The following is a 288,358-nucleotide window of genomic DNA, read 5'->3' as shown; positions in this document are numbered from 1 at the left end:
TCGCGAATGTGCACAGCTAGCTGTGAAGCTGCAAGGAGTCACAGTTAGCTGCCCACAGTTAAGATGCCCACGCCTGGACCCAAAGTCCAGCAAAGAGCCGGGTTGGGTGAGAACATCGCTAGATCCTGAGACAGCTAAGTGTGTGTTTTTTTAAAGTCAGCAGCTACAGTTTCATTTGTAACTTGTAGGCAGGTTTGCCTACTATGTTTAGTTAGCAACTTGGCTGCCCAGGTCAGGAAGAAGGTGTTAATATTTCTTGCCCCCTTCCCTGATCATATTTGTGGGCTTTTTGGGGTCCGGTCTCCCTTCCTGTGAGATATATAAGAGAAGAGGTCCGGGTCTTGGGAGCAGGAGCGACACGGGCAAGAGAACTGGAACTTTGCAGAAACTTGCTGGGACCTTTGGTCCTCCTTTGGAGCACCTACTCATCAGGATCCCCGTAACAATGGACTCCTCCGCTCGAGAGTCCCCAACTATGGACTACACCCAAAAGGACTTTACCTGCACAGGTATGCTGGGGCAGCCGCAACTAGAGATAGATAGGTAAAGGACGTTGAGTCCTGTTGCACAAGTTATACTAAATTTTCAGTTAAAGTTGTTCAACTGCTTTGAGCCTGGTCTGAAGTTATTCAAAAGGGTGCATGTTTGGTTCTGGCATATCCCTGGCGTATCCCAAAGAACCTGGGTCCCTAATAGCACTATGGGGTTTGTGTAAAAGGTTAACTCACAAAGCAAAGAAGAGAAGGTAGTTGCCATGGGTAATCGAAGGGAAGAACAGCTAAAGAAACCAGTCATTTGGCATAGTGCCTGGTTAGGTGACAGGTCCTCTGGTAGCGAGGAGGTCAGTGTGCTGGCTCAAACCCTAGCTGTCCATCTCCTCTGGTCACCGGGAGCAGACTAGTGTTACAGAGATATAAGGCTTGGTCACTAGGTATGGGAATAAATGAGCATGCAAGGGGCCTGCTATGTGCTCAGCGGGACTTTATTCTATTACTGGGAGTGAAGTAACAGAGGTACGCTGGACTGGTTTAGTGGGCGAAGACTCTGCCTGCCCCTATGAATGCTAAATATATGTAGCGCTACCCCCTCAGGAGCCACTAGTTAATAGGGATCCCCCACCCTGCACAGCCAGGCACACCGAATTTCCTTAGCACTCTTGAGTCATGAAACAGTCCAGCAGCTTATTTTTTTGTATTATTAGGGGTTAATAACTTGGATTGGGTTAGGGGTATTATGGGATTCCCACTTGACTTTATCAAACTCTTCAGGGACAACGTTCCTATGTACAGTCTGTGACTAAACCGTTCCCGACTCTGAGTGCTTCCGTCAGTATACTGCTTCCTCCAATCTGAACATAGATATCAGATATTATAGCCGCCTATTGCAACCAAGAACTAGGCAGGACTAGTTTGGCTGCAAAACTGGAACTGTTTATTTGAAAACTCACAGAGAATTTATACTACACAACCAGGTGAGGCTGATCACACTGTCGTATGCAAATGCAACTGTATACAGGATAATTAACACTATAAACATTAAGTTAATTAAACTAGCCACCTGGACATAGTTAATTAGCACAATTATTAATACAAACAGGGATTATTATTATAATACAGGATTTATATAGCGCCAACAGTTTGTGCAGTGCTATACAACATGAGGGCAGACAGTACAGTTACAATACAATTCAATACAGGAGGAATCAGAAGGCCCTGCTCATTAGAGCTTACAATCTAGAAGGGAGGGTCAAGTGAAACAAAAGGTAATAACTGTGGGGGATGAGCTGAAGGAGGTAATGAAAATACAGTTGTTAGATGTGGGCAGAATAGGCTTCTTTGAAGAGGAGGGTTTTCAGAGATCGTCTAAAAGCTAATAGAGTCAGAGATAAACGGACAGATTGGGGTAAGTTTTTCCATAGGATTGGAGAGGCTCTGGAAAAGTCCTGGAGACGAGCATGGGAGAAGGTGATCAGAGAGCTAGAGAGCAGGAGGTCTTGAGAGGAATGAAGACAACGATTAGGTTGGTATTTTAAGATTAGGTTAGTGATGTAGCTGGGGGCTAAGTTGTGGATGGCTTTGTAAGTAGTTGTTTAGAAGTAGTATTAGTAGTAGTATTTTGAATTGAATTCTTTGGGTGAGCGGAAGTCAGTGGAGGGATTGACAGAGAGGAGTATTGGTAGTATTGGAGCGACTGGTAAGGTGGATGATTCTGGCAGCAGCATTCATGATGGATTGAAGGGGGGATAGACTATGTAGAAGTAGGCTAATAAGAAGGGAGTTGCAGTAGTTGAGGCAAGAGATGACTACGGAGTGAGTTAACAAAAAAGTGGGTTTAAGGTTGAAACAGTGTAGTTGCCACATCCCTAGGATATAATTAAGAAAAAGAGAGATTCCCCTTCAATGGGACTTTTAAGGCAACATGCACTGATGTAATGAGAGAAATAGTTTATTATATATACATAAAAGTCTACGATCAAATAGAATGATCGATATTAAAAAACATCAAAGTTTGTACAAAATATACATACATATGAAAAAAACAACAAAAACACCTAAATGCACCTTTGTCAGGGGTATAGGATAGAGGTAGATATAATCATAATTCGTTTTACTCTAAAAAATAAAAGGACATATCAAAAAGTGGCATAGACAAGAATGGGGCATGCACAACAGCCATAGACGTCAGAAGAACAAACATGCCATTTCAAAGAGTACATACCATGCAAAATGATTCCATAAAGAAAATGGGTGAAGCAATTGTGCCAGTGGGGGAGCAGATGGACAACCAAGCAGTAGTAAGATCTTGGAACAAGAAGTTCCCAGTTTTTTGTTAGTCTGATGAACAGCAGCAAATGAATTCCAGCAATTTAGCTGAACTGCCGATAAAAGGACACAGCCCCAATCTTGTCTATGCCACTTTTTGATATGTCCTTTTATTGTTTAGAGTAAAAACAAATTATGATTATATCTACATAAAGTGTGTGTGGGTAGGGGCAGTTGGCGCTACCTGTATGGGTGCGTATCAGTTTGAGTGTTACCTATATGCTAAAAAGTTCCTTGTGTGCTCCCCTAATATTGATTTGTGAGTGTATCTGGGCAATCCGTCTACCAAAGTGTATCTGTGCCCGATGGGATAGATATCCCATACCAAAAAAGTGTAACCAAATTAAGCTGATTTAGCAACAGGGTGTACATACATATATACAGTATAATAAAAATAACACCAGTATTATTACCAATATTTAAAAAGTAGGTTTAACTGCACACAACTTCCTACTAGTTATATAGGGGGTGACCTTAATTATCCAATTCGTTCTTACACCTAATCCAGTGGCTAACAAGAAATCTCTTGTCCGTCCACTTCGGGTGCTGCCCACTGATTACCATTAAATCTCCATAGTGCACAATAGACTTGACAAAAAATGAACATGAAAATAAAAGTAAAATTAAATATAACCCACAAATGTGTACAGTGTGTATATAAAGTGATCAATTGTTTAGAAATGTACCGATTGTACCACAAACATAGTATCAAGCAAATTGTAAATGAAAACCAGTTTGTGAAAGTTCTATTCTTGAAAATATTGTGAAAGTTCTTAAAAATAATTCTTTCAGAAAGTTCCTGCGTGAAGTGACTTTAGTGATGACAGTTGAAATCCAGTGACTTAGGTGCTCCCCCTCAAGGGTCCCCACTCACCCGCTCCCTGCACCCCTGCAGGGGTAAACGGCATCTGTTATCCTCGATATTTGCTTAGAATCCCAAATGCAGTTGTCCAATAGGGTTTACACTCCAGATGTAGCTATCCTTCAGATGTAGGCTTTATCCTTGATGTCCGGACCCCCCAGCCGCTCTCCCCCCTCAGCACAACACAAGTTTCTCAGTCTGAAGAGCCAGGTCAGCTGACTTGTGGGCTCTTCAGACTGAGAAACTTGTGTTGTGCTGAGGGGGAAGAGCGGCTGGGGGGTCCGGACATCAAGGATAAAGCCTACATCTGAAGGATAGCTACATCTGGAGTGGAAACCCTATTGGACAACTGCATTTGGGATTCTAAGCAAATATCGAGGATAACAGATGCCGTTTACCCCTGCAGGGGTGCAGGGAGCGGGTGAGTGGGGACCCTTGAGGGGGAGCACCTAAGTCACTGGATTTCAACTGTCATCACTAAAGTCACTTCACGCAGGAACTTTCTGAAAGAATTATTTTTAAGAACTTTCACAATATTTTCAAGAATAGAACTTTCACAAACTGGTTTTCATTTACAATTTGCTTGATACTATGTTTGTGGTACAATCGGTACATTTCTAAACAATTGATCACTTTATATACACACTGTACACATTTGTGGGTTATATTTAATTTTACTTTTATTTTCATGTTTATTTTTTGTCAAGTCTATTGTGCACTATGGAGATTTAATGGTAATCAGTGGGCAGCACCCGAAGTGGACGGACAAGAGATTTCTTGTTAGCCACTGGATTAGGTGTAAGAACGAATTGGATAATTAAGGTCACCCCCTATATAATTAGTAGGAAGTTGTGTGCAGTTAAACCTACTTTTTAAATATTGGTAATAATACTGGTGTTATTTTTATTATACTGTATATAAGTATGTACACCCTGTTGCTAAATCAGCTTAATTTGGTTACACTTTTTTGGTATGGGATATCTATCCCATCGGGCACAGATACACTTTGGTAGACGGATTGCCCAGATACACTCACAAATCAATATTAGGGGAGCACACAAGGAACTTTTTAGCATATAGGTAACACTCAAACTGATACGCACCCATACAGGTAGCGCCAACTGCCCCTACCCACACACACTTTATCTATTATTTCATCCCTAAGGGGGTGAGTAAGGGGAGGCTGCAAGCCTTGGTCTGTGAGCGCGGAAATCCCAAACCTCTTTATATGATTATATCTACCTCTATCCTATACCCTGACGAAGGTGCATAACCAGAAACGCGTCGGGTACCGGGGATTACTATTAACCAGAGAGTATTATTATCGTTTTGTTATATTTTTCATGCAAATTGTGTTTTTGTTGTTTTTCATATGTATGTATATTTTGTATAAACGTTGATGTTTTTTAATATTGATCATTCTATTTGACCGTAGACTTTTATGTATATCTAATAAACTATTTCTTGCATTACATCAGTGCATGTTGCCTTAAAAGTCCCATTGAAGGTGGAGCTCTCTTTATCTTAGGGAGTGAGTTAGGAGCATTGTTGTGTCATTGGTTAGAAAGTGGCGTATTTTGGAGATGTTGCGGAGGTTGAGGCCGCAAGATTTGGCCAGTGATTGGACATGGGGCTTAAAGGAGACTTCAGAGTCCAGGACTACACCTAGGACCTTGGCATGTGGGGATGGGCTTAAAGTTGTGCCATCGATTTTGACAGAGAGATCAGGGGAAGGGGCATGCGGGGGAGGAGAAATTATAAGTTCGGTTTTGGATAGATTGAGTTTGAGGAAGTGGTGTGACATCCAGACTGATATATCAGTTAGTAAATTAGTGATACATGAGGAGATGGTGGGGGTGAGCTGAGGAGTAGAGAAGTAGATTTGGGTTTCGTCAGCGTAGGGATGGTATTGGAAGCCATGGGAAGCTATCAGCTGACCCAGAGAGGAGGTATAGATTGAAAATAGGAAAGGTCCAAGAACCTTGGGGAACCCCAACAGAGAAAGGAAAAGGAGAGTAGTAAGTAGAATTGTAAGTAACGCTAAAGGTGCGGTAGGATAAGGAGGAAGAGAACCAGCGAAGAGTACAGTCACGGAAACCAAAGGTGTGGAGTTTTTTGAGGAGGAGAGGGTGGTCAGCCATATCAAAGGCAGCAGAACGGTCCCTTGTAGCTCCCTCAAAATTCGTACGAAATTCGAATTTTAATCATTTTCGAATCGTTTTCGAATACTTTTCAAATTCGAATAGTTTTCCAATTTCCAAAGAGAATAAAATAGAAAATAAAGGAATAGAATATTAAAAAATAATAGACTAGAAAAGAATATAACAGAAAATAAAAGAATAGAATAGAATAAAACAGAACAAAATAGAATAAAAAATAAAAGAACAGAATAGACTAGAATATAATAGAAACAAATAGAATAGAATTACATAGAAAGAATATAACCATCTTCTGAAATTCGAATTTCAAATAGAATAGATTGAATACATAAGAAAAGAAAAGTATAGAATAGAAAAAAATAGAATAGAATAGACTATAATAGAATAGAATTAAAAAACAATAGAATAGAATAAAAGAATATAACCATTTCCCATAATTCAAATAGAATCAACTTGAATTTGCATACAATAGAAAAGAATAGATTTGAATAGTATAGAAAAAAACAACAGAATGGAATAGAAAGAATATAACCATCTTCCGAAATTCAAATTTCTAATAGAATAGACTTGAATTTGAATAGAAAATAATAGAATAGAATAGAAAAGAATAGAACAAATAAAAAAATAATATGATTAAAAAAACAATAGACTAGAATAGAATATATGAAAGGATTGAATTAGTTAAAAAACTCCATCAAAATATGGCGGACTTTATTGGCACAACATGAGGCAGCAAGTTAAAATACATATAACAAAAAAAACCACCCTATTAACAAAAAAAGTCAACAGCTTCCTCAGGACATTTTTGGGTAGGTGCTAATACATAATTAAAATAATACAAAAAAAGAAAAAAATTACATTAGTATACTGTGAATACTTATGTAATTTTTTCCTTTTCTCTATTATTTTAATTATGTATTAGGACCTACCCAAAAAATGTCCTGAGGAAGCAAATTTCTGCGAAACACGTTGACGCGAAGGAGTCTATGGATTCTACCAAGTGATATCCATACACAATCAGTGTTTATACAATATTTGATACAATTCAATCCTAAGCTCCATGTCCATTTGGGTATCTGTCGACCTTGTTTGTTAATAGGGTGTTTTTGATTGTTATATGTAATTTTAACTTTTTGTAGTAAAGATTCTATTTTGTTAAATTGCTGCTTCATGTTGTGCCGGTAAAGTCCGCCATATTGTGATGGAATTTTTTAACTCATTCAATCCTTTCATATAAATAATGGATGTTGGCATAGTGGGGGTCTTTCCTAACTATTTTCCAGAATAGAATAGAAAGAATATAACCATTTCCCAAAATTCAAATAGAATCAATTCGAATTTGAATTGAAAAGAATAGAGTAGAATAGGAAGATGGTTATATTCATTTTATTCTATTGTTTTTTACTATACTATTGTGTTATTTTCTATTCTATTCTACTCTATTCTATTTTCTATTCTATTCAAATTGATTCTATTTGAATTTTGTAAAATAGTTATATTATTTATATTCTATTCTATTGTTTTTTTAATCCTATTATTTTCTATTTTATTCGATTTGCAGAAGATGGTTATAATCTTTTTAATATATTCTATTCTTTTATTCTATTCCTTTCTATTCTAATCCATTCCATTCTATTTTGTTCTTTTATTTTCTATCCTATTTTGTTCTGTTTTACGCTATTATATTATATTATATTCTTTTATTTTCTGTTATATTCTTTTCTGTGCTATTCAATTTTTTTCTATTCTATTCCTTTATTTTCTATTCTATTTTATTCTCTTTGGAAATTGGAAAATGATTTGAATTCGAAAACAATTCGAATTCGAAAACGATTCGTATGCAAAAACCTTTTCGAATTTGAAAACTATTCAAATTTGATTCGAAAACTTTTCGAAACGATCTGAAAGTGAATAAACTAAACGAATTCTGAAAACGAATTAAACAAATGAAACTAATTTAACTAAACTAATTTATGTAAATAACGAATCGAAACGAAACAAAACTAATTTTTTCGCTCTGCACATGTCTATCTATCACACAGTCTATTCACACACTTCTCAGCTTCCTCCAGCACACCACTTGCTTGCAGAACAACTTCTCAGACCCAGCTGGCACACTGTAATGCCCCATACACACGGTCGGATTTTCTGACGGAAAATGTGTGATAGGACCTTGTTGTCGTAAATTCCGACCGTGTGTAGGCTCCATCACACATTTTCCATCGGATTTTCTGACACACAAAGTTTGAGAGCAGGATATAAAACTTTCCGACAACAAAATTCGTTGTCGGAAATTCCGATCGTGTGTACACAAATCCGACGCACAAAGTGCCACGCATGCTCAGAATAAATAAAGAGATGAAAGCTATTGGCCATTGCCCCGTTTATAGTCCCGACGTACGTGTTTTACGTCACCGCGTTTAGAACGATCGGATTTTCCGACAACTTTGTGTGACCGTGTGTATGCAAGACAAGTTTGAGCCAACATCCGTCGGAAAAAATCCTAGGATTTTGTTGTCGGAATGTCCGAACAAAGTCCGACCGTGTGTACGGGGCATTAGATGATCTGACAAAAAAAGGCATCATTCAGATAAAGCAAAGGCCCATTACAGGCAGGGACCGCAGGCCCCTTGGATGTATAGCAAAATCAGTGTCCAGCTTACAACCCTGTGGCTACTGATCCCAGCACCACCCCATTCAGGCACTGCCAGCCAACCTGGCTGCAGCTGCCCCTTTCCTAGCCCTCCTGGCTAGTCCTCCCACAGTCCTCCCAGACTGCACACTCACCAGCCTTCTTGGCTGACTTCTCCTGGAGAACTCCTGGCCGTGCTGACTCTCTCCGATGTCCTCACACCTGCTCCCATGCATCCAGGACAGGACTCCTCCATGTGTTGTAGAGGATACCAGAGACGTGTAGTCAGGGGAGGCATGAACAAAGAAAAAAAAAAAATCATCGAGCTTCGAGGGTTGTAGCTTTGCGACCTGGGGTCAGAAAGACCCCAAATTTGTGGGGTAGGCAGCCAAAGTCCTAACCCACCACTGTTCAATTTGGGGCTCCTAGCACCCATGGTTCCAAAGATACGGGGCTCCTTGCACAGCCTGTCAGAAGCTACATACAGCCAGTTAAAATACAAGCTGGCATGCTCTGTTTGCAGCAGACTGAGAGGATGAGCTCACAGTCCCTCTGACTTCTTATCAGAGGCACTGAGCTCAGTGGACAGCTTGGAGCCTTGGACCAATGGTAAAGCACTATTGGCCCACTGTCCAATAAAAATGCTGCAGTGGAGGCTCTCCTCTCACCGCAGTGTCATGGAAAGGGGCATGTGTCTAAAAGACACATGCTCCCTTTCAGCCCAGCCCTCTTAACTACAAGGAAAAACATGGGTTTATTTATGGCTATAAGGTTTACCCATAATCCCATGTTTTTTCTCACACAATTAAGAGAGAGAATCTGCTGCTGCTGAAAAGGTACCTTTTTAATCAAGCTAAATAATATATTATTATGCTATATGTTATAATATATATAATAATTATTTGTATATTACTTACTTATGGTAATTAACCACTTGCCACCCAGGCCAACTCTGACACCTCTCTCCTTCATGTAAAAATCATAATTTTTTTGCTAGAAAATTTCTCAAAACCCTGAAACATTATATATATTTTTTTAGCAGACACCTTAGGCAATACAATGGTGGTTGTTGCAACTTTTTATGTCACACGGTAGCAGCAAGCAGCAATTTTTCTAACTTGTTTCTTTGGAAAAAAAAACTGTTTCATGAATAAAGAAATAAAACACTAAAGTTAGCCCGATTTTTTTGTATAATGTGAAAGATGATGTTACGCCGAGTAAATAGATACCTAACATGTCATGCTTTAAAATTGTGGACACTTGTGGAACGGCGCCAGACTTAAGTACTTAAAAATCTCCATAGGCAACGTTTTCTATTTTTTTACAGGTTACATGTTTAGAGTTACAGAGGGGGTCTAGTGCTAGAATTATAATAATAATTATTATTATATTATATATATATTATAATTATTAGTTATTATAATAATTATTATTATATTAGAATTAAAATCAGAGAATGGTTCAGGTTCTATTCTTTTATTATATAAATTATATATGGCACTTTCATTTGTTCTCATAGTTTACCGATTTAACCAACATAAGGGCTTGTTTTAATAAAATCATGACTATTGGTAGCTAATGAGAATCAAATCCGTAACTTGTGAATATGTAACCTGTGTGTATCTGGCTCTAATACTAGCCAGTGCCTCACCAGCCACTGACCTCACCGCACGTCCCTGGAGGATACCCTCAAATGCCTCTGACAGCCTTCTCAGCACTCCATCTCCAGCTTTCACCCGAACTCCACTGCGCCTGCTGGTCTGACCCCGAGTATTTAAGAGGTCCCTCCCCTGCCAGCCCATTTGGTGGGGGATTGGTTGGGGCCCTCATCAATACTCTAGGCATCTCCGCCTAACCTCCCTCCCATTCTTCTGGAAGTTTCTCAAAAGTTTCTCAAAAGTTCCAACAAGTAGGGGGAGGTAACAGAGATGCTGCTTCATGAGTCATTCCAGCCTCCGTGAGTCACTCACCCTGACCCAGATTCAGCCCAGCCTGGCTCTCAGGCAGACTACTTTACCTACACTAACAAACTATATACACTGCCCTTTCTAGCACACTAGAGGGTGCTACATATACATCATTTACAAGTATATAATGTCATGGGAAGAAACATCTTATAGAGGAACTCTGTACATTACTGCTGCACACAAGTGGCTCATCTCTGAGTCGGGGACTGCCTTAACGTTTGATTCTTTACATGACCGCAGCCTCCGCCTGGTCCCATTGGTGAGCACGCCTTACAGCGAAGTATATCCCCATGTGCATGGGCGCAGTAGACCCCCCCCTTCGCAAGCAGCTGGCTTTTACATTTTTGTTTATAGGGTGAAGATCCACCTTGAGGTGCAGTTATAGAGCATTATCACTAAAACCAGTGGAGGTGGTAAACAAGCATCGATGCCTCATGAAAACAATATGCTGCTTAATTTTTAACATGTCACAATACAACACTGATGCTCCTGTGTGAACTACACTGAGTGGTGCCATTGTAATATTCACGGCAGTCATTGAAGGGAGGTTATGAAACTTGCTGCATAAAAAAATGCTGCATAAACACAGGGTAGTGGTGCACATGTGAAAGCCTAGCATTTTTTAGCTCATCACATTAGGCACAGTAAAATAAACATTTCCCAGTAAACTGTTTATACAATTCTTACTCAAGCGCTTGCAGTTTAAAACTTTCAATGCTCTGGCTCCTGCTCTCTCAGTGCAGCGTTCCTGAGCTTTCGGTCCTCACAGGAAAGAGTTAACAGTGGACAGTCTCTAAGCATTCTGTTAGCTGGAAGAAAGGAGTAGGAGGGAGGAGCAAAGAAGTGCCTTGGCATCCTAGGCTATGGGGCTGTGTGTTTCTGTTGATGCACACAGTTTAGGAAGATACAAATACAGGTGCAGCATGCAAGTGTGGCTCCATAGGATTCAGCAAGGGAAAGGTGCCACCCCTTAAACTGGCACAGTAGTCATGATAGCAGCTTAAACTGGAAAATAAGCAAGGGTTAAAATATAAAGAAGCTGCATGCTCAGTAGGTGATTACGTCAACTGCTTAAAGTGCTTGAAAAACTATGGGTTTAATATCACTATAAATTCAAAAATGAAAGCTGGTGGTATATGGTTCCAATACCTGAATAATAGGTAGGAACCCCAACACCCTTGGTCTTTGGCACTCCTGGGTAGGGTTGGAGCTTGCCCTTGCTTCCCACCCCCCACACACTCATAGGTCCATCACTCTAATGGTCTGCTTCCCTGGGCAATAGGAAGCTCTGAAACTAGGAAAGGGAATGCAAGCTTGAGCACCATCAGAAAGTGTCAAAGTTTTGCCTTTCATTCTGTTGTAAAAACAATATGGTAAAGGCTGTTGTGTGTATGCACTTTATACAGCACTTTATGACAAATTCTGTTTAAAAAAGGCCTGGACTGTGGACTGTCCCCCTTGTTTGGAGGAATCGTGCTGTTTTTTTTTTTTTTTTTTTTATGTGCAGCCCACTTGCTGAATTAAAAAAAAACCTAACAGTGTATGGGCACCTAAAGGCACTGCTGCTTGTGACTGCTTCTCCCAGGATATTTGTAGTAAAATTTGGTGATTCAACTACTGTGCTGCTCTCTGTTCTCCTTGCTGGAGAGAAAGCTATACCTGAGAACCTGCAATACAAGGTCCTAGGTCCTCTCTGCTTCTGCTTCATCTATTCTGTCGACCTGTGTTTTCTGCACCTCTCCTGCAGCTTCTTTTGATTATTTCACCATCCCTTATCACGTTACCAATCATCATGAAGCAGCTATGAATACCGGAAGCAAAAGCCCTGCTCCTATAGCAAGTTGGCTGCCTCCACACAGAGGCACAGACAGCATAAATCTACTCCCACCTCCATTATAAGCCTATTCTATCTACCCTGTAAGAGGAAAGATGCCTATACTTAGCTATTCTAAAATCACTCCCATCTGGTCACATGATCTATCCAGTGTGGGCTTCAGTGTAGAGGACAGATTGTCAAAAGCAGCAGCAGAGCCTGTGTGTGATGACGTCACCTATAGGCAGTGTTGCCAACCCCCTGAAGTGAAATTTACTGGCAGGATGACAAAATTTACGAACGGCACCACTTTTTTACTGGCAAAAATCATGAAAATTACTGGCAGATCCGCATTTTTTACTGGCGCTGCAAAAAAGTACCTAAAGTTACTATTTTCAGTGCTAAACAGTGCAAGGATACATAGTTGAACTATAAACATATAGTTAGTGCTATTAGCAATGTGTTTAAGCTAAACAAAAGTCAAAAAACATATTTCTCCATTGACATGAAGGTCAGGTTACTATAACCCAGCTAGCACTAGGTTCCCTCCTTACATCAGAGTCTGCAGGGATCCCCCTTACAGTGAAAGGGAACTCTTATGTAAAGGGGAAGGCTGCAGATCATGATCTAAGGGGGAACTCTGATGTAAGGGGAGGCTCTGGTGACCAGAGACCACCTTATATCAGAGTCCACTGTGTTCCCTTTACATCAGAGTTCCCAATTACATCAGGGTCTGCAGATTGAGTTCCCCTTTGCACTGTAAGGGGCAATCCTGCAGACTGATGTAAAGGGGAATGCCAGGAACTCTGATGTGGTGGGCACTCTGGTGACCAGAGACCACATTCCGCAGAGTGAATACACTAAGGTAAGGGGAGTTACTAATTTAGGGGGAAACCTTTATATCAGTGTCCCTTACGTTATTGTATTCACTCCCCCTTACATCAGCAACCCCCCTAGACTGACTTGCCGGTGCTGTCACTGACCTCCTCTCAGGTGCACCATGCAGGGCTCAGTCAGTTGGCTCCAGCTTGGTGGTTCTGGTTTTCCTATGGTCTCCTCTCCACAGTCCACACACGTCTGACTTCTCCCGTGACCCCATGATCCCGGCGGCGCTCCCACTCTTGACTCCTTTCCCGACTCCCCCTCAGAGACTGCAGACATGATGTAGGAATAGGTCAGAGGCTGCGGACAGGAGATGGTCAGAGGGTGTGGGCAGGAGATGGTCAGAGGCTGCGGGCAGGAGATGGTCAGAGGCTGCGGGCAGGAGATGGTCAGAGGCTGCGGGCAGGAGATGGTCAGAGGCTGCGAGCAGGAGATGGTCAGAGGCTGCGGGCAGGAGATGGTCAGAGGCTGCGGACAGGAGATGGTCAGAGGCTGCGGACAGGAGATGGTCAGAGGCTGTGGGCAGGAGATGGTCAGAGGTTGCGGGCAGGGGATGGTCAGAGGCTGTGGGCACTAGGCAGGAGATGGTCAGAGGCTGCGGACAGGAGATGGTCAGAGGCTGCAGGCACTGGGCAGGAGATGGTCAGAGGCTGTGGGCACAGTAGATGGTCAGAGGCTGTGGGCACAGGAGATGGTCAGAGGCTGTGGGCACAGGAGATGGTCAGAGGCTGCGGGCACAGGAGATGGTGAGAGGCTGCGGGCACAGGAGATGGTCAGAGCAGAGGCTGCGGGCACAGGAGATGGTCAGAGCAGAGGCTGCGGGCACAGGAGATGGTCAGAGGCTACGGGCACAGGAGATGGTCAGAGGCTGTGGGCACAGGAGATGGTCAGAGGCTGCAGACAGGAGATGGTCAGAGGCTGTGGGCACTGGGCAGGAGATGGTCAGAGGCTGCGGGCACAGGAGATGGTCAGAGGCTGTGGGCACAGGAGATGGTCAGAGGCTGCGGGCACAGGAGATGGTCAGAGCAGAGGCTGTGGGCACAGGAGATGGTCAGAGCAGAGGCTGTGGGCACAGGAGATGGTCAGAGCAGAGGCTGTGGGCACAGGAGATGGTCAGAGCAGAGGCTGTGGGCACAGGAGATGGTCAGAGCAGAGGCTGTGGGCACAGGAGATGGTCAGAGCAGAGGCTGTGGGCACAGGAGATGGTCAGAGCAGAGGCTGTGGGCACAGGAGATGGTCAGAGCAGAGGCTGCGGGCACAGGAGATGGTCAGAGCAGAGGCTGCGGGCACAGGAGATGGTCAGAGCAGAGGCTGCGGGCACAGGAGATGGTCAGAGCACAGGCTGCCGGCACAGGAGATGGTCAGAGCAGAGGCTGCGGGCACAGTAGATGGTCAGAGCAGAGGCTGCGCCGCTGCGGGCACAGGAGATGGTCAGAGCAGAGGCTGTGGGCACAGGAGATGGTCAGAGCAGAGGCTGCGGGCACAGGAGATGGTCAGAGCACAGGCTGCCGGCACAGGAGATGGTCAGAGCACAGGCTGCCGGCACAGGAGATGGTCAGAGCAGAGGCTGTGGGCACAGGCTCCTCCTGCTCCTGCTCCCCCCGCTGAACCGCCGAGAACTGAAGAACGAGCGGCGGCCGGCAGCTTCTGTTTAAAAATGGCGCCAGGCGGCGTCATTACATTACTGCGCATGCGCCGGCCTGCCGAGCTCGTACGATCTTTCCCGAGTCCTGCAGGCTTCGGAACGGCGCATGCGCAGTTGCATGGCCGGCCCGCAGCCATATTTTTTACGGGCACCGGCTGCCCATAACGGGCATTCACGGGCGCCCCGAAAAGGGGGTGATTTTTACGGGCTGCCCGTAAATTAACGGGCGGTTGGCAACACTGCCTATAGGCTTACTATGGGGCATCTGTTGAATGCTGTCCCTCCTCTACCAGGGGCTGGAAGCCGATCATGTGACCGCACCAGAGCAACTTCAGAATAGGTAAGTATAGGCATATTTCCTTTTACTGTGTAGCACCCTGGTTTTTAGGCAGGGTTGCTCCTAAATTTACCTGCCAGGAGTAGCTACCTTAGCTAATTGTAGAGGATCAATTGATTTCACTCTAATGCTCTGTACACATGGTCGGATTTTCCGACAGAAAAAGTGCGATCGGATTGTGTTGTCGGAAATTGCAATCATGTGTGGGCTCCATCGGACTTTTTCCATCGGAATTTCCGACACACAAAGTTTGAGATCAGGCTATAAAATTCCCTTTCAAAATCGTGTTTACACAAATCCGACGCACAAAGTGCCACGCATGCTCAGAATAAATTAAGAGATGAAAGCTATTGGCTTTCCCCGTTTATAGTCCCGACGTACGTGTTTTATGTCACCGCGTTCAGAACGATCAGATTTTTCGACAACTTTGTGCAACCGTGTGGCGTTGTACCTGGTGGCATTAGATAAGAGAAGGGAAATGCAAGATTAGATTATGAGTTTATGGGGTGTCCCAGCCAATGGGCAGGGTTTCTTAAATCCCTTGGCCTGCTGGGAGAACCTATATATTTGGGTGGAGTCAGGTGATCACTGTTCTGTGCCACCTGGATGGCTGTATGGGTGGACGTGTGTTGTATTGCCTGGGCTGCTAGGCTGAAGTTTGGGCCTATCCCAGGCACATCTGGCTGCTAGACTGTCTGAGGGCCTATCCAGAAGCAAGAGAGCAGTGCAGGGTTTGGATTGCGGCTTACAGTCCAACCAGAAGTGACGGTTCTTCCGGACGGGCAACCTGTCGTGGTTGGAGGTAGATGCGAGGGAAGCTGTCACCACTAAGGGACCAACCACCTTATTACCAGGGACCACAGTGAGTAGCTAAAGCAAGTACCGGAGCAGTATTCTCATCAACCGGGGACGTTGAAGAATCAGGAAACTTCAGCGGGTATCAAGCCAGGGACCAAGTCAGCGGAGCTGATGCTTGCAGAGCAGCCTTGTTTGTCAAGCCAGGAACCGAGCAGGCCAGTGGGGTGAAGATTGAGAAGTATCTTGAGTGTCAAGCTAGGGACCCAGCAGAGAAGTGGGGGTGACGCTTGAGGAAGATACTACTGTGAAGATTGGAGGAGCTCAAGGGATTCAGTGGCAGTGAATCATCTAGTCTAGTGAGAGACTGGGAGCTCAGTGGGCTGAAGAACTACAATAAGTGATTAATGGAAAAAATATAATACTGCACTAACAAACAAAAAATGTATAAGCAGCGACTATAGTGTTATACAGCACAATCAGATAAATAATAAAAAAAGTTGCGCTAATAATGTGATGAAGGCAACAAATGAATGCCTCAAGACCTCATAAAAAATTAAATATAAACAAGTGATGTTCAATATGCAAAAAATAGATTATAAACAAGTGATGTTCAATGTGCAAAAACCAATCTTGAAAGACGCAAATAACGTCCATATGATCTGTGCACAATATACAGTGAATAATTATATACGTAATAGTCCCAAAAAAAGAAGAAAGTCCATATATTAGAAAGGTATTACGCAAAAAAACAATATCCCCAAGTGACAGGTGAAAAAAAACTCTTGCTGAGGTGAATAGGGTGCGTAGATGAAACCTCCACCTTCAAAAATGCTGCCGCTTACCAGAGGATGTAGGTCCCTTAATTATAGGGGACCTCACTAGGCAGACGGCTGTAACCCCAGCCCGGGATCTCAGAGACAGGCACTGGATACCGTCATGTCCACAGGAACCCTCTCCACAGACCGCAACAGGATGGTGTGTCAGCGTGAAAAACATAAATTGCTCCACATAGCATAAAATCTTCACATTTATTGAGTAAAACAAAGCCAAATGTACACTTACAAACAGCAGATGTATATCAACAAAAGAAAAAAGCCGGCTGGCTCCAGAACAGCCCGTAACTTCCGGGAATCGAATGGCGGTGTCGTCAGGACGTAGCTCCTCCTCCCTACGTCGTTTCGTCGCTACAGGACGTGGTCACGGGATACGAGCAACGTCCTGACCCACCGCTTAGATACAGAGAAAACACCGCCTCATTGCGGCAGGAAAAATAGAGCGCCATCTCATTTAGGGGAAACACTCAGGGCAAATGCATATGGTTAATGTCCCTAATAGATATACCAAAACAAAGTAGCAATGTGTATTCAGCACAGCCAAAACTGAGACATAGACGTCAGAAAACCTACAAGCTAAGAAGGTGCTCTTACAAAATCCTTTTTAAAACCATATTAAAAAATAATCTAATAGAAATTATCATTAAAAATTATAATAAAACTTGAACAGCACCATTAGCACACAGTCTATAGGTGGTCACTGGGGGACATAACTCCAACGGCCCAGGTAATCTGACCCAAATGTCCTAGGCCGTATAGAGATATACATAGAATTCAACGCCACTGGCCAAAAGAAACAAACCAATTGTGGGTTGTAGCTCAGATGGCCTGGGTCAGTAAACTCAAGTAATTATTCTCATGTTTCATAACCCCCGAATGGCTGAAAGATAAATGTTAATAGCTATCAAGTATGGTCATTATAAATGCTCATGAGAGCAGAACCAAAATGGTGACGTCTCCCTGAAATGAGAAGGCACCCCAAACCAGGAAGGTGGTAAAAACAACAGATGTTAGATCTAAATATACCTTACACAATCAAAAATAAGTCAATAGAAGACACGGTGGGGTTCACATATATGTAAAAAATTGTATGATACTCCAAAATAGGTATATAAACATATCTTGTCATAAACATAAGTGACCCAAAATGTCTAGGAGTTGTCAATAAAGGAATTAACATCAACATCGATGTTAAGGCCAAAGGGGGTATAGGTCTTTAGCTTATAGACCCAGGCCATCTCTAATCTTGAGATGCTCCGGACAAGAACGCTGCCCCTCCAATGGGGCCTAAATTTATCGATTCCCAGGAAGATGGTGCCTGTGGGATCTCTGCCATGAGCAGTCAAATAATGTTTCGATACAGAGTGCTTAGTGAATCCTCTCCTGATATTATTAATATGCTCATTTAATCACACCTGCAGGGGTCTTTTAGTCCGGCCCACATACTGCAGGCCACAAGGGCACTGCAGCATGTAGACGACCCTCCTACCCCAAGACCTACCTTTTTTTCTGAACTGACCGGGTATTTTCAATGCAGGAGGTGTCAGGTTTACTCTCTGAATGGTTGCAGGAGTAGAAAGTCTGTGAATTTCACTTCCACCTGTACCCGAAAATCCTTTACCATCGAGCCCTTTATTACATGTTCCACCTCAGGGGTCGTCTACATGCTGAAGTGCCCCTGTGGCCTGCAGTATGTGGGCCGGACTAAAAGACCCCTGCAGGTGCGATTAAATGAGCATATTAATAATATCAGGAGAGGATTCACTAAGCACTCTGTATCAAAACATTATTTGACTGCTCATGGCAGAGATCCCACAGGCACTAACTTCCTGGGAATCAATAAATTTAGGCCCCATTGGAGGGGCAGCGTTCTTGTCCGGAGCATCTCAAGATTAGAGATGGCCTGGGTCTATAAGCTAAAGACCTATACCCCCTTTGGCCTTAACATTGATGTTGATGTTAATTCCTTTATTGACAACTCCTAGACATTTTGGGTCACTTATATTATGTTTATGACAAGATATGTTTATATACCTATTTTGGAGTATCATACAATTTTTTACATATATGTGAACCCCACCGTGTCTTCTATTGACTTATTTTTGATTGTGTAAGGTATATTTAGATCTAACATCTGTTGTTTTTACCACCTTCCTGGTTTGGGGTGCCTTCTCATTTCAGGGAGACGTCACCATTTTGGTTCTGCTCTCATGAGCATTTATAATGACCATACTTGATAGCTATTAACATTTATCTTTCAGCCATACAGGGGTTATGAAACATGAGAATAATTACTCGAGTTTACTGACCCAGGCCATCTGAGCTACGACCCACAATTGGTTTGTTTCTTTTGGCCAGTGGCGTTGAATTCTATGTATATCTCTATACGGCCTAGGACATTTGGGTCAGATTACCTGGGCCGTTGGAGTTATGTCCCCCAGTGACCACCTATAGACTGTGTGCTAATGGTGCTATTCAAGTTTTATTATAATTTTTAATGATAATTTCTATTAGATTATATTTTAATATGGTTTTAAAAAGGATTTTGTAAGAGCACCTTCTTAGCTTGTAGGTTTTCTGACGTCTCTGTCTCAGTTTTGGCTGTGCTGAATACACATTGCTACTTTGTTTTGGTATATCTATTAGGGACATTAACCATATGCATTTGCCCTGAGTATTTCCCTTAAATGAGATGGCGCTCTATTTTTCCTGCCGCGATGAGGCAGTGTTTTCTCTGTATTTAAGTGGTGGGTCAGGACGTTGCTCGTATCCCGTGACCACGTCCTGTAGTGATGAAACGACGTAGGGAGGAGGAGCTACATCCTGACGACACCGCCATTCGAGTCCCGGAAGTGAGTTGAGGCATTCATTTGTTGCCTTCATTACATTATTAGCGCAACTTTTTTTATTATTTACAATAAGTGATTGTAATGGAAGTGAAGGAACTGTTACACTTTGTGTTAGGAACTGTTTAAGACTGTTGCCATAGGAGACAGCATTCCTACACATGTAAATGTGGCATCTTGCTGGTGCCCTTCCCTGCATGACTGTCCTGTTGAAGTCTTGGAGTCTGCCAATTAATCTTGCAACTACCTAAGGTTGTCCTGGCCCTAATCATCTCTCCCAAAGTTCTGTTATGAGAAATAAAATCTCTTTTTGCATTCAAGAAGTGTCTGGCGCCCAATGATTCTAACTACTTTGCACCCACTATGCCTCACAACCCACCATATACAGAAGGATGTCAGAGATCTCTGGCCCTGGAAGTTCTCATTAGACTGAAGGAAGTCGGGGACCTTGCTACAACAGCATAAATAGATTAGGCGTAGGATGGGGTCGGAGTAGATTTAAGCTTAGTTAGGTTTTGACTGGACTTCCACTCGTTTCCTTGTTTCCTTTTGTAGTTCACAATTATATATTTACATGAGGGGAGACATTTTTACAAATTTATTATTCACGCTGTATTTCCTGTGTGCACAGTGACTGTGTTTTAAAAAAAGGCCTCCTATCAAAAAATATGTGCTGCGGCACTTCATCATACATGCATCTATACTTAGTTATCTCTTAATCCCCTTCAAAGTCCCACAAAAACCCATTGAAGCTGCCAGTGAGGACCACCTATTATAGCTTCCCGTGATGGGGTGGCAGCATCATTTCTAAATTGAGAGCAGAGTTGCTCAGGCCAAATTTAGCAGTGTCAACATGCATCAGTTAAATAGATAATAACTCTTTGACTAATCTGCACACCTTAATAATTACATATAATTTTAAAGGGCATATAAGGATTCCATTTGGTATGCTGTGTAAATGTATACTGTATACTAAAATGTACAAAAATATAAATACGAACATTTTTACATTTACTATTTTTGCATTCATTTATTTTGACTTTTATTATGTAACTGTATATGACAATTACACTATTAAACAGATGGCTCTAAAGATGAAAACTGCATCCTGAAGGTGGGGCTGTTTTATGTATGGGCTGAAGCCATTCAGTTTTATTTCAGTCTCCGGTCTGCATATAATCACTATGTCATATTTAACATAGTAATCACATGATCAGAAATCACTGTTATTGGTTCTTGATTGTCAGGGGAGAACCAAATTGTCAGTAACAGACAGATTTGTAAGTCAGCAGCGTCAAAGGGGAAGATGTTTATTTACATATCTCTGGACATACACATAAGGTACATTTGTCTTGCCTGCATAGCCTCCCTGACTTAAAGTACCTCACTAGCTTTAAGTACAAAGTTACCTGAATCACACAACCCAAGATATGTCCCACAGCCCATGCCAGCACAGTCAATCCTCATAGACTTGGGAGCTACTTCATGGGATGGTTCACTAAAAGTTTCTGGGGATCGACTGCAAAGGCACAGCAAGTGGCAAGAAAATTTCAGTTGTGGAATAACAGTGGGCGACTGCAACTGTGAGTTTTCAGAAACTGTGCATCTTGTGCAAATTGGTAATTTTAGTTACATGAAAGTGCTTTTTTTTTTGCAGTACAGTTCTATGGGTTAGCTCAGATTTGATGAATACAATCCACTCTTGATATGGCTTATTATAAAGGCTGTTCAGCAAAGATGCAGACTATACTTCCTGATCTGATCTATAGTTAGCCACTAGCGGGAGTACATAAAACAGGACTAGTTATAATAAAAATATGGCACAGCAAACATGTAAAAACATGAACGTCCTACCCAAAATTTCTTTCAGGTCAACATTTCCACAGCACATATAAGAATTCACAGAATATACAACAGTTTATTTTAAAAATTGCAAATACCTATGTCCAATCAGGTATCAGTATTCAGCAATTTAGCACAACCGTGCTAATGACAGCTGACTTCCCATTCGGCTTTGTGCACTGATCCTTCCAATGTGATTAAAAACAACTCTGAGACGGTAAGGTTTTATGAAGAATATAACAATCTGCTTACATAATTATGTTTTGTAAACCATCATTTTCTATTCCACAACATGGGAAATGACCATATGGTTGGTAAAGATTCTACTGCCTTCAGACTTTGATAAACTTATGCTGAACTGCTTCATTGCTTTATAGTTTGCCTCGGCCTGTGAAAAATGCATTATGCGTGTATAACCGAAACGGTGCATATGTCGAATTTAATTGTTAAAAAGCAGCTCCAGGCAGTGATAGTCAAATATATCACTTGATTTCTAAAGTTTTTCAGGGGACACTTCAATTGATCCAATGTCATGACATATAGATGTAGCACCCTGTTGTTTAGGCAGGGTTGCTCCTAAATTTACCTGCCAGGAATAGTTGCCTTGGCTAATTGCTAGGAATCAATTGATCTCACCCTAGGTCTGGGATTGCTGCACTTCTCTCTTCTGTCACTAGATGGCCGGGTATCTGGTGACATTAGATAAAGCAGGGGTTCACCCACACCGCCAAAAAAAAAAATATTAAAAGCCAGCAGCTACAAATACTGCAGCTGCTGACTTTTAATACATGGCCACTTACCTGTCCCATTGTCCAGCGATGTCGGCAGGGGACGCCGAGAACCCGCTCGGTTCTCGGCAGCTGCCGTCGCCATCCTAGGTGAGGGAATCAGGAAGTGAAGCGTTGCGGCTTCACTTCCCAGTTCCCTACTGTGCATGCGCAAGTCGCGCTGTGCGTCCCAAGTGGTCCCCGCTCTCTCCTGGGAGCTGTGTGCTCCCAGGAGACAGCACGGTGGGGAGTCTATGCCGGAAGTGGGTGCAAATACCTGTCTTAGACAGGTATCTGCACCCCCCTCCCCCCTGAAAGGTGCCAAATGTGACACCGGAGGGGGGGAGGGTTCCGAAAAGCGGAAGTTCCATTTTTGTGTGGAACTCCGCTATAAGAGAAGGGTATTGCGAGGACAGATTAGGAATAGATATTGTATCTCAGGCAATGGGCAGGGATTTTCTTGGGTCCCTTGGCCTGCTGGGAGAGCCTATTTATTTGGGTGAAGTCAGGTGATCGGTGTTCTGTGCCATCTGGACGGCTGTCTGGGTGGACGTGTGTTGTGCTGCCCGGGCTGCTAGGCCAGAGTTTGGGCCTATCCCAGGCACATCTGGCTGCTAGGCTGTCTGAGGGCCTATCCAGAAGCAAGAGAGCAGGATAGGGTTGGGATTGCAGCTTGCAGTCCAACCAGAAGTGACGGTTCTGCCGGCCGGAGAACCTGTCATGGTTGGAGGTAGAGGGTAAGCTGTCGCCACTAAGGGACCAACCACCTTGTTACCAGGGACCACAGTGAGTAGCTGAAGCAAGTACCGGAGCAGTATTATCACCAACCAAGGACGGTGACGAATCGGGAAACTTCAGCAGGTGTCAAATCAGGGACCCAGCCAGTTGGTTGACGCTTGAGGAGTATCTGGAGTGCCAAGCCAGGGACCGAGCAGGCCAGTGGGGTGACGCTTGAGGGAGATACTAAAGTAAGAAGCTCACGGGATTCAGTGGCAGTAAATTCACAAGTCTAGTGAGAGAGACTGGGAGCTCAGTGGGCTGAGAGTCCACAAGAAGTGACTGTATAAAAGTAAAGGAGTTCGATACAATCTGTGTTAGGACTAAGACTGTTGCCATAGCGGACAGCGCCGGATGCCTTTCCCTGCTTGGCTGTCTACCTGTAGAAGTCCCAGAGTCTGCTAATTGACATTGCAACTTTTTAAGGTTGTCCTGGCCCTAAACCCTCTCTCCCACTGTTCTGTTCAAGAGAAAATAAATCTCTTTGCATTCAAGAAGTGTCTGGTGCCCATGAATCTACCTTACATTACACCCACTATGCCTTGCAACCCACTCTATACAGAAGGATGTCAGCTGTCCTTGGCTCTGGAGGTTCTCATTAGACTAAAGGAGGCCTGGGATCTTGCAACATATATAATGTACCTTTGATGTGAGTTTTTCATGATCTGTTGTGGCTACATTTGGCAGGCTTTTGAATTGCTTCTGGTTGAAACTGCATCCTTTTGGAAATGATGACTCTAATAGGGCGTACACACGGTCGGACTTTGTTCGGACATTTCGACAACAAAATCCTAGGATTTTTTCCGACGGATGTTGGCTCAAACTTGTCTTGCATACACACGGTCACACAAAGTTGTCGGAAAATCCGATCGTTCTAATTGCGGTGACGTAAAACACGTACGTCGGGTCTATAAACGGGGCAGTGGCCAATAGCTTTCATCTCTTTATTTATTCTGAGCATGCGTGGCACTTTGTCCGTCGGATTTGTGTACACACGATCGGAATTTCCAACAAAGGATTTTGTTGTCTTAAAATTTTATCTCCTGCTCTCCAACTTTGTGTGTCGGAAAATCCGATGGAAAATGTCCGATGGAGCCCACACACGGTCGGAATTTCCGACAACACGCTCCGATCGGATATTTTCCATCGGAAAATCCGACCGTGTGTACGGGGCATAAGTGTCTAAACATTTCCCAGCAGGGACAAAAAGATCTATAAAAGCCTAACAGAGGTTCTATCCCTTTCCCAGTCTATAGAAAGCTAAAAGGAAAAAGGTTTTGCTGGACATCTACTTTAAAGCAGAGATTCCTACTTTTTCAGTGCATTACTGCATGCATGTTAGATGTATAATGCTAAAGGTTAACATACCTTACAGTAAGGCCGCCTTAATATTTTGAAAGGGTTGTCATTGCACCACAACAGCCTTTGGAACATATATGCACCATTTTTTCCCATGCACCGAAATTTACACGGTTCATATCTTTGTTTTTTGACGTGCCAAAATGCCGGCCTGTTATGGTCAACTGGAGATGGATTTCCAGCTGGAAATCAATATGGAGAAGGAGACATTGCCTTTTATTCTTCTCTCCCTTTATTGAAATACTGATGTAATGCTGCACCATTCTCCTCTGGCCAGCAGGGGAAGAGCTAAAGCCAAGCAAGCCCATATGCTTCTATGCAGAGAGCTGAGAATCCTGGGAGTTGTAGTTTGAAAAGGCAGCCATATAATGGGACAATTAAACTCCTTATGCAGCGTACACACGGGCGGACTTTCCGACTGGACTGGTCCGACGGACCGAATTCGGCGGACAATCCGACCGCGTGTGGGCTGCATCGGACTTCCGACGGACCGTTTCGGTCAGAAATCCGGCGGACTTTAGATTTGAAACCTGCTTCAAATCTTTACGTCGTAACTCCGCCGGACTCAGTTCCTAACGGAAAGCACGTTCGTCTGTATGCTGGTCCGACAGAGCAGATACGACGCAAGGGCAGGGTACTACATCTCGCGCTCACTGCAATAGGAAAAACAAATTTTCCTATTGCGGCGAGCGCGAGGCGACAATGTCCCTTGGGTCTGGTATGGATTTTAAGGGGAACCCCCTACGCCGAAAAAAAATGGCGTGGAGTCCCCCCAAAATCCATACCAGACCCCTATCCGGGCCCGCAGCCCGGCCGGTCAGGAAAGGGGGTGGGGACGAGCCAGGCCGCATGCCCTCAACATGGGGGGGTGGGTGTTTTTGGGGAGGGGGCTCCCTGCGGCCCCCCCACCCCAAAGCACCTTGTCCCCATGTTGATGAGGACAAGGGCCTCTTCCCAACAACCCTGGCCACTGGTTGTCGGGGTCTGCGGGCGGGGGGGCTAATCGGAATCTGGGAACCCCCTTCAATAAGGGGGCCCCCCACCCTATGTGAATGAGTATGGGGTACATCGTACCCCTACCCATTCACCTAGGGAAAAAGTGTCAATAAAAAAACACACTGTCACAGACCTAGCCAGAACAGAGGCTGTTGGAGAGGACTGTATGCAAGCCTGTTGCCTTTTGATTATGGGCCCTGGATTTTCAATGGATTCATTCTGTTGGGACACATCCTGTGAGGAGATGCTGTTGTCATCAACCTGTGTTTATGTTAATTGAATGAGCTAATGACATTGTCCTCTATACAATGTAGGAGACGGGACGACTGCTATTGTGTTGATATAAATGTGTGAAACTCGGTGCCCACAAGTATGGGCGAAAGGTCATGTCTCAGTCACCTAGGCTGTATAAAGGATTAGATAATTAGCTCATGTTAATTAGGTTACATTTGTATTGTTAGAGTAATCTTCTCCTGTGTATATAAGACTGTATTCTGGTTCTGAATAAAGTGAGTTCTTGGTAGCAACAAGCAAGTGTCGCCTTGTTTGTGCTCAGAGAGGTTGGGATATCTGTATACAGACTGGGAGGAAGTGGTATATGACGGAAGCACTCAAGCGGAGTGTGGGACGTTCCGTGACATTGGTGGCAAGCAGCGGGAAAGGTTCCTGCAGTCTGGGAAATTTAAACCTCCACCTGGATCCAAGATCAGGATAGCAGACTTCAGTCACCCCAGCGGAGATATGGACCTGGCATCAGAATTCCCGGGGCTGCTGCGCATCATCCTTTCAACGTACACTAGGACTGTGTCTGAGGATGAATACCTGGAGCTCAGGCAGCTGATTCGGGTGGAGCTCTGGATTGCAGCCCTCCGTCTCGCTGGTATAAAACAGGGCAAGTGCTTTCCAACCCAAGAGCAATGGGCCAGTGACCAACGGGCATTGCGGATGGCATTCCTGGGAGAGCAGCCCCAGGAGCAATGGGTGACTGAGTTGGACAGGTTGGTCCAGCAGGAGATAGAGCTGGACAACCATTATCGGGCTCTGCAATGGCACGCAGAGGAGGGATATTTAGGGGAGATGACAGAATGCTCTCCAGAGGGATATGACTTTGGTGGCCCTGGATTGCTGTGGGAGAACCTTACAGATCTTTTTATGTTTGGCGATGAAGGGGAACCTGACCTTTAGGACCTGAGAGAATATAGAGAGTCTATGCTCGGTCTTGCAGGGGTCTCAGAGCTCAAACCTGATCTGGACCATTTGCTAAGGAAGGAACAGCATCTGGAAAGGGCATACAGGAAACTGCTAGAACAAGTTCAGCAGCATGCCAGAGAATCGGCAGTGGAAAATCTGGAGATTGCCGTCCCCAAACCTGAAGTGCTGACAACAGGGCAGAGCTCTGCTAACCTCTGCCCAGAAATGATAGCATCTTCTGGGTTCCATGGACAGGAGATGGTGAACCTCTATCCCCAGACATCAGTTGCAGAGACATGGGATTTGATAGACTTTTCTGCTGAGGAAAAACAACCTGATGAGCCTCCAGCAGAAGAGCTGCTATCAGGGCCAAACTTCACTGTGTTCTGCCCAGCACCAACAGTGGCTTCGGCCTTCTTGAGAGAAGAGGTAGTCGGCCTTTCTCCCACAACACTGACAGGGACATGTGATTTTCTGCCAGCAGCATCTATGGAGTTAAAACAAACTTCTCCAGCTGAAGATCTGGTAACTGAACAGAGGGTCCAAGACCTCTGTCCCACACTTTTACCAATTCCAGAGACTGGGGATTTAATAGACGTTTCTGTAGAGGAGGAACCACCTGGCAAACCCCCAGCAGAAGTGCTGGCAACCGGACAGAGGGTCCAAGACCTCTGCCCCACACCTGCAGCAATTGTGGAGGCTCAGGCTGAGAAGATGGCAATCACTTCCCAGCAGCAGATACAGGGGGAGAAGGGAGAGGAGGTGTGTGTTGTCCCTCCCCAACAGTTGGCCAGGGTGGAGGAAGTGGGCTTTCCTCCCCAGCAAAGATCCGTGTACCTGGGAGACAGTACCATCGACATGTCATCCCAGCAGCCAGATGAGGGAATGGAAAAGGAAGCAGCTGGCTCACCTCCCCAATGGCAGCTACACAGTTTGGGAGTGGAGGAAGCGAGCCTCCTGCCCCAACAGTTAGCCGGAGCAGAGGATGCGGAGTCCCCAGCAGAAGTGCTGGCAACAGGGCAGAGTGCTACCAACCTCTGCCCAGCACCGGCAACAACTACAGAGTTCCAGGGAGGCGGGGCAGTCGGCCTCCCTCTCCAACAGTTAGCCGGAACAGATGGTGTGGGGTTTCCAGCAGAAGGGCTGACAACAGGACCGAGGACTGCTGGACTCTGCCCTCAACTAACAGAGGATGGATTTCCTGTGAAGGTGGATGGGACTTCAGTCTCCACCTGTATACCCCAGGGATGCTGGGCAGTGGGCCCCGATCCCCAACAGCATGACAGAGTGAGCCCAGACACCCTGTCTTCTCTCCAGCGGCAGAAAGGATTCCAGGGAGAAGAGCCAGTCCAGGCCTCTCCCCAGCGGCAGATATGTTCTCTGAGAGAGGCAGAGGTTGGCTGGGTGAGTAATACTCTGTTTGGAACAATTTGTTTGGGGTACTGTGTGGGTACAGGCAGTAGAGGACTGGAACTATGGACTAACTTCGGAGTCAACCCGTCTGGGGTCTCCTCCTGTGTTAGTCTCCTGCCGAAAGGGGAGAAATGTCACAGACCTAGCCAGAACAGAGGCTGTTGGAGAGGACGGTATGCAAGCCTGTTGCCTTTTGATTATGGGCCCTGGATTTTCAATGGATTCATTCTGTTGGGACACATCCTGTGAGGAGATGCTGGTGTCATCAACCAGTGTTTATGTTAATTGAATGAGCTAATGACATTGTCCTCTATACAATGTAGAAGACGGGATGACTGCTATTGTGTTGATATAACTGTGTGAAACTCGGTGCCCACAAGTCTGGGCGAAAGGTCATGTCTCAGTCACCTAGGCTGTATAAAGGATTAGATAATTAGCTCATGTTAATTAGGTTACATTTGTATTGTTAGAGTAATCTTCTCCTGTGTATATAAGACTGTATTCTGGTTCTGAATAAAGTGAGTTCTTGGTAGCAACAAGCAAGTGTCGCCTTGTTTGTGCTCAGAGAGGTTGGGATATCTGTATACAGACTGGGAGGAAGTGGTATATGACGGAAGCACTCAAGCGGAGTGTGGGACTGTCACGGAACGTCCCACACTCCGCTTGAGTGCTTCCGTCATATACCACTTCCTCCCAGTCTGTATACAGATATCCCAACCTCTCTGAGCACAAGCAAGGCGACACTTGCTTGTTGCTACCAAGAACTCACTTTATTCAGAACCAGAATACAGTCTTATATACACAGGAGAAGATTACTCTAACAATACAAATGTAACCTAATTAACATGAGCTAATTATCTAATCCTTTATACAGCCTAGGTGACTGAGACATGACCTTTCGCCCAGACTTGTGGGCACCGAGTTTCACACAGTTATATCAACACAATAGCTGTCGTCCCATCTCCTACATTGTATAGAGGACAATGTCATTAGCTCATTCAATTAACATAAACACAGGTTGATGACACCAGCATCTCCTCATAGGATGTGTCCCAACAGAATGAATCCATTGAAAATCCAGGGCCCATAATCAAAAGGCAACAGGCTTGCATACAGTCCTCTCCAACAGCCTCTGTCCCGGCTAGGTCTGTGACATTTCTCCCCTTTCGGCAGGAGACTAACACAGGAGGAGACCCCAGACGGGTTGACTCCGAAGTTAGTCCATAGTTCCAGTCCTCTACTGCCTGTACCCACACAGTACCCCAAACAAATTGTTCCAAACAGAGTATTACTCACCCAGCCAACCTCTGCCTCTCTCAGAGAACATATCTGCCGCTGGGGAGAGGCCTGGACTGGCTCTTCTCCCTGGAATCCTTTCTGCCGCTGGAGAGAAGACAGGGTGTCTGGGCTCACTCTGTCATGCTGTTGGGGATCGGGGCCCACTGCCCAGCATCCCTGGGGTATACAGGTGGAGACTGAAGTCCCATCCACCTTCACAGGAAATCCATCCTCTGTTAGTTGAGAGCAGAGTCCAGCAGTCCTCAGCCCTGTTGCCAGCCCTTCTGCTGGAAACCCCCATACCATCTGTTCCGGCTAACTGTTGGAGAGGGAGGCCGACTGCCCCGCCTCCCTGGAACTCTGTAGTTGTTGCCGGTACTGGGCAGAGGTTGGTAGCACTCTGCCCTGTTGCCAGCACTTCTGCTGGGGACTCCGCATCCTCTGCTCCGGCTAACTGTTGGGGCAGGAGGCTCGCTTCCTCCACTCCCAAACTGTGTAGCTGCCATTGGGGAGGTGAGCCGGCTGCTTCCTTTTCCATTCCCTCATCTGGCTGCTGGGACGACATGTCGATGGTACTGTCTCTCAGGTACACGGATCTTTGCTGGGGAGGAAAGCCCACTTCCTCCACCCTGGCCAACTGTTGGGGAGGGACAACACACACCTCCTCTTCCTTCTCCCCCTGTATCTGCTGCTGGGAAGTGATTGCCATCTTCTCAGCCTGAGCCTCCACAATTGCTGCAGGTGTGGGGCAGAGGTCTTGGACCCTCTGTCCGGTTGCCAGCACTTCTGCTGGGGGTTTGCCAGGTGGTTCCTCCTCTACAGAAACGTCTATTAAATCCCCAGTCTCTGGAATTGGTAAAAGTGTGGGACAGAGGTCTTGGACCCTCTGTTCAGTTACCAGATCTTCAGCTGGAGAAGTTTGTTTTAACTCCATAGATGCTGCTGGCAGAAAATCACATGTCCCTGTCAGTGTTGTGGGAGAAAGGCCGACTACCTCTTCTCTCAGGAAGGCTGAAGCCACTGTTGGTGCTGGGCAGAGCACAGTGAACTTTGGCCCTGATAGCAGCTCTTCTGCTGGAGGCTCATCAGGTTGTTTTTCCTCAGCAGAAAAGTCTATCAAATCCCATGTCTCTGCAACTGATGTCTGGGGATAGAAGTTCACCATCTCCTGTCCATGGAACCCAGAAGATGCTATCATTTCTGGGCAGAGGTTAGCAGAGCTCTGCCCTGTTGTCAGCACTTCAGGTTTGGGGACGGCAATCTCCGGATTTTCCACTGCCGATTCTCTGGCATGCTGCTGAACTTGTTCTAGCAGTTTCCTGTATGCCCTTTCCAGATGCTGTTCCTTCCTTAGCAAATGGTCCAGATCAGGTTTGAGCTCTGAGACCCCTGCAAGACCGAGCATAGACTCTCTATAGTCTCTCAGGTCCTCAAGGTCAGGTTCCCCTTCATCGCCAAACATAAAAAGATCTGTAAGGCTCTCCCACAGCAATCCAGGGCCGCCAAAGTCATATCCCTCCGGAGAACATTCTGTTGTCTCCCCTAAATATCCCTCCTCTGCGTGCCATTGCAGAGCCCGATAACGATTGTCCAGCTCTATCTCCTGCTGGACCAACCTGTCCAACTCAGTCACCCATTGCTCCTGGGGCTGCTCTCCCAGGAATGCCATCCGCAATGCCCGTTGGTCACTGGCCCGTTGCTCTTGGGTTGGAAAGCACTTGCCCTGTTTTATACCAGCGAGACGGAGGGCTGCAATCCAGAGCTCCACCCGAATTTGCTGCCTAAGCTCCAGGTATTCATCCTCAGACACAGTCCTGGTGTATGTTGAAAGGATGATCCGCAGCAGCCCCGGGAATTCTGATGCCAGGTCCATATCTCCGCTGGGGTGACTGAAGTCTGCTATGCTGATCTTGGATCCAGTTGGAGGTTTGGATGTCCCAGACTTCAGGAAGCTTTCCCGCTGCTTGCCACCAATGTCACGGAACGTCCCACACTCCGCTTGAGTGCTTCCGTCATATACCACTTCCTCCCAGTCTATATACAGATATCCCAACCTCTCTGAGCACAAACAAGGTGACACTTGCTTGTTGCTACCAAGAACTCACTTTATTCAGAACCAGAATACAGTCTTATATACACAGGAGAAGATTACTCTAACAATACAAATGTAACCTAATTAACATGAGCTAATTATCTAATCCTTTATACAGCCTAGGTGACTGAGACATGACCTTTCGCCCAGACTTGTGGGCACCGAGTTTCACACAGTTATATCAACACAATAGCTGTCGTCCCGTCTCCTACATTGTATAGAGGACAATGTCATTAGCTCATTCAATTAACATAAACACAGGTTGATGACACCAGCATCTCCTCACAGGATGTGTCCCAACAGAATGAATCCATTGAAAATCCAGGGCCCATAATCAAAAGGCAACAGGCTTGCATACAGTCCTCTCCAACAGCCTCTGTCCCGGCTAGGTCTGTGACAGGGACGTTCCGTGACACACACTACACAGGTTTTTAAAGTAATTTATTAGACAGCTACGGGGGTCTTCTTCCGACTTTGGGCGTCTTCTTCCGACTTCGGGGGTCTTCTTCCAACTTCGCCGCTCTCTTTGGCCTCTTCTCCCGGTGTTCGGTTCTTCTCCCACTCTCCGGCCTCTTCTCCCGGTGTTGGACCTCTTCTCCCGGTGTCCGGTTCTTCTGCCGGCTCCTCTGCCTGCTTCTGCCGCTCTTTTGCTAGTGGTGGCCCGGATTTCTGCGTCGTCTTCTTCCCTCTTCTCTTCTTCCGATGTTGACACAACGCTCTCTCCCGCTGTAATGCTGTGTGAGCGCTCCGCAATGACTTATATAGGCGGTGACCTCGCCCCCTTATGATGTCACAGTCCCGGGGCATGCTGGGACTGTGACGTCATAAGAGGGCGTGGTCACCAAGTTATGTTGACCACGCCTCCCTATTACGTCATAGTCCCAGCATGCCCCAGTACTGTAAGGGGGCAGGGTCATCGCCTATATAAGGGCGGGGTCACTGCCTGGGAGAAGAGGCCGGAGAGAGCAGCAAAGTCAGAAGAAGAAGACCCCCGAAGTCGGAAGAAGACCCGGAGCTGTCTAATAAATTACTATAAAAACCTGTGTAGTGTGTTTTTTTTATTGACACTTTTTCCTTAGGTGAATGGGTAGGGGTACAATGTACCGCATACTCATTCACATAGGGTGGGGGGGGGCCGGGATCTGGGGGCCCCCTTATTAAGCCCTCCGCCCGCAGACCCCGACAACCAACGGCCAGGGTTGGCCCTTGTCCTCATCAACATGGGGACAAGGTGCTTTGGGGTGGGGGGGCCGCAAGGTGCCCCCTCTCCAAAAGCACCCACCCCCCCATGTTGAGGGCATGCGGCCTGGTACGGTTCAGGAGGGGGGGCGCTAGCTCGTCCCCACCCTCTTTCCTGACTGGCCGGGCTGCGTGCTTGGATAAGGGTCTGGTATGGATTTTGGGGGGACCCCCATGCCGTTTTTTCGGCGTAGGGGGTTCCCCTTAAAATCCATACCAGACCTAAGGGCCTGGTATGCCCCGCGACGGGACACGCAAGGTGTCAATCTCACCGATAAAAGCGTCGAGATTGACTTCCTTTTCTAGTCCCGTCATACCTGAGTCACGTTCAAAATGAACTGACTTGTTCGTGTGTGGGCGAGTCCGTTCATTCGGAAAGTCCGTCGTAATTCCGTCGGGAAGACCGGCGGACATAGTCTGCCGGAAAGTCCGGTCGTGTGTAAGCAAGTCTGTCCGTAGTCCGGGCGTGTGTAGGCAAGTCCGTCCGTAGTCCGGTCGTGTGTAGGCAAGTCCGTTCGTACAAAAAAGTCCTTTGGAAGTCTGTCAAAAGTCCGTCGAAAAGTCCGTTGGACCAGTCCAGTCGGAAAGTCCGCCCGTGTGTACGCCCCATTACACTACAAATCCCAAAATGTACTAGCAGAAGGAGAAGTAGAGAGATGATTAAGTTAAAATGCCTGGGAAACTAACTTCCTCTTGGTACTGAGGGAGTGGGAAAGAGAGTACCTCTATCTGGATATTTGCCTGCCAGCAAAAGACCATACCAGCAGAGATCAGAGCCTGAGACTGGGAGTGAGGACACCAGGGGGCAGCGCAGCACTGGCCACATTACCTTACCTGCACCACTGTTACAGGGAGACTGGCGCATCCACTTACCCTCTGCTTCCCACTGCTAGTTACTGGAGGCTTTTAGGGAGAGAGCGAGGCGTCTTTCCCCTTCTACAGCAAGAGGTCACTGCAGCATCCGGGGACTAGTGACAGGGCTATTCACCCATTGCTGATACTGCTAGCAAGGACTGATCCACTGAGAGCAGGACACCAAGTATACCCAATCCATACTGCATACATACTGCACTCTATACACTTATTCCAAAATTATACTGCAATTATATATATGTAAGAAGGCCAGTATGATGGCCTGAATTTATGGGAGGAGCCTGGGGGGTATTTAATCAGTCCGTTCGCCTGTGCTCTTCATCAGTTTCCTGTGCGCGATACCACGTCACTAGGCCGACTCTTCGAAAACTCATTAGCGTCCGTGAGTTCCCGTGTTTGAAGTTTTTCGAGGCTCTCGTCTCCGTCCGCAGTTACGTACAACGCGTCTGGCTCAGCTGTAGGTAGGTAGGGTTTCGGTTGACTTTTTCATTTCACGCATTGTTATATATCTTGTCACTAAAACTTGATATCAACTTATGAATCATTCGTAAAAACCCTACACATAGCCGCAACGTCTGCCAATCACTCGCAACGTTATCATACCAAACATTTCTTAGTTTTCACGTACCTCACACCGACGCAAAGACACCGATTCGTTTAGGTGTGTCTCACTGTTTTATGCTCCACAGACAAATCGATGTCCTTTGCAAATTTTCTGTACAACGATCGGTGCCCTATCAAGGCTAAACCATTTCAAAACATTTCAATCATTTCACTCTCACGTACCGCACTCCGATTCAAATCCAGTTGCATCCACTATGCACCGATTCTTTCTGGTGGGCCCCAATTGTTTACGGCCTCATTTCAGTACATGCTCCACGTTAGTTGTCAGTCGCAGGTTGCGGCTCACCGATTCATGTCTCTGTCATGGCACATAATTTCACTGTCATGTATCACGTTCAGATACGAATCCAGTCGCATCCAAGATGCACCAATTCGTACCGGCGTGCCCCAGGTATTTTCTGCCTCATTTCAGTAGATGCTCCAGAGTCCGGTTCGTTGTCAGTTGCAGTCGCGGCACGACTGATTCGTGCCTCTGTCATGGCAAACATTTTTTACGCATTTCACTGTCACGTATCACATTCCGATATGAATCTGGTCGCATCCGAGATGCACCAATTCGTCCGGGGGGCCCCAGGTATTTTCCGCCTCATTTCATTACATGCTCCAGAGTCCGGTTCGTTGTCAGTCGCAACAGCGGCACGACCGATCGTGCCTCTGTCATGGCAATCAATTTTATTTCACTGCCACATACCGCCCTCCGATTTGAATCCAGTCGCATCCATGATGCACTGATTAGTTACGGTGCGCCCTAGTTGTTTTTGGCCTCATTTCAGTACATGCTCCAGAATGCGGTCGTTGTCAGTCGCAGTTGCGATGTGACCGATCCGTACTTCTGTCATGGCAAAAAAAAATAAAAAATTTCCTGCCTCTGTCAGGGCAAACATTTCATTCATTTCATTGTTACGTACTGAGCTCCAATCCAAATCCAGTCGCATCCGAGATGCACCGATTTTTTCCGGTGGGCATTAGTGTTTCTTCTTTTGCTTCATTTCAATGCATGCTGCAGAGTCCGGTTTGCTGTCAGTTGCAGCTGCGGCACGACCGATTTGTGCCTCTGTCATGGCCAGACATTTTTATTCATTTCACTCTAAGCAAACAGTTCATTCATTTCATTATCACATGCTGCGACACGATCGAATCCTAGGGGCATCAGACAGACATCGTTTCATCCCGGTAGGCCTCAGCTTACTTAGCTTCATTTCATACTGTGCCTCACAGTTCGATTCACAAGTTTGTCGCAGTCGCGACACATCAATTCGTGCTTCCATCAAGGCATAAACATTTCACTCATTTTATTTCAAATTCATGCACCGGTCACTTAAACACATTACAAATCAATTCTCCATGTTAGGTAGTCAAACCCTTCACCAGTTGGCTTGGTCTCATTTCATTCCATGCTCCACAGTTTGACTTGTAGCTTGTCCTCCGACTCATTTATCGCAGTCTGGCCATACCGATTAGTGCCTATATCACATTAAAACATTTTACTCATTTCATTTCACACATTTGTCGCTCGAGTCGAATCCACTCAACCGTCATTTCAGCTTTACAGGTGTCACGGAACGTCCCACACTCCGCTTGAGTGCGTATTGTTCGCATGTTGCCTGTCATTCCCCCCAAGTCCAGCAGTCACTTCTTATCCAATCCTTTGTGCATTTTCTATTTTCGTAAACACGAATCCATGGATGTTCGACCTCTGACGCCTCTACGACACAAAAAAAACCCCCACACCCTGTCTTCCTTCGAAGTTCAGTCAGGGTATCGATTCATTAGTTAAAAACCTTCGCCTCACTGCTACTTCCCCTTATAGTCACACAATCTGATTCATGTTGGTTTCATTTCATACACTATACAACTGATTCGTATCAGGATTCATTACATACAATTCATAAAAGATTCGTATCGGTTTCATTTCATACACGCTACAGCCCGATTCGAATCCGGTCGCGTCGGCAGCACAGTGATTCGTATACCGGCTATCGGATACATTTCATACTCTCCACAGTCCGATTTATATCGGATTAAATTCATACACTCTACAACCGGTTCGTATCAGATTCATTTCATACAACCGATTCGTATAGGATTCATTTCATACTTACAACTGATTCATACCAAATTAATTTCATACACATCCAAGCACAACTTCTTACAATCATTACAAACACGCATCCAATCACAACTTCTTGCAATCGTCGCAAACATGCATCCAAGCAAAACTCCCTGCATTCGTTGCAAGCACACATCCAAGCATAACTTCTTGCAAACATTGCAAGCACATACCCAAGCACAACTTCTTGCAATCATTGCAAGCACGCATCCAAGTATAACTTCTTGCAATCATTGCAAGCACGCATCCAAACATAAATTCTTACAATCATTGCAAGCACGCGTCCAAACATAAATTCTTGCAATCGTTGCAAGCACACATCCAAGCATAATTTCTTGCAATCGTTGCAAGCACAACTTCTTGCAATCACTGCAAGCACGCATCCAAGCACAACTTCTTGCAATCACCGCAAGCACGCATCCAAGCATAACTTCTTGCAATTGTTGCAATACGCATCCAATCACAACTTCCTGCAATCGTTGCAAGCACGCATTCAAGCATAACTCCTTGCAATCGTTGCAAACACACATTCAAGCACAACTCTTGCAGTCTTCGCAAGCACATGCAGTAATATGAACTTCTCACAGTCACTACAAACGCATCTCCGTGACATAAACTCCCTTGCAATCGTTGCAAGGCACGCAACTTAGCATAACTTCTTGCAATCGTTGCAAGCACAATCCCAGAGGCACACAAACAACCACACATCATTTTCAGTGGCACTTAATTGGCCACTTGTCCCAAGTGGCACTATCATTCGAGCCACTCACCGTTTCCTATCCGTCATTTCTCCCTTATCACCAGATCACATTTTATGACCAATTTGTGCAGAAATCCATATCATTACAAAAGGGTTCACATACTTTTTATTGCAACTGTATATATATATATATATATATATATATATATATATATAATATATATATATATATATATATATATATCTATACCTATATATATTACCGCATGTTAACCACATCTACTGTGCACCTGTGCCAAGGCTATACCATACTTATATTGTACCTTTACTGCAGGCAGGTTAACTGGGACTATCGGTAAGTGCACCGACTCTATTAAAGGGATAGTGAAAGTGATATTGTATGTTTGTACACTCAACCTAGTGTGTCAGAGGGACTGAGGTTCTTTAGAAGATTGAGGCAAACAACAGAGGACCCATCCTATTCAGTGGCTCCTATGGGGTAGCATCATGCCTTCAATCCAATAAGCAGTCTGAAAGAGTGATTCTGACTGAAGAAATTCCTTTCAGGAAGAAATGTGTAGGGATCTGCTACCCTCTACTGGCAGCCGCTAGTATCCCATTGTTATGTAAAATTATGTATATCACTTCCTGACTCGGGCGTGAAATGGCAGCCATATACTGGGACAAATTATATTTACGAGAAAAAAGGTCTCAGTCATATGTCCTGTTCATGCTACTAATACCAGATCAGAAGAGACAATTATGCATGTATTTCTATGTTCTAATAGTTTCACTGCAGATGCCCATTGCTTTTTGAGTGTATTGCTCAATCCTCATGTCAAACAGTGTATCTCTGTCCCGTTTACTATCTCACAGTGTGAGATAATTAGGACTGCATTCCAGACTGGTTGGGTAAGAGCTGGAGAGTCTTCTCATCGGATCTTGCTTTCAGGCCCCTGCAACTAGACATTACTGCAACATTCACCTGGAGGTATGCGGATATCACTGTAAATACCTATATATTCCCTTGAATATGTGCACAATTCCAGCAGGACTCCTATCGTCAGGGCCAATCCTATGCGGGTGCTCTGGGTGCAGTGCACCCAGGCGCCAGAGAGGTGGGGGTGCTGATGCACCAGAGTGCTCTCCTTCCCCTCTCCTCCTCCTCTTGTTTGTGTCCAGAGGCGGCTCTCTCCATCGGTCACCGCCAATGTGTTTCCTGCTCAAGCCCCTCCCTCCTCCTGTCAGAGAAGGAGAGCAGCCAGAGATGAGATCGAAGGCGGAGTGGCTGGTCTCTGTGTGGAGAGAGACCAGCCATGCAGGGACGTCGCTGGGAGGGGGGGTCCGTGCCTGACACGTTCTCCTCCTCCTCTCTGTGTCTCTCACTCCTGCCTGCTGTGAACTGTTCTCCACCCGGGTGGCGTGGCTGCACACTGTCCTCTTCTCTCCAGCCGCCCGGGTGTTTTTATGTACCCTAATGGAGGGGGGGTCTGTACTAATGGAGGGGGGTCTGTCCTAGGGGGTCTGTACTAATGGAGGGGGGTCTGTCCTGGGGGGTCTGTACTAATGGAGGGGGTCTGTACTAATGGAAGGGGGTCTGTACCATTGGAGGGGGGGTCTGTCCTGGGGGGGTCTGTACTAATGGAGGGGGGTCTGTCCTGGGGGGTCTGTACTAATGGAGGGGGGTCTGTACTAATGGAGGGGGGGTCTGTCCTGGGGGGTCTGTACTAATGGGGGGGTGTCAGGGCTGGCTCAGCCCTTCCTTTTTGAGCTGGCCGCTCAGCTGTCGGCTATTTGCCAGCTCCCATTTCTCTCTACAGTTATCCAGCTGTTCCTGATTCTGCTCGTCTGACATACTTAAAGCTGTCCAGATCACTTCATCTCTGCCTTCGCCTTGGTCACATCACAAGAAACCATCTCCTGCATTCCTGTTTTAAGACTGGCTTTGCTGACATCCTTTCTGGCTCCTTATCCTGCTTGCTGTTCCTCTACTTGGATCCCTGACTTCTGGCCTGGCTGATTACCCGATCTGGTTACTGAACTCTGGCTTGGCTGATTACCTGATCTGGTTACTGAACTCTGGCTTGGCTGATTACCCGATCTGGTTACTGAACTCTGGCTTGGCTGACTACCCAATCCGGTTACTGGACTCTGGCTATGCTTTGACTACGCTTACTCTATTTACCTTTTTTATTTTTATTAATAAACAAGTGTGATTTAACTGTACTTCTGTCTCGGTCTGGTTCATGGTTTCTGACAGTAGGCGAAGCCCATGAATTCAGAAGATACAGTCAATCCACTTGATGGTAATATTTTTTACAGATTAGATGAGCAAGATCACCGCATGGATCAGTTTGCCATGGCGTTACAAACGCTCCTGAGTCGCACGGCTCACCTGGAATCCCCCATTGTGGCTGCTCCGGTACAACCTGAGTAGCAGGCCGTCCCTGCTGCTGCGCCAGTCTCTGTGCAGGCACCCGCCTTGAGTATTACCTCTATAAAAGGTATGTCTGCCCTGCTTCCCCAGCAATTTGGGGGCGATCCAGTTCAATGCAGAAGGTTTCTCAACCAAGTTGCGATATACTTTAGATGCTGCCCCAGGCGTTTCCCACGGACAGAAGCAAAGTAGGGTTCGTGATATCTTTGCTTTCTGAGAGAGCCTTGGCCTGGGCTAACCCTCTATGGGAGACGCAAAAACCTGTTACCCTGAGTTTATGGCCTCCTTTAAAAGGGTTTTTGACGTTCCTGCATGCTCCACTTCTGCTGCCAAGTGCCTCACGTCCATCAAACAGAGTACGAGAACTGTTGCCGACTACGCCATTGAGTTCCGTACTCTGGCAGCAGAGGTTGCTTGGAACAATGAGGCCCTTGTGGCTGCTTTTTCTCATGTTCTCTCGGATTCCATCAAGGATGAGATAGCAGCCCGAGATATACCCACTGAGCTGGAGAGCTTGATCTCGTTTGCCATCTTCATTGACTCCAGACTCAGAGAAAGACTCTCTTTGAGAGATTGTGCCTCCTGGGAACACCCGAACCTTGGGGTCCTGTCATGGACAGACCTTAGGTGGCGTTGTGTCATCCCCAGTTATCCAGAAAGATAAGCCCCTGGTTTCGGTCACCCTTTCTTGGGCTAAGTCGTCTATCGTGATACAGGCTCTAATCGACTCTGGGGCTGCAGGCCTGTTCATTGATGCTGCCTTTGTATCAAAGCACTCGATTCCACTGCAGGTGCGTGACACTCCACTTGCCATTAAGGCTCTTGATGGGAGACCTCTACAGCCTGCCTATGTGACTCATGAGACGGTTCCGTTGTCCATGGCCATAGGGGCGCTTCATCATGAAATAATCCAATTCCAAGTTATTTCCTCACCTAAGATTCCGCTGGTTATTGGTTATCCTTGGTTACAGAGGCACAACCCCTCTTTTGATTCGCTCCGTGCTGAGGTTCTGTCCTGGTCACCACAATGCAGTGAAACATGCTTCTGGAAGGTAGCCAAGGTCCTGTGCACCTCCTCACTCTCCTCCCTGCCGGAGGAGTACCGCGATTTTAGCAATGTCTTTGACAAAGGTCAAGCCGGTAGTTTTCCTCCACACCGGCCATATAATTGCGCAATTGACCTTCAACCTGGTGCCATACCCCCTCGTGGCCGGGTTTACCCTTTGTCGGTCTTATGGAGGAGTATGTTGCAGACGCACTTTCTCAAGGTTTCGTCCGCAAATCCTCGTCTCCTGCTGGTGCAGATTTCTTCTTTGTAAAGAAGAAGAGCGGTGAAGTGAGACCTTGTATTGATTATAGGGGTCTTAATTGTTTCACGATTAAGAATGCCTACCCGATTCCATTGATTACTGAGTTATTTGACCGCCTCAAGGGAGCAGCGGTTTTCACAAAGCTTGATTTGAGAGGGGCTTACAATCTCCTGAGGATTAAGGAGGACGACGAGTGGAAAACTGCGTTTAATACCAGAACAGGCCATTATGAGTACCTTGTAATGCCTTTTGGCCTTTGTAACGCCCCAGCAGTTTTCCAGGAATTTATTAACGATGTCCTCCAAGATTTGTTGCAGTTATGTGTGGTGGTTTATCTCTATGATATCCTCATATTTTCCAAGTCCCTGAAAAGCCACCACACAGATGTCTGTCGTGTGCTTCAGAAACTAAGAGAGAACAATCTGTATTGTAAACTGGAGAAGTGAGAGTTCCATCGTGAACCGGTTAAATTCCTGTCATTTCCACTGCTGGTTTTTCGATGGACCCAGAGAAACTTTCGGCAGTCCTATAGTGACCTCGACCCGTGGGTTTACGTCCTCTGCAGCGTTTCCTGGGTTTCGCCAACTATTATCGAAAGTTTATTCGTAACTTCTCGTCTCTGGTCAAGCCCCTGACTGATCTGACCAGAAAGGACGGTAACCCACAGAGTTGGTCTCCGGAGTCCATTAAGGTCTTTGAGAGTCTCAAGGCTGCCTTTGTTTCTGCTCCTGTGTTGGCACATCCTGATCCTACGTTACCTTTTATCCTTGAGAGGCCCTGGACCCACCTGTCTATGGATTTCATTGTGGAGTTGCCCAACTCCCAAGGCAACACTGTTATCCTTATGGTGGTTGACTGGTTCTTAAAGATGTGTCATTGTATTCCACTTAAGAAGTTGCCTACTTCTAAGGAACTGGCTTCCATTTTTGCTCGGGAGATCTTTCGCTTACATGGGCTACCCAAGGTAATTGTCTCGGACAGGGGCAGTCAGTTTGTCTCCCGGTTCTGGCGAGCCTCTTGTGCACAGTTGGGAATTCAGCTTGCTTTCTCCTCTGTGTATCACCCGCAGTCCAATGGGGCCGCAGGGTGAGCCAATCAGTCCTTGGAGCAATTCCTATGTTGCTATATTTCTGACCATCATAACAACTGGTCAGACCTATTACCATGGGCAGAGTTTGCTCACAACAGTGCCTTGAATTCTGCCTCCTGATTTTCTCAGTTTATGGCGAATTATGGTTTCCAACCTTCCATGTTGCCTGACTCGTTTGTTCCGCAGAGTATTCCTGCGTTAGAGGAGCATCTCCGTGGTCTTCGTTCCACTTGGGCACAAGTTCAGGAGGCTTCAGGAGGCTTCAGGAGGCTAATGATAGGTACAGACTCCATGCTGACCACAGACGCCTGCCGGCGTCGTCCTACCAGGTTGGGGAACAGGGTCTGGCTGTCATCTCGCAACCTCCGACTTCGTGTTCCCTCATTGAAGTTCGGTTTATTGGGCATTTCCGTATCCTTCACAGGATTAACCCAGTGGCTTATGCGTTGGACCTTCCTCCTAGTATGTACATCTCAAATGTGTTTCATGTGTCCTTATTGAAACCGTTGGTCTGCAACCGATTTACCACCTTGGTGCCACGTCCTCACCCTATACAGGTTGAGAACCATGAGGTGTATGAGGTACAATCCATTGCTGACTCCCGTAGGTTCCGTGGGTGCATACAGTACCTGGTACATTGGAAGGGGTACGGTCCAGAGGAACGCTTCTCGGTCTCATCCTCGGACGTACATGCCCCTGCCTTCTTCTGGGATTTCCATAGACGTTTTCCCCTCAAGCCTGGTGGTCCTTCGAGGGGGAGGGGTCGTTGTGGAGGGGGTACTGTCAGGGCTGGCTCAGACCTTCCTTCTCTGAGCTGGCCGCACAGCTGTCGGCTAATTGCCAGCTCCCATCTCTCTCCACAATTACCCAGCTGTTCCTGATTCTGCTCGTCTGACCTGCCTACTTAAAGCTGTCCAGCTCACTTAATCTCTGCCTTCGCCTTGGTCACATCACAAGAAACCATCTCCTGCGTTCCTGTTTTAAGACTGGCTTTGCTGACATACTGTCTGGCTCCTTATGCTGCTTGCTGTTCCTCTACTTGGATCCCTGACTTCTGGCCTCACTGATTATCCGATCTGGTTACTGAACTCTGGCTTGGCTGATTACCCAATCTGGTTACAGAACTCTGGCTTGGCTGACTACCCGATCCGGTTACTGGACTCTGGCTATGCTTTGACTGCGCTTACTCTATTTACCTTTTTATTTTTATTAATAAACAAGTGTGATTTTACTGTGCTTCTGTCTCGGTCTGGTTCATGGTTTCTGACAGTAGGCGAAGGCCATGAATTCAGAAGATACAGTCAATCCACTTGTTGGTATTATTTTTTCCAGATTGGATGAGCAAGATCACCGCATGGATCAGTTTGGTTTCTGACAGGGGGTCTGTCTTGGGGGGATCTGTACTAATGGAGGGAGGGGCCTATCCTGGGGGTCTGTACTAATGGAGGGGGGTGGTCTGTCCTGGGGGGTCTGTACTAATGGAGGGGAGGGTCTGTCCTGGGGGGTCTGTACTAATGGAGGGGGGTCTGTCCTGGGGGTCTGTACTAATGGAGGGGGGGTCTGTCTTGGGGGGGTCTGTACTAATGGAGGGGGGGTCTGTACTAATGGAGGGGGGTCTGTCCTGGGGGATCTGAACTAATGGGGGGGTCTGTACTAATGGAGGGGGGTCTGTATTAATGGGGGGTCTGTACTAAAGGGGAACGGAAACTGCAGCCCACACAGCATGCTCAGCTGAATGGGAGAGAGAGAGAGAGAGACAGGAGCCTGGGAAAGCTTTCAGGGAAGTGCACCCAGGACTCCTGAGGGAGAGGACAGTGCTGAGAGAACACCATCAGAGAGAGAACCCCGCTGCCCTGCGCCACTAGAGGGAAAGCCACACAGCCTAGCGCCATCCCTGTCGGAGAAAGGAATGGAGTCATTGCAGGAATACAGATCTGGGTTCTACCCAGCGGAGTCACCACAGGCAATTCAGCGTGAGCTGACTCCTGATCAGAGGAACCATTGCTGTATCGCTGGGTCAGGTGAGAGGGCCGATTGGCCATTATCTACTAACGTCCATAAGAAATGCAGTCTCTGACCATCTCCTGTACTATGTCTGCCGTCTCTGACCATCTCCTGTACTATGTCTGCAGTCTCTGACCATCTCCTGTACTATGTCTGCAGTCAATGACCATCTCCTGTACTATGTCTGCAGTCTCTGATCATCTCCTGTACTATGTCTGCAGTCTCTGATCATCTCCTGTACTATGTCTGCAGTCTCTGACTGTCTCCTGTAGTATGTCTGCGGTCTCTGACTGTCTCCTGTAGTATGTCTGCAGTCTCTGACTATCTCCTGTAGTATGTCTGCAGTCTCTGACTGTCTCCTGTACCATGATTGCAGTCTCTGACCGTCTCTTGTATCATAACTACAGTCTCTGACCATCTCTTGTATCATGTCTACAGTCTCTGACCATCTCTTGTATCATGACTGCAGTCTCTGACCATCTCTTGTATTATGTCTGCAGTCTCTGACCATCTCCTGTATTATGTCTGCAGTCTCTGACCATCTCCTGTACTATGACTGCAGTCTCTGACCATCTCCTGTACTATGACTGCAGTCTCTGACCATCTCCTGTACCATCATGCAGTCTCTAACCGTCTCTTGTACCATGTCTGCAGTCTCTGACTGTCTCCTGTAGTATGTAAACCTTCGGCCCAGTCTGAGGTCCTGAGCACTCTGGAGAAGGTTTTCGTCCAGGATATCCCTGTACTTGGCTGCATTCATCTTTCATTCGATTGCAACCAGTTGCCCTGTCCCTGCAGCTGAAAAACACCCCCACAACATGATGTTGCCACCACCCTGCTTCACTGTTGGGACTGTATTGGACAGGTGATGAGCAGTGCCTGGTTTTCTCCACACATACCGCTTAGAATTAGGGCCAAAAAGCTCTATCTTGGTCTCATCAGACCAAAGAATCTTATTTCTCACCATCTTGGAGTCCTTCAGGTGTTTTTTTAACAAACTCCATGCAGGCTTTCATGTTTCTTGCACTGAGGAGAGGCTTCTGTCCGGCCACTCTGCCATAAAGCCCCGACTGGTGGAGGGCTGCAGTAATGGTGGACTTTCTACAACTTTCTCCCATCTCCCGACTGTATCTCTGGAGCTCAGCCACAGTGATCTTTGGGTTCTTCTTTACCTCTCTCACCAAGGCTCTAATCCCCCGATAGCTCAGTTTGGCCAGACGGCCAGCTCTAGGAAGGGTTCTGGTCATCCCAAACGTCTTCCATTTAAGGATTATGAAGGCCACTGTGCTATTAGGAACCTTAAGTGCAGCAGAAATTTGTTTGTAACCTTGGCCAGATCTGTGCCTTGCCACAATTCTGTCTCTGAGCTCTTCAGGCAGTTCCTTTGACCTAATGATTCTCATTTGCTCTGACATGCACTGTGAGGTCTTATATAGACAGGTGTGTGGCTTTCCTAAGCAAGTCCAATCAGTATAATCAAACACAGCTGGACTCAAATGAAGGTGTAGAACCATCTCAAGGATGATCAGAAGAAATGGACAGCACCGGAGTTAAATATATGAGTGTCACAGCAAATAGTCTGAATACTTAGGACCATGTGATATTTCAGTTTTTCTTTTTTAATAAATCTGCAAAAATGTCAACAATTCTGTGTTTTTCTGTCAGTATGGGGTGCTGTGTGTACATTAATGAGGAAAAAAAATGAACTTAAATTGTTTTAGCAAATGGCTGCAATATAACAAAGAGTGAAAATTTAAGGGGGTCTGAATACTTTCCGTCCCCACTGTATGCTTGCAGTCTCTGACCATCTCCTGTACTATGCTTGCAGTCTCTGACCATCTCCTAACCATCGCCTGTACTATGATTGCAGTCTCTGACCGTCTCTTGTATCATGTCTGCAGTCTCTGAACATCTCCTGTACTATGTCTAGGGGCTCTTTTTAACAGACTCTCTAACAGAAGCCCCCTCTGTGTGCATTAGAGAGACTCCCCTCCAGGTTTCATTAGTGTACGCTCTTCCTGTATTTTCTTTATTGTTAAAAGATCATGGGAGGAGCCCAGGGTAAAGAAGACGTCTTAGGGGAGCATCTCTGTGTTCATAGAAACATTTTTAAAGGGGAGGAGTTGGTAAGATGACCACGCCCATGTGGGGGCACCAGAAATATTTCTGCACCCAGGCGTCTGTGACCCTAGGATCGGCCCTGCCTATCGGGTACTTTGCTGTTAGTACACAGGTTGTATGTACAATTATTATTCTCTTCTTATTATATATAATGCTTGTGTTAATTCCATACTGATGTGCATCCATTTACTTATGGTTAATGTTATATGCTGGTTGCAGTAGTTCCTCTGCTCCCAAATACCTTGATTGGATCACTGGTTATTTTCCCAGGAAGGGAACCCCTCTTTTCACAGATCAATAACCCCACTCTTCCACTTCTGGTTCTCTTATTCACCTACAGGTTTAGCGCCATATCCTGTTTGGGGGGGGGGTCATTTTTTTTATAACACCCCCAAAAAAAGGCTACAAATGTAACAAACAGAACATGCAAAAGAAGAGGCTTTATACTGACCAATTGCCAAGTCCATTCCACTGCAAGTTCCCTCCAATCTTCACACTGTTAAAGAGCTATAGCAGCCAAAAGAATCAAACTCAACACTTCGAAGTTTGAATAGTTTACTATTTCTGCTTACCCTACCACGCATTTTGATGCTTTCTGCAGACCCCTACGTTATTGCCCTGTTCTGTAGTCAAGTAGGCACCAGGGGAAGTGATTACAGAGTACAGCTGAGACCAGACATTGCCCAAACTAAAGAGGCCATTGCTCTGCCAGAGAGCATAGATTGGAGCAATGGACATCAGGACAGGTGGGTATAAAGATTCTTTTTTGCCAGATACTGCTTTGTTACAACTTTTTAACCATGTTACAGAGTCACTTTAAAACTAAACTCCATAAATTATCTGGATTGCATACTTACATTGGTCCAACTTGGCACAATATAAGTATTCAACTAATACCTGATGGAACGTTGGGGAAGTTGGAAATCGCTGTAGAAAAGGATGTTACTACAGTAATAGCTGCGATTTCCTGGGATCTGCTTTGGTTCTTCCCCTCTGCACATTGACTACAAGGGGAGTGCTCACTCAGCACTGTTGTCATTCATAGAACACCTTGAGTATTTTCCTTTTTGGCCAGAGTTGCCTTTTTAGCCCGTTGCAGCTTAATATTTTGAAGAAGAAGCAATTTCAACCAATTTTTACAATGAATGTAATTAATAGCTCAAGCATCCCACTTGCATTACTTTCTTTTTAACTGTGGCATGTAAGTTCGCCGATCATCTTGACATTGTAATATTTTACAATGAAAAGCTCTGACAGCCTCACGTAATCCAGCTAGTAGGTGACAGATCAAGGAAATTAAGTATCTGTTTCACTCCACTAACTCCCGCTTTGACCCGGATATTAGGAATGTCAGTTTGCTTCTTATAAGTGTTATGAATTGTCAGACAAATGAAATTAAACCTTAGGATGGCAACATTAAAGGGAACATGTCACCGGGATATACGGAGGTTTTGTAATGAGCATTATACAGTATATTGTCTCTGTGTAGTGGGCAGTAAATTGGTAGCTAATATGAATGGAGGGCTGGTTGGATTTATGTTAGGTGAAGCTCAATTTGCAACCTCACTTTTGATCCAAAAATACTAGGCTCCCTCTCCTGAGCCAATTTAGATAATATGTCCGAGTCCTTACTTATCCGACATGCTACTGTTTGCCAGCGGCAGCTGCTGCTCAAAAATTGGGGGGGGGGGGGGGGGGGGGCGCAAACAAACTGAAAAATTAAACTGATAGTAATGTGGAACTGTAAATAGCCATTTATCAGGTGATTATGTATCAATACTACTCGATAAAACTGTGCCCATCAATTTCAGCCTCATTGTGCCCAACATATGCAGCCTCACTGTGCCCGTCACAGTAGGCCAATCACATCCACATTTCAAGTAAAAGAAAATAAAACCACTCAACTTAAGGTGTCCTCATCAGAGCCCCTTTTAGATCAGATGTCCCAATCAGAGCCCCCCTTAACATTACATGTCCCCAGCAGAGCTCCCCTTTACATTACATGTCACCATCAGAGCCCCCCTCTACATTACATGTCCCTATCAGAGCCCCCTTTACATTAGATGTCCCCATCAGAGCCCTCCTTTTCATTACATGTCACCATCAGAGCACCCTTTAATTTAGATGTCCCCATCAGAGCCCCCCTATACATTACACGTCTCCATCAGAGCCCCCCTTTACATTAGATGTCCCCATCAGAGTCCCCCTTTACATCAGATGTCCCCATCAGAGTCCTCCTTTACATTAGATGTCACCATCAGAGCCCCCTTTACATTAGATGTCACCATCAGAGTCTTCCTTTACATTAGATGTCCCCATCAGAGTCCCCCTTTACATCAGATGTCCCCATCAGAGTCTTCCTTTACATTAGATGTCCCCATCAGAGTCCCCCTTTACATTACATGTCCCCATCAGAGTCCCCCTTTACATTACATGTCCCCATCAGAGCCCCCCTTTGCATCAGATGTCCCCATCAGAGCCCCCTCTTTATATCAGATATCCCCATCAGAGCCCCCCATTACATGTCCCCATTAGAGTCCCCCTTTACATTAGATGTCCCCATCAGAGCCCCCCTTTACATCAGAGGTCCCCATCAAAGCCCCCCCTTTACATTACATGTCTCCATCAGAGTTCTCCTTTCCATTACATGTCCCCATCAGAGTCCTCCTTTACATTACATGTCCCCATCAGAGTCCTCCATTACATTACATGTCCCCATCAGAGCCCCCCTTTACGTTACATGTCCCCATCAGAGCCCCCCTTTTCATTACATGTCCCCATCAGAGTCCTCCTTTACATTACATGTCTCCATCAGAGCCCCCTTTACATTATATGTCCCCATTAGAGTCCCCCTTTACATTAGATGTCCCCATCAAAGTCCCCCTTTACATCAGAGGTCCCCATCAGAGTCCCCCTTTACATTACATGTCCCCATCAGAGTCCTCCTTTACATTACATGTCCCCATCAGAGTCCTCCTTTACATTACATGTCCCCATCAGAGTCCTCCTTTACATTACATGTCCCCATCAGAGCCCCCCTTTACATTACATGTCCCCATCAGAGTCCTCCTTTACATTACATGTCCCCATCAGAGTCCTCCTTTACATTACATGTCCCCATCAGAGTCCTCCTTTACATTACATGTCCCCATCAGAGTCCCCCTTTACATTACATGTCCCCATCAGAGTCCTCCTTTACATTACATGTCCCCATCAGAGTCCTCCTTTACATTACATGTCCCCATCAGAGTCCTCCTTTACATTACATGTCCCCATCAGAGCCCCCCTTTACACTACATGTCCCCCTTCACCCCCCCTCATACTCACAGCTCTCATACAAGTACTGTCTTCCACCTTCATATTGGCTTCCACCTTCATACTGGCAGAGACGAGTCAGAGAAACAGGAAGTGAAGGCACAGGACCCGCCAGTGTTCAGGGCTTGCCCCCCAAGGACTTTGTAAAGGAAGCCAATAGCGCTTCTTATTTGCAATTACGTGATTGCAAACACGTCATGCTTCCCATAGCAACTGTGTGTTCGCCTCCCTGCACACAATTAAAAGGCCATTAAAAAAAAAAAAATTTCAGTGATTGCAGCACATCATGCATCCCATACACCTGTGTGTCCGGCATCCCGCACACACTTAAAGTGACAGTATTTTTAAAAAATTTTTTTATGATGAATAGTTTCAGGGGGGTGGCGCCCCTGGGCCCCCTATGGGCGGGCCGCTACTGCTGTATGTGATAAAATAAACACAATCTTTTCACATCTTTCTTTAGAATGTACACTGAGTAGTGTACATTCTCAGCACACCTTGGTATAAATTAACTCCTGAGCACATGCACAGGTATTATGTCATGCCACGCCTTCCAATCATCACAGCCAAAGACCCCGCACCTGGAGAAAGCCAGGGAGAAGATGTCAGTATTTGTGGACTTTAGTTCCACTTTAATGCTCCAGTAAAGCTTAAGGGCTAAGTTTGCCTTTTTTCATTTTCTAAATTCCAGCTCCCCTATGCACCAATATAGCATTCATGTACTTTTCTTGCAAAAAAATCAAAGCTTTCCATAAAATCTGAAGACACGTACCTTACTGTCCTCCATCCATGATTCCAAACGTATCTATTGCTTCTGCCTTACGTCCTTACAGACTGTAGGTCATGACACAGGAAGGAGTTGACCAGCTGATCTCATTAGCACACACCCTGCATCATCCACCCTCCCATTCCCAGCTGCATGTTTTTTAAATGAAATGCAATCAGTCAGTGATCACCCTTCTCACTAAATACACAATCAAATTGCATAGTGTATGGCCATCTTTATTTTGTGGGTTGTGTGTTTTTTACTGTGCGTTTTGCAGCATTTGCCACTCGTTTTTTCACATGGCAACAGATGGCAACAGATTTGTGTGTGACTATCTCAGTTACTGGGGGAGCCACAGCCAGGTCCGAATAATGTGTCCGGGTTTCAGTCCGCCTGAAACCCGGAAACATGATTTAAAACCGTCCTTCCTAATAGGACGGGTTTGTCCGTGCTCCTGTGGCCAAGGAACCGGACTTTAGGCTATTCATTTCCGTACGTTTGTAAGTGTTCATTTATGTACTTTATTTTAAAATAAACCTTATAGTTTTACACTATGTGAGCTCCCCTTTTGTATTTATGGTACATCCCCGCTATGAGTTCTGCTGGTGTGGCTGGCGCTGTGACGACCTCTAGTGGATGTCGATAGGAGCTCCCATGGTCTGTTTAAAGTTTTTCTGCTAGCTGTGACCCTCTGTGGTGGGGGGTCATGGCCATTTGGTAAGCATTAACCCCTTCCATTTTTCGGTGGTGGATCCTCCTTTTTAGTCACGGAATAAGTACCAATTAGTATCTGGACTTTTTCTACACTATCTGTGGGTTATCTGGAGTCATTACCATTCACATTGAATTTTTATTTTTGGATGGGACATTTTGGTGGATCACATTCAATTGATATTTGTTTTCACCTGTGCCTGCACGTATTATTATATTCTGTTTATTTTTGGTTATATATTTATGATTACACATGCACTAGCGCAACTCCCTTTTTTTATATAAATTAAAACCCGGACTGTCCGGGTGAATCCGGACAGGTGGCAAACCTAGGCCATACACTATACAATCTGATTGTACAATCTCCTTTAGCTTTACCAAATTCATATAATAGGAGGAAACACCTTTGGTGCATACGTCCTTTTGAGTCCAAGCCCTTCCAGTAAGCCTATATGTTTGTCACAAAACCACTACCAAATCTTAGTTTATTCTGAGATAATTTATTAGCGCTGCACTTATATTTGTCTTTCCTGCGCTACTTTGGTCCGACTTGGGCGCGATTTCAGCCCATTGATTTGAATGGAAATCGCATTCAAGTCAGATCATCATCTTAACTGATCCAACTAGTGGAATGTGACTGGTGCTCTGAGATCAAGTGTAGCAATGTTAACAAGGTAAAATCGCCTAAAAAAACTGTGTGGCATCCCCCCCAAATCCATACTAGGGCCTTTAAGTCTGGTATGGATCTTGAGGGGGACCCATACGCCAAAAAACTATGTGCCCCCCCCAAAACCATACCAGACCCTTCGGTCTGCTATGGATTGTGAGGGTAAACCCCACATAAAAAAATAAAGAACGTGTGGGGTACCCCCAAAGTCCATACAAGACTCTTATCCGAGCATGCAGCCTGGCAGGTCAGAAAAGGGGGAGGACAAGTTAGCGCCCCCCGTCCTAAACTATACTCCCCCGCCCCAGAGCACCTTGTCTCCATGTTTATGGGGACAAGAGCTTTTTTCCGACAACCTTAGCTGGTGGTTTTGTGTGTCTGTGGGCAGAGGGCTTATCGGAATCTGGAAGCTCCCTTTAAGAAAGAGGGCCCCCAGGTTTCCCCCCACCATGTGAATGAGTATGGGGTACATTGTACCCCTACCCAGTCACCAAAAAAAAAGCAGTGTAGTGTTGCAAAAAACAAGAGACGGTTTTTGACAAGTCCTTTATTAAAAATGAAGAATGCCCCCTGTCGTAGCTCCAACGTCAATCATAATGTCTTTTTTCTCTGCTTCCTCCGACAATGTCTTCTTTCTCTGCTTCTTTTGCCGATGCCTTCTTTCTCCACTTTCTCCACCGATGTCTTCTTTCTCTGCTTCCTCCACCGGTGTCTTCTTCCTCCGCTTCCGCCGCTGACCCGCTAAAAATAAACAATAAACGCTTCTCCTCTGATGCTGGCTCCTGACGTTCTGTCAGCTCTGGTGTCTGACAGTTCTTATATAGCTATGGGGCATGGCCATGCGGTGATGTCACCCTGAGACCCGCCCGCTTGTGATGTCACGCACCTGGGCATGAGGAAGCGGCGGTAGAAGACTTCAGGGGGGGGAAGCGGAGAAAGAAGACATCACGGAGGAAGTGGAGAAAGAAGACAGCAGCGGAGGAAGCAGAGAAAGAAGACATCGGTGAAGATGTCATTTTTAATAAAGGACTTGTCAAAAACTGTCTCTTGTTTTTTGTGAATGGGTAGGGGTACAATGTACTCCATACTCATTCACATGGGGGCTTAAAGGGGGCTTCCAGATTCCTATAAGCGCCCTGCACCAAAGCACCCACCCCCCATATTGAGGGCATGTGGCCTGGTATGGTTCAGGAGGGGGGTGCTCGCTCACCCCCCCCTTCCTGACCTTCTGGGTTGCATGCTCAGATAAGGGTCTTGCATGGATTTTGGGGAGACCCCACGCCATTTTTTCTTTTTTTTTTTTTTTTCGGCGTGGGGTTTACCCTGAAAATCCTTACCAGACTGAAGGGTCTGGTATGGTCTTGGGGGGGGGGCATGTCGTTTTTTAATAAATTTGGCATGAGGTTTAATCCATACCAGAGCTAAAGGAATTTTTTGATTGGTCAAAGGACAAGTCCCAATCATCTCAAAGTCGGATCAAAATCGGATCCTGTTCATTGAAGGTGCATGAAAGTCGGACCTGAAGTAGCAGGGCAAAGTCGGATCGGAAGTCATGCGACTCCTGTGTTAAGACAGTGTGAACATATCTTACCAGTCACAAATGGGCATCTGTATTAATCTGAATATCAACTCTTGAGTTGCTATTACAGGTTGGCATGCAGGTCTGGATCTGATTGCACTATCATCCTGGCACAAATTTCTGAACATTATGCAGTTTAGGTTTATTGTAAAGTGGTTATAAGGAGTTTTTATTTTAAATAACAAAACTTTATATTTACCTGCTATTTGCAATGGTATTGCACAGAGCAACCCAAATTTCCTCTTCTAGAGTCCCCCACAGTCGCTCTTTTCTATGGGGGCAGACATGCGGGCTCACTCCCAAGTCGGGTTGTGTGCGTGGATTGACACACATGAAGCGGTTCGGCCCTGCCTCCTCTTTCTGCTCATAGAATTTGATTGACAGCAGCGGGAGCCAATGGCGTAATGCAAACATGCAGGTAAACTGGATTATACCATTTTACATACAGAACATTACAAGTTATAGTTACACTGGATCACCAATGGGTGTCAGCACAAATGTACATTACATGTATAAAATGACGGAAACATCATAAGTATTTCAGAACAGTCCCGTAGGTGGATTTACCTTCTGTATTGGTCCTATTTACCATTATCACCGAGAGTGAAAGTGAAAGAAAATCCCAAATTTTGGGTTGTCACCAGAACAGGAAAAGAGTTGAAGTATTGCAATTGGGACACTAGTTATGATGACCCTGGTGACAACCAGGGAATCCCTCACTTCCTGTTTTGCTACAGAACAGGAACTGAAGGGCAATCTCCCCAATGGGCAACATACAGTATCTTACAAAAGTGAGTACACCTCTCACATTTTTGTAATTATTTTATTATATCTTTTCATGTGACAACACTGAAGAAATGACACTTTGCTACCATGTAAAGTAGTGAGTGTACAGCTTGTATAACAGTGTAAATTTGCTGTCCCCTCAAAATAACTCAACACACAGCCATTAATGTCTAAACTGCTGGCAACAAAAGTGAGTACACCACTAAGTGAAAATGTCCTTATTGGGCCCAAAGTGTCAATATTTTTTGTGGCCACCATTATTTTTCAGCACTGTCTTAACCCTCTTGGGCATGGAGTTCACCAGAGCTTCACTGGTTGCCACTGGAGTTCTCTTCCACTCCTCCATGACGACATCGCAGAGCTGGTGGATGTTAGAGACCTTGCGCTCCTCCACCTTCCGTTTGAGGATGCTCCATAGATGCTCAATAGGGTTTAGGTCTGGAGACATGCTTGGCCAGTTCATCATCTTTACCCTCAGCTTCTTCAGCAAGGCAGCGGTCGTCTTGGAGGTGTGTTTGGGGTTGTTATCATGTTGGAATACTGCCCTGTGTCCCAGTCTCAGAAGGGAGGGGATAATGCTCTGCTTCAGTATGTAACAGTACATGTTGGCATTCATGGTTCCCATTCGTGTACTCCTCACCTGGTTGCCGCCACACACGCTTGACACCATCTAAGTCAAATAAGTTTATCTTGGTCTCATCAGACCACAGGATATGGTTCCAGTAATCCATGTCCTTAGTCTGCTTGTCTCCAGCAAACTGTTTGCGGGCTTTCTTGTGCATCATCTTTAGAAGAGACTTCCTTCTGGGATGACAGCCATGCAAACCAATTTGATGCAGTGTGCGGTGTATGGTCTGAGCACTGACAGGCTGACCCCCCACCCCTTCAACCTCTGCAGCAATGCTGGCAGCACTCTTATGTCTATTTCCCAAAGACAACCTCTGGATATGACGCGGAGCACGTGCACTCAACTGCTTTGGTTGACCATGACGAGGCCTGTTCTGAGTGGAACCTGTCCTGTTAAACCACTGTATGGTCTTGGCCATCATGCTGCAGCTCAGTTTCAGGGTCTTGGCCATCTTCTTATAGCCTAAGCCAGTGATGGCGAACCTTGGCACCCCAGATGTTTTGGAACTACATTTCCCATGATGCTCAATGACACTGCAGAGTGCATGAGCATCATGGGAAATGTAGTTCCATAACATCTGGGGTGCCAGGGTTCACCATCACTGGCCTAGGCCATCTTTATGTAGACCAACAATTATTTTTTTCAGATCTTCAGAGTGTTCTTTGCTATGAGGTGCCATGTTGAACTTCCAGTGACCAGTATGAGAGAGTGAGAGCGATAACACCAAATGTAACACACCTGCTCCCCATGCACACCTGAGACCTTGTAACATTAACGAGTCACATGACATCGGGGAGGGAAAATGGCTAATTGACCCCAATTTGGACATTTTCACTTAGGGGTGTACTCACTTTTGTTGCCAGTGGTTTAGACATTAATGGCTGTGTGTTGAGTTATTTTGAGGGGACAGCAAATTTACACTGTTATACAAGCTGTACACTCACTACTTTACATTGTAGCAAAGTGTCATTTCTTCATTGTTGTCACACGAAAAGATATAATAACATATTTATAAAAATGTGAGGGGTGTACTCACTTTTGTGAGGTACTGTATGTTAAAAAATAACTGACAGAAGTAATAACCCTCCTTTACCTTATTCAAAATGAAAAAAGTTTTGCTTTTGGTTTTACTTTAAAGTGGAACTTAATTGTAAAATAATAATAACTAATAGGGGATACAGCTTTTTGGTAGAAGAGACAATACTAGATTTTTTTTGAAGAAGAAGAAGAAAAAGAGAAATATGATATAAAATAACTTTACCATTAGCATTTTGTTTTTTTTTATTTCTGCATTAAAATTACCGTATACTATACGATCTGATTAGATTCTTTAAATCTGCCAAAGCTAATTAATGCAAGAACATGAGTGATTAAATACAAATTGAATAGATTGTTTAGGTTTGGCCTAATATTGTAGACTTTCTTTGGCCATTGGGGGATCCACAATGTTGTAAATCCCACGTATGCATGCTGGAATTACATTATCCTGGCAGCCACATTTTATGGAAGTGCTAAATGTGTATACTGCATTGTGTGCACCACAGACACTGTACAAAACAGAAAACAGAAAAAAAAGATTTGTGCAGAAGAGGCATATTTCCCTTTGTTGCAGCATTTTACTTTGGCCTAGGGTGCCTGGGGTGCGTGTGTAATACAGTGTGTGTTCTTGGTGCCAGGGCAATGTCATTTCAGCTTGCGTGTGTAGGAGTTACTCCATTAGTGGCTGCCCAATGGTCATACGAAGAAGATGCCATAAGTGCCAGAAAAATGGCATTGGTCGGTGTCAATGGAGCGGTGGCAGCGATCCTTGACCTGTCAGCTCTTAAAGAGGGCACTCTAGGTGGTAAACCTGCCATGATGTTCAAGTATGCTGTGCATCTTGCACATTATGGCAAGAGCCTCCTTGCCCATCCCCCAGCACAGTTCTGACCGCTTTTCAAGTTTTTCCAGCATGTACCTGTGTTATTACACAAATAAACCCTGTTCCATCCAAATCTAAGCTTTAATGCTTATATCTGTCACCAAGAACCTTCAACCCTGTGTTTTTTTTTTTCCTGCCTGTTGATTTCTCTTTCTTAGTCAATTTATCGATTAGGATAATTGGTAAGAATGAACTTGCATCAGGCACTGTGTGGCGTTCGAAGGCTGTGGTCACTGAAAAGTGTTTTGCTCTTTTAAGGCATTTGAAATTCCCATCAGGCTCATTAACTGCATCTGCAAAGAGACAGATCCGAGCGGTGTCAATACTTTCAGTAAACCTATGTAGAACAGAGTAGTGGAAAGGCACTTGCTAGCAACTCTCATATGATCATTATTCCCTTGTCTTTATCAAGTCTGCTCTGGGGCATAGAGCAGGCCTAGCTAATGGGAACACACTGAGGCTGCTCTATAAAAACTAGGCCAGGGAAAATGATAAGCCGCTGCCAAGATCAGCCAATCAGAATTCAGATTTTATCCTCTCTGCATAGCCTGGAAAACTGAAGCTGGCTGGTATTGATAAGCAAAGATAGAGGAAAATGCTGTGCTATCCCAAAACAAAATTAGACAAAAATGTGGCAAAAGCAGCTAGCACACAAACAAACCAAGTCAAAACGTAATGTAAATAAAAAAGTGCAGCGCTAACCTATAAACATAAGTAAATATTAATGTGAATACACTTGTGAATAAGTGAAATAAAATTACAAAACAAGTAAAACAAACAATGTGGTTGGTATAATGAACTATAGTGGAATATGGGACAGCAAAGGGCCACAGTCCATGAAATATGAGGTGAGTGGAGGTCTTCTCCAAGAGTGGGATACCATAAACCCCGGGGGGGGTTGGGTAGACACTCGAATGGTAAGGCGACCACAGGTGGTGAAGCACGTAAATCTTCAAATGGAAAGGCGTTAGATACCCTTACCAGATCCGTAGGACGCACCTGCCGTATAGCAGTATGTCAGTAGAGCATAGGGGATGATCTCCCGAGATAACCGAACGAATGTTGTCCTGTGGGTCACGGACATCAGCGAAGAGTAGCCGTCTTGGACAGGAGTTGAGGCACTGTCGCGCACACCCTTCAGCATCACAGCGGGATTGTCAAACAGGAACAATCCGGAGTAGTACCATGGAGGAAGAAAAAAAGGCACTCCACATGGTGTAGGTCAAAAATGGTTTTATTGGATAAAATCTAAATAGGCTAAAAGTGAACACAGGCAAATAAAAATGGCAATGTGGGAAGCTGGAGACGCCTACGCGTTTCGACTACACAGTCTTCAACAAGGGCATTAAGGCAGCCTCCCCACATTGCACTTACTTATAGCCTGTAAAAAACTAACAAATTAACCGGGACCACCCCCAACACGGTGGAACCAGAAGTAAAAAGTTAGTACCATCATTAACATTCATAAACAATGTGTATTCAGTATGGGATAACATGGCTATGGACCAGGAATGTGAGAGGGGATCAGAGCATATATGTTTAATAGTCATACAACACATAAAAACCCCAGATACTGTAGAATCCATCCAACCTGCGTTCCAGGCCTCACATCCACACTGCGGAGGGGGGGGAAGGCAGCCAGCAGCCAATCCGCTGCTGGTGTCTCATCCACCCGACCGCAATGAGCCTGCGCGCCAAGCCTCGCTTGTAATAGGGGAATCAGCCGGCCGACAAAGGCTGAGGTTAACCCTGCTACACGAAGGGTGCGCCAGAACCAATCGGCTGCTGGTGGCGGGGAGACTCCCACATAGGAAGCTTGTGCTCCACTCCGCACATGCGCAGAGGGAGCGGGCCCGCTGTGGAGACATCCTCGTTCCGCCCAGCTCCTAATGATTGGCCGTCGTTACCGACGCGGCCAAACCACGCCCCTGAAACAAGTCCCATCGTACTGCAAGGCAGCAATTGCCCAGAATATCTTAAGGTGTCAACCCAATGGTCCCTCTAACCCCAAAGTAAGTATAGTTCATACAGGTTGCCCGAAATAGATGGTTAGACAAACTGTGGGATGGAAGAAATAGTTAAGGCGGGGTGTCCATGTCTCTCATCTCATTTAGCCAAGGTAAAGTAATACGCGCTCAAGCCCCACGAGTGAGTGCAGAGCAACGCCACAGTGCCGGCCTAAAAGGGACCCAAAAATTATACAATGGGAATAAAAGTAAAATATCCCAGATATTAAGAAAGATTAAAAAAAGAACTGAATCGTAACCAAATGTAACCCCCAATAGAAAAAATATTTTCTATTTTTTAACATGTTAATGTATATTCAAAAGTCCTTCTCAATACTTTTAAATCTGCAGCTTTCATTAAATCAATACCTGGAGATGCTGCCATATAGGCCCTTGGGCAGGCACTTCCTGTTGTAGGGTAACAACACTCTCATAGTTACCAACATTCTCCAAAAAATTCTAGGGACACTTTTTATTATTATTTAGTATTACTTTATTTAGGGAGGGAGCATTCATTTGTAGGCATGGTCTAGTTGGAGTGGGAAAATGCGGCGCTCCTAGCACACCACATCGTGAAATGGGACCGCTTGCCGTCCGGCTCACACCAATATATGTCGGCAGAAGGGCACCTACATGCATATTAATGTACCTGTACGTTGCCCTTTAAGAAGCGGTTTTGCGGGCGCATGCGCCCGCCGCGAGCTCCGTGAGTGTAATCGCGGGTCCTGCGGACTCGATGTCTGCGGGGATATCTGCGATCGTCTCACGGAGAGGAAGAACAAGGAAATGCTGATGTAAACAAGCATTTCCCCATTCTGCCTAGTGACAGGACACTGATCACAGCTCCCTGTAATGGGGAATGGTGATCAGTGTCGTGTCACACATAGCCACACCCCCCCACAGTTAAAAATCACTCCCTAGGACACACTTAACCTCTTCACTGCCCCCTAGTGGTTAACCCCTTCACCGCCAGTCACATTTACACAGTAATCAATGCATTTTTAATCGCACTGATCGCTGTATAAATGTGAATGGTCCCAAAATAGTGCCAAAAGTTTCCAATCTGTCCGCCATAATGTCGCAGTCATGATAAAAATCGCTGATCGCCGCCATTACTAGTAAAAAAAAAAAAAATTAATAAAAATGCCATAAAACTATTCCCTATTTTGTAGACGCTATAACTTTTATGCAAACCGATCAATTAACGCTTTTTGCGATTTTTTTTAACCGTATCGGCCTAAACTGAGGAAAAAAATTTTTTTTTTATATATTTCTGGGGGATATTTATTATAGAAAAAAGTAAAAAATAATGCGTTTTTTTAAAATTGCCGCTATTTTTTTGTTTATAGCGCAAAAAATAAAAACCCCAGAGGTGATCAAATACCACCAAAAGAAAGCTCTATTTGTAGGGCAAAAAGGACATCAATTTTGTTTGGGAGCCACATCGCATGATCACGCAATTGTTAGTTAAAAAACGCAGTGCCGAATCGCAAAAAAGTGCTCTGGTCTTTTGCCAGCCAAATGGTCCGGGGCTTAAGTGGTTAAAGGGCGTGTGATTAAATAGAGTCTGAGAAGAAAAAGGGATGGAGGGAGAAGGAAGAGAGGGATGGAGGGAGAGAGAAGGAAAGTGAGAAAGAGGAAGAGAAAGAAAGAGAGAAAGAGGGAGCAAGAAAGAAAGAGAGAAAGAGGGATGGAGAAAGTAAGAAAGAAAAAGAGAGGGGGGGGAAGGAGAGAGAAGGAAAGAAATAAGGAAATAAAGAGGGAGGGAGGGAGAGAGAAGGAAGGAAAGAAAGAAGAAAAGAGAGAGTGATGGAGGGACAACAGGCCCAATCCTACACCACAATAGCAATATGGCAGAAAGTTTAACAATCAGCAGATAAAGATACTCCAAAAAATATCCCCCCCAGGCAGATCCCATCAAACAGATACAAGAAATGGTCAGAGACTACAGGCATGATACATAAGATGGTCAGAGACTGTGTGGACATGATAAAAGAGATGGTCAGAGAGTGTACAGACATGATACAGGAGATGGTCAGAGAGTGTGCAGACATGCTACAGGAGATGGTCAGAGATTAAGGACACAGCTGACAGCACAAGGAGATGAGGAGGATCTATGTACAGAGAAGATGGGGTGATAATCACCTTCAGTTCTGTCGTGTCCCCATTGGTCCCTGGACTCCTCCACTCACAGCCTCCATTCACCGGTGTCTCCGGAGGGGGGTGTGCCCCCTTTATTCAGGGTGGCATTGTGATGTCATTCTTCTTCCTGGAAGCAGGGGAGGCACCTCAGAACTAAAGCACAGGTGGTCACACCCACTGCTGCACTAACCACTCCCTGCCCCCCAGATCAAAACAAGCAGGCCTAGCCTGAAGCATAGACCTGCCCAAATTTACCTGCGCTGACAGTTTACCTTACAAAATCCTCACTCTAGCACCTACCTATGGTAGAGGGTGCTACATTCACCCCCCACCAATTTACAGCTGGTCCCCAGCTGTGGAAAAATAAAATTTACAAAAATTACCTCCTGGGCCCAGGGGTAAAGGCATCCCATATTAATTGATTGGATGGGGGAAGGGAAAAAACTTGGTCAGGGCTATGATACAAATAAGTTACGTACAAAAATATAGGTATTTACATTCTTGTAACATATTCACAATGTACATATTGACATACCATCCTAACTACAGGTCCCTGCAGCTAGGCACATACAGGTGAAGCCAGAGCATTGCTGCCTCAGGAAGAATACTCTGCCTGTCACAGATCTTCATCTCTTCCCGCGGTGGAGATGGACAGCCGTCACATCCCTGGCATTCCTAAAAGAAGACAGACAAACATACATCCTAACTATACACACTAACTGTACATATCACCTTACCACTGAGAGGGTGTTACAATCCTCTCTGCAGTGACAGAAGAAAATACATTTTTTTCTTCACAATTTACAAATGTGGCATGTTTTTCCCTGTCTGCTGTCACTTACCCAGGAAAGGTTTAAGGGAACCTCCTTGAGAGCACAGCCAGACATACATGCCGGTGGCAATGAAAACCTTTTCTTTTGCTCCTGGGTGGAGGGGCTCCTCCTGAAGGGTAGGTAGCAAAAAAGGTTTAACAGGGACAGTACACCCTAGTGTCCATGATACTCTCCATCAGGCACCCTGGGTGGCAGGCAATCACTGTCCTCTGCATAAGTTTTGTCTTTGGAGAAAATCACATAGGCCCTGCCCTGGTCTTGCATTCCTTGTGATCGCTTCTATGTGTGGGCTGCACAACACAGCAGTCCTCCTCACAAGTAGAAGCGTGGATCCAGCAACCTCCTCCGGCTATCCTCTACTTCTCTGGCGGAAACCGAATGGCTCCAGGTCTCGGTCTTTATAGATGGCACATGCCAATTTCCATTCTTGCTGAATGTCCTTAAACCGGGCCCAAGCACCACTCTCTGGCACCCTTAAAGGTTTTGGGACGTGCAGAAACTCCCAGATCAAGTCAACTTCCCACTCTCCCCGTGAGTTCTCCACGATGTCCATGATCTGAGAGGGGACATACGGGTAGTCAAGACCCCACTCGAAAGCAACCCTGCGTTGAATCTCCCTCTGGAAGCGAGAGAGTCTTGGCAGGTCCTTAGGCTTTCCTTTGCCGGGCAAAACACAGGAATCCTGGGCCTTTATTACCCACTGCCTGTAGGTGGGTGCTCTGGTCTGGGTAGTGGAAGGTCGACTTACAAAGAGTCTGCTGTTGAAAACTGGGGTCCACACTTCCCCTGCATAACACCATGCAGGCTATTTCTCCTCCTCTGCGTATCTCCTGCAGACTGTTGCTCCCAGGACTTCCACCCTCCTGCACAAACTTTCACTGTAGATCATTATTCTTCCTGTCACATCATCCTCTTTTGACAAAAGAGACCACTCTGAACAATCTCAGTTGCTGGCTAGAAATGGATGCACTTTTACTAGGCCAGAGGTCTGCAGTACCTCTCCCTGGCGGCCTAGTAATTTAGTAACATGTGCTGATTGGTGGACTACTGCTCCCAGCTAGTCCGGCCTGCAAATCCTGCGCCCTCAGGCCGCAGCGATTTGACACTCTCCCCACAGTCTCTCCTCTGGCCTCGCACCCAGTTCCCTGGGCATGCCTCATCCAGAACTCCACTGTGGTCCACTCACCGACCTTCTTCTGCCCCAAGTCCATGATGGAGAACTTTAACTGGACAAATGTTTCGGCAGCTTCTCCAGCCCCTCTGTTCCAGAACACTTCATCCATGAGCGTGTAAAGATGAAGCTCCCTCCCAGCTCTCCTGTGCTCCTCTGCTAGGCCTCGCACCCCCCCCCCCCAGATGGGGATGAGGCCCCTGCTGCTGCCTAGTGCTCCATTCTCCACGTCTCCCAGCTGACAACTCCTCCCAGTGGGCTGTTACCTCAGCTTATATGGGAGGCCTACCCCCTGCCAATTCCAGTTGGAGATTGGTCAGAGCTCCTCACATGAGCTGCCTGCCACTCCAGTCCTAGGCCCTGCCCCCCTTCCAGATCATTCTTCCTGGAAGCAGGGGAGGCGCCTCAGAACTAAAGCACAGGTGGTCACACCCAATGCTGCACTAACCACTCCCTGCCCCCCAGATCAAAACAAACAGGCCGAGCCTGAAGCATAGGCCTGCCTAAATTTACCTGCGCTGACAGTTTCCCTTGCAAAATCCTCACTCTAGCACCTACCTATGGTAGAGGGTGCTACACATGGATTCTGTGAGACTACCCTAGGATTTTAACAAAATCCAGACAACCCGCAGATCAGGTGACAACAGACCCAGCTACTGTATCCAAACTTGTGAAAGCTTATGTAGGTGTGTGATAGCTTAGTTTCATACCACCCAATTTTTAAGATGGGAACGAGGGTGTCTATTATCAATATTAAGTAGGCATAGGACACAGCCCTGCCACGCCCCCTTTAAGGAGACTTATACAAAAAAAAAAGATTAGTTGAAGGATTAATTCACCTTTGGGAACATGTTAGATTTTCCACATGTTTTTAGGTTTAGGAACATGTTCCCAATGCTGCAGCCACTGCCCTCTCTCCCTGTGGCAGCAGTACTAGCTGTCACTTTTTAAAATTAGCGCAGTTCATTGATTTGTTCCTGTCAGTGTATCTGTCTGCCTGTACTGGATGTACTGGTATACAGATATACTGACAGATCTGCAGGAGACCTGCATGGCACCAGCGATCTTCTGATTACTGGTACAATGCTTTACAGGCTCCAAAATAAAATAAAAAAAGGCATTTTTTTTTGCGTGCATTTATTATTTTCTTCTAAAAGGTGAACTTATCCTTTAAACCCACAAGTGCTTTGTTTAACCACCACTATTCTTTTATACTAGCATGTGAAATTTACAATTGCAGCAGTTTAGAAATTGGATGAAAGGTTTAGCACTGGGGACCATTTGAAAGATAAATAATGCACTTTATATTCAACTATATAGATCAGACCAAAATGAGGGACAAATGAGGAGGAAAGAGGGACAGAGGGACTTTGTTCCATATCATGGACAGTCCCTCGAAATCAGGGACAGTTGGGAGCTATGTAGTTTGGGGTGGTATGTTTGAGTGTGTCAGTTAGTACATACTGTATGTGCTTAGTGTATGTGTTTAGTGTCTGTTATGCCGTGTACAGACGATCGGACATTCCGACGACAAAATCCTGGATTTATTTCCTACGGATGTTGGCTCAAACTTGTCTTGCATACAAACGATTGCACAAATGTTGTTGGAAATTCCGTTCGCCAAGAATGCGGTGACGTACAACACGTATGACAAGCTGAGAAAAATGAAGTTCAATAGCCAGTGCGGCTCTTCTGCTTGTTTCCGAGCATGCGTGGAATTTTGTGCGTCGGAGTTGTGTACACACGATCAGAATTTACGGATTTTGTTGTCGGAAAATTTGAGATCCAGCTCTCAAATTTTTGTTGTCGGAAATTCCGACAACAAATGTCCAATGGAGCCTACACACGGTCGGAATTTCCGTCAACAAGCTCACATCAAACATTTGTTGTCGGAAATTCCGACCGTGTGTACGCGTGCATGTGTGTTAGTGTGTATATGTATTTAGTGTGTATTAATGCGTATGTGTTTCTGTTTGTGTGTTCAGTGTGTTATGGTGGCCATACAGCCTTTGATAAATGATCAATTTCTCTCCAGATCAATTTCTCCCAATAGAAATATTATATCTATAGTTGACAATCCATTCAATTGATGTGGGACATACAGGGAAGTGGATTTTAATCAATAATTTGAAGATATGTTTGTTGATTGCAACTCTGTTTTCACCATGCAATCTAATCATCTTATCAATCGAAATTTGATTAAATTCATGAAGAAAGCATGTAATGCTGCCAATCGATACAACAAAATCAATAGTTTCACATGCTAGTCAATCAAGTCAGTTGGATCGGAGCCAATCTAAACTGAGCCCAAAATTGATTGGAAGGGAAGTCTTGCCTATTCAATTGCTGATCCAGTCATTTTGATCAAATTGCATATAAATCGGATATCAATGTTGAAGCGTGTATTATCACCATTAGTGTTAGGACCATGCCACTCTGACACTGGGGATTCTGTTGATGACGAAAGCTCACCAGAGACAGGAGCAATATAGAGATCATGGTAAATACTTATATGGCTCACCTGACACTTCCTGCGGGTAGACGGATCGTTCTCCAGAGACTACTGACAGGCTAAGAGAAAGCGATGTGACACCTTCTCACCGCCTGTTTTAAGGCCATTTTTGCAGACAATTGTGCAACCTTGTGCCTTGCATGCAGTTGCAGGATGGTTTGCAGGGCATTTGTGGCACTTTCCCATTGACTTGATTGTGTATTGTTTACCGGGTATGCTGCCTGCCGATCGTGATTTGGGTCAAAGTTGACCTAATGTTGGGTCAACTTTGCCACGGGCGCAGTGCATCAAGGCTGCGCGATGTAAACAGCCTCGTCGGCTGTTGATTGTAGCTTAAAGGGGTTGTAAAGTTGTTTTTTTTTTTTTTTAAAATAACAAACATGTTATACTTACCTTCACTGTGCAGCTCGTTCTGCACAGAGTGGCCCCGAACCTGGTCTTCTGGGGTCCCTCGGCGGCTGTTTCAGCTCCTCCCCGCAAGCATTTACCACCTTCATGTGAGCTCCCTCGCACGGTGGTGAGTGCTTGCGGGCGCGCTCCCGTGATACAGCTGGCGGCTATAGCCGCTCGCTGTATCACTCGGCCCCGCCCCCCGGCGCGCCGCGTCATCGGATGTGATTGACAGCAGCGCGAGCCAATGGCTGCGCTGCTTTCAATCCATCCACTGCAGCCAATCAGCGACCAGGCTGAGCTGCAATGAAGCTGACGAGGACGAGGAGCGAAGATTCGAGGCGTCAGGTAAGTAAAACGGGGGGGCTGGGGGCGGCGGTACTGTCAAAAGTTTTTTCACCTTAATGCATAGAATGCATTAAGGTGAAAAAATTTTTACCTTTACAACCCCTTTAAGGACAGGTGGTAAAACTGCAGCCCCACTGCACATTTTTGCCCCATCCAACCGCAAATCTAAATGAGGCCTAACTGTCAAGATGAGCTGATGTGTCATCATACCTCCAACTGCAAATCTAAACAAGGCCTAACTGTCAAGATGAGCTGATGTGTCGCCATACCTCCCATTGATCCTGAATTCTGCAAGACTGTCCTGGGATCTAAACAAAATCCCATCTTCCCACTGATCTAGGCTGTGTCCTGCTGCCAGCTGGGTGTTGGAACATCTTCAGCTTCTTTGTTGCTTTGTCAGGCAGAGTGATCTCCTTCCTGACATAAGCACTATAGTTCTGGCAGAGGGAGACAGCGGTGATAGACAGTAAAGTAATGCACAAAACATCAAAGACCCCCAGTGGCACCAATGTCCCCCACCCTAACCTCACCAAGCACCAGTGACCACCTCTCCCTCAGCAGAACATCAATGCCCACCTCTCTCCACACAGTGTACTAGTGCCTCTCTTCTCTCCCACAAAGTACCTGGTCTCCCATTTATCCAACATTAAGTGCCCACTCTCCCTCCATTGAGCACCAATACCTTATTTTCCCACCTCTGAGCACCAATGTCCCCCCCCCCCCACTGGTTCATTTTTATTCCCGCTGACTTCCAATGCCGAGTATTTTCTTTTTCACACTTATCACCAGCTCCGGGCAATTTTTCTCCTATTAGCCACTTCAGCTATTTTTTTCCTCCCAAATATCCACTGATATTGACTTTTTTTAAATCCCACTAACTATTGAGGGTGGATATTTTTTCTCCTACTAACCACCAACAATGGCCATTGTTTTCCTCCTTCTGACCGCTGACATCAGACATTTTCCTTCCCTGAGTATTAATGCTGGGCATTTTTTTCTGCTGACCACCAAACTTGACATTTTTTATACCAATAACTTTCATTGGCTGAGTGTCATAGAAGAGAGAGTTCAGAAACAATCATAATCTGAAAATGTGTGAAATTCGGAAGCAGACATACTTATAAGTTGAGTCATAATTTTTTATTTATTTATTTATTTTATATCCACTGCTAGTCAAATACAGATTTTCATTATTTGGGGCTTTTACAAAACAATTCCTAGAATCCCTACTTAATCCTTCCACCAAACACACATACTTCACACAAGGACCCCTTTTATCCCTTGCTTTCCTCCCAGACTGTCATTACATTTGACAATATAGAGTTCTGACGATCAGAAGTACTCCGAGGACATTTTAATAGCTTGGGGAAGATTAATCAATGGCTGGTGAGGACATGGATCAATATTATCTAAGGAACAGCTGAATCCCTATTAGAAACTCTTAAAGCTGAGCCTTGAAGAGGTCGGGAGGGACAGCGCTGGAGGTTCATTGCTCAGGTAAGAATGGTATGTATGTTCAGCAGCAATTGATTAATTGTTCTCTAAGAATCTAGTGAGAAGACGTTTAGCTTTAAAGCGGAGTTCCGGCGAAAAAAAAAAATAATTTATTGATCCTAGCATTATTATTACGAATGAAATAAAAAGAGGAGTATACAATGATCATGATCGATTTAGGTAAAACATACATTTCTTACTGGAATATTCTCTGCCTCTGTTTGTGGCCATTGCCATCATGATTCTGGGCATGTGAAGCCCAATCAAGATCACTTTCTGGATTAGCTTTGGAGAGGTGCATGCAGGTTAACCTGCATGCACCTCTTGATCTCGCGCATGCTCGATTCACCGGCCGTAGCGCCAATTGTTTCTAAAGTTGCCATAACAACGGGCGGCAACGGAGGAAGGTCCGCCCCGTTGTTATAGCAACATCACAGTACTGCCCACAGACTCCTGGGAAATGATTTTCCAGGAGCACAGACAAGGGAGGACGTCACGAGGAGCTCCGCAGACCAGGAAATGGCAGATTACGAGGACTACATAGCAACAGGGCGTTTCTAGTAAGTATAAAAAAAAATTTCCTCCAAATGTTTGTTTATAGGTTACAAGGAGTCTTTTATTTTTTAGGGTGGAACTCTGCTTTAGGCTCCTATATTTAGGTATCTGACAGTTTAAACCCTTTATTACTAAAATCTATATATAAGAAATATTGCATTTGTTATAATGCATGTTTATAAGGCATCTTGGCCATTCATAATGGATTATGTTACATATTACTAAGGATAACTGTACTGTTATTATTTTCTGAATGTCCCTCACTTGGATCCTGAAGATACGTAGAACAATAGGATACTTCGTTGCAAGTCTGCGAGGGAGAGCACCCAAAATCTGCATGCATTCTAGGGTTTTGCCGCCTTTTTTTGGGTGTGTTCTGGGGGTGACAAAGCAAAGCTTTGCTTTGTCAGGGCTCAGTGTTTCCATTAGTTTGCTCACTGCTCTAAGTTCACTAATGCCTCATTTCCAGTGAGCGGATCGGTTCGGGTTGGTTCGGTACGGTACGCTATTTTGAGTGTTTCCATTATGAAAGCTGCCCATACAACCAAACCATACTGCACCATTCATGGTCCTGCTTCAGATGTGGGGCCATAGAAAATGGTATGGTACGGTTAGGGCGGAGCTACTGGCATCACACAATACATTCCACTGATTGGCGGACAGAAAAAAAACATGGATTGATTTTTGATTTCCAGACTGTGTCTGGATGCAAGCTGGAAATGTGTGTTGCCTGGCTGCGCAGGAAAAGGAGAAACCAGTAACCAGCGGCTCCTGCATGGGGCTACATTAACAATGAGTACCGCGCAACCTGTATCTGTTGTACAATATTGCATAAATACTGCAGAGTCAGGTTATGTCATATGAAGCCTAGGGTATGCAGTCCCCTTTAGGCTACTCTATTTGCAGTACCAATCCCCTGACAGTACACAAGTATGAAACTAACAAGGGAGGTCGAAGGTAGGTGAGTGTAGCAAAATTGCGTTAAGAGTGGGAGTGGCTTAAAACTTAGCTTATGTACAGAGTGCAGGAATCAGAAGTATGTAAAGTATAAAGTATAGGTGTCAGGTGTATGTAACGTACAGAGTGCAGGGCTCATGAGTGTGTAATGCACAGAGTGCAGGGATCAGGATTGAGTAACGCTTATGCCCCATACAAACGATCGGATTTTCCGACAACAAATGTTGGATGTGAGCTTGTTGGCTAAAAGTCCGACTGTGTGTATGCTCCATCGAATATTTGTTGTCGGACTTCTCAAATTTTCATCCAACAAAACTTTGTTTTTGGAATTTCCGATCATGTGTACACAAGTCTGAAGCACAAAAGTTCACGCATGCTCAGAATCACGCAGGAGTCATACTGGCTATTGAACTTCCTTTTTCTCGGCTCGTCGTATGTCTTGTACGTCGCCACGTTCCCACATTCGTAATTGTTGGCCAACATTTGTGTGACCATGTGTATGCAAGACAAGTTGGAGCCAACATCTTTCGAACAAAAATCCACGGTTTTGTTGTCGGAAAGTCCAATCGTGTGTACGGGACATTAGGGTTCAGAGGTCAGGAATATGTACAGTAATATATAGAGCGCAGGGTCCGGAGAGTACAAAGACTGCCTCCTGAACACCTGACAGCAGCCGCTTAGCAGCACTCTGAAAAGTTATCTACCACAGATCATTTTTCAGAGCTTTAGCTAGTGTGAACCCAGCCTAATAACAGACATTGTTATGCCACCCATATTCCATGATCACTGAAAGCTGGTACTTATGCTGTGCAAGTGTCAGGTTGCTGTCACCCTGTTAAAAAGGCACTTCTAACTTCTAACAGCTCCCTGTTTTTCTATCATTTCTACTGGGGAAAACCTCTTGCTCTCTTCTCCCTTGCCTCCATCATTGCAGGAGTTTCACTTGCAGATACTTGCCAACAGTTCAGGAGTTTGTGTGTAGTGTTCTCCCCTCATTAGAGCCACTGCACAGACCCACTCTATCCCGGACCTGCACTACAGGAAGCACTTTGGTTGGATTAATGGATTCATGTGTACCCATTGGCTAGGGAGGCAGCAAGAGGCAGGTCAGCCTTCAGCATACAGGCTGCCACGCCCCCTGCCACCTCAGCCAAAGGGAAGCTAACGCTCCCTCATAAGTCCCTCCCTTGTGATCTCCCGCTTCCCAACGGCTTAATAGTTGACAATGAAGCGTGGAGGTGACAGGGTGTGCAGCTTTCACAGCTGAAAGGCTACACTAGCCTAGCTGCTGCGCCACTGATGGAGACTCTGGGGGAATTTAGACCCCCTAACCCCCCCCCCCCTTATCTACGCCCCTGTCTGGACTGTAGTTGTGGAATTTCTTTCTTTGTTTTTGCTGTATTACTCCCACATTTATTACTCCTACCAGAATGCTACAACCAAGGAAGCCATGTATTGACTTTTTTCCAGTTTCAGAAAATTATATTTAGACAAATTAGAAAGGTTATTTTATTATCCAAAACTAAAAACAAGGTTTAATCACTGGAGCTGTAGGCACGCAACCTTCGGCATAGCAATGAGTCTATGATAAGGTAACCTCTTTTACACAGAACATTTTGTGACTGTATGTAAATAAACTTATGTTGCGCCCCTCCTAGCCAGGGGAGAGGATAACGTGCCTCTTGCTCAAGAAGAGGGCGGACATTACCCTGGGGTGCATCCATGGTTGCAGTGGAGATAGTCACGACAATAATGGGTGCCAGCCTCTTTAGTCTTTTTTCTGGCTTTATTGCTCCCACTCACAGGAAGAGAAGGTTAGGGTATAGTTCTCTATAAGAAACAGGGTTTCAATCTCCATCAGACATTTTCCTCTATATAAGGGAATGTCAAGATTCTTTGAGGGCAGACCCCAGTCCCTCTCCAGCAGGACTTCCATCCTCTAGCTCTTCCACCATAGAAACTGTACACTCCTCAACCAGGCAGAGCAACTTGAGGAAATCTGTGCTAGGCCTCATAACCAGGACTACACAGCACAAACCATTGCGGCGCCTCTCAAAGCCGCAGCCCAGTGGATAGAGAGCTCATGTATATCCTCCTCCAACAAGCACCACTTGCATCAACCTCCTAGTGGTTACCAGAGAGGACATAGATGCTCAATAGCACAAGATTGTCACTGCCCCCATAAATATTGTAGAAAGCAAAGGCTCATGCTCTCAGCACAGAAATGTTTACATTTGCGATGCATACAGTATATTCGGCCTCTCGACCTTAAAGCCCACCTGCTGAGAGGCCACATATATGCGTATGGCAGCTGGGAAGAGGTTAAAAAGAGCATTTTGCAGCAATTACCTTATTCCTCGGTCTTGATTCCAAACAACTCTTCCTAAGCCTTTCTCCCAGTGTAATGGATCTAAGTCACAGTTTTCTCTATGAGCCAAGCTAATTTCTCACTCTGGAGACCAGACATTTTTCCCTGCCTGTGATCGTTTGGGCACTAGTCCCCTAACTGTCCTTATGAGTCCTCCTGCCTCTGAAGCCTATGTGAAAGGACCTGGCTGCTGAAAGAGTCACCTCCACCAATAGGAGGTGTCCATGTCATCAGAAGGACCCCAGGAAAACAGAAGAAGAGGGAAGGATCATATTGCTGGGCTTTTTACAGAATTTCAGGCAGATATAAGAACACCAAGTATTGCAGTAATATTCTCAGTAAAAATATCACATGCATTTTTTACATTCAGCACTCAGACTGGCAGAGGGAAGGCAGCTCTAGTGGCCAGTCAGGTGGTGCTGCATTGCACATGTAACACCCTCTAGTGTGCTAGAGATGTTAGTGTATGAAAATGTGGTTAAATCTGGGTCAGGGCTGAGTGACTCAGGGAGGCTGGATGACTCAGCAAGCAACACCTCTGGTAACTCCTCCTGGTCTCTAGAACCTTGGAGAAGCTTCCAGAAGTAGAGGGTGGAGTTTAGGAGGATCTGCTTGGAGTATTGATGAGAGCCTCAAACAATCCCCAGCAAAATGGGCTGGCAGAGGGCACCTCATTAATATGGAAGATCGGAGATGGAGTGCAGAGGAGGCTGTCGGTGGCCCTTGAGGGAGCCCCCTAGTCTGGGGGGGGGGTAAACCTCTTGCCTGGGGCTCACGGGCTGGAGGGACCCTCTACAACACATAGAAGACTCCTATCCTGGAGGCACAGGAGCAAGGAGAGGACAGCGGGAGCAGGTCAGCATGTCCAGAAGATCTCCTGAGTGTCAGTCTGGAGGGTTGGTGAGTGTCATTGTGGAGGACTGGGGGAGAGTCAATCAGGAGGACTGTGGAGAAGTATCCAGGAGGGCTAGAGAAAGGAGCTGCTGCAGCCAGGTGGCTGGCAGGGTTTGAAGAGGTGGTGCTGGGACCAGTGACCATGGGAGGAAGTGCAGTAAATGTATTAGTGGTGTCACTCTACATTCCACAAATATAGGGGCTGCGAGGCCCTGCCTGTAATGGGCCATTGCAACAGACTTTTACAGAGTGACACTGCTGGAGATTCTGCAAGCAAGTAAAGTGCTGGAGGAAGGAAAGGAGCTGTATATAGGACTGTATATACTAGGAGATGTCCCTGAAGTTTGCTTTGAAGTCAAGTGGGCATTCCATAATTTCCCTATTCCCATCCAAGTTATTAACCTCTCAATAAAATACAAAAAACAAAGTGCTGGACTGTTTCTGACTCTGGGAGACAGTGGAAATTCGGTGTGCCTGACTGTGCAGGGTGGGGGATCCATTTCATCTGCGGCTATTACTTAGGGTGCGCTGCACACATTAACTGACGAGAAACTTTCTGAAAGGGGAACAGAGGGATGACTCATCACTGTGCTGCTGGTGCTATTTCATTGTCCAATCACAGGCTGGGGGGCAGGGAGGTGACTAGGTTGTATTGCTTACCTAGGGTAGAGAAAACCAGGTAACCAACCTACCTCTGAGGTCAGGCTGTGTATATCTCCACTTTAAGCAAAGTTGCAGTGTTTCCTGTAGCTCACTAAATGGCTTTATGTGTTATCTAGAGTTGCTCTTTAACATAAACAAGATGTAATTTCATACAAAGCATGAAAGAACACACTGAGCATCTCTATAAACCTTCAGTGACCGGCACGTCTGGTTAAGTAATATTTCCCTTGGGTAGACTGAAAGGATCTGACAGCGCTCGGTCTCACACCTTCATTCATTTACTGGCAACAGGATGATTGCATCTCGAGCAGCGTCTTACAACAAAAACTCTGCCACTCATTTGCAGTTATTGGTTCATGCCGCTGAATGGATTTAACACTTCATTTATTGAAAGCTAGGCTCTCTGTGTGTGTGCTGTGCCTTTCCATTGGCTCAGATTAAATAGACAGTGAAGTAGCAGGGAGATTAAAGAACTTCTGACCTCCAAAATTGAAATTTTCTGATATGAAGTCAACATGAATCCTTCAAAGACATTCTCTGCTAAATGGTAGCTGTTACAGCTAAATCTTAACGTAGGGCCTGATAACTCAAAATGCCAGTACTGAGTACTGTCTGTATTACCTTATGATGACCAATTGCATTCAGGTACAAACAAGGCCAAGGATAATTTCAAGGGAAAAACCAAGCTTAATTTACCACTATACTGTTAGACAGGTTATTTGGTTGTCTGCGGGCTGGTGGTAAGTTAAGCTTGGTTTTTCCCTTGGATTTAGATTTATCCTTGACCTTGTTTGTACCTGTTGTTAGCCTTCCAATGCTTTTTACTGTGATAGCCAGTCATAGATGGGAGCAAGTGGCATGGACAGGGACTGTCCTGATTTGAAGCAATGTCCCTCTGTCCCTCATTCCTTCTCATTTGTCTCTCATGTTGGTCTGATCTATATAGATGTATATAAAATGCACTTTTCATTTATCAAAAAGTGTTTCCCAGTGCTAAACCTTTCATTTGATTTCTAAATTGCTGCATTTGTAGATTTCAAAAGCCAATATAAAGGAATAGTAGCTCCCCCTCCCAAGCAGCATATATTCACTTTTCTTTACTCTGCACCATTCCATTCATCTTTTGAGAACCAGATAAAGAAAGACCTGTTTGGTTACCATATTGTCTTGTTGGACTCCATCTCCCCATGTCACAGCGATGGGCCAAACTGGAAGCACCCAGTGCTGTCACATGGGGGAGGGGGAGAGTGTCACATGCTCATCCATACCTGCAAGTACCCAGTATGCCACTTCATTTCTGGCAGCCAAACATATCAGAGTGTGAGAGCAGAAGAGGTGAGTATGTGCTGCTGGGGAGAAAGTGGGGTAGGTAAACCTAGAACTTTGTGGGAGGTCCTAGTTCAGGTGTTAGCGTAAGACTCACTTTAGCCCAACCGCACTCTCATATTAAGGGGCGTTTGCAGTATTTGAGGTGCCATGTTTTTTTCCGTACTGGATAAACCCAGGTCACTGCTAGAGCACTTACTGCTGTTCAGTGTGCAGAAAATGCAGCATGTCTGCATTTTTCCGCACTGCACTGGATGGTACCACATGTCACTGCACAGCAGCACAACTCACCTCACTGCTATACAGTGACATAAATCACTACATGACAATGCATATAAAGTTGAAAAAAACAAGCAGTGCAATGTGCTGAAACATGCATCGCACTGCTCTCTGCTGAAGCTGGCACTGCTCTAGCTTGAATGTTCAAATGCTTTATTTTTGTGCAGTGTGCTAGTGTGATTTTAGGTGCACCAAATCAAAAAGAGTGCAAAATCTTACAGTTTTTCTCTAAAAATTAGTAACAGCATGAACAGAAAGCTGGTGTCCTGCCAGAATGTTATAGAGTGGGACCCTAGCTCTCTGAGTGGAAGAAGTAATCTATTGGTTAGAAATGCCCAGAGCTCAGAGCTCTCCAATCAGGGGGGAGCATGAGCTTCACGGATTGCAGATCTCTGCCTCTGACTCAATAGGCGAGGTGTCAGACCTTTGCAATGAGACCACTGCTTCCCCATAGAAAGCAGAGTCCCACTCTGCAGCTACTGGCAGGGCATTGTCTTTTCTACTATGGCTGTGGCTGCTTTGGAAAGAAAATTACCTATAAAGCAGTAAACACTTTCTGTTTTGAAGCACCAGGAATGTATATAGCTGATTTAAACGGAATGCTCAGTTAGGCTTTAGAGTTAAGATAAAGCTAGGCATACACAACTCTTACTCAGCCCAGGGTAATCCATCGATTCCCCCATCTATGCAAAACACTGTGTATAGAGGAGTCTCCACTGCCAGCACCCACGGCTGTCTGAATATAGTGGCTATTTTTAGATCAACTCCTGTAGAGCGGAGTGTGCTTGCAGGGCCACCCACAGCTTGAATTTTAGTTGATTTAGCAGGAACTGGCTAAAATTTAAGCAGTCTGTGGCCAGCCTAGGTGTTTGGAAAGGAAAGGAAAGGGAGAGGGGGGCGGTCAAGTGTTAAGGGTATGCTTTGTGAGTTAAAGGAAACATGTGTAGCACCCTCTACTTTGGTAGGTGCTAGAGGTGATTTTGGTGAGTGCAGCTAAATTTAGGCAGGCCTAGCTGGAAGCTAGGCTTGTTTGTTTTGATATGTGTGGACTGAGAGTGGCTCAGAGTAGGCTGGTGACTCACAGGTAGCATCACTTCTCGGTTACCTCCCTCTGGCTTCTAGAGGCTTCTAGAAGAGAGGTGGGGAAGAGAGGTGGAGCTGTTTGGGGTGTCTTAGGGACCAATCTCCAACTAGGATTGGTAGGGGGAAGGCCTCCTTGAAATACCCAGGGTCAGCCCAGCTGGGGAGGAGTTGTCGGGTGGAAGAACGGAGGATAGAGTGCTAGGCTGTCGGGCCTTTGAGGGCGCTCCCCATTCTGGAGGGGGTGGGTTACCTTGGGCCTGGGACTCAGGTGCAGGACGGATCCCTTCAAGAACGCATGAGGAGGCACAGAGAGGAGTCAGAGAGAGGACAGCAGGAGCTACTACTGCCGGGCAAGTCTTCAGGAGGGAACCACTGGTGTGTGCAGCCAGGAGGGCTGGTGAGTGACATGTGCTATCGCTAGTACTGGAGAGGCATGCCAGGGAGGACTGGGAGGAAACAGTCAGAGCTGGGTGTGGAGCCAGTGAGGATTGCAATGTCATGGGCAGTGAAGTTGGGCAGCTGCAGCCAGGAGGGCTGGAAGGGCCTCAAGAGGACTTATTGGGAGGAGCAGTCCACCATGAGACAGCTAGCACTAAAGACTTCTTATTCTATTTTTGCTATACTAAAAGGGACCCATGGTCTCTGCCTGCAAATGGCAATTTCTGGGGCCTGACTGAGTCAGTGTTGGGCCTAAGCATGTGCTAGCTGTGCCTGGAGGTGAAGTGTTGTGCAGGTGAGAGAGAGAGAAAGCAAGTGTTGTGATGGAGGAGATTGGAGCTGTGAAGTGTACATACGGTAATTGTCCCAACGGATTGAGATATATTATTATTGTTATACAGGATTTATATAGCGCCAACAGTTTACGTAGCGCTTTACAACTTGAGGGTAGACAGTACAAATACAATACACTTTGATACAGTAGGAATCAGAGGGCCCTGCTCCTTAGAGCTTACAATCTAAGAGGGAAGGTCAAAAGATACAAGAGGTAATAACTGTGGGTGACGTGCTGATTGAGAAGATAAATGTACAGTTGTTAGGTGGGGGCCAGATAGGCTTCTCTGAAGAGATGAGTTTTCAGGGATCGTCTGAAAGTGGATAAAGTAGGAGAAAATCGGACGGATTGGGGTAGAGCATTCCAGAGGATGGGGGAGGCTCTGGAGAAGTCCTGAAGGCGAGCAAGGGATGAGGTGACAAGGGAGTTTGAGAGCAGGAGGTCTTGGGAGGAGCGAAGAGAACGATTAGGTTGGTATTTTGTGACTAGGTTAGAGATGTAGCTGGGGGCCAGGTTGTGGATGGCTTTGTAAGTTATAGTTAGTATCTTGAATTTAATTCGGTGACTGAGTGGCAGCCAATGGAGGGATTGGCAGAGGGGTGTAGCAGACGCTGAGCGGTTTGTGTGGTGGATGAGCCTGGCAGCAGCGTTCATGATGGACTGAAGTGGGGATAGCCTATTTAGAGGTAAACCAATGAGGAGGGAGTTGCAGTAGTCGAGGCGGGAGATGACCAGGGAGTGGATTAGAAGCTTTGTGGTGACCTTGGTTAGGAAGGGGCGTATCTTGGAGATGTTGCGGAGATTGAGGCGGCAAGCTTTGGATAGTGATAGAATGTGGGGTCGAAAGGTTAGTTCAGAGTCCAGGATTACACCTAGGACCCTGGCGTGGGGAGATGGGTTGATAGTTGAGCCGTTGATATTGACAGGGAAAGCAGGGGAAGTGGCACCTGAGGGAGGAAATATCATGAGCTTGGTTTTGGATAGGTTGAGTTTGAGGAAGTGATGTGACATCCAGGCTGATATGTCTGCTAGTAAGTTGGTAATGCGTGAGGAGACAGATGGAGAGAGCTGGGGGGTGGAGAGATAGATTTGGGTGTCATCAGCGTAGAGATGATATTGAAAGCCATGGGAGGCAATCAACTGACCCAAGGAGGTGGTGTAGATTGAGAAAAGGAGAGGTACAAGAACAGAACCTTGGGGGACCCCAACGGAAAAAGGAAGAGGAGAGGAGGAATTAGAGTTGTAAGTGACACTGAAGGAGCGGTGTGATAGGTAGGATGAGAACCAGCGAAGAGTACAGTCACGGAGACCAAAGGACTGGAGTTTTTTGAGGAGGAGGGGGTGGTCCACTGTGTCAAAGGCAGCAGAGAGATCCAGGAGAAGTAGTACAGAATAGTGTCCATTGGCTTTAGCCATTAGTAGGTCATTTCAGAGTTTAAGGAGAGCAGTTTCCGTGGAGTGTTGAGGGCGAAAACCAGACTGGAGGGGATCTAGAAGTTTATTCATGGTCAGATGGTCGCTTAGTCGGTTGTAGACCAGTCTTTTAAGAAGTTTGGAGGAGAAGGAGAGTAAGGAGATTGGACGTAAGTTGTTGAGATTGGTGGGATCCAGTGAGGGCTTTTTTAGAATGGGGATGACTAGCGCATGTTTTAGAGAGTTTGGGAAGATGCCACAGGAGAGGGAGAGGTTGAAAATGTGAGTTAGAGAGTGTAGAATCGAGTCAGAGGGTGAGCGTAGCATTTGCGAGGGAACAGGATCCAGGGGGCAAGTGGTTAGATGGGTGCTAGATAAAAGTTTAGCAACCTCAGTAATAGTAACAGGGTTGAATGAGGGAAGTAATGATTGTATCTGTGGACATGGGGTGTTGCATGGGGGAGGTTTTTGCGCATTGGTGATCTCCTCATGAATTGTATCAGTCTTAGTTTTGAAGTGATTGGCAATCTCCTGGGCAGTGAGTGAGTTGGTGGGTGGAGGCAGTGGAGGACAGAGTAGAGTATTGAAGGTAGAGAAGAGTTGACGTGGACTGGATGAGAAGGTGTTAATGAGTGTGATAAAGTAGGTCTGTTTGGCAGTGTGAAGGCAGGAGTAGTATTTTAGGAGGGCAGATTTATATTGTGTGAAGTCTTCCTGGGTCTTAGTCTTATGCCATAGGCGCTCAAGAGCGCGGCTACGTTTTCTGAGACTTCTGGTGTCATCTGTTTGCCAGGGTTGTAGCAGTCGGGGCCTAATTCTGCGTGTAGTGAGGGGGGCAAGCTTGTCTAGGGAGGAAGACAGTGAGCTGTTGTAGATGAAAGTAGCTTGGTTGGGGCAGGACAGAGGTGAGATTTTGTCATAGAGGTGATCAGTAGCAGAGTAGAGAAGAGAAGGGTTGAGGTGGCGAAGGTTTCTACGGGTAACCGTTAGGCGGTTGGAGGGAGAAGAGGTGGAAGACAAGGAGAGAGCAAAACTAATAAGGTGGTGATCAGAGAGTGGGAGTGGATTGTTGGAAAGGTTGCACGGAGTGCACAGATAGGAGAAGGCAAGGTCAAGGGTGTTGCCGTCAGAGTGGGTAGGAGCCTGTATCCATTGCTTCAGGTCAAGCGATGAGGTGAGACTGAGAAGTTTAGAAGTAATAGTAGTGTTAGTGTTAACAGGGATGTTGAAGTCCCCAAGAATGATTGTGGGGATTTCAGCAGAGAGAAAGTAGGGTAGCCAGGCAGAGAAGTCATCAAGAAAGGCAGATACTGGTCCAGGGGGCCGGTAGATGACAGCAATTCTTAGAGAAATGGGAGAGAATAGACCAGTGGTTCTCAACCTGGGGGTCGGGACCCCCTCGGGGGTCGAATGATGATTTGCCAGGGGTCACCAAATCCTGGGCTGTTCCTGAAGCCTGCACTGCTCTCCCAGCCTTTTTGCGGCCACCCAGCAGGGCTGTCCCTGGAGCCTGTGGCTGCCCAGCTGGGCTGTTCCTGGGGCCCGCGGCCGCCCACTCAGCCTCTTCACAGCCGCCCATTCAGTTCACAACATGGCTGGGGGGCAGAGACTAGAGGTCTGCTGACTGGTGAGGAATGTGAAGTGGGAGGGGCTGGAGGAGACCCTATCTTCTGATTTTGGCATAGGTGTCACTGCTACAAGACACCACAAAGTCGGAGACACAGTGAGTAACACTATCTGTGATTATAGTTGCCATTAAAAGTCCCCACTACAGTTCTCAGATCAGCAGATGACCTTGATCAAGAGCATCTAAGTTGGCTGATCAGAATTCCCCCCAGCACTGCCACTCATCCCATTCCCCCCACCACGGAGTAAGAGAAGGAATAAAAACAGAGAATACATGGAAGGGAGAGGAAAAGAGGGGGAGGAACAAAGAATAAGGGAGAGAAAGAATAAGAGAAAGAACAAGACAGTTGGCTAGAGAGAGGAATGGGGAAAAAAACAAGAAATTAGGATAGAGAGGGATAAAAGGGAAAGAAAGGAGAACAAAGTTACAGGACTCTGGTCCGGCCGCACCTGGAGTATGCTGTCCAGTTCTGGGCACCAGTCCTCAGGAAGGATGTACTGGAAATGGAGCGAGTACAAAGAAGGGCAACAAAGCTAATAAAGGGTCTGGAGGATCTTAGTTATGAGGAAAGGTTGCAAACTTTGAACTTATTCTCTCTGGAGAAGAGACACTTGAGAGGGGATATGATTTCAATATACAAATACCGGACTGGTGACCCCACAATAGGGATAAAACTTTTTCGCAGAAGAGAGTTTAACAAGACTCGTGGCCACTCATTAAAATTAGAAGAAAAGATGTTTAACCTTAAACTACATAGAGGGATCTTTACTGTAAGAGCGGCAAGGATGTGGAATTCCCTTCCACAGGCGGTGGTCTCAGCGGGGAGCATTGATAGCTTTAAGAAACTTTAGATAAGCACCTGAATGACCGCAACATACAGGGATATACATTGTAATACTGACACATAATCACACACATAGGTTGGACTTGATGGACTTGTGTCTTTTTTCAACCTCACCTACTATGTAACTATGTAACAAAGAGAAAGAGTGGTACCATAAGGGGTTTTAATACTGTACGAGTGGAAGGGACTCAGGGAGCGCTAAATGTCCGTGGCTTAGGGGCGCAAATTACTTGTCTTGCCTTGGGTGTTGACAACCCAACCCTACGAAAATTATTTTACTGTTGGGGTCCCCACAACTTGGGAAATTTTATCAAGGGGTCATGGCCCTAGTAAGGTTGAGAACCACTGGAATAGACGAATGCAATGTGCCTCAAAAAAGGAGAGTGTCAGAGAGGGAGGTGGGTGAAGTACCTGATAGGTGCTGCATGGGGCTAGAAGGATTCCCACTCCACCTCCCTTCCGTCCACTTGGTCTGGGGGAGTGAGTCCAGAGAAGGCCCCCATGGGAGAGGGAAGCAGGAGAAATAGTGTCCGATTCATGAAGCCAGGTTTCAGTAATGGCAAGTAGGTTAAAGGAATTTGTGATAAAGAGGTCGTGAAGGGCGGTGAGTTTGTTGCAGACAGAACGTGCATTCCACAGGGCACAGGAAAAGGGGGGGGGCTGGTTTTGGAAAGAGGAATAGAGACCAAGTACTGTGGGTTACGGCTCCTGCCAGAGGGTGTAGGGGGATGGGAGCGATGGGCAAAGACAGATGATGGTGGCCCAGGGTTTGGGGATATGTCACCAGAGATTAGGAGAAGCAGGAGGGTGAGGGAGGTAATGTGGGAATGTGATTTATGTGAAGGGGCATGTCTCAGAGTACTGGAGGTTTTATCAGTGTATGGATGTAGAATGAGCAAGAGTTGGTAGGAGCAGTAGTAGGGAGAAGACAGAAGGCAGGGTGATATGTATAAGCAGGCGGGTGGAGAGGGGGGGGTGAAGGTAAGAGAGTTTGAGGAGAGAGGACAGGAGTGTCAGAAGCAGTGGTAGAGAGTGCATGTTACAGAGTGGAAGGAGAGCTTATCAGAGAGACGGGTCACCTGCAGTCTGTTAGGTGCTTTCCAGTGCAGATTGCTGTATTTGTTTGCTTCGTGCAATCGCTGAAGTGCAGAGATTGAAGTGCATATCACTTGTAGAAAGAATCACTTAGAGAAAGAAGCCATTGCAATGTGCACCCCGAGCAATATAATCAACTAATCAACTAATTGTTCGTTCTACTGGGCATCCCATATATCCCCATCCCCTATCCAAGTTCAAATCCCTCAATAAAAATTCAAAAACAAACATATGGACTGTTCATTTTCTACAAAGTGATTGGGAAGTGAAGGCTGGGCTGGGCAGGGTGACAGGTGGGCCACAACTTTTAGCAGCCCCTATGGGGGTACCGCTACACATGTACTGAGAGAAATACGTAGGCTGCCACTGCTGACCTTCTTCTGAAAATCCTGCACATTCAATTATTTTTGAGTCAATGACCAAAACCAAGCACATTGTAGGTAAGTCAGAGTTAGAGTACATCCAAAGCTAACATTTTTTAGGTTTTAGAAAGAGTAGTGAGGCAGTAGAACCTCTGTCAGTTTTGTTTTTGTTTGTTTTTTTGCTGTTTGTGTCCTGGCTGGGGAGATTTACTTTTAGGCAGGTGGAAGTTAGGGTTCCCCTTTAATTAGTGGACATTCCCCTGAGTGAGTGGGCATTTGGGGATTATCTATGCCCTCTTCCTTTATCTCTTGGGATGCCATCAGCATGTAAGTGGGTTGAAAATAGCCAGTTAGGTGTTGTCCCAGACAGGAGAGTAGGGTTAATGCTTTTCAGGTTCTTTGGTCAGGCAGGATTTTCTCTGGGTCTGACCCACTGATCCTGTGATGTAAAAGAGGAACAGTGATCCGGAATGGGAATTCCCTAGTAAGGGTTCCTGTTCAAGCTCGAGAGAAAGGTCCAGTGCCCGTAAAGTAATGAGACGGAGTATAACACCTGCAAGGAGCAAAAGGATGTCGCTCACCACTACTTGGATCTAAAGTCATAAAAAATTGGGGTTCGCCCCGACGACGCCAGCTGCTGGAGAATGCCTCTGATGGACTCTGTAATTGCATGGACACTACCTTTGCGGGTATGCCAGGGGGCAGCATACAGCCTGAGTTAGGGTTAGGGATGTAGGGAAGATTTATGTCTCAGAATGTTGGACTTTGTAATGCCTTTTGCACTTTTGCAAGTAAAACGTTTGAAACCTTGTTCCCGCCTCGTCCGAAGTTATTATAGGAGTGTAATGCAAGTAACTTGTACTATCCCAAGGGTCAGGTCACTAAGGTACTTGGGGTATGAAGATATCAATATGGAAGTAATGCAGTGTAAAGACACAGCATCCTGTCAGTAGCATGTACCTGTTGCAGGTGGAATGGCCTCTAGCAGTGAGGGAGATGTTGTCGGCACTCCTTCCACCAGCAGTCTGTCTCACATAGCAACGGGAGCGGATCTGCACTGCAGAGGTTCCCATCCTGTATAGAGATAGGGAAGCCCACACAAAGTGTATGGCATGGCCCATTGCGCTACAGGCAAATGGTAGTGGAAAAAGCTAAACAGGTGAATGTGGACAAAGCTCAGCATGTCCCTCCAAAATGCAAGTTACGGAGAAGATGCACATTGTCCTGGGGACCCGAGAGTTAACTGGAGAACAGTTATGGTGCAAGTGTATACAGTGTAAGGCCCGCCTTAGGGTTGAGTATTCCCCTAAGGCAACCTGAGCCTTGTCCCAGGTCATTGATAAAAATGGCACAAGAATAAAGGTACCCCACGCACTCAATGAGAAGGAAACATGGAGGATGTGGCTACCACCATTGCACCCTAACCCAACCCCCTTATGACAAGCAGTACAGAAAAAATATCCCTGGAACAAGGGGAGGAGGCTCGGGAACAGAGGAGACCTAATGCCTGTACTAACAGCACCATGTATTAATTCATAGCTCCCAACTGTCCCTGATTTCAAGGGCCTGTCCCTGACTTGGAACAAAGTCCCTCTGTCCTTCTTTCCTCCTCATTTGTCCCTCATTTTGTCTGTTTTAGGTTCCTCTTATTAGCTGTCTCCAGGCAGAGTTTTTTCTGTTAGCTGTCACCAGGCAGATCTGCTAGTTTATTATCAAGCTGTGATAAGTCCTGGACTTTTGGAAGGAAATCCCGGCTACCAATCAAGTATCCCACTCACCTATAAATATTTAAGCATATGGAACTTCTGTCAGTAGATGGATCTTCAAACAAGCTGAGCTGTCTCACCGTCCCTCTCTTAGTGGCAGTTTTCCATTCTTGAGGTTATTGTTGCCCACATTTGTGGGTGGGCAGTACGTTGTATGACTAAATACTTTAATGTACTCTTTACATCTAGCTTGAGTCTTTTTTTTTTTTTAACATATCTTTATTGAATCGAGGTACAATAATAATTATCCCCAAACAAGGAGAAGCTTTAAATACAATGACATATAAGCAGTATTGGCATACACATAGTACAAAATGTAATATCCATAAACACCTCAACTAATTTTCAAAAATATTTATATGATAACAAAACACAACACCACCAAAGAAAAAAAGAAAAAAGCTTTGGTGTTTGGTATTTATTTAAAAGTTTTTTTTTCGTGGTTAAAATTTTAACCACTTCCAGCCCAGGCCAATTCTAATATTTCTGTCATACTTGTTAAAAAACTTGCATTTTCTTTGTTAGATAATTACCTGGAACACCCAAACATTATATATTTTCTGAAATCAGAGGCACTGGAGAATAAAATTACATTTATCGCAATTTTTTATGTCACACAATATTTGCCCAACCGTTTATCAAATGCAAATTTTCAGAAAAAACACTTTAATGAAAGTTGGTGCACTTAAAAATAATAAAATACCCATGCCCCTGGAATAGGGACAAACTATGGTACATTTAAATTATCCATAGACAATGCTTTAAAGCCTTTACATGTTATCAGTTTAGAGTTAAACAGGAGGTCTGGCACTAGAATTACTGCTCTAACGCTAACGTTTGCAACGATACCTTATTTATGTTGTGCGATCACCATTTATATATGTGTGTAAGATGACATTTGCGCATGAGCATGGGGGATGAGGGCCCTTTACAATTTAAAAAAAAAGATATTATTTATTTTACTTTTTTTGACACCGTCTCTTTAAAAAAAAATGTAATTAACTTTTTTGCTATGACAAGAGATGAACAACATTCCTTGTGGTAGCATGGGCAGTGGCAGGTACTCTTTATGGAGAGATCTGGGGTCTATTAGACCTCTGATCTGTCTTCTGCCCTCAAAAACATATAATCAAGCCGAGATTGGTTTGATCAGATTCTTGCCTAACCGGTTACGGCTAGTAAACGAACAACTGAAAACGGAAATGACGTAATACACATCGCTTCTACCTTCTTTCATCACAGAGGAGGGGAGGAAATGGATGTTCTTTTTTCTCCTCTGCACTCACCTGGCCCAACCAAGTGTAGTGCTCTTGGGCAACTTGATGGCACGGGAGAGTCCAGAAAAAAGTAACATATAAAAGGCAAAGCCGATACAATGTTGCACATAGTTAAAGATTGCATTGCATTTAAAGTAACATGAGTAACATGAGTATACATGACCTTTTTTCATTTCATGCTTTCACAGCTCATTCTGCAAGCCATTGAACCTGCACAGGGATTGCCTTTACTGACATCCCTTTTCACATATCTGCCAATTGCACACATTTTTCCTTGGCCTTTTCCATCTTACCATCGCAACAGCTGACACCTGAACGGATTATTTAGGATCTCCAAGGTCACTCATTTCTACTCATGCCATGTCCGCCTTCCCATTGTTTCTTGGTCAAGGTTTATTGGTTGGCACCGCTTCCTCAGCTCCCTTCCCAAGCATATATTGCTGCCATCCTTGGTGAACATAGCCACAGGCACCTAGGCTTTGCCGATTGATATATCCCACATGCATCCACCCTTGAAGAGCGAGCCACATCTCGCAAAACGCGTCAGGTGTTATAGTGGTCATGTATACTCATGTTACTTTAAATGCGTTGCAATCTTTAACCATGTGCAGGCATGTACTGGCCATCGGGACTACCGGGAGTTTCCCGGTGGGCTGATGGCTCAATGGGCCTGTTTCAGTGACAGACAGCCTGTCAAAATAATGGATACGCGGCCCATGCAGCCATTATTTTGAGCACTGCTGTACTGCTGGCCCTACCATGGGACCGAGGCGGCAACCTAGGGGTGAACTTGGCCGGAATGGTGGGAGCTGGCTGGGTGCTTTAGTGTTCCTTTGCTGCTGCGATAGGTTACTGTAAGGTCATGCTGGTGAGCGGGGAAGTCCTCCGACGGCCGCTGCCACTCCATCCTTCGGATCATCCCTGATGTCAGCGTGTGGGCAGTGGGTGACAGCCGGCTCGGTGCAGCTGCCCTAGAGGAGAGGATTCGCACACTGCTCCTCAGCCAGCTTGTGACAAACACTGCTTCTCCCGCCCCTCTCTGCCTGCCCATGCGTTGCATCTATGAAGAGCAAGAGGGAGCGGGAAGATTAAACAAGCAGCCGACAGCCACCATTCAAGTAAGTTTGCTGAGCACTGACCAGACCCGGACCCCTCTCTCCCTCCTCTCTCTCTCTCTCTGCCTCTCTGCCACCTTCTCTCTCTGCCCCCTTCTCTCTCTCTCTCTGCCCCCTTCTCTCTCTGCCCCCTCCCCTCTCTGCTTCTCTGCCCCCTTTTCTCTCTCTCTGCCCCTCTCTGCCCCCTTCTATCTCTCTCTCTCTGCCCCTTCTCTCTCTCTGCCCCTCTCTGCCCCCTTCTCTCTCTCTCTGCCCCCTTCTCTCTCTCTCTTCCCCTCTCTGCCCCTTCTCTCTCTCTCTCTCTCTCTCTCTTCCCCTCTCTGCCCCCTTCTCTCTCTCTCTACCCCTCTCTGCCCCCCCTCTCTCTCTGCCTCTCTGCCCCCTTCTCTCTCTCTCTGCCCCTCTCTGCCCTCCCTCTCTCTCTCTCTCTGCTTCTCTGCCCCCTTCTCTCTCTCTGCCTCTCTGCCCCTTCTCTCTCTCTGCCTCTCTGCCCCTTCTCTCTCTCTCTGCCCCCTTCTCTCTCTCTCTCTCTCTCTGCCTCTCTGCCCCCTTCTCTCTCTCTCTCTGCTTCTCTGCCCCCCTTCTCTCTCCCTCTCTCTCTGCCCCCTTCTCTCTTTCTCTCTCTCTCTCCACCCATTTCTGCCCCCTTCTCTCTATCTATCTCTCTCTGCCTCTCTGCCCCTTTTCTCTCTCTGCCTCTCTGCCCCTTCTCTCTCTCTCTGCCTCTCTGCCCCTTCTCTCTCTCTGCCTCTCTGCCCCCTTCTCTCTCTCTCTGCCTCTCTGCCCCTTCTCTCTCTCTGCCCCTCTCTCTCTCTCTCTGCCCTCTTCTCTCTCTGCCCCCTTCTCTCTCCGCCCCTCTCTTTCTCTGCCCCCTTCTCTCTCCGCCCCTCTCTTTCTCTGCCCCCTCTCTCTGCCCCCTTCTCTCTGCCTCCCTCTCTCTTTGCCCCCTTCTCTCTCTGCCCCCTTCTCTCTGCCTCCCTCTCTCTCTCTGCCCCCTTCTTTCTCTGCCCCCTTCTCTCCTTGCCCCTTCTCTCTCTCTGCCCCTTCTCTCTTTTCCCCCTTGTCTCTCTGCCCCCTTCTCTCTTTACCCCCTTCTCTCTCTGCCCCTCTCTCTCTGCCCCTTCTCTCTCTGCCCCTCTCTCTCTCTCTGCCCCTCTCTCTCTCTCTGCCCACTTCTCTCTCTGCCCCTCTCTCTCTGCCCCTCTCTTTCTCTGCCCCCTTCTCTCTGCCTCCCTCTCTCTCTTTACCCCCTTCTCTCTCTGCCCCCTTCTCTCTGCCTCCCTCTCTCTCTCTGTCCCCTTCTCTCTTTGCCCCCTACTCGCTCTGCCCCCTTCTCTCTTTGCCCCCTTTTCTCTCTGCCCCTTCTCGCTCTGCCCCCTTCTCTCTCTGCCCCTTTCTCTCTCTGCCTCTCTCTCTCTCTGCCCCCTTCTCTCTTTGCCTCTCTCTGCCTCTTCTCTCTCTGCCCCCTTCTCTCTTTGCCCCCTTCTCTCTTTGCCCCCTTCTCTCTCTGCCTCCCTCTCTCTCTCTGCCTCCCTTGCTCTCTCTGCCCCCTTCTCTCTCTGCCCCGTTCTCTCTCTGCCCCCTTCTCTCTCTGCCCCCTTCTCTCTCTGCCCCCCCTCTCTCTCAGCCCCTTCTCTCTCTGCCCGCCTTCTCTCTCTGCCTCCTTCTCTCTCTGCCCCTCTCTTTCTCCCCCCTCTCTTTCTCTCTTCCGCTCTCTCCCCCCCCCTTTCTCTCTCTCTCTCTATCTCTCGCTCACCTCCCTCTCTCTCTCCCTGCCCTTTCTCTGGCAGCAGGTGATGGTGGCATGTGACATATTGCATCTGGTGGCAGGTGGCTGGGGGCATGTGACATGCTGCATCTGGTGGCAAGCGACAGTGGCAAGTGACGCGCTGCATCTGGTGGCAAGCGACAGTGGCAAGTGACATGCTGCATCTGGTGGCAAGCGACGGTGGCAAATGACACACTGCATCTGGTCGCAGGCAATGGTGACACGCTGCATCTGGTGGCAGGAAAAGGTGAGACACTGCATCTGGTGGCAGGCGGCGGTGGCAAATGACATTCTGCATCTGGTCGCAGGCAATGGTGACACACTGCATTTGGTGGCAGGTGACAAGCTCAGGGTTCCCACTGATTCTGCATTCTGGTGAGTTGAACTATTTCATTATATATTACAATGTAGTAATAGAAACAATGTGATTTGATCATCCTGACACCATATTAAGCATGGTGTTGGGATGTTTTCAGTGCTAGCACCAGCCATTCACTCGACAAATCACCCCCACTGGTGAATTCCCTGTCAACCCTGAGACTACATCCCCCCTGGTCCTTGGCAAAATTGTCCCTGAATGGCAGTCTGGAAATGTGGTCACCCTACCAGGGGGCAAGGTGGCAATTTCCCCCCCGGCCGCTCTGATGCCCCATACTAAGGCCGCACTGCTTCCCTCAGATCCATCCCAAACTCAATAAGCATCCATATTGCGCATTTGCGTATAGTTTTATATACTGTTTTGGTGCATGTTTGCAAAAATAAAGTGGGCCGGTCTGGGTGAAGTCCAGGGCCAAATTTTTGTCCCAGTCCAGCCCTGACCATGTGCAACATTGTATCGGCTTTGCCTTTTGTATATTACTTTTTTATATGTGACTATTTCTGCAATAAATACTTTACTGTATTTACATTTGTCAATTTTATCGTCTGGCGTCTAAGAGATCTTTCAGCTAGTTCTAGTAACTCAAACTCTAAGCTAGAGGACACTTGTCCCAGGTCATAAACATAGTCTATCCACGATGATCAGATGCTAGTGAAGCGGTCACGGGTGCCTCTACAGGTGGCAATTCATTCCTCCGCCTCCTTTATTTCATTCACCTTATGAATCCATTCCTCCCTGCTAGGGATTCGTACCTGCTTCCAGTATATCAGGAGCAGGTGTTTAGCCACATTTAACAAATGAGGCAATGTACTCTTTTTATTGTGGCTAACTGGCATGGGAGGAATGTGCAAAAGGAAGTGAATCGGAGAGAGAGGAACATCCAAGCCAAGGATGTCTTTAATCAGTGACCGAATGTCTTCCCAAAAGGGTCTGATTACCGGGCACTCCCACCAGAGATGCAAACGTGTGCCCCTGAGACCACAACCCCTCCAGCACTGGTCAGAGGTAGAGGAGTAAATTCTTGCTAAATTCGCGGGTACATGGTACCAGCGTGATAGGATCTTATAGTTTGTTTCTTGGGTTTTGGCAACAATGGAACTGGAACGAGTAAGCTGGTACAGATGGGTCAGCTGGACTGAAGTAAATTCAAGCCCCAGGTCTCTTTCCCAGGCCCATATATATGTGGGCGTAGTTTTGAAAGTGGCAGAGCCAATCAATTGGTACAGTTCGGAGACCATATGTGGTACGGTTCTTCAGCTATAAAAAGGTGCTTGAAGGGCGTAAGGGTAAAGACATCCCTTATGGAACCTATATGGATCTCAAAAAAGTGGTGTAGTTGTCTATACTGTACCTCTAAAAACCCATAGGGAAACCCCATGACGGTCCCTCAGGGTTTCAAGAGTCAGCAGCTTACCATTCTCCATAAGCTTACCACAGCTGGCACTACCATCCTCTAACCAAATACTAAAAAAGGCCATATGTTCCCCAGGAGGGAACCACAAGAACCCCCCCATCGGGGCCAGCGGGGACGCAGGGGGCGTCAGAGCCAGTATCGGATTAATGTGATCCCAAACTGCCAGAGCATGAGTAGTCAGTGGGGAAGTGAAGTCCGGCAACCCCCTGTGTTCTCGAGAGAGCCATGGAGCATAAGACAAATTCCTGCCCACCATATATTTCTCCAGGGAGACCCAGAGTTTAGATTGGGTGTGGAAGTGCCAATTGAGTATCTTCTGGGAAGCAAACAGCAAGCCAGACACTTGGATAAAGAAGCTTCTAGGTAGGGGCACTGGTATCATCTGCATGTAAACAAGTATTCGTGGGAGAATATTCATTTTAACAATGCTAACACGGCCCAACCATGTGAAGGCCGTCTTGGAACAGTGAGCAGGATCTCTCTTCACCGTGGCCAGTAATGGGGGTAATTAGCAGCATATAAAGTGTCAAATATATCTGTCAGCTGAATGCCCAGATATTTTAGAGACGACTTAGCCCAAGCAAACGGGAAAGCTGCCTACAAACTACTGGTCAGGGAGGATGATGAATGGGAAGCATCTCCGATTTTATGTAGTTCATTTTAAAATTAGAGAGCGTTCCAAAATGTTTGAGTTCTCGCATCAGATTGGGCGGGGAGACCAGGGGGTTCGTGAGATGAAATAGCACATCATCCGCATACGCCGAGAGCTTGTGCTCCGTGTTCCCGATTCGCAGACCCTTTATATCTCCATTCGCCCGTATGGTGCGTAATAGAGGTTCCCACACCAAGGCAAAAAGAAGGGGTGAGAGGGGGCACCCCTGTCTCGTGCCATTTCTGATCGAGAATCTAGAGGAGAGGAACCCGTTAACCTTAACCTGCATGCTCGGGTCTGAATACAGGGCCATGATCCGTGTCAGCATATGCGCTCTTAGTCCCAGAGTCTCTAACACCGCTCGCAGATAAGTCCTGTCAACCCGGGCGAACACTTTTTCTGTGTCGGTGGACAGGATAATATACGGCAGAGAGTCAGGGCACTTACGTGCCCAGTGGATAAGTTGTATTGCTTTAATAGAGTTTTTCCTGGCCTCTAGGCCTCTGATGAACCCAATTTTGTCAGGGTGAATAATAAGGGGCATGAGGAGCTTCAGACGGCAAGGATTTTCGCCCAAATTTTTATATCCACATTTAGGAGGTATATAGGTCTATAAGTTTGGGGCACGGTTGTCAGAAACCATGAAATCAGGCCAAGACAGAAGTACAGTTAAATCACACTTGTTTAATAATAAAAGTAAAAAGAACAAACATAGTCAAAACATAGCCAAAGTTCAGTAACCGGAATAGATAGTCGGCCAAGCCAGAAGTCAGGAATCAATGTAGTGGAACAGCAAGCAGGATCTGGAGCCAGAAGGGATGTCAGCAAAGCAAGTCTTGAACAGGATTGCAGGAGATCGTTTCTGTGATGTGGCCAAGGCGAAGGCAGAGCTCCTCTGGACTGGATGGCTTAAGTAGGCAGGACTGACGTGCAGGATATCATCAAGAGCTAAGTAACTGTGGAGAGAGATGGGAGCTGGCAATTAGCCGACAGCTGAGCAGCCAGCTCAGAGAAGGAAGAGCTGAGCCCAGCCCTGACAACGGTAAGGTCTTTTCTGTCCTTTGGGATCACTGCAATATGGGCCAATAGTGCCTCTAGGGGAATGGCAGAGATGCCTGCTATGGAGTCAAAGTAGCTACACATCGAGTCCCACAGCAGAGGGAAGAATAGCCGATAATATGCTTTGGTGAACCCATCAGAGCCAGGACTTTTCCCATTAGAGACAAAAACAGAACATTCCATAGCTCAACTCACCAACCAGTCTGCAAACTAACCAAATTAGCCTGTCCAACAGTCTGCGTTAAAAACAGGGGTTTAGTTAGCACGCATTTGCAAACACATGCATAAGCTGGTGGGCCTGGAGGAAGCCCAATCCCCCTTAAAGGAACAGGAGCACAATGGCAGCAAAGGTGTACAGTGTGTCCTCGGACCATATTTACACCAGTAACAAACAAATGGCCCCTGCCTCCACCTATAACTGGCCTTCACAGCAAGGAGCACATGAAAGGGCTATCACATGAAAGACAAAAACAGAACATTCCATAGCTCAACTCACCAACCAGTCTGCCAACTAACCAAATTAACCAACAGTCTGTGTTAAAAACAGGGGTTTAGTTAGCACACATTTAGGGGACGTGGTCAACATCACACGGTGACCACGCCCCCTAAAACGTCACAGTCCCAGCATGCCCAGGGACTGTGACGTAATAAGGGGGCGGGGCCTCCACCTATATAAGTCACAGCGGAGCACTCAGAGAGCAGTCCAGCCGGAGAGAGTGTTGTGTCAACATCTGGAGAAGAGAAGAGGGAAGAAGACAAGAAGCCCAGAAGTCCGGAGCTCCGCTGGCAAAAGAGCAGCATGAAGACAGCGGAGGAGGCGGCAGAAGAACTGGAACACCGGGAGAAGAGGCAGGTATGTCAAGTGCAGGGTCTGGACTGACTTTGAAGTCCCCTCCCAGGATCAGTGCGCCCTCCTTAAATTCTGCCTATTTATCTAGGACTTTGTCTATAAAGGTAAGTTGCTTGGTATTAGGGGCATAAATAATGGCGAATGTGATAATCTTCCCCGCTAAGGTACCTTTCAAGAAAACATAATGGCCCTGAGGGTCCACCTCATTCCCAGTGACTTGTTAGGGGTCGGACTTGTGGAGCGCAATAGCTGTGCCCCTGGATTTTGCTACTGGGGAGTTGCTCAAGAACCACTGACTATATAGGTGAGTTGGCAGTTTGGGCAGTGACTTGGGAGTAAAATGTGTCTCTTGCAGAAAGATCACCTGCGCTCTTTACCGTTTCAGCTCCCAAGCTCCCACCACAACTTACTACGTTTGCATGGTGAGTAGAGACCCCGGACATTATAAGAAATTACCTTAAGGGTCACCATAAAGGAAGTTGGGCAGGTCTCCTAAGGTGGTGGCGGGCTGGGCATGGGAGGCGCAGCAAGAGGCAGGTCCTGTAAGGAAAAAAAAGAAGAGTGGGGGGAAAGGGAAAACAAGAAAATAGAAAAGAGAGAAAAAGAAGAAAACGATGACAAATGTTAGAAAAAATATAAATACTATAACATGTCATTAGTAGCCATAGGTGTGCGCAGCCTATTGGATTAGGGTGTGCACCCCAAAGCTCAAACATACGTGCCTTACTCGGCAGCTGCATGGAACAGTGAATGAATGGGAAGTGCTCTGTGCTGAGCTGCTTCCTGTTCATTCACAAACTGTAACATAGTAAACACGGTTTGCTGTGCTTCAGTTATGATTGAACACAGTGAGTGAGTGCTTTCATTGTGTTCATTTAGAAAAGGAAGGGGCCGGTAAATTACATTTTGATTAGTGCCTTCCCCCACTCTTCATCCTGAAACATCCCCTAAAGCAGCCAGGGGGAGAGGAGGAAAGCCAGCAGCACTGTGGTGGAGGGGCTCAACACAGAGGGAAGCCCAGGCAGTAGGGGGAATCGGCACCACACAGAGTGATTAGGGTGTGCCCAGGCACACCTAGCACACCCCCTGCGCATGCCTATGTTAGTAGCAATAGTAAATTTGACTAAACTCCATGTAGCTCATGGAGCCATGTGCTCTACTAGGGATTAACTGAAGGGCACACTAGGTGCGTGAGTCCAGTCTTGGTCCCAAGTCAGGTGACAACCTCAGGGAGCCAGATCACTTTTAAAAAAGAAAAAAAAAGCTTCCATAAACAAAAATGGAAAAGTGGAGGAGATTGTTAAAGGTTAAAGAGTGTTCCTTCAGTCCCACGGGGGCATCGGGCCCGAGGACAAACCAGAGGGAGGATGTTGCCATTCTCTCTTGCGACTTCTGCTTTTAGCGGGCAGCGAGGGTTGGGGAAGTGAGATGGTAGGGTAGTCCAAAGATCCACTCCAGTACGGAAAGTCTACTGCAGGGATATGCAATTAGCGGACCTCCAGCTGTTGCAGAACTACAAGTTCCATCAGGCATAGCAAGATTCCGACAGCCACAAGCATGACACCCAGAGGCAGAGGCATGATGGGACTTGTAGTTTTGCAACAGCTGGAGGTCCGCTAATTGCCTATCCCTGGTCTACTGGATCAAGCCCGAGTGTGGACAAGAAGTGCGGAAGGTCATCTTTAGTGCACAGCGTAACCTGTCTGCCCTCTTTGGTCACCTGGAGGTTGAAGAGAAAGCCCCAACGATAAGGCAGGCCTGCCTTTTGGACAGCTGCCAGCAGGGGGTGAAGGGCTCTGCGTTGCATGAGGGTACGCCTGGATATATCCTGATAAAAGAAAAGGTGTGCCCCATCAAAGTCAAAGTATGGCTTTTCACGCGTTTTCTGCATAATGCGTTTTTTAAGAGTATACTTGTGCAGTTTACAGATGATATCTCTGGGGTTAGCCACATCTTGGGAAGGGGATCTGAGTGACCTGTGCGCACGATCTATTTCAATAGGCATTGTAGCGGGTACCCTCAGAATCTTGCGAAATATATCCACCAGTGTAGGGATAATATCCTTAGGAGCCGTGGCTTCCGGTAGGCCACGGATGCGGATGTTTGCCCGCCGTCTGCGGTTCTCAAAGTCATCTAGCTGGCATAACAAAGTCTCAGTTTTCTGGTCCTGAGCATTACATCTAGTCTGGAGCATAGAAATGGCAGGCAGAGCCTCATCAAATCTGTGTTCTAGTGTTTCCAGTCTAGTCCCCAAGTGGTTAGTATCAGATTTGAGCTGTGCTATGTCCTCTTTAAAGGCTTTGTCCACTCTATCTGCAAATCTCTCTAGGTCTGCTCAAGTAGGTAGGGACGAAATATGGCGCTTAAGATCCTCATCCTCTAGCAAGTCTGCCATATCAGAGACCCTGTCTTGCGAGGCCGCGGAGCCCGGGAAAGCTAGGGGTACAGAGTCACTCACCGATGTTGGGGATGGGATCGGAGATGTTGCTGCGGTCTTTAGCTGGGCTGTGGCGTGATGTGCAGCCTTTGCAGCTTTAGTGATTTTCAGCAACATCTTGGAGGCCGCATGGCCCGATCCGCAGGTCCCAGAAAAGAATGCCTCCAGCTGTCCCTGGCGAGCCCATCAGCCCGTTGTTGCTGGGCGGGTGTCCACAGATGCTGGGACATGTTTGGTGCTGTGTTGGGGTGAAATATCCCCTGGATTCTGCTGATACAGCGGCAGTGTACACTGAGCTAAGGAGATGCACGTCCTCACTCCTCCATAGCCAGATCACGCCCCATGAATTTCTTTTTTCAAGTGCATTAACCCAGTCATCTCTTTGAAGAATCATACTGCCTTTGTATATCCAAAGTCCAGTAGGTTCAAACTTTAGTGTGAACATCTTGCTGGCTCTTTCACACCAAAGTCCAACAGGTATTTTACTTGGTTTTAAACTTTGTAATAAAATTCCATTAGGAAAAAACAACACTTGTTGCCCCCAGCCACAGATTTCAGGGACAAAAGACTTGAGACTGGTAGTGTTGCAAACTTTGCACAGGCAACTGTAAGGGCTTACATTGGTTGGAGTCCATGGCACAAGATGTACGCTCACCTTTGCAAATACACACAGCCCATGGTAACAAAGAGATAAGCTACCTGGGCTGTGAATCTGTGCACAGGGGCTTGACAGGAATTTGCCAAAGGATTGTCCAGGTAAAGCCGTAGTCAGGGATTCCAGAAGTCAGAATAAACGATAAACAAGCCAGGGTCAGAAGCTGGGGTCAGTCTTGGAACACTGTACCTTGAACACTGGAACACAGGAACACTTAGGCAAAAACAAGAGACACAGGAACCTTTGGCAATGATAGAGACAAGAGACAATGAACTGACAAAGCCCTCACAGTGAGGCAGTGTTTTATACCCAGCTGATTAGATAAACTGCCTCAGCTGAACCAGGAGTGACAGGTACTAATTGCAACAAAATCCAAAGTATGGCCCTAGTATTTCATGCAGAACTGTACAAAGCTGGAAAGCAGGCTGAAAGGAACTGAGGTGTGGCTCAGAGGTAAGGTAACAGGAGCACGAAACAGACAGTCATAGGTTCAATACCTCTTTGAGCCACTTGGGGCCTGGCTGTCTGCATGGCATGGTAGGGACTGTGACAGCAACACAATACTTGAACATGAATTAATGTTAACTTCTAAAAAATATTTAATACCATACCACTTCTAATAACCAAAAAATATATATGCACCTATTATCTATATATGTGTGAACTCCTTACAGATATTTTTGTTGCTGACAATTTATATATGTGCCCAAACTACACCACAATATAATACTCCCATATGGAAAAACCTTAGTGACAAAAATGTATCAATGCTTAAAAGTGCAAGTGCCAAATATATAAAAAAAATGTGCAAAAAGAAAAATGAGGGTAAGGTTCAAAATAAACCAAAAATTACAGCTATTGTGTAATCAAACAACTCAGTCCATTGAATCCATACATAAAAAATACGTGTATAACAAAGTACAGTGAATGTCCACAGTGAGTGATCTATTCCTTCCAATGGTGATGTTCCTCAGCAATATTTAAGTGCTTCCACTTCCACCATTACAGTGACTACACCACCACCTAGGGAAATGGCCACTCACCAGATGTATACAATTAAGCGCCTTTGTTTCATTAATTTCGGATAACCACTCCGTTTTTCATAGGTTCAACAGCAGCCTTTCCAAGCAGTATGCTAATGCCTCTTGCTCTATTAGTTCTCATAAAACATATAGATAGCCATCATAGTGTAGTATGTAACTGTATTTTTATTAAAAAAGTTAAAAAACACAATTGAACTCACATGTTCAGGTGCCCCTAAGCCGGCACCAAGCTAATCCAGCCGTGTACCTAGAGTGGGGACTGTCAGTCTGTCTGCCCCAATGTTTCCTCTTAACGTTGTGAGTTCCAAGCCTCGTTCTAAGCAGGAAGTGACGAAAATTATCTCCCAGCAGCCTCTACGCGTTTCGCATTTCCATATGCGTCATCAGGAAGCTGCTGTGTCTATGTCCGTCCTCCCATTAATACCCCCTTGTGGTCTTATTGTATCCTATCAATATGTCGAGCGGCCGCAAACAGCCGCTCCGCGGTACCGGAAGTAGTTTCGCCACCATCTTGAGTGCTGGTATTTTGTTCCCTATTGCCCTCAATCTATTGCTATTGATGTTAGTGTCCCCAGCTGTCAGAATCACCACCTTTCGGCTCCGTGACTCATTCTGCCTAGGTTAGCTATGAAGCGCCTCCCCGCTGGTACTGGGTTTTCCCCATGTAAACAGCTGGATCTGCTTTCACAATTTATATATGCAAAAACTCTTTAAATATGCCACTAGCCATTCATAAGGCTTCACATTAACATTAAAATTAACATTTCTATTTCTATTAAAACACCTACTACTTTTTATATTAAAAATACCACCTATAAATCAACTGTGAATATGTCAAGAACTCATATATATAAGGAACTAAGCGCAATAAATTTCTAGATGTCAGGCTAAATTTCAGAAAACTAAAAAAATAAATGAAAAAAACAAAATAAAAAAATATGTAAATGAAAATAAGGATGAAAATAAAAATAAGATAAAAATAAAAATATAAAAATAAACTAAAAATGAAAATAAAAATAAAAATAATAATACAAATACAAATAAAAATATATAAAAATATAAAAATGAAATGAAAATAAAAATTAAAAAAAATAAAATAAAAGAATAAATAATAAATAATAAATCAATCAATCAATAATCCTCTATGAAGCAGTTCACATCTAGTTCCACATTCATCCCTTTTGGCTTCATTGTGTTTAATTTAAATATCTAGTAAGTCTCATTACGTGATACTTCTCTCCGTAAGTTAAGATTTCTACAGTTCTGTTCTATTCTATCAATCGCATAAAATTTGAGGTGTTTTGGATCCCTATACTTAAACATGGCTCAGCCTTATGCAGAAGACTGAGGCTACTTTCCTCAAGCATGGAGGACAGGGATATGCTGAATTTTCAAACATCAGATCAGCATATCACTTTGTGAAGTGAGGTGAACTGGCAGTTCCCGGGATAACGGGATAACAAGCCAGTACATCACTTTGTGAACACTTCCTGTGACTGCTGGCATCGGGAGCACAGTCCAGCAGGGGGAAGCACAGACAGGGGTGTCACCACAACAGTGTTTCTTCCATTAAAGTAGCACTGCCTGTGGAACAAACAGCTAAAACTGAGGAACAGAGCTGTGTTCCATGCTGATTCAAGAACAAAAATGGCTTGTGGCATCACCAGTAGTGACGTGGATCCGGCAGTTGGATTGGCTGCCCTGACGATCCGATAGTGGTGATGTAATGCCGTAGGTCAGCTTGATTAGGCCTTCTGATAATCATACAGTCTGGGTAGATATGATGACCATAATCCTGGGTTTGCAAGATTGTAGTATAGCTTCCTGCATTTCTGGGGGACAATTTCTTTACATCACAAACTGCAGAAATTTTCAAATAGTCCCTGATAGCGGTATCAATCCACTGAGCATGTTTACATTGGATCTCAGCAATCAAAGTCTCTGGCACATACGGGTATAGGTAACTATACTCCTCGGCTACCTTTTTCACTACAATGCGTTGCAATTTAGACAGCCTTTGTAGAAGCTTAGGGTCTCCGCAGCCAGGTAACACTGGAGTATCAGGAGCACACTTAACAGAGTAACCAGCAATGTTAACAGGCTTTTGAGAAATGCTTGTGAATGAAGAAGTTACTCTCACAGCAACATTTGTGGTTTTTGCATAGTGTGTTCACCGCTCCTCCTCTGGAGAACTTGCCAGACGGGGAACATGAGTGGTGGAGGTGGACGGTTCAGGCCTATTACTGTGAGTAAAAGCAGGTGAGGGAACATCCTCCTCTATAGGCTCAACTTGCTGCTCAGAATCACTATCAGTCCATCTTTCTCCAAGGCACACAGTGTCAGACAGCCACTCAGATATTCCATCAGACAACCCATCTGAGTCTGATTCAGTAGAGAACTCTTCAGCCGGGAGTAAGTTAGGTCTCAAACACACAGTGGCAGAGTTTCCTAACTCTGCTCCCTCCATAGCCACAGGTTTCACTGTCCCAACAGGCACAAAGCCCTCATTCACATTTTGCTTACCGGGTTCAGTAGTTTTCTCCCTGGGAGACTCAATTAGCAGGGAATGTAGGCAACCTCGACCGCGGCCGCGGGAGGTCACAAAGATACCCGGCTTTGTAGTGGGCATGGTTGCAGTAGTAGTAGATGCAGGCACCCGATCAGAATCATTTATGACCACAACAGACTCATCAAGAACGATGGTAGTGGGAACTGACACTTCCACATCAGGTACGGTGAGTCCGTCAGGTGCGGTGGCCTCTGTCGTGTCAGGATCAATAACAGCAGACAAAAACTTATGATGAGCAGTGGCAGTGGGAACTGACACTTCCACTCCATGGGCGGTGAAGCTGACAGGTGCAATTGGGTCGGTTGTTGTAGATACAGTTGTGGTAGGTACAGTGGTAGTGGGTACCAATGTGGAGAAAACAACCCTTGCAGCAACCACCAGAGCTGGTTCCGGTGCAGCAATAGAAACACACTTGCCCCAATCTACTTACAATGCCCGTGGCGATAAGGCCGCTGCCAGTCACTTTTATGCTTTAAACAATAGAGAAGTTTATTTCTCAAACAGGAAAATGTGGGAGAGAGGGGAATAGGGCACAGGACACCCTTAGCAACGATCAGCAATAGGTAAATTGGCAGACCCCTTAGACAAATATAGCTGAAATAAGGCAGACAGCAGTACAGGAATAAAAGCCTTTAAGCTGAACCAGCACATCTGTACTTTGTAGGACAAGCTGTCTCCTCTAGCAACTAAACTTTACTCACTGCTTCCGGTAGAATCATTACCGGATGTTTGGCAGGCTTTCCTCTGCATAAACTTGAACACCCGGATAGGCCTCGGTCAGGTCTAGCAGTCGGCAGCCTCCTGGATGGGACCCAGGCTTTGGGCCTAGCAGCAGGGGCGTAACTAGAAATAGCAGGGCCCCATAGCAAAATGTTGTATCGGGCCCCCCTGCAAACAGCCCCCCCCCCACAGCTGCCCTAGTGTCAATGCAGCGTGACCTGTGCCACATATAGCGAGACCTGTGCACAATGCAGCGTGACCTGTGCACAATGCAGCGTGACCTGTGCCCAATGCAGCGTGACCTGTGCACCATACAGCGTGACCTGAGCCCCATACAGCGTGACCTGTGCCCCATACAGCGTGACCTGTGCCCAATGTAGCGTGACCTGTGCCCAATGCAGCGTGACCTGTGCCCAGTGCAGCGTGACCTGTGCCCAGTGCAGCGTGACCTGTGCCCAGTGCAGCGTGACCTGTGCCCCATACAGCGTGACCTGTGCCCCATGCAGCATGACCTATGCCCCATACAGCGTGACCTGTGCCCAATGCAGTGTGACCTGTGCCCAATGCAGCGTGACCTGTGCCCAGTGCAGCGTGACCTGTGCCCAATGCAGTGTGATCTGTGCCCCATACAGCATAACCTGTGGCCCATACAACGTGACCTGTGCCCAATGCAGCGTGACCTGTGCCCCATACAGCGTGACCTGTGCCCAATACAGCGTGACCTGTGCCCAATACAGCCTGGTCTGCCTGTGCCCCATACAGCCTCACCTGTGCAGAGGAAGAGGCAAGCCACCCTGATCAGCAGAGAGCGGGATTGCCCGCTGTAATAGCTTTCATTTGAATTTCCCGTCTTCCCGGGGCTCATCGTCACATAGCCCCACCTCTTGGCCTGACGCCTTTGATGACGTCACATGTCCTGCATTGGATTGGCGTTCTGTCTATCAAAGGCGCCAGGCCAAGAGGTGGAGCTATGTGACGTGAGCCCCGGGAACACTGGAAGTTCTAATGAAAGCTATTACATCGGGCAATTCAGCTCTCTGCTGATCCGGGTGGCTTGCCTCTTTCTCTGCACAGGTGAGGCTGTATGGGGCACAGGCAGACCAGGCTGTATTGGGCACAGGTAACGCTGTATTGGGCACAGGTCACGCTGCATTGGGCACAGGTCACAGCTTGCCTCTTCCTCTCCTCTCTCTTCCCTTGGCTGGGAGACTGTGCCGGCAGTGCTCTCATCCTCACAGGGCCCCACTTGGCTGCGGGCCCCATAGCGCACGCATGGGTCGCTATGGTGGTAGTTACGCCCCTGCCTAGCAGCCAGGAGCTCAATATACACCATCCACCCAGGCCATAGCCCCGGGTGGGAACACACTGCCTGATTGATCACCTGACTTCATTCCATTAAATACCTTTTCCCAGTATGCTTAGCCGCAAATATGATTGGTTGGGAAAAGTATGTTTATAACCTGAACTTCACTGTAGCTCATTACTCTAATGTCAAAGGCAACACCACCACCTACTGACAGAAAGGAGAAGTCACCTTAGAATGGATTAACAAAAGTTATGTAATCATTGAATACTACAAATTGGCCAGACTGACTACCATCTGGCACACTAAATTTACTTGTAGCCCTGTTCTAGGGACAAGGGTGCTACAATAATATTCCAGCAGCATACAGTACAAGTGCTGGATGCATTGGTACATCCAGTAAAAAACACTTGTTCGTGCTCCATTGTCCCCTATGCCTGGGGTTTTTCATGAACTAAAAAAGCAATGTAACTTCAATATAGACCATTGCAGCAGACTGAAGACAAGTCTAAGTTGGATCAAAGAAAAGGTTTCATCAAGCATTCATGTGTATTGAGCCTTATTCCTTTCTGCTCTCCTCATAGAACCAGACTTGGGTAGCAAAGAACTTTCTGCATACAAGTAGAAATTCATTTTGTCACGTATATATTAACTCTGCTTTCAAAAACTTAAAAGCAAAGTTTATTCTGCAGTCAAGTTTTCCTTCACCACCCTAGATTCCCTAGAACATTAACGTGGTTTTAAAGGCAGAAGGTTTTTTACATTGATACCTTCTCTGCATTAAGATTAAAAACCTTCTGTGATAAGCTAGCCCCCAGCCCCCCAAAATACTTACCCGAGTCCGATCTCAATTCACCGCTGTGCCCGAGCGCAGCGTTCTCTTCTCTCTTTCTCCTCACTGGACATGGAGGCAGCAGCGGAAGCCATTGGCTCAATTACAGCCTGTAAGGAGCAAGGTGGAGGATAGGGGGCGGGCATGGCCGCTCTGTGTGTGTCAATGAACACATAGAGCCCAGCTCGGGAGTGAGCATGTACAAGAGCCCCATAGCACAGGGGGGAGGAGCTAGGAGCACAGGTGGAGGACCCCAAAAGAGGAGGATCGGGACTGCTCTGTGCAAAACCATTGCACAGAGCAGGCAAGTATGACTTTTTTTATCTTAAAAGAAATGTACCTTTACGATCACTTTAAAGTATACAGTACATGAACCAAAAGTCTATGCATGGCATTGTGTCTTAATGCATATAGTTTTCCTAAAGCTGAACTCTGGCATACAGGTAAACTTTCAACTTAAGTGTAGGTATACATGTACATGTAAAAGCTTCTAATGTTTTATATAAAAAGAGAAGTATGGGTTTCAACAATTTCATCCAAGGAACGATCGTACGATTTTCTGATAGTGTGTACACAACTTTTCGACACAACACAACTTTTGACAGCTGATTCCGACCTTTTGAACTAAAATTTTTTAAGGGATAAATTCCAAAACTTTTCTCGTACAGGAACAGAACGATTTTCATCTAATGTGTACTGTTTTCGTACGATTTTCGTATGAGAAATATCAGATATGAAAGCCTGCGCATGATCGGAAACAACAAATAACAAAAAAGCCTTTGTCGTATGAGAGTTTTCTAATATTATTTCTATCTTCGGTTCCAACTTGCTATGAAACATCGAGGAAAACTGGCCGATCCTTCACCCGATTTTCTCATATTGCGTACGGGACATAAGTCACTGCTGCACAACAAGTGCTATTACTGGAAGGATCTCCAGGTAAGGAACTTTGTAACAGATTTAAAAAAAAAGTTTGCTTAAAGCTGGCCATAGATGAGTCTGTTTTTGTTTTGTTCAACCAGTAGGCTGAACAAAAAAAAAAAAAAACGGACCTGATTCCCCCATCCACACATTTAAGGTGGATTGGGGAATCCTCCCCACTGTGTCTTTGTATTCTGTCAGTGGGGAGAATTCCTTGCTGTCAAAATACACTGATCAAACATTGCAGTCTATAGCCTGTAGCGCTGATTGAGCGGAAATTTTCCAACAGGGTGTTTGTACAGAAGTTGGTAGGTTGAGTTCTGTTTAATCTCAGTGGCCATACATGGATCAAAAGATTCAGCCAGTCCCTGCTGAACCAGCCGAATTTCGATCCATGTGTGGCCAGCTTAAGAAAACTGTAAACATTGTGATATGATGGCAAACATACTGAAAAATAGATTTTGGGTTACATACACTTTAAAATGGAACCCAACATTTTGGTACTCATGCACTCCATTCTCATCCTGCAATGCACCTATGTAAAGTTCACTATCACTGCACTCTAAACTTGAATCAAAGTTATAATTTGCACACTGCCTATATCCAAGGCTGGGGACTCCCAGGATGCTCCGAAGAAGAGTTGATATGGTACCCATATCCGCACCTTATGTACCTTCTGTTAGCCCCCTTTCACACGAGGCGGACTCCATTTCTACGGAGCCCGCCTCGGTCCGCCGGCTCAGCGGGAGATCAGTCCGTTGATCTCCGCTGAGCCGGCTGATGACAGGTCCCTCTCTGCTCACTGAGCGGGGAGGGGCTTGTCAGGCGCCACTGCCACCTATGGAGGGATCGGCCGAAAAGGGACAGCATGTCCTTTTTTGTCAGATCTCACCCAATCCGATCCGCCAGCGACGGACCTGGACGTAGGGCCATCCGTCTGCTTTTAGCGGATCGGACGGGGTCGGATGTCAGCGGACATGTCTCCGCTGACATCCGACGCTCCATAGACTAACATGGATCGCCTGTTCAGGTCCGCCGTCAAAACTGACAGGCGGACCTGAACGGTCCGATCGTGTGAAAGGGGGCTTACACAGTTGTGAGGTGCCATTTGGGTTCTTCAAGGGTCCCTTGGTAAAATGCCTAAAAATTGTCAACATACCAGCAGGTTGATCAAGTCTGCCCTTTTTGTTACACAAAGTTGCAGGTTTTCATTGTGCAGCATTACAACCTTGAGCACTCTGTGGGTCTGTCACTGGCATCCTAACAAGGCAATATTCAGCTAAAATGGAAGATGTTGAGTGCCTGCAGAACATCGTTGTATGCCCTCCCCTTCCCCTCTCCACCATCACTGGGGTCACATTAGCTGTGTGGGGAAGAGAACCTGAAGGGGAGAGAAACAAGAGAATACTAGTCAATTTCAGTGTGCAAAGGTATATTTGCTTTGTAAAAATAAATGGCCTCTAATGTTGGGTTTCCTATGTGGGTGGATCCTGTGATCCTGTGATATGTAAAACTGTTTTATATTTTAGAATGGGGTGCCTCAAGACTAGGCAGAGTTTTAAAGGGTGCCTTGACTGAAAAAGGATTGAGAAATACTCATTTAGACTATAGTTTTTCAGCAGGTACCCTTCAATACTATAAAAAGGGGTGGGCATAGGAACCCCTTTATGGACATTTCCTTGTTGGGTACCAAAGAAGAATGTGATTAATTAATCAGGCATATTGGTTTTGGGTGCGTAATTGAATAGATTACAGTATATTCATAAAATCTAGTGAATTAAGACATAGTGAAGCTCAGCATAACCAAGTATTTTTTAAAAAGTGAAAAACCATATAAAATTATTGCACTAATGTTTTAGTAAACAACAGCTGCTGGCACCACAATCTAACAGAGTATTGTGTAACAATAGAAAAAAAAAGTGCAGTGCAATGTGCAAAGAAGCAAGTGCAACGCTAAAAATAAAACACAATTTGTACTCAAATGAATATACATGAACAGCAATGGTACCATATATCAAATAATAAAGTGCAATGTGCAAATGAAAGAATATGTGCAAAGGGGTTTACAACCCCTTTAAGGAGTCCCCATGACACGTGCATCCATCACCCAGGAGGGAAACATGCTTACCAGAACATATGGACTCAACTGTCAGCGGCAAAGAGTCAAACACAACATAAAGATGGAAATACCAAGATGATGGTCAAGGGAGTAATCTCTGAAGATCTGTCACCATAACTCTGCACCACGTCCAGCCCTTCTGTTTGATTATGAGCTCCAACATTCAAAGAAAACAAAAGATCTTCACACAGTGTAAAACCATCACTTACGTGCTTTATTTAAAAGGTAGAAAACTTACATCAATTCTGAAGAAACAAGCATATCAATAGAACACCTTCATAATTGTGATCATAGGAAATCTAACAAACGCAATGACATGGAGCAGGCTCAATCCAATCTGATGCGTTTTGTGTGCACAGACATTATCTGGGGTATCCCATCCCATATTATTTTTTTAAAAAGTGCCAGTTAAAATTGGAGGAAAAAAACTCTGACAATATACTGTATGTTCAATGTTTTGAAAATCTTATTTATATGTAAAATTTTAAATCATATTCCTGCTTTAGGCCTCAGACACACTAGACGTTATAAAAAGCCAATAGCATTAGCTGTAGAAAGCTGTAGCTGTAGAATGAGTTTTTCAGCGTTTTTGCAGTAGCGTTTTTCAGTGTTTTTTAGCTGTAGTGTTTTTTTAACTTTTTTTAACAAAATTTTACTCTCACAAAAGCTTATGGCTCAAAAACACAGATAAATACTGAATAGCCGCATTTTTCAGCGTTTTTAAGATTTTTTCATCTGTTATCAGATTAAGAGCATTTTTACAGTTCTGGGGCTTTTTTCCAGCCAGAAAACGCCCCTGCCAAAAAAAAGCTGATAACAGCTTGTGTGCATGGGCAGTTTATTGGCTGCAGAAAAAAACGTCTGAAGCCAAAAACAGCAGCTGTAAAAACATCCAGTGTGCATGAGGCCTTATAGTGCTACACAGTGGTTGTACTCTACTGCTCCTTCTCATGCTACAAATGAATCGGTCAGCCAACTGATTTAAAACAATACACTCCTTCTGTTGCTAATATCCCAAAAGCTGACAGTCCAAAATAAGTACCGCTCCCTGCCCCTCCACAGCTCAGTGCTCCAGTGAGCGAGGAGGAGCAGAGTGGAGAGCTGCTGATTGACAGCCAGCAGCTCTCTGCTCGGCTAGAACCGAGCCATCGGCGGTGTTCGATCACTCAGTTCTCAGTGCAGAGGTGCTGGGGGGGTGATGCAGCATCAGACCGATGCTGCATCCACCTAGGCAAGTATGAATCTGAAAAAAATAAAATCCCTTACTTCTCTTTTAAATAATACTGATGGCTTTCTATGGCTGGCTGAGACAAATATAGTTGCACCAATTCTGGAAAGGAATCCCTCAGAATGATGACAAGTATTCTTTTGTTACATCAAAGTAAAATATATGTGACAACTAAAAAAGCAGTGGAAACCAAAAACACCCCAACATCACCTCCATCCCTATTACAATACATATATACATGGGGTTTAAATGAGGTGAATATGGTAAGCCACAAAACATATCATGATAGTAAAAAAGTAGATTTATTACAGTTTGTTGCGCATGTAAGACATAACAGCAATAAATACAGGCTGATAAAATATGCATACAATGTGAACATGGGTCAGTCCACATACATGGTAAACAGTATATACCAATTACAAACATCAGAGAAATGTGCAAGCATCAGTAGTGCCCGAGTGCGAGACCGCGCTCGCTCTTCAGGGGTAAATGCTTTGCTATATCTATAATACAAGTAGTAAATCAAATAAATGTATGTAGCAAAAAATAGGCAGGGAGGTGAGTCATCATCGGGGTCAAACTGTAGGACCCCATACTCACCAATCGGTTGGTCCCGGTCATAAATCGCTGATTCCACCGGCAGCGGCAGCAACAAATATCCAGCATGGGAGCTAAGGAGGCGGAGCAAAAGGTAACCCCATCAATCTTTTATATATCGGTACATATTCACAATTGGCCGGGTATAGATAGGCAGGCTGTTTTTGGGATGGCCCTGTTCCCTGTTGCTGCTCCCTGTCGGCCGCGGTTCCTGTCGTCCAGCTTGGGAGCTGCGATATGTGTCACAGTGGGGTCTTCCTAGACCTCCTGCTGTCCCCTCCCGCCCCTTTGGCGTTTCCGGGGGGGCACCCATATATTGACGTCATGTTTTCCACACCCATCAGATGGCGCCAATCCCGGCGCCATCACGTTTGGGCTGTTTTTTGGGCAGATTTTTAATAAATCTGCAAAAATGTCAACAATTCTGTGTTTTTCTGTCAATATGGGGTGCTGTGTGTACATTAATGAGGGAAAAAAATTAACTTAAATGATTTTAGCAAATGGCTGCAATATAACAAAGAGTGAAAAATGTAAGGGAGTCTGAATACTTTCCGTCCCCACTGTATATATATATAAAAACATAACATGACTCAAGCAAAAACTGCACCATTTTCTCTTAGGGCTCATTCACACTTGGAGATTGTGGCAACATACACTAAAACACATGCTGTTAGAATGCATGACAATGCACCTGTTTCATGTGCGGTGCCATTTGTTGTGAACCAAACTGCAATAAATGTATTTAAGCGGAACACACCGCAGCACATCACACATTTGTACATTGTGGGGTGCTGAATTTTGAAAAAAAAGGAAATGCACATTTTTTTTTATCCATTTTGATTAAAAAATGGACTTCCTTAGCACAATGCACTGTAACATATGCCATAGCATGTGTTAATGCATGCGCATTAATGTGCCACAACGGAACGTTTTAGTGTAAACGGACCCTCCTATGTCTCCTCTCTAAACACAGCAAGACAAGAGTTGCCAAGCTCAGTTAATCCCAGCAGTAAAGTGACATCACTCTGGCCTTGCCCCCTAGACTCTATGGTGTCACAAATATGTAATTGACTTAATTTGGCAATTCTAAAGATGGCTCATACCTTTGCAAAAGTCAGGAACATCCTTAACTGGCCATTGGACATTCCTCTAGTAAATATTCCCCAAAAAATGTAGGCAAAATATAAATTTAAAAGCAGTGCTTCTGTAGCCTACTGTAAAGCAGAAGAAATCCTTTTTTATAATGTTAAGTCTGGATGTGTGAGGGGCTATTTCTGTCACAGCACGGAGCAAGGCACCATATATAGAGGCCTTCCTCCCTCCCTGTGTCTCACTTGTGCCCTGTGGCTTCTGTGTCTGTCATCCTAACACCTGCTGCCCTCTGCACTGGGCTCTCTATGCCTCTGGAAATGAGATCAGAGCCCTCCGGTCTTTCACACACAATCTGTTTTCTACACAGTCCTGCCAACGTTCGCCCAGTTATGTACTCAGCACACAATGAGAGTCCACTTCTGTTCTTAAAAAGGCTTTTATAACCTGAGAGCACACAGTATTTCAGAGCGCACTGTAAAATAAACTTATTGATTAGAGACATCACCTGACATTTGTCCTTTAAATGCGTCAGGGTCAGATAAGGCAGAAACAGCCACAGAGAATATATGAAAGGTAAAGTAAATCTGAGTTTCTCCCATGTAGGGAAAAGCTATACTTTCATATACTGTACATGTCCACCAGCTACTCTCAAGGGCAGAGCTTCCCTTTATTAAAGTGCATGTCCAGCTAAAACTTTTTTTTTTTTTGGTTTTGACTAGAGTAGGGATTAATTGAGGAGAAATTAATAGACTGTCAGATTTTGGTCACTTGTCTGTTGAAAGTGTTGTCCATGAGTAAGTAAGTAAGTGAGAGTAAATCTGCCAGTAGCCCCCGGAGCAGAAGTACCCCCAGCCTAAATTTATCCAGAGCTCTCATTGTATTAGTTCTGCCTCCATTGGGTTTACCCTATGTTCAACTTTATTGTTTGCTTCCTCCTGCTTTTGAGGAGTGTATCTGGCAATAGTGTGTAGGCAAGTGCAGTGTACTTTCTCTACTGTGGGTGGCACTGAACCACAGCTGCATTGCAGGTGGAGAGGAAGCCAAGACCAACATGGTTCCTGTGGTTTCCAGGTCACTGGGGAAGCTATCCAATTAGATGCTGCCTCCCCATGTGACTCCAGCAGCCATCCTGGGTCAGGCAGAGCCTATTTAAGGTCCTGTCTCCCAGGCTTGGTGCACATTTCGCATGTGGGTAGTGTAGGGACAGATCACCTGTCTGACAGGGACAGTGACTAGTGGCAGGGAGAGATTCCATATGAGTAGGGAAAGGATAGGGACAAGCCACCTATTTGGAGACCCCCTTAATTTGGGTCCAGACTGGTCAGGATGCTTTCCACTCCTCAAGACAGATGCTGCTGGCACATCTGAAACCTTCTCTGCTAAACATTGTGGTTACATGCCGTGAATGTTCCAAGTCGGGTGCCTTCCCATGGGGTTTGTTGTGAACTACTGGATTCAGCATTAATACAAGTTCTGTTCTCACAACCGGAGTCTGTGTAATTGTTGCCGTAGCACCACGCTGCGCCTCCCCACAAGTGTGAAAAGATTCAATAATTCTGAGGTATGAATATTTATATCTCCCTGGCAAACGACTTGGAGGTTTATTGCCAGTGGTGTATGCTGAAGTAGGAAATAAATATTTGGGGTAACTTTCTGGAAGCTTTGTTGCCTTCTGGGCATTTTTCAAATGAGAAAGCTGTGTGTGTTAGAGCCAAGCCTGCTGTCTAGGGAGGATGTTTGCAAGTAGAGAGGCCTGGGGCTGAGGATTAGGACTTCTGGACTACTTGGACTGAGCACCACAGTGAAAACTTTGCTGCTAAACAGTGTCCTGGAGAGCTGGGTGGAAGCTACTGCCAGTGGTCATTGCAGAAGGTTCTGGTGGCTTGTCCAAGAGGTTTGTGTGCCAGATTGAAAATCCAGTACAGTTTCAAGAGTACAGATTTCGGCTTACCGCTTAAATGTCCCTTTTCTATGTTGACTGCAAGTAGAATCTTGAATCTACATTTTTTGGTCCCTGTTTGGGTATACTGTGTCCCTAACCCCTCTCTCCCTGAGTCCATGGTCCTACAATGTACTTTGTTAGGCTACTTTCACACTGAGGCGCTTTTCAGGCATTTTAGCGCTAAAAATAGCACTTGTAAAGCGCCTGAAAACTGCCTTCCATTCATCTCAATGGATGCTTTCACACTGGGGCATTGCGCTGCCGGGGCATTGAGAAAAATCCTGCAAGCAGCATCTTTTGAGCTTGTTTGTAACGCTAAACAAAGCGCTTCAAAAACGCCCAAGTCCATTGAAATGAATGTGAAGCGCTTTAAAAGCTCCTTAAAAGTGCCTGAAAAGGGTCCTAGACGGTAGACTGAACCTGTGGGAAGGTCACATGACCTCAGTGCAGTGAAGAATGCTGGTATACAGGAAATCCTGGTGAGAGGTGTTGAGGAGAGAGACAAGAGAGCATGGATACTGCCAGTGGAGAAAAGGTGGCAAGACCATCCAGTTCCAATGCAGCAGCAATAGAACCAGAGGAGTTTATTCAATCGGTGCGGGACCACCCTGAACTTTGGAACACCAAAAATCCCTTGTATGCCAACCGCAGCAAAAAGTCTTTAGGATGGTGTGCCGTTGCTGAACAACAAATTGAGGACTGGAATGACCTTCCAAAAAAACAAAAATCCGCCAGAAGTGTGTACTAATCCCATAATCCTTGTCAGATAAGCGGGAGTGTGATTGTGAAGTCAGAATAGTCACAAAACACCAAAGTTACACCATAATCCCAGTCAGAATAGTCGCAAAATCCCAACGTTACACTATAATCCAAGTCAGAATCATCGCAAAACACCAAAATTACACCATAATCCCAGTCAGAGTAGTTGCAAAACACCAAAGTTACACCATAATCCCAGCCCTGGTAGTCCCAAACCCCCAACCTTAACCCTAATCCCACTTCTACTAGTCCCAAACCCCCAACCCTAACCTTAATCCCACTTCTACTAGACCCAAACCCCCAACCTTAACCCTAATCACACTTCTACTAGTCCCAAACCCCCAAACCAAAGTCATCGTAAGTTTATGTATATTATTGTTATTATTGAACTCCTAAAGAAAATATAAACAACATCAAATTAAACCAGTTTTTATTGTCTTGAAACAATACAACAATAAACAAATATTCTGAATCGTTAAGGGTCCTTTCACACTGGGGCGGTTTGCAGGCGCTATTGCGCTAATAATAGCGCCTGCAAACCGACCCGAAAGTGCCGCTGCTTTCATTCCAGTGTGAAAGCCCCGAGGGCTTTCACACTGGAGCGATGCGCTGGCAGGACGGTAAAAAAAGTCCTGCTAGCAGCATCTTCGGAGCGGTGAAGGAGCGGAGTGTATACCGCTCCTTCACCGCTCCTGCCCATTGAAATCAATGGGACGGCGCGGCTATACCGCCGGCAAAGCGCCTCTGCAGAGGCGCTTTGCGGTGGTTTTTAACCATTTCTCGGCCACTAGCGGGGGGTAAAACTAACAATAGCGGCGCTTTACCGCCGACGCCGACGCCCGCCCCAGTGTGAAAGGACCCTTACAATAAGCTTTTTTTTAGAAAGTATATACTTGCAAACAAGAGAAAATATTCAATGAAACATATTAATGATCATTTTCATTTGATACCTATAATTTTTAAATCATATTTTCTTGCCAACTTACTGCTCCTGCAGGGCTCATAAAATAATCTGCCAATTCATCCCTAATTCTGAAACCCACTGTTGGACTGCGGACATGAGGGAAATCAGCAGGTTCAAAATTGTGAGCCAATGTGTCTTCAAAATTCACGCCATCTCTATCCCTTACCATACTGTGCAACACACATGCTGCCTTTACTAATTTGCATGCATTTTCGACCTTGAGATTGATAGGTTTATGGAATATTTGCCATTTGTTGGCAAGGATTCCAAAGGAACATTCAACCAGCCTACGTGCCCGACAGAGACGATAATTGAAGATTCTCTTCCGGGTGTCAAGATTCCTCCATGAGTAGGACTTCATTGTTCATTGATAGCAAAAGCCTCATCAGCCACAAAAACAAATGGCATATCTGGACTGTCTGTACCGGGTAATGTTCGGTTTTCAGGCAAATCAAGTCGATTAGATTGAAGATGCTTCCCAAATGTTGAATTCAGGAAAGTAGAAGAGTCTGCAGAACTCCCAAATGCTTCTACATCAATAAATATGAATTTATAGTCTGCATCAACCACAGCCATTAACACAACTGAAATTTTTTTTTGTAATTATAATATCGGCTACCACTGTGACAGGGTTTTATTAGTCAAATGTGTTTTCCATCAATTGCTCCCAGGCAGTTTGGAAAGTTGGTTTTGCTCCAGAACTGCTTAGCAACATCATTCCATTTCTCTTGATTTGGAATAGGTATGAATGTAGTTTTCAAATTACAAATAGCATCACATGTTATCTTCACAATTTCGCTAACCGTCGATATACCTTTTCTGAATTCATACTGTAATGATGCATAGGTATTTCCTGTGGCATATTAAATTCTCTTTTAGGAGTGCACAGAATAACAACATTTTTAACAATTTTTACAAATTGTGTATTTTTAAAATTTCAGTACAGAAAGCAATATGGAGAGTGGAAGAGGACCCTGAGGATGCAGAGGAGATCAACGATATAGATGCAGAAGACAATTTGCAAAGAACTGAAACTGAAGCAGAAACACCAGAAGCAACATTTCCCACCAACAGAGCAAAACTACGTAAACTAACAAACAACAATTGTCAGAGGACTTCCTAGATGTTGTTAAACAATTGTTTAACAAACAACAAAAAGATGGAGGAGAATTTGAGTCCTTTGCCAAAAGCCTGGTTCCTAAAATTGCCAAAGTATCATCAGAATATCAATGTCAGATGCGTTCTGAAGTAATGCATCTCATTCATTACTACCAGCAGTAATCTACACAAAATAGAGATGCACTGTATGAGGGCAACATTAGCAATCAGTTTTCTGGGAGGTACGATGGTCCAGGTACCTCACGCTCACACACATACTCATCTGCTGCAGCTTCCAGATATCAAATTTTGTCCCAAAACCCATGTTCCAGATTTCCAATCATGTCACAAAACCAACCACATTTTCAGGGAGGACCTTACGAAATGCAGCAATATTTTCAACCAGTCCAACCTCCCCCTCCCACCCCTCTAGAGGAGACACATCATCCTCCCAGCTATCATAATCTGTGAAATTTTTTGTTTGATATCTTTTTTGTAAAGTTTTGCATTGGTTAATAGAATTTTGTCCTAAAAATGCACATGTTGATGGTATATCATAAAACGTTTTCTGTTTTGTACATGTTGTGCATTTATGCAAATATATATGCATTAAAAAATAATTCAATTTAAAAAATATCGAATTTTTGTAAATTATTTTCTGTTTTGCACATGTTGTGCATTTTTGATAATATATGTGCAATAATAAATATATAATTTAACAAAAAACGTGCACTTATTAATTATTCATATATACTTACCTTAGCGTTATAAGTAAACGTTCACATGGCGATATTGCCACCCTGCAATTGGTATCCTGTCTTAACAAGTCAGGGGTTAAGATGTCAAGCAGAAAGTCAAATCTGGTAAAGAAAATATGAAAATTGTTTTAAAAAATGTAGAAAATACACTGCTAACCATAATCCAGGGATTAGGAATTTGGGACTAGTGGGGGCGGGATTAGGGTTAGGGATTTGGGACTACCAGAACTGGGATTAGGGTTAGGAATTTGGGACTAGTCTCAATAGGATGGGATATTATTACTTACATTGCCATGCTCATCCGTGTGTAATTTTTGAATTTTAATGGATGCTCTCACAAGTCCTGATAGAGCAACACAAATTGTCTTCTTGAGGAGTGCGTTTGTAGGATGGGATGGATCCAATAGCGATGTTCCTGCCTCTATTTCAGGATATATTCCCAAAACATTAGCACAAAAAGCAACAGCAGCTCAGTAAACTCCATTTTCCTCTTTGTTCAGCCACGAAATACAAGGAAATGTACAGGATGTGATGTAATGGATTGGGATTGTAAGCTAACGCTAACGCTTCAAAAATGCATCAAAAACGATAGTGCGTTAGCGGTAATTTTAGGGCTAATGCGGTAAAAGCGCATCTAAATTGCAGCAATAGCGCTAGACGTTAAATAGGCGTTTTTTCAACGCCTCAGTGTGAAAGTAGCCTTAAGCTTCCTAAAAAGACTGGTGGCTCATTTTTCCACTCTAAAAAGAATGAAGAAATCTTCTCCAAGACCCCTTTCACACTGAGGCCCTTTACAGGCGATACAGCGCTAAAAATAGCGCCTGCATAGCACCTGTAAAGCGCCGCTCCTGTCTCTCCACTGTGAAAACCCGAGTGCTTTCACACTGGAGCAGTGCGCTTGCAGGACATTAAAAAAAAACTCCTGCAAGCAGCATCTTTGGAGCGGTGAAGGAGCGGTGTATACACCACTACACCACTCCTTCACCGCTCCTGCTCATTGAAATGAATGGGCAGCGCGGCTATACCGCCGGCATAGCGCTGCTGCAGCAGCGCTTTGCGGATGTTTTAACCCTTTCTCGGCTTCTAGCGGGGGGTAAAAACGGCCCACTAAAAATAGCGGCGCTTTACCGCCAATGCACCCACCGCCCCAGTGTGAAAGGGGCCCAAGGTGAAATGCTAGCCCACCGAGGGGCAAGCAGGGATGTGCCCTTTGCGTTCATACTTTGTGCTAAAGGATGTTTCTCATTCTTATCCATGGATGTTGGGAGGTATGAATTAGTAGTCTTAGCTTCCATGATAAGTTCGATCTTAGATTCTACATTTTTAAACTAATCTTGTACTCAATTGAATGCAGTAATATGTAAAATAATAAATTGCTGTTAGCTTTGGAGGGGCACAGGGGGGGACTCGGGGGGGTTGTGAACGTAATTATTGAGTAAATGTATAGGAGCATCAATTCCTAGCTGGAATTTTATGCATGACTTCTGCACTTCCCCTGATGGCCCCCGGGGAACCTCTGTGGAACCTTTTGTTTCTTTAGTGTCAATTATTTGATGGGTTTTTTTTTAATTTTTATTTTTTTGAGCAGGACCCTTTCCACCTATAGGCTTCCGCCTGGGCTGGCACAGGTGGTTAATGTGTCATAATAGACACACTCTTTTTTTGAGACCAGTTAGAACTGGAATCTTTTTGTGTTTTTTTTTTTTTTTCCTTCTCCCCTTTTTTCTCCTTCCTTTTTTTTTCCTGGCATCGGACAGACAGGGCCCAACAATAAATCGTGCACTAAAATGTTGTAATATTCACTAAATCTTCATAAAATTTGGGTCACCTAATATTAGGGGTCTTAATATCCTGCAGAAGAGATCACAGATTTTCACAGATTTTATATAATATGCATAAGCAAAGAGTTCAGTTACTGTTCTTACAGGAGACACATTTTAAAACACCATCAGTACCACATATGCCTACTCGCTACTATAGTATGTGGTATCTCAGTAATAATCCTGTTAGTAAATCTAGAGGCGTGGCCATATGCTTCCATACCTCGCTCTCAGACTCGGACATTCAAGAAGAAATTAATAATATTATGTTTGCTTTGTTTATTGCCTATGCTCCCAACCAGGGTCAGATCTCTATGGTGCTTGCTCTTTTGTGCAAATTAGGCCCTCTGGCCGAGGGAAGGATAGTGCTAGGAGGAGATTTAAATATTGTATTTGACTCAACACTGGACACTACGTCTACCTCCATGCGCTTCTCTTTGCCTCAGATCAATCTTCTCAAGTGCCAATTGCATGATTTTCAGCTAGTTGATGTGTGGCGGGTGTTACACCCAACTGAGCGTGATTATACCTGTCATTCTTTAACTCATAAAACTTATAGTAGGATAGACATGTTTTTTGTTTCACATAACTTACTTAGTTGGTAACTCCGAGCATACATCGGAAACTCAACTTTGGTCAGACCATTTCCCGCTCTTTTCTCTTAATTAATATACCGTAATTTTCTAAACCTGTAGCTTCTTGGAAGCTGAATGAAAGCCTCCTAAAAAATGAATCGACATGCACAGCGGTTAGGCGATCGATCTCTCCGTTTTTATCAGATCACACACGGGATATGACAGTGCCACCACTTAAATGGGAGGCTTTGAAGTGTGTCATAAGGGGGATCCTCATTTCTGAAGGTGCATATTTAAAAAAATCACAATCTGCAGAGATTACACAGCTCCTACAGGAAATTCATGAGCTTGAGCTTGCCCATAAACGTTTACTTGAGGCTCATGTATTTCAGCTATTAGAAAAGAAACGTAAAGATCTTTTACATATACGTGACATGGCATACTATAAACATAAAGACTGAATGCATAGAACTATGTATGAATTTGGTAATAAGGCGGGTAGACCACTGGTCAGGTCAATTCTCACTAAACCAAGTACTTATATTCCCAAACTTCGATGCCCTAAAAAGGGCTTGGTACATACTTCTGAAGACATTTCAAGAATATTATAGAACACTTTATAATATTACTAATCCCCTCACGGTACCTGCCAACACAAAGGGACGCAAAATAATGGCCCAAAACATTTTGAATATGGCCCTTCCAAGATTAATGCTACTCAAATAAATTTTGATTATATGCATATACCTCCACTACCCAGTTGCCTCATTTAAAGTCCCAACTTCCTTGAACTTTGAGCCCTTCCAAGATTAGATCAGGAAACTGCAAACTCATTGAAAATGCCTTTCACTACACTGGAAATTCAACAAACAATTATTATTATTATTATTATAATACACGATTTATATAGTGCTAACAGTTTACGCAGCACTTTACAATGTAGAGGGGGGACAGCACAATTGCAGTACAGTTCAATACAGAAGGGACAGGAGGGCCCTGCTCGTAGAGCTTACATTCTAAAGGGAGGGGGTGGTGGTATAAAAGGTAATAGATGCGGGGAATGATTTGATGGGGGTGGCTCGGGGACAGTTGTTAGGTGGGTGTGGGATAGGCTTCCCTGAATAAGTGAGTTTTCAGGGATCTCCTAAAGGTGGACAGGTTAGGGGCTGGTCGGATATACCAAGGCATGGACTTCCAGAGGATGGGAGAGGCTCTGAGGAAGTCTTGAAGGCGAGCATGAGAGGTAACAAGGGAGCTAGAGAGCAGAAGGTCCTGGGAGGAGCGAAGGGGATGATGATATCTGCAGATGAGGTTAGTGATGTAGCTGGGGGCGATGTTGTGGATGGCCTTCTATGTTGTGGTTAGCATTCTGAATTTTATACGTGGAGTAGGGGAAGCCAGTGAAGGGATTGGCGGAGAGGGGCAGCAGTCACGGATCGGTTAGTGAGGTGTATTAGTCTAGCAGCAGCATTCATAATAGACTGGGGGGGGGTAGCCTGCGTAAGGGTAGGCCATTAAGGAGAGAGTTGCTGTAGTCAAGGCGGGAAATCATCAAGGAGTGAATAAGTTGCTTTGTGGTGTCATTAGTCAGGAAGGGTTGAATTCTGGAGATGTTGCAGAGGTTAAGGCAGCATGATTTAGCTAGTGATTGGATGTGGGGGCTGAAGGAGAGGTCAGAATCAAGGATTACACCCAGGACCCTGGCATGTGTGGAGGGACCAATGGTTGTGCTGTTGATCTTAATGGTAAAGTCATGGGGGGGACCGGGAAGGAGGAAATATAACAAGCTCAGTTTTAGAAAGATTGAGTTTGAGAAAGTGGTGTGACATCCATACCGATATGTCATTCAGTAAGTTTGAGATCCGTGAGGAGATCGAGGGGGTGAGTTGAGGAATGGAGAGATAGATCTGGGTGTCATTGGCATAGGGGTTATATTGGAAGCCATGGGAGGTTATCAACTGACACAGGGAAGAGGTATAGAGCAAGAATAGGAGGGGTCCAAGGACAGAGCCTTGAGGTACCCCAACAGAGAGAGCAAGAGGAGCGGAGGAAATGGAGTTGTAAGTGACACCGAAAGTGCACTGAGATAGGTAGGAGTAGAACCAGGATAAAGCAGAATCACAGAGGCCAAGGGAGAGTAGTTTGCTGAGGAGGAGCAGGTGGTTAACTGTGTCGAAGGCAGCAGAGAGGTCTAAGAGTATGAGTATGGATTAACGGCCATTGGTTTCAGAAGTTAGTAGGTCATTGGTGAGTTTTAGTAGGGCAGTTTCAGTGGAATGTTGTGGATGGAAGCTGGACTGTAGGGGGTCGAGAAGGTTGTTGTCTGTGAGGTAGCGACTCATTTGGTCATGGACAAGGCGTTCGATGAGCTTGGAGGCAAATGGGAGCAGGGAGATGGGTCTTAAGTTATTCAAACAGGTGGGGTCTAGTGAGGGTTTTTTAAGTTTGGGTTAACAGTGCATGTTTGAGCGGGGAAGGAAAGGTGCCAGAGGAGAGGGAGAGGTTGAAGATGTGGGTTAGGGAGTTTAGGATAGAGTAGGAAGGTGGTTGCAGTAATTGTGAGGGGACAGGGTCCAGGGGACAGGTGGTGAGGTGGGCCACGGAGAGGAGTTTATCAACTTCATCAGTGGTAACTGGGCAGAAGGAGGAGAGTATTGAGTGTGGTGTTGGACCTCCTTGCAAATTGTGTCGATTTTGCTTTTGAAATGGTTGGCAATCTGTTGAGCGGTAAGCAAGTTGGTGGGTGGGGGCAGTGGGGGGTGAAGTAAGGAATTAAGGGTAGAAAAGAGTTAACGATCTTTGAATGAGAGGGTTTTGATGAGAGTGTTGTAGTAGGTTTGTTTAGCCGTGTGGAGGCAGGAGTTGTATTTGAGAAGGGCAGATTTGTAGATGGTAAAGTCTTGCAGGGATTTAGATTTACGCCATGCTCGCTCAAGAGCACGGCTGCATCTCTTGAGACTTCTGATGTCATCTGTTTGCCAGGGTTGTGGCAGATGGGGCCTGGTTCCTGCGTGTAGAAAGAGGAGCAAGTACGTCTAGGGAGGATGACAGCGTGTTGTTGTAGATGGAAGTGGTTAGGTCTGGGCAGGACAGGGGTGCGATTTTGTCGTAAAGGCTATCAGTAGCAGAATGAAGAAGGGAAGGGTTGAGGTTGCGATTAACAATTAAGGCACTTCTATTGGGTAAGAGTCCAGGTCCTGATGGTTTTTCAACTGTGTTTTATAAACAATTTCAGGATGTTTTATCACCAATTTTGAACACTACATTTAACTCAATTTCAGATTCATGTACTTTCTCTTATCAAGCGCAGGAAGCTCATTTTACTCTCATTCATAAAGACCAGAAAGATCCTGCAGAATGTTCAAGTTATCGTCCAATTTCTTTAATAAATGTTGACCTTACAATATATGCTAAAATAATAGCAGATCGTTTACAAGCAGTTATTCTCTCTTTTATTGGTTTAGATCAGGTGGGCTTTGTCCCAACTCGAGAAGCAAGGGATAACACTACTAAAATATTATCTCTTATCTCACATTGCCAGCTACAAAAAGTCCCGTTGTGTCTTCTTTCGCTACATGCGAAAAAGGCATTTGATTGCCTAGGTTGGGAGTTTTTGAAAACAACATTAGAACAACTAGGTTTATCTTCAGGCTTAATAAAAAAAATTATGGCCTTGTATTCTGCGCCATCAGCCCATATTAGAGTGAATGGCCTACTTTCGGACCCGGTTTATTTATCAAATGGAACCCGTCAGGGGTGTCCCCTCCCGCTACTCCTGTATATACTAGCAACGGAGCATTTGGCAATGGCCTTGCATGCTAACAACTCAATACAGGGTGTTGAAATTGTTGCTAAGCAATACAAGATAAGTTTGTTTGCAGACGATCTCTTGCTCCACATAACTAATCCAGTAATTGCATTTCCGGTGCTTTTAAAGGAATTGGAACTTTTCGGTACTCTAAGCAATTTTAAAATGAATGTGGCAAAATCACATTGTCTAAATATATTACTCTTGCGGAGGACATTCAAGTTTCTCTTGCTGATAATTTTTTGTTCCAATGGGCCCAGTATTCTATCAATTATTTGAGAATTCAGATACCTAGACAACTCTATAAACTGTATGAGCTCAACTACCTGCCACTTGTGAACGTTATGCAATCTCCCCTTAAGATATGGTCACCAATGTGGCACTCATGGCTGGGAAGGATGTCACTCTTTAAGATGGACATCCTTCCTAGATTTCTTTATATTTTTCAAACAATTCCAATCAGGGTTCCACGTTATTTTTTTAGATTGACCCGATCTATATTACTAAAATATATTTGGCCTAGATTCCCGGCTAGACTCAGATATGAAATCTTAGTGAAGAGAAGAGATGCTGGCGGCGCAGGCCTGCCGCACCTAGAATTATACCATGTGGTGGCTTTACTTAGTAGGACGCTAGATTAGTTTCACCGTGCATCTCTCAAGCAGTGGGTTACACTTGAGTCAGATTTAGTGCCTATACCACTGACTTCTCTCCCATGGCTTTTTCCTATTGATCGGCCACGTTCAACACAAGTAACGCCTTTGATTTAATCTCTAGATAGATAAAAGGGGGATTTTGCGAGCCACAATGGTATATTGCCTCAAATGTGGAAATCACCTAGGTGCCCGCGCAGAACACGTTTCATATGCCATGCAATACAATGTATACAAAAGATACGCTGCGCTAAGGTGAAAATATCAATCTGATAACAGTCTCCAAAGTTTGCCTCAAAGTTTGCCTGTCAGGAAGGAGACTGTTATCAGATTGGTGCACTCACGCACCTTGCAAATGTGAGTACCCTAATGTAGGGAGCTTTTATCCTAATAAATATTTATAAACGATATCACACTATCCAGTATTTCTTTTCCTTTATTCCTAACTATGGAGTTGCTGCTGAAAACTGTGTATCTGGATTCCATCACTGAGCCGTGGGATGGCTCATAAGCGTGTTTAGACTCAGTCTCACAGCTGAGTCGCACGCTCTGAGGTGAGCGGCTGTCCCCGGGGGGGTCACTGGCTGGCACTTGAGCATGGAATTCTGAGCACTAAGATTAATGCACGCACGTTGGATTTTTTATGAACTGTTTTTATGGACTTTATGTGCATTTCTTTCATATATTGGACTTTAATAATCACGTACCACATCTTGGATTTGATATTCACACTCATTGTGTGGCACTTGGCACTTTGTTGTATTTTGCACTTATCACTGTGATATATTTATTTATATATATATATTTTTTTTTTTTACACGGTAAATTTCAGACTATATAAATGATTTTTTCATCCATTATATATACAGGTAGTAGTTCAGTAATCACTACTCTTATTCTAATGGTATACATCTAGTATATTATTTACACATTGCACTTTAAAATCACTTGTTTTATATATATATCCTTTGTGCCTTGCTGTGGCTGGATAAGCAACTTATGCGGTATTTTCAGTATACCTCATATGCATTAATAATCTCCAGATTGATATTTTCACCTTAGCACAGCGTATCTTTTAATTTCATCTCTGTTAGATGTATGGGACAAATTTATCACAACATACAATGTATCTTCACGCCCAGGGCCATTGGTTCCAATATTGGGTAACCCAGGTTTTCCACTAGGAATGCCAGAAAAAAAGTTTTCTTTAATGGCAACCACTACATCCTTTGCCTATTTGTCATTCATGTATGGACAGAGGCTTGAAAACCATGGAAGAGCTTAGTTCCTGCTCTCGCTCGAAGGCAGGTGAATGGATTCAATACTTTCAGCTACGTAATTTCCATAAAGGGCTGAATTGTTTTTTTTTCACAATCAAAGTTTATTGAAAGTATATATAGCATACAGGTGACTTATAACCATCTTCAAGTTATACATAAAAGAAAATTATGTCGGCGAACAGTTTAACATTGCATACTTTGCATAGGATAATGAATAGTTTAAGTATTTGTGGGGACTTAACTCAGTTTAAGGAGATGTGCCTTTCTGACTCAAAATGTCCTCATGCATTATCTAAAACATACTGTATTATATTATCGCACACATTTCCAGATTGCCCTTTTTATGTCCGATACTGGGAGTGAGAATTAGGTAAAAATCTGTCCCATGAAGATTAGGACAAGGTGTTCTACCTCACCTTTAAAATAACTTTGTCGTCTTATTCACAGGAACGTAACTATAAGATTATGACAAGATTAGGGATGAGCCCGCCGGTTCGGTTCGCACCAGAACCTGCGAACGGACCGAAAGTTTGCAGGAACTTTAGAACCCCATTAAAGTCTATGGGACTCGAATGTTCGAAATCAAAAGTGCTAATTTTAAAGACTAATATGCATGGTATTGTCCTAAAAAGGTTTGGGGACCCGGGTCCAGCCACAGGGGACATGTATCAATTAAAAAAAAAGTTTTAAAAACGACCGTTTTTTTTCGGGAGCAGTGATTTTAATGATGCTTAAAGTGAAAAAAAGGTGAAATATTTCTTTAATTATCATACCTGAGGGGGTGTCTATAGTATGCCTGTAAAGTGGCATGTGTTTCCCGTGCTTAGAACAGTCCCTGCACAAAATGACATTTGTAAAGGAATAAAAGTCATTTAAAACTGCTTGTGGCTTTAATGTAATGTCGGGTCCTGGCAATATGGATGAAAATCAGTCAGACAAACGGCATGGGTACCCCCCACCCCCCAGTCCATTACCAGGCCCTTTGGGTCTTGTATGGATATTAAGGGGAACCCAGCACCCAAATTAAAAAAAGGAAAGGCGTGGGGCTCCCAGGCCCTATATACTCTGAACAGCAGTATACAGGCGATGCAAACAAGACAGGGACTGTAGGTTTGTTGTTAAGTAGAACCTGTTTGTTATTTTGAACTGGTAAATTTTTAAAGTGTATCTCCAGCCAAAAAATCTATTTTTAAGCTTTTCGGAAAACATAGGGAAGGGTTATCACCCCTGTAACATTTGTTTTGCTGTTTGTGCACCTCTTCAGAAGATTTCACCTCACTTTCTGTCCCAATGTCAAATGTTTTTTGAAAATCTGGGGTTTTTAGTGAAACAAGGATTGGTGATAAAGCATCAGTGAAGAGGAGACACGTTTTTCCCATATTAACTCTTACAGGAGAGAATTTCCCTTCCTAGGGGTAGATTTCATCTCACTTCCTGTTGTCTCCTTCCGTTTGCAAGTAGGAGTCATTTGTAAGTTGGATGTTTGAAAGTAGGGGCCTGCCCTATATACTCTGCAGAAATTGGGGCCTTAGGTGTTGGTGTTGCCACAACACTTAAGCCCTCAAAGTTACTTTTGGTGGGCGCAGGAATGGGCCCTGCTGTGAAATATTAGATCAAGAATTGTAATTATATGCCATTGTTGAACAGTGGTAGAAAAATTGGGCCTTTGGTGGTGGTGGTGCTGGTGCCACAACACTGTAAATCCTCACAGTTACTCTTGGTGGGCACTGGAATGGTTCCTGCTGTGAAATATTATAACAAGAATTGTAATTACATGCACCTGTTGAACAGGGGCAGAAAAATTGGGCCTTTGGTGGTGGTGGTGGTGTTGCCACAACACTGTAAGCCCTCACAGTATTGCATCAAAAATTGTAATTACATGCCCCTGTTAAACAGGGGCAGAAAAATTGGGCCTTGGACACTGGTGGTGGTGCCCAGAACCAAAAATGTTCTAACAAGCTATCAGCATAACAATTGAAGAGGAAGAGGATTGTGACTCAGCATAACAGGATAGTCACTCAGCATCAGCATAGGCAGTCTTGAAGGGATCGCACATTAAAAAAAAAAATCGGTTACATCAGCATCAGGTGCTTGGTAGCTGGTGATCCAAGACTGATTCATTTTTATGAAGGTCAGCTGATCGACCGATTCGGTGGACAGGTGCACCCTGTGATCGGTTACAAAGCCTCCAGTAGCACTGAATGTACGTTCCGAAAGAACACTGGATGCAGGACAGGCCAGTAGCTCAATTGCTTACTGTGCAAGCTCTGGCCAGTGATCCATCCTAAAGACCCAGTAACCCAGAGGATTTTCGGTGGGAAAGGTGTTGAAGTCTAATCTTGCCCCTAGGTAATCCTGCACCATGTGAATCAGACGCTGGCGATGGTTGCTGGAACCGATCAGGCCTTGGGGCTGCGGACTAAAAAAGTGTCTAAACGCATCAGTCAAACGGCCACCTTCTCCACCGCTCCTTCTGTGACTGACCGAAGCCTTAGCAACACGTTGTCCAGGAGGACCAGGAAATTGTAACCTCCCAGGCTCTGGAAACGCGTTGCACAAACCTTTCTGCAAGGCCTCCCGAAGATGTTTCATCCTCTGCTCCCTCTGCAACGGCATAATAAGGTCCGCAACCTTACCATTGTAACGTGGATGAAGTAGGGTTGCCAGCAAGTAATTATTCCTCCCCTTGATACCACGAATACGAGGATCCTTTGCAGAATCAGAGAGGCCATGCAGCATAGGTTTGCTGAGGTATTCGGTCCAGAGTCCTCTGGGTCACTAAGGATGACATGATCCGCAGCCACCTCCTCCCAGCCACGTACAAGTTCATGGGTTTCTTCGGACTGTAAATGATCCCTTGAAGACTGCTGCTGATGCTGAGTGCCAAACGCCACCTCCATGCTGAAACAATCCTCCTCCTCCTCCTCTTCCTGTGTGATCGGCGGGCACGAAGGAACACTGTCTCGATAAAGGGGTCCTTGAGAGGTAAGGAAGTTCTCCTCTTCCTCCCTCTGTTCTGCCTCAAGTGCCCTGTCCATTATTCCATGCAGCGTGTGCTCCAACAGGTGGACAAGAGGGACAGTGTCACTGATGCATGCACTGTCACTGCTCACCATCCTCGTGGCCTCTTCAAATGGTGACAGGACAGTGCATGCATCCCTGATCATAGCCCACTGGCGTGGGGAAAAAAAAACAAGGTCCCCTGACCCTGTCCTGGTGCCATAGTCGCATAGGTACTCATTGATGGCTCTCTGCTGCGTGTGCAGCCGCTGTAGCATGGCCAACGTTGAGTTCCACCTGGTGGGCATGTCACAGATTAGGCGGTTCTTGGGCAGGTTAAATTCCTTTTGGAGGTCAGTCAGCCGAGCACTGGCATTATATGACCTGCGGAAATGCACACAGACTTTCCTGGCCTGCCTCAGGATATCCTGTAAGCCTGGGTACCTGCCCAAGAACCGCTGCACCACCAAGTTAAGGACGTGAGCCAAACAGGGCACATGGGTCAGTTGTCCCTGTCAGAGGGCGGAGAGGAGGTTGGTGCCAGTGTCGCAAACCACCATACCTGGCTTAAGCTGGCGTGGCATCAACCACCTCTGAACCTGCCCCTGCAGAGCTGACAGAATCTCTGCCCCAGTGTGGCTCCTGTCCCCCAAGCACACCAGCTCAAGCACCGCATGGCATCTTTTTGCCTGCGTGGTTGCGTAGCCCCTTGAATGCCTACGGAGCACCACTGGTTTCCGAGGACAAATCAGCACAGGAAGAGGGGTAAGAAGAAGAGGAGGGGGTGGAGGAGAGAGGTGTGACAGAATCACCACTAGTAGAATTTTGGAGGCGTGGTAGCGGAACAACCTCCAACACTACTGTACCCTGTCCTGCATCCTTCCCAGCTGCCAGAAGAGTCACCCAGTGCACGGTGAAAGATAGGTAACGTCCCTGTCCATGCCTGCTCGACCATTAATCAGTGGTAATATGCACCTTACCGCTGACAGCCCTGTCCAGCGAGGCCAAGACATTGCCTTCCACATGCCGGTAGAGAGCCGGAATCGCCTTTTGTGAGAAAAAGTGGCGTTTGGGAACCTGTCACTGAGGAACCGCACATTCCACAAACTCACGGAAGGGGGCAGAGTCTACCAACTGAAAAGGCAGCAGTTGAAGTGCTAGCAATTTAGCCAAGCTAGCATTCAACTGCTGGGCATGTGGATGGCTGGGAGTGAACTTCTTTCTGTGGTGCAGCAGCTGGGGCAGGGAAATTTGCCTGGTACAATCTGACATCGGTGTACAGATAGTAGATTGCCCGCAAGTACTTGGCTGTGACACACCTAATTCTACACCTTCATTCCTCTCAGTGCAGGTTTCAGAGAGGACTGAAGGTATAGTGGGGTTGGAGAACCCAGCTGGTGAAGAGCAAGGAGAGGTCCGCTTTGTTCTTTGGTGTGGGTCTTTTAGGTAGGCTTGCCAACGAATTGCATGGCAGGTCGACATATGTCTGGTCAAGCATGTGGTGCCCAAGCAGGTGATTTCTTGGCCATGCGAAATACGCTTGAGACATATGTTGCAAATAGCAGCGGTGGGATCTGATGCGCTCATCTCAAAAAAGCTCACACCAAAGAACTTTTGGAATAACAAACAGAGACAGCAGCACCCTGTGATGCTCTGCGGTGTGATGCAGTCAGTGTGCTGCCCTTAAGCTGGCCCCTGGTGGGCATCCTGCCTCGTGGGAGATGTGCCGCCTCCTCCTCCTCCTCCTCTCTCCTATCAGGCACCCACATGGAGTCAGTGACCTCATCATCCCCTCCCTCCTCATCACTGGAGCAAACCTGGCAGTATGCTGCAGCTGGGGGAACATGACTGCCAGATTGCTGTCCTTCTTGGGCACCCCCTCTCTCTTGGCTCACGTTACTGCCTTCCTCTAGCTGGGTACCATCATCGGAGCCTTCAAAACGCTGGGCATCCTCCTGGAGCATGTACCCAACACTGTGGTCAAACAGTTTGGGGGACTCCTCAGGAGGACATGGTGGGGCTAGGGAAGGAGTGACTGATGCCATTGAGCCGAGGGAAGAGGCCGCGTTGGCAGCTGCTTTGCCAGACAAAGTACCCTGAGCCTGGGTGAGAGAGGATGAGGAGGATGAGGACGGCTTGGTCATCCACTCTACCAAGTCTTCGGCATGTTGCGGCTCAACACGGCCAGCTGCCGAAAAAAAGGACAAGCGTGTCCCACGGCCACGTGCTGATGAGGATGCACCGTCTCCACGACCAGCACTGTTGCCTATAGACGCAGAGCCTGCTTGCCCTATTTTATTGGCTTGTGACTGTCTGCCTCTCCTTGTTGGCCTTCCAGACATACAGTCAGGTCCATAAATTTTGGGACATTGACACAATTCAAATCTTTTTGGCTCTACACACTACCACAATGGATTTGAAATATAACAAACAAGATGTGCTTTAACTGCAGACTTTCAGCTTTAATTTGAGGGTATTTACATCCAAACCAGGTGAACGGTGTAGGAATTACAACAGTTTGTATATGTGCCTCACACTTTTTAAGGGACCAAAAGTAATGGGACAATTGGCTGCTCAGCTGTTCCATGGCCAGGTGTGTGTTATTCCCTCATCATCCCATTTACAAGGAGCAGATAAAAGGTGCAGAGTTCATTTCAAGTGTGCTATTTGCATTTGGAATCTGTTGTTGTCAACTATCAATATGAGATCCAAAGAGCTGTCACTCTCAGTGAAGCAAGCCATCATTAGGCTGAAAAAACAAAACAAACCCATCAGAGAGACAGAAAAAAACATTAGGTGTGGCCAAATCAACTGTTTGGAACATCCTTAAAAAGAAAGAACGCACCAGTGAGCTCAGCAACACCAAAAGACCCGGAAGACCACGGAAAATAACTGTGGTGGATGACCGAAGAATTCTTTCCTTGGTGAAGAAAACACCCTTCACAGTTAGCCAGTTCAAGAACACTCTCCAGGAGGTAGTGTCAAAGTCAACAATCAAGAGAAGACTTCACCAGAGTGAATACAGAGGGTTCACCACAAGATGTAAATCATTGGTGAGCCTCAAAAACAGGAAGGCCAGAACAGAGTTTGCCAAACAACATCTAAAAAAGCCTTCACAGTTCTGGAACAACATCCTATGGACAGATGAGACCAAGATCAACTTGTTCCATAGTGCTGGGAAGAGGAGAGTATGGAGAAGGAAAGGAACTGCTCATGATCCAAAGCATACCACCTCATCAGTGAAGCATGGTAGTGGTAGTGTCATGGCGTAGGCATATATGGCTGCCAATGGAACTGGTTCTCTTGTATTTATTGATGATGTGACTGCTGACAAAAGCAGCAGGATGAATTCTGAAGTGTTTCAGGCAATATTATCTGCTCATATTCAGCAAAATGCTTCAGAACTCATTGGACGGCACTTCACAGTGCAGATGGACAATAACCCGAAGCATACTGCGAAAGCAACCAAAGAGTTTTTCAAAGGGAAAGAAGTGGAAAGTTATGCAATGGCCAAGTCAATCACCTGACCTGAATCTGATTGAGCATGCATTTCACTTGCTGAAGACAAAACTGAAGGGAAAATGCCCCAAGAACAAGCAGGAACTGAAGACAGTTGCAGTAGAGGCCTGGCAGAGCATCACCAGGGATGAAACCCAGCGTCTGGTGATGTCTATGTGTTCCAGACTTCAGGCTGTAATTGACTGCAAAGGATTTGCAACCAAGTATTAAAAAGTGAAAGTTTGATGGATGATTGTTAATATGTCCCATTACTTTTGGTCCCTTTAAAAAGTGGGAGGCACATATACAAACTGTTGTAATTCCTACACCGTTCACCTGATCTGGATGTAAATACCCTCAAATTAAAGCTGAAAGTCTCAGTTAAAGCACATCTTGTTCGTTTCATTTCAAATCCATTGCGGTGGTGTATAGAGCCAAAAAGATTAGAATTGTGTCGATGTCACAATATTTATGGACCTGACTGTACTAATGGCCTGCAGTGAGATGTAGCTGCACAAAGCTGGGATGTATATATATATATATAGATATATAGATATATAGATATATATCTATATATTTATATATATATATATAGATATATAGATATATATCTATATATACTGATACTGCAGCTAGCATCATCAACTGCCTGCCTGTAGTATTATTAGTTTGAGAACACCAGCAATTGTCTTCAGGTAGCTTTACATGCACACTGTGCAGAGGACACAGTACACTAACTGTAAAAACTGTAGCTGCCTGCCTGTGGTACTAATAGGATCAGAAGAACACCACCAATTTTCTTCAAGTAGCTTTAGGTGCACATTGTGCAGAGGACACAGTACACTAATGCCCCGTACACACGGTCGGACTTTGTTCGGACATTCCGACAACAAAATCCTAGGATTTTTTCCGACGGATGTTGGCTCAAACTTGTTTTGCCTACACACGGTCGCACAAAGTTGTCGGAATTTCCGATCGACAACCACGCGGTCACGTACACCACATACGACGAGACTAGAAAAGGCCGGTTCAGAACCAAGCGCGGCACCCTTTGGGCTCCTTTTGCTAATCTCGTGTTAGTAAAAGTTTGGTGAGAGACGATTCGCGCTTTTTCAGACTCGTGGCTTTCAGATCGTTTTCTGCCGTTCAGTTTGTGCTTGTGGGTTTGTATCTGCTCTTCAGTGCGTGCAGTCAGTTCGTATCAGAGTTTTCTGTGTGATCTTGCCTGCTCGTTGCTGTTTTTCAGGTCGCTCTTCACAGGCCTTGCTGTTCTTCAGTGCGTTCTGTTACTTCATTCTGAGCAGCCGACCGTTTTCTAGCCATGTTTCGTATACGTACTCCTCGTACAGTTCGTGCTGTGCGGGGGCTTGGTGTTGGGGTCCTGACCTTGACACAAGTCCAGTCCATGAACAGGGTGGGGAGGAGTTCATGGACCAAGAATTGGTTGCTTCAGCGTGACCAGTTCTGTCATATGCCTTTGCTCCGTGAGATCCGTGAGAATAATCCTGATGATTTCAGGAACTTTCTCAGGATGACGGACCCCGTATTTCACCGTTTGTTGGCTTCGCTGACCCCCTATATCAGCAGGCAGGATACCTGCATGAGGCAAGCCATCACTCCGGAGCAGAGGTTGGTCGCTACCCTGCGGTATTTGGCGACAGGGAGAAGCCTGCAGGACCTCAAGTTCTCGACAGGCATCTCCCCCCCAGGCTCTTCTTTGTGGACATTTACTGCTTGTGTTTGTTTGAGCTGACCCTGACAGAAATTTGTGGAGTCCAGAAAAAGTCGTGATTGTGTAACCTTAAACAAAGCACTGTTGGCTGTTATTTACTAAATGCAAAGACACTTTTCACTACAAGTGCACTTGCAACTGCACTGAAACTGCACTTGTAGTGCAAAGTGGATTTGCCCTTAGGAAATTACCCCCATTTTCTCATAAAACAACAATTACATCACCCCAAAAGTGTTGTAGTGTTGAGACAATAATCCACACATTCTTGATGAGCAATCTTTTTAATACCTGCACAATCACATGTGCATTTACCAAAGGTTTTTCTGACAAACCAACATGTTTGTTGTATAACAATTTTTGTGGTGTCATTATCCAAAATCAAAATGTCCATTTTATAGAAAAGAGGCCTGTGTAAAACCCACAAGAAAGACACAAATCTTGATCTTACAAAGTTCACATTTGGTAGAACTTGAAGGCAATATCAGACATGAGTATTTAGGAACTGTGTTTGATATTGCGTTCAGATGGGGGGAAATCACCCCTGGAAAAGCCAAATTTGGAAGATGCACACAAATTTCACAATGTCAACATGTGCGACCTGCCATCACAGGGGATCAAGGGACGTGTTTTGGGGGAGAAAGCCCTTCCTCGACGCGACTTTATAATTGAGGAAGGGGTTGCACCCCCAAAACGCGTCCATTGATCTCCCGTGATGGCAGATAGCACATGTTGACACATTGTGTGCATCCTCCAAATTTGGCTTTGGGAAAAATCACAAAAACATTTCGCACATTGTAGCAGACAAAAGAAGAAAGTGATTTGGAGGGGCTTTAAACTCGCCCCAAAACATCAATGATGTTTTTATATTTTGGAATAACATCATTGATGTTTTGCTTGATGTTTTCCAATTGTAAATTACACCCCATGATCTCCCCGATCACGATCTGGGCACTTTCTGATGTGAAAGGATCTTCATCCACAACCTCACGATCACTTAAAAAGAGAGGAAACCCAAAATAAATTAGGTCGAAAAAAAATGCCGCCATCCATCTCTTATCGGAGCCTGTGGTCGCAGACACTCACCTGTTGTGGTGACTACTTCCACCACGTCTTCTTCCTCCTGCTCATCTTGTGTTGGGTGGATTTCCCCTTCTTCCAGAGGGGGGGGGGTCTCTGGTCTCCTCAGATGAGGGGTGTCCTCCGAGTCTTTTCTCCCCTATGTAAAACAAAAATGGTATAATTAGCACACAGATATTTGATGGCAGAACTAGAAAGATGAAACATTGCTTGGAAGTGGGGTACAATGATCTATTTTAGCAGAGTTCCAAGATGTAGCTTTTTTAGTGTCCTTTGTCAAGCTGCAATACTTTACCTGTTTGGTACAAGCTTCACAGATGTAGCCCCCCCTATAGTATACACTGGAGCACCTGTGTGGCCCCCCTAATAAAAAGGGTGTTCTGGGGTCCCACACTAGTGCTCCAGTGTCCAGATGTTAAAACAGCTGCTGAGTGTCCTCTGCTTACTCAGAATCTAGTTTGCATTTCATTCTAGTAACCAAGCCATCTACACAACCCAATTCTTTGAAGACAAGTATAGGGCCTCAAAATGGTGGCCAAATGCATATGGCCTAAACAGTGGTATTTTATAGTCCGAAATAAAAATGTGTGATCCGAACGAATAATGTGCCCATGAACATGAAAGTTGCCATTTTAAACTGTACAACAGTTCCTAAAAGCACATGGAGCAGCACGAACGTAATAAACACAAGAACAATAGGAACACAGCACAACTACTTACTTTTTTGCAGCACTCTCCGGATCTTTCTGTACTGCTCATGTTCTCGTAGTTTCAGGTCCGACCACCGCTTCTTGAGCTGATCTTTCGATAGTCGTACCCCGAATTTCCGGTGCAGACTCCTGACCACTTTCGCCATGATCTTGGCCTTTCGGACATTGTGGTTGGGGTAAGGCCCATACTTTCCATCATAGTCGGCATTCTTCAGGATGTCCACCATTTCCAACATCTCCCCAAAGGACATATTTGAGTCCTTTAATCTCCTTCTGTATTGGGACGTTTCAGGCTCCGGCCTTTCCTCCTCCTCCTCGTTGCTCCAATTATCAGGATCCTGCTGTCTCTCCGCCATGTGCTCTTCCTCCACTGCGCTGAACGAAAAGGGGCGGGGAATAGAATAGAAAGAACGTCAGGGGCGGGCGGAGTTATACGCATGCGCAGTGTGTATAAATCGTAACGCGCGCGTCTTACGTACGTTCTGTGAGCGGAGGAAGGAGCATCGGAGATGCCGATCGTGCTAACGAAGGTAGGATCTAAACTTGGGCCTATACTGCTTCGAAATGGAAGCCTATATTGTAACAAGATTAGGGGAGTTTGGCCTGACATTAGGGTTTGTCTTGTGTTGTGTCTTGCAGAGAAAATGGATGGGTTCAACGACCACAATTTCCTGCCCCTGTTCATAGACAAGTACAGGGAGCTGCCCTGTCTGTGGCAGGTGAGACACCCCCACTATAATCACAAACAGAAGAGGCAGGCAGCGCTGGAGAAACTGCTGGAGTCGGTGAAGCCGGTGGTCCCCACGGCAACCATCCCTTATTTAAAAGCCAAAATTGGTGGCCTGAGGAGCACTTATCTTAGGGAGCGCAAGAAGGTCACAGATTCCCAGAGGTCCGGAGCTGCAGCAGATGACATTTATGTCCCCAGGCTGTGGTACTATGAGAGACTGCGATTTCTGTCAGACCACACTGAAGTCAGGGAATAACTCTCTACTCTTCCTTCCACTCTTCCTTCCATCCCAGCTGAGGCTTCCGATGTCCAACCTGGGCCTTCCAGCCAGGAAGAAGTGGAGGAGCCCAGCTGGAGTCAGGTATAGCATTCTTCTACAGATTTCTGGGCAATAAATAAATGATGTTTACTAGATGTTATTATTGATCATTAATTGCTGATTAAAAAAAGTGTTTTACATATCAATAGACAGTAGTGGGCACCAAAAATTGGGACAAGAATGCAAAATGCTGGGCTCAGAAGGATAGTCTGTTATATTTGTTAACATTGAATTTGCAGCAGTCAGGAGGTGAAAATTGTGTGTGATTGATGTAAAAAAAACTAAAACTATGTCCCTTTTTCATACACAGGAAGACCTCAGCCAGGAGGAGGCTGTGGAATGTGGCAGTCAGGAAGAGGCGGGGATTATTAGTGTCAGCCAGGAGGAGGCGGGGATTAGTGGCAGCCAGGAGGAGGCGGGGCTAAATGTCAGCCAAGAGAAGCCTGGGACAAGTCGCAGCCTGACTGAGTCTCAGGTTCCTCCCCTCCGCCTTCCATACAAAAGGGCCAGGAAGGCCACTCCCAGTCCTGTGCAGGATTCAGCATACAGGCTGATCCAGGAGGCTTCTGCGTCCCTCAGAGCCTTCCCCAGTCCTGAAGAGGCCTTTGCCTGCATGGCTGCCACCAAATTGCTGGGCATGCAGGAGGGCCAACGCAAGATCTCTGAGGACCTGATTTATAAAGTCCTACGTAAGGGGGAGAGTGGGGAACTGACACACAAGACGGATGTCATTGAGATCGACGATCCTCCTCCTCCTCCTCCTCCTGCTGCCACAACTCCACCACCACAGCCAAAGGCTGGAAGGAAGCGTGGAAGGAAGACCTGAGAGTGATTGCCCTGGGTTCAGTCTGGTCTGACAGAAGATGCAGTCTCTCGTATGACCACAGCCTGGGGACACAGATGTCATCTGCTGCTTTCCGGATCTCTGGGACTTCTGGACCAGACTGCCCTCCCTTAGATAAGGACTCCTCAGGCCACCAATTTTGCTTAAAAAAAGTTGATGTGTGCCCTGGGGGTACAAGGCTTCACCCACTTCTGCAGTTTCTCCAGCGTTGCCTCCCTCTTTGTTTATAGTTGTGAGCCCTTAATAAAATTTTTTAGGTAAATTCTACTCTCCTGTGTGTGTTTTCATCCAAAAAGGACAGTTTGTTGGTGACGATTCAGGTACATTTCTAAAGTACAATGTTAAATTAACAAGGGACAACAACACCAAACAATCTCCTACAGATTAAATAGAACAACATATCAATGGTGTTGTGGGAACTTGTCACAAAAAACACACAAACATTTTCGGGAGTTCAAAATCACCAAAAAAAAAAAATTAAAAAAGGGAAACACAAAAAAAGATTCTACATTAAAGTAACAAAAAAAAAAAATAAAATTATGTTGTCAGATGTGAGAAATCAAAATATATTGAGGGAATCCCGATAAATAGTAACGAAAGAAGTTTGTGAGAAGTGTGTGTGAATATGAGCATCAAAACGACTTAATTCTTGTCACATTATAAAGAAGAAGAGAGTGCGCTGTATTAAACCATTTTGAACATTGCAGCGTGACGAAAGTGCTGTATCCATTGCGAACGCTAAGTTTACCAGAACGAGCTGTCCCGTGTCGGAATTTCTTCTGAGGATGCGTGGCACTTTGTGCGTCGGAACAGGCCACACACGGTCGGAATTGACGCGATCGGATTTTGTTGTCGGAAAATTTTATCTCCTGCTGTCCAACTTTGTGTGTCGGAAAATCCGATGGAAAATGTCCGATGGCGCCCACACACGGTCGGAATTTCCGACAACACGCTCCGATCGGACATTGTCCATCAGAAAATCCGACCGTGTGTACGGGGCATAACTGTAAATATTGTAGCTGCCTGCCTGTGGTAGTAATAGGATCAGAATAACAGCAATTGTCTTCAAGTAGCTTTAGGTGCACACTGTGCAGAGGACGCAGTAAACTAACTGTAAATACTGTAGCTGCCTGCCTGTGGTACTAATAGGATCAGAAGAACACCACCAATTTTCTTCAGGTAGCTTTAGGTGCACACTGTGCAGAGGACACAATACACTAACTATAAATGCTGTAGCTGCCTGCCTGTGGTATTAATAGGATCAGAACAACAGCAATTGTCTTCAAGTTGCTTTAGGTGCACACTGTGCAGAGGACGCAGTACACTAACTGTAAATACTGCAGCTCTCTGCCTGTGGTACTAATAGGATCAGAACAACAGCAATTGTCTTCAGGTAGCTTTAGGTGCACACTGTGCAGAGGACGCAGTACACTAACTGTAAATACTGCAGCTGCCTGCCTGTGGTACTAATAGGATCAGAAGAACACCACCAATTTTCTTCAGGTAGCTTTAGGTGCACACTGTGCAGAGGACACAGTACACTAACTGTAAATACTGTAGCTGCCTGCCTGTGGTACTAATAGGATCAGAAGAACACCACCAATTTTCTTCAGGTAGCTTTAGGTGCACACTGTGCAGAGGACACAGTACACTAACTGTAAATACTGCAGCTGCCTGCCCGTGGTATTAATAGGATCAGAACAACAGCAATTGTCTTCAGGTAGCTTTAGGTGCACACTGTGCAGAGGATGCACTACACTAACTGTAAATACTGCGGCTGCCTGTATGTGGTACTAATAGGATCAGAAGAACACCACCAATTTTCTTCAGGTAGCTTTAGGTGCACACTGTGCAGAGGACACAGTACACTAACTGTAAATACTGTAGCTACCTGCCTGTGGTACTAATAGGATCAGAAGAACACCACCAATTTTCTTCAGGTAGCTTTAGGTGCACACTGTGCAGAGGACACAGTACACTAACTGTAAATACTGCAGCTGCCTGTGGTATTAATAGGATCAGAACAACATCAGTTGTCTTCAGGTAGCTTTAGGTGCACACTGTGCAGAGGACGCAGTACACTAACTGTAAATACTGCAGCTGCCTGCCTGTGGCACTAATAGAATCAGAAGAACACCACCAATTTTCTTCAGGTAGCTTTAGGTGCACACTGTGCAGAGGACACAGTACACTAACTGTAAATACTGCAGCTGCCTGCCTGTGGTATTAATAGGATCAGAACAACATCAATTGTCTTCAGGTAGCTTTAGGTGCACACTTTGCAGAGGATGCACTACACTAACTGTAAATACTGCAGCTGCCTGCGGTACTAATGGGATCAGAAGAACACCACCAATTTTCTTCAGGTAGCTTTAGGTGCACACTGTGCAGAGGACGCACTACACAAACTGTAAATACTGCAGCTGCCTGCGGTACTAATAGGATCAGAAGAACACCACCGATTTTATTCAGGTAGATTTAGGTGCACATCGTGCAGAGGATGCACTACACTAACTGTAAATACTGCAGCTGCCTGCGGTACTAATAGGATCAGAAGAACACCACCAATTTTCTTCAGGTAGCTTTAGATGCACACTGTGCAGAGGATGCACTACACTAACTGTAAATACTGCAGCTGCTTGCTGTACTAATAGGATCAAAGAACACCACCAATTTTCTTCAGGTAGCTTTAGGTGCACACTGTGCAGAGGACGCACTACACTAACTGTAAATATTGCAGCTGCCTGCGGTACTAATAGGATCAGAAGAACACCACCAATTTTCTTCAGGTAGCTTTAGGTGCACACTGTGCAGAGGACGCACTACACTAACTGTAAATACTGCAACTGCCTGCAGTACTAATAGGATCAGAAGAACACCACCAATTTTATTCAGGTAGCTTTTTAGGTGCACACTGTGCAGAGGACGCACTACACTAACTGTAAATATTGCAGCTGCCTGCGGTACTAATAGGATCAGAAGAACACCACCAATTTTCTTCAGGTAGCTTTAGGTGCACACTGTGCAGAGGACGCACTACACTAACTGTAAATACTGTAGCTAATAGGACTAATAGGATCAGAAGAACACCAGCAATTTTCTTCAGGTAGCTGTAAATACTGTAAAAACACCTGCCTGCCTGTCAGTTGTAAGAGAATAACAGGAACGGGTCTAGCTAAACAGAATACAGTTTATATATATATATATATATATATATATATATATATATACACACACACACAACACCTAGGATGTATATATACACAATACACTGTGAATTATTATTACACAACTATACTGTGAATTATGGGCCGTGACGCACCACTCGGATTTAGCGCGAACGGCCCATGTCGTTTGCAATTCGTCGAACATGCACATTACTACATCTATGGTGGTCTTGTTCGAAAATAAAATTATTTTGGTCAGCTATATTTAAACTCAGTCATTTGGTCAGTGGTATAAATTGGCAGGAGACTCCCGGGCTAGCGTTTCTCTCTTTAATTCCTGGGTCAATTAAATCAATTAAAAAGGGAATATTTAGATTTTTTTTGATGGCAGCAAGAGCCTTAATTCCAAGACATTGGAAATCCCAAATAACACCAACAATATGGGAAAGGGTAGTAGAGATGAACAATATAATGCGGATGGAAGAGCTGGTATGTACAGCAAATATTGGTGAATGTAACTTCTGGGAAGTCTGGGCCCCATGGGTGGAGTTGCTGGAGTCTCCTCAGATGTTATCTTTGTTGTAACTATTGGCATCCTGTCTGTTTGATGCTATATTTATTTTTTATTTTTTTCTCCCCCCCCCCCTTTTTTTTGTTTTGGGTTGTTTGTTGGTGTTGTTTGTTTTTGTTTGGTGTTGTTGTTTGTTTATGTCTTGTTTTTTTTTTTTTTTTTAATGCATGCATAAATGTATATACAAAAAATCAGCATTGATAGCGAATATGTTGGCACGTTATATTTAGGCAATTTTCAGTTTTCTAGTTTGTGAAAATACAAGTAGGAATGGGAAATATAGAATCTGGTTAGTTTAATGATATTTAGGCCATGGTCATTAAGCATAACTATTCCCTTTTCTTTGCTTTTTTTCTTCTTTGTATTGTTGCTGTACAATGTCATTCTTTTCAATAAAAATATATTAAATAGAATATTTCACTCAAAACCAAGACCATTCAACACAACATAAAAAAAGACCTGTTTGAGTTTGTCTGATTTTTTACCAGGACAGATTGTACCACCGTTTTCAGAAAGATATGTTTTTCTCATAGAAACAGTGAATGAACATTTGTATTATTATGTAGGGTCAGCATTAGTGATCCTATATAGTATAATAATAAATAATACAGATAAGGAGGGATCTGAGCTATTTGTACAGTTCACCAATCAAGAGCCTTTAGAGGGCTGGTGTCCAATCTGCTACCCAAAGGCCACGTATGGCCCTTTGTTAAACTAAAATGAAAAGCAGTGCTAAAAACACAAAAAGTGCAATGTGCAAACATGAAATAATCATAAATCATCCAAGTGATATATTTGCATACAAAATAGAGCAGATATTTCCAATGAAATTAAGCACAGTGCCTAACTAGGAACCATGCTGATACATAAGATAAACCGAATATGCAAATACATGGTAAAAAAAAACATTTAAAAAACATACAAAATTATGTAATAATGTGAATAAAGTCAATTAGATAATAAAACCAGCAAATGTGTCCATAAAATACAAAAAAAGGTGCAAATAAAGTTGATTGACAGGCTCCACCACCAGACACCAACATTTAGCATACGTTTCTTACCAGATGGCGTGGACCAAAAATTATAATGGTCAGACATGTGATAAACCAGCATCAGAGGTAGGCGGTGGCCACTCGGTTTCATCTTTCCAGTCAGACTGACTTATGAAGTGAAAATTTTGGGTGAATCTCATTTAACTTTGTAATTTGTTGTTTATTCAAAACTAAGAAAAGGTTTTGGCTTTCGATGGACTTTAAGAGACCAATTGTTTGAGTCTGCAACAAGCGTGTATTAAGCTGACTATACATAGGACAATTTTCAGGCAATTTTAAATATCTTTCAATAGTAATAACCACTAAATGGGCCAAGGCAATCTATCAACAATAGTTTTGCTTGCTGCATGGTAAAGATAAAAAATGTTGGTAGTTGGTTAACATAATTGCAGTTGATAGCTGGTTGAGAGTAGCTGAACATGTCTGAAAACTGTCATGTGTATGACCAGTATTAGTTCTGTTTTATATATATATATATATATATATATAAATATACAATATATATATACTGCATATTACTTCTTTTAAAGTTTGCATCTCTGTCCACCCTTGCTGTCACAGAGCCAGAGAGATTGGTCTCAGTGCAAATTATAGCAATAACCTCAGTAAGATGTGAGATGGTGTGGACTGAAAATAAAGTGTCACTGAGCTGGGAGAGACAGTGTGATCTAAATGACTCCTGTTGCACCCTCTGTATCCAAGCAACAGCAGTGTTACAGTCCGAATGGCCATTCATGCTCCTTGTAAGGTAATAAACTGTACATGGTGTTGCCTTGTAAAAGTGGAGTAATGTCAAAAGGCTCTGCCCATCATGCTTTGGTGCCTACCTAAGCCTGGTTGTGACCAATGCTTGCTGCCTTCCCTATACATGGTCAAATGCAGGGGCAACACAGGGGCTTTGTCACTGCTGGTGATCAGCAGTTTCCCATCTTAGCTCTGCAATGGAGAATCTTCAATTTTCACCCCTCCAATGGCACTTAATGCATAATTTTACATTTCACTGCTGTAACAGGGATGGTAAAGTGGGATGGAGGGGTTACAGTAGTCAGATGCACTGTCAAGGAGGGCCATTGAGTGGCTGATCCAAGCCAAAAATGTGAATAGCAGGTATCCTGATATTTCACTGGCTGCATGCTTTTAAGGTTAGCAAGAAGACAAGCAGCAAAGCAAGTTTCCAATGATTCCATGTTTTCCTCCAGTGAGAAATTGACTCTTTCACTAGTGTGAATCTGCTTGGTCCCCCAGAGCGCTTACTGATTTCTCTTGCCAACCTCCATGTCACTACAATAGTTATGTGGAGTTCAGCAGAAGGAACCAATGAGAGCTGTGGGGGACCAAGGATATCAAAACTCCTAGTTGGTTTTGCAGCGAACAGGTTCTCATGGACAGAGTGGTGAATTGTGATTGGTGGCAGAAGCAGCAGAAGCAGGAAACATTTACACTCTTCTTTTTACAAGGATAACTTGCCAGGGTATCTGTAGTAAAGCGACAAGGTCACTTTAAGTAATACTAGGCTGTCAGGGCATGCTGAAATTTGTATTTCCTCCCCAGCTGGGTTCCTCCATCTTCCATTTCTCCTCTGAACTTTAAAAAGCCATTTGTGCATATAATCCTGTTATTTGTGCCTGTATAACATTGCATGTATAATTGTGTTTCTGAAAATCACATGCTTCTGAATAAATGAGTACAATTATGCATCTAGCCTGTGTTTGAGTGTGGATCTGTATATAATTTTTCATGTAATTATGTAGTATTTTGTGAGAATAAACCAGTTTATGATGTATAATTACATACCTGCTCATGGAGTGATAACTCCATATTATGTTGCTTAGGTTTGTTTGTTTCAAGCACTTGTGGATGATTTTCTCAAGAGAGACATACAAAACTCATTGATTAGGCTTTTTTTCAGCAAGTACTGTCAACTGCTATAACTGTACTGTTTTAAAGGTTTCCCATTATATATTATTTATTATCAATTAGATTTTTGAAAAACATTTTAAAGCTTATACATTGATTATAAAAAAAAATTACATTCAAAATTTTAAAAGCATTATTAAGACCTCATCTTGATTAAGCAGTTTGAGTTTGGGGCTCCAGTTGACAAAAATGATATTATGGAATTTTAAAGGACACTGGAAGAACTGCCACCATAGCTATGAGGCCCAGCCAAGGACTCTGGGATGAGGAGTGGTGAACTGAAGAATGTTCCCTTTTCCAAGGTTCAGGACACTGCAGACTGGCTGCTGGTGCCCAATGAAGGAATACTGAGTGTTCCAGCATCAGGCACTGATTAATCAGGCATCAAGTCCCGTGCTACCTCGTTCAGTCATGTGACCTCCCACATCAATGGAGAAAACATGAAGGGGAAGTTTCAGAAAGCAAGTGTACAGAATAAATGAAGTGGGGAAGCAATCTTGTTTGCACTGTACCCACAAGTTCCTACTTCCTCTACACCCCTCTACAGTGTAGTACCCTCAGCCCCCCACAGTGCCTCCCAGCCCTTCCTCTTTACAATGCCCTCTACCAGACACAGCAGCCCTATCTGCCCACTATGCCTCCACACAGAGCCCCTCACTCTTTCACAGTGCCCCTTTTGCAGAACCCATAACCCACCATAGCTCTCCCAATCCTGCTCTGCTCCAGGGCTCTCTTCTACCCACAGAACCCTACAGGCACCTACAGTGCCCTTTAGCCTGTTGCAAAGCCTCCATAGTGCCTTCAGTTCCCACAGTGCCCTCTAGTTTTCTACAGAGTGAGTCTCCAAGCCTCCACAGAGTCCTCCACAGTCCTCGTCCCCCAAGCAACCGACAGTGTCCCCAAGCCCCCACAGAGTTCCCACAGTGGGGGGGACTAATGCTGGTGCAACTTTTGTCTTCCACTGACACCAATGTTACATTACCCACATCCCCATTTGGCTAATTCCACACTTGGATTTTTAAAAAAGACCTAAATGGCCCATATACTTACTTGAATAAGTAGCCATCTGATGCGCTGGGTCATGAGTCTTCTTTCTTCAGGACTGCAGAATTGGAGGATCCTTCTTCAGGTGTCCTTGCTTTTGTCTGGTGATGTGGAAAGTTCCAATTGGCTGTCCATCAGTGGTGTCCTCAGATGCTCTAAAGACTCCAGCGGATGTGATGATGTCACGACAAGGCAACAAAACCTGTTGTCAGTGGGCCTACACTACAGCAGTGGATCACCGGTCTTCACTTCAGGAAGCTGCACTAGAGGGGGTCATGTAATGGCAGACTCTGGTAATTAAAAAGGAGGTTGAGAGAGTTTTTTTTTTTTTAATGTTGGGTGTGGCAAGTGGGAGTGAGGTGGAATTTTTTTTTTTTTTTAAATTTGCATTATTTCGCAAATATCAGAAGAAAAATACAACATTATAAAATATTACGTGTTATCTTAGAATACATAAAAACCTTATACAGTATATTTAACTTTTTTCTCTCTCACAGCCCACCCCTACCCACACACCATTTAATTATTGGATATGTGCATACTTCTATTAATTACTCGGCCTACTAATTTAAATCCCGAGGGTAAACAGAGATCCTATGGGGGACACCTCATTTCTAACCAGGGTCTCCACATTATCTCGAACTTCCTATAGTTACCTTGTCTAATATATACCACTCTCTCACTCCAAACTATTGAGTTGATAGTCTCTACCCAGTACTTCACAGTCGGGGGGTTTTGCACTTGCCATTTCTGTGCGATCAATTTTCTCGCCTGGTATAGGCATCTCAGCACTACTTCAATGATGTCGATCGGGGCGTTACCTATCTCTATATTCCCTAGTAGGCATATTTTGGCCACCGGTTCTAGAGTAGTCTTAAAGGTTTTGTTTATCCTATCTATTATCTCCACCCAGTATCTAAATAGCTTCGGGCACTTCCATACCATGTGGATAAAATTCCCTGTCGCCCTACACCTGGGGCACTCGTCAATTTGTCTCCAACCAAGCTTGAAAATTTTTTGGGGGGTATAGTAGACTCTATGTATTAAGAACAGATGAGATACTTTCTGTGAAGGGGAAATTGAGACTAGTGCTCCCCGTTTCAAAATCCTGTCCCATTCCTCCGTAGTCATTGGTCCTAGATCTCTTTCCCATCCCACTCTGCTCATAGAAGGTCCTGCTCTACTATTCTATCTCCCAAACTAGTGTATAGCTCTGAAATTAGTCCTTTAGATGTATCTGACTTGATTATTTTTGAAAGAATAGGGATCTGGGTCCATTCCATTTTCTGCAACCTAAACTGCGCTTGTATAGCGTGCCTAATTTGGAGATATTTATAAAATAAATCATCTGGTATGTTGAACTCCCGTTTTAAAACTGTGAATGTTTTCATAAAGTTACCCTCATATAGTTGGCATAGTCGATTGATGCCCTGTTAGATAGAGGGGTGTATTCTGTTACCCCCTCATACACCAACAGTGCCTTAGTTGTCTGCCATACTTTATTGACTAGTTTTATCGTCGGGCATCTACAAGTAAATGAGTCTGCCTCTAGTGCCTCCACTAATATACTATGTGGGGCCCCTATTATCATCATTCTGCTACTGGGGTTCCCCTCACCTGGGATTCCACAGCCCGCTAGGTGTTGCAACTGGGCTGCCAGCAAATATGACCTTGGATGCGGGACCTCCATACCCCCTTGTTTAACCGGTATCTGCATAGTTTACAAACTAATCCTGGATTGGCCCTTCTTCCAAATTAATTCCCTAAAAAGGGATTCTATTTTTTAAACCACTTCTGGCCTATCCAAATCGGTGAGTTGTGGAGCAGGTATAATATCTGCGGTAGCCATATCATCTTTATTAAATTGCAGCGTCCTGCTTAAGTAGTAGTGGGGCTAGGTTGTCCTTGAGATACTGGTTCACATCTCTCGTGATCCACGTGATCCAAACCCCCAGGTATTTCAGTTTTGTGATTACTTTTAGGTGGGGAGTTCCCGACGGTATCTGGTCACCAAGTGGGTCAACCGGCAACAAAGCCGATTTCTCCCAATCGATAACCAGTCCAGAAAACTGCCCGAACTCTCCAACCATTTGTATCACTGTATTTGATGAATTTTTAACGTCTAAATACTCACTATCATTCTTGGTGACTTCAACATTCCTGTCAATGTTAACAGCCCAACTACAGCTAAACTTCTCGACGATCTTTTGACCTAACACAATGGACACATACTTCCACTCACTCCAATGGTAATACCCCTGACCTTGTATTCTCCCATCTCTGCAACCCTGGCAACCTCACCAACACCCCCTTTCCTCTCTCTGATCACAACCTCATTACTTTCACTGTATCCTTGCCTCCAACCACCCATCCCTCCAAGCAGCAAACAATTACTTGTAGAAACCTTCGCCACTTTAACCCTTCTCTTTTCTATTCTGCTACTGACCACCTATATGACATAATCTCTCCCCTGTCCTGTCCTGACCTGGCCACCTCTGTCTACAACAGTTCACTCTCATCATCACTAGATGCACTTGCTCCTCTAACCTCAGGCCCCAACCGTTACAACCCTGGCTAACAAGCCTACTTTGTCTCTCTTTTTAATTCCTTGTCATCCAGTCCCCATCGGCTCTTCTCAACCTTTAACTCTCTGCTTCGTCCCCCACCCCCTCTACCCACTAACTCACTCACTGCCCAAGAGATTGCCAATCACTTCAAAGACAAGATTGATGCAATTCGTGAGGATACCTCCACTGTGCGTACATCTTCCCCACCCAACATACCTTGCCTAACAGCACATTCAACATTCTCCTCTTTTGAATTGGCTACTACTGAAGAGGTTACAGAACTTTTCTCAGATGCCCACTTAACCAATTGTCCCCTGGATCCTGTTCCCTCACAACTACTACGGTCACCCTCTTCTTCTATCCTATGCTCCCTCACTCACATCTTCAATCTCTCCCTCTCTAGTGGCACCTTCCCCTCCCCTCTAAAACATGCACAGATCACTCCCATACTTAAAAAGCCCTCACTGGACCCTACCAACCTGAACAACTTAAGACCCATCTCATTGCTCCCATTCACCTCTAAACTTCTAGAACGCTTAGTCTACAACCGTCTTAGCTCCTACCTCAGTGAAAATAACCTTCTTGACCCTTTACAGTCTATCTTTCGCTCACAGCACTCCACAGAAACTGCCTTACTAAAACTTACTAACAAATTACTAACTGCTAAAACCAACAGCCAGTACTCCATACTGCTACTACTTGACCTCTCTGCGGCCTTTGATACTGTTGACCACCCGCTCCTTTTCAATAAACTACATTCCCTTGGCCTCCAAGTTTCTGCTCTATCCTGGTTCTCTGCCTATTTATCACAGCGCTCCTTCAGTGTCATCTACAACTCTGTCTCCTCCTCTCCATTGCCCCTTTCTGTGGGGGTCCCCCACGGCTCTGTTCTTGGACCCCTTCTCTTCTCTATCTACGCCTCCTCCCTTGGTCACTTGATAAGCGCCCACGGCTTCCAATACCACTTATACGCTGATGACACCCAAATCTATCTGTCTACTCCTCACCTCACTCCTTCAGTCTCCTCTCGCATTACTAACTTACTAACTGACATATCAGCATGGATGTCGCACCACTTCCTTAAACAAAATCTCTCTAAAACTGAGCTATTAATATTCTCCCCCGCCCGTGCCCCCCTCCATGACTTTTCCATCAAAATCAAAAATGCAACCATCAGTTCCTCCCCTCATGCCAGGGTACTAGGTGTAATCCTAGAATCTAACTTGTCATTTCAGCCTCAAATCCAATCGTTGTCAAAAGTTTGTAGAATTCACCTCTGTAACATCTCTAAAATTTTTTTAATAAATGAAACCACCAAGCTCCACATTCACTCCCTTGTTATCTCTCGCCTTGACTATTGCAACTCCCTTCTCATTGGCCTGCCTCTCCATAGGCTATCCCCTCTTCAGTCTATCATGAATGTTGCTGCCAGACTTATCCACCTTACCAACCGCTCAGTGTCTGCCAACCCTCTCCTCCAATCCCTACCCTGGCTCCCAATCACCCAGCGAATTAAATTCAAAATACTAACCACAACATACAAAACCATTCACAACTCTGCCCCGAGCTACATCATCAATCTTGTCTCCAAATATCACCCAAATCGTTCTCACCGCTCATCTCAAGACCGCCTACTCTCAAGCTCTCTCGTCTCCTCCTCTCATGCTCGTCTTCAGGATTTCTCCAGAGCCTCTCCCATCCTCTGGAACTCGCTACCTCCACCTGTCCGGCTATCCCCTACTCTTGCTACCTTCAGGCGATCCCTGAAAACTCATCTCTTCAGGAAAGCCTATAACGTCTCTAACTAATCTTTTACCACTTCCATCAGCTCATTCCCCACAGTTACAACCTTTTGTACCACCTGCCCCACCCTATTAGATTGTAAGCTCTTCTGAGCAGGGCCCTCTTAATCCTCCTGTATCTTATTGTATTATAACTGTATTGTCTCCCTTTTATATTGTAAAGCGCTGCGTAAACTGTTGGCGCTATATAAATCCTGTATAATAATAATAATAATAAAGTCTCCCAAAAAAAACAAGACGTCATCCGCAAACAGTGCTATCCTATCCTCTTCTGTCTGCCTCCGAAACCCCTGTATGTCTGGCATTGATCTAGCCATAATAGCTAGTGGTTCCATCGCGAGGGCAAACAACAAGGGGGACAGGGGACAGCCCTGCCTCGTCCCTCTCTCCAATTGGAACAGTTCTGTGTATTCATTATTGATTTTTATTTTTACTCTTGGTTCCCTGTAGAGTAATTTCACCCAGCTAATACAAGAGGGGCCAAACCCAAATCTCTCTAACACCCTCCATAAGTAGTCCCATTCCAGGCTATCAAAAGCCTTAGCTTTTGGCCAATATGACCCTGGAATCCGTGTTATCTGTTGGAAGCTGCATATTTAAGAAGACTCGTCTGATATTGATACTAGTTGACCTGTTAGAGATAAAACCTGACTTATCGGGGTGTATAAGCTTCTGGATATATCGATTTAAACGGGTTGCTAGCACTTTTGCCAAGATTTTTACATCTCTGCATAATAATGAGATGGGGTGGTACGAAGCAACATCTAATTGGTCTTTCCCCTCCTTCTGTATTACAATAATAGTTACTTCCGACATTGAAGTGGGAAGTCTCCCATTGGTTAATACCCATTTCAATGTTTTCAACAATTCTGGAAGTAATACCTCTCCATATCGTTTCTATATTTCTATTGGGAACCCAGCCGGGCCTGGGGACTTTTGGTTGAACATCCCGGCTACTGCTCGCTGTAATTCATCTAGAGTCACAGCTGACTCTATATCTATTTTGTCTCTCTCTGTCAGGGTCGGAATTGTTAATCCCTGAAAGAAATCTTCAATTTTTTCCCCACTGTCTCCCCTATTAGACTTATACAGGGACTTATAGCATTCTCTAAATGTATACATTATCTCTATCGCAGCAGTGGAGATCTCCCCACCTGATGTCCTAATCGCCGAGACAGTGGAAGGAGGCGTGTTAGATCTGGTCAGCAGGGAAAGCATACGCCCCACTCTCTTCCCTTCTCCAAACTGGCACTGCCTCTGGAATATTGGTCTATTCTCTGACTTCCTTGTGATGGCCATTTTGTAAACTTGTTGCTTGTCTAGCCACTCCTTTCGCCTGCCTGTGGTTGGGTCCTCGACATATCGCCTCTCTGCCTGTGTCACCTCCCTCCTAGTTTCCCTTTCCCACTCTCTAGATTTCCCCTTCCTTCTTGCCACTTTTTGGATCAGAAGACGTCTAAGATAGGCCTTCAGTGAGTCCCAGATCACTCCGGGTGATGCCGTCCCTGCATTGATTTGCACAAATTCTTTTAGTTCAGTCATCACTTCTCCAGAATTGCCAATCAGTTCCAACCAACAAGGGCTGATTTTCCATTCTTTGGGGTTGGTCTTACCCCCTGCGTTTATTGTCAATACCGGCGGGGAGCGGTCTGAGATTCCTCTTGGGTCATACTTTATATTCCTTACCAACAATGCTGCTTCTCTATTGCCTAGGGCCATATTTATTCTAGAAAGAGTGAGGTAAGAGCTTAAAAAGCAGGAGTATTGCCGCCCCTGTGGATAGCGCATTCGCCATATGTCGCTCAGTCCTATTTCTTCCAGATATCAAGATAACCGACCCTCTCCTGGTGTATTGTGTCTGTTTCCGGATGGAAATCGATCTAGGATCTTGTCTAGGACTTCATTGAAGTCACCTACTGCTATTATTGGAGTTCCCACTTTGTCCAATGTGAACTCCAACAATTTGTGCAGAACCTCCAGCTTAAATGGGGGGGATATAAATATTTGCCAACACATATTGTTTGTTCTCAAATGAACAGAACAAAAAAATGTATCGGCCCTGTTCATCAATACAGCTCTCCCTGCAGGAGAACACAATTCCCCTCCCAATCATTATGCTGACCCCCCTCGAACAGGAGGAGTGGACAGAATGATATTGGGATTGGAACCTCTGGTTGTGGAGTTGTGACACAGTAGCACCGGTCAAGTGCGTCTCCTGCAAGCAGAGCAAGCCAGACCCCCTCCCCTCCAGTGCAAACATAACTAAGAAAACTCTCTTAGTTGGATCGAGGTGGAAAATTAGTGTGATATGAAAACTTTTTAAATATTAATGTAGCACCCTCTAGTGTGCTACAGTGGTAGTGCAAGAAAATTTATCTGGCTAGGAATTGAATTTGGGTCAGGGTTATTAGTCAGAACTGAATAACTCATCCTGGCAGCTCACTGGTGCCTCCCCCATTTCTAGAATGTTGGAGAACATTCTAGAAGATAATGAACTGATTGTACCTATTTGTGCAGACCAGGAACAAGGTTTATGGTTAGATGACCAGTTGGTCGTCTGGTAGCTGTGTTGGGTGGGAGAGTTTTTTACTCTCTTACACAACACGGTTTGTTGTTATATAGATGTAAAATCTAGTTGATGCCACTGCTGTAATAAGCTTTATTTACCTTAAATGCACATAGCCAAGAGGGCATTTAATGTTCTGAGATTACAATCTATACGATGTTATCTTTAATGCTCGGATGTCTGTTATGTAATTTGTCTCTTGTGGCTCAATAAAAGAATTTTCTGACTTAAAAAAAAAAGAAGATAATGAACATAAGCTAGGAGGGGTTGCCCTGAATATTTAGGGGCCCTTAACCAATCCCCAGATAGGGGGCCTGGCAGGGAACTAAGGAGCCCTTAAGAAAACATGAGCCATGCCAGCAGGGGAGTCGGGTGGAAGATGGAGAAGCAGTGCTGAGGGGAGTCTGTCGATGGCCCTTTAGGTGGCCCCTGCCAGGGAGGGGGTTTGCCTCGGGCTGGAGCTCAGGAGGCTGGCCTAGAAGTATCCCACCACAGGAGGCAGTAGGAGGACCCTAATCGGAGAGGCAGCAGGAGCAAGGAGAGACAGTGAGTAGATCAGCACAGTGCAGCGACAGACAAGGGGAGAGACTACCAGCTGTAGCAGGTCTCTCTTGAAGACAGCAGTGTGCCAAGTCTTCATCCAACCTTGCCCTGGGGAGTCTCCATGTGTATGTCAGTCAGGAGAACTTGGAAGAGAAAGCAGCCAGGTGGGCTAACATTTCTGCAAGCAGTAGAGCTGGGATCAGTGTCTACGGGAAAGCAGAAGGTGGTGCGAGATGCTGTTCACGCCACATGTGCTACTTTACTAAGGGACTGAGAGTTCCTAGCCTGTAATGGGTTGTTGCTGAGCTAATGAGAGACTGTTAGTTCCTCCAGGAGTGATCCAACAGTAGATGTACAAAAAGGAACCAAGTTTGTGAAGGATGAAGGAATCTGTAAATAGGGAGGAAGTTGTCCCTGGTTTTGTTTATTAGACAATTTCAAGCTGGGCATCCCATAATCCCTTACCCTATCCAAGTTATCATCCTCTAATAAAACAACAAAAACAGGCCAAGGGACTGATTTATATGTCTGGATGCAAGAAGGAAATGATGTGTGAATGTGCTGTGTAGCAGTGGGGAACCCTTACATCAGCAACTCCTACGGGGGTTGCGCTACATTAAATTTGGAGCAAATTTTTTTACTTTAAACCAGAACTAAACTTACCTTTACTTCAGTGGTTCTGTCCCTCATCGGCGATCTTCTGCTGTGGGCTGGTCTGCAGCCATCTTAATTGGCTGCTGTGGGATGATGTCACTCCTTCACATGCAGAGACCTGTCTCTTTTGCAATAAAGAGCCTGCCTACTCACTGTTTTTGACAGCAGGATTTTAGTTCCGTTTTAAGGTCATTGCAAGAGACAAGGGGGTGGGTGACTCTTTGCACCTGGAGAACAAGAGGTTCCGCATACAGAAAAGCTTTGTTATGTAAAAGTTGTGCACATTTGAAATAGTTTTCCTGGATCTATCCAACTTAATAGTTGTTTTTATTTATTTATGAATTTAATTTTGTCTAATGGTTGCACTAGATGGATATGTGTTTTTATTTCAACCTGAATAACTAAGTAACTATGATGTTTTTCTATCATTAGTATAACAGCTTTGTTCAACGAATACGTATTTCATACAGGGTGCTTCCATAACACATTTAGATTGAGCAGAAGAGCATGCTGGGTTTTCTAATAAGTCCACAGCACTGCCTGCACGCTTGTTGGCAGCTTATGTAAAATGACTAATCCAGATGAGTTCTTTTTGCAAGTCATTCATCTGTGTACAACGTGATCTCTCCTGCTATTCAGGTGTATTCACAACAAAGAGTATTCACAACTTGCTGTAAACCAGCCTCCAGGAATGTTCATATGAAATATTTCAAATGTTCTCCTAGGTATACACATTAGAGACATTTTTTTATGCTCTTTTTTCAGCATAAACTGACTGTTGAAGTCAAAAAGAAACATTCTGATCCTAATAGATATGCAGCATTATTTTGGGAAGAAGATAATCTTCTCTGACAACAACGAAAACATGAAAAGCTCTCATGTGATCCAAGTTTGTGGCTATTTGAGCTAAGTAGAAGAAAGAAAATATGGTTATGCTATATATTTGTATTTTGCTTACTTCATGCTTCAGTTGCTGTCTATTGCACCTGGAAGATCTAATCCAATTAAGTAAACAGCAGGCAAGTCTTGTTTTTTTTTCCCCATAAAAGTTTTATTGAATTTTTGACATCCATGTACAGTCCATAAACAATGGCGTAATCAAGCCATGCATTTGTACAGGATTTCCATTTATAGCAACAGCAAGACAAAGAGGGAGAGAAGAAAATTTCACTAATGCAAATAGAGATCATTAATAAACACAATAGCAAGAGAGCGGCTCAGAGGCTTGGAAGCCCCGTTTGTAGGATCGCTTATAAAAATGTTTGTATTAAATATATATCCCAGGGCTGGTCGTAATCCAATAAAAAAATTAAAAGGAGATCCTAAAACTGTGGAAATAAAACTGTTGTCATATACAGCAGAAATGTTGTCATATAGAAGTGTTGTCAATACATTTCAAAAAGGACTGATGATCAAATGCAAAAGGACGAGGATAAACTGACTCCCCCAAAGTCAGTAAATTATATACAGAGTGATAGAAAGGGAGGGAGAGACAGAAGAAGAAAAAAAAGAGGGTTAGGTTCACTAAAAGGGGTATTTTTCCTACTTTAAGGTCTGGTAGAAACTCACTGAAACATAGGTTGTCTGGGGTATAGGAAATATCTAAGGCCTCATGCACACAGGACTTTTTATTTCCTCCCCTGGACGCCTTTGATCCAGGGGAGGAAAAAACAGCATAAAAAAGCCGCGTTTTTCAAACACGTTTAGGCGCATCAAGGTTTTGGGCACTCATTCTTTCCATTGACCAAAATATAAATTTTTTCTAGCCACTGGAATGAATGAACACTCAAGCGTTTAGGCCTGTTTACACACGTTTAGGCGCGTCAGGCATTTTTTTCTGCCCGATTGCTCTCTCCTGAACACACAAGTGATGTTTTTTTTTCTACCTCTAAAGAAAGTGCCAATTTACTGTCCTGCGGGCCTTAGGGGGGCCAGACCAGTGGGAGTAATCAATGCCGGTATTAGGGTTGAATATGTTTTTATTGGTAAAATAAACATTATAACAGAAATACAATTGACATATCACTTAGAGTAAAGTGGCAACAAGCGTGCCAACTAGCTATCACCTACAGCAGCACTTGCGCCTGAAGGTTTCGCAAATAGTCTTGCATTCAATTTATGTCAAACAATAGAAGATCAGGGGGCAGAGAGAAAGGGGGAAGAAAGACAGAGGCATTGAAGAATTGGGGAGGAAGGAGAGGGAAAAAAAAAGAAAGGGGGGAAGGGGTCTGCTGGGAGAGCCTGGGATGGAAAGACAGTAACTTGGCAATTGAAGGTCATTCCTATATTTTAGAGAAAAGTCATGGTAGAGGTGGAGCTAGGCTCGGGGGGACAGGGAGCATGCCAGCCAGGATATCTGAGGAAGAGAAGTGCAGCCAGACAGACCACAAAACTTTATATTTGTCAAAGGTGTTATTGTCGAGTGCCAACATCTCCTCCATTCTTATGATGTTATTCACTGTGGAGACCCAAAGGGATAACGGGGGTTAGTGGTTGTTTTCCAAAAAAGGGGGATCAGCTGTCGGGCCACAGATAGGAAAAAACGTAAAAGACATTGTTTCTGGGAGGCTATCGATCCTGGCAACTTGGAAAGAAGGGCAATCTCAGGGGTGAGCTGTAAAGATTCCTCGTATATATTATTATATACCTGAAATACCTGCTTCCAGAAGGGTCATATCCATTCACGTTCACACTCTCTCCAGATATGAAGATAAGTGCCCGTGGCTGCATTGCATCGCCAGCAGGAGGATGAGGTAGATGATAAAATGTTATGTAGCATTGAGGGGTCCTTGTACCATCTGGACATAATCTTGAAGTTCTTCTCTTGTGAGTAACAGAAGATACGCAGTCTGCCATTCCGCTCTGGAGAGGGTTTTTCCCAGGTCTGCCGATCAAATCCTCGTGTACGTGGACATGTCATTTTGAGTGAGGGCCTGGATTAAGCTGTAGATGTGGGAGAGTAGATGTCTGGGCAGCTATTGGAGGGAACTTAGATGTTCGAATTCTGAGAGCAGGCGATGGATTTGGGATGAGCAGAATAGTTGCTTTGTAAAGGTTGTTAGGTGTAGGGACGTGAGCCAATCGCGTGTCCCCTCAGGGACGATCGGGGCCCCGCTCCCGGGTGGATGAAAGTGTGTGCCTGAGGCCAGGAGGAGTGGTGAAATGAGCCTAGTAGATGGGCCCCGATGCCCTGAGGGAAGGCCAGACTGTCAAATAAATAGGATGGGGGGAGGGATCCGAGGAAAGAACCTTGCATAGCCCTCTCCTATACCAAAGAACAGGGACAAGTGAGAAAAGCTGCCCTTGTAACCCCAGAGGAGAGCCCGTAGGTCGACTGGAGCTGGGTCCTGCTCAACCATTACTGAGGCCTTTTGAAAAGGCAGCGGGAACCACTCTAGGGTACGAGCCATGAGAGTAGATTTGTAATAAAGCTCATAATCTGGTAGTCCCGTGCCACCTTGTAGCATTGGGCGTGTGAGTAGTTTGTACTTAACTCTGGATAACCCCTTATTCCAGATAAAACGAATGAAGAGGGAGCGTAGGGCTGAAAAAAGGATTTGGGAATGGTGACTGGTACGGTTTGGAAGAGATATAATAATTTGGGTAGGCTGTCCATCTTGAGGGTGTTAATGTGACCAAACCAGGGTAGGGCCGTGCCCCCCCATGAAGCCAAGTCTTTCAGATGACAGAGAGAAGAGGAATGTAGTTTAGTGTGAAGAGGTTAGAGAGGTTGACGGGAATCGTTACGCCTAGGTAGGAGATGCACTTGGTCTGCCATTGAAAAGAATAATTGGAGTGAAGCGAGGACATGGTTGAAGCGGGTAGAGAAATATTGAGGGCCTCTGTTTTGGGGATGTTGAGCTTAAAATTACTTAGTAAGCCGAAGCGTTTAAATTCAGATAAGAGGGAGGGGAGGGTTGTGTGGGGTTATCTAGCATATATTAATAAGTCATCCATGTAGAGAGATAGTTTATGGTGTTCGGAGGGTGTTTGAATTCCTTGTATGGAGGCATTTTGTCGAATGGCGCATGCCAGGTGCTCAATTACAATAGGAGCGGGGAGAGGGGACAACCTTGACGGGTGCCATTGGATAAATCGAACGCCTCTGACGAGGTGCCATTCACTAAGACCGATGCAGAAGGGTGTGAGTAAAGAGACATAATTTTGGTAATTAAGGGGGATCTGAGACCTATTTGTTCTAGGAAGAGTAGCAGAAAGTGCCAGTTGACCCGGTCAAATGCCTTTTCAGCATCAAAAGACAGGAGGCAAGCTTGCTGACAGTGTCGCTGTATATAGGAGAGGAGGTGTATGGTTTTAGTCGTGTTGTCCCGGGCTTCCCTTCCCAGGACAAAGCCGACCTGATCTCTGTGTATAATCCCTGACAGTAGTGGCGAGAGACAGTAGTGGCGACAACCTTCGCAAATAATTTTAGGTCTATATTTAGTAAGAATATGCGGTGGTAGCTAAGGGATCCTTACCGGGTTTCAAGAGAATGGATACGTTGGCAGATAGGAGGTCTCTGGAGGGGAGAGTAGTGTCATCTATGGCGTTGAAGGGCCGGGCCAGGATTGGCGTTAGTAGGGGTGCAAATGTTTTGTAGAATCGTGGGGTATAGCCATCCGGGGCCAGACATTTGCCTTGTTTTAGACCCCTGATGGCACCCAGAAATTCCGGTTCCGCCAAGGGTCTGTCTAGGTCTGAGGATTCCTGGGGGTCGATTGTGGGTAACGCTGTTTCTGTTATATAGGCCTTCATATTGTCCTGTGAGGAGGATGTAGGCCGCTTGAAACGTTCTGTCTGAGGTTATAAAGCTGGGAATAGAAGTCCCTGAACGCAAAGGATATAACTTTCGTATTAAAGACCTTAGTCTGGTTTGTCACCCTTAACAGTTGATGGCCGCATTTATTGGCTATAGAATAATGATAATTGTGAGCTCGATCACGGGCTATCAGAGAGTGGGAGTCTAGCAATTGGAGGAGGTCGCGACGGGCGTTTGTTAGGGTGACAAAGGTGGATGGCTCCAGCGTTTGTTTATCCCATTGGATAAGTGGGGTGGTAGTGTCAGAGGAGTGATCAAACACGAAGTGTTGAATTGCCTTGGTAACTTCAGCGTTACACACTGAGTCCCGGAGTAGATTGTCATTAAGGCGCCAAGACGCCCCCCTGCGAGATTGTGGTGGACGGGCAAAGGACAGGTAAACAGGGGAGTGGTCAGACCATAGGGCATGTCCCAGGGAGGATTGTAAAGGAGTGTCCAGAAGGGATTGTAAAATGAAGAAATAATCTAATCTGCTGTATGAGTTGTGGGCTATGGAGAAATAACTATAGTCTTTTTCTGTGGGGTGGTGTATGCGCCAAACATCTACAAATTGGTGGGAGTGTAATAGTGTTTTAATGTGGGAAAGTGAGGATGTGGTCATGGATGACTTACCCGAGGATGTGTCGGCAGACGGGACAGAGCGACATTAAAGTCACCTCCGGCGATGACACAGGAACCCCTGAAAGAAGATAGTCTGGTGAAAGTGGTGGAAAGGAAGTGAGCCTGGTCCATATTGGGCGCGTAGATATTAGCCACTGTAAAGAGAAAGTTATTTAGTTTCAATTTGAAAAAATATAAAGCGGCCATTATCATCGATGTAGGAATCAAGTACTTCAGGGTGAAAAGATCTATGAAATGCAATGGAGACCCCTTTGGATTTAGCTAGGGGGTTAGTGCTGTGAAAACATGTAGTATAATGGCGGTTACGGATTGTAGGCGTAGAACCAGTGCAGAAGTACGTCTTCTGCAATAGTAGAATATTAGCTCGCTGTTTGTGGAAGTGATATAGGATCTGGCTGTGCTTCTCTGGGGTATTAAAGCCCCTGCAGTTATATGATGCTAGATTAAGAGGTGGTGTGACCGCCATGATGAGGGGTGAGGGTTAGGGGTGGTAGAAAGAAAACGATGAGAGTCTTTTGGGAACCAGGCTCAGCCAGCAAGGGGGAAGGTGGGGGAGAAGGGATGGGAGGATAGAAAAACGTAGGAAAGAGATAGTTGGAAGAAAAAGTGGTGTGAGAATAAATAGAGAGAAAGAAAGTCTCTAGTCTCAGTGTCGATAGAGTTGCAATGCAGTATGTCTGGGTATAACCGAGCACTAGAGATTGAGACCGTGATTGCAGTGGGGGGATATAGCTACCTGAATAGGCCACTAGGTGGCACCAATTGGTCAAAAGCATAGAAAAATAACATACATAATAAAGTGCTTTAAAGAACATGTCAAAACCAAGAACAGTGCCAGTAACTGGCACCGAGTATGTCTGGGGGGGGGGGTAAGTGGGAGTCATGGAGGGGCCCCCAGGGTCCTGGGCTCCACAGGGCAGGATGTAAATAGGAACAATATAACCTGTATTGGGGAAAAAAAAGGTGTTATGAACAGTAACATATAACATGTAAACAGAACAGGGGATGGTAGTACCAAGATTTAGCATATTCTAGCTATGCAAGCATATAAGCAGTGTGTTCAAATACATTGTCCCTAGCAATCAGAAAATTAGGGTCCAAAAAGCAAAATAAAAAGTATTAAGGGAAGGGTTCTCAGGGTAATGTGTTTCAGAACACTGGGGGGTTTGCAGGAAACAAATCTGCTCAACTGGGACAAATGTTCATCCAGGTAGGGTGATTCAATCAGTCTGATACTCAACTTTGGAACATGTCATCTTCTGTAAGTAAGACCCAACGTGGGTATACAGCAAGAAGCCTTCCATGAGGAGTAAACCACCAACTGTAGCAATGTAATGGAAGGTGTTCAACGTGGAGAAAAGAAACAGGAGAACATTGAAAAGGATGCCCTCAGAGGATCTTGAGTAAACGCAGGAGATGATCCTGCTAAAAAAGACGAACGACCAGCCGGTCTATAGTGAGTCAGTCATTGGGGTCTTTGTGTGAGAAGGATCTGGGGCACGGTTTGCGGCTTTTGTTTGTGCCACTGTAGAAGGTATGGCAGGCCTGGGGTGGTGGGTGTGAAGGGCCAATCAGGGATAGAGACATGCGGCAAATCCAGCGTGCTAAGGAAGGACAGAGCTTTCCGCATGGTCAAAGTTTGAAGTGAGAGGTCAGGTAAAAGCATCATGGGGGTAGTGTTGAAAAGAATAGAGTCTTGAGTGCTGGCAGGATGCATGATGGCTTCTTTATTGTTATAGAAGTGCAGAAGTGCATAGGGTGTCACGCACAAATGATGGGTCAGGTTTCCTGAGGCAGGAGGTCCTGTGGACATGGTCAAGTCTTTATGCAATTGCAATAGCTGATTGAAAATGGCTGTCACTGCTGCATTTAAATCCTTGGGTTCCACAGATTCAGGTATCCCGCAAACGCGGATGTTATTGTGTCTATTTCTATTCTCAATGTCGTCTTGCTGGTCCCATTAGAGACTCCTTTGCAGTCTCTAATGGGACCTGGAGGGGATTCTTTCTAACAGACTTTATAATGGACACTGAAAAGGCCTCTGTTACAGAGACCCCCCCTCCGGGTCCCATTAAACTCCTTTTGTAGTCTCTAATGGGTCCTGGAGGGGGATCTCTCTCTAACAAAAAAGGTCTCCCTCTGAAAAAAAGGCAGAAGTTGTACTGTGTGCAAAATGTAGGGGCAGGTCATGGGCGGGACCTGACAGGAGGCCCTTGATTTATTGGTCCAGGGTGTTGTCAGTCTTCCCCTGGGTATGTGACACTAATGTCAAATGTGAATTAATGATAGGTCAACATTAAAGACAAGTCAATAATTTAGCTCCCTTATTTTTATTTTGGGAGGTTCCTTTAAAGCAGGAATTTACACATGCAGCAGATTTTTATTTGTGCTTTGGCTAAGACTGTAGCCTACTGTCAAATCATTCTTTGCTGTTCAACGTTCCACTCAGAAGAGGGCAGAGCTGGGTGGGTGCAAACAAAAACTGGATTACATTTTAGCTTGCTAAAGCACTGTGCATTATGAATAATAATTTTTTTATATAAAATAATGTTTTCACATTATTCTTTTTAAGTCTCCAGCAACTGCTGTGCTTCATTTTTCAGGGCGTATTTCCTGGTGGTGACAAAGGGGGATCATGACTGGGCAATGTGCATCAGCCTCTTGTAGTCTGTATTGGTAGAACATAGGATAAGGTAACACAGGAACACAACTGGGAGACAAGGACAGAAGCACATATAATATTTTAGAGAATATTTTTTATATACGTTAATATACTGACAAAATCATCAGGTTGTAATGCATTTACCATATAAGAGTCTGTCTTTTGCCATTAGTAATGCCGGAAGGTGTTCAAATACACTGATGGTTGCCAGCTATCAACAGTCTTCCTGTACTGTTCCCTCTGATTTATATTTAATTGCAATTTGCATTTACCTTTTTCCTCCTGTGAGTCTTTAAACCTCACGGTCGTCCTGGGAATGCCACACACGAAAAAAAAAAAAGCCCTACTCAGCATTTCAACAAATCAGTTTCCTCTTGCTCGCAGAATGTCTGAAAAGGTGTCAGAAAGTGTTAGGATTCCAAGGACTGCGGTGTCCCTCTTTGAGAAAATCAGCACTCCTTTCATGAAAACCCTTTCTTGGCGCCAATTAAAGCAAGCAGGGAAGTGCTGCATGAGGATGCATACATGTCATGAACCGCACAGGGTTATGATAATATCTGGAACAGCATTGCTACAATCTGCAATCTTTTGATAGAAATTAGAAGCAGACTAATTGCTGTTGGGATTTTGACATACGCCTGGGGCTTCTGTGTTCAAGGGGAAGCAGGAATCCAGAATTATGTTACTTTTTCATTTCAGATTTATTCCTTTCTGCAATGGCTGTTTTTAGACATAATAGGGTCCTTCAGAGTGGAAACCAAACAATGTCCTTTCAAAAGGGGAATGGTAGCAGCAGGAGATATACCCTGTATTTGCATGTGCCGACGTCATCGGCACATGCACACTGAAGCAAACTGAAGCAATGACACGTATGTGCCGTTGCTTCAGTGAGTGCGCTGTTACTGGCGGCTCCCATGCATATGCACGGGAGTGACGTCATCACGGGTCCGGCCAATCACAGCGCCGCAGCCCGCGATACCAGGAAGTAACTCCGGGAGCGATGTCAGCCGCCGGAGTGGTGTATGAGGACGGCTGCAGGGGCTTCCATCTCAGGTAAGTAATTCATAATGAGCTACTATACTATGCATACTAGCTTATTATGCCTTTGTCTTGCAGGTTTTTTTTTGTTTTTTTTTTCTTGTCCTAGGGTTTACAACCACTTTAAGTGAGGGTGTAATTGTGCAAATAATTTGCTCTTTGATGTTATACTACTAGACATTTCTGTCTTCACATTATGCTAATGATTGGTGAAATGCTGTTGTGGAAAATGTTCTCTATTCATTTTTATTTTTTGAATGCTACTGGACTGTATTTGACTCTGTTAACTTTAATAAAGAACCTACAAAAAAGACAAAAAATGGAAGGCGCGCACACCTAGTGCATTGCCAAAGACATTTAATAAATAATAAAAATCATAAAAAGTGGGTACTCATTAAACAGCAACTCAAATAAGCCATAAAAACACACAGTGTGAAACCATGTGCCATATACCATCACAAGGTATGATTAACACGTTTCGGGGGCGCACCCCCTTCCGCAGAGCTAGGCTACCATTAGCTTATACCCTGAGATGGTCTATGGTACATGATTTCACACTGTGCGTTTTTATGGCTTATTTGAGTTGCTGTTTGTGAGTACCCACTTTTTATGATTTTTATTATTTATTAATTGTCATTGGTAATGCACTAGGTGTGTGCCCCTTCCATTTTTTGTCTTTTTTGTAGCATTGGATCACCCCATCTGAGGAAGGCAGCATCGACCCAGCCCTGAGATACTGATGCCCCTGTTGCACTTCATTTTAGAAAACTCCTTAGGGCTGGAAGTGACTGTCTTTCTTTATAAAGAACCTGTTTTATATACCAAAAAGAAACAACTTTCATTTGAAATTAAGCACATCAAAAAAAAAAGGTGTTCAATGTATTAGTAAAAAAGCCTGTCCCCTGCCAGCAGCTGCAGAGAAGACCCCCTACTCTGTGTGTGGAATGAATGACTGTAAGAGAAGTCTGGCTAACAGATGCGCACCTGAACACAAGCATGGGCACACCAGTGTATGTAAAAAGGACTTGTATTGGTGCGCACAGGCGCGTGCCAATGCACGTGCACAGGCACGCGCCAATGCGGGCGCACAGGCGCGCGCCAATGCACGCGCACACTTTGCACGTCTGGGCGCCAAATAGTTTATTTAAGCTGAACACTGACACATGAGCCTTGCTGAGTGGTCTTTCAGCTAGTACCTGTTACCTGAATCTGATCTGTTCCTGTGTTCCTGTGTTTGACCCAGGGGCGGATCCAGGGGGGGGGCAATGGGGCAATTGCCCCCTCCGAGAAATTAGTGCAATGAACAAGCCAGTCAGGGCCCAGGGACGAGTGTGCGGGCGGGCCAGTCAGCGGGAGTAGGCAGGTGAGTGAGCTCCTAGCGTGGGGGGTGCCGTGGCCCCGGGCGTGACATTTAGGGGGGCGCCAGTATGTGTCACTGGCTGCCTCCTCCTAATTTTATCTTCCTGTGTCCCCGGGCTCCGGCCGCCATGTTCAGTGTCCGGCGCCCTGTGATTGGGCGTATGGGGGTCACGTGAGGCTAGAGCTGGCCTGTCCGTGATTGCTCCTGAAGTCCCGCCTCCGCACATGACCCCCATACACCCAATCACAGAGCGCTGCGCCGGACACTGAACATGGCAGCTACAGCGCGGGGGGAGAGAAACATTGTGAGCCGCCGCTGTCTTCTCCTCCTCCGGACTGATGCAGGCCAGGCAGACACGAAGGTGAGTGAGACTCCCTCGTGACAGTCCTGTTACTGGCACGGGGTGGGAGAGAGAGAAAGTCAGTTAGTGTAGTATAGTGGTCAGTTAGTGTAGTATGGGGGTCAGTTAGTGTAGTATAGTGGTCAGTTAGTGTAGTATAATGGTCAGTTAGTGTAGCATGGTGGTCAGTTAGTGTAGTATGGTGGTCAGTTAGTGTAGTATGGGGGTCAGTTAGTGTAGTATGGGGGTCAGTTAGTGTAGTATGGGGGTCAGTTAGTGTAGTATAGTGGTCAGTTAGTGTAGCATGGTGGTCAGTTAGTGTAGCATGGTGGTCAGTTAGTGTAGTATGGGGGTCAGTTAGTGTAGTATGGGGGTCAATTAGTGTAGTATGGTGGTCAGTTAGTGTAGTATGGGGGTCAGTTAGTGTAGTATAGTGGTCAGTGTAGTATAATGGTCAGTTAGTGTAGTATAGTGGTCAGTTAGTGTAGTATAGTGGTCAGTTAGTGTAGCATGGTGGTCAGTTAGTGTAGCATGGTGGTCAGTTAGTGTAGCATGGTGGTCAGTTAGTGTAGTATGGGGGTCAGTTAGTGTAGTATGGGGGTCAGTTAGTGTAGTATGGGGGTCAGTTAGTGTAGTATGGGGGTCAGTTAGTGTAGTATGGTGGTCAGTTAGTGTAGTATGGGGGTCAGTTAGTGTAGTATGGGGGTCAGTTAGTGTAGTATAGTGGTCAGTTAATGTAGTATAATGGTCAGTTAGTGTAGTATAGTGGTCAGTTAGTGTAGTATAGTGGTCAGTTAGTGTAGCATGGTGGTCAGTTAGTGTAGTATGGTGGTCAGTTAGTGTAGTATGGGGGTCAGTTAGTGTAGTATAGTGGTCAGTTAGTGTGGTATGGTGGTCAGTTAGTGTAGTATGGGGGTCAGTTAGTGTAGTATAGTGGTCAGTTAGTGTAGTATAGGGGTCAGTTAGTGTAGTATGGGGGTCAGTTAGTGTAGTATGGGGGTCAGTTAGTGTAGTATAGTGGTCAGTTAGTTTAGTATAGTGGTCAGTTAGTGTAGTATGGTGGTCAGTTAGTGTAGTATAGTGGTCAGTTAGTGTAGTATGATGGTCAGTTAGTGTAGTATGGTGGTCAGTTAGTGTAGCATGGTGGTAAGTTAGTGTAGTATGGGGGTCAGTTAGTGCAGTATGGGGGTCAGTTAGTGTAGTATAGTGGTCAGTTAGTGTAGTATGGTGGTCAGTGTAGTATAGTGGTCAGTTAGTGTAGTATGGTGGTCAGTTAGTGTAGCATGGGGGTCAGTTAGTGTAGTATAGTGGTCAGTTAGTGTAGTATAGTGGTCAGTTAGTGTAGTATGGGGGTCAGTTAGTGTAGTATAGTGGTCAGTTAGTGTAGTATAATGGTCAGTTAGTGTAGTATAGTGGTCAGTTAGTGTAGTATGGGGGTCAGTTAGTGTAGTATGGGGGTCAGTTAGTGTAGTATGGTGGTCAGTTAGTGTAGTATAGTGGTCAGTTAGTGTAGTATGGTGGTCAGTTAGTGTAGCATGGGGGTCAGTTAGTGTAGTATGGTGGTCAGTTAGTGTAGTATACTGGTCAGTTAGTGTAGTATAGTGGTCAGTTAGTGTAGTATGGGGGTCAGTTAGTGTAGCATGGGGGTCAGTTAGTGTATTTTCTGCCATTGCCCCTCCCGAGACTAGGCTCTGGATCCACCCCTGGTTTGACCTGGCTTGTACCTGAGACACCTCTTGGACTTCTGCCTGCCTTCTTGTGACCCTGGCTTGTGTTTTGACCTCGTCCCTGCTTCATGCTCCTGTACCGCGCTGCCCGACTGTGTATCGAACCTGGCCTGTATCCCCTCTTTGAATCTGTCTCACGTTCCAGTACCTGCTCTGCTCGGCTGTTGATGACCTCCTGGCTTTTGTACCAACCACGACTCAGCCTACTGTTCCAGCAACACGGAGTTCCAGTCCTCGGTGCCCGTCTGGTAATCTGCAGCTATCGGGCTCCTGCCAAGACCTGTCCTGAGCCACCTGCTACATCGGCCCTTGTGCCACTCTGTGTCTTTCACTCCCTGTCATCTCTATCAGGGGTGCTAGACAGAAGGTGCAAGAGAAGCCCTCTCTACAGCTCAGTCTCCACCAGGTACGTGACAATGACCTCACTGCAGGCATGTACTGGCCATTGGGACTACAGGGAGTTTCCCGGTGGGCCGATGGCTCAGTGGGCCGATTTCAGTGACAGTGGACCGCTGCCTCCCTCCGGTCCTCTGTCCCCCCCCCCTCCTGCAGTGCTCACCTCCTCTCCCTGGCTAGTTATGCAGCGCGCCTGAATACAGACATGATGCTCAGGAGTCAACACTGAGAAGCTCATCATACGATCTGGAAGGAGGGCTGCCTCACTTTCCTGCCTAATCTTGTCCCATTGGGGGGGGGGGGGGCGCCAAACTGATTCTTTGCCCCAGGTGAAATAATGTCTAGCTTCCCCTACTGCCTATAAGAGAAATAATGTAGAACGGCTAATGGCTAGTGGGGGGGGGGCTTGGGTGGCAAGCCGGCATGAGAGACCTGTCAAAGTGGGCCAGTCTAGATGAAGTCCAGGGCCAAAGTTTTGTCCCAGTCCAGCCCTGCCTCACTGTGGAGGTACAACATGCCTTCTACTGAGCCAAACCTATACTCTTCAATGAGAAAAACTCATGATCTCTGCTAATTGGAGAGCTCTGGCTCTCTATCAGTAGGGGGCATGTTGGACCTCTGCAAAGAGATCTCTTAACCCACACAGAGAGCAATGGTCCCACACTGCAGCATACTAGCAGAGGACGGGTTTTTTTTTTTTTTTTTACTCAAGCTGTGGCTCATACTGTATTTAAAGAAAATAAACTGTAATACTTTGCAGACCGTTTCTTTTGATGCACCTGAAATGGATTGAGCTAATTTAAACAGAAGGCTCAGCAGGGCTTTAACTGAGCTTTGTAAATACATTGAAGCAGAACTTCCATCCAATCACATGCAAACATTTTCCTTTCACATGATTTGGTATTCAAAGGAAAAACAACATCATCTCATTTACTAATGATCAATGTCAAAGAAAAAGATCCATAAGCCACACATCATGAAGCATGAAGTGAGATGAATGGCAGCCTCCTCCCAGACTCCAACCAGGCCATGCCCCCAACACGTTTTGCTCCACCCTTAATCATGGGGATCCCCATGAGTAAGTTTCAAGGGGCGGCGGAGCAAAACGTGATGGGGTGTGGCCTGGCTGGAGTCTGGGCTCAGGCTGCCATTCATCTCACTTCATTCACGTGGCTCTGCTTCATGATGTGCGGCTTATGGATCTTTTTCTTTGACATTTATGCAGTTTGGCGCTAGGAAAGGCTGCCTGTCCCTGCCTGCACTCACAGCGGTCTAGTTGGACTTTACCTCTCTACTAGGGATGAGCTTCGAGTTCGAGTCGAACCCATGTTCGACTGTTCATCGAATTTCGAACGTTATGGGCCGTTCGCGCCAAATTCGAGTGGCTCGTCACGACCCATAATTCACTGCGGCATCGCAGTGCATTGCTGGCTGATGATTGGTCAAGCATGCACTATGACCCACATGCTTGGCCAATCACAGCGCCGTCTGTACAGAGAGCCATAATTGGCCAACGCCAGGGTGGCTTTGGCCAATTATGGCTCAGGGGGTTTAGTACACGCCCCGCACTATATAAGGCTGCCTGCATGGCGGCCTTGTGTAGTGTGTAGCAGCGGCGGTGGAGAGATAGACAGAGAGACAGTGTCATTTGATTTAAGTTAGAGTAGACAGGCAAGTCAGTTAGCTGCACTTACAGTGTATTGTGTATATATATGCATCCTAGGTGTTGTATATATATATATATATATATATATATATATATATATATATATATATATACACACATACATACACTGTATTCAGTTTAGCTAGATCTGTTCCTGTTATTCTCTTCCTACTGACAGGCAGGCAGGTGTTTTTACAGTATTTACAGCTGCCTGAAGAAAATTGCTGGTGTTCTTCTGATCCTATTAGTCCTATTAGCTACAGTATTTACAGTTAGTGTAGTGCGTCCTCTGCACAGTGTGCACCTAAAGCTACCTGAAGAAAATTGTTGGTGTTCTTCTGATCCTATTAGTACCGCAGGCAGCTGCAGTATTTACAGTTAGTGTACTGCGTCCTCTGCACAGTGTGCACCTAAAGCTACCTGAAGACAATTGCTGTTGTGTTGTTCTGATCCTATTAATACCACAGGCAGGCAGCTGCAGTATTTACAGTTAGTGTACTGTGTCCTCTGCACAGTGTGCACCTAAAGCTACCTGAAGAAAATTGGTGGTGTTCTTCTGATCCTATTAGTACCAGAGGCAGGCAGCTACAGTATTTACAGTTAGTGTACTGCGTCCTCTGCACAATGTGCACCTACAGCTACCTGAAGACAATTGCTGTTGTTCTGATCCTATTAATACCACAGGCAGGCAGCTACAGTATTTACAGTTAGTGTACTGTGTCCTGTGCACAGTGTGCACCTAAAGTTACCTGAAGAAAATTGGTGGTGTTCTTCTGATCCTATTAGTACCGCAGGCAGGCAGCTGCAGTATTTACAGTTAGTGTAGTGCGTCCTCTGCACAGTGTGCACCTAAAGCTACCTGAAGACAATTGCTGTTGTTCTGATCCTATTAATACCACAGGCAGGCAGCTACAGTATTTACAGTTAGTGCACTGTGTCCTGTGCACAGTGTGCACCTAAAGCTACCTGAAGAAAATTGGTGGTGTTCTTCTGATCCTATTAGTACTGCAGGCAGCTGCAGTATTTACAGTTAGTGTAGTGCGTCCTCTGCACAGTGTGCACCTAAAGCTACCTGAAGACAATTGCTGTTCTGATCCTATTAGTACCACTGGCAAGCAGCTGCAGTATTTACAGTTAGTGTAGTGTGTCATCTGCACAGTGTGCACCTAAAGCTACCTGAAGAAAATTGTTGGTGTTCTTCTGATCCTATTAGTACCGCAGGCAGCTGCAGTATTTACAGTTAGTGTAGTGCGTCCTCTGCACAGTGTGCACCTAAAGCTACCTGAAGACAATTGCTGTTGTTCTGATCCTATTAATACCACAGGCAGGCAGCTACAGTATTTACAGTTAGTGTACTGTGACCTGTGCACAGTGTGCACCTAAAGCTACCTGAAGAAAATTGGTGGTGTTCTTCTGATCCTATTAGTACTGAAGGCAGCTGCAGTATACACAGTTAGTGTAGTGCGTCCTCTGCACAGTGTGCACCTAAAGCTACCTGAAGACAATTGCTGTTGTTCTGATCCTATTAGTACCACAGGCAAGCAGCTGCAGCATTTACAATTAGTGTACTGCGTCCTCTGCACAGTGTGCACCTAAAGCTACCTGAAGACAATTACTGTTGTTCTGATCCTATTAATACCACAGGCAGGCAGCTGCAGTATTTACAGTTAGTGTACTGTGTCCTCTGCACAGTGTGCACCTAAAGCTACCTGAAGAAAATTGGTGGTGTTCTTCTGATCCTATTAGTACGACAGGCAGGCAGCTACAGTATTTACAGTTAGTGTACTGCGTCCTCTGCACAGTGTGCACCTACAGCTACCTGAAGACAATTGCTGTTGTTCTGATCCTATTAATACCACAGGCAGGCAGCTGCAGTATTTACAGTTAGTGTACTGTGTCCTCTGCACAGTGTGCACCTAAAGCTACCTGAAGAAAATTGGTGGTGTTCTTCTGATCCTATTAGTACCACAGGCAGGCAGCTACAGTATTTACAGTTAGTGTACTGTGTCCTCTGCACAGTGTGCACCTAAAGCTAACTGAAGAACATTGGTGGTGCTCTTCTGATCCTATTAGTACCACAGGCAGGCATCTACAGTATTTACAGATATGCCCCGTACACACGGTCAGATTTTCCGACGGAAAATGTGTGATAGGACCTTGTTGTCGGAAATTCCGACCGTGTGTAGGCTCCATCACACATTTTCCATCGGATTTTCCGACACACAAAGTTTGATAGCAGGCTATAAAATTTTCCGACAACAAAATCCGTTGTCGGAAATTCCGATCGTGTGTACACAAATCCGACGGACAAAGTGCCACGCATGCTCAGAATAAATAAAGAGATGAAAGCTATTGGCCACTGCCCCGTTTATAGTCCCAACGTACTTGTTTTACGTCACCGCGTTTAGAACGATCGGATTTTCCGACAACTTTGTGTGACTGTGTGTATGCAAGACAAGTTTGAGCCAACATCCGTCGGAAAAATTCCTAGGATTTTGTTGTCGGAATGTCCGAACAAAGTCCGACCGTGTGTACGGGGCATTAGTGTATTGTGTCCTCTGCACAGCGTGCACCTAAAGCTACCTGAAGATAATTGCTGTTGTTCTGATCCTATTAATACCACAGGCAGGCAGCTACAGTATTTACTGTACTGTAGTGTATTGTGTCCTCTGCACAGTGTGCACCTAAAGCTACCTAAAGACAATTGCTGTTGTTCTGATCCTATTAATACCACAGGCAGGCAGCTACAGTATTTACAGTTAGTGTACTGTGTCCTCTGCACAGTGTGCACCTAAAGCTACCTGAAGACAATTGCTGTTGTTCTGATCCTATTAATACCACATGCAGGCAGCTGCAGTATTTACAGTTAGTGTATTGCTTCCTCTGCACAGTGTGCACCTAAAGCTACCTGAAGACAATTGCGGTTGTTCTGATTCTATTAATACCACAGGCAGGCAGCTACAGTATTTACAGTTAGTGTACTGTGTCCTCTACACAGTGTGCACCTTAAGCTACCTGAAGACAATTGCTGGTGTTCTCATACTAATAATACTACAGGCAGGCAGTTGATTCTGCTAGCTGCAGTATCAGTATATATATATATATATATATATATATATATATATATATATATATATATATATATATATATATATACATCCCAGCTTTGTGCAGCTACATCTCACTGCAGGCCATTAGTATGTCTGGAAGGCCAACAAGGAGAGGCAGACAGTCACAAGCCAATAAAAGAGGGCAAGCAGGCTCTGTGTCTAGAGCAACAGTGCTGGTCGTGGAGACGGTGCATCCTCATCAGCATGTGGCCGTGGGACACGCTTGTCCTTTTTTCGGCAGCTGGCCATGTTGAGCATGCGGAAGACTTGGTAAAGTGGATGACCAAGCCGTCCTCATCCTCCTCATTCTCTCTCACCCAGGCTCAGGTTACTTTGTCTAACAAAGCAGCTGCCCACGCGGCCTCTTCACTCGGCTCAATGGCATCAGTCACTCCTTCCCTAGCCCCACCATGTCCTCCTGAGGAGTCCCCTGAAATGTTTGACCACAGTGTTGGGTACATGCTCCAGGAGGATGCCCAGTGTTTTGAAGGCTCCGATGATGGTACCCAGCTAGAGGAAGGCAGTAACGTGAGCCAAGAGAGAGGGGGTGCCCAAGAAGGACAGCAATCTGGCAGTCATGTTCCCCCAGCTGCAGCATACTGCCAGCTTTGCTCCAGTGATGAGGAGGGAAGGGATGATGAGGTCACTGACTCCATGTGGGTGCCTGATAGGAGAGAGGAGGAGGAGGCACATCTCCAACGAGGCAGGATGCCCTCCGGGGGCCAGCTTAAGGGCAGCACACTGACTGCATCACACCTCAGAGCTCCGCATGTGCTGGCCGCTGCTGTCTCTGCGCGTTATTCCAAAAGTTCTTTGGTGTGGGCCTTTTTTGAGATGAGTGCATCAGATCCCACCGCTGCTACTTGCAACATATGTCTCAAGCGTTTCTCGCATGGCCAAAACATCACCTGCTTGGGCACCACATGCTTGACTAGACATATGTCGACCTGCCATGCAATTCGTTGGCAAGCGTACCTAAAAGACCCACACTAAAGAACAAAGCGGACCTCTCCTTGCTCCTCATCAGCTGGGACCTCCAACCTCACTATACCTTCAGTCCTCTCTGAAACCTGCACTGAGAGGAATGAAGGTGTAGAATTAGGTGTGTCACTGCCAAGTACTTGCGGGCAATCTGCTATCGGTACACTGATGTCAGATTGTACCAGGCAAATTTCCCTGCCCCAGCTGCTGCACTGCCGAAAGAAGTTCACTCCCAGCCATCCTCATGCTGAGCGGTTGAATGCTAGCTTGGCTAAATTGCTAGCACTTCAACTGCTGCCTTTTCAGTTGGTAGACTCTGCCCCCTTCCGTGAGTTTGTGGAATGTGCGGTTCCTCAGTGGCAGGTTCCCAAACGCCACTTTTTCTCACAGAAGGCGATTCCGGTTCTCTACCGACATGTGGAAGGCAATGTCTTGGCCTCACTGGATAGGGCAGTCAGCGGTAAGGTGCATATTACCGCTGACTCATGGTCCAGCAGGCATAGACAGGGACGTTACCTATCTTTCACCGCGCACTGGGTGACGCTTCTGGCAGCTGGGAAGGATGCAGGACAGGGTACAGTAGTGTTGGAGGTTGTTCCACGACCACACCTCCAAAATTCTACTAGTGGTGATTCTGCCACACCTCTCTCCTCCACCCCCTCCTCTTCTTCTTCCTCCATGGCCTCTTCCTGTGCTGGTTTGTCCTCGGAACCAGTGGTGCTCCGTAGGCATTTAAGGGGCTACGCAAGCACGCAGGCAAAAAGATGCCATGCGGTGCTTGAGCTGGTGTGCTTGGGGGACAGGAGCCACACTGGGGCAGAGATTCTGTCAGCTGTGCAGGGGCAGGTTCAGAGGTGTTTGACGCCACGCCAGCTTAAGGCAGGTATGGTGGTTTGCGACAATGGCACCAACCTCCTCTCCGCCCTCCGACAGGGATAACTGACCCATGATCCCTGTTTGGCTCATATCCTTAACTTGGTGGTGCAGCGGTTCTTGGGCAGGTACCCGGGCTTACAGGATGTCCTGAGGCAGGCCAGGAAAGTCTGTGTGCATTTCCGCAGGTCATATAATGCCAGTGCTCGGCTGGCTGACCTGGAATTGAACCTGCCCAAGAACCGCCTAATCTGTGACACGCCCACCAGGTGGAACTCAACGTTGGCCATGCTGCAGTGGCTGCACATGCAGCAGAGAGCCATCAATGAGTACCTATGTGACCATGGCACCAGGACAGGGTCAGGGGACCTTGTTTTTTTTCCCCACGCCAGTGGGCTATGATCAGACATACATGCACTGTCCTGTCACCATTTGAGGAGGCCACGAGGATATTGAACAGTGACAGTGCATGCATCAGTGACACTGTCCCTCTTGTCCACCTGTTGGAGCACACGCTGCGTGGAATAATGGACAGGGCACTTGAGGCAGAACAGAGGAAGGACGAGGAGAACTTCCTTACCTCTCATGGCCCCCTTTATACAGGCAGTGTTCCTGCGTGCCCGCCGATCACACAGGAAGAGGACGAGGAGGAGGAGGATTGTGTCAGCATGGCAGTGGAGCCTGGCACTCAGCATCAGTAGCAGTCTTCAAGGGATCATTTACAGTCCGAAGAAACCCATGGACTTGTACGTGGCTGGGAGGAGGTGGCTGCGGATCATGTCGTCCTTAGTGACCCAGAGGACTCTGGACTGAATGCCTCAGCAAACCTACGCTGCATGGCTTCCCTGATCCTGCAAAGCCTCCAGAAGGATCCTCGTATTCGTGGTATCAAGGGGAGGGATGATTACTGGATGTCAACCCTCCTTGATCCATGTTACAAGGGTAAGGTTGCGGACCTTATCTTGCCGTCACAGAGGGAGCAGAGGATGAAACATCTTCGGGAGGCCTTGCAGAAAGGCTTGTGCAATGCGTTTCCAGAGCCTGGGATGTTACAATTTCCTGCTCCTCCTGGACAACGTGTTGCTGAGGCTTCGGTCAGTCACAGAAGGAGCGGTGGAGAAGGTGGCCGTTTGACCGATGCATTCAGACAATTTTTTAGTCCGCAGCCCCAAGGTCTGATCGGTTCCAGCAACCATCGCCAGTGTCTGATTCACATGGTGCCAGATTACCTAGAGGCAAAATCAGACTTGGACAACTTTCCCACCGAAAATCCTCTGGGTTACTGGGTCTTCAAGGATGGATCACTGGACAGAGTTTGCACAGTATGCAATTGAGCTACTGGCCTGTCCTGCATCCAGCGTTCTTTCAGAACGCACATTCAGTGCTGCTGAAGGCTTTGTAACCGATCACAGGGTGCGCCTGTCCACCGAATCGGTCGATCGGCTGACCTTCATAAAAATAAATCAGTCTTGGATCACCAGCTACCAAGCACCTGATGCTGATGTAACCGATTGATTTTTTTTTAATGTGAGATCCCTTCAAGACTGCCTATGCTGATGCTGAGTGACTATCCTGTTATGCTGAGTCACAATCCTCTTCCTACTCAATTTTCATGCTGATAGCTTGTAAGAACATTTTTGGTTCTGGGCACCACCACCAGTGGCCAAGGCCCAATTTTTCTGCCCCCGTTTAACAGGGGCGTGTAATTACAATTTTTTGATGCAATACTTTGCAGCAGGGCTCATTCCTGTGCTCCAACTATAGCATCTGTGAGGGGTTGCAGTGTTGTGGCACCAGTGCCTAAGGCCCAATTTTTCTGCCCCTGTTCAACAGGGACATGTAATTACAATTCTTGATCTAATATTTCACAGCAGGGCCCATTCCTGCACCCACCAAGAGTAACTGTAAGGACTTAGAGTGGGGGGTTGCAGTGTTGTGGCACCAGCACCAGTGCCCAAGGCCCAATTTTTCTGCCCCTGTTTAACAGGGGCGTTTAACCCTTTCATGACTAAGCCTATTTTTGAAATTTGGTGTTTACAAGTTAAAATCTGTATTTTTTGCTAGAAAATTACTTAGAACCCCCAAACATTATATATATATATATATATATATATATATATATATATATATATATATATATATTTTTAGCAGAGAATCTAGAGAATAAAATGGCGATTGTTGCAATATTTTATGTCACATGGTATTTGTGCAGCGGTGTTTTAAACGCAAATTTTTGGGAAAAGGGACACTTTCATGAATTTAAAAAAAACCAAACAGTAAAGTTACCCCAATTTTTTTGTATAATGTGAAAGATGATGTTACGCCAAGTAAATAGATACCATACATGTCACACTTTATAATTGCACGCACTCATGGAATGGAGACAAACTACGGTACCTAAGAATTTCTATAGGCGGCGCTTTCATTTTTTTTTTTACGGTTACCAGGTTAGAGTTACAGAGGAGGTCTAGTGCTAGAATTATTGCTCTCGCTCTGACGATTACGGTGATACCTCACATGTGTGATTTGAACACCGTTTACATATGCGGGTGCGACTTCCGTATGCATTTTCTTTGCTGCGTGAGCTCGCGGGGACGGGGGCGCTTTAAATTTTTTTTTTTTCTTATTTATTTTATTTATTTTTATATTTATAAATTGTGTTTAAAAAAAAAATTTGATGACTTTTATTGCTGTCACAAGGAATGTAAACATCCCTTGTGACAGTAATAGGTGGTGACAGGTACTCTTTATGGAGGGATCGGGGGTCTAAAAGACCTCCAATCCCTCCTTTGCACTTCAAAGTATTCAGATCGCCGAAAACGGCGATTATGAATACTGTATATTTTTTTTAAACTGGCGCCACTGGCAGCCGAGTAAACGGGAAGTGAAGTCATAACGTCGCTTCCGTGTTTACGATTAGGAGGCTGGAAGGAAGCCGCCCACGGCTTCCTTCCAGCCCGCCCCAACCGCCTGAGGCAGCCGATTGGTCACCTGGCCTCCCGATGGAACAGGAGGCCCGGTAAGAGCGGCAGTAGGCGGCGGGAGGGGGGGACGTCCCCTCCTGCTCCTCTGGTATAACAGCCGAGCTGCTTTTAGCCGCATCAGTTGTTATACCAGGAAAGCTGATCGCCCGCTCTAAAAAACAGTACCGGGATGATGCCAGCAGCTGTGGGCATAATCTCCGTATAACCCCGGAAAGCCGAGTACGCACATCTGCGTACGCTCGATGGGAAGGGGATAATTACAATTTTTGATGCAATACTGAGCTCATTCCTGCACTCCAACTATAGCATCTGTGAGGGGTTGAAGTGTTGTGGCAATTTTTCTGCCCCTGTTTAAAAGGGGCGTGTAATTACAATTTTTGATGCAATACTTTGCAGCAGGCCTCATTCCTGCGCTCCAAATAGATTATCTGTGAGGGGTTGCAGTGTTGTGGCACCAGCACCAGTGCCCAAGGCCTAAATTTTCAGCCCCTGTTTAACAGGGGCGTATAATTACAATTTTTGATGCAATACTTTGCAGCAGGGCTCATTCCTGTGCTCCAACTATAGCATCTGTGAGGGGTTGCAGTGTTGTGGCACCAGTGCCTAAGGCCCAATTTTTCTTCCCCTGTTCAACAGGGACATGTAATTACAATTCTTGATCTAATATTTCACAGCAGGGCCCATTCCTGCACCCACCAAGAGTAACTGTGAGGACTTAGAGTGTTGTGGCAACACCACCACTACCACCAAAGGCCCAATTTTTCTGCCCCCGTTCAACAGGTGCATGTAATTACAATTCTTGATATAATATTTCACAGCAGGGTCCGTTTAAGCACCCACCAAGAGCAACTGTGAGGACTTACAGCGTTGTGGTACCAGCAGCAGCACCACCACCACCAAAGGCCCAATTTTTCTACCACTGTTCATCAATGGCATGTAATTACAATTCTTGATCTAATATTTCACAGCAGGGCCTGTTCCTGTGCCCACCAAGAGTAACTGTGAGGGCTTACAGTGTTGTGGCAACACCAACACCTAAGGCCCCAATTTCTGCAGAGTATATAGGGCAGGCCCCTACTTCCAACTTACAAACGACTCCTACTTGCAAACGAAAGGAGACAACAGGAAGTGAGATGAAATTTACCCCTAGGAAGGGAAATTCTCTCCTGTAAGAGTTAATATGGGAAAAACGTGTCTCCTCTTCACAGATGCTTTATCACAAATCCTTGTTGTTGTCACTAAAAACCCCAAATTTTCAAAAAACATTTGTCATTGGGACAGAAAGTGAGGTGAAATCTTCTGAAGAGGTGCACAGACAGCAAAACAAATGTTACAGGGGTGATAACCCTTCCATATGTTTTCCAAAAAGCTTAAAAATAGATTTTTTGGCTGGAGATACACTTTAAAAATTTACCAGTTCAAAATTATAAACAGATTATATATAATAACAAACCTACAGTCCCTGTCTTCTTTGCACCGCTTGTATACTGCTGTTCAGAGTATATAGAGCCTGGAGGCCCCACGCCTTTCCTTTTTTTAATTTGGGTGCGGGGTTCCCCTTAATATCCACACAAGACCCAAAGGGCCTGGTAATGGACTGGGGGGGGGTGGTACCCATGCCGTTTGTCTCACTGATTTTTCATCCATATTGCCGGGACCTGACATTACATTAAAGCCGCAAGCAGTTTTAAATGAGTTTTATTCCTTTAAAAATGTCATTTTGTGCAGGGACTGTTCTAAGCACGGGAAACACACACCACTTTACAGGCATACTATAGACACCCCCAGGGACGATATTTAAAGGAATATTTCACTTTTTTTTTCACTTTAAGCATCATTAAAATCACTGCTCCCAAAAAATCGTCAGTATTTAGAACTTTTTTTTGCATTGATACATGTCCCCTGGGGCAGGACCTGGGTTCCTAAACCCTTTTTAGGACAATAACTTGCCTATTAGCCTTTAAAATTAGCACTTTTAATTTTGAACATTCGAGTCCCATAGACTTTAATGGGGTTCTAAAGTTCGCGCAAACTTTCGGTCCATTCGCAGGTTCTGGTGCGAACCAAACCGTGGGGTGTTCGGCTCATCCCTACTCTCTACCTGAGTGGCACCTAAATTTTGTCTTTTTAGATCTAAGTGAATGATCACTTTAATAAGTGAACAGCCTTTATCCTTTTAGTAAACAAACCCTGCTGTCTCTTTAGACCTCATGCACAGTGAATGTTTTTACAGCTGCTGTTTTTGGCTTCATACGTTTTTTTCTGCAGCCAGTAAACTCCCCAGCATATCAGCAATTTTTTAGCAGGAGTGTTTTCTGTCTGGAATTAAAACCCAGAACTAGTGGATTTTGGGGGAGTTTTTCAGCTGTCAAAACGCTCTAACTCAGATAAAAGCGGAAAAATGCTAAAAAAAAAAACCACTGAGCTTTTGTGGGAGTATAGTTTTGCTTAAAAAAAAAAAACGTTGAAAACGTTGAAAAACGCTACTGCAAAACTCATTCTTTCTACAGTTAACGTTACTGGCATTTTTATAATGTCCAGTGTGCATGAGACCTTAACTGTCCCATGAATATAAGCTCCCCACTGGGCTTTATTTTTCACAATGGCACTAGTGGGCCAATATCTGGGGCAGCAGGGTTATAGGGCCAGCAACAAGCCTCAAACTTTATGAACAAATATAATATTCTTTATTTATTTTTCACTGGTTACCTCAGAGCATTGGTGCCTAAATTTACCAAAAGAACTGTGCAGAAAAGGAGGTTCAAGGCATGTGGACCACCGTTGCTATATATGATCTTGATTGGTAAATTGTACAGCCCAATAGAAGCTTTGCCCCCACATCAGTTTTATATTTTATTAATATGCATTTCAAGTACAGCAGTAATGATGACCATACAAACAAAATGTATATAGATCAGGGGACCGGATGCATGGATAGTGGGGGCAGCGCCCATGCACCCTCTATGGACGGGCCGCCATTGCTAATAAGGGGCCACAGAGATCAGTAAAAACTGAGAAGTTCTAATACTTAAAGTCACGCTGCACTTACCTGGTCTGGCAGCTTTTTATGGAATTTTTGCTGTGCTGCATTGCACTTCTGAAAAATCCTTACATTTGATACACTTCCCGGAGTGCTCTGAATGCCTGAGTCTCCTACCTCTACCTTACTGCTGCTTGCAGTTTTTTTTTTTTTTTTCAGCAACAGGGTCGCTTTAACTTGCCAGCAATCAAGCCCCTAGAACTGAAATAACAGTGGGCATAGAGTTGGCCTTAAATCGTTTGTTGCTTCAGGTTCATGTGCCATGGCAGGGTTTGAATCAGTCTTTTACAAATTTTAATCACTGTTCAAATTCCAAAAAATACAGGGCATTGGCAGATGGTTCCTAAATTTTAATCATCAGTATAAATTATTATAATGTAATCACACAACTCTCTATTCTGGCTCCATACCCAGAATAAAATAGGACCAACACGTGAAAGAGATAAAAAAAAAAAAAAAAAAGCTGGCAGAAAATACAGACTGTTTTTAGAATTTACACCTGGCATGAAATTGTAAGTCAGAATTATATACAAAAACTCTAAAAAAATCCAGTACTGAAAGATAAAAAGAGGCTTATCAACTACAGAAATTGAACTAGTTAAGGACGACATGACCATTAGAGTGCAGCGTGTCTCAGCACCAGGAAGTTAGTACTTATAAATTATGCCTGTGTATATTTAACTTAGGAGAATCTCCACTACATATTTGCATCTTAACAACTGGCATACTATACAGTGGGGACAATAATTATTTGATCCCTGGCAGATTTTGTAAGTTTGCCCAGAAATGAAGGCTCTATCATTTTTTATCATAGGTGTATTTTAAATGATAGAGACAGAATATCCAGAAAAAACACACAATACAAATGGTATAAATTGAGTTGCAGTTTAGTGAGTAAAATAAGTAAATAATCCCCAAGCAAAACATAACTTAGTACTTGGTGGAAAAACCCTTGTTGGCAAGTACAGAGGTAAGAAGTTTCTTGAAGTTAGTTACCAGGTTCGCAGACATCTTAGAAGGGACTTTGGTCCACTCTTTTTTAAACTCTTCAATAAATCCTTAAGGTTTCTTGGCTGTCGCTGTCGCTTGGCAACTCAAAGTTTCAGCTCCCTCCATATATTTTCTATAGGATTAAAGTCTGGAGACTGGCTAGGCCACTCCATGACCTAATGTGCTTCTTCTTGAGTCACTCCTTTGTTGCTTTGGTGGTATGTTTTGGGTCATTGTCATGCTGAAAGACCCATCCATGGCCCATATTCAGTGTTCTGGCTGAAGGAAGAAGGTTCTCATCCAAGAATTTACAATACATGGCCCCGTCCATTGGCCCCTCAATGCTGTAAAGTCGGTCTGTACCTTTAGCAGAAAAACAGCCCCAAAGCATAATGTTTTCACCTTCGTGCTTGACTGTAGGGATGGTATTCTTAGGGTCATAGTCAACATTTTCTTCCTCCAAACATGGTGAGTCCCCCTCCTCAAAAAGGCACATGTACAGTCATGCCAATGAACTTCTAAATGATTCAGAGAAGGACTGGGAAAGAGTTCTGTGGTCAGATGAGACCAAAATTGAGCTCTTTGGCATTAACTCGACTCGCCGTGTTTGGAGGAAAAAAAATGCTATGACCCTAAGAACATCCCTACAGTCAAGCACGGAAGTGGAAATGCATGGCCATGTATTGTAAAATCTTGGATGAGAACTTTCTTCCCTCAGAACACTGAAGATGGATCGTGGATGGGTCTTCCAGCATGACAGTGACCCAAAACATACCACCAAGGCAACAAAGGAGTGGCTCAAGAAGAAGCACATTAGAGTCTCCAGACCTTATTCCTATAGTAAATTTATGGAGGGAGTTGCCAAAAAACATCCAAGAAACCTTAAGGATTTAGAGAAGATCTGTAAAGAAGAGTGGACCAAAATCCCTCCTAAGATGTGTGCAAACCTGGTAACTAACTGAAAGAAACGTCTTACCTCTGTGCTTGCCAACAAGGGTTTCTCCACCAAATACATGGCAGCACCTCTCTGTGCTCACTGCACACTACATGGCACCTACTTTTATATCCTAAACAGACATGAAGCCCACTCATACCACTACTTGGATTTCTGCCTTTCGTTCTTTTTTTTTCTTGGGGATGATGTTTTGTGCACCCGGTCCCTCTCCTGCGGGCTCCTTCTACAGCTCCCGGTACAGACAATTTGGAAAGCCTCTGATTCCTCGTCCCCCATTTTCCAGACTTATCATTATAGTTGTATGCATCTGCCCCTGAAGAGTGGTATTATCCACGAAACGTGCGTCAGGCTTATAGGATGCATTCTTATGCCTATTGATAGGTATCTACTTAGACTCATTATCTACAACCAAATGATCATATGTTTTTTACCATTGTTTACACTACATAGTGCCATTTAGATGACGTGTATACATATGAATCTGCAATAATTCATTTTACCCTATCAAATCTCTTGTCAATTTTATATGCCGTCCCTTTGACATGTATATGTAATGTATTCATGAGGTCAATACCATGTATGTATGTGTGTGTATACATATTAAACCTTTTCTACTATGTGCATCATTGTTACGTATTGTCAGACTCCATGTGCCAATTAAATATACTTTCTAATTATCTTACCCCCACAAATCAATGAAAAAGAGGGGGGGAGGTTGGGGCTTTAAATGAGGTGCGCATGATGCAGCCCAATCACACTCACAGAGGTGCAAACATATGTATGTTTATTGAGGACCAATGATCAACATGGCATAAAAACGCATTGCATGCATTAGACATAAAATTGCATATAGACAATAAATCTATGTATATACAACCATGGGACATGGGTAGGTACAATTATGCATCTTAATCCCCCAAACAAGATAAAAGTCATGTGAAGTAAAAAACATCTAAAAATTGGTCAATGTGTGTTTGATGCATCAAAGGTAGGCCCGACGCTGCGTTTCATTGACTTCAATCCACTCTTCAGGAGCCAAATGCATCTATTCTATAAAAGATGTATAAAAAGCAATATAGTTTCATGGGTCTAACAAAATCAACAGAAAAAGGGGGAAATTTGGGCATAATGGACCATGCCAAAAAAGGTTACTCACATGATAGCCAAAACTGGGACCGTGCGACAAAACAAAGCCAGGGGTAAGCCATGGAGCCTGGCCCGGGAGCTGAGAGGGGGACCTCAACGAGGAACACTGGACCGCACACACCAACACTCCGCAGTGGAGGGGACTTCTATAATGTAGGAGATATATAAATGTATCTATGATGATACAAGTAACAAAAAACGAAATGATATAAGCTGTGGATATCACCAAGGTGATTGAAAAAAGCACCCGGAAGATTACCTTGGAGAGTACAAATGATGTTTGAAGCCACATGGATAGGAGGGGATCAGGGTGTGCATAGGTTGTATCAGCACCGTCTCTGAATACCATGAAGCAGGGAGTGAGATGCAGCCCCAGTATGGAACGCCAGCTCCCCCTCAGCGTCACGCAGGCATGACACAGTGGAGCAAAGCCTCAGCAAACACCAGAGAAGCTCACCGCATGTCAGCCCAGCTGATATACCGGACGTCTGTGTGTGCAACGCCCAACCAAGGAAGTCACATGCACAGTGCCTTAGGCGTGGCGCCGATGCACGGTGGAAAGATCCGCCCAGCCACCCACCCCCAACCCTGTGGAGGGGAGGCAAGAGGGTGGACACCAGCATGCATCGCAGCTCCCGGGAAACAGGACATCTGCCCACCCAACGACAATGAGTCACACAGACCCAGTCTGGCCACAAGGAGTAAAAGATGTATGAAGTGGTGAAAGATCAAAGTATGTGAACTGTCAATGCAATGAACGTTCCATATAAAGCATGCTGAATTATGGTCGGACCCGGTAGGAATCCCCCATAAGAGAGCGATAGGCTACAATCATGAGCACCTCCATCCCTAATCAAATGCAAGCAATGGGGGGAAAAGCAAACTTAGGACTTTAAATGGGACGCAAGGGAAAGTTTGCGCCCCCATCCTTAATATCATGAAAAAGAGGGGGGGAGGTTGGAACTTTAAATGAGGTGCGCATGATGCAGACCAATCACACTCACAGAGGTGCAAACATATGTATGTTTATTGAGGACCAATGATCAACATGGCATAAAAACGCATTGCATGCATTAGACATAAAATCGCATATAGACAATAAATCTATGTATATACAACCATGGGACATGGGTAGGTACAATTATGCATCTTAATCCCCCAAACAAGATAAAAGTCATGTGAAGTAAAAAACATCTGAAGATTGGTCAGTGTGTGTTTGATGCATCAAAGGTAGGACCGACGCTGCGTTTCATGGACTTCAATCCACTCTTCGGGAGCCAGATGCATCTATTCTATAAAAGATGTATAAAAAGCAATATAGTTTCATGGGTCTAACAAAATCAACAGAAAAAAGGGGAAATTTGGGCATAATGGACCATGCCAAAAAAGGTTACTCACATGATAGCCAAAACTGGGACAGTACGACAAAACAAAGCCAGGGGTAAGCCATGGAGCCTGGCCCGGGAGCTGAGAGGGGGACCTCAGCGAGGAACACCGGACCGCACACACCAACACCCCGCAGTGGAGGGGACTTCTATAATGTAGGAGATATATAAATGTATCTATGATGATACAAGTAACAAAAAACGAAATGATATAAGCTGTGGATATCACCAAAGTGATTGAAAAAAGCACCCGGAAGATTACCTTGGAGAGTACATATGATGTTTGAAGCCACGTGGATAGGAGGGGATCAGGGTGTGCATAGGTTGTATCAGCACCGTCTCTGAATACCATGAAGCAGGGAGTGAGATGCAGCCCCAGTATGGAATGCCAGCTCCCCCTCAGCGTCACGCAGGCACGACATAGTGGAGCAAAGCCTCAGCAAACGCCAGAGAAGCTCACCGCATGTCAGCCCAGCTGATATACCGCACGTCTGTGTGTGATATACCGCACGTCTGTGTGTGACGCCCAACCAAGGAAGTCACATGCACAGTGCCGGTGGCGTGGCGCCGATGCACGGTGGAAAGATCCGCCCAGCCACCCACCCCCAACCCTGTGGAGGGGAGGTAGGAGGGCGGACACCAGCATGCATCGCAGTTCCCGGGAAACAGGACATCTGCCCACCCCCACAACAATCACCGAGTCACACAGACCCAGACTGGCCACAGGGAGTAAAAGATGTATCACAAATCAATAGCCTCATTTAAAGTCCCACCTTCCTTTTTATTGCTCCACCAAATACAAAGTCATGTGTTGCTTGGGGATCAAATACTTATTTTACTCACTGATCTGCAACTTAATTTATAGCATTTGTTTTCTGTGTTTTATCTTGTTTTTTTTGTTGTTGATATTCTGTCTCTATCATTTAAAATACACCTCTGATAAAAATTATAGACCCCTCATTTCTTTGTAAGTGGGCAAACTTACAAAATCTGCAGGGGATCAAATAATATTTTTTCCCACTGTATAACACTGTAGGCATGTGTGACAAGTAGGAGAATTTGTAGCTCATTGGTAGCGCTAAAACAGTGAGTTTACTCCATGACAGAAGTACGTTTCAGGGCTTTTTCTGCCAACTTTTATTTAAAACAAAGTTAAAGCAAAAGATTATGGCTAACTATCACTGACACACAGTGGGGGTTATTTACTAAAGCCAAATCAACTTTGCACTACAAGTGTACTGACAGTGCACTTGAAAGTGCACTTGGAAGTGCAATTGCTGTAGATCCGAGAGGGACATGCAAGGAAAATAAAAAATGGCATTTTAGCTGGCACATGATTGGATGATAAAATCAGCAGGGCTTCCCCTCATTTCAGATCTTCCGCTCAGATCTACATCGACTGCACTTCCAAGTGCACTTGCAGTGCAAAGTGGATTTGCTTTTAGTAAATCAAACCCAGTGCTCGGTATAACCTGACCTGATGACCTGTCCTGTAGCAGCGAACACAGGGGGTTATTTACGAAAGGCAAATCCACTTTGCACTACAAGTGAAAATGACAAGTGCAAAGTGCACTTGAAATTGCACTGAAAGTGCACTTGGAAGTGCAGTAGCTGTAGATCTAAGGGGGACATGCAAGGAAAATAAAAAAACATCATTTTAGCTTGCACATGATTGAATAATAAAATCAGCAGAGCTTCCCCTCATTTCAGATCTACCCCTCAGATTTACAGCGACTGCACTTCCAAGTGCTCTTTCAGTGCAATTTCAAGTGCACTTTGCACTTGTAGTTTGCACTTGCAGTGCAAAGTGGATTTGCCTTTTGTAAATTACCCCCATTGTGCTTGGAAGCCAAAGGGACAGTTTTTTTTCTAGCTTAGGTATGAGATCTACAATAGGAACAATAGGAGCAACCCTGGTAAAGAAACACAAATCTAAATTCCTGCACATATAGTTAGGAGTTAGAGGCATGAACAGATGACAATTTGGGTCATATTTCAAGGCCATTCTGCAGATTTTTTAAATTAATCAGTAATTGCTGATTGTGCATGTTTCTTTAGTTTTGTATATCTCACATGGTGCCAAAGCTTAGAACCTATTTAATGCTTTTAAAGCTTTGCCTCTTGCGTAAGGGACGCAGAGATTCTAATGGTGTTATTTGTCTTCACAACTATCTCATTTGGAGAAACACAACCCCATTTAAATTGGAATTTATTTGGGCCAAATTAAATATTCTTGTGCACACACAGGCAGGCAGTGCTATATTGCAGATTTCATTATCTTAATGGTTGTACTGTGAATTGCTGTGCGCGACTTTGGCACTTCTTTAAGTCAAACTAATTACAAGGTATCATAATCAATACATAGACTAAGGAAGTCACCACTTTCTGTCCTTAGTGCTGCCTAATAATAGGAATAACAAACAGTCCATATATCCTACCTAGATTTGATAATGAATAAGTCAACATGGTCACAGAGCTGATTTCTCTGGCATTTGGTAGGACATAGGTTGCAAGACACTCATCCACTGTATTTAACCAAAAAGCAAAAACAAATAAATAAAAAAAACCTTGTACCCTCAGAATTGTTGACCAGATGAAGGCAAAAAATCCTTAGAAAACATAATGCAATTTGATTTAACAGGGATTTTTCTTTTTCCATTGCATGCTCCCTTGATGATGGTCAATGGTGGTTAATTTTCGTGATGCAGGTGGCCTCACGTGCAGCCTCTGACATTATAATGTTGCAAAGTTAAAATGGACCTTTCCCTCCTTTCATTAAAAACCACAGCAGCATACAGCTCTACATGCTGATATGAAATCATCTTATATACATTAGTTAAACAATTACTACAATTACCACTTCTTGGTTGAGTGAGGCACAGGTGATGTAATGCTGGCCTCACAGATGCACCCTGGGAATTTGCTGTCACATGGTTCAGGGAGCAGAGCCAGGCTTATAAGCACATAGTTGCCAACAGTCCCGATTTTCCCGGGACAATCCCGATTTTGGGACCCTCGTCCAGATTGGAGGCAGTCCCAAATCGGGATTTTCCATAAGGAAAATCGGGAATGTTGGTTGTTTTGTTTTTGGAGCAGCGGGCTCCAGCAAAATGGCGGCCGGCGCCGCCGCTCTATCTTCCCCTAGTGTTGAGTGGAGAGAGGAAGGGGGCTCGATCTGTGCAGCCAATGAAGCGGCTTCTTTAGCTGCACGGCCCCTACCCTCTCCACTGAAGCAAGCAGAAGACACGGCGCCGTCGCCGTGTCTTGCTGAAAGTTCCCTAGCCCCGTACTGCGCAAGCGCTGCGCCTGCGCAGTACAGGGGGTCCTCCATTGCCGAGGGGAACTTTCTCGGCAGAACACCGGCCGCTCCTGCGGGGGCCAGGCTGCATTGAGGGGGGGCTGCACTGAGGGGGGTCTGCACTAACTGAGGGGGGTCTGCACTGAGGGGGGCTGCACTAACTGAGGGGGATCTGCACTGAGGGGGGGCTGCACTGAGGGGGGTCTGCACTAATAGAGGGGGGCTGCACTGAGGGGGGTCTGCACTGAGGGGGGGTCTGCACTAATAGAGGGTGGGTCTGCACTAATAGAGGGGGGCTGCACTGAGGGGGGGCTGCACTAATAGAGGGGGGCTGCACTGAGGGGGGCTGCACTAATAGAGGGGGGCTGCACTGAGGGGGGTCTGCACTAATAGAGGGGGGGCTGCACTGAGGGGGGGCTGCACTAATAGAGGGGGGGGCTGCACTGAGGGGGGGTCTGCACTAATAGAGGGGGGTCTGCACTGATGGAGGGGATCTGCACTGATGGAGGGGATCTGCACTGAGGGGGTCTATACAGACTCTGCTGGGGACACCTGATGCAAGGACAGACTCTGGCGGGGGCACCTGATGCAAGGACAGACTCTGGCGGGGGCACCTGATGCAAGGACAGACACTGGCGGGGGCACCTGATGCAAGGACAGACTCTGTCGGGGGCACCTGATGCAAGGACAGACTCTGCCGGGGGCACCTGATGCAAGGACAGACTCTGCCGGGGGCACCTGATGCAAGGACAGACTCTGCCGGGGGCACCTGATGCAAGGACAGACTCTGCCGGGGGGGACCTGATGCAAGGACAGACTCTGCCGGGGGCACCTGATGCAAGGACAGACTCTGCTGGTGGCAGGTGACGTGGCTAGTGACACGCTCAGGGATCCCACTGATTCGGCATTATGGTGAGTTGAATGATTTAATTTTATATTACAATGTAATAATAGAAATAATGCGCTTCAATCATCCTGACACCATAACAACCATGGTGCCGGGATGATTGAAGCGTTAACACCAGGCGTTTGGAGTATCTTTATCTGCTGATTGTTAAACTTTCTAGAATACACATATTTCTATTGTGTAGGATCTGTGGCTGCTGTCCCGTCATTCCCCTCTCCCCCTTTCCCTCTCCCCCTTTCCCTCTCCATCCCTCATTCATCTCAGACTCTAACCACACCCTCTTGAGCCACGCCCATTTAAGCCACGCCCACTTTCATGTAAGCCATGCCCACTTTCACGTAAGCCGCGCCCACTTTTCACGTAAGCCACAACCATTTTTCGCCGCAACGCGCTTTGCGCGCCGCACTTATAATTTTTTTACTAAGCCATGCTTACAAACGAATGCCCCGCCCCCTAATTATTGTACGGCTCCGCCTACAGCCAAAAAAGTGTCCCACATTTTTTTTTTTCAATGTTGGCAACTATGTAAGCAGAGTTCCAGGAAGTAAAGGGAGATATAGACATCTTCCCTTTAAAAAAATGGCCACCATAGAAGAATGGGGGTGGGGGGAAGGGGGAGGGATGCAAGGTATCCAAAGAATAAAAAACCTGCAATAATTTGAAACACATCTGCAAGCAAGGCCTGCGGGCTGAATCTAAAAATAGAATATAATAAAATATGGCCCTTGCACTCTTTTCACAGCTGCAGCACCCCCCTCGTCTCCGCCCCTGCCTTCACTCAACAGTTAACAGCAGAGAGGAAGACAAATTTCTCCGCCGGATCCTGTGCTTATCTGTGCACCCACAGAGAGCCCTCCCCCATCTTAGCAGTCAGTTGCAGAGAAAAGGGCAGAACTCCTCCTACAGATCCTGCTCCTCTTTGTCCAGCCACACCACCCCCTCATCCATCTCCGCCTCCTCTGGTCTCAGCATTCAGCAGAAAGCTGACTCCAGCCCTCCTCTGGTCCTCCTCCAGACCCTGCACTTTCTGCTTTCCAGCTCCGCCCCCAGCTTCTTTCCAAGATCAGCACAATTTAAAGGGACATCACTGTGATGTAAGGGAGGGTGGGGGACTCTTGACATCTAAAGGCGGGGGAGGTGAGGTGCTCTGGCCATCTGCTTATAATTATTATAAGAATAATACAATTCTATGCCAGTTGAATAGAAGGGTTGTACACCACAACAGAACACGTGGCAGGGCCATGTTTTGTCTGACAGTCTCCACTAAAGTTTCTTGTAGCTGATACCAGCGGTGTGCAACCCTTCTTTTTAGACTTGCGTCATCTGCTACAGGCGTATGAGTGGGCTCCATGCCAATCTGCACCTGCCCTTTGCAGCTTAAGTCTTCTAAAACCACAAATAATCAAATTCAGAGGCAGTTATTTAATGTGATAAAGAGTAGTATTTATATAGTCTTACAGATACACCCAGCCCTTTGAGGGCAACCATAATGCTGATGCGACCCGCAATGAAATTGAGTTTGACACCCCTGATCTATAACTATTAGTTTGTAGATGGCCTTTACTAAACATTTCTAAAGGTGCCTCTGTTGTAATTTTTGTATATAAATATGTTCTATAAAAAGTAAAGGACTCTTCACATATGCAATAGGAAAGGGTCAGAGGCTACATGCTGCAAGAGATGGTCAAAAACTGTGAACATGCCACATAAGTTGTTGGTGACAGGGGGCATGCTACAAGAAACATTCAAAGACTGGGAACAGGAACACATTGCACAGAACTGCTAGAGATCTTTGTCATTACAGCCGCTTTACAAATCAATGCTTACATATTTTTGCTCTCTATAGCCCCTTAAAAATGACTTTCCCCACAGCCAATGTTTCCTTAACCGCTTGCGGATTGTATAACATAGAAATATGGCAGCAAGGCAGCCCTGCTGCACCAGATCAAGTACCTAGTACGTGAGCATCTCTGGGTAAGGGGCATGCGCCAATAGATTACCACCGACACCCGCCAATCGTTTGGAACACACACAGGACAGGACTCTGCCTATGTCTCCTATGTCTCTTAACTCTGGTATGCTCCTACTGCCACAACTCCAGCCAGAATCGCATTAGTGAAATCTGTCTCCTGTATCTCTTAACTCTGGTATGCTCCTACTGCTACAAGTCCAGCCAAAAACTGAAACACTGCTATCTTTTTTCTTATGTGTCTCTAATAATGCTGGTATGTTATTTTTACTTAACTGTCTGTAGACCTGTCCACATTACAATGCTTTATTATCTCCCTTGTCTTACCCAAAATTATGGCTCTCTTAACTTTAGTGCCCTCTTGCTAGTCTGTTTGTGACTTAAGAATTTTGCCCTATTAACCAGCCAAGCTTTATAACCTCTTGATTGCTAATTGAAATCAGCCCACACCCTACCCCTATCAGTATATATTTAAGCTTCTCTTGGGGGAAGCATTTGCAGGGGGTACACATTTGCAACTTGGCTCTTTCTCAAAGTGGCGATTTCTACAAGTGAAATGCTCTTCTGACTCTGCACTTCAGCGAAGGCACAAAGCGAAAGGACACAAGATAAACACTTTGAAAAACAGCACACAGACATCAGGTGAACTTGTTTACTCCTTTAGCTCTTTTTCCTTGTAACATGCTTTCTCTACCACTGCTTTTGACAACTCTGTCCTCCATCCTAAAACTATCTCTCCTTCACCCCTCTTCTCCCCCCCCCCCACAGCATATATATATCACCCTCACTCCTGTCCTGTCCTTATTACTGCACCCACCAACTCCTGCTAATTCTAAATCCACATACACTAAAAATCTCCAAGACCCTGGGGCATGTCACTTCATATAAATCCCACTCCCATATTACCTCCCTCACCCTCTTGCTTCTCCTAACCTCTGGAGATATATCCCCAAACCCTGGGCCTCCATCATTTAACTGTACCCCATGCACCCATCACCCTGCACCCTCTGGCAGCAGCCGTCGCAATCAACACAATTTAATTCCCATTTCTATTCTTCCCAAAACCAGACTCCCTTTCTCTTGTGCCCTTTGGAACTCGCGCTCTGTCTGCAACAAGCTCACCTCTCTCCATGACCTCTTTATTGCAAACTCATTTAACCTACTCGCCATTAACGAAACCTGGCTCCACGAATCCGACACTGCATCTTCTGCTGCCCTATCCCATGGTGGTCTTCTCTGGACTCACTACCCCAGATCCAGCGTAAGGGAGGAGGTGTAGGAATCCTTCTAGCCCCACATAGCACCTTTCAGGTACTTCAGCCACCTCCCTCTCTGTCACTCTCCTCTTTCGAAGCACACTGTATTCGCCTTTTCACTCCAATTTCTCTAAGGATAGCTGTGATCTACAGGCCCCCTGGACCAGTATCAACCTTTCTTGAAGACTTCTCTGCCTGGCTACCCTACTTTCTTTCTTCTGAAATCCCCCCAAATCATTCTCAGGGACTTCAACATCCCTATTAGTACTAACACTCCTTCCACTTCCAAACTTCTCAGCCTAACATCCTCCTTTGACCTGAAGCAGTGGATACATGCTCCAACGCACTCAGAAGGCAATATCCTTGACCTCGTGTTCTCTCACCTTTGCACTCCATGCAACCTCTCTAAATATCCAGCCCCTCTCTCTGATCACCACCTTATTAGTTTCACTCTCTCCCTCTCCTTCACCTCCTCTCCCTCCAACCACCTTAAAGTAACCCGCAGAAACCTACGTCATCTCAACCCTTCTCTTCTCTACTCTGCTATCAACAACCTCTACGACAAAATCTCACCCCTATCCTGCCCCAACCTAGCCACTTCTGTGTACAACGCTTCACTTCTAGCCTCACTGAACTCACTTGCCCCCTCACTACACACAGAATCAAGCCCAGACCCCTTCAACCTTGGCAAACAGATGATACTAGAAGTCTGAAAAAACGTAGTCGTGCTCTGGAGCGCCTGTGGCGTAAGACTAAGTCCCAGAGAGATTTCTACCAATATAAATCTGCCCTCCAAAAATACAACTTCAGCCTCCTCTCTGCCAAGCAGACCTATTTTACCACTCTCATTAGCAACTTATCATCCTGTCCCCGTCAACTCTTCTCCACCTTCAACTCTCTACTTCGTCCTCCACCGCCTCCACCCGCCAACTCACTCACTGCACAGGAGATCGCCAATCACTTCAAACAGAAGATTGATACTATTCGCGCTGAGATCTCTACTGTGCCGACACCCTCCACGCTTTACACTTCATGCCCACAGGCACAATCATTATTTCCCTCTTTCAACCCCACCACTACAGACGAAGTTGCTAAACTACTTGCTAATGTCCACCTTACCACCTGCCCTCTGGATCCTGTTCCCTCACAAATGCTACGTTCACCCTCTGGCCCTATACTACACTCTCTAACCCACATCTTCAATCTCTCCCTCTCTTCTGGCATCTTCCCTAACTCTCTAAAACATGCACTTGTCAGACCCATACTTAAAAAGCCCTCACTGGACCCATCCAATCTTAACAACCTACGCCCCATCTCCTTGCTCCCCTTCTTATCCAAACTCCTCGAACGTCTGGTCTACAACCGACTGAGCGTCCACCTCACTGACAATGGCCTTCTCGATCCCCTTCAGTCTGGATTTCGTCCTCAACACTTCACAGAAACTGCTCTCCTAAAACTAACAAACGATCTACTAACGGCCAAAACCAATCGACACTATTCTGTACTCCTACTCCTGGACCTCTCTGCTGCCTTTGATACGGTTGACCACCCTCTCCTCAAAAAAAACTACACGCCTTTGGTCTCCGTGACTGTACACTTCGCTGGTTCTCTTCCTACTTATCCAACCGCACCTTTAGCGTTTCTTATAACTCTACTTCCTCCTCTCCTCTTCCTTTCTCTGTTGGGGTCCCTCAGGGTTCTGTTCTTGGACCTCTACTATTTTCAATCTACACTGCCTCCCTGGGTCAACTGATAGCCTCCCATGGCTTCCAATACCACCTCTACGCTGATGACACCCAAATCTATTTCTCTACCCCTTAGCTCACTCCCTCTGTCTCCTCACGTATCAGTAATTTACTCTCAGATATATCAGTCTGGATGTCTCACCACTTCCTTAAACTCAATCTAGCCAAAACCGAACTTATAATTTTTCCTCCCCCCATGCCTCTTCCCCTGATCTCTCTGTCAAAATCGATGGCACAACTATAAGCCCATCCCCACATGCCAAGGTTCTAGGTGTAGTCCTAGACTCTGAACTCTCCTTCAAGCATATATACAGCCTCATGGAAGTGGGTCATTATCAACTGGGCCACATATAGGGGTACTTGTGTTTGTGCATCATCCTGGTATTGTTTTTTTTTCAGCCAACAGTTGGCTTTCTTGTAAAAGCAATCCTAGCAGGCAAATTATCCACTGAATTGCTTTTACAAGCAGCAAGAGGGAACGTTACCACCGCCCCTGCCGCCTTCCACGGCTCTCTTGTCCCACTGCGGAACCCGAGAGTGCATGTGATGGTTCTGATCTGAGACTAGAATGGCTCTGATCATCTCTATGGTCTAAGAAAGCGGGAGCATGAGCATTTCAACACTTTTGGTTTCACTGGATGTAAACAATCCCTTAGTGCTTTGAAAAAAGCATCTGATCATACTGATCTTGGTATAATCCAAAGCTTAAAGCAGAGGTCCATCCATTCCACGAAAAATTAAAAGTCAGCAGCTACAAATACTGCAGCTGCTGACTTTTAATATATGGACACTTGCCTGTTCAGGGAGCCCACGATGTCGGCACCCCAGGTGATCTTCAGATCGGCTGTCGGGTGGAGCCGCCGCCATTGCAGTAAGGGAACCAGGCAGTGAAGCCTTTCGGCTTCACAGCCAGTTCCCATGTGAGGATGCACATCCAATCACTGTCCAAATCCTGCCGCCTCAACCTCCGCAACATCTCCAAAATACGCCCCTTTCTAACCAATGACACAACAAAGCTCTTAATTCACTTGCTGGTCATCTCTCGCCTCGACTACTGCAACTCCCTTCTCATTGGCTTACCTCTACAGTCTATCACCTCTTCAGTCCATTATGAATGCCGCTGCCAGACTCATCCACCTTACCAATCGCTCTGTGTCTGCCACTCTTCTCTGTCAATCCCTCCACTGGCTTCCGCTCGGCCAAAGAATTAAATTCAAAATTCTAACAACTACGTACAAAGCCATCCACAATTTCGCCCCCAGCTACATCACTAGCTTAGTCTCTAAATACCAACCTACTCGCTCTATTCGTTCCTCTCAAGACCTCCTGCTCTCTAGCTCCCTTGTCACCTCCTCCCATGCTCGCCTCCAGGCCTTTTCCAAAGCCTCTCCAATCCTATGGAACTCCTTACCCCAATCTGTCCGCTTATCTCCTACTTTATTAGCTTTCAGAAGATCCCTGAAAACCCTTCTCTTCAGAGAAGCCTATCCTACCCACACCTAACAACTGTACTTTCATTTTTTTCCATCAGCTCACCCCCCACAGTTATTACCTTTTGTCTCCACTTGACCCTCCCTTCTAGATTGTAAGCTCTAACGAGCAGGGCCCTCTGATCCCTCCTGTATTGCTTTGTATTGTAAGTGTACTGTCTGCCCCATGTTGTAAAGCGCTGCGCAAACTGTTGGCGCTATATAAATCCTGTATAATAATAATAATAATAATAATAATGTAAACGAGGCAGAGCTCTGTCTTGTCAGCAGGGAAGTAATGGATTTACTTTCCAAGCAAAGAAGGGAATGAAATTGATTACTTCCTTTAGTAAAAGCATCTCACACTAAACACATAAACACTGGCTAGGCACATATTTAATCCTTTGATAACCCTAGATGTTTAACCCCTTCCCAGCCAGTGTCATTAGTATAGTGACAGTGCATGTTTTTAGCACTGATCACTGTATTAGTGTCGCTGGTTCCCAAAAAGTGTCAGTTAGTGTCAGAATGTCCGCCACAATATCGCAGTCCCATTATAAGTCGCTTATTGCCGTCATTACTAGAAAAAATAAATAAATAAATAAAAGTATCCAATAGTTTGTAAATGCTCTAACTTTTGCACAAACCAATCAACAAACACTTATTGGGATTTTTCTATTTTTTTTTATTGGATATGTTTTCTAGCAGAAAGTAAAAAATATCAAATATGATCAAGTACCACTAAAAGAAAGCTCTATTTGTGGGAAAAAATGACACATTTTTAGGGCTGTTACTGATGAAAATTTTCGTGTTCGATTAATCAATTTTTTTTTAATCGATTAATTTCGATTAATTATAGCGCACATACAGATCCAACTACTTTTAGCTGACGTCATGCTTAGCTCCTCCCCCGTACGCTTTACGTTCAATCAGAACTTCCTCAGAACTTCCTCAGTGGGGCGGGGCTACGGCGTCACCCTACAGTCTATTTAAATAGCACCGTTGTGCATCAGGGGGACCGATGGAGAGCCAGAGACATCAATCACCTGCTGAGACAGCAAAGTGTCAGCTCTTTGGAAAAAAAGTGCCCTCATCATAAATGTTTTTGATTGCTGGATAATCAATCAATGTCAGTTCATCGTCAAACTGACTTACAGCCAGGAAAGCCCTCAGATATGTTGATTTTCATAGCCAAGTCCTGGATTTACATAGATGTTTATCTGAATACTTTGACCAGTGAGATCAATCAAATCGTTAGGCTCTGTCTTCCTCAATTTATGATTTCACGGACATCGACGTCACCGGATCTCCGAAAGAACTTCCTGAAGACCCAGGAGCCGGCGGAGAGGTGAGTACCGATCAAAAGAATTTTGATCGATCAAAAAAATTAACGATTAATCGAGGAATTAATCTTTAATTGTCCCTGCCCTATAAATTTTATTTGGGTACAGTGTTTCATGACCGTGCAATTGTCAGTTAAAGTAATGCAGTGCCTTATGGCAAAAAAAGGCCTGGTCATGAAGGGGGGTAAATTTTCCGGAGGTCAAGTGGTTAAGCAATACATTATATTCTCTTTAGTAAGTAAAATTTTGTGCATTTGTGCAAAATCCATACCAGACCCTTATCCGAGCAAGCAGCCTGGCAGGCCAGAAAAGGGGGGGGGTGCCCCCTCTCCTGAACCATACCAGGCCGCTTGCCCTCGACATTGGGAGGGTGGTTTCCCCCCCAAAGCACCTTGTTCCTATATTGATGGGGACAAGGGCCTGATCCCGACATCCCAAAAAATAGAAGAAAAAAAAGCTCCGCCTCGATGAGAGGTGTGCCACCGACTGCTGTCTCTAGGCCCGGGATCTGGGGGCCCCCTTGTTAAGGGGGGCTTCCAGATTCCGATAAGCCCCCCCCGCCCTGAAAATCAATGGCCAACCAATGTCCAATGGCCAGGGTTGCCAGGACGAGGCCCTTGTCGCCATCAACATGGGGACAAGGTGCTTTGGGTGTTGAGGGTAAGCGGCCTGGTATGGCTCGGGGGGGGGGGCAATTGCTCGTCCCCCCCATCCTGTCCTCCAGGCTGCATGCTCGGATAAGGGTCTGGTATGGATTTTGGGGGGACCCCATGCAAATTTTTTCCTTGATTTTTATCTATATTGCCGGGAGCCGGCAATACATTACAGCTGCGAGCAATTTTAAATTACATTTTTTCCTTTAGAAACTTAATTTTGCTGCAGCACTGTAATACACATCACACAGATGCACCATGACTAAGGGGACCCCCAGGCACAATATATAAAGGAATATTTAATTTTTATTGTTTCACTTTAAGCATTATTAAAATCACTGCTCCTGAAAAAATGGTCATTTAAAAACTTTTTTTTTTTGCATTGATACATGTCCCCTGGGGTAGTGCCCAGGTCCCTAAACTTTTTATGGCAATAACTTGCATATAAGCCTTTAAAATTACTACTTTTGATTTTTGAATGGTAAGGGGTACCCAGGGTCTGTGGAGACTGATCCTTTAGGGAAGTATAGTAGTTATGAGTAGGAACTCTATATTGAGGGGTGAGGGTTGAGGCATTACCCCAAAATTCAGGTTCTGCGCCACTGTATTCAAAATAAGGTGTCTGTGGATGACGTGCCTTTGTGGCTTTTTTACCTCTTTTTACTTGTGTAATAGCCGGGTGGGGACCGGTCCCAGAGTAGATAGTAATGGGTGGGTCCCCTCACCTCCCCCAGATGGGGGTATGATGGAATCCTGCCATTTGTAGATCTTATTGTCTTTGTAATCCTTCATGCCTCTTTGATACCTTATAATCTTTTTGTTTTTTGTTTCATTGTCCTGTTTATTAAGATAATGCTGAAGTTTTTCAGTCTTAACTAAGTATTCTGGAGTGTCGGAGAATGGTGCAACCTTACCTTTAATGCCGCGTACACACAGTCGGACTTTTCAGCTACAAAAGTCCGACAGCCCGTCCGACAGCCCGTCCGACAGCCCGTCCGACAGACTTTCGACGGACTTTCGACGGACTTTCGACGGACTTTCGACGGACTTTCGACGGACTTTCTAACGACCGGACTTGCCTACACACGATCACACCAAAGTCCGACAGATTCGTTCGTGATGACGTACACCGGACTAAAATAATGAAGTTGATAGCCAGTAGCCAATAGCTGCCCTAGCGTCGGTTTTTGTCCGTTGGAATAACATACAGATGAGCGGATTTCTGGGTCCGGCGGAGTTACGACCTAAAGATTTGAAGCATGTTCCAAATCTAAAGTCCGTCAGATTTGAGACTGGAAAAGTCCGCTGAAGGTCCGGTGAAGCCCACACACGATCGGATTGTTCGCCGGATTTGGTCCGTCGGCGTCCGTCAGACAAGTCCAGTCGAAAAGTCTGACCGTGTGTACGCTGCATAAGTGTGTTCAGCTGGGATTCTAACAATCGCAGTTTGTGTCTCCTTCTGCTGATTATAATTCCCAGCAATCTGTTCTCACACTGTTTGAAAAATTGGCTCCATTCTTTGAGTAGATGTTCATCTTCCAAAGAATCATTGGGTCCAAGATCCCATCTGAGGCTTTTTGGAGTGATATTCTCCTTCTGATATTGTGCTAGAGTGGTAATATCCCACCAAGTCTTAATTTGTTTTTCCATGACCTTGAAGATCTGTTTGAAACCAGACTCAAGGTCAGCACTAGGAGCAATCTCTCTTGAAAGCACTCATATAAACTAGTGTCTCTATTGGTAATAAAATTAAACACCTCCATGTGAATAATTAATACATTAAAAAAAGAAAGTGAACAATGGGGCTGCCTCAAGTGAGTTTTTTCATTATAGGCTATGTTGCATGCATGTAGGTTCCAGATTTATTATGCCTGGCCACTAGACGGTGCCAGTTTACATTATTTTTTTTTTTATCATGTCACTATTTTTTTAATGTGATTTAGCTATGATATTTTATCAATCTGCAATGTTTTTAATGTGTCTTTTGAGTTTTTACATGTTGATATCAGGTTGGTTTATGCTGTATGGTGGGAAGAGTGTGTGTAAGTCGGCATCCCCTAGAGGGAGATTTTGCATTACATTTTTGTCTTCACCTTCATTTTGGAGGAGTCCCACCAACAGCACCCTTCCCATTCACTTTTAAGCAAGCTAGGAGTGGTGCGACATCACTCCCTGAAGATGCTAATACGGCGAAACATATGTCGGAGCAGAGGAGCAGCCATTCCAGGTTCTGATCCCACATCCTATCTAAGCTTGGCCTTAGGAGAGACACAGACTTCACGCTACCCCTTTAGGACTAGCCGGCTTGCACATGCTGATTACACCTGGTGCCCAGATCGGCACTGTAGCATGTGAGTGTAATCGCCATTTGTTGTTGTCATTTGCTTTTATCTAGTAAAAATACTACACTATGAGACCTTCCTCTATGTCTCTTGAGGAGTCATTTTTCCCAGCCTAGTTTCATCTCGAGGGGCCAGTGGCGTGCAACTGTGCTGTCAGTGGAATCAATTGTTATTCCAGAAGCACTGTTTGTTGGGGATTTATAACATATGGACTTTTAGCTTGCTATTTATTTGTATTTGCATTTTTTATTCACTGAACATCACTAGCGCCTCATCCTTTAATATAATTTTCCTGCATTAAGGATACCAGAATTAGTACCAAAGAACAAAAAAGGCGGGTCAGGATTGGGTTTTAGCAATATAGTTCTTTTACCCTCTAGTGTCAATATTCTGATAAAAAAAATCCAAAACTGACCAGCTGTGAAAAGGTCATTGGCTCAATCTTCAAGCTTGTGCTGATCCTGATATCTTCCCTGTTAACTGGATCTCTGATTTTATTCAATCCAGACCACTTGGTACAGATAATTTTTTAATTCATGAAGATTCCTCTCCTCTTATTTATGATATAGCATGACCTACAGCATTTTAAAATCGCATTTCCTGAAACTACTATTATTTTTTCTGAAATAATTCCCCAATTGACCTTGTATTTTCCTGATTTAAAACCCTTCAGATCAGGAAACAAATTAACAAGTCCATTGAAAAATTCACGCCTATCATCAATGGTTTTTCCTTTTGGCATTTTGAATTGGAATGAGGTATTCCAGGCCTGTAAAGACAGGGTGGTATCCATCTGTCTGAAATTGGTCTTGATATTTTTAATTCAGGGTTACAATCCTGCATAGAAATGGCCGCAATTTTGGGGTAAGCCAGTCCTTGTCTTGCAGAGCCCCGGCTAGGTGGGGGACTGTTGTATAATAATTTTGATTAATTTTTGCTTGAGTCATGAGGACTGAGAAGATTTATTGCTTCAAATGCATATTATTATAAATGTGATTTGTTAATTATTTAAACCAACAAGGTGCCACGGCCATGTTTACTCCATTCTTTTGGTGTGTTTGTTTTTTGTTTGAAATATTGCAGCATGCAATCCCATGGGAGAAACTGCCCAAAAATAGGTGTGCCAAGCTTGTAGCATCATACTGAAAGAGACTTGAGGCTGTAATTGGTGCCAAAGGAGCTTCAACAAAGTAGTGAGCAAAGAATGTGAATACTTATGTACATGTGATTTTTTTCGTTTTTTATTTTTAATAAATTTGCAAAGTTTCCAAACAAACTTCTTTCACATTGTCATTATGGGGTATGGTGTAGTATTTTGAGGAAAATATTGAATTTAATCCATTTGGAATGAGGCTGTAACATAACAGAATGTGGAAAAAGTGAAGCGCTGTAAAGTGATGCACTGTAATGCCGTGTACACATGATCGGAATTTCCGACAACAAATGTTCGATGTGAGATTGTTGTCGGAAATTCCGACCGTGTATAGGCTCCATCGGACATTTTCTGTCGGAATTTTCCGACAACAGAAATTTGAGAGCTGGATCTCAAATTTTCTGACAACAAAATCCATTCTCGTAAATTCCAAGCGTGTGTACACAATTCCGACGCACAAAATTCCACGCATGCTCTGAATCAATTACAAGACGGAAGCACTAGGTCTGGTAAAACTAGCGTTCATAATGGAGATAGCACATTTGTCCCGCTGTAAAGTTTTTAATCTTTTAATGCAGTGCATTCTCTTCTTCTTTATAATGCTAGAATAATGAAGTTGTTTTGCTGCTGATATTCACACAGAGTTTTGACAAGCTGATTTCTTTATTATTTCTCGTGATCTCATGAATAATCTTTTTTTTTTGTCCCCAGATCTCCAGAATAATGTTTATATTTTTTTTTATAGTGATCTACTTTTTTTTCGGTCAAGATCTCCTGATTTTTTTTTTCTAGTGATCTCCATAATATCTTTTCTCGTTTTGTGTGTCAAGTTACCACAACACCATTATTATCTTGTATTTTTTAACCTCCAGGAGATTGGTTGGTTTTGGTGTCCCTTGTTAATTTGACATTGTATTTTTGAAATGCACCTGCCTACTCACAAACAAACTGTCCTTTTTGAACTAAAACACATAGCCAAGTAATAGACATTTATTAGGGGTCATAACAAAATAAAGAGGAAGGCAACGCTGGATAAACTGGTGAAATTGGCAAAGCCTTTGTACCCCAGGGAACACATCAACTATTTGACAGACAAAATTGGTAGCCTGAGGAGTCCATTTAATAGGGAGCGCAATCCAGTCTAGGACTCAGAGAGATCAGGAGCAGCAGCAGATGACATATATGTTCCTAGGCTGTGGTCTTACAACAGCCTGGGTCTTTTGTCAGACCAGACTGTACCCAGGCCATCACTCTCTTGTCTTCCTTACATGCTTGCTTCCATGCTTGCTTCCAGGCAGTGGCTCTGGTGTTGGAGTTGTGGTAGGAGGTGGAGGAGGTGGAGGAGTATGGTCCAGCTCACACAGGTGGGTTTTGCTTGTGAGTTCGCCCCTCAACCCCTTATTTAGGGCCAGATAGATCACTTCCTCACAAATGAGGCGTTGGCCCACCTCCATTTCCTGCCTTTTGCTGTCTACCATGCAGGCATGGGCCTCTTGAATATTGGGGTGCAGAAGGTGGTGGATGAGGGGGAGGATGGTCCAACTAACACAGGTGGGTTTTGCTTGTGAGTTCACCCCTCAACCCCTTATTTAGGGCCAGATAGATCACTTCCTCATAAATGAGGCATTGGCCCACCTCCATTTTCTGCATTTTGCTGGCTACCATGCAGGCATAGGCCTCTTGAATATTGGGGGTGGTTCTGAGGGTCGCAGTAGCCTCCCGAATCAAAGAAAGCGCTGACTCCTCCACGTTCCTCCCCTTCCTGGTACTTTTTGTTGGAAGGCAGAGGGGAGGAACCTGGGATTCGGTTAGGCTACTGGGCATGGCCACCTCCTGGCTGCCACTTACCCTGCCTCATCCTGGCTGAGATTTTCCACAGCATCCTCCTGGCTGTGACTATCCACGGCCTCCTCCTGGCTGAGACTTTCCACGGCCTCGTCCTGGCTGAGAATTTCCTGTGTATGAAAATTGGACAGTTTTAGTTTTTTGGTCATCAATCACACACAATTTAGAGCTCATGACTGTTCCAAATTGAATGTTAACAAATAGAAAAGACTATCATTCTGACCCCAACATTTTTCATTCTTGTCCCAATCATTTTTGGCTACTATTGTCTATTGATATGTAAACCACTTTGTTACCGTATTTATCGGCGTATAACACGCGTCGGCGTATAACACGCACCCCAAGTTTAGGAGAGAATTTTAAGGAAAAAAACTTTTAGGAGGGAAGTTTAAGGAAAAGAAACTTACATTAAAATGCCCATCAATGCAGCCTCATCAGTGTTCATCTGCAGCCTTTTCAGTGTCATTGCAGCCTTTTCAGTGCAGCTTTGCCCCAGTGCAGCCTTGTCAATGCAGCCTTGTCCCCAGTGCACCCTTGTCAGTGCAGCCTTGTCCCCAGTGCAGCCTTGTCAATGCAGCCTTGTCCCCAGTGCAGCCTTATTAATGCAGCCTTGTCCCCAGTGCAGCCTTATCAATGCAGCCTTGTCCCCAGTGCAGCCTTATCAATGCAGCCTTGTCCCCAGTGCAGCCTTATCAATGCAGCCTTGTCCCCAGTGCAGCCTTGTCCCTGCAGCCTTGTCCCCAGTGCAGCCTAGTGTCCATGCCTCCTGCCGCTGCCGCTGCCGCCATACACATAGAAGTAGTTTTAAATATGGCGCCGCGGAGTTCGGAGAGACTCGGCGCCGGCGGAAGTGAACGAACGCCGCCGAGATACACATAGCCGAGGGTTCTCGGCTCTTTCTGGCGCCGCTCACAGTCCCGCCCAGTATCGCCCTATGATGGACATAACACAGGTCCAATGGCGGGACTGGGCGTGACAGTGAGCGGCGCCGGAAAGAGCCGAATACACCCGACTATGTGTATCTCGGCTCTGTGATTTCGGCGGCGCTCGTTCAGCACCGCCGAGTCCTTCCAAAGTCCGCGGCGCCATATTTGAAACTACTCGCTATGTAAATGTCGGCGGCGATCGAAATTAGTGATCAATACTAACATCTAGTTAACATCATTCAATTTTTGGACAAGAAATATGTTGAACAATGCTATACCTGGCTCAAGCTGGGCTCCTCCACATCTTCCTGGGTGGAAGGCCCAGGCTGTACATCAGAAACCTCATCTGATGTGGAAGGAAGAGTGGAAAGAAGGGTTGAGAGTGATGGCCTGATTTCAGTCTGGTCTGACAAAAACTGCAGTCTGTCATAGTACCAGAGCCTGGGGACATAAATGTCATCTGCTGCTGCTCATGATCTCATGGAATCCTGGACCTTTTTGCATTCCCTATTATATGTGCTCCTTAGGCCACCAATTTTGCCCTTCAAATAGGGGATGGTTGCCGTGGGAATCACCGGCTTCACCAATTCAAGACAAACCCTAATATCAGGCTAAACTCTCCTAATCTTGTCCCAATGTAGGCTTCAATCTATAAGCAGTATAGGCCACTGATGCCCCAAGGTAAAATGGTACCTTCCTTCGCACGATCGGCGCTTCCGCTACTCCGTCCTCCGCTCACAGATCGTACGTGCGTGGCACGCATGTTACGCTTTATATACACTGCGCATGTGTGAAACTCCACCCACCCCAGACCTTCTTTCTAGTATATTCCCCGCCCCTTCTTATTCGGCACAGTGGGAGAGCACATGGAGAAGAAAGAGTAAGTGCATGCAGAGGAGAGCAGCAACGAGGAGGACAAACGGAGATTTAATGCCTCAAATATGTCCTTTGTAGAGATGGTGGAGATGGTGGACATCTTGAAGAGGGCCGACTATGATGGGAAGCATGGACCTTACCTAAACCCAAATGTCAGAAAGGCCAAGATCATGGCTAAAATTGTGAAAAGTCTGCAGAAGAATTTTGGGGTACAGCGATCCAAGGATCAACTGAGGAAATGATGGTCAGACCTCAAATTGAAGGAGTAGGATCAGTACAGGAGAATCAAGAGAGTGCTGCAAAAAAGTAAGTATTTTGTCGTGTGTGCCTATTATTGTTATTACTTTCGTGCTGCTCCATGTGCTTTTCTTTACTGTTGTACAGTTTAAAATGGCGTTTAAAATGGCAAGTTTCAGGTTCGTAGGCACAGTAATCGTTCTGAATAAACATCGTTTGTTCATTCACTAATACGATGTTTTTGGCAGATGCAGGTTAACTACATTTGTTCATGCCTATTTGTATTAAAAGAAGTTTGTTGTCTAGATGGGTTTATAACTAGAGTGAATTGCAAACTTGATTCAGTGTAAGGAGAGGACACTCAGCAGCTGTTTACACATCTGGACGCAGGAGCACTAGTGTGGGACACCAGAACACCCTTTTTAGGATGTCCCACACAGGTGCTCCAGTGGATACTAGGAGCGTCTCCATGTGTGAAACATGCACAAAACAAAGGAAAGAAAAAATCATGTCTTCAGCTTGGAACTCTGCCAAAACAGACAATTGTACGTCACTTCCAAGCAATGTTTCATATTCCTAGTTCTGTCCTCAAATATCTGTGTGCTAAGTATACCTATTTTTTAATTAACATGGGAGAGAAAAGACTCGGGACATTAGAGGACACCAGGGATCCCCAACCTCCTAAAGAAGGGGCAGTCACAACACCACAACCTCAGGATGTTGAGGGAGGAGAGGTTAATGAAGTGGGCGAAATAGTGACCACAACAGGTGAGTGTCTGAGACCACAGCTTCAGGTAATAGAAGTATGCCTGCATATTTATAATACATGGTGTGTTTTTGTTATTGTTAGGTGATGTGGATGTTGTGGAAGAAGAATCTCATTTCACCAGTGCAAGTGCACACGTCCTCATCAGGGAGATCATGGTGTGCAATCGTGATTTAGAAAAGATAAAGGAAAGCATCAATGATGTTCAACAAAAAATGAAGAACATCATTGATGATTTAGGCAGAATCTAAAACACACAAAAATTGTACCGTTTTGTTGTGTAAATCCACATTTTGACTTGTAATTTGTGTGCATCTTCAAAATTTGGCTTTTACAGGGGTGACATCACCCCATCTGATGAAGGCAATATCAACACAGTTTGGACATACTAATGTCTGACATTGCCTTCACTTTGTCAAAGTAAGTTTTATGGTTTTAAACATGCCTGTTTAACCCAAAAAAAGGCTATTTGTACTGTCAAGCCTAAAAATGTTATACAACAAATATGTTGGTTTGTTCAAAAACCCTTTTCTAATACACATGTGAATGTGCTTTGAGTAAAATGTTTTATACTCAACGATGTGTGGCTTCTTCTTTCAATGCTCAATACCAGTTTTTGGAGTAAGTTGGTGTTTACAGTGATAATGGGGGTTATTTACTAAAGGCAACTCCACTTTGCACTACAAGTGCAGTTTCAGTGCAGTTTCAAGTACACTTGCAGTGCACTTGTAGTGCAAAGTGGATTTGCCTTTAGTAAATAGCCCCCATAGTGCTCTAAAATTTGCCACAATCACACCATTTTCGGGACACAAAACAATTAGTAATTCATGGTGCTGAAAAGGATGTGTTTTTTTTAGCATTAATGCATTACATACATTAAAACAAAAACAAGGTGTGTGTGTAGCAGACCCACAAACATAATAGCTGAAGAAGAGATTGTCACCTCATGTATCAAATAAATTACGTTTGCACTATTGAAGAAAATGGCCAAAAAGAAAAGCCCACTGGAGAACCTAGGAGACAGCTAAAAGAAACACAAGCAGTAAATTGTTTAAAAAAAAAAATTTAAAAATGATTCTCAAACATTTGCTGGCATATCAATGGCCCCCCTACCCACAAAGTATTCCAGATATTTTTGACGGACTTCACGGGCGCTTTGGGGGGGCAAGCCAGGAGGGTCAGCTTCAAGCGCCGTCAGGGTTGACTGATCTGGCAATCCTGTCTCAGGCCCAACTGAGGCCACATAGCTCAAAGCATTTCTCCTTAGAAAGTTGTGCATAATGCAGCATGCAAGTACAATATGGTTTATTTTGGATTCCGCCATGTGAATTGGCGTCAGGAATAGGCGGTAGTTAAAAACCCTTTGGTCCGGGGTGACGGTCCTCATGGGGAATGGCCGCATCGTGTGTTCTCCAAGCCCAAAAGCTTCATCGGTGACAAAGACGAACGGTAGACCAGCCACATTGTCTTCTGCAGGTGGCAATCCCAAGCTACCACTCTGGAGCTGTCTGTAGAACTCGGTCTGGGCGATGACTCCACCATCCGATATCGGCCATTCTTCCCCACGTCCACATAGAGAAAGTCATATGTCACCGACACCACTGCCAACATCACTATACTATTAAACCCCTTATAGTTGTAATAGTATGACCCCGAGTTGGGGGGTGGCATGATGTGGACGTGTTTCCCATCAATTGGGAAAATCCCACCGCTGGGCAAAGTGGGATGCCACAGTCTACCATTCTTGTGGTGTTGAAGGAAACAGTGGAGTCAAACAAAAAAAAATAGTACTTTTGCACATAACATTGCAAGCAGATTAGACACAAACATTCTTGGACAACATCAGGATAACATTTATTTTAAGGAGTATTTAAAGACAAAAATATAAGGTGCACTTATTAGTTTCCTCACCCCCTCTGATGGCCCATTTAAAAATTTTAGGGGGGGGATGTTTTGGACAGGTAACCCTCTCCACTTCATTGAGAGCTGAATGCATACATAATGTTTATTACTTTGGCCAGGCCCTCCCTACTTACACTATTGGCAGCCCACTGGACAGGTAAGAAGTGTCATAATACAAAAATATAAATACACACTGTACAAATTGAAGCACAATTTTACATACTGCAATCACCTATTAAGATAATATGAGAACAAAACTTTAAACAGTACCATTTGAAAGTATTCAGGCAGTCCCTTGCACTATATGCTTTGGTGAATTCAGCCATAAATCTGACCACAAAAGAGGTAGGAATAGTGTGTATGGATTTGGCAAAGTCAGCAGATAGAGGATTGGTATCGGTTGACTTAGTGGTTGGGGGGGAGGGAGGGTTCCAAATGAGTTTGGGCCCCCAAAAAAAGCCTCTGGCACTCTGCCTGAATTTAAGGACAAAAATCACATTTGTACACATTTGCACTACAATGGAGCTGACAAAATACATTGTTAAGTGACTAGGCTAGGTGTGTATGGGCCCAGGATAGCATGCTGGGGAGGTTATTGAAGGCAAATATGCATGAAGGACAAAAAGGAACTTTAAAAACTTCCAGCATGCATAAGGACAAAGGGGACATTCATAGCATATTACAATCATGGTAATTATGGAATGATGAAATAAATACAATACATTAGCAAGGAGAAAACTTACCTTAATATAGTCCTTCTGCAGGACCTGAATGATGGCAGAACAGGTCTCTGGAATAATGATTCCCAGAGTCTGGGGGGAGATGCCTGTTGAGAACTTGATGCCCTGCAGACTTCTCCCCATCGCCAAGTACCGCAAGGTGGCGACTAGCCTCTGCTCGGGAGTGATGGCTTGCCGCATGCAGGCGTCCTGCTTCATAATATAAGGGGACAGCAAATGGTGAAAAACGGGGTCCGTCATCCGGAGATAATTCCTGAAATCATCAGGATTATTCTTACGGATCTCCTGCAGCAAAGGCATGTGCGAGAATTGGTCACGCTGGTGCAACAAATTCTTCATCCATGAACTCCTTCTCGCCCTGTTCATAGACTGGGTTTGGGTCAAAGTAAGAACCCCAACACCAAGCCCCCGCACAGCACGAACTCTACGATGAGTACGTATCCGCAACATGGCTAGAAAACAGTTGGCTGGTCAGAGTGAACCAATAGAACGCACTGAAAATCAGAAAGGCCTGAGAAGAGTGACCCGAAAATCAGAAAGAAGCAGCAAGAACACACTAAAAAACAGATATGAATTATAAAAGAACGCACTGAAACACAGATACGAACTGACTACATGCACTGAAAAACAGATATGAACCCACAAACACAAACTGAAGAGCAGTAACGATCTGAAAAGCACAAAGCTGAAAAACGCAAATCATCTCTCACCAAACTTCTACTAACATGAGATTAGCAGAAGGAGCCCAAAGGGTGGCGCACTGGCTATTGCATTTCCTTTTTCTAGTCCCGTCATACATGTTGTACGTCAGCGTGTTCTTGCCGATCGGAATTTCTGAAAACATTTGTGTGACCGTGTGTATGCAAGACAAGTTTCAGCCAACATCCGTTGGAAATAAATCCACGGTTTGGTTGTCGGAAATTCCGATCGTGTGTACGCGGCATAAATCTCTAACAAAACTTGACCAAATATCAATAACAAAAATACACACTTGTTTCACCTTTTCTTTTAACTTTCATATGCAAAGTTGACTTTGCTACAACCTCTTTTTTAAATAAGTAATTTTACGCACCAACAGAAGTTCTAACCCAGGGGTGTCCAACAAGTGGCCCAGGGGCCACTTGTGGCCCGCAGAGCGCTCTGATGTGGCCTGCAACCTCCTGCTCTCGGATGGCTGGTTGGCAAGCCCAGATTGTTAGTTCTGACCTGCCCTACCAGAGCATTAGGGTTGTAAATGAAGCCAGCGGTACAGGAAGCAAGCAGCTGCGGAGCAGAGCCGCATAAGCTGATGCTTCCTGTATAGCCCTGCTTCCTGTCATATGTGGAGTGATACCAAATGCACTCTGCATGGAACAGCAACAGCTGGCAATACCCGAATGGAAGACTGTTATTAAAGGTAAGTATATTACTAAAATCAAAGTATATATATATATATATATATATATATATAGGCATATCTGTTCTGCAGTAGTTGCTAGGCTGCTTTCAACCTGATCAGCAGGTGCAGCACAGTGCACCTGCGGGTTACCTGCACTGAGTCATAGACATCTGTTAATACCTGTGGGTTTGGTGCGTTTTCAAAAAGTGCATTACACCTGCAGGATAGCCATAGGTGCACTGTGCTGCACCGCATCAGTGTGAAATCAGCCTTAGACCCCTTTCACACAATTGGCCCGACCCAATTGGACCTACCAGTCCTTTCGTCTGGGCGGATCAGAGGTCCCATAGAGTAGAGTGGGCTGTCTCCATGTCTGGTCTGCATATGCAGATTTTAGTTAAGGGTATCAGAGTAAAGGGGGCTGAATACAAATGCACGCCACACTTTTATTTGTAAAAAATTCTGAAAACCATTTATCATTTTCCTTCCACTTCACAATTATGTGCCACTTTGTGTTGGTCTATCACATACAGTGGGGACGGAAAGCATTCAGACCTCCTTAAATTTTTCACTCTTTGTTATATTGCTATGCATTGGTTTGTTTAAGCCCTGACTTAAACCCAATTGAGCATCTCTGGAGAGACCTAAAAATGGCTGTCCACCAACGTTTACCATCCAACCTGACAGAACTGGAGAGGATCTGCAAGGAGGAATGGCAGAGGATCCTCAAATCCAGGTGTGAAAAACTTGTTGCATCTTTCCCACAAAGACTCATGGCTGTATTAGATCAAATGGGTGCTTCTACTAAATACTGAGCAAAGGGTCTGAATACTTAGGACAGCGGTTCTCAACTCCTGTCCTCAGGACCCACTAACAGGCCAGGTTTGCAAGATAACTGAAATACATCACAGGTGATATCATTTGCTGCTCAGTGATTGCAGTATTCTAGTCTGCATCTCGCCAAGGTAATACATAAAACCTGGACTGTTGGTGGGTCCTGAGGACAGGAGTTGAGAACCACTGACTTAGGACCATGTGATATTTAAGTTTTTCTTTTTTAATAAATCTGCAAAAATGTCAACAATTCTGTGTTTTTTTGTCAATGCGGGGTGCTGTGTGTAATGAACTTAAATGATTTTAGCAAATGGCTGCAATATAACAAAGAGTGAAAAATTTAAGGGGGTCTGAATACTTTCTGTCCCCACTGTAAAATCCCAATAAAATCCAAAATGTGGAAAATGTCAATACTTTTTCAAGGCACTGTACATGTAAACCAACTGCATAAGCGACAGACTCACATCAAAGTACACAGAACATAAATAATGGAATCCCTCTTTTACATCTTATGCTTTATTTATCAGGCAGTGTGTCTATCAACACAGAAAAATGACAAAGGATTTTTTTGTAAAAAAAAAAAAAAAAATGTAAACAAATATGCTTATCGCAGTGGAATGCTATGAAAATTGATTTACAAAATCTCTCAATCTTCATCTGCAAGTCTTGATCGTATTTTTTTTCTTATGTTTCAAAGACATAGCAAGGAGAATATCAGGAAAACTTTCCTTTGCAAGCTGGGAAAAAAAATATTACTGGCACTTTGTAATCCCTGTGGTCCAATAACAGCAGCTTTTTATTTTTAGAGTCATGTATAACACAACGCACAGCAAAATAAACATAAAAATTATGCTTATATGTTTTTAAACAATATATCACTTCAACTGTAGCCAGGGTTGCTTATGTGCATTGTTGTAAACTAGGCCTATTGCTTAAGGATTGAAGCTTTAGTTCACCATGGGAGTGTGTATTGTTTAGTTCATGCTGTGGCTTGGTTTTATTTTCTGTATGTCATCTCAAAAGAGAATTAACTCATTATCATTGTATTCATTTATATTATACATAACAAAATATCTTGTTGCCCATAACAGAGAATAGTGAGCCTTTTAATTCAGTCCCTATCTCTGAGGAGTTTACAGGTCTCAACTCTGTGGATTACAGGTTCAGTCTCCACCTCTTTTGGGCTTACAGGTTTAATCCCCACCTTTGAGGAGCTTACAGGCTTAGTTCCCTCTTCTGAGGAGCTTACAAACTACTTTTTCATGTCAATAATACATATAATTGTGAAAATACGCTAGGGTAAAATTGACCGAAAGCGTAATCTGGCTGAAAGGAGGATTATACTGTTGGTCACCTATACAATATATATATATATATATATATATATATATATATATATATATATATATATATATATATATATATATATATACAGTATCTCACAAAAGTGAATACACCACTCAAATTTTTGTAAATATTTTATTATATCTCATGTGACAACACTGAAAAGATGACACTTTGCTACAATTTAAAGTAGTGAGTGTACAACTTGTATAACAGTGTAAATTTGCTGTCCCCTCAAAATAACTCAACACACAGCCATTAATGTCTAAACTGCAGTGAGTACACCCCAAGTAAAAATGTCCTTAATTAACCATTTTCCCTCCCTGTGCCATGTGACTCATTAGTGTTACATGGTCTCAGGTGTGAATGGGGAGCAGGTGTGTTAAATTTGGTGTTATCGCTCTTATGCCACGTACACACGGTTGGAATTTCCAACAACAAATGCTCGATGGGAGCTTGTTGTCGGAAATTCCGACCGCGTGTAGGCTCCATCAGAATTTTTTTGTCGGAATTTCCGACAACAAAAATTTGAGAGCTGGTTCTCAAATTTTCCGACAACAAAATCCGTTGACGTAAATTCTGAGCGTGTGTACACAATTCCGACGCACAAAATTCCACACATGCTCTGAATCAAGTACGAGACGGAAGCGCTCGGTCTGGTAAAACTAGCGTTTGTAATGGAGATAGCACATTCGTCACGCTGCACTTTTTAAAATCCTTTAATGCAGCGCATTCTCTTCTTCTTTATAATGCTAGAATTATGAAGTTGTTTTGCTGCTGATATACACACAGAGTTCTGACAAACTGATTTCTTTATTATTTCTTGTGATCTCATGATTAATCTTTTTTATTTTTTCGTCAGATCTCCAGAATAATGTTTATAATTTTTGTTTATAGTGATCTCCTTTTTTTGAAAATCAAGATCTCCTGTTTTTTTTTCTAGTGATCTCCATAATATTTTTTGTCGTTTTGTGTGTCATAACAAAAAAAAAGAGGAAGGCAACGCTGGATAAACTGGTGAAATTAGCTAAGCCTGTGTACCCCAGGGCACACATCAACTATTTGACATGCAAAATTGGGAGCCTGAGGAGTCCATTTATTAGGGAGCACAATCTGGTACAGGACTCTGAGAGATCAGGAACAGCAGCAGATGACATATATGTCCCTAGACTGTGGTCTTATAACAGCCTGCGTCTTTTGCCAGACCAGACCGAACCCAGGCCATCACTCTCTTGTCTTCCTTACATGCTTCCTTCCATGCTTGCTTCCAGGCTGTGGCTCTGGTGTTGGAGTTGTGGCAGGAGGTAGAGGAGGTGGAGGAGGAGGATGGTCCAACTCCCACAGGTGGGTTTTGCTTGTGAGTTCGCCCCTCAACCCCTTATTTAGGACCATATATATTACTTCCTCACAAAAGAGGCATTGACCCAACTCCATTTCCTGCATTTTGTTGGCAGCCATGCAGGTATAGGTTTCAAGAAGACTGGGGGGGGGGTTCTGAGCGCTGCAGAAGCCTGCTGAATTAACCCAAGTGCTGACTCCTCCATGCTCCTCCCCTTCCTGGGCCTTTTTTGTTGAAGGCGGAGGGGAGTGACCTGGGATTTGGTCAGGCTACTGGGCCTGGCCACCTCCTGGCTGCCACTTACCCCTGCCACCTCCTGGCTGCCACTTACCCCCGCCACATCCTGGCTGCCACTATCCCCTGCCACCTCCTGGCTGCCACTTTCCACAGCCTCCTCCTGGCTGAGGCTTTCCTGTGTTCATCAATCACACACAAATTTGAGAAATATGTTGAACAATGCTATCAATGCTATACCTGACTCAAGCTGGGCTCCCCCACATCTTCTTCCTGGGTGGAAGGCCCAGGTTGGACGTCGGAAGCCTCAGCTGGGGTGGAAGGAAGAGTGGAAGGAAGGGTTTATAGTGATGGCCTGATTTCAGTCTGGTCTGACAGAAATCGCAGTCTGTCGTAGTATCACAGCCTGGGGACATAAACGTCATCTACTGCTGCTCCTGATCTTATGGAATCCTGGACCTTTGTGCACTCCCTATAATAAGTGCTCCTCGGGACACCAATTTTGCCCTTAAACAAATTGTTGATGTCTGCCGTGGGGATCTGCGGCTTCACAAATTCCAGCAATTTATCTAATGCTGCCTTCCTCTTTAGTCGATTTGTCTGCCACAGACAGGGCAGCTCTCTGCACAAATCAATGAATTTGGGGAGGAAATTATGATCATTGAATCGATCCATTTTATCTGCAAGACACAACACAAAACAAACCCTAATGTCAGGGTAAATTCGCATAATCTTGCCCCAATATAGGCCTCAATCTATAAGCAGTATAGGTCACTGATGCCCCAAGTTAAAATTGTACCTTCATTAGAACGATCGGTGCTTCCACTACTCTGTCCTCCGCTCACAGATCGTATGTACGATGCACGCGTGTTATGCTTTATATACACTGCGCATTCGTGAAACTCCGCCCGCCCCTGACCTTCTTTATAGTATATTCCCCGCCCCTTCTCTTTCGACACAGTGGGAGAGCACATGGCAGAGAAAGAACAAATACATGAAGACAGCAGCAGCAACGACGAAAGCCCGGAGCCACAAACAGCCTCAAATATGTCCTTTGTAGAGATTGTGGAGATGGTGGACATCTTGAAGAGGGCCGACTATGATGGGAAGCATGGACCTTACCCAAACCCAAATGTCAGATGGGCCAAGATCGTGGCTAAAGTTGTGAAAAGTCTGTGCAGGAATTTTTGGGTACGGTGATCCAAGGATCAACTGAGGAAACGATAGTCAGACCTCAAATTGAGGGAGCAGGATCAGTACAAAAGAATCAAGAGAGTGCTGCAAAAAAGTAAGTTTTTTGTTGTGTGTTCCTATTATTATTATTATTATTATGTTTGTGCTGCTCCATGTGTGTTTCTTTACTGTTGTACAGTTTAAAATGGCAAGGTTGAGGTTCGTGGGCACAGTAATCGTTCGTAGTAAACATCATTCGTTCGCTCACTAATACAATGTTTTTGGCAGATGCAAATTAACTACATTTGTTCATGCATTTTTGGATTAAAAGAAGTTTATTACATTGTTGTCTAGATGGGTTTGTAACTAGAATGAAATGCAAACTTGACTCACTGTAAAGGAGAGGACGCTCAGCAGCTGTTTACACATCTGGGCGCAGGAGCACTAGTGTGGGACACCAGAACACCCTTTTTAGGGTGTCCCACGCAGGTGCTCCAGTGGATACTAGGGGTCTCTACATGTGTGATACTTTACCAAGAAAGGTAAGTATTCCAGCTTTAAGAAAGGGAAAAAATCATGTCTTCAGCTTGGAACTCTGCCAAAACAGACAATTGTACGACACTTTCAAGCAATGTTTCATATATTCATATTTCTGCCCTCAAATATCTGTGTGCTAAGTATACCTTTTTTTATTCACATATGGGAGAAAAGACTTAGGACATCAGAGGACACCAGGGACCCACAACCTCCTAAAGAAGGGGAAATCCCAAAATCACAACCTCAAGATGTGGAGGAAGGAGAGGTTTATGATTTGGGCGAAATAGTGACCACAGCAGGTGAGTGCCTGAGACCACAGCTTCAGATAATAGATGGATGCCTGCATATTTATAATATATGGTGTGTTTTTTTATCTTAGGTGATGTGGATGTTGTGGAAGATGAAACACATTTCACAAGTGCAAGTGCACACATCCTCATCGGGGAGATCATGGTGTGAAATAGGAATTTACAGAAGATCAAGGAAGACATCAATGATGTGGAAAAAAGACTCAAAAACATCATTGATGTTTTAGGCAGATTCTAAAACAAAAAAATTTTTGTAATTGTTTTTTTTTTTCAACTTTTCAAAAAAATTTTGAAAGCCAAATTTTGAAGATGCACACAGTGTGTCAACATGTGCTATCTGCCATCACAGGATATCAATGTACGCGTTTGTGGGTGCAACCCCTTCTTCGCAACTAAAGTAGCTGAGAGGAAGGGGTTGCACCCCTGAAACACGTCCATTGATCCCCCATGATGGGAGCTAGCACATGTTGACATTAGGCATGGGATCAGGAGGGAAATCCCCATTTTGACTCCCAATTTGTGTGCATCTTCAAAATTTGGCTTTCACAGGGGTGAAATCATCCCATCTGACGAAGGCAGATCAACACAGTTTGGACATACTAATGTCTGATATTGCCTTCAATTTATCAAAGTTGAACTTTGTAAGTTTCTGAGTTCTGTATTTTTTTTTAAAAAAACAAGCCTGTTTACAACAAAAAAGGATATTTCTACTATCCAAAAAAAAAAAAAATGTATTCAAAAAATATGTACAGAGTAAAAAATGTTCTACTTAACAATGTGTGGCTTCTTCTTTCAATGCTCAATAGCAGTTTTTTGCTTAAAGCGGGGTTCCACCCAAATTTTGAACAATATCTGTATGTATTCTCTTCCTTGTCTAGATGCTGACATGCCGTTTAAAAAAATTTAAATCGCAGTAATTACCTTTTATTTTTCTATTCTTCTTTGCACTTCCTGGTTCTCCTCCCGTGGGAGTGGGCGTGTTTCTAGCCTCTCCCAGACTCCGCACAGTCACCTGGGAGCTAGTCTCAGGCTTCCCAGGATGCCACTGAGCATGTGCGGGAACGAGCGGTGAATGCTGGGAGCACAGCATTCACCGCATCCAGGAAATAAATGCTTGTGGGCTTCAAATGCCCACAATGAAGATGGAAAACGCCTGTAGTGAATAATATAAGTTATTCTTTCCGACTAAATCTGACACAGGCGGACATATTACACACAATATGTGAGTATGTAATGCTGAGAAGAAAAGTTTGTGAATGAACTAAAAAAAAAAAAAAACGATAGATAGGTGGACCCCCGCTTTAAGTTGGTGTTTACAGTGACAATGGGGGTTATTTACTAAAGGCAAATCCACTTTGCACTACAAGTGCACTTTCAGTGCAGTTTCATTGCACTTTCAAGTGCCCTTTTGCAGTGCACTTGTACTGCAAAGTGGATTTTCCTTTAGTAAATAACACCCACAGTGCTTTATAATTTGCATCAATCAGGCCATTTTCGTCATTCCAAAAAATTAATTCATGGTGCTGAAAATGATGAATATTTTTATCATTAATGCATTACATACATTAACAACAAAAACAAGGTGTGTGTGTTGCAGACCCACAACATAATAGTTAGCTGAAGAAGAGATTGTCACCCCATGTATCAAAGAAATTATGTTTGCACTATTGAAGAAAATAGCCAAAAAAAAAAGCCCATTGGATAACCTAAGAGACAGCTAAAAGAAACACAAGCAGTAAATCAAAGGAAATATTTTTCAGTTTAAAATACAAATTTATTTAAAAAATACATTTATTTAAATACATATAATGTGATGTTAAAGGATAAATCTTCCCTTAATATAGTCCTTCTGCAGGACTTGAATGGTGGCTGACCAGGTCTCTGGAATAATGATTCCCAGCGCCTGGGGGGAGATGCCTGTCGAGAACTTGATGTCCTGCAGACTTCTCCCCGTCGCCAAGTACCACAAGGTGGCGACAAGACTCTGCTCAGGAGTGATGGCTTGCCGCATGCAGGTGTCCTGCTTCGTAATATAAGGGGACAGCAAAGCCAACAAACTGTGAAAAACGGGGTCCATCATCTGGAGATAATTCCTGAAATCTCCCGCAACAAAGGCATGTGTGAGAATTGGTCACGCTGGAGCAACCAATTCTTTGTCCATGAACTCCTCCTCCCCCTGTTCATGGACTGGGCTTGGGTCAAAGTAAGAACCCCAACATCAAGCCCCTGCACAGCACGAACTCTACGATGAGTACGTACCCGCAACATGGCTTCAAAATGGTCGGCTGGTCAGAATGAACTAAAAGAACGCACTGAAAATCAGAAAGGCCTGAGAAGAGCGAGCTGAAATTCAGAAATGAGCGGGCAAGAACGCACTGAAAATCAAATACGTAATATAAAAATACGCACTGAAAACCTGATACGAACTGACTACACACACTGAAAACCAGATACGAACCCACAAGCACAAACTGAAGAGCAGTAACGATCTGAAAAGCACGAGGCTGAAAAGCACAAATTGTCTGTCACCAAACTTCTACTAACACGAGATAAACACGAGATTAGTAGAAGGAGCCCAAAGGGTGGCACACTGGCTATTGAACTTCCACTTTATAGTGCCGTCGTACGTGTTGTACGTCAGCGCGTTCTTGACAATTGGAATTTCCGACAACATTTGTGTGACCGTGTGTATGCAAGACAAGTTTGAGCCAACATCCGTCAGAAATAAATCCCAGAATTTAATTGTCGAAATGTCCGATCATGTGTACGCGGCATAACTCTTTCATACTGGTCACTGGAAGTTCAACATGGCACCTTATGGCAAAGAACTCTCTGAGGATCTGAAAAAAAGAATTGTTGCTCTACATAAAGAAGATTGCTAAGACCCTGAAACGGAGGTGCTGCACGGTGGCCAAGACCATACAGTGGTTTAACAGGACAGGTTCTACTCAGGGCCTCCCCATGGTCGACCAAAGAAGTTAAGTGCACATGCTCAGCTGCTCAGCTTCATATCCAGAGGTTGCCTTTGGGAAATAGACATATGAGTGCTGCTAGTATTGCTGCAGTTGAAGGGGTGGGGGGTCAGCCTGTCAGTGTTTAGACTATACGCCACACACTGCATCAAATTGGTCTGCATGACTGTCGTCCCAGAAGGAAACCTCTTCTAAAGATGATACACAAAAAAGCCCGCAAACAGTTTGCTGAAGACAAGCAGACTAAGGACATGGATTACTGGAACCATGTGCTGTGGTCTGATGAGACCAAGATAAACCTATTTGGTTCAGATGGTGTCAAGTGTGTATGGGAGCAACCAGGTGAGGAGTACAAAGACAAGTGTGTCTTGCCTACAGTCAAGCATGGTGGTAGGAGTGTCATGGTCTGGGGCTGCATGAGTGCTGCCGGCACTGGGGAGCTAGAGTACATTGAGGGAACCTTGAATTCCAACATGTACTGTGACATACTGAAGCAGAGCATGATCCCCCCCCTTCAGAGACTGGGCCACAGGGCAGTATTCCAACATGATAATGACCCCAAACATACCTCCAAGACAACCACTGCCTTGCTAAAGAAGCTGAGGGTAAAGGTGATGGACTGGCCAAACATGTCTCCAGACCTAAACCCTATTGAGCATCTCTGGGGCATCCTCAAATGGAAGGTGGAGGAGCGCAAGGTCTCTAACATCCACCAGCTCCATGATGTCATCATGGAGGAGTGGAAGAGGACTCCAGTGGCGAAATGTGAAGCTCTGGTGAACTCCATGCCCAAGAGGGTTAAGGCAGTGCTGGAAAATAATGGTAGTCACACAAAATATTGACACTTTGAGCCCAATTTAGACATTTTCCCTTAAGGGTGTACTCACTTTTGTTGCCAGAGGTTTAGATATTAATGGCTGTGTGTTGAATTTTGGGGGGACAGAAAATTTACACTGTTATACAAGCTGTACACGCACTACTTTACATTGTAGCAAAGTGTCATTTCTTCAGTGTTGTCACATGAAAATATATAAAAAATGTGAGGGGTGTACTCACTTTTGTGAGATACTGTATATATATATATATACTACTACATCATTACTAAAGTATCTTAAAGCGGAGTTCCACACAAAAATGGAACTTCCGCTTTTCGGAACCCTCCCCCCCTCCGGTGTCACATTTGGCACCTTTCAGGGGGGAGGGGGGTGCAGATACCTGTCTAAGACAGGTATTTGCACCCACTTCCGGCATAGACTCCCATGGGAGTCTATGCCTCTTCCCGTCCCGACCGCGCTGTCTGCTGGGAACACACAGCTCCCAGGAGAGAGCGGGGACCACTAGGGACGGGCAGTGCGACTCGCGCATGCGCAGTAGGGAACCGGGAAGTGAAGCCACAACGCTTCACTTCCTGATTCCCTCCCCTAGGATGGCGGCGGCAGCTGCCGACATCGCTGGACCCTGGGACAGGTGAGTGGGCATGTATTAAAAGTCAGCAGCTGCAGTATTTGTAGCTGCTGGCTTTTAATATTTTTTTTTTTTGGCGGTGTGGATGAACCCCCACTTTAAATTGAACCCTTTGTTTTTCTAGTTTTTATTTTTTATTTCTTTGAAGTAGGGAAGATTGAAGCTCAAACGAAGGTCGAAGTTCAGGCTATGCAGTTCTTAGATTTACACAGCCCTGACAAACAGCAGAGCCTGGCAGATGACACCACTTTCTGTGTTACAGTTATAGATTATAGATGGGATACAGTGATGTCCTCTCTCTGCTCCCAGCCTGCTGATTGAACAGTAAAGGAGCAGCAGGAAATGAAATCTTCAAATGTACAAGACAAATGTCAATGCTTGTCCAAAATGATGTACCTGTCTCAGATGCATGAATTTTCATGCAAGAACTGGCATTTGTTGTGTGGAGACACAATAGAATTCTAAAGAGTGTCAAAGATTCTATTTATGAATTCCCCAGTTTGTCTCTAAAACAAACAAACAAAAAAAAAACAGGTGTAATGTGTGCCCACCTAGAGCTACATAGCCTGCATCGGCCTAAAAAAAGCCACAGTTACAAATTCTTACAGTAAGGCTTGGTTTGCATTTGTGCAGTGTATTTTACACGCATTTTGGGTGCGTTGCCATTTAGTCAATTTAGCGTCCTCTTAGTTAGGCTGCCAGGTAAATTTAGTTTTTGGCTTCACTGTAGTGAGTGGAGCAGTGATTGATTGTTTTTGTTTGTTCAGGGTTTCCTAAGCTGGATGTGATTGTTTTTGTTTGTTCAGGGTTTCCTAAAATGGATGTTTGATTTCTCCCACCTGACTTTGGAAGAAGTTTCCAGACTATAGGGCAGGGAGATGCAGATGACCAGTGTGAATATTTATCATGCCCCAGTGTTAGAAATTCTGTATATTGCCCTACAGAACATACAGTGCACAGTCCACATGAGCTTTGCTGCTTAAAGAGGAACCGCAGTCTGCTCACATAATTTGTAATAAAAACATCTTTGCCATTCTGAAGCTTCCCTCCAACCACTTTGCATATTTAAGTGTTCTTGCATAGCAAGACCACTTACTGTTATCTCACATATATATTATTCTTATTATTATAGCCAAATTTACCACCCTAACTCCTCCCACAGTTTTTACACTACATAGACAAGTAATATACCGAAACGTGCGGATTGTTCCCGAATGGTGTGCTATTACTTTGTGGAACGTTTCGCCAAATGGTTCACGAAATATCGTCGTTTTTGCGGCGAAATTGGTCCCATAGGAATGAATGGGGAAACTAGAGTGGGAGATGACAAAAGCTGGAAAATCAGAACATGATTTCTAAACTGCCGCCACTCCCTCATTTTCAAGCCCACCTACACAAATCTTATATCAAAACGTTCAGCTATCCCTGCTGCCACTAAACATGTCCACGGCTAAGCCATAGTCCTGATAGTTTTCACAATATGACCATTTGTTTGCAACTCACGCCGTCCATTGACATTCATTGAAACTACACTCTAGCCCCCTCCAAATTTGAAGGGCAATTTCTAAACTGTGACTGTGCCTTCATTTTTAATATTTCAGAGACATACTATACATCAAAATCTAGGTCTGGGTCTTGTGATTCTCACAATATAAAGATCTTCGCTGTAGGATGTATAGTTTTTAAAATACGGCCATTTGTTTAGAGGTCATTTCAGGAAATTTTTTTTGAAAAAAAAAAATCATTTTTGAAAAAAAAAAATATATATTTTTGAAAAAAAAAAAATTTTTGAAAAAAAAAAATTATTTTTGAAAAAAAAAATATTTTTGAAAAAAAATTTCTTTTAAAAAAAAAATTATTTTTGAAAAAAAAATATATTTGAAAAAAAAAAATATTTTTGAAAAAAAAAAATATTTTTGAAAAAAAAAAATTATTTTTGAAAAAAAAATTACTTTAAAAAAAATAATAATTTCGAAAAAAAAATTATTTTTGAAATAAAAAAATTCATTTTTGAAAAAAAAAATTACCTTTGAAAAAAAAAATTACTTTTGAAAAAAAAAATCATTTTTGATTAAAAAAAATTCATTTTTGAAAAAAAAAATTACTTTTGAAAAAAATGTTCAGCTCTTTCAGCGAATGATGGAACTTTTTTACTACTATTTATACTTTTTAAAATATTAAGCTTTTTAACACTTTTCACAGTTACTCAAGCCACTCCACCCCACCCAGTTACTCCGCCCACTCCAGTTGTAGAGGCAAGAACACTTTCACAATTTCCCCAGAAATTGTACCTTTTCTAGTATTAAGTGTTCTTGCATAGCAAGACCACTTACTGTTATCTCACATATATATTATTCTTATTATTATAGCCAAATTTACCACCCTAACTCCTCCCACAGTTTTTACACTACATAGACAAGTAATATACCGAAACGTGCGGATTGTTCCCGAATGGTGTGCTATTACTTTGTGGAACGTTTCGCCGAATGGTTCACGAAATATCGTCGTTTTTGCGGCGAAATTGGTCCCATAGGAATGAATGGGGAAACTAGAGTGGGAGATGACAAAAGCTGGAAAATCAGAACATGATTTCTAAACTGCCGCCACTCCCTCATTTTCAAGCCCACCTACACAAATCTTATATCAAAACGTTCAGCTATCCCTGCTGCCACTAAACATGTCCACGGCTAAGCCATAGTCCTGATAGTTTTCACAATATGACCATTTGTTTGCAACTCACGCCGTCCATTGACATTCATTGAAACTACACTCTAGCCCCCTCCAAATTTGAAGGGCAATTTCTAAACTGCGACTGTGCCTTCATTTTTAATATTTCAGAGACATACTATACATCAAAATCTAGGTCTGGGTCTTGTGATTCTCACAATATAAAGATCTTCGCTGTAGGATGTATAGTTTTTAAAATACGGCCATTTGTTTAGAGGTCATTTCAGGAAATTTTTTTTGAAAAAAAAAAAATCATTTTTGAAAAAAAAAAATATATATTTTTGAAAAAAAAAATATTTTTGAAAAAAAAAAATTATTTTTGAAAAAAAAAATATTTTTGAAAAAAAATTTCTTTTAAAAAAAAAATTATTTTTGAAAAAAAAATATATTTGAAAAAAAAAAATATTTTTGAAAAAAAAAAATATTTTTGAAAAAAAAAATTATTTTTGAAAAAAAAATTACTTTAAAAAAAATAATAATTTCGAAAAAAAAATCATTTTTGATTAAAAAAAATTCATTTTTGAAAAAAAAAATTACTTTTGAAAAAAATGTTCAGCTCTTTCAGCGAATGATGGAACTTTTTTACTACTATTTATACTTTTTAAAATATTAAGCTTTTTAACACTTTTCACAGTTACTCAAGCCACTCCACCCCACCCAGTTACTCCGCCCACTCCAGTTGTAGAGGCAAGAACACTTTCACAATTTCCCCAGAAATTGTACCTTTTCTAGTATTAAGTGTTCTTGCATAGCAAGACCACTTACTGTTATCTCACATATATATTATTAAGTGTTCTTGCATAGCAAGACCACTTACTGTTATCTCACATATATATTATTCTTATTATTATAGCCAAATTTACCACCCTAACTCCTCCCACAGTTTTTACACTACATAGACAAGTAATATACCGAAACGTGCGGATTGTTCCCGAATGGTGTGCTATTACTTTGTGGAACGTTTCGCCGAATGGTTCACAAAATATCGTCATTTTTGCGGCGAAATTGGTCCCATAGGAATGAATGGGGAAACTAGAGTGGGAGATGACAAAAGCTGGAAAATCAGAACATGATTTCTAAACTGCCGCCACTCCCTCATTTTCAAGCCCACCTACACAAATCTTATATCAAAACGTTCAGCTATCCCTGCTGCCACTAAACATGTCCACGGCTAAGCCATAGTCCTGATAGTTTTCACAATATGACCATTTGTTTGTAACTCACGCCGTCCATTGACATTCATTGAAACTACACTCTAGCCCCCTCCAAATTTGAAGGGCAATTTCTAAACTGCGACCGTGCCTTCATTTTTAATATTTCACAGACATACTATACATCAAAATCTAGGTCTGGGTCTTGTGATTCTCACAATATAAAGATCTTCGCTGTAGGATGTATAGTTTTTAAAATACGGCCATTTGTTTAGAGGTCATTTCAGGAAATTTTAGCCATTAATCAGAGTGTACTGTTAGTGTTTGTTTTGTTGCCATGGTTACCAAAGCTTCTGTTATACACAGGGGGGGAAGGTGGCTGGAGCATCTCAGCTGATTACAGAGCCCGGGGGAGGGGACAGACACACCATGTACTGATTTATAATAGAGGAATATGATGGGGCAGTTTTGATGGGGTAATTCTGATGGGGCAGTTTTGATGAAGTAGTATTTGGGAAGCATAAACAGGGCATGAGCGTTGCTAGGAAACAGTGGTTGTAAACACAAGATGCTGAGACACCCCAAATGCATGTGACTTCATCTGCTAGACTTGATAATGCTTGTAGACTCCTCCCACAGTTTTTACACTACAGAGACAAGTAATATACTGAAACGTGCGGATTGTTCCCGATTGGTGTGCTATCACTTTGTGGAACGTTTCGCCGAATGGTCCACGAAATATCGTCGTTTTTGCGGCGAAATTGGTCCCATAGGAATGAATGGCAAAATGTTCAAAAGGAAATGTTGCTAGGAAACAGTGGTTGTAAACACAAGATGCTGAGACACCCCAAATGCATGTGACTTCATCTGCTAGACTTGATAATGCTTGTAGACTCCTCCCACATTTTCCACACTACAGAGACAAGTAATATACCGAAACGTGCGGATTTTTCCCGATTGGTGTGCTATTACTTTGTGGAACGTTTCGCCGAATGGTCCACGAAATATCGTCGTTTTTGCGGCAAAATTGGTCCCATAGGAATGAATGGCGAAATGTTCAAAACTAGAGTGGGAGGTGACAAAAGCTGACAACCCCATGATCAGCCAAAACATTATGACCACCCCATGATCAGCCAAAACATTATGACTGCCCCATGTAAAAAAAAAAATATTTTTGAAAAAAATAAAAATTAATTTTTAAAAAAAAAAATATTTTTGAAAAAAAAAATATTTTTGAAAAAAAAATATATTTTTGAAAAAAAAATTACTTTTGAAAAAAAAAAAATTAAAAAAAAAATCATTTTTGAAATTAAACAAAATTCATTTTTGAAAAAAAAAATTTCATTTTTGAAAAAAAAAATCATTTAAAAAAATCATTTTTGAAAAAACAAAAAAACAAAATCATTTTTGAAAAAACAAAAAAACAAAATCATTTTTGAAAAAAAAAAATCACAAAGCTCTGAGGGGAATTATAGCTCCTCTCACACAGCTCTAAGGACAATTATAGCATTATAGCTCCTCCCACACAGCTTGGAGGGAAGTTATAGCTCCTCCAATACAGCTTTGAGGGGAATTATAGCTCCTCCCACACAGCTCAAAGGGGAATTATAGCATTATAGCTTAGCATTATAGCTCCTCCCACACAACTCTGAGGGGAATTATAGTTTCTCCCACACCGCTGTGAGGGGAATTATAGCTCCTCCTACACAGCTCTGAGGGGAATTACAGCTTAGCATTATAGCTCCTCCCACACAGCTGAGGAGAATTAGAGCTCCTCCCACACAACTCTGAGAGGAATTATAGTTTCTTCCACACCGCTGTGAGGGGAATTATAGCTTCTCCCACACAACTCTGATGGGAAATGTAGCTTCTCCCACACAGCTCTGAGGGGAAATATAGCTTCTCCCACACAGCTCTAAGGGGAATTATAGCTCCTCCCACACAACACTAAGGGGAATTGTATCTCCTCCCACACAGCTCTGAGGGGAATTATAGCATTATTGCTCCTCCCACACAGCTCAGAGGGGAGTTATAGCTCCTCCCACACAGCTCTGAGGTGAATTATAGCTCCTCCTCCAACACAACTCTGAGGGGAATTATAGCTCTTCGAACAAAGCTCTGAGGAGAATTATAGCTCCTTCCACAAATATCATCATGCCATCTAAAGGAAAGAGATCTAAAGCTGCAAAGATACGCTGGACTAAACTGGATCCGGAGCCCCACAGCAGCATAGTGGATATGGAGGTTTGTGACAGTGAATGTGCCCAGGAGGTACATAGTGAACCTGTGGTGTCATTTTCATGTTCAACTCAGTGTCAAGTTCAAGAGCACAGTGACAGTGTGATGGGCACTTCTGAAAACCATGGCATGCAAGAACCATGTGTACCAAGTGAGATTTCTGTGCAGGCATCATTTCATCAGGGTCATCATGGCTATGGAAGGTTAAGGAACAAACAGTGTACATGCATGGCTCTGACATTTTTGGCATACCACAGTGAGCTTGATGATGTGAGAAAGGGTGATCTTGATCAAATACTGAAGAAGGGCAACAGCTTGTATGGCTCAACAATAAAACAGCTAAAACAAAGAAATGTCTATCAGCATCAACACTTGACAATGGAAGAAGTGCCCCTCAGAGTCAACACTGACAAATATGAGTATAACGTTGTTAAATCTCCAGTGTTATCGGGATGTATGAGAGACACGGTAGACGGTGACAACCAAGGTTGGTTTGTTGACCTCTCCACAAGACTTCAGTGCCTCAATGCAGATGTTACACATGCACTTTTTATAGTAGTGCCATATTGCATTGCATTGTTCAGAGACAAGTCTGGGAGATATGGACTGTTTGATTCTCATAGTCGAAATAAGGATGGACTTCCTGCCACTGGAAAAGGAAAAGCTGTTATGATCACTTTTACACATTTGAGTGATATGGGGGCAAGGATTTATAAGTTGTATGAATTGCTCCTTACAGACACCAGAGGCCCTATTGATGGACTGCAGTATGACTTCATGCCAGTCTCATTTCATCGTGCAAGACGTCTGTCAGATGGTTTGCTGTCCCCACTGGTGCAATCTGACAAACCACATAATGCAAAGCATGTGGAGAACAAAGTGACACAGATAACCAAAGATGTAACACACACTGGATTCCCAGCCAGCAAGCATTCTCCACGGTCAGTTGATGCGAAATCCTCACAGGGCATATGGAAGGACAGTAAGGCATTGTCCAAATTAAATGCACAGAGACGACAAAAACTGAAGACAAGACACAGAAATGAAAGAAGGCGTGATTTCAAGGCTACAAAGATGTCTGTCACCAATAAGAAAAGGACATACATCACCAGCCGATACAGAGCAGATGCTGATTTTAAGTTGAAGCAGAAGCAATATATCATTCGCAAATATGCAACAGATGCCAATTTCAACTTGAAGCAGAAGCAATACATCACCAGAAAATATGCGACAAATGCAGATTTCAACTTGAAACAGAAGCAGTACACCACCAGAAAATATGCGACAAATGCAGATTACAACTTGAAGAAGAAGCAATACATCACCAGAAAATATGCCACAAATGTCGATTTCAAGTTGAAGCAGAAGCAATACATCACCAGAAAATATCATAATGATCCTGCTTTCAGAAAACGTCACTTGCAACATTGCATGAGTTACATGAAAATGAAGCGTCAAACTCAAGCAGATTTTCGCATAACCCATAAGATGCAATGTGCCTTCAAAATAAGAATGAAATACAGACGATGGACTCGTGTCATGCGGGAATGCAGTCAACCAGTGGACAACAGCCTAATGCAGACAGCTATATCCACTTTCCATGAATGCATTAAAGCTGGGCCAACATTTGTGTGCACGATGTGTCATCGCACCCTTTTCCCTAACCAAGTGAAACATTGCATTCACAGCAATTACAAGAAGAATCTACACATTGTTGCTGCCTGTTTGACAGGGAAATATGTCCATGTGTGCAACAATCACTGTCAAGGACCTGAACAATGCACCGTACCAGATGAAAGGACCAAAGAATGGATTTGTCACAACTGTGATTTACATTTAAAAGCAGGACACAAATCATCCATCGCTGTAGCTAACAACATGGAGCTGGCGCCCATTCCCCCAGAGCTCTGCGATTTGAATGTGCTGGAAAGACAACTTTTGGCCAAAATACTGCCATTTGCCAAGATCATCACACTTCCCAAAGGTCGACAGGCAGCTATACATGGCGCTGTAGTGTGTGTGCCATCCGAGGTGGAAACCACGGTCAATACTCTACCAAGATCGCACAGCAAATCCCAGTTACACAGAGTCAAGCTGAAAAGACGTCTGACTTACAAAGGCCACCAGCTGTTTCATTATGTCAACATGGGAAATGTAGTAGCAGGTCTGTCAAAACTCATTGACACACACCCCGACTACAGTGACATTTCAATTAGAGTGGATGAGACAATCGCTGATGATGATGATAATGATGATGGGATGGAACTCGACAGTTGTGACGAAACTGAAATGATGGAGATACTTGAACGCATCGAAAATTGTGATCCATCAGAGGTACAGTCTGCATGTTTACCGGCTGCTTCTGAGCAACAGGAAGGCCATGACCAACAACCTCCCAATGCAGAGGATGAGAAGGATACACTAAGACCTGGAATTGGCCTAGACAGTTGTTTGCAGCCATCTGACCTTGGAGAGGAAGCACTGACACACGGTGATGGAATATTCAGCATTGCACCTGCACAAGGAAACACACCTGTCAGCTTCTTTAAAGTTCCTAGGCTTGAGGCAATGGCTTTCCCTGTTCAGTTCCCTACTGGACAGAATACATTGGACCAGGCAAGACAAGTCAAACTGTCCCCGAGCATGTATTTCAATGCAAGGCTTTTTTGTGTTGATACTCGTTTTGCAAGAGACACAAGCTACCTCTTCTTTGCGCAGTTTGTCACAGAAACACACATGGCCAAAAGCAGCATGTCCATCCAGTTAAGGAAAGGAAAACCCAATACCAGGGATGGACGGAAAATATCCAACAAGCTGCTACAGGACAAGTGTGAGGTTGAGAGGTTGGTGCGAAACCGAGATGCCACAAGGTTCATGCAACCACTGAGAGGGAGTCCAGCTTACTGGGATAAAAATCTGAAGAATTTGCTAGCCATGGTCAGACAATTGGGTAAGCCAACATTTTTTCTTACCTTCTCTGCTGCAGAATTCAGATGGCCAGAGGTAATAACGGCAATAAAGGCACAACAAGGTCAAAAGGTGGATTTTGCGGGGCTAGACTGGGCTGAAAAGTGTGACATTCTTCGAGGCAACCCAGTGACCACCATGCGCATGTTTGACAAACGGGTTGATGCTCTGATGCGAGAGCTGCTGTTGGGTCCTGCACAGCCAATTGGTGAAGTTATCGATTACTTTTACCGGGTTGAATTTCAGGCGAGAGGGAGCCCTCATATACATTGTCTCTGTTGGGTAGCAGGAGCTCCTATATTTGGACAAGACAGTGATGACAAGGTGTGTGCCTTTATAGATCATAACATCTCATGCCAGCTGCCTGATGAAGCCAAACAGGCCTTACTTCACAGATTTGTAACAGAACTTCAAATGCACAGCAGATCTCATTCAAAATCATGCAAGAAAGGTAACAGAGTATGCAGATTTGGATTTCCAAAGCCACCTATTAGAAAAACGAGGATAACTTACTCGATGCCAGAAGAACAAGGAGATTGTGCAATGAAACCACAAGCAGCCAAAAACAAACTGAAACCAGTCTGGGATTTGCTTAATAACCCAAAAGTGCAGCTTGAAGACATGTCACAGCTACTGGCACAGTGTGATATGACTTTGAATCAGTACAACTCCTACATTCAGGCATTGACCTCCTCAAGCGTGATTCTAATGAAGCATGATGTCAAGGACTGCTGGGTGAACAACTATAATCCACATTTGCTGACGGCCTGGAACGCCAACATGGACATCCAGTACATTCTTGATGAGTATGGTTGCATCATGTACATGTTGTCCTACATATCCAAGCCAGAACGGGAGCTGAGTGACTATCTCAAAACAATAGTCAAAGAAATGAGCCCAGAAACAGCGACAGAACGAGAAGAAATGAAAGAGGTTCTTCAGGCTTATTCAAAACACAGAGAGGTCAGCGCCCAGGAGTCTGTGGCCCGTACGTGCAGCCTGAAAATGAAGTCTTGCTCACGTGAGGTTGTTTTTCTGCCAACTGGTGACAACGCACTGAAAATGAGTCTCCCGCTCAGTGCATTGCAGAACAAACCAGCCGATTCTCTTAATGTGTGGATGACGAGTTTTGTCGACAAATACAGAGCCAGACCTGAAACACCAGAGTTTGAGTCCATGTGTCTGGCAGACTTTGCATCCCATTACAGGGTTGTCTATGGCAAGCAGAAGGAAGATGGCAAGCAAAAGGAAGACAGCAAGCGTGTCAGCCTATTGAATGAAATGGGAATGATTCAAAAACGCACGAGAGGGAAGCCTGCAATCATCAGGTACGCACGCTTCTCAGAGAAGAAGAACCCTGAGAACTACTACGGCAGACTGCTTAAACTGTACCTCCCCCACCGTTCAGAGTCATCACTGAAAACTGTAAGGTTCCCAACACACCAGGATTTTTACAAAGGCGCCTGTGTGAGCTTACCAGGAGAAGAAGCAATCCAAGCAGTGTCTGCAATTGTTACCAGCAACCAAAAGAAGTTCGAACAACACAACAAAATTGTGGAACAAGTCTTGGATGACTTTGTAAAAAACGGACCTGTTGAAGATGCTTGGAACACCTTTGCCCCAGAAGCTGAGTTGGATAGATTGGAATGTGTAGAGGAACGCATAGAAGGGGAGCCACTTCATGAGAATGAACAAGATGATGTTCCGGAGTATACACGTCACAAACAAACAGGTGGAATTGCGCTTACTGTGAAAGCCCCACAAATGTGCCCTGATTTCCTTCGGAAAATGTACAGAAACCTTAACCGGACACAAGCTCAGACATTCTACTCAGTTTGTGACTGGTGCACTAACCGTGTGCGTGGCCTAAATCCTGACCCATTCTATTACTTTGTCACTGGTGGTGCAGGGACAGGCAAATCACACCTGATAAAGTGCATCTATGCTGAGGCGACAAAGATACTCTGTAAACTTACCAGACTACGTGAGGAAGCAGACATATCCATGCCCAGCGTTTTACTAACTGCATTTACAGGAACAGCAGCTTTCAACATTTCAGGCAACACATTGCATTCTCTGCTGAAGTTGCCAAGAAGCTTGAAGCCACCCTACCAAGGACTTGGAAATCTAATAGATGAAGTGAGGGCACAGCTGTCAAATGCGGAGATCATTGTTATTGACGAGCTGTCAATGATTTCAAAGCCCCTGTTTGCCTACATCAACTGGAGATTACAGCAAATCAAAGGCAGTAAGAAACCTTTTGGTGGTATGTCAGTACTAGCAGTAGGAGACTTTTACCAGGTCCCCCCGCTGGGAAAAAGTAAGCCACTCTGCGTGTTTGAGGAAAATACCAATGACGTCTGGAAAGACAACTTTCAGATGATCACGCTGACAGAGATCATGCGACAGAAGGAAGACATTTCATTTGCTGAGCTTTTGAATAGAATCAGAGTCAAGCAGAAGACTGGCACCTTAAGCAATGATGACAAAGCTCTGCTTGCTCAGGCTTTTACAGATCCCACCCACTGCCCTAATGACGTGCTACACATATTTGCCACCAACAAAGAGGTTCACAAACATAATGCTGCAACTGTGTCTGTTCTCCATTCAAACGTCACCAACATAGATGCCGACGATTACAGAAAAGACCCTAAGACAGGAGTGATGCTGAGGCAACACCAACCTTTCAAAGGACACAAAGACAATCTGATTGACACACTGCAAGCAGCTGAAGGTGCCCGTATCATGATCACAAGAAACATTGATGTAGAAGACGGGCTTGTTAACGGGACATTTGGCAAGATTGCAAGAATAATCATCCAGACTGAGAATGGTGCTACTACGGTAAACAAGCTTGGGCTTGTGCTGGACAATCCAAATGCAGGACAGAGATACCGTAACAAGTCGTCTTGTGATGCTGACAACTTGGTGTACATAGAAAGGGTAGAGGAAAACCTGAGACAGAAAGGAGTTGTTCGCAGGCAGTTCCCCCTGAAGTTGGCTTTTGGATGTACGATTCATAAGTGTCAGGGGATGTCGATACAGTCGGCAGTGGTCTCATTGAAACGGGTCTTCCAACCGGGAATGGCCTATGTTGCTCTGAGTAGAACGACTACACTACAAGGACTGTACATAACCGACTTTGATGAGAAGAAGATCTTTGCTGATCCTGAAATCACAGCTTCCCTGGATTCAATGAAGAATGCATCACTGGAAAGTGTTATGCCCCTCTTAAAGTTTCTACAGACAACAGACAAACAGCAAACATTAACAATTATCCATCACAACACGGAAGGATTACCAGCTCACATTGAAGATATCAAATCTCACCATGAGTTGACACTTGGAGATGTTTTATGTTTCACTGAAACTCATCTCTCAGGCTCTTCTGTTGCTGAAAGTCTCCAGCTGGAGGGCTACAACCTGTTCAAACGCAACAGACACCTCTCGTACACAAACCTTCCTGACATTGCAAGTAAAAGTGGCGGAGGTGTCGCCTTGTGTGTCAGAAACCATTTCAAGGCCTATGAAAAGCAGTATCATCACAATGTGACTGACTTGGAGTTCTTGATTGTCAAACTGGAGTCCCCTGTACAAGCTTTGATCGCTGTCGTTTACAGGCCACCGGATTACAGTATTGGCCAATTCCTTACTAACCTGCTGGGCCTCTTGGAATCTTTGGAAATAATGGATTGCCAACCTATAATACTCTGTGGAGATTTCAATGAAGATTTTCTGTGCAGAGAAAAGAAGCCAATATCTGACCTTCTTCACTCAAGAGGATATACTCAACTGGTCTGGGCAGCCACCACAGAAAAAAACACACTGTTGGATCACATTTACATCTCCAGGGTGCAGCAGTGTCTCCAGTCAGGAGTACTGCACAGTTATTACAGCTACCATTATCCTGTGTATTGTGTTTTGAGCAGTGGTTGTGAACACGCTTAGAGCCTGCATAAACAGGGCATGAGTGTTGCCAGGAAACAGTGGTTGTGAGACAGTGGTCATCAAACAGATAAAGTGGCAATGAGGGTCAGTTTACGTGGCCATAGTTATGTGGGACCATTTACAATTAGCTAAACATCATTCTCTATATTTCATGTTCGGTGTACTTGTTAGACACTGAACTCACTTACTCCCCCCCATCCATCACAGACATCTGTCCTCATCATATAGTAAGAGGAATACCGCGCTGTAGTGCACCCAAAAAGGGTACCTGTTCGTGAAATATTGTGAATGACCAAATAGGGGATAACCAAAATAGTGATGAAAATAACTTAGTGAAAAAAAATTTAAAAAAACTACATAATAACAAAAGCAGCCACTCTATGTGAGATACACACACTAATACAACAATATAACAAATATAGCAGCGCTGTAAATAGGAGTAAATACTAGTACCAGTGTTGAATAGGACTAATTGGTTAGAACCCAAATTAAATAACTAACACAGTTCTTGAAACCTAAATCAATAAGTGTTCACTGGACAGTCCTAACACAGTGAATAAAGTCCAAATAAATGTTGTGAAAATACATAGGCTCAGACCCCATTTTTTTAAAGCAGGAAATGTAAAATAGAAAAAATTCCTCCACCGCACCACGGTGGTAGCTGAAAATAAAATGCGCGCTTACCAAACGGCAAGCACAAGGGGGCTTGCGACCTTAACCCGGTCAGGGCCTTTCATTGGATGGGCTTGTAGGAAACGACATGCCAATTCATACAGCCAAAGGGTGATGATACCACTAGTCCACCAAGTCACAGGAAATCACTCTTATCATGGAGATTAATAAAAGACTCCTAGCTGGGGGGTTGTTCTCATTTAGGGGTACCCCGGGAAAAGAGAGGGAAACAACATAGCGTAATCCTGGTTTTGAGGTTTATTAAAAGAATTAAAATAACACTTACAGTGTAGCAGATTCAAATAAGCATAAGAAGCCGGCTGGCTAAAACGATCACCCGTCCTACAGACGGTAGATGCAGCACGTCAGCTCGCCCTATCACACTGTCCTCATCACACTCACCCTCTCCTTCCTGTGCTATAGCCTGCTTGCTGATTAGTAAGACAAAGAAACAGCAAGGAGCAAAACTGCAGAGAAACTGAAAATTTGTAAGGGTTTAAAGTATATGCTTTAATGAATTGCCTTGTATCCAAAAAGTTCAAAAAGTTGACTGTTCAAAATGTTAATGTTAATGTTAATGTATAACGGAAATATACCGCCAGTTCGCTTGTGATGCAATATATTGAAATTATATGTACACTGTGTAAACTGTTTTTGACACACTTGATTTTGGGACGCGAGTCCGTCAGGTGCTATGCTTTGGCTGGGGCGGAATAAATCCTGGTAACCCTTAAGTCTGTGTCCGACAAAGTCATTTACCGATATTTCTACCTTCTACACCATTAGCACTTGTGCACTTTTTAAATTTGATCAATCAATTGGTTAGTGTAATGTTTACTATCTTTACTCACTACAAACACTCCACACAGTTACTCTGCCCATCTGCCCAGTTCAACCTTTCCACAGTTACTCCAACCACACAACAGTTACTCCAGGCACTCCCCCCAGTTACTCCGCTCACTCCAGATGTAGAGGCAAGAACACTTTTCACAATTTCCCCAGAAATTGTACCTTTTCTAGTTCTTATTATTATAGCCAAATTTACCACCCTAACTCCTCCCACAGTTTTTACACTACATAGACAAGTAATATACCGAAACGTGCGGATTGTTCCCGAATGGTGTGCTATTACTTTGTGGAACGTTTCGCCGAATGGTTTACGAAATATCGTCGTTTTTGCGGCGAAATTGGTCCCATAGGAATGAATGGGGAAACTAGAGTGGGAGATGACAAAAGCTGGAAAATCAGAACATGATTTCTAAACTGCCGCCACTCCCTCATTTTCAAGCCCACCTACACAAATCTTATATCAAAACGTTCAGCTATCCCTGCTGCCACTAAACATGTCCACGGCTAAGCCATAGTCCTGATAGTTTTCACAATATGACCATTTGTTTGCAACTCACGCCGTCCATTGACATTCATTGAAACTACACTCTAGCCCCCTCCAAATTTGAAGGGCAATTTCTAAACTGCGACTGTGCCTTCATTTTTAATATTTCAGAGACATACTATACATCAAAATCTAGGTCTGGGTCTTGTGATTCTCACAATATAAAGATCTTCGCTGTAGGATGTATAGTTTTTAAAATACGGCCATTTGTTTAGAGGTCATTTCAGGAAATTTTAGCCATTAATCAGAGTGTACTGTTAGTGTTTGTTTTGTTGCCATGGTTACCAAAGCTTCTGTTATACACAGGGGGGAAGGTGGCTGGAGCATCTCAGCTGATTACAGAGCCCGGGGGAGGGGACAGACACACCATGTACTGATTTATAATAGAGGAATATGATGGGGCAGTTTTGATGGGGTAATTCTGATGGGGCAGTTTTGATGAAGTAGTATTTGGGAAGCATAAACAGGGCATGAGCGTTGCTAGGAAACAGTGGTTGTAAACACAAGATGCTGAGACACTCCAAATGCATGTGACTTCATCTGCTAGACTTGATAATGCTTGTAGACTCCTCCCACAGTTTTCACACTACAGAGACAAATAATATACCGAAACGAGCGGATTGTTCCCGATTGGTGTGTTATTACTTTGTGGAATGTTTTGCCGAATGGTCCACGAAATGACGTTTTTGCGGCGAAATTGGTCCCATAGGAATGAATGGCGAAATGTTCAAAACTAGAGTGGGAAGTGACAAAAGCTGACAACCCCATGATCAGCCAAAACATTATGACCACCCCATGATCAGCCAAAACATTATGACCGCCCCATGTAAAAAAAAAAAAATATTTTTGAAAAAAAAAAAAAATTTTTGAAAAAAGTAAAAAAATTATTTTTGAAAAAAAAAAAATCATTTTTGAAAAAAAAAAAAATATTTTTGAAAAAAAAAATATTTTTGAAAAAAAAAAATTATTTTTGAAAAAAAAAAAATCATTTTTGAAAAAAAAAAAAAATATTTTTGAAAAAAAAAATATTTTTGAAAAAAAAAAATTATTTTTGAAAAAAAAAAATATTTTTGAAAAAAAAATTTCTTTTAAAAAAAAAATTATTTTTGAAAAAAAAATATATTTGAAAAAAAAAAATATTTTTGAAAAAAAAAAATTATTTTTGAAAAAAAAATTACTTTAAAAAAAATAATAATTTCGAAAAAAAAATTATTTTTGAAATAAAAAAATTCATTTTTGAAAAAAAAAATTACCTTTGAAAAAAAAAATTACTTTTGAAAAAAAAAATCATTTTTGAAGAAAAAAAAATCATTTTTGATTAAAAAAAATTCATTTTTGATTAAAAAAAATTCATTTTTGAAAAAAAAAATTACTTTTGAAAAAAATGTTCAGCTCTTTCAGCGAATGATGGAACTTTTTTACTACTATTTATACTTTTTAAAATATTAAGCTTTTTAACACTTTTCACAGTTACTCAAGCCACTCCACCCCACCCAGTTACTCCGCCCACTCCAGTTGTAGAGGCAAGAACACTTTCACAATTTCCCCAGAAATTGTACCTTTTCTAGTTTTATATATACTGTGATTATGTACTTGCCAAATATGCTGCAGAAATTTCCCTCGACTAAGTGTGGCTGCATCCGTTTTAACTGTGGGCAGCTGAAGCTGCAGCCTGTTCACTTCCTGGTATTACACAGACACACAGAGGTACACCTCCAGCTCTGCAGCCCTGCAGCTCTCATTGGCCCTCTTATGACTCACCCCCCTCCCTTTCTGGCAAACTCTCGTGAGAGTGAGAGAGAGAGCTGTACATGATGTCATAAGCCTAGGCTAATGACCAGACAAGAAAGCAGAAGTTGGCTATATATGGTATTCACTGGCAGAAAAAAAAAGTTTTACTATCCAAAGTTAAAACAACAAGGGCAGAAGATTTAATAGATGGAAAGTTGAAAAAAAAATTACTGAAGCTCCGCTTTAACTGCAGACAAGAACAGGAAACTTTATTATGCAGAGAAAAGACAGAGTTTACCATAGAGCAGCTACAAACCTATAAACACTGCTATCTACTGGCTGATATAGTTGTTGCACAAAATAAAAATGAACATTGTAGTCCAACACCCAGCCAATCCTTAGAAAAAGGCATCCAGAAGGCAAGCTCTGGGTGAGCGTCTTTCCTCTTCAGGGAGAGTTCCAGTCTCCTGGGGTGAAGTAGCAGATTTAAGGCAGAATATCGGTAAATGACGTTGCTGGACACAGGACTCTAGTTCTCAGATTTATTCCACCTTTTTGGCCAAAAAAGTGGACACGCTTGACCCGACTTGTGTCTGTGTCAAATGTCCAAAATACAGTTCATACAGTGTACATATAATTTCAACATATTGCGTCACAGGCGAACAGGCGGTACACTTCCATTATACAAAACATTCTAACCTTTTAAAAATCAACCTAAAATCAACCTACGCATGCTAAACCAGACAGTTCTGCAAAACATATATATTTTTAAACCATGTGCAACACTTTCGCACAGAAAGAGGAACAACTAAGGTTTCTGTATGGGAGGGGGAGTGAGTAAGTCCAGTGTCTTTAACCACAACCTGTCACAAGTAGTTTCAACATGAAATACAAGAAATATGATTCTTAGCTGAAATTCTATATCAGTCTTACTACACACATAACTATGGCCATATAAACTGACCCTCGTTGCCACTTCATTCCCCCCTTTGATCATAATCATAGCGATTGATATGAGCGAGATTAAGCATCACTAGATAACATACAGTTTTTTTTTGTTTTGTTTTTTTTTATGGTGGCCTCACTAGCAGGCACAAAACATTCTTCTACTGAGACTATTCCCCATTGTCAGCTCCAGCCAGGTCTCTCATTAACTTATAAAACACTGGGATAGTGACCCTTTGCCCAAGGTAACAATAAGAATACAAAACAAGTAAAAATATTAGCACTCCATACACTATAGGGAGAATTAGAAAATAATGAAAACTTGTCTCTGCAATACTTGAGTTGGTGATCAGGGTATGATTTACCAGCTTACTGGTGGAGCTAAAGCTCCAAGCAGTTAGCCAAGTTTTATAGGGTGCATAAGTGGGGTTATAACAGGTTATCTGATTTTCAACGGAGCACATTGAATAGGTAGTCCCATTATGTATGCAGGTACCAGCTACTGTGCCCTTGCATTGATAATGAGAGTGCCACAGTAATATCTTGGTAGCTATGGATCCTACTCTGGTGGTCTTTATACAAGGGTCACATGAATTACCCTCCCCCCTTTTTAGCTCGGCCAGTATCACTGCTATGGCTATCAATAGTCTCATTATAAAGATTTTAGTAAACATTACATCGATAAATATCCTCAAGCTTCAGCGTATGCGTAGACCAACCAGCATCCGGGCTGTGGTTGGAGCAGAGCTTAGTAGATGTCCTTTATCTTCCGTCGTACGTTGAGCCAGCAGCTTCCAGGGGTGTGCTGGCCGCAGGGCTGGAGTTCTTCCTTCTGATTTCTCTGGTCAATCTCAGTCTCAAAGGATCTTGGGGATCAACTGTACTGTGCCAGGAGTCTGTGAGGTCAGCAGCTCGTTTTACCCTTGAGTGGTGTATCCAGGGTGTCACCTCAGCTACCTTAATGGCTGTTGGGGTAGATAGCAGAACAGTGTAAGGACCTCTCCATTTTGGCCCTAGTGGGGTTAGGTTCCACTCCTTTACCCACAATGTATCTCCTGGTTTAAAGGGGTGTACTGGGTTCGACAAGCTTATGGGAAGTTTCTCTTGATCCCATTTCCCTATGTCTTGCTTACTCTCCCCAAGTCTCTGTATCAGTTCACAGTTAACTACCCCTCCTATCTAATGCAAGTCTCTTCTTATTCCTCTAATGATGGGTGGGGGCCTACCATACAGTACCTTAAAGGGGACAGATTTGTCCTCTTTGTTGGGATACTCCGAATTCTCAGTAAAGCAATGGGCAACATCAAGGTCCATTTCATTTGAATTTCCTGACAGAGCTTGGCCAGTTGTGACTTGAGCGTGCGGTTCATTCGTTCAACTTTTCCAGAGCTTTGGGGCCTATATGCGATGTGTAGTTTCCAAGTAATCTTAAGTGCTGTTGCTAATTCCTGGAGGCACTTGCGGACAATTTATTTTTATTATTTATTTCAGGTACTTATATAGCGCTGTCAATTTATGCAGCGCTTTACATATACATTGTACATTCACATCAGTCCCTACCCTCAAGGAGCTTACACTCTAAGGTCCCTAACTCACATTCAATCATACTAGGGACAATTTAGACAATATCCAATTAACCTACCAGCATGTCTTTGGAGAAAGGCAGGGCCATTGTCTGAGCCTATGGCGGAGGGGATTCCATATCTGGGGATAAACATCTTTTACAAAACTGCTTCCGTCAATAAAGTACTCAACGTTTGGATTTTCCAAGGGGCTGTCTTTCAAGTCTGGTCAGCTTGCATATCCATTACCTGGAGACAGTCATGAGTTAGGGGTTCATGTGAGGTGGGGAGCAGAGTGGCTGGGTTTAAAGTGTTTACAGTCTCTAAGTGGATACGAGGATTTTCACACAGCGTAGCTTGATATTTAACCATTTGACTGTTAGTGAACTAGTGATTTTCCTTGTAATCCATTAATGCCTGTACTTGGTGTGGGACTCGGACATAAGTCTCCTGACCTAATGACAACTCGTTAGCTTCGGCCACAAGGAGGGCTGTTGCTGCGATGGCCCACAGGCAGGATGGCCATCCCTGAGCTACAGTGTCCAGTTGTTTCGAAAGGTATGCTACAGGTCGCTTCCACGACCCCAAGTATTGTGTCAGGACTCCTACTGCTATTCCTTGTTTTTCACTGACATACAAATAGAAGACTTTTTGGCTATCCGGCAGGCATAGCGCAGGAGCCTGCATTAGGGAGACCTTAATGTCTTGGAATGCTCTGGTTTGTTGTGCTCCCCATGGAAAGGGTTTCTTTTTCTTTTCCCCCCCTTTGTGGATTCATAGAGGGGTCTAGCTTTTGTGGCAAAGTCCGGTATCCAGATTCGGCAGAACCCTGCCGCCCCCAGGAATTCACGTACTTGCTGTCTGGTAGTCGGGGTGGGAATCTGACAAATAGCTTCTTTCCTGCCTTCTCCCAATTTTCTCTGTCCTTGTGATACTCTGAATCCCAGGTACTTTACAGTCTCTTGGCACAATTGCGCCTTTCTCCGGGACAACTTATAACCTGCCTCCCACAGTAATTGTAACAGTTCATTAGTAGCTTGAAGGCACTCTTCTCTATTTTTGGCGGCGATCAATAGGTCATCCACATACTAAAGGAGGACTCTATTCTCAGGATCAGACTTGAAGGATTTCAGGTCTTGGGTCAGGGCTGTTCCAAATAGTGTAGGGGAGTTTTTGAATCCCTGGGGTAAACGTGTCCATGTCAGTTGTCCCTTACCCCCAGTCTCTGGGTCCTCCCACTGGAAAGCAAAAATGCGCTGGGATTTTTCTGCCACTCTGAGACAGAAGAAGGCATCTTTCAAATCCAGAACTGTGAAATAGGTGGCCTCCCCTAGTATTAATCCCAATAGGTTGTATGGGTTTGGGACCGCTGGGCGGATGGTCATTGCAGCCTGATTGACCGCTCTGAGGTCTTGAACAGGACGACAGTGAGCTGTTGCGGGTTTCTGTACTGGGAGTAGAGGTGTATTCCAGGGAGAATGACAATGTTTTAGAATTCCATAGTGTAGGAATTTAAGTACTTTTGTATTCCTACTAGGGCTTTTCAAGGGACTGGGTACTGTTTCAGGCTGACTGGAGTGGCTCCTGATTTTAATTCAATAAGGATTGGGGGAATGTGTCTGGCTAATCCTGGTGGGTTGTCTTCTGCCCTTAGTCCCGGGATGTCTTTCAGTATGCGGGCTTCAAAGGGATGGGGCAATTTTAGGATAGCCTGTCAGTCAGATTGGAAGTATATGTGTGCTCTGAGTTTAGCAAGTAAGTCTCTGCCCAGCAAGGGAATAGGGCAATCCGGCATGTACAGGAACTGATGTTGGACTTGTTCCCCCCCCTAAAACTACAAAGTCTTTCTAATAGTAAGGGTCTTTTGACTTTATACTTCTGCACTGCTTGGTTAATTCTGTGTCTCTTCTCAGTATTAAAAAGGGTCAATAAAAGTTACTGGCAGTCCGACCAAGTGGGGTTATGGGTCTGAGTTATTGACCGGAGCAAATCTGTCATGGCTTGGGGCTTCTAAGAGTAGGCAGGGTTATGAATCTTCCAGTTCAGTAAATCTGTTGTGGTAAAAAGGGGTGTAAACTAGAGTCCGATGTTCCCCCACCGCCTGTTTCCTTAGGGGCATTTGCAGAGGTGTGTTGAAAGTCAGGGCAAGGGTCCGGCTATTTGCATCAGGATTTCTCGGAGTGGAAGTGGACACTTGATTGGGGAGTCATTTGACTTCTACTGAGTTCCCTATTTATGTCCTGCCTATACCCAGAGTGTTACGGTTCAGAGTATATTTATTGAGATTTGCCATTGACAAACTTGTTGAATCTGATGTAGGTGGACAACAACTTGAGTCCCCTTGTCTACTGGACGGGGCATTTGGACATGGCTCTGACCTGTCTCTATCTGAGGTCCGTTCATCTACATGAGGCTGATCTGTCTCTTCGGGTTGAGAATATATGTGTTTTGTTTGTTTTGTCAGTGGTACTACTCTTGTCATAACCATAATTCTGCACTGTTCCTCTTTTTGTGGCTTCTATCCACTGCAGGTCTTTATCTCCCATTTGTCCGAAGGATGCACAATCATCCAGACGTTTTCTCCTAGCTGACTGACTGACTGAGGATTTGTCCGAAAGATGCACAATCATCTGGACGAACATTCCTCCTAACTGACTAGCTGAGGATTTATCCGAGAGATGCACAATCTTCCGGACGGATATTCCTCCTAACTGACTGGCTGAGGATTTATTCAAGGGATGCACAATCATCCAGATGAACAGTCTTCCTGGAAGGTGCGTCTTGGTCATGTTTCTGTGAGTCTGACATAATATTCTCAAATAATCGGTCAATGGTCTCTAAGTCAAAGGTTCCCTGTGGGGCCACCGCGCTCCATAGCGGGGCCAATCTTTCTCACACAATGTTATCAATTTCTCAGGGCTAAGTTTTAAATTGCAGTTCTTAGAAAATCCCTTCCTAAAGTTGGAGATCATGGATTGTAGGGGAGATTCAACACTATGTTTACCACCCATACTTGTAACATAAAAGACACCAAGACAGACACAGAGGGTAGGGTAAATGATAAGAATTCAGTAAGGGGTCTGAATCCTCGACACAAGTAGGAACAATAGACAACGCTTCCCTCGGTCAGTGACCTGGGCGCGGTCTCCCGGCCAGGAAACGCACTTAGAAGAGGAAAACTGTCACCTCACCACAAAGTGATGTCTCATACACACATCAGTCATACTAGACACTCCCACCCAAAAATTACTAACTGACTGAGGAATCAGATGCACAATCATCTGAACGGACGTCTCTCTCTCGGAAGGTGATCAGTCTTCCCTTCTCTCGATCCGTCGAGAGGCTGGCTGGCTGTCTGACTGGTATCAAAAAACAAAAGTAAAAAGACTCTCACCTGTTCCCGTTGGAGCTCCAGCTATCTATTTCTCAGATTCCCAGGTCCTTTTGACGCTACCAAGGTCGTCTACAGCAGGCCACCAAATGGGACACAGTGCAGTCTTCTAGATAACAGTTCTAGAAGGCGCCTTTTGAGACTACGATATAGCCCACAGGGCTGGCCTCTCGGACCACTCCTTGTAGGTCTGGTGGAAAACAGTGCCACCTGCCTCAACAGGTCACACTGATATACCGAAATGAAGTAGCAGATTTAAGGCAGAATATCAGTAAATGATGTTGCTGGACACAGGACTCTAGTTCTCAGATTTATTCCACTTTTTTGGCCAAAAAAGTGGACACGCTTGACTGGACTTGTGTCTATATGTCAAGTGTCCAAAATACAGCTCATACAGTGTACATATAATTTCAGCATATTGCGTCACAAGCGAACAGGCGGTACAATTCTGTTATACAAAACATTCTAACCTTTTAAAAATCAACCTAAAATCAACCTACGCATGCTGAACCAGACAGTTCTGCAAAACATATATATTTTTAAACCTTATGCAAAACTTTCGTTTTCCTTGCACAGAAAGAGGAACAACTCAGGTTTCTGTATGGGAGGGGGAGTGAGTAAGTCCAGTGTCTTTAACCACAACCTGTCACAAGTAGTTTCAACATGAAATACAAGAAATATGATTATTAGCTGAAATTCTAAATCAGTCTTACTACACACATAACTATGGCCATATAAACTGACCCTCGTTGCCACTTCAGGGGGACTACTGCTTCTAAGAGGGAGATTCTGAAACAAGAGTATGTAGTCTGGGTCTCAGTAGAAGCTGGGCTGAGGGAAGACTGCTAAAGGAGCATTCGCTGGAGAGCACTGTTCTGACGTTGTGGGTCTGGAGAAGGATATTTTTAAAGACCTTACTGTGGACTTTGGGTGTGCTTGTGCTAGAAGGTATTTAAGGGCCAGAGGTTGCTGCGTGGACTGGGGCTGCTTTGATACTGAGTCCTACATATACTGGCCAGGAAGTTTGTCTTTCCGTTATTGTTAGTGATTGTTTTGGAGTATCCTCTGATCCTAAACCCATCTCCTCTTAAAGTTTCTTCAAGCAATAAATATCAAAAAGACATCCCCTAGACTGTGTTGTTGGAGCCAGTGTGAATGGTCTGGTGCTTGCGGTGGTGGGCAGCCTTTGTACCATAAAGGAAAAAACATTTAATATCAGCATCCCTTTCAGGGAAAGTGCTACATGTATAAAACTTGTGTCTTGTGTCTTGATGATACCACCTGAATGATGCAGCAAGCAGAACTTTTTTTTAACGCACTGTACCTAAAACGCACAGCTGTGGACAAGGCCCAAACTCTGATACTTTCTGATGCCAAAACTTACCTATCTCTTCAAATCTCCCATACATTCCTTTTGGCTAGTATTGGGGGGGCCCAACATGGGCCAATAAGAATGTGAGAGGGAGGAACATAATTGAAAAATCTGCCTCACACTACCCCAAAGTGTTGGAACTTTGCTTGTGGGAAGGCCCATACCTAAAGTTTTCTTAAAGCTGCTTCAGGTTTGTACCTCTAGGTGTCTGCCCTTAGCAGTTTTGTTTTGAAACAAGAGAAAGAGTGTCTTTAAATCAGAACTTCAACTAAAAGGGGAAGTCCCGCCTTTCCTCCTCCTCCTTTCCTCTCCTCCTTCACAAAGGCAAATATTTTTTTTTTGGGGTGGGGGGGAGTGGGTACCTGCTTTTGACAGGTACTCGTTCTCACTTCCAGTAGGATTGCCACAGCGATTCAAGCGGCAGCTTGTCCCGCCTCCTTCCCCCACAGCCTTTTGAGACATGTCACAGGTCCCAGAAAGCTACATGTGCAGTGAGCAGCCAGCTGTGAAGCTGCAAGCAGTCACAGTTGGCTGCCCACAGTTAATATGCTGGTAGAGGACATTGCTGGATCCTGGGACAGATGAGTGTCTGTTTATTAAAAGTCAGCAGCTACAGTTATTGTAGTTGCTGACTTTTAATTTTTCAAAAGATGACTAAAGAACCACTTTACGTCTACGTCAATCATGACCAGAGAGCTGCCCACTCCACCGAAAACAGAAAGTAGAGAATTATACAAAAAATTCCCTGTCACGTGACTTGCTAATCAGCCCAGAAATCTATTTTAACTCTTTCGAACATTTAGATTAAAACAGAAGTTTTAGTTGCAAGCATTTATAAATATATGTGACTACATACACTGCTGCAATAAACCACCTCTGCAAGTGCCTAACTCTAAATTATGTAAGTGCCCAAATTGTTACATATACTGTATTTAGCAATAACTAATCTGAACGCATGCTATCCTTGGAGGTGGCCTCATCTTCCTTATAGTTACAGCAACACCCAGTGTTGACTGCTCTGAACTTGACCCAAGTCTAGACTGCTTCAAGGCAGTTAAAAAATCTGCAGTGTGTGCTTTCATTATTTTGGGTTGGGGAGTTTTACCATTAGAAGCCTATTAACATACCTTCTGTTGCTTTACAACTTTTTTCACCTTTTTTTATGTATTACTGTACTTTGCCCATATTATAAGGCTTATGTTACTGGCAGAACTATAGGAAGACATCACTGACCTTTCTTGTGGTCCCCCACTGGTAGAACACCTAAGATCTCTGCTTCAAGTTTAACTTGCTGACGAAGTGAAACTTACACAGGCTTATGTACACTGACTCTGCCCCCTTAAATGACAGTTCTCCAGCCTGTTGATTGGCCACCCAAGGCACAAATTGCCACTTATTGGGGAGGTAGGGGGATCGTCTTGTGTTTCAGGACACCCAGTGTTGGTTGAGTCGCCCAGCAGTGGAACAGAGTGATGAGGCAGATAAGTACTGTTACTTTACCAACAGAGATGAGTGATTTCACTTAAATAGATTTGGCAACAAAAAATACAATTTCTTCTTTGTTTTTTCTAACAAAGCCCTGTGATCATAAACAGGTGCCAACATAATAATGAATTGCTTTGTTTATAAACAAAGCCAGAGTTAACCCTATTACACACTGTCAGTTTTTTATCGTTCAACCCAGCGGACTCGGGAGGAGATCCTGTTCTAACAATCCAATGTTAGTACTGCGATCTCCACAATGAACTTTTGTGTTCTGACAGGAGATTGGCCCCTATGCCAGAACACACCGGTTATCGCTCTCAGCCATTCGCAGAGTGCTGACCAGATGCTGATTGGTAGACCTTTTTGGGTCATGCCCCTTCAACAGAAGCCTGACATTTGGCAGGCTTCTGTCAGACCAGCTGCCGTACACACAGGCCAAACATCGGCCTTTTTTTATTGAACCGGCCAATATCGCACAATATTTGGCCTGTGTGTACAGGGTTGCTTTGCTTTTCAAAATCTGATGTCATGTTCTCAGATAACAAGGACTGTATTTTGGCACAAGAACAGGAACCTTCATAAGCAATATAAAGCCTGTTGCCCCCCCCCCCCCCCCCGTAAACCACCTTAAGTTAGATTATCTATTATTTTTGGCAAACAAAATAAAAATATGCAGTTATCCCTATCTGCCAAGTATGTGCAAAATACAGCTTCAATCATTTTAGATACTGAATATATAAATATATTTTGTGTTTTTTTAGAAGATAAATTATGATTTTTACCTGAGCCTCATCCACATTCCCCAAATTCCTTACAAAATAGTTTGTACATTATCAATTCCAATAGGAGACAGAATATAATTCTGACTCACCTCTAGATGAAGTGAGTGGGGGGGGGCTGACAGACATACATCATGATCCCAGGAAACACTGTGGCAATCTGTCTGTTTGTTGGATTATCTAGAGGTCGCAGAGAAAGCTGCAATGTTTGTCTTGGCCATGCGTCTCCTCCAGCTGTCACTCTCCCCTTTACTCATTATCTGGGAGTCTCCAAAAATAGATTTTTGCAGAGAGATTAAGAGCAGAGATTTCTTTGTCCTAACACTGTCGCTGACCTACTGGCTGTCACCTCTGCGCAGCTGGGATGATTACCTGGATTTTAAGATAATAACAAGAATAATAATTGTAAAACAACATCAAGTAGTCAATAACAGAATTATAGGAAAAGAATAAATGATTTTTTAAAATTAACGATTTTCACAATTATGATTAATAAAGGGTCATATATTTTGTTCCTTGGAAATTATCTGCTTGTTCCTGTGGGGTCAGGAAGAATTTGTTCCCCCAATGAGACACAATTATTCACATTTACTAGTAGCATTTTTTCTCCTCTTTCCTCTGGACCAAAACTGCTAAAAGAGTATTAAGTAAACGGTGATGGACACATGTCTTCTTCATTCTTGTTAACAATGTCATATATTTTTAATTATTATTTCTACAGTACTTGTATGTGCTTATAGCACTTAATCTTTATACAGTTTAAAATTTAAGATTTATTGGGCAAAATTGAATTGACTCTAAAAAAAAAAAACCTGACAGGTATGAGGTGCATGCAAAAGCCCAAATCCCTGGTTATTCTGATTCTGGGGCATTCTTCCCCTCACTGATGCAGGGGCACTTTTTACTCTCACTGACCACCAAAATTGAAGTATTCTTCCTCTGACTTAAATGTGAAAGGCCTTCGCGCTACTGCGATGTGTTCCGATAATTTAATAAAATCAAAAATAAATTAATATATATATAAACCAAATTACCAAAAATTGTGAGAAAACCAAAGTGCGTGTGTGCTAATAAAGTGCAATCGAATATATTTTGTTTGCAGCAGGACCTAACAGTGTTCACATCACACTCATAAATAGAAGATCAATCAAATGTTGATCCCGCGCTACCGCTATCAAATAAAGATAAAGTGCAAATAGTGCTAAAATAAAATACAATTAATAAAAAGTGTACAATTAATTAATTAATGAACTGGTAAATCAATCCAGGGGCATTGATAAATAAATCAAATTAGGTAAAAGTCAATATGGTGAACGTCTTCTACTCAGACGTTTTCAATTAGTGTCCAAAATGTTCCTTTGAAGTGGGTTTAAACACATCGCACATCTTACAAGCGAAAGTTATGAAATCCCATCAATGAGCTCACAGAACCCTCACCTTAATATCTTGGATCAACAGCAAAAATTATGAACGAGAATCTTTTCCGCTATTCCGACATCCACCACTAGAGGGTCCTCCGTTCCACTTAATGTTAAGCTTGAATGGAAGCTTTAGATCCAGATCCTCATGTTGTTCTCGTACTCCCGGGGGGGGGGGGGGGAGCAAGGAAGGGATGGGAGAGAAAGAGAACTCCAATAATGTAGTAGATTTAGTAAGTAAATAGCTTTATTAGATACAAAGGTTGGACTCTTACATCAAATATAAAAATTCTAAGCTTAAAATCAGATCGTGTGGTGTTTAGACGCCGTTCTCACGTCACTTCCGGTATCTAGTCAGCCTCTGGCCACTCCCTACGCGTTACGTCATCACGTGACTTCATCAGGGGATCCGGATTAGCCGTGGAAGCTTTGTTTATAACTAGTGAAACCGGAAATCGAATCGCGGCCATTTTCTTGTGGTCCGCTGTGTCGAGCAACTGCGGCCATCTTCCTATAGCCATTGCCATATATTAGCCGCGGCCATTTTCTTAGTGACAGAAGGAAAAGACCTCCTCTGGTGACAGTTCTGAACTAAGAGTAGTCCATACGGATTAAAGCTAAGAATGCAAGCCAAGTTTCATTTAATGGCATCGAGAGACTCCTTCCCTAAAAATAGACAGCTACTTCCGCTATCTGCAATCAAAGATAAAAGCTAAAAATGGCATCGTGTGACTCCTTCCCTAAAAATAGACAGCTACTTCCGCTATCTCCAATCAGAGATAAATGCTAAAAACGCTATTACTAGAACACACTATTTACTTATCATGTTAGACTTATGTGATAAATATATAATTGAATGGTCCAATACACTCAAACAAAATGATAAAATAAATGACGCAAATAAACGTGAAACTGAAATGAAAACCAAAAATAAAATAAAAAAATAAAAAATAAAATATAAAAAATAAAAAATAAAAATAAAAACAAAAATAAAAATAAAAAATATTAAAAAATAAAAAAATATATTTAAAAAAATATTAAAAAAATAAATACATACATAAAAAAAATAAATAAATAAAAATACAGAAGGCTGAACCTGAGTAAAATCCTAAAGTCCTCGCCTAACTCAATATAAACCATATATATAAAAAATTATCCCATTAGGGGCAATGATTAATAAAAACTATTGTATCTAGACAGAGTGGGTTAAAAGGAAATGAGCATATGTCCAATTAAAATGGAAGTTGTAATATACCAGAAATGAAGTGATCACTGCATCCTAAGGTAACAACAATTAGATATAACATTAACGAGACACATACTGTAAAAAATAAGATGGGTAGTAATAATTAAAAATTACTGAGGAAGCAATTAAGGTCAAACTCGACATTTAGACCTTGAGGCGTTAAACTCTTCATAGTATGTATCCACCTGGACTCTTTCTGACTAATAGTTCTGATCTTATGGCTCCCTCTCCATGATGCCTTATATTTTTCGATACCCCAGAATTGTAGTTGGGATGGATCTCTATTGTGAACTGCGGCAAAATGTTTAGAAACATTATGTTTGGGAAATCCATTTATAATGTTCTGAACATGTTCTTTTATTCTAACTTTAAGTGCCCTTTTAGTTCTTCCTATATACTGTAAGTTACAGCTACACTGAAGACAGTATACTACTCCCTCAGTATGACAACCTATGAAATCATTGATTTCGTAGGTTCAGCCTGTAGTAGTAGCTGTAAATTCTAACCTCCTTCTTTGAAATTTTTTGGTAAGGCGGAATGCGTAACAGTTCCTATAGGGAAAGAAACCCTTTCCGGAGAAAAGCGTAAAATTATTTTTGGGGGGAGGTTCAATTACAGATTTGACAATCATGTCTTTCAGGGTAGGAGCTCTTTTGTATATAATATTCAGTGTGTGTTGGCAGGATATCTTTTAAATCTTTATCATTCTTCAGTATATGCCAGTGCCGCTTAATGAGCCTGGCCACCTCCTTATGTTGCACATTATAGTCCAATATTAGACACGGGGCTTTATCCTGATGTATTCTCTTCTTATGCCCCGTACACACAGTCGGACTTTGTTCGGACATTCCGACAACAAAATCCTAGGATTTTTTCCGACGGATGTTGGCTCAAACTTGTCTTGCATACACATGGTCACACAAAGTTGTCGGAAAATCCGATCGTTCTAAACGCGGTGACGTAAAACACGTACGTCGGGACTATAAACGGGGCAGTGGCCAATAGCTTTCATCTCTTTATTTATTCTGAGCATGCGTGACACTTTGTCCGTCGGATTTGTGTACACATGATCGGAATTTCCGACAACGGATTTTGTTGTCGGAAAATTTTATAGCCTGCTCTCAAACTTTGTGTGTCGGAAAATCCGATGGAAAATGTGTGATGGAGCCTACACACGGTCGGAATTTCCGACAACAAGGTCCTATCACACATTTTCCATCGGAAAATCCGACCATGTGTACGGGGCATTAGAGTTATTCTGCAACATCCTTGTTCTGTCCATTTCATTAACTTGTTGTATCTGTTCATTAATCCAGGTAGCTTCATAACCTTTCTCCTTAAACCTCGTACCAATTAGGTCTGCTTGCATTTTATAATCCTCCTCATTTGTGCAATTTCTCTTAATTCTAACGAGTTGTCCTTTGGGGATATTGTATAACCAAGGTTTGAAGTGACAGCTGTTAATGGACAGGTAGCTATTAGTATCTACATTTTTGAAATGGGTTTTCGTGATCACCTTATTATCTTGCAGGGAGATATTGAGATCCAAAAAATCGATTGATTTCTCATCTATTTTCCATACTAAATTGATCTTCTTCTCGTTGTTATTAAGTTTCCTTAAAAATTCTTCCAACGAATTCCTACTTCCATTCCAGACTATAATTAAGTCATCTATATATCTTTTATATAGAGTCAACTCGGCCGGCATGTCGCTATATATAGCTTCTTCTTCCCAATATGCCATAAAGGCATTAGCTATACTTGGTGCAAATTTTGCTCCCATGGCTATACCAGTTATTTGCCTGTAATGGAATTGATTGTGCCAAAAGTAATTGTGTTTTAAACAGAAATCAAGACATTTTATTAAGAATTTTCTTTGTTTGCACAGTAATGTGCTATACGTTCTAAGAAGCCATTTAGCTGCTGTACATGCTTCATGATGTGGCACGATGGTGTATAATGAAGACACATCAGCCGTAGCAAGGAGAGTTTTACCCTCTAATACTGAAACCGTATCAAGTGATTGCAAAATATGCTTGGTGTCTTTCAAGTATGCCTTCGTATTCTGGACCGCCGGTTGCATAAAGTAATAAATGTATTCTCCCAACCTGGAAGTTAATGAACCTATACCATTCACAATTGGCCTACCAGGTGGCTGTTCTCGATCCTTGTGTATTTTTGGAATGGTATAGATTATTGGGATTCTACATGATTCTGGTACTAAATATTTGGATTCTATTTATTCAATATCTCCTTTTTTGTTCCCAAATTAACTATTGATTGCAACTGTTTCTTAAATTCCCTCGTAGGATTACTTAATAATTTAATATAAGTCTCCTCATCCTGCAATTGTCGATCCAATTCTTGTAGGTATTGTTCCCTTAGATGTATAACCACAGCTCCTCCCTTATCAGCTGGGCGTATTACAATATCTCTTCTCTCGGTTAGTTTCTTAATCCCTTTCTTAATATGTATTGGATCCGAAATTTTCTTCAATTTCAGTGATTCCAGGTCTTGTAACACTAATTTTTTAAAGACCTCAATATGTTGGTTGTTCGTTACTTGTGGATTGAATGTAGAGTTGTTCCGCAATGTGCTGTGTAGAGGTAGTTCTTGATCATATAGTTCTTCATTCACCGATCTGGCGGGATTGTCAATTAAATATTTCTTAATATTGATCTTCCTAATATACTTCTGAATTCCTATATAGGTATTGAATTTGTTCAGATTCCTTACTGGAGCATGCTTGGGTCCTTTATCCAATACCGCTAGTTCATCTGCAGTAATCGTCTTTCCGCTTAAGTTTATCACTCCTTCTCCTACTATTCTCTTTTCCGTTTGGATTCTCTTCCCTGCTCTGCATCCTCTCTTCTTTCTGGGCTGTGTCTTGCCCTGTCCTCTTCTTGCTTCCTCCTGGGAGAGCGATAGGGTTCTTGAGGCTATTTTCTGGGAGAGTAATCTCTCCTTTCTCTGTCTAAAAAAGGTCTCTGAGTTTCTCTTTCTCGTTGATTCTGATAATAGGTATGTTCTTCACGATAATCATCATGATGGTTTCTGATAGGTTCAAACCTATTGTAGATAGGTACAGGATTCCTATCATATCTTCCTGAATGATCATATTGTTGTGGATATCCTCTATTATCTCTTTGATTGTGATGTCAATTATTGTACGGTTTCTTAAAAGGTTTTTTGAAAGGTTTCTTCCATCCTTTTCTTGGGGTTTGTTGTGTATAATGTCCCATATTTCGCTGATCATAATATGGCCTTGGTGCCACATATTGAGCTACGTCCCGTAGATCATATTGGGATTTCGGAGTGTTAAATTGACCCATATTTTGTTGGTCATATGGGGGTCTTGATGTTCCATAATGTTCATTATTCCTTTCCCACCTTAATCCATCTGGCGCATGTGAAGTTGTGGGATCCTCAATCCTAACCTCTCTTTCTGGTGTAGAGAGCGTTGAGGCAGGCTGGGTTTGTTCAATTTTGGTCTGCCATTTGAAGACTCAGCCAGCTTTATAGTCAGTAACATCTCTTTGATATTTCTTCATCTTTCTTTGCTGTACTTCTAAATCCTTAGCAATTAAATCCTTATTCAATTGTAAGGCCAGCTTTTTGAACTCAGCGGATTCTCTATGCGGTTCTAACTTACTTTTTAATTCTTCAATCTGTATGTCAACTACCTGAGTTTTTCTTTGTTTCCTTTTAAGTACCTCTAAACTTCTGCTGTTAAAGAATTCGAACCACTAATCCATGGATTTTTTTATCAACCAAGCCATCATTAGGTGGTAACTCCCATCTTAGGCGTCTAGGGACAATATTCTCCCTTAAATATCTTTCAAAAGTATCCCACCATAAATTGACCTTCTTTTCCATTTGATGCCCCAATGCTTTAACCATGCTTTCTAAATCAGTGTTCCGTGATTTATTATGTGAATTAAATATCTTGTCTAAATTAATATTTCTATTTTCCATAAATGTGAACAAATCCATAGTGGCAGCAAAGGTATAGTATGTGAATGTATAATAAAGATATAAATGTGAAAGGCCTTCGCGCTACTGTGATGTGTTCCGATAATTTAATAAAATCAAAAATAAATTAATATATATATAAACCAAATTACCAAAAATTGTGAGAAAACCAAAGTGCGTGTGTGCTAATAAAGTGCAATCGAATATATGAACGCAGTTTGCAGCAGGACCTAACAGTGTTCACATCACACTCATAAATAGAAGATCAATCAAATGTTGATCCGGCGCTACCACTATCAAATAAAGATAAAGTGCAAATAGTGCTAAAATAAAATACAATTAATACAAAGTGTACAATTAATTAATTAATGAACTGGTGAATCAATCCAGGGGCATTGATAGATAAATCAAATTAGGTAAAAGTCAATATGGTGAAAGTCTTCTACTCAGACGTTTTCAATTAGTGTCCAAAATGTTCCTTTGAAGTGGGTTTAAACACATCGCACATCTTACAAGCGAAAGTTAGTTAGTAGTTCAGAACTGTCACCAGAGGAGGTCTTTTCCTTCTGTCACTAAGAAAATGGCCGCGGCTAATATATGGCAATGGCTATAGGAAGATGACCGCAGTTGCTCGACACAGCGGACCACAAGAAAATGGCCGCGATTTGATTTCTGGTTTCACTAGTTATAAACAAAGCTTCCACAGCCAATCCGGATCCCTGATGAAGTCACGTGATGACGTAACACGTAGGGAGTGGCCGGAGGCTGACTAGATACCGGAAGTGACGTGAGAACGGCATCTAAACGCCACACGATTTGATTTTAAGCTTAGAATTTTTATATTTGATGTAAGAGTCCAACCTATGTATCTAATAAAGCTCTTTACTTACTAAACCTACTACATTATTGGAGTTCTCTTTCTCTCCCATCCCTTCCTTGCTCTCCCCCCCCCTCGGGAGTACAAGAACAACATGAGGATGTGGATCTAAAGCTTCCATTCAAGCTTAACATTAAGTGGAACGGAGGACCCTCTAGTGGTGGATGTCGGAATAGCGGAAAACATTCTCGTTCATAATTTTTGCTGTTGATCCAAGATATTAAGGTGAGGGTTCTGTGAGCTCATTGATGGGATTTCATAACTTTTGCTTGTAAGATTTGCGATGTGTTTAAACCCACTTCAAAGGAACATTTTGGACACTAATTGAAAACGTCTGAGTAGAAGACTTTCACCATATTGACTTTTACCTAATTTGATTTATTTATCAATGCCCCTGGATTGATTCACCAGTTCATTAATTAATTAATTGTACACTTTGTATTAATTGTATTTTATTTTAGCACTATTTGCACTTTATCTTTATTTGATAGCGGTAGCGTGTGATCAACATTTGATTGATCTTCCTCTGACTTACCACAAAAGCATGATATTTATTCACCCACAGACCACAATTGTTGGGGTATTTTTTTTGCATATTCTACCAACTGTTGCTGAGGTGTGACTAAAAAAACAAGTTTGCCATGGGAAATAACACATACATTATAGCTTTGCAAACTGAACCTAAATTCTATACAGATAGGTGAGTAATGGAAAATGCACTCTGTTGTTGATCTGTTCTTGGTGGCTCTTTGCTGATTTGCCAGCGGAATATTTAATCCACTTGACCCATTAGTGAACTAGTAAAAAAAAAGTGGGATCTTTTTTTGCATATATTCTACTTTTACTGAGTCACGGAATAATTTGGTGACAGTATGTCCACCCCAAGTTACGTAACTGACCTAATAAGGAGCCAGTAAACTTCCTTACTAGATCCTCTCCTGCCTTCAGGTGCTCTGATTTCTGCACAATGGCAAAATATAATGCTACTACTACGGTATAATCTTCAGTCTATTACTTTTTGTAGTAAAACACCTGCTTGTACTCTTTGCCTCTAGTACATTTTGGCCATTAACAAGGTCCTGCTGCTGGCCAATTTTATACCTCATTCAGCTTTAAGGCATATCCCAAGTATTTTATGTAAAGTTTTTGTGTATTTCAATGTTGCCCTTATAACCACATGAAAAGACCCTCTCCTCACTGAACAGAATGTTTAAAAAATGTTTTTTTTTGCATTGGCACATGTCTGGGTTTTTTTTTTTTTTTTTAAAGTAGTTTGCCTATTAGCCTTAAAAATAGCCACAATTAAAAATAAATAAATAAAGAAATAAATAAATACCAGAATTGACCGAGAATTGCCCATAGTCTTCAAAGGGATTTGCCTCTACCTTTTGGGTTTGCCAAATTTCAAATAAGACTCTCTCTATGAGTCTCTAAGTGTATCAGTATAAAAAAGGTCTTGCGACATCCACAACAAATAATGCACACCTTCTCACATGGCTGACAGAACACATACATGCAATCACAGCAATCAGGTGGATAAAACTGTGCCAAAATTGGGTAGTCGGGTCTCATTTCTGTACACGCTGATTGTATGGGCTCTTCTACAGATAATAGTGCTGCAAAATAGGATAGAAGAGCATCTAAGTGTATCCATGTGGATGGAGATTATCACACTTGTATGGAATGGCTCACCTGATTTGATGGCTGAATTGAACATCACGGCAATAGCACTTGTTAAGAAATATGCCCACAAGGCTAGATGGATATAAAGGACAAAATCCACAGGGAATATAAAACTCCAGTTTAATAAAAAGGTTAAAACAAGACTATGATGGGGATATTCAGAGGAAGAGCTCCCATGAATGCTTTTATTTTCTACAGCAAAATAGTGCTGTATGTTAACATTATATAAATATGGGCAATAAACAAAAACAAGAGTGATCTTCTTTAGACTATGTAGTAAAAAAGCCTACCTAAACAATCAATTTAATTCAGAGGCATTGCTGAAGAGACCCCCTAGGTAACCAAACTGAAATGTTGTATAATATCATAACAAAAGTGGTTGAGGGTGCTTTCTGTCCTTTTCTCTCTCTCTTTTCTCTCAATACTAATTTTTCTAAATTTTTTGTTCTCTTTCTTGCTGTACTATTTTCATGATAGTGAACAAAGAACTTTCCCATCCATCCAAATAGCTGTTGGTGATGTGACATGTGACATGTGACATTGTCAATGTCAACAATCTGAAGGTACCTTTTTTTTCTTAAAAGTATTTATTGAAACAAAAAAAGACATGCAATCCAACAGTTTAGGTTCCAGATAAAGCATTGACACTCATAATCTGAAATGTCATCACAATCCACTAATGTGAGTGAAAATTTGTATACAGTGCAGCATTTTTCATCTTCCCCTGTTCTTCCCTTCCTCTCCCTACCCCCTTTAACTAACCTCCAACTCCTTTAGATATATGTAATGTACTAGCCCAAAAAATCAACAGTTATACAGTGTGAGTAGAATTAGCCTCCATATCAGACAAACAGTATGTCTAAGACCAAATACACTGGACTAAGGCCAGGAGTGTCTAGCCATGAGGACCATAGAGTGTTGAACTTTTCCAGGCGACCCCTGTGCTGGAAAATTAACTTCTCCAGTCGCAGGGTGTCCCCCATTTGCATTGTCCATTCTTTTAGAGTAGGAGGCTCTGTCCCCTTCTAATGCCTAAGGATAAGCTTGCGTGCCTGAAAAAATTCTCTGGCTATGGCTTGTTTAGGGATGTCCTCAATGGAGGGGTCATCTAGAAGTCCCAATATACAGGGCTTAGGGTCCTTTAGGACATTGACCTGAAATACTTTATTGATGGAAGCGACAAGCCCTGAACAATAAATATGTAGCTTGGGGCAGCGCCACAATAGATGGATAAGTACACCATGATCTGTAGAACATGTAGTGCACTCCAGAGTTTTCTCTGAGACCCATCCTGTACAGTCTTGTGGGATTAAAGTGCACCTGCAATACAATATACAACTGGGACAGGTGTTGGCCACATTAAGAGAACACAGCTGAACTGCATGTAGGGCTTCCTCCCACTGATCTTCCTCAAATGTGCCCACGTCACTCTCCCATAGGGGTGCCACTCTGGATGGGAAGCCCTTCAAGTGTGTGAACATAAGCATGGCATAGCACTGGGAGATAAATCCCTTAAAATGAGAAACTGCTGTCATATAGTGAAAGTTGGGGGCTGGAGATTGTACCCACAAGGTTCCCTCTGATTGTGCCCTAACAGTATGATAAATTTGGATATATGGGAAATACATTAATTGGGGGTGGTTGAATTTAGACTGTAAAGATGTAAAGGAGTTCAGATTGCCGCTTGAAAAGATGTACACCAGATGTGTAACCCCATACTGTTTCCATCTTGTACCACATGGCAAGGATTGAAGCTCCTTATAGTGCCCATTGTCCCAAATAGGGCTATGACCCGTGAATCCAGTAATATCCTGTAGCTGTCTGACTTTATTCCACACCTTCTGCATCAACACATAAGTGGGAAAAAGCTTGTTAGATTTAGTGTAGGCCAGTGCCTCCAAACCCATAGCCACACTGTGACGTGGTGTAGCAGGGCTGTGGTCGGGTCCACCCTCCCCCCCTCTTTGGCTAACAATAAGATTGAGGATTTGTTCCAGTTGATCACCAAACCTGAAAATACTCCAAATTTGGTAATGACCGCATTGGCTTCTCGCAGGGATTTCGTCGTGTTCCCCAAAAGTAACATGGTATCATCGGCATAGAGCATGAGTTTTTCATGAATCTTTCCATATTTAAAGCCACAAATTAAGGGGTTTGAACGGATAATGGCAGCCATTGGTTCTATGGCAATGGCAAACAGAAGAGGAGATAGAGGGCAACCCTGTTGTGTACCTCTATGTAAGGGAAAACGCATGCAGACATGCCCTGCCTCTCTAATGGCTGCCTGTGGGGAGCTGTATAGTATTTTCACCCAGGATAGGAAGGTGGGACCAAACCTGAACTTATGCATAGTGGCCCATAAGTATTGCCATTCTGTTGAAGGCCTTATGGGTGTCTAATGACAGCAGAGCCCTATTTTCCATATTATCTGCCTGCCTGAATATTGATGAATAGTCTATGCAAATTAATTGCAGTAGACCGCTCAGGGATAAATCCTGATTGGTTCCGGATGGATAATTGATGATATGGCCTTGTTTAGCCTCATGGCCAGGACTTTGGCCAGAATCTTAATATCCACCTGTAAGATGGATATCGATCTGTATGAGCTCAGATCCAACGGATCCTTCCTTGGTTTGAGTAATAGAACAATGTTAGCTTTAGCCATAGATTCAGGAAGTGTCTGGCATTCCATGGCTGCATTGAACACCTTGAGATGGTGGGGTAATATTACCTCCACTGGGAGCCCATCGTCCCTGGGAGCCTTATGCCCTGTACACACGGTCGGATTTTCCGACGGAAAATGTGCGATCGGAGCTTGTTGTCAGATATTCCGACCGTGTGTGGGCTCCATCAGACTTTTTCCATTGGATTTTGAGACACACAAAGTTTGAGAGCAGGCTATAAAATTTTCCGACAACAAAATCCGATCGCGTCAATTCCGACTGTGTGTGGTCAATTCCGACGCACAAAGTGCCACACATGCTCAGAAGAAATTCAGAGACGGAACTACTCGGTCTGGTAAAATTAGCGTTCGAATGGATATAGCACTTTCGTCAGGCTGCAATGTTTTAAATTGTTTAATGCAGCGCACTCTGTTCTTCTTTATAGTGCTAGAAGAATGAAGTATTTTTGCTGCTCATATTCACTCAGAGTTCTCACAAATGTATTTCTTTATTATTTATCGTGATTTCTTCAATATAATTTGATTTATCACATCTGACCAAAATTTATTTTTTTTTGGTTTGTATTTTTTTCAACAGTGATCTTTTTTTTTTGTCAAAAATTTTTTTGGTTTTACTCCAGAATATTTTTGGGTGTGTTTTGCGTGTCAAGTTACCACAACACGATTATTATCTTGTATAATTTAATCTCAAGGAGATTGTTTGGTGTCGGTGTCTCTTGTTAATTTCACATTGTATTTTGGAAATGTACCTGCCTCCTCACAAATAAACTGTCCTTTTTGAAGGAAAACACACATAGGCGAGTATAATTGAAACAAAAATTCCTTTATTAGGGGCTCATAACCAAACAAAGAGGAAGGCAACGCTGGATAAACATCAGAAATTGGAGAAGCCTTTGGCCCCCAGGGCACACATCAATTTTTTGCCAGCAAAATTGGTGACCTGAGGAGACCATATCTAAGGGAGTGCAGTCTGGTCCAGAAGTCCGAGAGATCATGAAAGCTGCAGATGACATGTATTGTCCCCAGGCTGTGGTCATACAAGAGCCTGCATCCTTTGTCAGACCAGACTGATGCCAGGGCCATCACTCTCTGTCTTCCTTACAGGCTTCCTTCCCAGCTGTGGCTCTGGTGTTGGAGGTGTGGCAGGAGGAGGAATAGGACCTGGAGGAAGAGGAGAAGGAGGAGGACCTGGAGGAGGAGGAGGACCATGGGGGAGCTCACAAATGTGGCTTTCGCATGTGAGTTGGCCCCTCAACCCCTTATGTAGAGCTTCTAAAATTACAAACTCACATAAGAGGCGTTGGCCCTCCTCCATTTGCAGCATTTTGCATGCTGTTAGGTCAGCAAAATCCTCTTCCACACTGTGGGGTGTTCTGAGGGCCTCAGTAGCCTTACAAAATAGGCCTATTGCAGCCTCCTCCAGGTTACTCCTCTTCCTGCCACTTTTTCTTTGAAGGCGAAGGGGAGGGACCTGGGTATAGGGCAGCCTGCTTGGCCCGGCCACCTCCTGGCTGAGACTTCCCTATGTATGAAAAAGGGACATGGTTTTAGTTTTTGGTTCATCAATCACAATCAGAAATTAGTAATCCAAACTAACATATATTTAATATCATTGATTTAAAAAACAGAAATATTTAGAAGAATGCTATACCTGACTCAAGCTGGGCTCCCCCACATGTTGCTGCCTGGAAGGCCCAGGTTGGACGTCAGAAGCCTCAGCTGGGGGGGAAGGAAGCGTGAAAGGAAGAGTGGAGAGTGCTGGCCTGGGTTCAGTCTGACCTGACAGAAAATGCAGCCTGTCATAGTACTACAGCCTGGGGACATAAATGTCATCTGCAGCTCCTGATCTCAGGGAATCCTGGACCTTCTTGCGCTCCTTTAGATAAGTGCTCCTCATGCCACCAATTAGGGCCTTCAAATAGCTGATGTCTGCTGTGGGGGTCACCGGCTTCACAAATTGCAGCAAATTATTTAGCGCTGCCTTCCTCCTTGTTTGGTTCTTATAATCGGGGTGGTTTACCTGCCACAGACAGGGCAGCTCCCTGAACATATCTATGAATATGCAGATAAACTCCTGATTCTTCAAGATATCCATTTTCTCTGCAAGACACAACACAAGACAAACCCTAATGTGAGGATAAAGTCTCCTAATCTTGTCACAATCTAGGCCTCAATCTAGAAGCAGTATAGGCCCAAGTTTAAATCTTACCTTTGTTATCACGATCGGCCCCTCCGATACTCCTTCCTCCGCTCACAGATCGTACGTCCTACGCACGTGTGTTACGCTTTGTATACACTGCGCATGCGTGAAACTCCACCCGCCCCTGATGTTCTTTCTAGTCTATTCTCCGCCCCTTCTCGTTCAGCGCAGTGGGGGAAGAGCACATGGCGGAGACACAGTAGGTGCGTGCTAATTACAGCAACGTGGAGGAGAAGGAGGAAAGCCCGGAGCCAGAAACGTCCCGATCCCGGAGGAGACGATTTAAGGCCTCAAATATGTCCTTTGGGGAGATGTTGGAGATGGTGGACATACTGAAAAGGACCGACTATGATGGGAAGTATGGACCTTACCCCAACCCCAATGTCAGAAAGGCCAAAATCATGGCGAAAGTAGTCAAGAGTCTGCAGAGGAATTTTGGGGTACGGCGATCCAATTATCAACTGAGGAAACGGTGGTCAGACCTCAAATTAAGGGAGCACGAGCAGTACAGAAGGATCAGGAGAGTGCTGCAAAAAAGTAAGTAGTTGTGATGTGTTCCTACTCTTTATTTTTCTAAGGTTCGTGCTGCTCCATGTGCTTTTCTTTACTGTTGTACAGTTTAAAATGGCAACTTTCATGTCCATGGGCACATTATTCGTTCGTAGGAAACATTGTTCGTTCGGCATAGAAAACACAATGTTATGGACATATGCATTTGAATACATTTTTGCTAGCCTACTTCTCTTAAAATAATTTGGGTGTGTAGATGGGTTGGTAACTAGAATGAAATGAAAAATAGATTCTGTGTAAGGAGAGGACACTCAGCAGCTGTTTACACATCTGGATACTGGAGCACTAGTGTGGGACACAAGAACACCCTTTTTATTAGGGGTCCCACACAGGTGCTCTATTGTATATTATAGGGGTGACTCCATTTGTGAAGCATGTACAAAACAGGTAAGTATTCAAGCTTGACTAAGGAAAAAAATATTTCTTCATCTTGGAACTCTGCCAAAACAGACTATTGTACCCCACTTCCAAGCAATGTTTCATATTCCTATTTCTGCCATCAAATATCTGTGTGCTAAGTATACCTATTTTTTTTTACCTAGGGGCTAAAAGACTCGGAGGACACCACTCATCCGAGGAGACAACAGACCCCCCACCTCAGGAAGAAGGGGAAATCCCCCAAAGCCAACAGGAGGAGGAGGAAGGAGACGTAATCTAAATAGTCACCACAACAGGTGAGTGTCTGCGACCACAGGCTCAGGTAAGAGATGGATGCTGGCATATTTATAATACATGGTGTGTTTTTTTTTATATATTTTTAGGTGATCGTGATGTTGTGGATCCAGGTCATTTCACCAGTGAAAGTGCCCAGATCCTGATCGGGGAGATCATGGGGTATAATAGGGACTTAGGAAACATCCAGAAAAACATCAATGATGTTAAAAACAAAATGAAGAACATCATTGATGTTCTAGGGAGAGTTTAAAACCCCTCGAAATCCCTAATGTAGTTGGCATTTTTTCCTAAAAAATTTGTTGCACCTTTTTTTGTCTATTGTCGAAAAGCCAAATTTTGAAGATGCACACAGTGTGTCAACATGTGCTATCTGCCATCACGGGAGATCAATGTATGCATTTTGTGGGTGCAACCCCTTCCTCAATAATAAAGTAGCTGAGAGGAAGGGGTTGCACTCACAAAACACGTCCATTGATCCCGCGTGATGGCAGCTAGCACATGTTGACATTCGGCAATTTGTGTGCATCTTCAACATTTGGCTTTTCCAGAGGTGACTTCACCCCATCTGAACGCAATATCAAACACAGTTTATAAATACCCATGTCTGATATTGCCTTCAATTTCGAACAAAGTTGAACTTTGTAAGTTCCAGATTTATGTATTTCTTGTTCGTTTTAAACATGGCTGTTTTACCTTAAATGGACATTACTACTTTTATTAATGTGACCCCAAAAATTGTTATACAACAAACATGTTGGTTTGTTTTAAAAACCTTTTATAAATGCACATGTGATTGTGCTAGTATTAAAAAGATTGATAATCAATAATGTGTGGATTCTTCTTTCAATGCTGAAAAACTTTGGGTGTGGCAAAATTGGTGTTTTCAGTGACAATGGGGGTTATTTCCTAAGGGCAAATCCACTTTGCACTACAAGTGCAGTTTCAGTGCAGTCTCAAGTGCACTTGTAGTGCAAAGTGTCTTTGCCTTTAGTAAATAACACCCAACAGTGCTTTCTAATGTTACACAATCACACCATTTTCAGGACTCCCAAAATTTAGGTCAGGGTCAGCTAAAAGAAACACAAGCAGTAAATGTCAGCAAATATTTTAGTAGTTAAAATTAGTTTTTTATTTAAAAAATGTCTTAGACATTGTCTGGCATATTGATGGCTCCCCTACCCGCAAAGTATTCTTAGACAAACCTTGCGGGCACTCAGGGGGGGCAAGCCAGGACAGCCAGCTTCAAGCGCCGTCAGGGTTGGTTCATTTACATGAATTCCGGATTCAGGCCCAACTGAGGCAGCATAGTTCGCAGAATTTCTCCTTAAAAAGTTGTGGAGAACACAGCAAGCCAGGATGATATGATTGAGTGTATACTCCGCCATGTGTATGGGTGTAAGAAATAGGCGGAACCGGCTGGCCATTATTATAAACATGTTCTCCACCACTCTTCTGGCTCTGGCCAGCTGGTAATTAAAAACCCTCTGGTCCGGGGTGAGGGTCCTCATAGGGATTGCTATGCTTCATCCGCAATGAAGACGAATGGGAGTCCTTCCACATTGTCTCCTGGAGGTGGCAAGTCCAAGCTGCCATTCTGGAGACGCCTGTAGAACTCCATCTGGGCGATGACTCTCCCATCTGACATCCGGCCATTCTTCTCCACGTCCACATACAGGAACTCGTAAGTAGCCGACACCACCGCCAACATCACAATACTATTGAACCCCTTGTAGTTTGAATAGTATGACCCCGAGTTGGGTGGTGGGACGATGTGAATATGTTTCCCATCAATTGCCCCTCCACAGTTAGGAAAGTCCCACCGCTGGGCAAAGTGGGAGGCCATAGTCTGCTATTCCTGTGGGTTGGAAGGAAACTGTGGAGTCAAACAAGAAAATAAAATTGATCATTTTGCACATAAACATGGAAAGCAGATTAGACACAAACATTCTTGGCCAACATCAGTATAACATTTATTTTAGGGACTATTTAAAGACAAAGGTATAAGGTCCACCTATCAGATCCCCCCCCCCCCCCCATGGGCCATTTTGTGAATTTTACGGGGGGGGGGGGATGTTTGGGACAGGTCACCCTCTCCACTTCATTGAGAGATGAATGCCTAAATAATGTGGATTACTTTGGCCAGCCCCTCCTTACTTACACTATTGGCAGCCCACTGGACAGGTAAGAAGTGTTAGAATACAAAGAATACAAATACACACTGTACAAATGGAAGCACATTTTTACATTCTGCTATTACCTATCAAGATAATAATAGGATACAAAAACTTTAAACATTACCATTTGAAAGTATTCAGGCAGGCCCTTGCACTACATGCTTTGGGGAATGCATCCATAAATCTGACCACAAAAGAGGTGGGTATAGTGTTTATGGGTTTGGCAAAGTCAGCAGATAGAGGATTAGTATCAGCTGAGTTAGCAGTTGGGGGGAGGGAGGGTTCCAAAAGATTTAGTGAACCCAAAAAAAAAGCCTCTGGCACTCTGTCTGAATTTCAAGCCCAAATCACAATTTTACACATTTTAGGGGGTATTTAGGGTAAAGCACTACTATGGAGCTGACAAAATATATTGTTAAGTGACTACACAAGGTGAATATAGGCCCAGGAGAGCATGCTGGGGCGGTAAGTGAAGGCAAATATGTATGAAGGACAAAACTAAAAATTACATAAAAATCCAGCATGCATGAGGACAAAGGGGACATTCACAGCATATTACAATCATGGTAATTAGGGAATGAGGAAAGAAATACAATACATTAGCAAACATTAAATACAATAAAATGTAATGTTAAAGGATAAAAATCTTACCTTAATACACTCCTTCTGCAGGACCTGGATGATGGCAGAACAGGTTTCCGGGATAATGATCCCTAGAGCCTGGGGGGAGATGCCTATCAAGAACTTAAAGCGGAGCGGCACCGAAAAAAAAAATTTTTTAAAGTCAGCAGCTACAAATACTGCAGCTGCTGACTTTTAAAACATGGACACTTACCTGTCCAGGGCGCCCGCGATGTCGGCACCCGAGGCCGAAGCGTCTCTCCGTCCTCGGGTGCTGCCGCCTCCATCTTCGGTAAGGGAATCAGGAAGTGAAGCCGTGCGGCTTCACTTCCCGGTTCCCTACTGCGCATGCGCGAGTCGCGCAGCGCAATACGAATGGTCCCTGCTGCCTCTGGGACCCGTGTGTTTCCCAGCAGGCAGCGGGGGGGGGGAACAGGATGTGGCGTAAATACCCGCAGATTCTGCGGCTATCTACGCCGGAAGTGGGTACAGATACCTGTAATATACAGGTATCTGTACCCCCCTCCCCCCTGAAAGGTGCCAACTGTGTCACCGGAGGGGGGGAGGAATCTAATGAGTGGAAGTTCCACTTTTGGGTGGAACTCCACTTTAAGGTCCTGCAGGCTTCTCCCCATCGCCAAGTACCGCAGGGTGGCGACCAACCTCTGCTCCGGAGTGATGGCTTGCCTCATGCAGGTATCCTGCCTGCTGATATAGAGGGTCAGCAAAGCCAACAAACGGTGAAATACGGGGTCCGTCATCCAGAGAAAGTTCCTGAAATCATCAGGATTATTCTCACGGATCTCACGGAGCAAAGGCATGTGACAGAACTGGTCACGCTGGAGCAACCAATTCTTGGTCCATGAACTCCTCCCCATCCTGTTCATGGACAGGACTTGTGTCAAGGTCAGGACCCCAACACCAAGCCCCCACACAGTACGAACTCTACGAGGAGTACGTATACGCAACATGGCTAGAAAACGGTCGGCTGCTCAGAACGAAGTAACAGAACGCACTGAAGAACAGCAAGGCCTGTGAAGAGCGACCTGAAAAACAGTAACAAACGAACAAGAACACAATGACAGAGTCAAGGGGAACTCGCTGCACGCACTGAAGACCAGATACAAACCCACAAGCACAAACTGAACAGCAGAAAACGATCTGAAAACCACGAGTCTGAAAAAGCACGAATTGTCTCTCACCAAAATTTTACTAACACGAGATTAGCAAAAGGAGCCCAAAGGGTGGCGCGCTTGGTTCTGAACTGCTCTTTTATAGTCTCGTCGTATGTGGTGTACGTGACCGCTTTCTTGGCGATCGGAAATTCCGACAACTTTGTGCGACCGCGTGTAGACAAAACAAGTTTGAGCCAACATCCGTTGGAAAAAATCCATGGATTTTGTTGTCGGAATGTCCGATCAATGTCCGATTGTGTGTACGGGGCATTAGAGTTAGGAAAATAATTAACCACCCTTTGTTCCTCAGTTAGGAGGGAATCTAATAGCTGCCCCTGGGATGCTGACAGACAGGGTAACTCAATCCCTTTCAGGAAATCTTGCAAGTCTACTGACGTGTAATCCTGCCTGGAACTATACAAATCTGAAGAAAACTCTACCAGCTCCTGCATAATGACAGTCGGGTCATTCACCACCCTTCCCATATGAGTGCGTAGAGCCCCAGAAGAAGGGAAGGTCTGGTTTGATTGCACAATTTTGGCCAACAACCTTCCTGTCTGCACCCCCTCCTAATAAAAGGCCAGCCTACTGAAAAAGAATTTCCTATACGCTGAGGATGTTGTCAAGCGGTCTACTGCTGCCTGAGCGGCCATCCAGGCTTCTCAAGCAACATCAGAGGAGTTAGCAATAAACTCCGCCTCCAGTCGACGGACCAGCTGCACAGCCTGTTTCTTCTGTACCTGAGTATTGTGTTTAATTGTATTGACCTCCGTTATGAATAAGCCTCTCAGGTATGCTTTGAAGGCGTCCCATATGGCTAGGGGATCAGGGTGCTCCCTATTGTGCTGCCAGTAGGTAGAGATCTCATTAGTAATCCTGTCATGAGAGGGAAAGAGGTTTAGCCAAAAAGCATTAAGCTTTCATAGAGTTCTTGGTAGGGTCGAGGCAGGCCCCACATTTAGGAAGACCAGCAGAGGGGAGTGATCGGAGATGCCTCTTACTAAGTATTGTATTTCTTGGACCAATAGTGAGGCGGCCGGGGTACAGAGGCACAGGTCAATTCTAGACATGGAGAGGTGGGACTTAGAGAAGCATGAGAATTGTTTCTGAAGTGGGTTTCGGCATCGCCATGGATCTATCCATCCCACTTCCTCTATAAATTTTAGTAATGTAGTGCAAGGGTGTTTAGCCCCTGCTAGAGGAGGGGGGTGTTTGTCCAGCACGAGGTTCAAATAGCCATTAAGATCTCCAACTATGATTAGGGGGATGTCAGGGCTGCCCATCTGGTATGTCAAGAGAGTTCTTAGCACTAAAGTGTTAAAGGGAGGCGGTATATACAGTGCTGCAAAAATACATTTAACATGAAATATTCTACATAACAGAATTACATATCTCCCTTCAGGGTCAATCATTTTGTCAAATAACTGAAAATCCAAGGATCGATGTGTTACAACACGCCAAGCTCACCCAGAAGAACTGCAAACATAACAGAGTCTCTGACACCAGATGAGACTCCTGCAGAGCACATATTGCAGGCAGGTACCTGTGAAGAGCAGTGGATACCATGGTACGCTTCGATGCCTCTAACATTCCAAGATACCACAGCGACAGCCCCTATTCCAACTTAGTAAAACAGTAATTGTAAGCTGGATGCGAGTCCGGTACATCAGAGTCATCTTATGCTCAGCCGAGCAGGTGTAGGATGAAGACCTAGGTAGGCCTCGAGGGTAGGACAACACTGGGGAGTCAGAATGTCTCCACATGGGGAGAACACGGTGGTGCGACTGATCCGGGTGCCATTATACAATGGAGTGAATGCCTTTTTTCCAAATGTATGGAGCAGCCATTGTTCCACAAATTCCATGGGGTCCCTTCCCTCCACCTTCTCTGGGAGCCCCACTATCTGGATATTGTTCCATCGCAGGCGGTTTTCAATAGTAGATAGAGAGATTGTGGGATTTTTAAGGTGCAGAAAAAGGAGATTGTCAATTGTATAAAAAAATACATTTATTTGAAAAATAGAGATTCATCCAATAAAAACACAGAATAGGAAATAATTATGGCAAGTACAGTTCAGTACATTAACAGTGATACGGCATACAGGATGGACTTCCCTACATGTTTTGCCCTTCTTCAGGGGATGCTGGTCACATGCACGGTACATGGAATACACTTCTGACATGGAATAAATAGACAATTAAATAGATTAGAATGATTTAAAGGTCTATACATGTGATTCACGTTTTACAAATCTTACAAAAGTATCTATGTAAGTGTGTCTCCCAAGAATAGGGCACTGCTGCTTACCCGTATGTCCTATAGGTAGGGGACTTGTTGCTACTGCCAGGATGACTATTGGTTTCTGCTACGTCAAAATGCCCATGTGCTACAGGCGACCATAGACGGTAAAAAAAGACCAACTAAAAACGAAAAATGATACAATACTAGCCCCTACTGGCTGAAGAACAGATGGAATAACCTCTCAGACATAGGGGCACACAACATAAAAAATCAAAAGAAACTTACAAGGGCAGATGTAGCAGCTAGCTTGATGCTAGGGGCCAACACACCATCAGATAATAAATCAGTAAGCGAGCATATCTGGTAAAAAGAAAATGGGGCAATAGTAAGTAATATATAATAACCCGCTGTGTAACACCAGCGGGACACAGACATAGTCTTCAACACAAAAAAGATGAAAAGAAAATGTTGCAGATATAGTAGCAAGTCTGGATAAAATAGCTTTGAATGGTTACCTTAATAGAATAAAATGGTGTGCATGGGTCCCACGAGTCCTGCAGCGTCTCCATGCTGCTAATGGTGGCTATTTATACCGTCCATCCTTTCGTGGGACCAGATGCAGACGTAATGGCTGCACTGCGCATGCGCGTGCATCACCATGACTAAGGCTCGGTCGGGGAGGTAACGGAAAGGGTCCCTCTGGTGGTAGGAGGAGAGAAACCAGCTTGTCAGAAGACAAGCAGAGATTTCTAAAGCACGGTGACGCACACGCCGTGCGTGCAGGGAATCGGGTGTCGGGCTAGAAAAGCAGCGGCACCCTGGGCGTCCATACAGTTGCCCAAAGCTGCACATGAGGGCCATGACGAGCAGAGTGTGCCCCTAAAACGAAGGACAAACCAAGGGCAAAGCTTGAGATGAAAAAATGCTGGGGGACACGCATAGCCATAGAAAAGGGGGACGCAGATACATTTACAGCAATACATGGATTAATGATTATAGAAGCTTAAAAAAGAAAACACACACAATTTGAGTAGCAATATACACAGATTGTATAGTAATTGGTTTTTAGTATGATATGATTAGATATTAACCACTAATGATAGCAATTTTATATAAATTTCTAAAGGGAAAATAAATATTTCTTTAAATTTTATTAAAATTCATATAAATCAGCATAAATTGATTATTAGTGATAATTTAGGAATATTTTATTCATAGCCAAATATTTTTTGGGGAGAGGGAGGGGGGGAGGATTTAATAGACCATTGACAATAAAAAAAAGAGAAAAAAAGAAGAAAAAGGAAAGAGAAAAAAGAAAAGAAGAGGAAAATCGGAAGAAAGAAAGGGGGGAAAAGAAAAGGGGGAAGGGGGGGAATGGGAAGGGAAGGGCGAATGAAAGCAACAGAGGTCGAAGGGGCATCAAAGACCAATTAGTTATAAAAAGGGTTTATAGCTAAGCATATCATTTATTCCAGGGTATACTGTGGCTTTAAGTAAATAAATCCATTGTGATTCTAATTGTAACAATTTTGGATCGTTACTACCTCCTCTAACGTCGCAGGGAATATGCTCGAGAATTTCATGGTATTTAAGCTAAAACCATGAAAAAGGCCCACATGGCGAATAATTGGCGTTTCCATTTTGCGTTTTTTTATGGTCATTTATTCTCTTGTGAAACAGACATTTTGTTTTGCCTACGTAAAAACATTGGCATGTACATAGCATAAGGTAAACAAGGGGATGCTATTAATCAAGGATCTAGGGTGGGAGCTTGAGGCATGCAATAAAGCATTACTCGCTGATGGTTTTCTATATAAAGTAGTGCCAAGTGAGCCATCATGTTCCACAAATATTTGAATGTCAAAAAAGCTGACAGTTTTTTGGTCACAGGACATGGTGAACTTCAAATTGTATGTATTGTCACTGATAATGGTCATGAATTCAGTAAGTTCTTGCAGAGAGCCCATCCATATCAGAAAAATATCATCTATGCACCGATGAAAAATCATCACAAGATCCAGATATTTTTTTATGTCATCCCTTGCAAAGAGGTTCCTCTCCCACGCCCCAGGTACAGGTTGGCATATGATGGGGCACAACGAGTCCCCATCGCAACCCCCTGCACCTGGAGGTAGTGGGAGGAGCCAAACATGAAAACGTTCCTTGTGAAGATGAATTTCAACAGTTCAAGTATGAATTTGTTATATGAGTCAGCCATGTGACCACGTTCCTGTAGATGTTCAGCTATAACTTTTAACCCCGTATCATGTGGAATAGCATTATAGAGACTTTCCACATTAATAGTGACAAGCCATGCATTTTTAGGGACTGTAATACCATCAATCAATTTTATAAGATCAATCGTATCTTGGACAAATTAAAACAAACATTTGACATGAGGACTTAGATAGGTGTCTGTTAAGCTGCTATCTTTTTCTGTCAAACATCCACAACCTGAAACGATTGGCCTACCAGGAGGATTGGTTAAAGATTTGTGGACCTTTGGTAAAGCATAGAACGTCGGAACTCTCAGTTCCTGAGTGTTGAGATCAGAGATCAGTGTGTTGGGTGATCTACATATAGAAGAGGGAACTCAGATTGTTGGGCTCACATGTACTGAGCACCACGGATCTTTTTCAGCTCTGCACACAGGCTTTGCATTGAGACAGTGAATTTCCAGTGAAGTTCCCTCCTTGCTGCGGGTGGATGACCCTGGATCGGGCCACTGTGAACCTGAAGGATATCGATACCTGGAAATCAACATTTCACGCTCGCACCCCTGCAGGGGTAGGGCGCTCCGGTGAGTGTGACTACATAGGGGGATACCACCACCAATAACTACACTTCCCCATTTATATACCATTGTAAAGGAGAAATTCAGATATATTGGAAGAAACGTCAAGTCACCTCTATGAACATTTTAATTTTATTTTTATTTCTATTTTTGTTTTTTCACATTTTATAGGTTTTTGGCTGATGTACAACAAGTGGATGAATTGCATTTTGTTTTTCTGTTGCTTCTGATTTATATTGATTTTTATGGCACAGGGTTTCATATATTTAGACATATATTCAGTATACTTTTGCACTTGTCACTTTGGATTTCCAAACCAAAGGACTAACTTATATTAGATGTACAAGCACATGTCACTTTAGTTCTTTAAAGTTTTTCACTTATATGGTATAGTGATTGGGTTACCATTATTTGCATATTGGTCACAGTTCTCTATTGCACTATTTTGCACTTATCATATTATATTCAAAATTATTGTATTGATATATTTGATCAATTTTACTTTTGCACCTGTCACTTTATAATTTAAAGAAGACTTACCACCATATTGACATACCCGTCACTTTATATTCCCAAGGAGAATTATTAGACTCTCCCTTTTTTTCCCTATAACAGCGCCACTCCCTATTTTTTAGTTTTTCACTTGCTTTTTGGGTTTCACTTAGGTGTTCCCTGCTTACATAGGGGGGCAGCAGTTTCTCTAAATAGCCTGAAGCGCGGATCTATTGAGAAACAATGGATAATCATAGGGCTCTAGTTAGGAGCACTATATGATAGAGAAGCAATTAATACAGAAATACAAACATACAAAATAATTTGTGAATAGTATTTAGTATAAAAAATGGAGATTCATGATCAAAAAGGAAATGGTGTGCTATAACACCTGGTAAGGTAGAGAATGTTATTGAACATGAATACTCACAATTTTAACTGGCACCACATCCCATATAGTAGAAATAGTAGATAGAGAGATTGTGGGATTTTTAAGGTGCAGAAAAAGGAGATTGTCAATTGTATAAAAAATACATTTATTTGAAAAATAGAGATTCATCCAATAAAAACACAGAATAGGAAATAATAATGGCAAGTACAGTTCAGTACATTACCAGTGATACAGCAATACAGGATGGACTTCCCTACATGTTTCGCCCCTATATCGGGCTTCTTCAGGGGATGCTGGTCACATGCACAGTACAGTGCCTTCTGACATGAAATAAATAGACAATTAAGTAGATTAGAATGATTTAAAGGTCTGTACATGTGATTCACATTTTACAAATCTTACAAAAGTATCTATGTAAGTGCGTCTCTCAAGAATAGGGCACTGCTGCTTACCCGTATCTCCTATAGGTAGGGGACTTGTTGCTAATGCCAGGATGACTAGTGGTTTCTGCTACGTCAAAATGCCCATGTGCTACAGGCGACCATAGACGGTAAAAAAAGACCAACTAAAAACGAAAAATGATACAATACTAGCCCCTACTGGCTGAAGAACAGATGGAATAACCTCTCAGGGCACACAACATAAAAAATCAAAAGAAACTTACAAGGGCAGCTGTAGCAGCTAGCTTGATGCTAGGGGCCAACACACCATCAGATAATAAATCAGTAAGCGAGCATATCTGGTAAAAAGAAAATGGGGCAATAGTAAGTAATATATAATAACCCGCTGTGTAACACCAGCGGGACACAGACATAGTCTTCAACACAAAAAAGATGAAAAGAAAATGTTGCAGATATAGTAGCAAGTCTGGATAAAATAGCTTCGAATGGTTACCTTAATAGAACAAAATGGTGTGCATGGGTCCCACGAGTCCTGCAGCGTCTCCATGCTGCTAATGGTGGCTATTTATACTGTCCATCCTTTCCGTGGGACCAGATGCAGACGTAATGGCTGCACTGCGCATGCGCGTGCATCACCATGACAAAGGACGCCTTTCCCTCCGCCAAGTACTAAGGCTTGGTCGGGGAGGTAGCGGAAAGGGTCCCTCTGGTGGTAGGAGGAGAGAAACCAGCTTGTCAGAAGACAAGCAGAGATTTCTAAAGCACGGTGACGCACACGCCGTGCATGCAGGGAATCGGGTGTCGGGCTAGAAAAGCAGCGGCACCCTGGGCGTCCATACAGTCGCCCAAAGCTGCACATGAGGGCCATGACGAGCAGAGTGTGCCCCTAAAAGGAGGGACAAACCAAGGGCAAAGCTTGTGATGGAAAAATGCTGGGGGACACACATAGCCATAGAAAAGGGGGACGCAGATACATTTACAGTAATACATGGATTAATGATTATAGAAGCTTAAAAAAGAAAACACACACAATTTGAGTAGCAATATACACAGATTGTATAGTAATTGGTTTTTAGTATGATATAATTAGATATTAACCACTAATGATAGCAATTTTATATACATTTCTAAAGGGAAAAGACATATTTCTTAAAATTTTATTAAAATCCAGATAAATCAGCATAAATTGATTATTAGTGATCATTTAAGAATATATTATTCATAGCCAAATATTTTTTGGGGAGAAGAGGGGGGGGGGATTTAATAGACCATTGACAATAAAAAAAGAGAAAGAAAGAAGAAAAAGGAAAAAGAAAAAAGAAAAAGGAAAAGAAGGCGGTTTTCAATATCATCAGTTTTAAGTTCATTGGCTTTAGCAATGCATACTGCGGATTGCACGTCTCGGGTCAACGGTGGCAACTTATCCTCACTTATGCGGCCTTCCATTGCTGTTCTTTTTGCAAATCATGGCGGATCAGCCCTACTTTCTCTTTCAATTCTCCAAAATGTTCCTTCTGCATATCAACTGAAGCTGTGCACTTGTGTATGGCTTTAAGTATTTCAGCCAGTGTGGGTTGATCGGCATAATCTTCCCCCTCTTCCTCCTCTGTGTCAGTAACATGCTGGTCATTGGAACCAGAGGGGCCCTGTGTGTACTGTGCATCCTCCTGGTCAGCATGCAAGATTGCTGGGGTGGTTTCTAAATCCTCCTCCAGGGGCTGCTCGGCTGCCTAAGTCACCTTCTGAGCATAGTACAGCATGTCTCATGGGGGATCTTTCCCTAGGGTTTTAGGGGTTTTGGGAGACTTACAAGCTCCTTTCTGTGTCTCTCCACGTGAATGCTGGGAGGAGGCCACTGTGGTGCCACGTTGAAGATCACGCTGCATGCCATCCTCCTTCTGTTTACGGGTTACCATACCGCTGGATCGAGTGCCCACGATCGCCAGGCATGTCTGCTGTAGTTAAGGCAGGTATGTGGATGAAAATCGGGCGTTTATACCGGCTGGGAGCAGGATTTATGAAGGATCTCTCTTGGGAGCTCTGTGAAGCACATTTGTTCACATGCCGCTCTTGGCCATGCCCCCTAAAGGTGCCTGAATATACTGTATATTTGGTCTGACTGTACCTTGATCAATCACCTTTGGGACTCCATTAAAGTATATGTAGCCACTTGACAAGATTGCAAAGGGCAGTGATGTAGAGTCTAGGAGAGAGAAACATAGCATGTGATAAACATGAGGGGAAAAAAATAAATAAATCATAAAAACCTTACATAAAATGTAGGGATTTTTGCAACGTTCCAATCAGGAGGTGTGTGATGAACAGTACTTCAAACAAAAAGGAACGAAATTTGAACGACTCCAGATGAAACAAGGAGTCCCAGCCCTAAAAAAAAAATATTAAAAGAAAAAGTGAAAATAAATTATAGAATAAGGATAGGAAATATATGAACAGACCTAATCCAGTTAGCCCAATGTGGAGCCATATCTATACGCTCCACATTCATGACAAATTAAAAGAGGGGGCTAAACAGTAAATTGAATAGGGGGGTCCCCTAAATGATATAGAGGGAACCTTTCCAAAAATAAGAGCCAGAAGTCTCAAGCGGCTAAAAGATATATCCATGAGCTCTATATTCATAACCGATTGGAAAAGTGGTTGAGAGATCACATGAATAATGGGATCCCCCAGCCAAAAAAACTCCAAAAGGAACTTATCCAAAAATAAAAATAAAAAACAAAATCTCAAATAGTTGAAAAAATATAAATGAATGGATAAGTCAATGCATAGATCGAAAAATCATGAATTCAGCTTACCAAAAATTGCTGTGTGTCTCTCCTACATCTGAGCTTGAAGGCAGCCCAGGATCCACAGAAACAGCCCAAAAGAGGGGAGATGACCCTCTGTTTATAAAGATGAAAGCACACTGCTGTCTTGTTCCTCAGAGAAAAGGTCGTCGGCTAACGCTGGCGGCTCAGGGGTTCCCGGCATTCTCCTTATAAGGCCCATGCTTGTTCGCCGCCCAGCGAGTGTCGGGAAATGACGCCGCATCAAATGACAGCGGTGACATCATTCCCTCCGCCCCGCTCGTACAGGGGCGGCGTATGTCAACGGCAAGACGTAAGGGGAGTGGAGCCGGCACCCGGCCACGCCTATCCCCTTGTCGTCTATGGCCAAAAAGAACACACATTGCTGACAGCACCACAATGCATCGTCCCACACTGAATCAGAGGGAAGCGCAATCAACCCCAGTCCCATCTCTCCACAACATGGGACTAGGGATGAGCCGAACAACCCCCTGTTCGGTTCGCACCAGAACATGCGAACAGGAAAAAAGTTCGTTCGAACATGCGAACACCGTTAAAGTCTATGGGACACGAACATGAATAATCAAAAGTGCTAATTTTAAAGGCTTATATGAAAGTTATTGTCATAAAAAGTGTTTGGGGACCTGGGTCCTGCCCCAGGGGACATGGATCAATGCAAAAAAAAGTTTTAAAAACGGCCGTTTTTTCAGGAGCAGTGATTTTAATAATGCTTAAAGTCAAACAATAAAAGTGTAATATCCCTTTAAATTTCGTACCTGGGGGGTGTCTATAGTATGCCTGTAAAGGGGCGCATGTTTCCTGTGTTTAGAACAGTCTGACAGCAAAATGACATTTTGAAGGAAAAAACTCATTTAAAACTACTCGCGGCTATTGCATTGCCGACAATACACATAGAAGTTCATTGATAAAAACGGCATGGGAATTCCCCAAAGGGGAACCCCGAACCAAAATTAAAAAAAAAAATGACGTGGGAGTCCTCCTAAATTCCATACCAGGCCCTTCAGGTCTGGTATGGATATTAAGGGGAACCCCGGCCAAAATTTAAAAAAAAAAATGACGTGGGGTTCCCCCTAAATTCCATACCAGACCCTTCAGGTCTGGTATGGATTTTAAGGGGAACCCCGCGCCAAAAAAAAAAAAAAAACGGCGTGGGGTCCCCCCAAAAATCCATACCAGACCCTTATCCGAGCACGCAACCTGGCAGGCCGCAGGAAAAGAGGGGGGGACGAGAGTGCGGCCCCCCCTCCCTCCTGAACCGTACCAGGCCACATGCCCTCAACATTGGGAGGGTGCTTTGGGGTAGCCCCCCAAAACACCTTGTCCCCATGTTGATGAGGACAAGGGCCTCATCCCCACAACCCTGGCCGGTGGTTGTGGGGGTCTGCGGGCGGGGGGCTTATCGGAATCTGGAAGCCCCCTTTAACAAGGTGACCCCCAGATCCCGGCCCCCCCCCTGTGTGAAATGGTAAGGGGGTACATAAGTACCCCTACCATTTCACGAAGAAAGTGTCAAAAATGTTAAAAATGACAAGAGACAGTTTTTGACAATTCCTTTATTTAAATGCTTCTTCTTTCTTCTATCTTCCTTCATCTTCTGGCTCTTCTGGTTCTTCCTCCGGCGTTCTCGTCCAGCATCTCCTCCGCGGCGTCTTCTGTCTTCTTCTCCTCGGGCCGCTCCGCACCCATGGCATGGGGGGGAGGCTCCCGCTCTTCTCTTCTTCTTTTCTTCTCTTCTTCTCTTCTTCATTTTCTTCTCCGGGCCGCTCCGCAATCCATGCTGGCATGGAGGGAGGCTCCCGCTGTGTGACGGCGCTCCTCGTCTGACAGTTCTTAAATAACGGGGGGCGGGGCCACCCGGTGACCCCGCCCCCCTCTGACGCACGGTGACTTGACGGGACTTCCCTGTGGCATTCCCCGTGACGTCACAGGGAAGTCCCGTCAAGTCACCGTGCGTCAGAGGGGGGCGGGGTCACCGGGTGGCCCCGCCCCCCCGTTATTTAAGAACTGTCAGACGAGGAGCGCCGTCACACAGCGGGTGCCTCCCTCCATGCCAGCATGGATTGCGGAGCGGCCCGGAGAAGAAAAGAAGAAAAGAAGAAGAGAAGAAGAGAAGAAAAGAAGAAGAGAAGAGCGGGAGCCTCCCCCCCATGCCATGGGTGCGGAGCGGCCCGAGGAGAAGAAGATAGAAGACACCGCGGAGGAGATGGTGGACGAGAACGCCGGAGGAAGAACCAGAAGAGCCAGAAGAACCAGAAGAACCAGAAGATGAAGGAAGATAGAAGAAAGAAGAAGCATTTAAATAAAGGAATTGTCAAAAACTGTCTCTTGTCATTTTTAACATTTTTGACACTTTTTTCGTGAAATGGTAGGGGTACTTATGTACCCCCTTACCATTTCACACAGGGGGGGGGCCGGGATCTGGGGGTCACCTTGTTAAAGGGGGCTTCCAGATTCCGATAAGCCCTCCGCCCGCAGACCCCCACAACCACCGGCCAGGGTTGTGGGGATGAGGCCCTTGTCCTCATCAACATGGGGACAAGGTGTTTTGGGGGGCTACCCCAAAGCACCCTCCCAATGTTGAGGGCATGTGGCCTGGTACGGTTCAGGAGGGAGGGGGGGCCGCACTCTCGTCCCCCCCTCTTTTCCTGCGGCCTGCCAGGTTGCGTGCTCGGATAAGGGTCTGGTATGGATTTTTGGGGGGACCCCACGCCGTTTTTTTTTTTTTTTTTGGCGCGGGGTTCCCCTTAAAATCCATACCAGACCTGAAGGGTCTGGTATGGAATTTAGGGGGAACCCCACGTCATTTTTTTTTTTTAATTTTGGCCGGGGTTCCCCTTAATATCCATACCAGACCTGAAGGGCCTGGTATGGAATTTAGGGGGACTCCCACGTCATTTTTTTTTTTTAATTTTGGTTCGGGGTTCCCCTTTGGGGAATTCCCATGCCGTTTTTATCAATGAACTTCTATGTGTATTGTCGGCAATGCAATAGCCGCGAGTAGTTTTAATGAGTTTTTTCCTTCAAAATGTCATTTTGCTGTCAGACTGTTCTAAACACAGGAAACATGCGCCCCTTTACAGGCACACTATAGACACCCCCCAGGTACGAAATTTAAAGGGATATTACACTTTTATTGATTGACTTTAAGCATTATTAAAATCACTGCTCCTGAAAAAACGGCCGTTTTTAAAACTTTTTTTTGCATTGATCCATGTCCCCTGGGGCAGGACCCAGGTCCCCAAACACTTTTTATGACAATAACTTGCATATTAGCCTTTAAAATTAGCACTTTTGATTTCTCCCATAGACTTTTAAAGGGTGTTCCGCGGCATTCGAATTTGCCGCGAACACCCCAAATTGTTCGCTGTTCGGTGAACTTGCGAACAGCCAATGTTCGAGTCGAACATGAGTTTGACTCGAACTCGAAGCTCATCCCTACATGGGACGCATCAGAGGGGTGAAGAGGTGGTCCCTGCCTAAGTATAGGGCAAAAATTCCAACAAGTATGTACAATAAATTATGGAAATATCTTTAGATTGAAATGATTTAAAGCATCAAGACAATCTCTGTATAGGACTGGATGGGTAAGAAGGAAAACAGCCCATCCCCAGTACAAAGCCGGGACATATGAGGGAAGGCCCAAAAGGGAAATAAACCTCCAAAAGGAGAAACTAAACACCCCTGACACAGGAAAATCCACCCATAAGCTGATAAGTGGCGCCAAAGGCACCCCAAACAGCAAGGGAGGAAAGATGGCCCCCAACCAATTGGTGGGGGCCCCCCTGTGCCGGGTGCACGATATGGCCACAGACAAGGGTGGGTGAAATCGAAAGATCCATGGGGAACCAATTTCGTCATAAATCAAAAGAAAAGAAAAAGAAGATACTCCAACTGGAACTAGTTACAGATGAGGACAACTGTCACTTGGCCTCACCAGGTTAACTGTGGTAGCAAATTCTTTGCTAGGAGATACAACACTTGTATGGAAGAAATAAGTACTTTGCTTGCTCTGGCAGCAGACTTGATGAAACTGTTCTATCTTCAAGACACTAGCATCCCATTTAGCTGACCCCTGTCCACTGACTCTACTAGCTGAAGGGATGGCCCTCACAGGAAAGGCCTAAGACACAGATACAAACTCACTGTAGGCAGAAACAGATCCTTCCTGGTGTGTCTCCCTTCTAGTCAGCTCTGCAGGACATCTGGGTTGCAGCTTTACTCAGGCCCTCAAGTCATCCACCTGAGGTCACATGGCAGCCTGTGGAGAGGAGGATCAGCTGCCACCTCCCTCTGGGACCCCGCTCTCCAGCCGAAGACCCAGAGCACATGTGCCCTTGGCATATATACAGTCAACCAGCATGCACTGAGGCACTTTTCCTCTGCCAATGGCCAGGGCTGTAACTATGCCTGTGCTCTCATTTGTCATGTTTCCTCCCACTGTCCAATATGCTCCATCCTATTGGACCAGTGTGAAACCCTATCAATCAGCAGACTCTATCAATAGATCCCTGCTCCCTGGTAGGCAGAAAGTATCTAAATTTACCTGGCAGCCTCCCTGGTAAGCAGAAAGACCCAAAAATATATAAAATGACATTGTCATGTACCTGGTCAAGGCTAAATTGTTGAGAGGGCTTCCCTTTCACCTCCTGCCCAGTTGACCTTGGAGTTGGAAACAGGATGTAACAGGACGAGCAGTGGGTGCCTCCAATGGGTCAGGACTCAGAAAATTAGAAGACAGTCTGGGGACTGCTGTGCTGATGAATGTGCTTGGATCAGGTCTGCACAAGAAGGTAGTGCACAGGGTGGACAAAGGAAATTGCAGGTGCAAAGAGTCAGGATGAGCAGAGTCAGCAACAGCCAGGCAGCAGAGGTACTAAAACAGAAGCAGGAACCAGGTCAAAGCCCAAGCCAGGGTGTATAACAAGTAGGTAGCAAAGGTACAAAAACAGTAGTCAGAAGGTGTAGTCAGTTTTATTGTTTTTATTGTTATTGTCCACGGTGCTCCTAACGAATCTTTGTTTTTGACAATATCTTATGTTTGTCTAAAATTATAATTCAAGGCATGAAGGCAAACCTTTTTTTTAGTTGCGAATAAAGTAGAGATGAATTAGACCCCTGTCAGGTTTTTATTGTTGTCTGTTCCCTCCTTAAGGAGATTCACCCTCTTTTTTTGTTTTTGTCCTTTTTACCATTATCATTGAAAGTGAAAGTAAAAGAAAATCTAAAATTGTGGGTTGTCCCCCCAAAAATTAATTAATTAATTAATAGAGGAATAGAGAGAAATAGAGAAATATTCCAGTGGGGACACTAGTTACGGTGACCTGGGGGTCCCCAAGAAATTCCCTTCATTTGCAGGTATTTCCTCTCACTTCCTGTTTGGCTGTGGGACAGAAAGTGAAGGGAAATCTCTGCAATGGGACAAAGATGGCGCAAAAAAATCAGACAGGGATTATCACCCTCCCTTACTCTAAAATTTTAAAAAAAGTTTTAACTATAGTTCTACTTTAATGCGCCTGTTTCTTACTGATTATGATAATATTTTTTGTATGACATTGCACTGATAATACTCTGTACTGGTAATTTGCTTGTCTGTTTTGTGCACAATTATTGTATAAATAAAGGAATTACACAAAATAAGGTGTAGTACTGTGTTGTAGTGGTCAGTGTAGTGTGTGTTGTAGTGGTCAGTGTAGTGTGTTGTTGGTTTGTGTAGTGTGTGTTGTAGTGGTCAGTGTAGTGTGTTGTAGTGGTCAGTGTAGTGTGTGTTTTAGTGGTCAGTGTAGTGTGTTGTTGGTTTGTGTAGTGTGTGTTGTAGTGGTCAGTGTAGTGTGTGTTGTAGTGGTCAGTGTAGTGTGTTGTAGTGGTCAGTGTAGTGTGTGTGTTGTAGTGGTCAGTGTAGTGTGTGTGTTGTAGTATTCAGTGTAGTGTGTGTTGTAGTGGTCAGTGTAGTATGTGTTGTTGTTGGTTTGTGTAGTGCTTTTTGTAGTGGTCAGTGTAATGTGTGTTGTTGTTGGTTTGTGTAGTGTGTTTTGTAGTGGTCAGTGTAGTGTGTGTTTTGTAGTGGTCAGTGTAGTGTGTGTGTGTTGTAGTGGTCAGTGTAGTGTGTTGTAGTGGTCAGTGTAGTGTGTTGTAGTGGTCAGTTTAGTGTGTGTTGTAGTGGTCAGTGTAGTGTGTGTTGTTGTTGGTTTGTGTAGTGTGTTTTGTAGTGGTCAGTGTAGTGTGTGTTGTTGTTGGTTTGTGTAGTGTGTGTTGTAGTGGTCAGTGTAGTATGTGTTGTAGTGTAGTGTGTTGTAGTGGTCAGTGTAGTATGTGTTGTTGTTGGTTTGTGTAGTGTGTTGTAGTGGTCAATGTAGTATGTGTTGTAATGGTCGGTGTAGTGTGTGTTGTAGTGGTCAGTGTAGTGTGTGTGTGGTCAGTGTAGTGTAGTGGACAGTGTAGTGTAGTGGGTATTGTAGTGGACAGTGTAGTGTAATGGTCAATGTAGTAGACAGGTAGGTCAATGTACTGGTCAGTATAGGAATCAGGTTAGTAAGTGTAGTGGACAGGTAGGTAAGTGTAGTGATCAGTCTAGAAATCACGTAGGTCAGTGCAAGGGTCAGTGTAGTGATCAGTGTAGGAATCATGTAGATCAGTGTAGTTAACAGTGTAGGAATCATGTAGGTCAGTGTAGTGGTCAGTGTAGGAATCATGTAGGTCAGTGTAGGAATCATGTAAGTCAGTGTAAGGGTCAGTGTAGTTGACAGTGTAGGAATCATGTAGGTCAGTGTAATGGTCAGTATAGGAATCAGGTAGGTTAGTGTAGGAATCAGGTAGGTTAGTGTAGTGGTCAGTGTAGGAATCAGGCTGGTAAGTATTACTGTGTAAGGGTCAGTGTAGGAATCATGTAGGTCAGTGTAGTGGACAGTGTAGGAATCATGTAGGTCAGCGTAAAGGTCAGTGTAGTGGTCAGTATAGGAATCAGGTACCAATAAATATAGCCTTATTGATAATTTGCATTTTTATTCTCGTGCGTGATTGTGTAGGCAGGGCCCCAGTGCACTGTATTGCCCGGTGGCCTATAATGCTCTTAAGATGGCCCTGACAGCAGCTTCACCTCAATGTGATGTGCTTTAAATAGGTTGATTGGCTTCAAAGCCAATGTCAGAGGTGCACGCTCATTTATGCTAAGGTGTATTAGTGTGAGCATGCACATGTAGTGCTCATTGTTGTAACCCTGTATATTGGGCGATGGGCTGTATTATGCGCTGGGTGCAGATATTCAAGTACAGTCATGCACTTGATCTTCCAGAAAAACAAAGCCAACATAGCCAACACCTCTAAAAGTGTTTTTGCCATAGTCTAGATCACATGGGAGGGGGTACCTCCGCCCCCTCCTCTGACCTGAGCGCCACCATGGTGATGCTGGATGGGCGGGGATGGAGATGTGGCTATATTTAGCCCAGAAGCAGCTCTTTTAGTTGTTATCCATCTGTGGATGAGATCAGGCTGGTTGATCCTTCTCTTACTGCTTTTGAATAAGGTAAATTTTTTCATCTTGCATGTTTTTTAGTTTTTAGTTTGAAGTGATATATTCACTGGCTATGATGCATGCATATCATGCCATAGATTCAGTGGGGATCACTGTTTAGTGTTTGGGGTCATTTTGTTTTGTTTTTTGAGGTCCATTGCACTTTTGTTTTTTAGAGTAGTTATGACACTGGGAGGTCCCAGCAAATGCAAGAACCCCCCACTTTATATCATTACAGTTTTTTTTTATGTTTTCTAATATGTGATCTTTCACTAACACTACTCAGCTAATGATTTTTTTTTTTTTTTTTTACTTCATTCACAGATTAAGCCCAGGTTTACACTGAGCTGCGGGAATGAAGCCGTGCAAATGCAGCTGAACTCGCACAATTTCACTCCCGCATGTCAGTCCCGATTTCAGCAGCAATTTCACAGACATCTATGCGGGTTTCTGCACAGATGTCAATGGAAATCTCAAAAAGTAGTACAAAAACTACTTTTTGAAATCAGTGCGGCGTCGCACGGATTAGGACGGTGCCATTGCTGGCAATTGCCGCCAATTTGACATGTCAAATCACACCAGTGTGACTGTGAACCAGAGCTTATGTAAGTAAACAGAGTTGGGTTTCTGTAAGCTTATTAGTGGGTTCCCCTGGCAATAAGCTGGATGGGCAGGGATGGCGATGTGGGCTTTATTTAGAGTTGCCACCTCATCCCTTTAAACCCGTACACCTTTGAATTACACAGGTTCTGAGGCTAATTAAATGCAGATAAGGCACCAAGTGTGTTTAATTACCACCTTAATCAGCCACAGAACCTGTGTAATTAATATGTGTTCGAGTTTAAAGGGATGAGGTGGCAACCCTAGCTTTATATAGCCAAGAAGCAGCTCTCTCAGTAGTTAAGGTACATTTTTTCATCTTGCACTCTTTTTAGTCTTTAGTTTGAGGTGACCTATTCACTTGCTATGAAGCATGCACATCATGCCATAGATCCAATGGGGATCACTGTTTAGCGTTTGCGGCCGTTTTTTTTTTTTTTTTTTTGTTTGTTTCATTGTTTTTTAGAGTAGTCATGACATGGGGAACTCCCAGCAAATGCAGGGACCCCTTACTTTCTATCATCAGTTTTCATGTTTGTTAGTATGTGGTCTTTCACTAACACTACTTAGCTAATGTTTTTTTTTTTTACTTCACTCACAGATTAATGTAAGTAATCAGAGTTGTTTTTTTCATGAGCTTATTAGTGGGTTCACCTGGCAATTAGCATCTGCCCTTTAAAGCTATCACTTTATATAGTTAGCACCAATTAGCACCATTTTTGACATTATCACCTTTAAGACTTGATACTATGTATATTAATTCATACACTCATCTATTATTTACTTCTTTTGAATTGCACATATTGTTCAGTTCTGAACAGAGATATATGCACTAGTTGATTTAGGTGAATTTTTTATTTTTAGGATTTGGATCCACAACTCCTGGTTAGAAAACAGTGGGCCTGTAGTTGGTTTCATCCTGGCCTCTCCTTTTTGTGCATACTAGGAAGACATTTGATTTTAATAATCTGCTTGCCATACTATTATATGAAGGTGGAATTTGGCCACAACTGTAGGTCAAATATGTGAGGTGTGACGTATGGTGGGGCTTGAAGGCTTTTTTTTGTTGTTATATATATTATTGGTACTTATGTGTATCCTTTGTCTCCAGATATTCTCTGTGCTTTTCCTGAAGAAGCAAGGTTTTGAACTCGTTAAACGTGTTGAAAATACCAGCACAGATTTTCCAGGCTGATGGCAGATATCAATACAGACCATATAGGTTCTATGCAAAAGTTTCAGTAATTGAACTGCACAGTATTTAAAATGTACTTCTATCTTTGTGTAGCACCCTGATGGTTAGGCAGGATTGCTAGTATATATACCTGCCAGGTATGGTTGCCTTGGCCAATTGATACCACCCTAATTCTGGAATTGCTAAACTCGATGACCGGGTATCTGGTGACATTAGTTAAGACGAGATATAGATGGGGTATCTCAGCCTAAATCCTCTCTCCCACAGTTCTGTTCAAGAGAAAATTAAATCTCTTTGCATTTAAAAAGTGTCTGGCGCCCATGAATCTACCTTGCATTACACCCACTATGCCTTGTAACCCACTCTACACAGAAGGATGTCAGCTGTCCCTAACTCTGGAGGTTTTCATTAGACCAAAGGGGACCCAGGATCTTGTTACATTTGCTATACATGTATGACTTGCTGTTTTTAAAGGAATGTAAATACATTTTTGTATATTTTACCTGTGTTTGAGGTGTGACTCAAAAGGTCCCGTGGGCTTTAAAAAAAGTTGCTGCTCTAAAAGTGCTCTACTTTCAATCATCACAAGGTCTTTTATCATTTGTGAGATTCTTCCTCTCAGTTGTTTGCCAAATTATCCCTGGACACAGGAGAACATTAGACACTCCAAATTGGGCTGAGTGGATTGACTAAGCCCAATGCCCAATAGAAAGTGAAAACAGGGAGAGGAGGGGGGGGGGGGGGGGGGGAAGTTTTTTCAAATAAGCAGTTGAGTAGAGGATATTGGAGTGTGACGCATACATCCTTTTGGTGTATTCTTTGGGTTGGAACTATGAACAAACTATAAAGGATCAAATACTTAATTGCCTTGGATAATATCAGACTAGAGGCTTGTATAGGTATGCATTAAAAATGGCAGATATACAGGGATTCACAATTTTAAAAAAGTATATGAAAATATGATCACATTTTGACATTTTCACTTGACTCATTGATGCTCATAACAATTGCTTTTATAACCTTTTCACGGAAGGGCTGCCAGGGTTCTTTCCCAACCCCTGTTTTCCACGTTCAACAGGTGTGTTTTTTTTTTTTTTTTTTTTTTTTTTTTTTTTTTTTTTCGTTCCCCATTCACCCTTATGCCGATTTGCTTAACCCTCTCTCTTCTCTATGATGTGATGCCCCTCTCTAGAGCCTGTTCCAGCATTTGTTTTTCTTTGCTCCTGTAGGGGATTATTACTCCCTGGAACACCATAATTGGCTTGTGCATGATGTAGGCATAAGCCAGAACTACATTTGCCAAGAGCCCTATTCTATACACATGGGCCAGATAAAATATGACGTTTCCAACTCTTTTTTACATGTACCAAATAAACAACATAATCCTGTAAAATAATAACAACATAGTGCACCTATTTTGAAAAGGATTTTGAGCATTTAACCGCTAAGCCACCGCCCACCGTCATATGACAGCTGGACGAGGCTTCTGTTGTTCTGGGAGGACGTCATATGACGTCCTCGCCCTCCCGAGCCACTAGGGGGCGCGCCGGCGGCGCGCGCACGTGCCCGCTGCGTCACTCGGGACCCTTTGCGCGTGCCCGGGCACCCGCGATTGCCGGGTAACAGAGCAGGAGCGTGGATCTGTGCATGTAAACACACAGATCCACGTCCTGTCAGAGAGGAGAGGAGACCGATGGCGTGTCCCTTGTACATAGGGACAGCGATCGGTCACCTCCCCCAGTCAGTCCCCTCCCCCCACAGTTAGAATCACCTCCTTAGGTCATACATTAACCCCTCGAGCGCCCCCTAGTGTTAACCCCTTCCCTGCCAGTCACATTTACACAGTAATCAATGCAATTTTATAGCATTGATCGCTGTATAAATGTGAATGGTCCCAAAAATGTGTCAAAAGTGTCCGCTGTGTCCGCCGCAATATCGTAGTCAAAATAAAAATTGCAGATCGCCGCCATTACTAGTAAAAAATAAATAATAAAAATGCTATAAATCTATCCCCTATTTTGTAGACGCTATAACTTTTGCGCAAACCAATCAATATACGCTTATCGCAATTTTTTTTTTTACCAAAAATATGTAGAAGAATACGTATCGGCCTAAACTGAGGAAAAAATTTGTTAAAAAAAAAAAAAAAAATTGGATATTTATTATAGCAAAAAGTAAAAAATATTGTGTTTTTTTTCAAAATTGTCCCTCTTCTTTTGTTTATAGCGCAATAAATAAAAACCGCAGAGGTGATCAAATACCACCAAAAGAAAGCTCTATTTGTGGGGAAAAAAATGATAAAAATTTAATTAAGGTGCAGTGTAACATGACCGCGCAATTGTCATTCAAAGTGCGACAGCGCTGAAAACTGAAAAATGGCTTGGGCAGGAAGGGGGTGTAAGTGCCCTGTATTGAGGTGGTTAAGCAAAAAATGGACAAATTGCAAGCTGTGATTTGTCGCAGGAAGGTTGCAGATTCTGAGTAGAGGAAAGGAGGAAGGGGGCGTCCGGCAGCTTTTCCTCTGACTCTTGAGACAGACATTCACCAGAGGGGGCAGGCAGCAGACAGCTCTGTGCTACTCTGCTGCCTGCACTTCTCTCTTCCCCTGGTGATCACTACCTGATGCTGGAAGATAGAAGACGTGAGTGCTGTATTGATCCTTCCACAGTAACAATGCACCAGGTGTGCGTGATCACTGTGCAATATATGCCTAATAAGCAGAGGTCCTTGGAGGACCTGTGTTTATTAGGGGCACTGCATGCACAAATATACATGATAGAGCCAAGGCATGTCAACATAAACTACGGTATATATATATATATATGTGTGTGTGTGTGTGTGTGTGTAGCCATGTTATGGTAAATTCTGTATGTAATGCAGGGAGGCTTACTGAGTTATTTAACTGAGCAATGTATTATTAATTAAACAAATGGCTCCCTCTAGTGTTCATCTCATTAATGTGAATAGGACTTTGTTGTTTTCACATAAGAATGTGCTATAAAACATATGCAGGAAGTGACTCACAGGCTGAAAGGAGCAAAGGACTTGCTTACCCATAGTGCCTCATTACCTACCCATAGGGCCAAGTGACAGAATTGTCTGATGGGTAGAATTATAAAAAGGATAGGCATGGCACGTGTGGCTCTCTTCTTCCCGGGACGCGAGACCTGCCTGCAGGGATCTGTGGGTGTGTGCTTTGTAAAGCTTCGGCCTGCTTGCTGCGGAGCGGAGTTGAGGCCTCTGGAGAGGTTTAGAACACAGTGTGCTGGGTCAGCGCGTGATCAGACTGGAGGATCCAGGACACTCAAAGGAATCAGCAAGCCGGTTCCCGGTCATCTGATGGAGCGGTGCAGCGTGACGGTGCCAGCAGGAAGCTGGACTGTGATCACGGAAGTGGAGCAGACTATCATCCAGGCCCTGTGTGGTGAGAGGGCTGTTGTCCAAGATTTATATAATACTTTGCTATGGTACAGACTATATCAGGGTGTCGCTGAGACCTGTAGTTCTACGGAACAGTCTCATTTAAATAGACTGGGTTGAACTAGACTTCAAAGCTTGTATTCCATATAGCATTGAGGGACTGTCCAGTTATACCCTACATTAAGTAAGAAGTTGTTTGCAAGTGTTTTCTATAGCCAAGTGCACCATTACTCATCGTTCTCTTTCTAAGTTACTATTTTGTTTGTTCCCTGGATTACAAATACTGCAGTCTAATAAACTAGCTGAAGAAAGAAGGCAAGAGTCTGTATTATTCAACAAAGTATTTTTCGTTCGTTCAGCCAAGCACCTTAAGAACTGCATTTTGTCACGTAGGGGGAGCTCTTAAGCATATGTACTGTATTGTATGTATATTATTTATAGTGATCAGTCTATACACACAGAGTTCATTGTAACAGAATCTCCTGAAGAAGTCGTAAACGGCAAAACATGTAGAGAGACAATTTACTTCTGTTGATATTTGTTACTGATGTACTGTGGTTTTACCCTTTTTTTCACGTATGTATTTTTAATTCAATAAATATTTTCTATTTTTCTAAATTTTGTATATGTGTACGCTTTAAAGGTCCCAATTTCTCTCCTATGTTGTTCTTGCAATAAGGGATGTGGCGCCTAAATTTTAGTCTTTTCAACAGACTAGCTCTAAAACTATACTTCTCCTCTGTATTGTATTGTTTTACCTAGTACTTGATAGTGTGTTGAGGTGTCAAGGTTTTACCACACTGAGCATCAGTCCCACTTTGAGACACGCTCGCATGTGCTACTCAGGTGATCATCCGGTTTGAATATTTATCTATACCTTGATTGCAATTGTTTTAATTGTGTGTGTGTGTGTGTGTGTGAGGGAGAATAATTGTTACATTTCTATCTTAACAAGCGCTCTCAGTAAACTGTTATGTTATTCATTTTCAATTTGTGTATGACTTTTACAAAATAACATTGAATAACAACATGGAACCTGAGATGTCAGAGATAAGAGAGAATCTGAAGAGTCTGGATAGCCAGTGGGTTACAGAGTAAATCGGCAGCCCCTACGGGGGGATATAGATGTGTGTGTGTGTGTGTGTGTGTGTGTGTGTGTGTATATATATATAATATACATACATACATACATACATACATACATACATACATACATACATACATACATACATACATACATACATACAGAGGATTGTTGTGAAGGGAAAGACATCAACACTGTTTCTGCATAGGCGTGTGCAGGGGGTGTGTCCTAATCACTGTGCGGTGCCTCCTTTTTTTTTTTTTTTTTTTTTTTTTTTTTTTTCCCCCTACTGCCTGGGCTGCCCACCTCTTGATTGGCCCCGTAGTGCTGCTGTCTTCCCTCCTACCACCCCCCCTCCAGCTGCTGCGAAGGGTGTTTAACCGCTTCCCGACCAACCGCCGCAGTTATACTGCAGCAGGTTGGCTCCGCTGCGCGAGCCCTCATAGCTATGCATCAGCTCGCGGGGTCGGGATAGCAGGCGCGGGCCCGCTGTACAGGGGGGGGTGCCGGCCACGAGCGATCGTGAGCAGGAGACACCGAACAGGAATGAGTGTGTGTAAACACACACTTCGCTGTTCTGTTCTGACAGGAGTGACAGATTGTGTGTTCCTATTAGCTAGGAACCACGATCCGTCAGTCCCCTCCTCCTTAGTTAGAATCACCTCCCAGGAAACAGTTAACCCCTAGATCGCCCCCTAGTATTAACCCCTTCACTGCCAGTGACATTTTTACAGTAATCAATGCATTTTTATAGCATTGATCGCTGTATTAATGCCAATGGTCCCAAAAATGTGTCAAAATTGTCCGATGTGTCCGCCATAATGTCACAATCATGATAAAAATTACAGATCGCTGCCATTGCTAGTAAAAAAAAATAAATAAAAATGCTGTAAATCTATCCCCTAAAATGTGCTCTTCTTTTTTTTTTTTTTTTTTTTTTGTCATATCAAAATAAATTATATTTCAAAGAGGTGTTAAAAAATCAGCTCTGGATCTACTAACAAAAACTTAAAAAAATGGTTACCGTATTTATTGGCGTATAACACGCACCTTTTTTTTTTTTTCCCCTTAAAATCAGGGGAAAATCGTGTGTGCGTGTTATACGCCAATTTCCCCTGCCGATTGTGAGCCTTTTGGCCGCTTTCGGCCATTCTCGGCGGCTCTCGCAGTCCTGCGTGAGCCGCCGAAAGCCGAGTGCGTCCAAGAACGGCGGCGCCATTTTCAAACGACAGATTTCTGCAAACGAAGGGCAAGGCTACAGATGGACACTGATGAGGCTGCATTGATGGGCATTTAAATGTAAGTTTTTTTTTTTTTTTTTTTTTTTTTTTTTTTTTCCTTAAACTTCACTACTAAAAGTTTTTTTTTTTTCCTTAAAATTTCCTCCTAAACTTGGGGTGCATGTTATACGCCGATGCGTGTTATACGCTGATAAATACGGTAATTACTAAAATGGAAAATCAAATCTATCATCAGTGCTTAGAGAAAAGGAAATTATAAACTGATCCAATTGTAAACTACATTATGCTCCAAAAGCACATTGTGTAGAGAACGTATAATTTCATTTATTAATCAATCTATTAAGAGATAAAAAATATGCATACTGTAATGAAATACTTTTAAACTCAGTAAATCATTAAAAAAAAAGACAGCTACTCAAATGCCCACTCCTTTCCCAGCATGGGAGTTGGTAGCTAAACTATTGTGAATCTAAATCCATGTCCTAATTATATCTGCCCCTCCTTATTTCTACTCCTCCTTCCCTTCACCTCTCAGCATAACCTCCCCAGACTTTTTTTTTTTCCACCCTTACTGGCCTTGAAGCTACTGGACATTTCCGATTTTGTATTTTAATCCTTGAGCTTCTGGTTGCACTTAAAAAAAATCACAAGAAGTTTTGTCTCGCTTGTTGTTTGACACTCATCATCATCATCATCATCATCATCATCATTTGTTATAACCAGGGCTTTTTTTCTCTGAGAATAGGTGCAGGAACTCTTGTCTCTGCCCCTACCCACCTCTGATCACCGTCCTTTGATTCCACCCCGTATCCACCTACCAGTACTGCCCCTTTTAGAGAATACAGAACCAAGTATCATTTTGTGGTGCGAAATCATTTGTATGGAACATGTTAATGATGATAAGAAAAGCAGTAAAATAGATCCCCCCTGCAGCCAGGAATAGAATCCCAGCAATAGATCCCCACACAACAATCAACTTCCCCAGCAACAATGGACTCCACCCCAACAACAATAGATTCCCTGCAGCAACAGTAAACCACCCACAACAAAATATCACACCTAGTAACAAAATATCCACCCAAGCAACATTAGACCCCCCCCCCCCCCAGTAGCAACAACAGATCTCCCAGCAGCCAGCATCAATAGATCCTCCAGCAGCCAGTAAAAATAGACCTCTCCCTCAACAGTAGATACCTTCCAGCAACATAAGACCCCCCCAGCAACAATAGCTTTGCCATCGGCAACCATCGACCCTCACACAAAATCACATCCCCACCAGTGACAATAGATCCCCCAGCAACCAACATCTATAGACCCTCCAGCACACCCCACACCCCATGCTATTACATGCATTCAGTGCCTGAGGTGCCAGAACGCTGCCTTCCCCTGCGTTCCCGTTGAAAAAAAGCCCTGGTTATCACCTTTTGTAACTAGACAAATGTTTGTATTTCCTATTAGAATTTTTAAAGCAGAACTTCACCCAAAAGGGGAAGTTGCACCCTTCATCCTCATCATCTGCAGCCCCCCCCACCATATTTGGCTTTTTTTATATTTTCTGCTTGGAGCACCTAGGCAAGCCAAGCGGCAGTTCGCCTCTCCCTGCCTGCAACCTTCTGGGACATGTCACAGGTACCAGAAGGCTGTGGGTTCATTCACAGGGCACAGCGGGGCTCGCAAAAGCGAAGAACTGGCCCTAGTAAGGATGGCGCTGAATCCCTGGACAGGTGAGTGTCTGTTTATTAAAAGTCGACAGCTACAGGTTTTTTAGCTGCTGTCTTTCAATTTCTGCAGAACTGACCGGTGGCAGCCCATAATACAGGGCACAGGGGCCATCCATGCATCCGGCCCCCTAATCTACATGTGGGGCGGCAGACGCATGGATTCCAATTTTTTTTTTTTTTTTTTTTTTTTGTAAGCACGTGATGAGCCAGAGGCTCTAATAGGCTTCAAAAAAGGGTGGGCTCCTAAAACCCGTCACGTGATTGGCCCATAGGAGAAGCGATCCTATTGGTGGCCTAGGAGGGAGAAGACACATGGCGGAAACTGCCGTGATGCAGAGGAGGAGACGCAGGGGAAGCTGCTGTGGGTGCATTGTTTGCCCCCACCCCCCCAAAAAAATATACGCTCATTGGAGGAGAGCAGGCTCAGTTCCCAGCACTGTTACAGGAATGACCACATTGTGCTCTCCTGCCTAGTGTGGTCAGTTCTTAATAGGAAAGCAGAGGGACTGGCAGTATCACCAGATATTTCACAGAGGAAGGAAGGAAGGAAGCAATACAAAGAGAACAGGATACAAGTGCATGGTACAGCAGGCTTATATCAGGAATATGAAATGTTGGATTTACTACACTTCCCAGGAGCCCGCTGCACCATTTCTGTGGTCTATTCCTTCTTGAATGCTGGCGACTCGTCCACGTCCCTTCTATATGTTTTTAGATGTGAGCACGACATAGCTACCCCTATAGATATTGAAGATTGGAGTAAGGACTGGTTAAAAGTAACCAAATTCTCCTTCAACACTGTCACCTTGGAAATGGTCTACAAAGTCCTCCTCCTCTGATACAAGGTTCCGACCTGTACTGCTCACTTGAACCCGTCATATAGTGATAGACGTTTTTGGGGCTGGTGCCAGTGTGGCAGTGAGATCCACATCTGGTGGTCCTGCCCCAGACTGGTGGGGCTCTGGTCGAGGGTCTTTGGTCTCTTGACGACACTCCATGTGCCTTTTTTTTTTTGCAAGGCTGCCAGACATGCGCTTCTACACTACCTAATCCCAGTCCTCTTTTACTATTAGCAGAAATTGGCCACATATCTTTTTATAGCCGCCAAATGCGCAATCGCCAGAGCCTGGAAGAAACCCTTAGACCAGTTCAGAGGTGAAAAGCATCCTGACTACCCTAATGATTCAAGAGAAGATGACGGTACCTTTCATGACTCCCACTCCAAATTCCTCAAAGCCCCATGGTGGTCATATGCTCTTCTGACCCTGCACACAACTAACTTTTTGCTCTCCTGGCCCCCATAGTGTGCTATCAAACCTGCAGGAACCTCTTTCCTCTTCCTAGTCCTGCTTTGCTCCTTCTCTCCTCCTTTCTCTACTCTCTCTGCTCTCCCCCTGCTTATATTACACCCCCCCCCCCCCTTTTTTTTTTTTTTTTTTTTTTTTTTTTTTTTTTTTTTTTTTTTTTTTCCTTCCTTTCCCCTCTCCTCTCTCCCCCACCCGGATTGCGATCCTCCTGCCTCCAATGGATGGGGTCCCTCCATTCCCTCTCCTTATACTCAGCCCAGGGTCCCCCGAGCCCAGACATTCATTGTTACCTTTGGCACTGTTAGCCTGATATAGTTGGTCTGTAGTCTTGTACCTTTTAAAAACGTATATAACTATTCTGCAATCAGTTTATTACTTTACTGTCTGTTATTTGTTTTTGCACATACACTGTTACATTTTTTTTTTTTTTTTTTTTTTTTTTTTATTGAAAATAGGAAAAACATGACAGAAATGTCTGGCTTACATTTCTTTAAAGGATTGGCTTCACTTTTTTTTCCCATGCATCCCTTGAATGGCAGCCACCTACCTATTTACTGCCCTGACTGTTCTGTACAGTCCAGGTCACATCCAACTGGTCCATACTGCTTTGAGTTAGTGGTGAGAGCTGGAAGCAGCTGGTAGCTTTTTTGTAAAGGCTACATGTCTCCAAGCAGAACCACACAGTGAAGATCTCAGCAGTGATGCTAAAAGCAAGTATATGGATAGATGGCTGCCACGTAGGAATATTAGGCAAGATTTACTGAAAGTGAAGATGCCCTTTAAAGTATGGTTGCTTACAAGCTTAAATTTGGGAAGACAGAAACAATTCAAAGGAGACCCAGGGCACCCAGTGGGGGTATTGAAACAGTATAGTGTATCTAAAGTCAAATCTTTGCTTTGAGTTTTGAATAGAGTAGGGATGGATTAGAAAGTGTAAAATTTTGAGTTGTCACTAGAATAACAGGTAAGATCTTCCAATAGGGACGCCTGTGTTTGTGGGCAGGGTGACCGGGTGGTCGTCACGTCCTCCATGTTTCCCTCCTTGTTGGGCACCAAGCTAGGATCACATAAGAGGCCTATCCCAGGTTGGGTTCTTCTGGGCTACGCTAGGCAACTTGTACAGGGTCACCTTGTTCACATGAGGTACCTTTACTTTGTGCCATCTTCATCAATGCCCTGGGACAAGACTGAGGATGTTGTGGGGAAATACTGGAACTGAAGGCGGACCTCTACTATTAGAGAAGAACATACACGATGTACACTTGCACTGCAACTGTTCTCCAGTTAACTCTCAGGTCTCCATGACAATGTACACCATCTCTGTAATCTGCATTTAGGAGGAACATGGTGAGCTCTGTCCAGCATTTTCCAGTACTACTTCCCATTAGAGGAGTGGGCCCCACCATGCACTCTGCACAGGCTCTGCACATGCACCTAACTTAACTGTTGAACTTCCGTACCTCTGTACAGCATGGGAACCTCCTGTGGCGTGAATCTGCTCACGTTACTCTGGGAGACAGACCGGGGGCAGAAGGAGTCCTGACACCATTTCCCTCGCTGCTAGATGCTGTTTTACCTATATTAGGTATACACTACTGACAGGCTGCTTGTTAAACTTCTGTTACCCTAAGTAACCATTTGTGTCTTCACACTACTCCTCTCCACACTGATATCTTATCCCAATGTGTTGAGACCCGCTCAGAGAACTATGTGTGCCGGTTACTTGCAAAACACCCCTTTCAGCAATTTCAGACCAGTCAAGGACAATGTTCCAATGCTTTACTTAGGAAAAGTGCAAAATTAACA

The sequence above is a fragment of the Aquarana catesbeiana genome, linkage group LG03 (genome assembly GCF_042186555.1).
Source record: "Aquarana catesbeiana isolate 2022-GZ linkage group LG03, ASM4218655v1, whole genome shotgun sequence".
NCBI classification, from domain to species: domain Eukaryota; kingdom Metazoa; phylum Chordata; class Amphibia; order Anura; family Ranidae; genus Aquarana; species Aquarana catesbeiana.
Note: the sequence above shows the minus strand (reverse complement) of the source record.